General features: G+C 49.9%; 1 protein-coding gene across 1 annotated transcript; it reads left to right on the top strand.

Annotated features, from left to right (window-relative positions):
* Positions 1 to 15,064: 15,064 nt before the first annotated feature.
* TMEM132B (transmembrane protein 132B) lies at positions 15,065 to 231,288 on the top strand. The gene is made up of 9 exons (XM_047093190.1): positions 15,065 to 15,176; positions 15,407 to 16,298; positions 61,146 to 61,292; positions 142,731 to 142,917; positions 192,009 to 192,152; positions 222,750 to 222,955; positions 226,491 to 226,761; positions 229,023 to 229,214; positions 230,140 to 231,288. Exons 1-9 carry the CDS (start codon positions 15,065 to 15,067, stop codon positions 231,286 to 231,288), a joined length of 3,300 nt encoding a protein of 1,099 aa, XP_046949146.1.
* Positions 231,289 to 286,990: the final 55,702 nt, after the last annotated feature.

Below are 286,990 nucleotides of genomic sequence, written 5' to 3' on the forward strand. Positions count from 1 at the left end.
TTCTTATTCATGGGTAGCAGATGTTGGGTGCAGTTTCATGGGATATGCAAAGCAAGCAGGCTCCGAGTGGCTAAAAATATGCCGATTTGGGCTATATTTAAAGGAACTAGAGTGTAAGAAATGGAGTTTCGCACCAGCCATCTTTGAAGTAATGGGAAAGATATGGAGGCCAATATTCGGGGGCGTCCTCGGGTCACTTACGTAACAAGGTCGCCCCCCTCCTTGACCAGCAGGACCTTTGGCATTCCGGCTTATTTCTGCTTCTGGTCCCTTCTCCATTATTCCGGGGCCATGGCTGGCTGAACTGCATTGAATGATGCCACGTTCCCCTTCCCCTGACGTCAGCCACTTTGGTGCCTTCCCTTTGCCCCTGGGATGGCGGCCAGGCACCAGCTGGCCCTGCGTGGCCCGGATCTTGCTTCCTCTCCAGCCTGGTCTGGAGCTCTCTCTCCTCCTCCCACACCTGCTGCAGCCACACTGGCCCTCAGCGGGTCTCCGTGTCCCCCACCTCTGCCCTTGGCCGGCACTGTTGTCCTCCGCCCACAACTCTCTTTCCCACCCTCTGACCTGCTTCATTCTGTTGGTCCTTTGGACGCTGCGTTAGATTCCTGGAGCCGCCGGACCAAATGACCACAAACCGGGGGGCTTAAAATAACGCAAACGTGTGGTCTCACAGCTCTGGAGGCCAGAAGTCCAAACTCATTCCTTTTGGAGGCATGGGGGGAAAGTCTCCCCCCCCGCCCCGCCCCATGCCCTTCCCTGACTCCTGGGGGGCCCAGACATTCCTTGGCATGTGGACACATCCCTGTGATCTCTGCCTCAAGGTCCACACGGCCGTCTTCTCCGTGTCTGTGGTAATCCCTGTCTTTCCTTTTAAAAATTCACCAATCATTGGATTTACTCCAACGTGACCTGATTTCGTCCGCAAGGCCCCTGTGTCCAACTGAGGTCACATTGTGAGGTTGCAGCCGGATGGGGGTTTTGGCGGACATGAGTTAGCCTTGCCGGTAGGGTTCGATCTGTTTTGGTTCCGTCAGGTTGCGTTATGTGCCCTTCCTCCGTGCACCCAGCTGTCACAATGCTTGCTTTTCTTTCTGGAACAGCTCATTTATGCTCATGCCCCAGGTGAGACCGAGCTCCAGCAGGGCGAGGCTGCGTCAGGCCATTGTGCACGGTGATCCCAGCGCTCTGCCCAGGACCTGCCCACAGCGGGCGCTCAGTGAGCTCCTGATGGATGAATGGCAGTTATGCACTTGGTGTCTGTGCCCCCACCCCCGCCCTCAGAATTCACAGATTGAAGCCCTGACCTCCCGTGTGACAGAATGAGGAGGTGGGGCCTGTGGGGGTGTTTCGGGATGGATGAGGTCATGAGGGTGGGGCCCCATGATGGGATCAGTGCCCTTATAAGGAGCTTCCTCTCTCTGCTGTGTGAGGACGCGGGGAGAGGCTGGCCATCCACAAGCGATGAAGGCAGGTGGTCATGCCTGACCCGGCCCATCTGACACCACAAGCCCTGAGGACCACATTCCTGTCTCCCTCTCTCACATGTTCCTGGGGGAGGGGCCAAGGTGCTGGCCGTGGGCACCAGCTGGCGGCTGATTTTCCAGCCGAGGTGGCCTGCTCTGGAGATGGGGCTCCCCTGCCCCCCACCCCTCGGGTTTGGGGGGTTTCCAAGGAAGCCAGGAGCATGGGCTGGGCCTGAGTGGCCTCAGGCTGGATTGAGGCTGGGTGATGAGTTTATTAATTCCATGGGGACAGTTCCCTCGGAGCCGGGGGGCTCTGCGGTGGCCGCAGGCTGGATTCATCTCTACTGGGATGGGCGTTTTCACGTCGAACCCCACCCACTCCCACCCTGGGGTGTGGGGACCTCGGCACTCAGGTGGTCTGTGAGAGGAAGAGCAGGGACAGGTGGAGGTCGGAGAGAGGGGTTTCCTCTGCGAATGCAGACGAAATAAAGGAAGAAAAGGCCTTTTGGTAAAACCACCAGATTTCCCTGGAAGGCTGCGACCCATCCAGGCCCCAGTCGTTTCCTGGGCGCGGTGAGATTCGTCGGGGAGAAAGGAGGTGGGGCTGGGCGGGATTGCTGGCCCATTGCGGGCCCGGGGGTGTGCGCAAGGTCGCGGGGGCGCGGGTCCCCTCCCCAGGGTGCGCGCTCGCCTCCCAGGGCTCAGCGGCCGCCGCAGGGGTCGCGGAGGAGGAGACATCCTTGTCACTGGAGTCCGCCTGCGCTGGGCCGTGACTTGCCAACAAGAGTCCCGCGATGTGGAGTCACCGTGCCCGTTTAAAGGGCGTTCCGTGAGGAAGCAGCGGTGCGCCCAGGCGCGCATCCCCAAATCGCCCCAAGGCTGGGTTTCCCATCTGGAAACGGGAACCCACCACCTGCTGTCACCCGGCCGCGACAACCTCGGCCACTAGGTGGCAGTGTTGCCGCGCACGAGCCCCTGGTCCCTGAGCAGGCGACCGCAGAGGGGACTGGAGGTCAGGGGGCAGCTGGGCGGGGGGCGGGCGCCCCGCGGCGTCCACAGCACCTGCCGCCACCTCCAGAAGTGCCGTCCGGCCCCCGTGCCCCTTCCTTCTCAGGCTGACTCTGCCCACACCGAATAAGGGCTGAATTAAACCCGAGAAAAGAGGGGCTGAGAGGTTTTTGTTTTTGTTTTGTCCCCATTGGGCCCCCCAGATCTCTTGTTGAAAAGCGAGTTTACCTATGACAGGGGCTCCTTGCATCGCCCCCAGGCCACTGTGGGGAGGAAGGTTCCATTCCTTCCCTTGCGTTCTTTATAGGTTTTACCCTGCAGACTTCTGGGTCGTATTATCAGTCAAAAGCAATAATGGGGCTCTTGTTTGTTTTGGGAGAAAGCAGGTGACTGAGTCTGTGCCATTGCAGCCGTGGGACCTAACCGGAGGGAAATAAGCAGAAGCATTACAGGTTCCAGGAGCCTGGACTCCACCCCTTATGTGCTGTGTGACCCGAGGCATGTGTCTTGACGTCTCTGTGCCTTTCTTTTTAAAAAACCTGTAAGGTGGATACAACACTACAAAATGAAGTCAATGATTGTATTAATGATAAAACATTACGAGAATGATACCCGATCTCACAGAATCGTGTAAAGAATAAACGCGTAAAGAGCTAATACACATAAAGCAGTTAGCCAGTGACTGGCCCGTTGTGGGCACAGGACAGTCCCTAGTTATCGCTATTATCACCATTATTTCATTTTTGGCTACTACTAATGATAAACTTGTGCTAATTTCCCAATCAATACTGATCTGTTCTTTCTCTGAGAGTTGGCAGCACATATGACCTCCATCTGGCAAATGAACAACGATATGGACTTATTTGTTATCAATTCTTTAAATGTGGATTTGTTCCTCGGAAGTAGGCTGTACCCGCTGCTTGCCTTTTCCCGTCACAGCTCTTCACTCCCTGCATCCGGGCGATCATTTACTTGCTCGATTGTTGCGAGAAATTAGCTCAGACAGAAAAAGGGCTGAAGTTCGTTGTTGTACAGGAGGCGGAAAGGGGTTTTCAAGCAATCAGATAGTCACGAGGATTGTGGGAGAGACGTTTAAGATCATGCTGTTTAAACCCTTAACCCTTAAAAAACAGTCCTAACGATTCGTGAAAACAGAGTCTCGAAGGACCAGCCATAAGGACTAGACATTTGTTTCCTTTCCTATAGGTACTTGGCGGGTTTGAATAGTAGAAAAAAATAAGAGAGAGAAGGAAAGATACTCCATGAGTGATTGGGGGCGGACCCACGCCAGCCTGTGTTAGTGCTGTTTCACTGTGTGTGTTCAATGCTTTTTCCGCATCTGTTGAGGTAGCCATAGGATTTTCTTAAAATAATTTTTTTAATGTTTGTTTACTTTTGAGAGGGGGAGAGAGAGAGAGAGAGAGAGAGCGAGCCTGAGTGGGGGAGGGGCACAGAGTCCAAAGCGGGCTCCAGCCTCCGAGCTGTCAGCACAGAGCCTGATGCGGGGCTCGAACCCGCAAACCGCGAGGTCATGACCTGAGCTGAAGTCTGATGCTCAGCCGACTGAGGGGGTGGCCGTAGGATCTTTATCTTTCATTCTGTTAATGCGGTTTGCCACCCATGTTTTGACTGCGCGATGCCAGTTGCAAATGCCAATATAGCAATGGAAATGCCGTGCAGAACTAACTCGGCTGCGTCTACTTCACTCGACAGGCGCACACTCACTCTACAGCACTTGGCTCTTTTTTTCTGCATTTGAAGAAAGTTCTGGTTCGGATGTAGAACATAGCTTCTCTGAGCTGTCAGTGCCTCTGCCTACGCGTCTCAGATGCAACCCGCTTATCCGTACTTGCTTTGAGTAACTCATTTGGGGGTGCCTCAGTCGGTTAAGCATCTGACTTCGGTTCAGGTCATGATCTCGAAGTTTGTGGGCTCGAGTCCCATGTCAGGCTCTGTGCTGACAGCTCAGAGCCTGGAGCCTGCTTCGCATTCTCTCTCTCCCTCTCTCTCTGCACCTCCCTCACTTGTGATCTGTCTCTCTCTCTCTCAAAAATAAATAAACATTAAAAAATAAAAGGCCGGGGTAATGGCTAAAACGCCTGGTTTGTGACCCCGGGTGTATTCCCGATTTCTTTTCTTCAACACCAACTGTGTTGAGAAGGTTTAAGTAAAGAAATCAGCCTTGACCTGGTGGAGATTGTTCCATTTGGGTAACTGAGTGGATTTTTGTGTTGCTTCTTACAAAAAACACCCTTGTTCTTCTTGTCAAAATGGTACCCTTATGATGCTTTGGGGGAACCCCCTCCATGTACCTCCTTCCAGGCTCCCTGGAAGAGACACATGACTTTGGCTGAGCCAATCAGAACAGGCCATTCCTCCGGCCATAGTGATTGGTTCAGGGATGGGCATGTGACCCATCAGAGCCAAGGCAATGCCCCACTGCCCTCTTCCCGGAAAACTGGGGGAAAGAAAGCCTCGCTGGTCTTGTTGGATGTGAAGGAAGGAAAATGTGAGGCTTAGTGATGCTAATTGTGCTCTGCTGTGCAGATTGAGAATAAAACCAGCTCCACAGAAAAGAGCAGAGGGATGGATAAAAATGCATCTTAAAAAAACTTAGTAAAATTTTCCCTTTTTGGTCTATCGTGCAGTGAGTTTTTGACCCATGCATAGCTTCGTGTGACCGCTGTCACAACCAGCATCCAGAAGGTTCCATCAGACCCATCCTGATACTTAAAAAAATGTTTGGTAGTCACACCCTCCCCATCCCATAGTTCCTAGCAGTCTGTGACCTATTATTCTCCATCTTTCCAGTCGTAATGGTTCTAGAATGTCACATACGTGACACCGTAGAGTAGGCGGCTTTCTGAGGTTGCCTTCTGACTTTCGGAATCATGCATGTGAAATTGATCCAGGTCGTGTACGTGTCGGTTCCTCTTCTTTCTTTCCTGCTGAGTAACGTTCCATCCAGTGCATACACATTTGTGTAGCCACTCACCCGTTGAAGACATTTGTGAAAACCCACACCGATGACATCGTCGAGATGCCGGATCCTGATGCTAGCCTGCCTGTAGACGCTCCAGCCCCGACCGCCATTAAAATCCACTTTTGTTTAGACTCCGTACGGCTTCTCCGGGACTTGACATCAGAAATGACTGGAGAGAGGGAAGTCGGGGCTGAGCAGGTGAGAAGTCCCAAGCAAATAGGGTCCTCATATGACACTCCTGTAAATGGAGTTACACAGCAACGAGTCGCATACTGGGGTTTCCCTCCAGGTGGCAGGGAGGGTGGCAGGAGGTGACACCCCATTTGCCACGGAGGGAAATTGAATCTCAGAGGGATGAAGTGACTTGTCTCAGTACATCAGCTGAGCCGATGACAGGCCTGGGGGTCCAGCCCAGTAGTCCCTCTGCCTCTAGTAAGCAAGCACCAGCTGCCTCCCAACCAGACAGGGGCTGACCTGTCAGCATCACTTAGTGAATTTCCCTTTTTTATTTAAATAATCTCTTGAGGTGTCCAATTTAGAATAAATATAAATGGAAATGAGAACAAGGTCATCAACATTTCCTACTGTTTAACAGCTGACGGTGCCTATAGGAGGTCAAAATTACTGTCACTGAGATCTATATAATCCGTTTAACAATGCTCTTTCTACATCTGGTGCCCCATGGAAACTTCTCACGTTGGCCTAACAGCCCCTCGCTTTGTTCCTCTGAACGTCTTCCTCCTTCTTGCTAACAAAAGCCCAGTTTACACGAAGGAAGAGACGTGTGATTTAAGCAGGATCACAGCTCTCCGGATTGTCAGCCTGTACCGTGGTGTCTGGGCGAGGGATCACTGGCTGCTCTAACAAACGTCGGCACTGGCTTAGCGCACTGAGCGAGTCCTCGTTCACATCCGACGTGGGTGTTCCTGGTTGGCTGGCTGTCCTCTGGGTGGAGGCTCGGGGGCCCAGGCTCCTTCCAGCTTATGGCTGTGCTACAACCGGGGGCCCCAGACCCCTCCTCTTCTCCCGGCTGGAAGGAAAAAAATGTCATTTTGGCTTCAGCGTAATACGCGGCACTTACATTCTTATCTCACTGGCCAGAGCTGGATACAGATGCAGAGAAGGCTGGGGAGGCTCCTGGCTGAGCAGCCCATGTGCAATTCTGTGGGTAGAAAGACTTTTTTTTGACAGGTGGCCATCTTCCCTGCAGACACGACGCCTCATTGTCGAGGCTAACGCTGCTCTCCCCTCACTCCCCTGCTCTGGTTTCCACCACTGTTCAGTGCTTCCCTCCCCTCCCGTGGTGAGTTCCGGGTTCGTGCAGACAAAGTCTACTCATCATCACGGTCCTGTGTACATAGGGGGAAATAGAATGGTGTGGCGTAACTTCCAGAGAAAGGCGATAGTCTTCTATCCTTCTGTGTCTTTGATCTCCCTCCCCAAAGTCAGCCACGTCCGGCCATTTCCACGTTCAGTTCTGCTTGTGATTATTTCTATAATTCTACGCACTATTCTAGCTCTACACCTGGAGTGAACACATTTGGACAGCAGGGCGGTCTGTGTAAGAGAGGACGACGAAGTTAGTGCACACACCCTCCTACTTGTCTTTCTTACCAGTTACCATTGCATTTGGCTGCAGGTAACAGAAGCTCCTGGCCACCGGGGCTTAGCAAGTAGGGGCTTACTTTGTTTTCTTTATTCTTATATGTCATGCCGTGGCCAGCTCCTTCTGACGTCCCGCATTACTTTCTCAGTGTGTAACTTTGGTCCCCATGGTTGCACAGGGCTGTCCCACCTATGTCCCCTCTCAGGGGACATATGTGTCCTCAGAGAAGCGTTGAGTCTCAACTGGGGATCACTATTCTGCCTTTACTCAGGGTGGGGTTCTGTCTGCAGGGGGCGTCCCATCTACAGAATTCAGTTACGCCCCTGGTTTTCAGCCTCACTCTCCCCCTGTCCTTGCTGCGTGTGCCAACATTGAGCCTGGGTCCCAGCCGGCACGGTAGCCCGAGACCCTCTGCGGCACACACAGAATGTTCTAGCACAAGACTTCCTCTGCTGTCTTGCCCCTCCATCAATGCACTTTCCTCCACTTGTTGTCTTCCAGAGATTTGTTGAAATATTTTATCTTCGGATGGCCTTCTTCCATTTCTCTAGATAATAGGCTTATCCCTGTTTGTACTTGTATGCTTTTATTTTTGTGCGGAGATGCGGGGACATGAGTGTGTTCAGTCTACCACTTAAAATCAAATTCCGCATCTTTCTTTCTAAAAGGAAAAATGTCAATATTTCTCTTAGCTTTTGAATAAGCGAGACATGTTCGTTGTAGGAGAGTCGGAGACACACAGATAGATCGATCAGGAAGTTGGAAGGCATCCCTGACCCTCACGCGCAGAGCCTCGCCTCCAGGTACAAGTCCACTTGGGCTCTGGGGTGGGCAGTTTGACGCAATGACTCTGAAGTTAACGTGCAAGTCCAGCTGCTAGAAAGGGCCGCCGTGACAAAGTCCCACAAACCGCGCGCCTTGAACAACAGAAATTTATTTCCTCGCAACTCTGGAGGCCAGCTGCCCAAGATGATGGTGTCAGCGGGTTGATTTCGTTGAGGCTTCTCTGCTCGCCCTGGAGACAGCTTCTCCTGTATCCCCACACGGTCTTTCCCGCGTGCGTGTATGCATGCGTGTGCACGCACGGCTGTGGCCATATAAGGACACCAGTCATACCAGATTAGGGCCCACCATGGCGACCTCATTTTAACTGAATTACTTCTTTGAAGACTCCACCCCCAAGTTTTTCAATACCCTTCCCTTAAACTGCGAATTCCACTTAAACTCCCGCTGGCAGGTTCAATGTCTGCCGATTACCGTCACCAGATTCTCACTTCGCGTGAGACGGCATGAGAGGTTCAAGAGTTAAATGTGTTTCCCGAAATCTGCAAAGAGGGTGCATCTACAATGGCCTCACTACCCAAAAAAGGGGGAAAAATCAAGCTAATTCACATACCCAACACCCTCTGAGGCGAATTAGCTTTTGTGATGATTATTTCACAATTGTATATGCGCATCCAATCATCGGATTGTGCCCCTTAAACATATACAGTTTTAGTTGTCGAATATACCTCGTTAGAAAAGAATTAAAGGTAAAAATGTGGACCCACACGTGCATACCCAGACGACCAGATGAAAGTCTGTGAGCGTGTATTTGATCTTGGGATACGGGGAGCGCTTTCTCGGCGTGAAGGCAGTGGTAATCGTCAAGAAAGAAAAGACGGATGTTCTCGGCTACGTTTTAAAGATTGGGCGTTGGCCTTTTTTCATCTCCGTAGAATATTTGTACCCCCAGATTTTGCCTGAGGATATAATCTCCAGGGTCCTGCCACCTACCTCCTTCTAAGACCTTGGCTGGCTGGGTAAGAAAGCCTGTCCGTGGAGGGGAGTGCGAAGGGTGGGATTCTCTCTGGTCAAAATCTGGAGTTCACTCTTCTCTCCGGCTGGACTTTCCGCCAGCTGTCAGCTCTCTCGGCCCACGCTCCTTTGGTGTTGTCGCCTGCAGACTTGCTTTCCCTTGATTGTCTATCATCGCTGCAAGCCACCTTGCGGGGAGGGGCACCGCGGGAAGCGTGCTGATGCGCTCACGGTGGGTTGTCGTGGGGCCGTGGGGGTGCTGTCGTGTCCCTCGGGGGCCCTGCCGGAGCGCCCGGCGGAGGGATTTCTCTCAGAGCCGGGAAAAGCTTTGCTCCTTTCTTTCTCTTATGGACAGTGTCCAACTAGTGACCTCATCCTGTGCTTTGAGAGCTGGGCGACCCAGAGGCCCATTGGCCGTTCCTTTGAGTCATGGCTGGCACCCTTGCGGTGTAGACGTTCTTTGCTGAGCTTTTCTCTAGCAGCAGAACGTGGTGACTGGGACGGTGAGCTCTCCCTGGAGCTGGCCTGCCTGGACAGAGTTCCACCTCTGCTGCCTACCAGCCGTGTGATCTCAGGCAGGTCCCATAACCCCCCGTGCCTCAGTTTCCCCTTCGGCCAGTGAGGATGACAATGAAATCCTCCTAACCAGAAGGCTGTGAAGACTAAGAGTCACTACCTGTGAGATGCTTAGAATAGTGCTTGGTGCGTCACAAGGGTTAGGTGAGTGGTGGCGACGATGATGTCTCTATCTTTTGTCTTGTCACTGTCTGAATAGTCCTATCTAATCCTTAACGGACTTGAGGGCCTGTACCCCAAGCCTTGCCCTCAAGGCAACGAATGATGTAATTTTTGCAAGGCGCCTACTGTGTGCTCAGTAGTGTCTTTGACTTTTTAGCGCAGTGCCTCTCCTCGTGGCTATTCCATCGAACTATCCAGGGAACGTAGAGAACATTGGGCCCCGCCCGAGACCATCTGGCTCTATTTGGCGGGCAGGCCCAGGTACCATAATACGTGTTCTCTGGCACGTGCATCGGTGCAGCCACCTGGGTTGGGAACGATCGGCCATTAGGACCACACTCTGACAGATCAGTGAGGAAGGTCTCTTGCGGGTGCTTCACAAAGACGTGGCCACCTGGCACACTGGAAAGAGAGCCTTCGACACCTGGCCGTGCGTGCCTGGGTTGTCTGGTGTGAATTGGGAATGCCATAGGCCGGGACCCTCAGGTGGGCGACCAGTGGCCACAAGACTGATAATAAGCTACCAGGCAGGCTGGCGACGTGAGCGAAAATACGAGTCCGTGCGTGGAAGCAGGTTCACGCTGCATCGCCTTGGGGCTCGGGACTGTAGGTCCCACTGATCCCAACCAAGGCACGTGCCCAGGGATGTTTCTCGGGTGCCAGACGCAGCGGTGAGGTGAGGTTCCATGCACTCGGGTCGCACGGTCCCCGCCGGAGTTCCCGGTTTGCTGTGGATTACGTCGTTCTGGGAGGTTCCCGGCCAGAGGTACAGAGCGTCCTTCTGGCACACCACCTCGTGCTCTCGGCGAACCCGTGCGGGAGTCTCTTCCCGGCTCATAATGAGGGCGGTGGTGACAAGCCCTGTTCAGCTGGGCCTCCTAAGACTCCCTCAGTTCATGCTCTCGGGACCCACGTCGCTCGACAGGCGGTGAAGAGCCCTCGAGGAAATCAGCAGGCTGAATAGGACCTCATGTCGCATTCAGAGCCTGGGCCACCTGGTCTGCCTGCCAATGGGGAAAAGGGCGGTGACAGGGAGACACTTGGCGCCCCAAGAGTGGTGACACTTGGGGATTAAAGCGAGGGGTGGTCGCTTCTCAGGCCATGGATGTGTTTCTTAGGGCACCGTCCCATGGCTTTACAGGACACTCCTGAATTCGGGTATCACATTTTGTTGCGATCTGGTTCGAGGACAAATCGAGGCCCTGCCCGCTGATTTTTACGGCTTTCCATATCAGCTTTCAGACAAAATTTGTGCCGCGTTTTGCTTGAGTTATGTTGGGGCAGGATTGTAAACCCCACACTGGTATTTCAGATGAAATGCACGCTTTGGCCACAATAAACAAGGGAGGAGGCACGGCTTTACATCTCCTGCGAATCAGTTTTTGAGACGTATAAATTAATTGGCACAAATGATTAAAAAAACACAACAATCCACAATGAAAACAGAGCCTATTAAAACCTACATATGTTTTTAATGTCCCGTTCCACGCGTGTAAATAAGCCAGAATTTAAACCTTGCCTTGGGCTTCCCCTACATTTTGTAAGAAGGTAAAATTTGGACTTACCTCTTGCTTCCTGAATCTGGTCGGCCGGGTGCCCACTTGGCTCCGCTGAAGGGGACCGTCATGCTGTGCAAGGCAGATGTTCCCTTTTTGCCCATTGTTTCATGGTCAGGTTCACCTAGAATTTAAATTCCCGGTTTGGAGACGGGAAATAAACCAACAAGACACTAATTTAAATTTCATATGAAATGGCGCTTCTGCACGGCTTGACGTTGTCGAAATACAAATTGCCCCTTGGTGGTGGCAACAGCTAAAACTTGCCTTACGATGAGGCTAATTCTTGAAAGTCAGTTCCCGCCTCCCCCTTCTGTGTTCCATCCAAATCCTACCCAGTCCCACGGGACACGTTTGGGAGGACGCGGAGGTCTGTAGCATGAAAGTCAACATATGGTGTGCGTGTTTACGTGTGTATGCGTGTATGTTCTATGTGATACATATCATGTATTATAATACATATTACATTTTAAGCAGGTTTGGGATAATTTAAGTAGAGTTTGGATGTCTGCTTTTTCACTCAACACAGCGTAAGCATTTTCTCGCGACGCTCCACGTTCGTTGAAATCGTGGTGCTTAATGTCACACACACAGTATGGCTTTCAACATTTGCTTAGTTGTGTCCCTCATGATGGGTTTTTACGTTGCTTGCAGTATGTTGCCATGACAAGTCTTGCTTGTGACAAACCTACTTGCCACGTTGATCTCCTTTCTGATCTCTGGTTTATCTCCCCAGCACGGTTACTAGGTGGGGAATTACTGGGATGGGTCTTTCTTTCTTTCTTTCTTTCTTTCTTTCTTTCTTTCTTTCTCTTTCTTTCTTTCTTTCTTTCTTTCTTTCTTTCTTTCTGAGAGAGAGAGTGAGTGGGACAGTGGCAGAGAGAGAGGGAGACAGAGGATCTGAAGCAGGCTCTGTGCTGACGGCAATGAGCCCGACGCAGGGCTCGAACTCACGGATGGTGAGATCACGACCTGAGCCGAAGTCAGATGCTCAACTGACTGAGCCACCCAGGCGCCCCTGGGATGGGTGTTTCTAAGGGTGTTAACACTCAGTTTCCTAATTGTCTCATATACATTGGCTGTGCCTGCCTCCAGACTTTGCCAGCTCCTTGGGGCAGAAATCACATCTGTCTTGTCCCCGTGATGGCCCTACACGCCACAGGGCTGGAACTATGACAAATGACTAGTAAGTATAGTCTGATAGATAATCAGAGGAGTAAATGGGTAATAACTGCTTCTCCAGTAATTAATCTGACACAGCACTGGCCATATTGATGGCACTTGAAAAGATCTTCCTTCCTTCCTCCCTTCCTCCCTCCCTTCCTCCCTCCCTCCCTCCCTTCCTTTCCTGAGATAGCATTGACATATAAAAAGTGTATGTATTTAAGGTGTACAATTTGATGTTTTGATATAAGTACTCATGTATATATAATCACCACAAACAAGCTAATTAACATATACATTACCTCCACCGAGCTACTGTGTGTGTGTTTCGATTTGATTTAAAATCTGTGCTCTTAGCAAATTACAACGTACGATACAGGATTGTTAACTGTGTCACACGCTCTATGTTAGATCTCCAGAGATTATTCATCTTGGACAGTTGAAAATTTGACCCCCACCCCCACCTCACGCCCCCAACCCCGGCCCCTGGCAATCACCACTCTAACTCTGACTATTTTAGGGTACACAAGCAAGTGAGATCGTACAGTATTTTGTGGAGAACTGGCTTTCTGAACACCTTCCTGGGGAAATAATGCATCAGCCCCTACGTGGTTGTATCTTTTCCCTAATCTCCTCATTATAATTTTGTCATCCTCTGGGCCCGGAAGGCTCACCAAGGACAGCCCTGAAAAGGCACCCCAAATGAAATCAATAGAAAAGTCTATTTTGCAGGGGCACCTGGGTGGCTCAGTCAGTTAAGTGTCCGACTCTTGATTTTGGCTCAGGTTTTGAGATCGAGCCCTGTGTCCGCTCTGCGCTGACAGCATGGAGGCTGCTTGGGATCCTCTCTCTCTCTCTCTCTCTCTCTCTCTCTCTCTCTCTGTCTCCCTCTGCCCCTCCCCTGCTTACACACATGCTCGCATGCTCTCCGTCTCAAAAATAAATAAACTGTAAAAAAAATAAAAAGAAAAGTATATTTTGCAGAATTCGTAATGGTTGCAGAAAACAGTGTTACCAGGAGTTAGAGTGTATGGAGTGGTATTTGTTTGCCTTTTGTCAACCAGGGAGGCTAAACCCACCCGTCAGGTTGCATTTCTTCTTGCCCTGGCTTTAGGGCTGGAGATTTATTTCAGGGCAGGGGAGAAGCCCTGTTTGTTCTTGGCTTGATTTGCCAATCCTGGTTCCTGGTGGACTCTCTTTATTATTAAAAAAAAGTTTAATGTTTTTATTTATTTTTGAGAGAGAGAGAGAGAGAGCGAGCATGAGTGGGAGAGGAGCAGAGAGAGGGAGAAAGAGAGAGAGAGAGAGAGAGGGAGGCACAGAATCTGAAACAGGCTCCAGGCTCTGAGCTGTCAGCACAGAGCCCGACACGGGGCTCGAACTCACGATCCGTGAGATCATGGCCTGAGCTGAAGTCGGACGCTTAACCGACTGAGCCACCCAGGTGCCCCTACTGGTGGACTCTCCTTAGTTTGAAAAAAAGCTTTTTGGGTCCGTGTTTTCCCATTTGAAAGTAACATACACACATGCCTATAGGGATACATACACACATACACATGCTTATGTATATGTATATATTTTAATTAACAAAATAATACACAGCTGTCACAAATTTAAAGAAAGTAGATGTTAAAAGGTGAAACCTTTTCTCTTTGGTTCTATGGACACACAAACATAAATATACTATATACATGTGTATATATACATAGGGAATCTTGAAATAATACCCAAGTAGGATCATATATGATACATTTGTAATTTTTTATACTTACTGATATATGGTGGACATTTTCCCAAGTATGTTTATGTAGCTCTACCTCATTTTTTCTTAGAGCTGCCTGTTATCCACTGTAAAAATGTGCAGTGTAGGGGCGCCTAGGTGGCTCAGTCGGTTGAGCGTCCGACCTCGGCTCGGGTCACAATCTCACGGTTTGTGGGTTCGAGCCCCACGTCGGGCTCTGTGCTGACGGCTCGGAGCCTGGAGCCTGTTTCAGATACTGTGTCTCCCTCTCTCTCTGCCCCTTCCCTGCTCACACTCTGTCTCTGTGTTGCAAAAATTTTTTAAAATTAACAATGTACAGTTTATGTCATTTTCTGTGAATAAATCCTTAGAATGGTTTCATTGAACAGGTAGTGGTAATAGTAACAGTAACAGGCAAAGACTGGCTGATGTTTATGGGGGTCAGCACGGTCCTGAGCACTTCATGTTTACCGACTCATTAATTCCTACAATAACCCAGTAGGGTAGGACTTCTGTTTACCTCCTACTTTATATGAGGACATTTGAGGGACAGAGAGGCTAAAGTCACTTGCTCAGGTCGATCAGTCAGGACGTGGCGGCTTCAGGATTCACATGCAGGCCCCTGGCCCCAGCACACGCGCTCCTCAGTTTGTTCGCAAAGTGAAACTTCAGCCGACATCCTTGTAGATAAATCAATGTCTGTGCATTCTCCCTGGTATTTCGGGAGGAGAGCTTTCTAGAAGCGGGAGTGCTGAGCCATAGCTTCGCCCTCGTTAAAGTAAGAGTCACGGAGATGTCGGGGCGCCTGGGTGGGGGCTCAGTCGGTTAAGCATCTGACTATTTTGGCTCAGGTCGTGGTCTCACAGTTCGTGAGTTCGAGCCCCGCGTCGGGCTCTGCGCTGACAGCGTGTGGAGCCTGCTCGGAATTCTCTCTCTCTCCCTCCCCCCGTCTCAAAAATAAATAAATAGACACTAAAGAATCCCCTTAAAAAAAGAATCGTGGAGATGTCGGAACGTGCGGCGCGTCTGGGAGGGATGGGCAGAAGCGTAAGTATCCGAACGACGCAGCAGGTGGAGGTGCCCCACGATGGCACGTGGGCTCGGGTGGGCATCACGGGTGTGCAGCCTCCTGTCTGTGGGGTGACCCCACAGAGAGGTCCTGTGAGCCCGCAGGCTGTCGGATCGGTGGCAAATGGGCTCCTTCCCACTCAACACCGGCTGCTTTGGGGGAGTCCCCGAAGAGCCCTGTGCTGGGGCCCGGCGTGGCCAGGGGGCGGCGGGGGCAGACTGTGCCCCTCACGCTGGGGCCCGGCCTTCATTCTTCCTCTGCTTTCCTCTCCCGCACAGAGACCGAGAGCCGAGGGATCGTGGACAGCCTGCAGAGGTTCTCCTCGCTCCCTGCCTACCTGCCCACGAGCCTGCGCATCGCTGACGCGGAGGAAGCCTTCTTCCTGAAAGAGGCCAACCAGGACGTCACGAGGAACTCCAGTCTGCAGGCCCGGGTGGAGTCACTGTTCATCTACCGGGCCCGGAGCCCCCCGACCGTCAACGCCAGCTATGGCCCGTTTTCAGCGGAGAAGCCCATCCCCCAGGACCTCTTGTTGACCTCCACGTCCTTCGGAAACACGGAGAAGTTTCCCTTCAACTGGAAGCTGAAATCTCACATCCTCGACAGCTCCGTCTACTCCAACAGGCCCAAGGTGCAGACGCTGTTCTACGTGACTGGCACGCACTGGGATGACGGCGACCCCGAGGAAGACCTCCCGTGCGTCAAGATGTTCGCCTTCCCCGAGGCCAGAGAGGTGGCGGCCAGCTGCCGGCTGCGAGGGGACCCGGGGCTGTGTGTGGCCGAGCTGGAGCTGCTTCCCGAGTGGTTCAGCTCCGGGCTAGACCTGGAGCCCGAGGAGGAGATCCCTGCCCTGCTGGGCGGCACCGCCATGGAGCTCTTCTTCTCGCTCTACCCGGCCGACCAGGCCGGCCAGTGCCTGCTGGAGGAGGACGGCAAGTGGGAGAACAACATCCACTCCGGCCAGGACGGCCCCCGGCAGGCGTCTCCGGCCCGGGAGAGGATCGGGAGTGTGGTGGTCTACCCGACCCAGGACGACCTCAAGTGGTCCCTGGTGAGCCTGGACGAGAACGTCGTCGTCTCGGTGCCCCTGAACCTCGTCCGGGAAGGGGACACGGCCACCTTTTTGGTCTCCCTGACCAGTGGCTCTGTGGCAGACCACTTCACTCTCAGGTAAGTGGCCGGGCCGGGTCGGGCGGGGGAGAAGTCAGCTTGCGGTCAATGAGCTGTCCGTTAGGAATGGGGTGTTGGTCGTCTGCCGAGTGCCCAGGATAGCGAGGAGACTGACGGACACGGGATGGGGACCGACGCAAGATGACAGAGTAAAGCAGGATATTTGGGGGTGGGCCCTGGGCACCTGCATTTTCTGTAAGCTCCCTGGGTTATTCTGCTGTGAAGCCAGGAATAAAAACAGGTGCTCTGAGAGCAGCATTTCAGGCTGGGAGCTAAGCTGTCACATGATAGTCTGAACCTGTCACTGCCGGCCTTGACTTGGCGGACAGAACCCTGTCTTTGCTGCCCGTAAGGCGAAACTTTGCAGATGAATTCCACCTTCTGACTACGCGACCGAGCTTTCTGAGATAGTGTCCCCGACCTCTCAGGCTTTCGTCGGTAAAGAATCCTTTGGTCAAGGAAACCAGCAGTCTCTATCTGTACGATGAAGATGCAGTTTTAGGGTTGCGAAAAGTGGGGAGCTTCTCTGTGCTGGGGGGCAAACCCGTCTTCAGCTTGTTTTGCTCACGAAGCTTCGTGGGATACCGGTCGGATCTGTGGCTCCGTCCTGGGGCAAGCCTTCTAGCTTCTCTGGGCTTCTGTTTCCTCATCCGTAAGGTCGGGATACTGACGGGGCGCGTCTCTCGGGGTTGCCGTGGGGGTTGATCAGGTTAGTGAGGCTCTTGGCACAGTGCCTGGTCTCAACACCGGAGGCTAGCCTGTGGTTACCCCCTAGCGCTCAGAGGCCAGGGGGCTGCCCAGCAAGGCTTGCTTTGTTTGGTTGCAGGCGAGACGTGGGAATGGATCGTTAATGCCAGACCCCGCACCTGTTGGGGAGTGTGTTCGTTCGAGTTGAAAGGATCCCGAGGCTCTGGGCTCTGGCAGATCCCAAGAGGGGTTTAGCCGTCTGCAGGAAGCACGGTTCCTATCTGGAGCCGCTTGAGTTAGTCTCGGTGACAACTGAGTCAGAACTTAGCTTGGACCCAGTCCTGTCCCAGCCACTCCAGTGGTGGGGCTGGCGTGGTCTAAAGCCCGGCTCTGGCCCTACAGAGATTCCCTTAGCTTCAGATGCTTGCAATAGCCCCAGGAGGGCAGGGGTCTGGCTTCTGCACTCATACCACAGAGTGCGTGCCTCCTGTGCGGGCAGACATCACTAATCGACCACAGCTCTTCAGCGCTCCCCCCTGCCGTGGCAGACAGTGTTAATGGACTGCAGCGTTGAGCCCAGGAGTCCCTGCAGCCCCTACCAGTCCCTGCGAAGGTGGAGTGGTTGACATTTAACTTATTTGCCCTCCTTGGTGTAGAGAGAACATTGTTGGGTGAGGAGTTTGAGGAAAGGGAGAGCTGATGGTCTGGTGGCCAGGGGAGCCTGGTTGGGAAGGCATTTCAGGCCAGGGAAATGACATAAATGATGGGGGACGGAGAACGGTCTGGGCCACATTCGAAGCTGTTGACATGCACGGACTCACGGAATTCTGCCAACAAACGACTCAAGGAGACGAGTACTGCCGTTATCGCTATTTTTCCTGAGGCACAGAGAGGGTAAGGAGCTGGCCCGAGGTCGCACAGCTAGAGAGTGTTGGGTGTGCAGTGGTCGGCTCTGGAAGGCCCTGGGGGCCCTTCGTCCCCTCATAGCACCCCCTTCCCGCCTGGCAGACAGGACGGGCAGCTGGCGCACCCGGGCTATGCACGCCCACCAGCCATCCCAGAGCTGAGGGTTAACTTAGGGAGGCGGAGGCCGATGCGGCTGGAAGAGGACCCCACGTGGAGAGTGCAGGGGGCCCCGAAGCGTCATCGTGGCGGTGAGCAGAAACCCTCGAGTACGCTTCCCTCCCGCCGAAGTCGATTGGAGCGCTGAAGTGGGTTCTCACAGGGACTTTGCCTTGGGAGGTGGAGCGCGAACTGTGGGTGTGGAAAGAGACTTGGAGAGTTTAGGGGTTACCTGCTGAAGTCATGAGTAGGGCGAGCACTGGGTTTCGGGCACGGGTCTGCATTTGTGAGCCAGGAACCCCCATTTGAAACACTCTTCTGGGCCGTCCTCCATGTCCCGATGGGGACCAATCTCCACCCGTTGAACCATTCTGGGTCAGCATCGAGTCTCTTGTCGTCCTCCGTCCCTACATAGGACTGTTCTTTTTTAAAACAAATTTTTTTTAAATGTTTATTTATTTCTGAGACAGAGACAGAGTGTGAGCAGGGGAGAGGCAGAGAGAGAGGGAGACACAGAATCCGAAGTGTTTTTATTTATTTTTGAGACAGAGACAGAGTATGAGTGGGGGAGGGGCAGAGAGAGAGGGAGACACAGAATCCAAAGTGTTTTTATTTATTTTTGAGACAGAGACAGAGTGTGAGCGGGGGAGGGGCAGAGAGAGAGGGAGACACAGAATCTGAAGCAGGTTCCAGGCTCCGAGCCGTCAGCACAGAGCCTGACGCGGGGCTCGAACTCACAGACCGTGAGATCATGACCTGAGCCAAAGTCGGTTGCTCGACCGACTGAGTCCCCCAGGCGCCCCAGGACTGTTCTTTGTTATGCTCTGTTTCGTGGCCAGAGAAAGAAGGCTCTGAAATTGTGGCTCACCCAACTGAGAACAAACGAGTCAGAGCTTCCTACGCCAAGGGAGCCAGTCACCATCACCTGTGTCTGGAGGAGACTCCAGGGCGGGCGGGAGTCGGGGGGCTCCTGGTGGAAGCCAGGGAAGGCTTGGGTCTGCTCGGGTCGGAGGCTGCCGGTGTGGGGAGGCTGGAGGTTGGTTAACGAGAAGTGAGCATCCTCTATGGTGGCCTTTTCTGCTTGGCCCAGAGCAAGAAGCAGAGGCAATAACAAGGGAAGCCGGCAGCCACACCCCAAGTTCAGACCTTTCTGGGCTGGCGACTGACTGCAGAGGCTGTGTGGTCCGCCCTTTGGTCCTGGTCGCTGCAAGGTGGCGGGTCGGAGTTTTGTTACTGTACTTGGCCCATTTGTATATTCAATCTCTCAGAATGAAACACTGTTTTTAGGCCTGGGGAAACGTGTTATTTCCCAGCATAACCGATTGTCTGTTCTGATCGTGTCTTTTATGAATGAAATGTGGCATATTTCACCCTGGCTCGGAAGAGGCCTTGGATCAAAGCAGGAACGTGCGAAAGATTTGCCGAGATCTAAGTGCAGAGCCGGAGACGCATGGAAGGGGGCGGGGGGCAGACGTGTGCGTCTTCACTTGTCACGTGGCTGTGCTTCCGACCGCACGTCGTATCGGGGCCAGTTTGAACAACACTTGAGTTGATTAATCTCTAATACCGAAATAGCTTCTGTTAAACATTAGTATCTGAATCTGGCCATGCCTTGCAAAGCCTTTCAGCAAAGGGGTAGTAAAGTGGTTGGGAGGGGCCGGGGGCTGTCGGGAAGGCAGTGCTAGGCTGGGCTCAGGTAGGTCTTTGTTACACTTCCAGGAAAGGTTGAAATGCCCCGAAATCTTCCCCGCTCCAAATATAATGTCCCCGAGAGACCCCGGAGAATTTATGCCTGATTTATTAAAACAGCCCTTTCTCAGCTCCCACAGAGAGCCCCTTGGGCCGACCTCCCGTCCCGTTAAGCAGTGGTTAAGATCATGGGCTCTGGAGCCAGGCTGCCCGTGTTTGAATCCTGCCTCTGCCACGTTCCAGCTGTGTGACCTTGGGCAGGTTGCTTAATCTCTCTGTGCCATAGTTTCCCCTTCTACACACGGGGACAGCATATGCCTTGAGTGACTCTGAAGTGTCAACTTTGTGCTCAGACAGGTTCTTCCATCATCATCTGGTAGCTGAGGCCAAATCCCTAATAACCGTGATTGGCTTTTCTCATTCTCTGACACTCTACGTATGAGTGACAGCAGACCGTGGGGTGCTTCCTTGCACGTATCCGGAATCGAACTTCCTCCATCGCTGTGACCCAGGTGCTAGCCAGGGTCCTCTCTCGGCTGGACCCCTACAAGAGCCTGCCTGCCTCCTCCCTTGTCCCCTCAAGTCTCTTCTTGTGCAAAAGCCAGAGTCCTTCCACCGGCCTACAGGCCCCGTATGATCTGGCCTCATCATCTTCTTGAGCTCATCTGCTATGACTCTCGCCCTCACTCCGTCAGCAACAGCCACCAGTGTTCTCAAGGACCCCGCCCCCTCCCAATTTAACACTCGACCCCTGTCCCACTACCCCCTGCCCTGCTCTGATTTCTGACATATCACTTGACGTGTCAGTGACCTAACGTATCATTATTAATGGTTCACCTCTTCTGGCTAGAATGTGAGGTCTATGAGGCAGGGACTTTGATCTCCTTTGATGTGTCCTAAGGATCTAGAACAGTATGTGGTACATACTAAGTGCTCAGCAAACATTTGTTGGATGAATAAATGAATTTGGAGGTATTGCAAAGCATTGTTCTTGGACATAGGGTATGAATTGTCAGGACTGTATGAATTCACGATGTAAATAAATAACAGCTTCATAGCTATTGAAGGCTTACCCTTTGAGTCTCCAAATCTGGCAAGAGAGTCCTCTTGGCTGTAACGTGAGAAACGATTCACCATTTCTGATCAGACATGGTCTGTCAGTAATCACTGATAGTAATCACTGAACTTCAGTAATTCACACATCACCTTTGCAGTCTTTTTGTCACGTTAGGTACCACCGTGTTCCTCCTTCGTTAAGTGAGGTCATATCCATGTGCCTTCTTGCACTTTTTATTTATTTTTTTCTTTGAATTAAAAATACTTAAAAAACATATATATATTTAAAAAGGAAAGCTAACATTTGGCACCGTAAATAGAACCCAATATAACTTGTTCCTGTGAAAGGGTGTTATAAAAATAAATTTCAGGAACAACAACAAAACACTACTAAGTTCTAAGTACGTATCCTCAACCCGCAGAAAACTGTGAACTTGCAGCCTGGCCTCTATTTGAATATTTTTTTTTTAACATTTATTTTTGAGAGAGAGAGTGCGAGCAGGGGAGGAACAGACAGAGAGGGAAACACAGAATCGGAAGCAGGCTCCAGGCTCCGAGCTGTCAGCACAGAGCCTGACGTGGGGCTCGAACTCACAGACTGTGAGATCATGAGCTGAGCCGAAGTCGGATGCTTAAACGACTGAGCCACCCAGGAGCCCCCAACCTGGTCTCTATTTACAAGGGGGTTGAGCATGTGCTGTAGGGAATTGAGTTCACACTCCCAAGTTCAAGTTCACATTCTCAATGGAGGAGGACAGTAAAGAAGCAAGTGAGCAAAATTATGCGTAACTGGAACCCATGCTAAGTGCCATGATGGAAACAAGCAGAACACAGCATATTTACATTTTATTTCATTTATTTTTAAAACATTTTGTTTTGGAATAACTTTAGACTTAGGGAAAAGTTTCAAAAGCTCCAGTGTCTCCTAAGGCTGACATTGCACATAAACACAGTGTGAGTATCAAAGCTATAGGAGATGAAATCTTGGAAGAAACAAACAAACAAAAAGTGGGAAGTTAACGTGGGTATAAATTATTAACCCACCTACAGGCATTATTAAAAACTTCCAGGGCGCCTGGGTGGCTCAGTCGGTTAAGCGTTGGATCTTGGTTTCAGCTCAGGTCATGATCTCACAGTTTTATGAGTTTGAGCCCTATGTCAGGATCTGTGCAGAACTTGCTTGAGATTCTCTCTCCTCCTTCTCTGCTGCTCCCCCACTCATGCTTTTCTCTCTCTCAAAAAAAATAAGTAAATAGGGGCGCCTGGGTGGCTCGGTTGGTTGAGCATCCGACTTCGGCTCAGGTCATGATCTCACAGTTCGTGGGTTCGAGCCCCACGTCAGGCTCTGTGCTGACAGCTCAGAGCCTGGAGCTGCTTTGGATTCTGTGTCTCCTTCTCTCTCTGTTCCTCCCCTACTTGTGCTCTGTGTCTCTCTCTCTCAAAAATGAATAGATTAAAAAAAATAAGCTTAAAAAAATCGTAAAAGAAAACCAAACAACTTTCAGTTGTTCCCATAATGCCCTTTTTCTGCCCCAGGGTCTAGTTCAGGGTCCCACATTGCATCAAGATGTCCTGTCACCTTAGTCTGCCGAATTCTGTTCCCTAGTCTTTTTTTTTCTCTTTCATGACCTTCATAGTTTTGAGGCATGCCGGCCAGTTATTTTTGAGAATATTTCTCAGCTTGAGTTTATCTGAGGCTTTCTCCTGATTAGGTCAAGGATGTGCATATTGGGCGGAAAGCCAACGAGGGGCTGTGTCCTCAGTGCGTCATACAGGAGGTAGGTGATGTTGTCTGTGTCTTATCACCGGTGATGTTGACCTTGGTTACTTAGCTCTCCACAGCAAATTTGTTTTCCCACTCTTTGTAATTAGGAATAAAAACATCTGGGAAGATACTTGGAGACTATGCAAATATCCTTCTTCACATTATACTTTGGCTCATGAATTTCGGCATCTATCAGTGATTCTTCCCTAGAATGTGGTAATTTTGGTAAAAATTTATTTACTTATTCATCTGTTTTATCAGTAGGCTCTACCTACTGACTGAGCCAGCCAGGAGCCCCTAATGTGGTAATTTTTAAAGAAGTCAATTAGAAATGAATATTATAGAACAGTCTTGGTTCTTCCTGGTCACTTCTTATTTGAATGTACGTAAAGAAGTGAGCCAATAAGCAACTCGTTAAGACTTTGTCTGCTGGGTTCTGGAACTAAGGAAGATTGTCTGTGCCCTCAGGGGCTCTAGAAGGCTTTGAGGGGACTGAACGTTCTTGACTCGAAGCATCACCTAGAAATGCAGTAAGCCCCTGAGGAAGCTGTGTGGACAGGGAGTGAAGCCAGAGAAGGGACATCAGTGCAGTCCGCAGGAGTTAACCAGGGCAGGCTTCCCAGAGGAGGAGCCTACGGAGGATGGGTAGCTTTTGACTAATGAAAGGAAAACGGGAGGATGTACATGGGTGGGGCAATATGACCAAAGAGTGTGGTGTTCCCGGGACACTCTCGGGGGGCACGTTTTCCGAGTGGTTAGAGTTAGTGAGGCTTGTGGTCAGATCTGAGCTCCTCCTTACTGACTCTGTGACTTTGTGCAAGTTACTGCACCTCTCTGAGCCTTCCCTTCCTGTCTTGTGTAATAAAACTAGTCCTAGCACCTGTCCTTCAGGAAGGCTGCGAAGAGGAAACAAGATCACGCAGGAAGGCACTTGGCCGTGATTTTGCCCGTGATGTTTGTGCCACTGTCGGCAGCATCTGAGTGGATTCTGGATGCTTCCTCCAGTACCCGCTGCGGGGGACCCGATACTCACCACAGCTACCGAACGAGCACCTGTCACGTTCCAGGGTCCCCATTAGACTCTATGTGTATTATCTCGTATCATCCTCAGGACAGCTCTGGAACTTCCCTGTGTCCACTACTTAGAGATAAGGAACGGGCTCCGAAGCACTTGGTCACTTGCCCGAGGGTCGCAGGGCCAGAAGGGGACAGAGCCAGGACTCCAGCCAGGTCTGCCCGCTTCAGAGCCCATACCTGTCTCATGGTCCCCCGTTTCGGATGTTAATAATCTCAGCGCTTACTTTCACGCTTAACAAAAAAACCAGCAACCTGTTTGGTGAACGTGACTCAGGTGCGCCACAAATCCGGGCTTTATTAATTTCCTCCCCAAGGAAAACTCCGATTTCCCAGACACAGGAGCTCTGACACCTGCGGTCGTGAAGCCCAGATCAAGTCTAGAGCGTAGGGCTGAGATTTCGGCAGAGCTTAGGAAGGAGGCAGGTGATCATTTCCCAAACAAACCATGACTTGCTCAGCATGTTCGACTAGCCCCGCCGAGTTTAGTCAGCCTGTTTCCATTACTTAGTACATGGCGAGTGGCCCCACCTCTGCCTTGTTCTCCCTCCCAAGTGCGCTGGAGTCTGGGAGCTCTGACGGAGGCTGGCAGGAACGAGTGTCAATGTCAGAGGCTTGAGGATTCTAACTATGAAAGGGGATTTCGATTTGCGCAGAGAGCTTTAGACCAGGTCACAATTTTGGAAAATTGGAGTATTCCCAGATTATAGTGGTGCCTGAAAATGGAGTGAATGATGAGCTGGGCCAAGCCACGCTTGGATGTTTTGGGTTTTTTTAAATGTTTATTTTTATTTTTGAGAGAGAGTGAGGTGAGGGGTGGGGGCAGAGAGAGGGAGGGAGAACGACACAGAAATTGAAGCAGGCTCCAGGCTCTGAGCCGTCAGCACAGAGCCCGATGTGGGGCTCGAACCCACGAACCACAAGATCATGACCTGAGCTGAAATCAGATGCTTAACCGACTGAGCTACCCAGGCGCCCCTTGAACTTTTTTAATGTTTATTTTGTTTTTGAGAGAGAGAGAGAGAGCGAGAGCGAGAGAGCAGGGAAGGGGACAGAGAGGGAGAGGGAGACAGAATTGAAGCAGGCTCCAGGCTCTGAGCTGTCAGCACAGAGCCCGACGCGGGCTCCAAACCCACGAACCAGCAGATAATGACCTGAGCTGAAGTCTGACACTCAACTGACTGAGCCACCCAGGCGCTCCCGATACTTATCACTGATCCTGGAAGTTGTGCTAGGAGGTTGACATGATTATCTTCAGGATATTCTCTTGCCCGTGGGCATAGTGGGGCAGCAGCAGTTGTGGTGGGTGTTCCCTTGTGCCAGGTTTTTGTCTCCAAGTGGCTGGGATGTGACTGTGCCTGACCTTGTCACTCAGACTCATGACCCTCTTTCCTCTCCCTCCTTAGGGTTGCCTTGTCCCGGGCACCAGCTCCCTGATCGTAATGTTTGCCAGGCGTGGCCCCGTTACATCCAGTATATCACTGGATGATTGTTTCTGCGCGTGTGTGTGCACATGCACGTAGGTGCGTGTGTGTGTGAAGGTGCATGTGTCTCTCCTCTGGTTTGGTTTGACCAGTGGTGGGCCTTGGCCAGAGACTGGGCAGTGCAAAGAGAGAAGGGACAAGACAGCTGGTCTCCCTCATCCCGTCCTGCGGAGCCTCGGAAAGATACGTGACGTCCTCAAGGCCCTGAAACCACGAAGTCAGGATCTGAACCCAGGCCTTTCCATTCCCAGAATCTGAGTGCTTGGCTACCATCGTCTGCTCAGAGAGGCCACATCTTGATAATGGTTTTGCTGCAGCGTCCATCAGACAGAATGGATAAATAACTAAGCTAAATATATATACAATGACTTCTTGTCACAGTTGTTGGATGAGTCTCTAAATTCTAAGTTGAAGGGGAAGAGGAGAGCAAATTATCAACTCATACCTACAGCAGGATACAGTTGAGAACATGCAGTACAGTTCTGTTTGCTGTGTGTAAATGCGTTCGTGTGTAGTCAGCGGCACAAAACACGCGTGGGCATCGTGAACACCAGCAGCGAGGGAGCTGGTGTGAACGTACCCAGGGAGCTTCAGCTGTGTCTGTGTGTCTTAATTTGTCAAGCATGTTGGTCGGAGTTACGAGTGTTCATTTGTTCATTTTGCCATTCCCCGTGCTCTTTCAGATGTGGGAAGTATTTCATAATTGTAGTTTCCCCAGCATTTTATTGTGAAAAATCTCAGACGTAGAGCAAAGTTGAAAGAAATTGATGGGGAGAATCCTTACGTCCACCACGTAGACGCTACCATGACTATTTTGCCACACTTGCCTCATCACTTACATCTCCATCCATCAATCCATCTTGTTTTTGGATGCATTTGGAAGTAAACTGCACATATCCGTTCCCTTTCTTCTACGTAGTTCAGCATGCACACCATTAGCTGGGATTCAACATTCACGTGATTCACATATAGATCAACGTATGGAAAATTGCCATCTTAGCAACATGGAATCTTTCAGTCCACGAACATGGCGTATTTCTCCATTTTATTTACGTTTTTAATCGTCTTCAGAAGTACTTTGTAGTTTTTAGGGTATAGGCCTTGCATGTTTTTTATTAACTGTATTCTTTAGTATTTTAGTTTTAATTAATATTATAAATGGGGTTGTTGATCTTTTTTTTAAAAATTTTTCTAATTTTTCATTGCTATGTGTACCAATACAGTTGGCTTAAAAATTTTTTTTTTAGCTTTTACTTATTCTTGAGAGACAGAGACAGAACATGAATGAGGGAGGAGCAGAGAGAGGGGGAGACACAGAAACCAAAGCAGGCTCCAGGCTCTGAGCTGTAGGCACAGAGCCTGATGTGGGGTTTGAACCCACAAACTGTGAGATCATGACCTGAGCTGAAGTCGGATGCTTAACTGACTGAGCCCTCCATGTACCCCAAATACAGTTGCCTTTTATGTTGTGTCCTGCAGCCCTACCAAATTCACTTATCTTGTCTTTGTCCTTAAAGTGTGTCTCTTGTAGACAGTATATAGTTGTGTCTTGTATTTTTATCTACTTTGACAGTGTCTCTTTTGGTTAGAGAGATTATTCCATTGATATTTAGTGTAGTTACTGATGTGGTTAGACTTAGAGACACCATTTTATTATTTGTTTTCTATTTGCTTTGTCTGTTTGTTACTTCTCTGTTCTTTCCTTCTTGCCTTTTTTGGGGATGATTTGAATATTTTAAAGAATACAAGTTTAAATTTTCTGTAGGTTTTTTAGCTGCACTTTCTTGAATTATAGTCCTAGTGGTTGCTACAGGGATTGCAGTGTATACACTTTTCACATTCTACTCTGAGTCACCACTTCTTGTAAAATGTAGATAGTGGGTCCACTTAACCACCTCTTATGCTAACGTGATTTTATGTAGTTACATTTTAAATGCCCTAGAAGACAATATCATAATTTTTGCTTTAAATAGTTTTACGTATTAAAAGGAAATTAAGAGGAAAAGCAAAAAAACAAAAAACAACCACCCCCCCCCCCCAAAAATAGCTTTTTGTATTCATCTAGACTTTTGCCATTTCTGATGCTTTCTTTCCATTCCTTTCTGGGGGTCTGTTTTTTCATCTGGTGCCATTTTTCCACAGCATGAAGGGGTTCTCTTGGGTGTATTTTTGGAGTACATATTTGCTGGCAATTAATTCCCTTTGTTTTCTTTTATCTGAAAATGTTTATCCTCATTCTGGAAGAGTATCTTTGCTATTTATGGAATTCTAGATTGGAAAGGTTTTTTCCCCACTTTTAAAGATGTTTAGCACTTTATTTTTTTAAGTTTATTTATTTATTTTGAGACAGATAGAGAGCATGAGAATAGGGGAGGGGCAGAGAGAGAGGGAGAGAGACAGAATCCCAAGCAGGCTCTGCATTGTGAGTGCAGAGCCCAATGGGGGGCTTGAACCCATGAACCATGAAATCATGACCTGAGCCGAAACCAAGAGTCGGACGCTTAACCGACTGAGCCACCCAGGTGCCCCAATGTGTTGTTTTTCTTTTTGTTGCTTTGTTTGTTGTCTCTGCCTTTCAACAGTGTGACTACGATGTGCAGAAGCATGGCGTTTTCAAGTTTATCTTGCCTTGGGTTTGTTGTGTCCTTGAATTTGTACATTTATGTCTATCTCCCACTTTTGGGAACTTTTCAACCATTTTATATAAAAAAATTTTTTTTCTGTCTCTTTTCCTCACTCCTTTGCATGTCAATTATAGGATATTATTTAGATCATTTGCTATTAGATAACAGTTCCCTGTGGCTCTGTTCATTTTATCCCCCATTTTTATACTTGCTCTTTTGACACTTGGGTATCTTCTATTGACTTATCTTCAAGTTCACCGAATCTTTCCTTTTCATCTCTATTTGGCTATTAAGTTTATCCAGTGAAATTTCACTTACAGATATTGTAGTCTTTAGTTCTAGATGTTCAATTTTGTTCTTTTATTATAATTTTTATTTATCTGCTGAGATTTCTTGGCTTTTCATTCACTGAGAGCATGTTTTCTTTTCCATCACCGAGGCCAGTTATAAATTCGCTTTAAAATCCTTTTCCTGTCATTCCAACGTCTAGGGATCCCAGAGTTGGTCTCCGTTGATTGTCTTTTCACTCTTGAACGAGACTTCTTTTTTCAAATGTTCAAATTTTGAGCAATTTTGGATATTAATCTTGGATATTAAGAACGTCATGTCGTCATGACTCTGGATTTTGTTATTCTCCACTGAGTGCTGTCTCCTTTGTCTCAGCAGACAGTTAATTTGGATGGACTGGACGCAGAAATCTTTTGGGTCACAACTCCAGTCTCGGCATCAACCTTTTGTCTTGAGCTGAGACGTTCTGAGGCTGGTCTGCATATACATTGTTCGGGGTTCAGCCACAGATATTGGCAGGTGTAATTTGGGCGTGTCCTCTCCTGCTCTTACCCTTCCATGATTCCCTTCTCTCTCTTTAGCTGCCTCAGAGACTACAGACTCAGTCCTCTGCTTCCCCCTGCTGCCCCCGCCACCTCCTCCACCCCCATGCAACAAAACAAAACAAAACAAAACAAAACTCCTGCATCCCTCCCATGGGTGGTGCTTCCTCGGCCTCCCACAAGGATGATTGCACTATCTTTCAGGCTAAATACAGCAAAAATGGGAGAGTCCTTTCTTAGAGCTGTCCTGCTCTGAGTGGGTGCTCCCCACCGTGATCGGCCAGTTTCTGTTCTCTCTCCAGTCTTCAGGTAGCTGCTGTTTCCCTTATGCCTCACTTGCTGTCCGCAGGTGAGTGGGGTTTCCTCCGTCCTTCCCAGGAGTACGTGTAGCCTGTTTATATTTCTTGTAAATACTGATAGGACTGGATTTATGTCTGTTCTTCTGCTATTTGCTGTTCATTTGCCTCATCTTTTTTTTTGCCCTTCTGTATTCCTTCTTTCTTGATTTCCCTTGAATTAATCAAATATATTTTGTGATTCCATTTTAATTAATCTGTTGCGTTTTCTAAAGCTGTATCTCTGAATTTTAAGTGGTTGTTATAGGGATTTAATATGCATCTTTAACCTTATCACGATGTGATTGGTGTTGACATTTTGCTACTCTGGGTACAATGTATTTACTTCGGAGCAGTGTGGTGTCACCCGCCCCCCCCCATCCTTTTGTGCTTTTGTCGTACATATTCTATTGATACAGGTTGCATTTGGACACTTTGAAGATTCCCGTTATTTTGTAGACGCTCGCTTGGATTTGTCTGGTGCTTCCTCATAATTAGATTAAGGTTCTGTGTCTTTTGCACGAAGGCCACGGAAACGGTGCTGTGTTCTCACTGCGTCCTGTTACGTGGTGCATGGTTTTAATTCGCCCTGTTGCCAGTGAGCTTACTTTGTTCACCCAATTAAAGTGGTATCTGCCAGTGTTTCCCGCTGTGAATATACTGTTTTGCTCTTTGTAATTAATAAGGATTTTGCGGGGACTTACCGTGATTTTATAAACATCTCCTTCCTCACCAAGCTTTCAGTGTATCACTTGTGAATCTACATTCACACCGGATTATGATTTCCTTTTGTTGAATGGCTTTGCCCCGTGGAGGCAGCAGGGAAAGAGTGCAGGGTGGGCAGGAGTAGACAAACCAGGGTAATTATTTTCCTCTGTGGCTGCACCTTCTGTAGGACACATGCTCTCCTCCCGTTGACCCTGCCAGGATTTTAGCCCCCAGTGATGGCCACGGTCCTGGGATTTTGGGTCACACCACCCACAGCCTGTATCTCTGTAGCATAGGGGTGGGATTACTTCTTGCTGTTGCTAAAGCATGGTCTGCTTGGCCATTCACTGGTAGGTTTTTACTTTTCCATCCTGCATAACCAGTTCTCTGTATTAAACCCTCTCTGTTGAGGTACAAAGAGTTGCTTCTGTTTCCCTAGCTGGCCCCTCTTGGTAGAGAGCAGGACCATCGTTTCAGTTTGGGACCCTGACTTTGAGGTTGCCTGTGGGACATTTAGATGGAGGGGTGGAAAGGCCAGGTCCAAATGTGGGTCTGAGGCTTAAAATTGAGGTCTTTCCTGGAGACACAAATTTAGGTGTCTCTGGCAGTTTGATCATAATAATGGAAGCCTTGGGAAGGATGAGATTTTCTGAGTGAAAATCATGAGAAGTGACAAGGTGAGCCTTCAGAAGACCAGCCAGAGAAGGAGCAGGAAAATAGGGGACTGTGACGTCACATGAGCCAAGAGAAGTGACAGGAAACAAGGGGGCGTCAACAGACTTGAATGCTACCTGGAGGTCAGGCAGGAAGGGAAAACGATCCTTTGCATTTTACACTCAGAGGTCACTCGTGACTTTAATGAGATGGTTGATGGATTTGTGTGGATTAAAGCCAGACTGAAGGGATTTGGGGGTACAGTTCTGACTCCAGTTACAATGTGTGGGGTTTTCCCCACACCGAGCAGTTCTGCTTGGCTCATGAGGGTCCCACACTCTGTTGTTTATCACAGTCCTCTTTGCTCCCCACTGCTGCCCCAAAACTGGGTAAAAATTCCGAACCTAATTTCAATGTGTGTGTGTGTGTGTGTGTGTGTGTGTGTGGCGCAGGGGGTGTTCCCACCACCGAAAACCAACCCTCTGACACCAGCTGGTATCCTACAATTCAACTCAGTTCTCACGCTCTCCACCCGGAGAGCATCAGTTAGATCCTACAGGCTAAGGGTTCGTTCCCACAAGACTGCCCCTCCCCACTCCAGACGTCACCCAAGTGCAGGTGGTCACCTGTGCTCCTGACCGCTTGGATCTAAGCCACAGGTTCCCACAGCCCTCTCCAAGGATTTGACACATTTGCTAGAGTGGCTCACAGAATTCAGGAAACTGGTTTACTCACTAGATAGCTGGTTCATTTCAAAAGATATTAAAGGGTAAAAATCAACAGCCAGATGAAGAGACACATGGGGCAAGGTCTTAAACAAAGGAGCTTCTGTCCTCATTGAATTTGGGGCCCAGTATGGTGGCCAGTACATGTGTTTTGTTCAGCATTCTGGAAGCTCTCCAAACCTTGTACTTTTCGGGTTTTGTGGAGGCCTCATTACACAGGCACGGTTGATTGAATCATTGGCTGTTGATGATTGAACTCAGTCTCCAGATTCTCTTCCCTCCCTGGAGGATGGGGGTAAGACTGAAAGTCACAACCTTCTAATCACATGGTTGTTTCCCCTGGTAACCAGCCACCATCGTTAGATGCTTTTCCAAAGTCACCTTATTAACATGAGCTCAGGTATGTTTGAAAGGAGCTTGTTATGAATTATCAAGATACCTTTATCACTCTCCCCACTTATGAAATTCCAAGTGTTTTAGGAGCTCTGTGCCAGAAATGGGGACAAAGACCAAATATATATTTCTTTAAAAATGTTTTTTAATGTTTATTTATTTTTGAGAGAGAGAGAGAGAGAGACAGAGCATGAGCAGGGGAGGGGCAGAGAGAAAGAGGGAGACACAGACTCCAAAGCAGGCTCCAGGCTCCAAGCTGTCAGCACAGAGCCTGACATGGGGCTCGAACCCATGAGCCGTGAGATCATGACCTGAGCTGAAGTCGGACCCTTCACCAACTGAGCCACCCAGGACCCCCATATATTTCTTAGTGTAAGTCACGATATCACAGATGGTGAGTGATCTGTAAGGTATATTACTTAGGGATTCAGGTCAGCTCCATGTAGAAACCCCAAAGAACAATGACCTTACCCTCAAGACAGGGATAGATTTGGAGAAAGGCAGGAATGTTTACAAGTAGGTATCAGTGGATCAAGGGTGTCAGGGCATCAAAGATTGTGTGATTCTCTTGACCTTTACCTCATTGTCACAATATGGCTGCCACGGTTGTGGTCATCATGTCTACGTTTCATGGAGAAGGAAGGAAGAAGAGAAGGGGGTGGCAGTCATGTGGTCCTGAGTCTGCCTTTCTTTAAGGAGCCTTCCCAGAAGCATCAACCAACATCTTTTGACTAATACTCAGTGGTCAGAAGCATTCTCATGCTCAAGCCGGTCCAGCATGAGTAGGGAACTGTAGGTGTTGAAGTGGGTATGCTGCCAGTTCCCTCGCCCCAAATCAGGGGTTTCTTGACAAGGAAGAAATGGAGGAAGGGTGGGGTCTACCACACATGATGTGATGGATACAGGGAGGGCGGTATCTTCTAGCATCATTCCTAGTGTTTCATTGGGAAGAGGAGGGGGTCGTGGAGAGTAAACTGGGGACCCCCTGGTATCAGGGGGCTTTCTTCCCCCTAAAGCTGAGGGAAGCCTGTATGGGTTCTAATGCTGAAGTAACGCCCCAAGTCCTGGTGGTAACGTGGGACCGATTTCCAGGGGCCTGAAGGGACTCATCAGGGTACCTTGTCAGTTTCCAAGACATAATTGGGCAGCTGTCTTACAGAGTGGTAGAGAATTTTACTTAAAAGGGAAAAACAAATAATTACGTGCACAGTAGGTCGGCTCCACGTAATTAATGTGGAGCTGGTTTAATGTCCTCTTTCCGCGTTTTGTAGTTGCCTGCCGATGCCTTGGGCAGCAAATCGTTTTAGAGAGATTCCAAACAGCAGTACCGATCAGAGACGCGAGCTGTACTTTCTGATCTTTTCATTCTGACGGGCGGGGTACTGTTTGGTGACAGTTTCACCAGATCTCCAATAAAAGTGCCGCGTCGTGGTCATCTCTCTGTTGGTTCCTTTAAAAGGAAAACTACACTTCTGCCTCCATCGTGTTAAGGTTGACTGTCACTCACTGTCATTTAGATAGGTTTCATAAAACCAGGAGGAAGGTAGGGAGTTATGTAATGGTGTAACCTCTAATCTATAATGTTAAGGTTAGATATAATTTTTAATTGCATTTCTTTCTCTCTGGTTGGGCTAAATCTACAGAACTTTCTGTAAGAAATTCAGTACTCATGCCTCTTTGTGCTTGGGGTATTTTATTCAAACTTCTGGTCCAGCGTTTAACCCAGCACATTACAATTAACCGAATTTGTGTCAGTCTCTTTGACTGTGAGCTGCTTAACACAGGGACTGCTGACTTGGCAGTCTGTGTCCCCAGCTAGGACTGTCAGCCTGTTTGAGCTCATGAAGCCTCCCTTGAGTTGAATTAAATTTGAAATCCAGAATAAGAAAACTTGCCAGTTACCTCCAGGGTCCCAAGTAATGATTTTTCCTCACTTACGGCAACATAGTTGCACTTGCTACTTAATAAATTCCCTCTAAACGGGAAAACCAAGATCTTTCCCAGTACTCGTGCCCTGTTGGGTTTAGCGGAAGGAGCTTTCTGCCTGCCCTTGGAGTTGGGAGGTCAGGATCAGTGTTTGGAGGTGTTTTCCCCCCCGGAGGGAAGGAGTAGAAATGAAGACGTCCATTTTGCATTGGTTGGGATCGCAATTGGGGATACTCGATGCACAGTATTTGAAATTCTGGTTGGGTTCAAAGTAGAAAGACAGGTGGAGGTTAAAGGCACCTCTGTCGTTGCAAATGTGCGGCAACTGACTGTGACCTAAGGGGGCAGGAGAACGCCCGGCCAGATGTTCGTAAGGTGCTAGTCTGCCTGTCCTGACCCATCTCCCACCACACGCCTCTTTGCTCATCTTGTCCGACTGCTGGTTGTTTTCTAGAAACCACCAAGTTCACTCGCATCTCGGGCATTTTCTTTGTCCTTTCTGCTCCCCCATGGTGAGCGGGGCTGGCCCCTCCTCACCATTTCACTTCATCCCTGGAATACCCCGCTTCGCAGAGAGGCCTTCCCGACCACCCCCGAGGGGTCCCCTATGCCAGCCAGCTTCTGTTATCCTCCCGTGTCCTTCATGGCACTCATCAGTCACCACCTGCAATGAACTAAGCTATGGATTTGTTCACTTTATTGTCCGGTTCCCCCACACTCGAATGTCGGCTCAGTGCAGACAGGGACCCGTGTCCCCTGTGCTAAGAATTGTGCCTGTTTTGTTGTTGGAACTCAGTAAATGGGGAACACATACACCTTCACATCTTGGATATAGCAGTTAACTCATGTGGGTCAATGCCTGTTACAGGCTGAACTGTGTTTCTCTGCTAAATCCATATGTTGAATTCTTAACTGCCCCCTCCCGCTCCAAACAGGGTCTTTATTTATTTGTTTGAAAGTTTATTTACTTAGAGAGAGAGAGAGAGAGAGAGAGAGAGAGAGAGAGAGAATCCCAAGCAGGCTCCGAGCTGTCAGCACAGAGCCTAACGTGGGGCTCAAACTCACGAACCGTGAGATCAAGACCTGAGCTGAAACCAAGAGTCGGACACCGACACCCAGGGGCCCCCAAACAGGGTGTTAATTTAAAAGGATAAAACGAGGTCATTGCATGGGCCCTAATCCAGTATGACTGGTGTCTCTCTAAGAAGAGGAGCGGGGGACACAGACACACGTGGAGGGAAAGAAAACCATGTTAGGACACAGAAGGTGGCAGTTGACAAGCCAAGAGAAGAAGAAACCAACCCTGCAGTCACCTTGATCTCGGACTTCCAGCCTCCAGGGCTATGAGAAAAGAAATTTCTGCTGTTCAAGCCTCCCAGCCCGCGGCGCTTTATTCTGATAGCTCTAGAACCCGAATGTAGCACTCTGTGATGGAAGGAGTGGAAAAGCCGTGGAAAGGCCTCTGCTACAATGGGGTCATGATTCTCAAGTTTCTCGCCTTCCCGAATCCGTGTCCTCTCCTCCACGAGTCCTTTGTTTTCCATTCTGTTGCAGTTTCAGTGTGAGACTTCCAGGAGCGCAGATTTTTTTTTTTTTATCTTTGGAGTGGATTGATTTATTGGGGCCACTGCTTGGCCAGATGTATGATCCCCAAGGATCTTGCTCTGGACCTTGGGTTTGGGGAACACTGTCAGGGAGTGGTTGGCCCAACATCTTACTGAAGTCCTCTCCCTGGAGCTATTTCCTGCATCTGAGATGACTTTTCCACTGAAATTCTCCCGGGGCGTAGGAACTTCTCCGGCATTCTTCAGATTCTCTTGAGGGTTTGCAGAGATGCACAGACCTTGCTCAGCTCACCCACAGACACGTTGCTTTCCTTGTTCAGATGTATAAGGTGGCTGTTTTAACTAGCGATTAGTCAGTCCCTTGAGTCCTAGATGTTTCCTGCCAGGGTTTGACTTGAAACACGCAGACGTGTGGAAGGAGACCTCCTTTGGGGCTTCTGTGGTGTTTCAGCCAAGCCCTCCTGATGCACCTTCCTTTGCAGAACCCCCCCCCCCCGACCGACCCCCGCCATGCTTCTCTTTCTTCCTTGCATGTCTAGGAACCTTTACTCCTGGTTGGCAATCTTGAACCCCTCGGTGCTCTCTAGCTAATTGCAATTATGTGCTGTTAAAGAGAATGGAGAGAAAAAAGAGACCGTTTGTGGCTTGAATGATAAATGAGGAAGAATGGATATTTCCAATGTCGAATACAGGAAAAAACAACAAAAACAACCGTCAGTTTGGGTGGGGGTGCTTCACGCTGCGGGAAAATGTTGAGAGTTAAATTTCATTTTGTAGCAGGCCTCGATTGCACAGCCGAAATCCATAGGATCAGATAGAACATTTCTATCACTGAGCAGGTTAATAAAGCCCCTAATAGGATCTGCTGACCATAAGAACCACAGACCAAGCGGCAGGAAAGTTTTATTTATTTGCCATCTGTATGTAAATTTTGCTATTATGGAAATTGTGTCAGAAATTGGACCACAAGTAGATACTACACAGGGTACTATAATATTTGAGCTAAGATCCAAAAAAAAAAAAAAAAAAAAAAAAGGCCACCTCTGTGTGTGTATGTGCCTACAAATCATCCAGCTCGTTGTGGCTTTCTCTGAGCAACTCCATCTCAGACTCCAAATCTAACCTGTGCTCACGGTGGACAGGCTCATTTGCATATGCAACAGTCCCTCAAAGACGAGACAGCGCTGAGTTTTCATGGGAAAAGAAGTGTGTCCATGCCTGGTGTTATTATTAGCTCTCCGAATCCAGTGCCAATCTGTCTTTTAGTGGCTCCCCGGGTGACTGCAAAGAGACCATTGCATTGCTGAGGGACAAATATTTTTGGAGTTAATTATAGCCAGTCGTGGAAGAGAGGAACACCTCTTTGCTTTTTGTTCTGAAAGAAAGTCAACTGACGCGAAGAAATTAAACCAGGATGGTGGATGTCAGCACTGTTACATAATTAGCGTCCTGGGGTGGCAGAACGAGCGGCTTATTGTGCGGCCAGAGGCTGTCCTTAAGGAGCGGGCATTACACTCTGTCGTGCCCCCTTACGAAGTTGGCCTCCCACCGCTTCATGTTTCCATAGTAACGTGACGGGAGTCCAGAGAAAGTGGCCGATTCGCTTTGGTGAGACCCGCACGTAAACTAAATCACCTTCTGCGTTCCTATGAGTTCTGGATTTCCTTCCTCCAAAAGTGACGCGGTTCTAGAATGACTTTGGACACCTAAAATCAGCCTGTACCTTGCACTTTTGGAACCACTCGTGCAGGGGAGAAATCACTTCGGGTACCTGAGGCGAGCGTTAGGTGACCGAGTGCCAAATACGGTTGTGCGGGGAACATTGAATTACCCAGCGAGATTAGACGCCTTCTGCGTCCTCTGCTGCGCTGGGCACCTCAAGGAGACTGCCTGCGTTCGGTGCCCAAAGTCTTGCATCCTGAGGCTTGCTTCTTAGTTTGTTTTCATTTTGAACGCCGCGAGCCCACGCCCCAGGCTGGGAGCCTTCGGCACGCCGTCGCACCTGGCTGGAATTTAATAACGTTGTCTTGTTTTTATCGTACTTATTTTAGGGATTTCTTGTCTTCATGGAAAGGGATATTGCTTTTTTCTTTTTCATTTAAAGTGCTGATCTGTCGCTCCTCCCCAGATGTATTTATGTAAACCCAAGGAGCAGATTTAAAAGGAAGTATTAAGTAAGTAATACCACAGACGGCACCCAGGGTAAAGCGGGAGACAGTGGCGGGGTACGGGGATCCCCGCAGACAAGGGGAGCTCCGTGGCAGCATGGAGCGAGGCTCCGGGGCTCCTGTCTTGGGAGTGGCTGGGGTGGTTGGCTGGGAGGTGCACTTGCTTCGCTCGGCAGCTCTTTAAGCTCAGCAGGGGCTGCCTGACCTCCCCCTGCTCCAGCTCTCTCTCTCTGTCTCTGTCTCTCTCTCTCTGTCTGTCTCTCTCTAAAACGGGGCCATACCAGCTCCTGAAGGCTATGCGGTGAGTCTAGAGGGAGTCCCCGGCAAGGGTGAATCACCCAGGCTGAGGGAGGTGTTCAGAGAGGGCGAGTTTATCCCCCTCTGCCTCTGAAAGCTGAGGATGCTTGGGACATCTGTCACGCCACGGGGAAGCTGAGTGGTCCACGCAGGGATCGTAGGATCGCACAGCCTCCAGCGAGCTGAGCTGACACCCACGGGCACACCTGTGCATGCAGTGCGGGCGTCAGGATGCTCTGAAAAAGTTCATGTAAAACGAATGCCCGCTCTGCTGTGGGGAGGGGAGGGTGCACTGAGCGACCCGCTTCCCGGGGCACCCCCACCCTCTCTGCGGGTTTCTCCGAGTGCACTCTGGGGGCCTCTGGCACAGAATCCCTTGGGGGAGGCTGTTAAAATGCAGAGGTCCTGGGCCACATTCAGAGCCACCGAGTGGGAGTCACTGGGGGCGGGGCCGGCAAGCTGCAGCTCAAGTGCAGCTGCCCGCTCACCTCCTCCCTGTGCCTCCCCGCTGCGCGCCGTGGAGGGGACGCGCCTGTGCAGGCGTGAAGGTTGTGCTTCTTGAGGGTGCCTCTACTTCGGACGGATGGGAGCCGCCCCCGGGGGTGCGAGATGGAGGTTTCTCACGGGTGGGACTTACCATGAAGGTCAGGGAAGCAAAGGGAGACTCCGGGAGGAAGCCCAAGTCAGAGGTCAGGGGGATTCGGATGCGGGATTACGTGGGGCCAGAGCAGTGCAGGTGGGGCGGAGGTTGGGTAGGGCGGCCTTAGCTAAGGAAGCCTGGAGAACAGAGTGGACGGCGAGGCCACTTCTCGTGTGTGCTCTTGCCTCAGTTTCCCTTCTGTGAAATGGGGATGGTGAAGTACCCCCATGAGGGTCCTGTGAGGAATAAATAATTTGTGTATATTACATATACCAGGGCCTGGCACAGAGCCCTAATTAGGATCACTTTCCTTGTTATTATAATTCTTTCCCACTTACGCAGACCCAGGGTGTATCTCATGGGACACAATGTACATTCTCAGAGGATCCTCACTGAGATGGACAGACCCTTCAGGGAAGGGGAAGGCACCATTTTCTTTAAGGACCACCTCCTTGGAATATGCCTGTAACTGGTTCCTTGCTATGGGTTTCATTTAACAGACGTTCATTGAGTACGTGCTTGGCTGGTGTTTTATTTTTTAAGTTATTTATTTATTTACTTATTTATTTATGAGAGTGGGGGAAGAGGAAGAGAGAGAAGGGGAGAGAGAATTCCAAGCAGGCTGTTGGCACAGAGCCCGATGTGGGACTTAAACTCACCAACCTCAAGATCATGACCCAAGCCCAAGTGGGACACTTAACCGACAGAGTCACCCAGGCGCCCCTCAGCTGGTGTTCTAGAAGTTACTATGAAGCTTGGATGGGGCGCTCACCTGCCAAGATCTTAAAATTCTTTGGGGGATGCAGTGCGCGAATCCAAGCAGATGAGCGACGAAGCAGGGCTTGATGCCTTGGGCGTCTCAGGAGTGTTTTGTAATGTGCGTGTTTAGGGAGGCTACAGAAGCGATGTCACTTGATCTTGACTGGTAAAGTTTGGATAAATGAGGGCATGAGAATAGGAGGGGAGAAGGCATTCTGGATCTGGCAGAGATGGTAACACTGAGTACGGAGCGTTGGGTGGCCCAGGTGGGAGGGATGTTGGGGTTGTAGTCCGGAGGCTTCTGAGACTTGCATTGTGATTAGCCTGGACATAGGGGTGGATCCCTCCGCTCAGCTTACCCCTCATTCCAGGAAGCTGTGTGGTCTCACAGAAATAGCATGGACCAGGAAGCCTTGAAGACTGGTTTAAATCCCTACTTAGAAGGGATGCAACCCCGTTGACATCTTGATTTTAGCCCCTTTTAGACGTCTGGCCTCCAGAATAAGACATTCGTGTCGTTTTAAGACACTAAACTTAGGGTCATTTGTTATAGCAGCAATTGGAGGCTAATACAGTGCCTCATCCAGTTACTTCAGAAAACAGGCAGAAGACGGTTTCGTCAGTGAGTGGAACTCATTAGGACGGGGAGAAACTGACTGAAGTGACGATAATCGTCATGCACATTGTCACTGGGATATTATTCGCCACCTGGAGTAAATGCTCCTGGCTCCAGAGGTGGCTTGCCACCGTGAATAAAACAAAGACGCTCCCTACATGCTGCCATTACAGGGAGAGGCACGCGGACTTTGGGGTTTTGAGACATGAAGGCTTTGGGGATTATAATACCACATACAAGGCAGAGCCTTTGGACTTCTAGCTTGTTCCCGTCTTCCTGATTGAAGATCTGTCTTCGTCTTGGAAGGAGAGAATGCTGTGGTCTAGAAAGACGGAGCTAAGGATGGGTGTATTCATTTCTTGGGGGTGCCGTGAAAAATTACCGCAGACTTGGCGGCTTCAAGTAACAGGAGTCTGTTGTCTCTACGTTCTGGAGGCTAGAGTTTGAAATCAAGGCATCAGTTTCAAGGGTTGGTTCCTTTTGGGGGCACTGAGGGAGAGTGCCCTGTTCATGCCTCTCTCTTGGGTATAGTGGAGGCCAGCAACCCTTGGCATTGCTTGGTTTGTTGCTACCTGTTGCTTCTGTCTTCACATGGTCTCCCCTTCTGTGTGTCTCTGTCTTCTTTTTTTGTCTCTTACGAGGACACTCGTCATTCAGTTTAGAGCCCAGCCTCATCCAAGATGATCTTATCTTGGGACCTGTACCTTAATTACTTTCTCCAAATAAGGCAGCATTTACAGGTTCTGGGTGGATATATCTTTAGGGGGCACCATCCAACCCTCTACGATGGGCAAGGAGTCGGGTGCATCCTTCAAGGCTCAGACGGCTCATCAACCGAGGCACTGAAGGGATGTGTGGATTGATCCCAAGCACAGTGACTGGAGTAGGGCATGTGCTGGTGCCCTCAAATCCAGCCCGTGCTCTTTCTTTGCCTGTGTCACAGAGGGCTGACCCTGCAGGTCCCAGGTTCCCTTCATCTGGCTGCAGCCAGGGGGAGGCCCTGGCAGAGGATTGCAGGGCAGGAGGAAAGGAGCAGCTGGGGTGTTCCTGCCTCTCCTCTGTTATCTGACATATGGCAGCAGCTACATTTCTGATGCTTGATGAGCCCACTGTGCTTTTATCACCCTTCATGTGACCCTGGTCCCTGGCTCTAAGAATATTATTTCCTCCTTCTGTCCTAGTTTAGGGTTCTAGTAGCTTCTTGCTGTGATACTGATTTTATGTGCCAGCCTCACTACTAAGCACACACACCATATATAAAACCGAGTTGTACCTTAATTCTGTCCCAGCTCAGGGGAATCCCAGCACGTCTTTTTCGTCCCTTCCGGTAAGATTTTGGAAGGTTTATATTCCATAGACTTCTGAGCCGTTGGGGGTCCTAGGCCCCATCCTTCTCTGCAAGACATTGCATGGTGCACAAGTGTGTGCAAGATGTGCATGTGGGCCCGAAGCAGATTCTGAGTCAAGGAGCTGGGGCACAGGTAGTTTATCTAGAAGGTGATGCTGAAAGCAGAAGTAGGAGGCAGGGATGGAGAGACAGGGAGACAGGAAAAGCTGATAAAAGGGCAGTGATGAGTCCTTGGGGCTTTGTCCGTGGGGGCTCCCCTCGGAATTGTGGAGAAGGCGTCTCAGAACTGTTCCACTGGAAGACAGAGCAGCTGTGACATCTATCTACTGACTTCCATCCCCGTTGGCTGAAGGTTGTCCCTGGGAGGTAACTGGGAGAAAACAGCAGAAAAGCCAAGAAGGGCTTTGGTGGAAGCCACTGGTCAGGGCTCACGGAACTGTCCACCACAGCAGTGCTGAAAGCAGGTGGGCTGAGGGGCGGTGGGAACATGCTTCACAAGTTTCCATTGCTGTTCACCTGTGTGTGTTCACATGCATAGTCCGCACAGGGACTGAGTTGGGTGAACAAGCAGGTTCCTCCTGCTGGCTAGTGCATAGGTGGTGTGCCTCTGCTACGGAGGTAAATTCTCTCTGGATGCCAGTGGGAAGTGCAATTACCATAGGTCTCGGGTGCACATGATATTTGGCGCCAGCTGGAGTGGGAGCTAGGGGGTGGGGACTGGTGATTCTGATTAAGTGGTCTCCATGGGAATCCTGCCAGTTACCTACCCTGGATCTTGGCTCCTTCCTGGCATTGGGTTTCCAGCCCTCCCCTGCCTTCTACGAGATGCCCTGTATCTCTCGTACAAATCCCTTTCTCATATGCTGGCCAGACTGGGTTTCTGTTGTGTGGAAGCAAAGAACTCTAACTAACGTCCATCTTTCCTTGAGTGTTTGATTTTTTAGGTTATTATCACATGGTTTTATATTAAATATAAATAATTTCCATCACACACCCAATATGTTTAGACTCCTAAAACACAGACACAAGTAGGCTCTGACTCATCCTTTCTTCTACGACAACTGTCGTGTCTCTGTGCAGTCAGTGTAGCGTCTCTTTCTCAATGAGATCACCTGCTTTTTTTTTTTTTTTAATTTTTTTTTCAACGTTTATTTATTTTTGGGACAGAGAGAGACAGAGCATGAACGGGGGAGGGGCAGAGAGAGAGGGAGAAACAGCATCGGAAACAGGCTCCAGGCTCTGAGCCATCAGCCCAGAGCCCGACGCGGGGCTCGAACTCACGGACCGCGAGATCGTGACCTGGCTGAAGTTGGACGCTTAACCGACTGCGCCACCCAGGCGCCCCGAGATCACCTGCTTTTATCTTCTTCATTCCAAAAGGTGGTCCCAGGATACTGAATAACCCTGAACAGGATGTTTTGTGCAAGAACATGTAGAAGGTGCTGGAGGGTGCTTTACTGCACTTCTGAATGAACCGTGACATGGGATGATGGAAAGAAAGGAGAGCTTTCCATCAGTTGGGGGTCTGGGTTCTGGTCCCAGCTCTTTAGAACCTCACTTGGGCCATTTCATATCTCTGGCTCTCCATTCCTTAATCATAAAGCCATGAAATCAATTGAGATGTAACCAAATGCAGAGGCCCTTGAGAAAGTTTAGAAGTCTATGAGCCACGTGTGGTTTGATCATTGCAACCAGAAGCCAGAAAATTACATTAGGCTCGGCTCGGTAACATTGTTCTTTGAAATGTCTTAGGCTTGAGCCCCTCAACGAATTATTCTAGCTCAGTCTATATTTGTGAAAGTTGTGGGTGTTTTGCTTTTTAAAAATCTGTTTTCTTTGCCTTCTCTTTGCTTGAAATTCCTTCCTGTGTGTGGCTTCCCATTCTCAGTGGCTCTGTGGACTGCCAGCGGCAGAGACAGGAGGTGTGGGCAGGTGAAGGCAGGGGGCTGTGTGTTCCACAGCGGAGTGTTTTTTGACAGCTGAAAGGTAAACTCTGAGTTCTTTCTCGGCAGCTTGACTCCTCCTCCAGATGTGGTTTATTTCTTTCATCTGAGCTGTTGAGCAAACCCACCCTGGTGGAATTCTCAGATTGAGGCACCGACTGCTTTGCTGAATTGAGCTGGAAGGAGACGCTCTTGTGATAGAACAGTTGCTTCTTTGATCTGCAGCTTGAAGGCCCCCGGGGTGTTGCTGCTGGGGTGCAGTGCAGGGGGAGGCCACCCCTGGAAGCCGGTCCAGGCCACCTCTGGGCCTGGAATTTCTCAGTTCCAGTTTTTACATGCCACTTTTCCCTTCCTATTTTCATTGCAATTGGTCACACAAAAAAATTTTCTTCTGGCAATACATTTATCTTAAAAGAAACTTTTACATCACTCCCTTGAGGTAGAAGATCAGACTCTCATTTTTCTGGTTTTATTTTTCTTCTAGTACACATTAAGGTAAATGTGTAGCTTGGACAGTAATGAATTTATCACCTAAACCCATCTTGCATGGGAGCCATGACCTCAGGGGCTGAGTGGTCAGTGCTGTGTCTTTACCACATTTCAGTATCTTGTCCCTATATATTCATCGCCATCATGCTACTATTTAATTGGTATGCTTCTTTAGATCAGCTTATATTTTTACTGAATTAAATTTACCTACAACAGAAACTTTATTTCTCTTCTATAAATGGGAAACCCTGCATCATGGCTGTAAATAGGCAGCTGTTACAACAGTTACACACAGAAGCCAGTGTTAGTAACATTCAAGCTAGATAGTTGAAGCCTCCAAAATGCCTTGATTTTGAGGCTCATTAGTTCTCTTTGTTAAAGGCAGAGATTTGGGAGCGTTAGAGAAGGTTAAAGACGTGAACACTCAGCTACAGCTTTCCACTTGATTTAATCAGAAGGGTGGGGAAAGATTAGAAACTCTCTTTTTTCAACTTAATGTTGTTTAATATTATGTCCTTGTCACGCCGCCTGAAATTTTCTCATGTACCCTTAGGGATAGGGTGGGTGTCTGCCACATTCTGAGAACATTGCTTGCTCTCTATTTGTTAAAAAAAAAAATATTTTTAACATTTAACTTCAGGCATTTAAAAAAATGGAATGGAGGGGCGCCTGGGTGGCGCAGTCGGTTAAGCGTCCGACTTCAGCCAGGTCACGATCTCGCGGTCTGTGAGTTCGAGCCCCGCGTCAGGCTCTGGGCTGATGGCTCAGAGCCTGGAGCCTGTTTCCGATTCTGTGTCTCCTTCTCTCTCTGCCCCTCCCCCGTTCATGCTCTGTCTCTCTCTGTCCCAAAAATAAATAAACGTTAAAAAAAAAAATTAAAAAAAAAATGGAATGGGTTACTAGCATTTTAAAATATGGCCCCCCCCCCCCAAAAAAAATCATTGGTCAGATGCAGGTTTGGTGTTTTATTTATCATTGTTTCTTCCTGACATCTACTGTTGTAAAAACAACTGTGTGGTCTCTTGAGACTTGCATGTCCAGGGGGGAGGGGACCTGGCCCCTGGCCCTTGGCCCCCCCATCTCTGGCCTCTTGAGGGGCAGCTCTACAGCGCCCCCTCATGGCTGTTTGTTTGCCATCCTGCCAAGGGGCTCAGCAGCGGGCAGATTTTATTGCTGGAGGTGGTGGATGTGTCCTGGGCTTCTGTCCAGAGGGAGCCTTTTCAGTGACAGGGAACCGGAATATTCTAGGTCACATGAGAACAGATGCCGATAAAGTTTGTGTTGGGCATAGACCTAAAGTAACTCTCAGGCTACAGTTTCCCAGGGAAAAGTGACTTTATTTTTGTGACTTTCCTGTACTCTATAGTAGTTTTGGCGACTAAAAAAAAAAAAAAATGACCAATTGATTTAAACGAGGTTCCTAGGAATACCAGGGTCCTAATATCCTATTTTTAATTTAACCGATGAGAGGCAGACAGTGTCTCATACATTTCTCTTGTGGGAGATTCATTAATTTGTCAACTCAACAAATATTTTAGTGTGTTTTGTTTGCCAGATACTGGTTTTTACACGGACTCTGTAGTGGGAAAGGGTATAGTTTTCTGATCTCCTGAAGCTTATATTGTAGTAGGGGAGGCATAGAGAAATCTTTGGTGTTTTGGTGTTCATGGTGCCCATATTTTTTGAACCAAACAGGTACTGGAGTACTTGTTGATTTTGAATGGAGCAAATTCTAGATGGACACATACTGAGAGGGCGGTAAGGTCAGTGGGCTGGTGAGAAGAAAGAATGTCTGGGCAAGTACAGTCTGGACATGGGTCAGCATTGGGGCCACTGATGTCTTTTATTTATTTTTAACTAATTTATTTTTTTGGTGTTTATTTTGAGACAGAGAGAGACAGAGTGCAAGCACGGGAGGGGCAGAGAGAGACGGAGACACAGAATCGGGAGCAGGCTCCAGGCTCCGAGCTGTCAGCACAGAGCCCGACGCGGGGATTAAACTCGCAAACCACGAGATCATGACCTGAGTTGAAGTTGGACGCTCAACCGACTGAGCCCCCCAGGCGCCCCCACTGATGTCTTCTAAATTGGGTAGTGGTGGGGGGGCTCCTGGGTGGCTCAGACTGTTAAGTGTCCAACTCTGTCTTGATTTTGGCTCAGGTCATGAGCCACGGTTCATGAGTCTGAGCCCCACATTGGGTTCTGCACTGACGGTGCAGAGCCTGCTTGGGTTTTCTCTCTCTCTGCCCCTCCCCTGTTCGCTCTCTAGCTCTCTCTCAAAAATAAGCATTAAAAAAATAAATTGGGCACTGGTGAATTGAAAGTGATTTTTGTAGCACTGCCAGCTAATGAAAAAGAATGTCCATCACACGTGAGCAAATTAGTAGATTCTGCCTGTTTTTGCACTTTCGTTCTTTACGTGAAGGTTTGTTGCATTCTGGTTTTCTACCTCATGGTTTGTTTGTTGCAATTGAAAATGCCTAGGGTGGTACGACAAGGTGACGAGACTGTGATTGGGTGAATATTCAGTGAGCGAACAGGCTGGATGAAGTTGGGCGGTCACAACCAAAGAGCCGGGAGAGCAGGAGAATAGTCATTGCAAGGACTCTGAGGTGGGCATAACCTCGGCTTTAGGAGGAACAGAAAGGTGGTGGTTTCTGGGGCTCCTGGGCGATTCAGTAGGTTAAACATCTCACTCTTGATCTCGGCTCAGGTCACGATCGAGCCCCACGTCGTGCTCTGTGCTGACAGTGTGGAGCCTACTTAGGATTCTGTCTCTCCCTCTCTCTCTGTCTCTCCCCTGCTCGTGCTGTCTCTCTCTCTCGAAACAAATAAATAGAAACATAATAAAGGAGGTGGTTTCCCTTGGGTCCAATAATATCTGAGTATGTTTCTGAGTTTGCAAAGATAAGAACCAAATGATGCAGGCTGGCGAGGCTGTTCAGGCATCACACAGCAGCCAGTGTCGTGACCTGGCTAATATCACACAGGGAGCTGGTAGCCCAGCTCGAAGTAAATCTCCAGCTCTCTAAGACCCCGGGGTATTTGACTTCTATTCCTCTGAAGACTGTTTCTGAAGTGATGACCCACAGTTGAGGAGTCTGAGGCACAGGGGAGACGTTGCCTAAGAAGGATGTTTCTGAACGTCTGTGGCTTTGGGTATCCCAGACAGAAATCTGGTCTCTTTGTAGCGCTTACCTTTTTTTTCTTTTCAGGTTGTATTTATGACCTGTTACATAGGCATCTCTACTTTATTTTTTATTTAAAACTTTTTAATTTATTTTTGAGAGAGAGAGAGAGAGAGAGAGAGCGAGCACGAGCAGGGGAGGGGCACAGAGAGAGAGGGAGACACAGAATCCAAAGCAGGCTCCAGGCTCCGAGCTGTCAGCACAGAGCCTGAGGTGGGGCTCGGACCCACGAACTGCGAGATCATGACCTGAGCTGAAGTTGGTTGCTTAATTCACTGAGCCACCCAGGGGCCCCAGGAAGTCCCTCTTGAGAAAGAAGGATTAAGAAATATTTCTGCTTCTCATTTCCCAAGTCTCTGTGTATAACACTGGAACTTACGTCACAAACACAGCTAGAAATACTGGATCCTCGAACATAGGTACCCAAATGGGTGCTCTGATTATTCACTTGTTCAGGAACAGATGGGTCTCTGGGCTGTGTGCAGAGGACAGAATTTTCCCTTGTAGGAAGGCCACGCAAGGCAGTGTCCACTGCAGCTTGGTCTCCGTGGTCTTTTGTGTGTCCCTCAGTGGGTAATTGAGACGTTACCTTTTCTCCTTTCCCATCTTAGGATCTGCACCAATGAGCCCTTTTCCCCCCAAAGCACGAAAGAGCACTGTGTGTGTGTGTGTGCGTGCATGTATGTATGTGTTTGACGTATTTACTGTGTCCCGTGTGGTCTTGGGAGATTAATTTCCTGGACTGAGGAAATGGAGCAAAATCGTTAGCTGTGTGAGGAAGCAGAAACTCCTTCGAGAACGCCTCCTCCAGGGTAGCCTTGGGGCTGCAGACCTCTTGCAATGAGGAGGGTCCAAAGTCATGTTGCAGAGCGGGCGGAGCCCCCCAGGTGGAAGGTCTTGTCACCAGAGGGCTACCTCTGTAGGTCGAAGTACAGGTTGCTCATGGGGCGTCCCATTAGACCAGGGCATGTGTTGGGGACCAGTTTACAGTAGTCTCTCTACCTGCTCAGCTATTCACCTCTGTGTTACCTGCCTGGTTCCCGGGGACAGTTGGGCTGTGGACATTGTGCTGTGTGATGTGAATGCATTCATTCATTCCATACCCAAGGCTACCGTCCAAGCAGACGTGGTTATCCTCATCCTGCAGAGAAGGAGGCTGAGACTCAAAGAGGCTAAAATAATTGGTGTTGGGTTGTACGGGTGGAGAGTGGCAACATTTGGCTTTGAACCCAGGCACTGGGGCCTGGAGATACGTTCTTTGCTCCTTTGCTACATTGCATTTGCAGGCACTTCCTGTGCTGGGCGAAAGGGCCCCTGGAGGGGACAGGTTTGGAGCACTTCCCCTTGGAGCAGTCAAGATCTTCCCCAGCCAGGAGGGCGCAAAGCCCGTGTGGGCAAGGCTGGCTCGCCCCCTCCTGGGAGGAGCCGTGGGCTGGGACCCGTGGCCACGGGGGTCCAGCTCTGTTCTGCAGCTCCCCACTTGTGCGGTCGTGGGCGTGTGAATAATTCCCCTGCAGCAGCTCACAGGTTCTCATGAGGAACAAACGGGATGATATGTGTGAAAGTCACTTGGCAAGTATTTGGGCGGTAACTGAACGCGAGGTGCTGCTTCTGCTGCCGCTACTGAGTGACGCACGACGTTGGGTCCACCGGCGTCCTGGGGCCTCGAGGTCCATGCCAGCTTCCCTGCCACTCAGCCTGCCTTTAGTGCCCAGACTTCCTACATAGGGTCTGACACAAAGTTTGGTCAGGGAGCATTCGTAGTGAGCAGCTGTGTCGATAACCGAGACGCGGCAGGTGTAATGATCTTCCGAGAGCACCTCTCTTAGGTTGAGAAGCCACCCGAGTGGCTTTGGGCCATCAGCTTGCATTGCTGCTTCCTGCATTGGACAAAGCCTGGGCATTCCCGTTGCAGGACCTACAGATTTCCGTTGTTGGACTGTGTGATTGATTCAACAAGTGCGCGACCGAGCACCAAGTGTGTGTAAAGCATTGTGTGAGATGGGGGATATAATGAAAACAAGCAACATGTCTGTCCTCTCTGCCGCTATGGGTCTTACAGTCAGGTGAACGATAACGTGTGTAAAAACTCACACGGATCATTATTTAGTACTAGTTGTGATAAGTGCCGAGAAGGAAAAATCAAGATGCAATAAAAGAAAAAAACAAAAACAAAAACTAACCTGGTCCCATGTATCTGGGGAGGCTTTTCTGGGGTGTGGATTAAGTTGAGTCAAAAGTGGGTAGGAGTGATCCAGATAGTTGGGAGGGGGAGTGTGGGAGGGAAAAAGCTTCAGACATAGGGAACAGTATATGCAAAGGCCTGAACCAATCAGGGTTCAGGCGGGAAAGAGCTGGCATATCCCGAAGAGAATTTAATGAAGGGGGGCTTTGGACCAGGGTAGGGGCGGGGTGAAGGGAGCCAGTGGAGGGTGGGAAGGCACCAGGATGGGTGACAGTGGTAAGCAGTTACCACCCTGGCCCAGGAGGCGAGGGCAGGGAGGGGAATCACAGGAATCAGGAGAGCAAACCTCGGGGGCACCAAGGCTTGTTCACGGGAGCCGTGTTCACAGGGAGGGGAACGCAGCAGCCACCCTCACCCGCAGGGAGAAGGCAGGGCTGTAAAAACCACAGCCTTTTCTCTCAGCACCTCGTCTCCTGTGCCTTCTGTTGCTTGGACCCCCCTGGAAGCCAGAGGGAGGTCAGGGGAGCACAAGGGAACCCTTGTGATGCTGTTCATGGCCACCAGCCTCCAGCAGTACGGACAAGAGGAGAAGGCTAGAAAACCAATCTGCAGGACAAACAGAGAATGAGCAGTAAAGCCAGGTGGGGAAAAAGTTCTGGGCTTCTAGGGAATAGAGAAGGGCCAGTAGAGAAGCGTGGAGCCATGAACTTAGAGAGGTAGCCAAAACAGCACCTACTAAGTGCTTTTAATTCAGTCCTCATCCGACACCTGTAAGATGGCTACAGTGAGCTACTGTGAGTCCATTTTACAGACGAGGAGACTGAGGCTCAGCGAGGTGATATAGCTCGCCGAGCAGGCAAATGGAAGAGCTGGGATTTGAATCTAGGAAGCCTGGTTCCAGAGTCTATGTAGCCACTAAATGATCAGCATCACCACTTCCTCCGTTAGGCAGTTTCATCACGGTCCAGACCAGGCAGGGCCTTGTAGGCATTTGGATGTGTCCTCACACTGGCGTAAGCAGTGGGTTTTAAGCTCGGAGCTTTGATGACTGAGGATTTTGAGCAGCTCACCCTCATGGAGGTGTGGTTTGTAGCAATGGTTGTAGATGTGTATTGCAGCGACACACGTGAGGAAGACGCAGGGGACGTGGAGAGAGGCACGGGGAGGCAGTCATCGGAAGGAAGGTGCCAAGGGTGATCCCCAAGTTTCTAGCTTGAGCACTTTGGCGGACGGTGGTTGCTATGGACTGAATCTCCTCCTCCCTCCCCCCATCACTATGTGGGTGTGGACACCCTAATCCCCAGTGTGGTGGTATTTGGATATGGGGCCTTTGGGAGGTACGCAAGTCACGAGGCTGGAGCCCTTATGATGGAATTAGTGCCCTTATAGAAAGAAGTAGGAGAGAGTTTACTTCCTCTTTCTGCTTTCCATAATGTGAGGACACAGCAGGAAGGCAGCGGTCTACAAACCAGGAGGAGAGCCCTCACCAGGAACAGAATCTGCCAGCACCTTGACCTTGGCCTTTCCAGCATCCAGAACTGTGAGAAATGCATTTCTGTTGCTTAAGCCCCCCGCCCCCTCCCCAGTTGGCGGTATCTTATTACAGCATCCTGAACAGACTGAGACAGCGGTTCTTTCCCAAGGACGACAAGAGAAGCAAGGTGGTTGTTTGTATTGTGGGCTGGGTTCTGAGCATGTTGAGTTTGATTTTCTTTTGAGACTTCAAAAGGCAGGCTGGTTTATGACACTCTTGTCACCGCCCACAGCATAATGGTGTCCAGAGGTGATGTCAAGGTATTCCCTTGGCCATGTATCTGAGACTCAGGGGAGAAAGTTCTGTGTTGCAAAAATAACTCCAGGTGATCACATTGTAGATGGTAGATAAAGTTGTGAATATGGATTTGTGTGTGTGTTTCTTGGTGCCTGTGAGTACCCAGGTTACTGACAAGTCTTCACGGACAGGACATACCAGCTTGTCAGGGTGAGCCCTTGACTATGTCTGGGTGGAGAGGAGGAGATGGAAAAAACTCATTGTGGCTCACAAAGAGCTTTAAATTACTAGGGAAAATGATTCTTTACCAGGCATTAGAGAATTTATATCACCAAATACTGTACAAATAGCAGGTCTGATGGAAAATGAGTTTAGTTCCATAAAAGGTCAGGTTATTTTTGTGTTATGAATTGAATTTTTTATGCCTTAGCTTTGTTTATTAACATTTAATACTGAAATGATGGGTATGGCAAAGGGAGAGCATCTTGGACTGTTTCCATAGATTCCTTTTATTTAATATTTGCTCTCAGCACTCACAAGGATGGTCGACATGCTGAACGTCCTTCCGCCACCTGTTCTTTTGTCCTTGGATTGCAGGGGAACTTTGTGTATCTTCTGTGAACTTTGCGATTTTATTTGGTCCTCTGAGTGGCAGAAATGTCAGCACCTGTGTGTTTTCGTCAGTTCACTTTCAACTGCAAATAGAGGAAACCAAACTCAAAGTGGCGTGAAGGAACTTTCCTGGCTCCCCTAACAAAAAAGTGCCAAGGCAGCCTCAGGTCTGGCTGAATCCAGATGCTCGGACACTGCGGCTGGGAAGCCATCCCTTTCCACCTGTTGGTTTCATGCTCAGGCAGGAAGCGGATTCTTGCAACACTTGCTTGCTTAGTGAACCAAGAGCTGAGCCCCACTCTCCCCAACAGATCCTGAGTCCTACGTGTCTATTCGCGAGCCCATCAGCTGTGGGGCCAGGCGATGGGCTATTTCCGATTGGTGTGGTTGGGTCATGTGGTTTCTGCTCGGACCAATCCCTGTTCAGGAGGACACCGTGCTTTGGTTGGCTACACACCAACCAATCCCTGAAGCCGAGGGTGGAGTCAGCACAAGGGGAACATCGTGGACTGGGCATGCGCGGCTCCCAGTGGGCAGTCCAAGTGTTGCCTCGAGGGGGGGCTGCCTGCCGGGTTGACTCCACCAGTCTGCCTGGTCTTCTGTGGGTGGGGTGAGCAGGGCCGGGAACTTGCTGGATGGCTCGCACAACAGCTTTAATGCACTTTAAAAAAAAAAAAATTTAATGTTTGTTTATTTTTGAGAGAAAGAGAGTGCGAGCAGGGGAGGGGCAGAGAGAGAGAGAGAGAGAGAGAGAGAGAGAGAGAGAATCCCAAGCAGGCTCCAGGCTCGGAGGTTCCAGGCTCCGAGCTGTCAGCACAGAGGTGACACGGGGCTTGAACTCATGAACGGTGAGATCATGACCTGAGCCGAAGTCGGAGGCTTAACCGCCGGAACCACCCAGGCGCCCCACTTTTCTGTACTTTTTCATCTGTCCCTGAAACATTTTAGCACCAAGGGATGATTCTTTGGAATGTCAGCATTTGGGGGCAGGCTGGTGCCCCTCTTGTCACCACCAGCTGCATCGTCCTTCTTATGTGCAGGCTCTGCTGTGAGATGGGTACTGTCATTAATAGTCCCATTTTACAGATGAGAAAACGGAGGCACAGAGGAGCTAAGTGACTTTCCAGGGTCACGCAGCTGGAGTTTGGATTTTAAGCCAGACAAAAATGTAGCTTCCGGGGCGCCTGGGTGGCGCAGTCGGTTAAGCGTCCGACTTCAGCCAGGTCACGATCTCGCGGTCCGTGAGTTCGAGCCCCGCGTCGGGCTCTGGGCTGATGGCTCAGAGCCTGGAGCCTGTTTCCGATTCTGTGTCTCCCTCTCTCTCTGCCCCTCGCCCATTCATGCTCTGTCTCTCTCTGTCCCAACATAAATAAATGTTGAAAAAAAAAAATTAAAAAAAAAAATGTAGCTTCCAAGTCTGTGGTGGCTTCACTGTTCTGTCTGTCTGTCTCCTAGGACTGTCCATTTGTCCTGCACAGAGGAGATGGTTAACACCTCGCATGTCGTAGATACTCAGTGAATAGACCCTAAATTTTTTAAAAATGTTTTTATTTACTTCTGAGAGAGAGAGAGAGAGACAGAGCATGAGCAGGGGAGAGGCAGAGAGAGAGAGAGGGAGACACAGAATCCGAGGCAGGCTGCAGGCTCCGAGCTGTCAGCACAGAGCCCAACTGGGGCTCGAACCCACGAGCTGTGAGATCATGACCTGAGCCGAAGTTGGACGCTCAACCGACTGAGCCACCCAGGTGCCCCTGTTACTTATTTCTTTTTTCGGCTTTTGTGCCTGTAGAGAAGGTGTCGTGTCCCCCAAATTCATGTCCCCCTGAAACCTTGGAATGGGAACTTACTTGGAAAGAGGATCGTTGCAGATGTAACGGGTTGAGATGAGGGCCTACCGGATTCCTGCGGGCCCTAAATCCAATGACCCGTGTCCTTGTAAGAAGAGGAGAGACTCCGATCCACATACAGGGAGAAGTCGTGGGAAGACGGACGCTGAGTTTCGAGAGAGGTGTCCACAAGCCGAGGATGTCCAGAATCTCTAGAAGCTGGGGAAGAGGCATGGGACAGATTCTCTGAGAAGGAACCCGCCCTGCAGCACCTTGAGTGGAACTGAGAGAGAACACCTTTCTGCTGTCTTGCGCTCCCCTCCGCCCTTTGTGGCCATTTGGTACTGCAGCTGCAGCAGAGTAGGGGAGACCGGCAGGAACTTTCGGGGCAGACTTGTTCTGTTACATCACCTGTGGAAGGCATTGTGATTGGAGTTTGGCCACATGTCCCTAAAGCGCGAGTCAGGGAAGAAATGCTTGTACGGCAGAAGCCAGCATTCGGATGGGGAAACGATGTAATTACAATCTCCACGAGGCACAGCAGAGCAGGCTTCACAGGCTGAGCGGGGCTTCCTGCAGGGGTGAACCCCCTGGCATTTCCATACTCTGGGCTGCCTTGGCCAGAGTGGAGAATAAATTTCTAGAATTATAGTAGAAATAGCAGAAAGCTTTCTTATTTATCATTGTTTCTTGCTCCGAGGGCCCCCGCTGCTTTACAAATCGACTTTCCCCGATACCTAGTTGTCTCCCAGGAGGTAAACAAACAAACAAACACCGTGACAAGATCAAGGCACCTGTTGTGAGTGAAATGTTGCCATCACGAAAACCATTCTCTTGCTTGTAAAAACGTTAACTTCCTGATTTGTCAGAAGCTGTGTGTCGGGTTCGCTTAGAAGTTGACTGTCCTAGACAGAAGATGGAACGGCGGTACAAGAGAGGAGAGGGAGCTCCAAGGAGCCAGCAGGTGGCTTGGGGAGAGTTCTCGTGCACATCCAGATCCCTGTTTGCGTCTTCCTGTGCTCAGAGCTGAAACGCTTATCCCGCAACACTCTGCTCGGAAGGACTGTGCGCTCTTTCTTCCAGCATGGGTTCCGTGTCTGTCCTTCAGGATGACTCTTGTTCTCTTTCAGACTCAGAGACCCAAACTCTGTATCCTCAGCGTCCTGGATTTCAGCCACCTGGGTAGGAGGGGACCCACACCTGTCCTGTGGTCCTCTTGGCAGGTCCAGTGTGGTGAGCTGCCTCCCAGACCCTTGGCCCCGCCCTGCGGTCTCTGCAAGCTTAAATCGTGGTCTGAAAGGAGCTCTCAGCAGAGCCTGACTTTGCCGGCCTCCAGGTGCCTAGCGGGACACGCATACATCTCTCTCTCTCTGGCTGATTCATCACAGAGAAAGTGGTTTGCTGGGCGAATCCAAATTAAAAGTATCTTTCCAGTCTTCCTGAATCACACCCCGAAAGTGCTTCCGGTGCCCAGGGCTGGGCTTGTCTCAGAGAGTATGTGGCACACCAGATGTTCCCTGGCTTCACTCTCCTTGACAGAATGTGAGCCTCTGGAACGGGTCCCAAACGCCGTTCCCCGAGGAGTGTTCTGAGGACCACATATATCATAACGGCAGCTTGTTTAAAAACACGGCCCTGTTGGGTCCTGCCCCAGACCTGGTGAATTACGGTCTCTGGAAATTCGGTCTAGGCGTTTGGAACCGGCAGCAGGTGATTCTGATGTGCTTGAAAGTTCAAAAGCTTCTCGTCCACAGCGTCCCAATGCCTGCCTCCCTTCCCACGCCCTTGGCAGCCTTTGTTTTCTCTTAATTTCCCATTTTCCCACACCTCAAGATTAGGGAGAAGTTCCTGGGGGGGGGGGGGCTTTCAGGCACAGGGACCGACAAGAGCAAAGGTTGGAAGGTACACGTTGTTCTCGGAACCAGAAGGAGGCAGGTTCCCCACCAGTACAGAATGTGAGTGTATTTTTACACACTCAAAATATGCATTTTTTTAGAGCGTTGCTATTCAAAGCTACAAGACTGTTAGGGGTTTTTCTTTCATCTGAGAATATTCGACCAGCTGAAACGAATCTGCTGATGGGAACATAAAGTCTCATAGACAGTAGCGCGCAAAAGGAAACTTGATTGGGATTTTTTTTTTCTTCCTTGAGAAATGAAATAGAAGTGACGACAAGTTTATTTTATCTTATATTAAGCAAACCTTAGGTTCAGTAATTCCCACTCTGTGCCACTCAGAGCAAAGCACGCATTTCCTGCTGCCAGTTTGTTCCTTTCCTCCAATTTTACACAACGGTGCGGCACCACGTTTTTCGCGTCACACTAGACATTGTCGTAGGATCACCGCAAGGATCAAGTTAGCGGAGATATTTGAGGGCTTCCCCAGTTTCCCCAAGAGCGTCACCACGCTTTGCTATTCAAACTGCTCTCCTTGGAAGAAACTATCATTTTTGCTGGTCTTCTCTGGTTCCCTTGTTAACCGTCCATACGGATCTCTTGCGCGGCCGTTGGTGGACTCCTCTCGGGTTCTCTTCCTCCGTGTCTTTGCTGGCATCGGCCAGTCCTCCAGTATTACAAGATCTGCAGTTTTCACGTTGCCGTCGATTTGCATTATGTTTCTGGCTGACAGCCAGCAGCACAGGACCAAACCCAAATGGCACGGATGAGGGAGCGGTGGGTGGAGACAGGAGCTCTGTCATCCAGGGGCCACGCGTGAGTGGGGGACTCTTTACCTGAAGAGTCGGCTCATCGACAAATCCGAGTATGCCAATGTATTCTTCCCGGTGTAATCCCGTAACTACAGGCAGGCAGATAAACATTCTATAATGAGGGTCCTATGGAAATAGAAACTAAGTTGTTGATGAATATCAGAAAGTAGTTGTTACAGAAAGGAGCCAAAGATGGTCCCTGTATTTTGGCTCCTGTATTGTTTATTTCTTCGCAACAGACTGGGACTTGTTAGCTCAACATCCTGCCAGCTCCAAACTCCAAATTGTTACGCATCTGATTGTTACAAAGATATCCCAAATAAGCATATTTTTAGCCATTTGGAGCCTGCCTGCTTTCCATACCCTGCAAAACTGTGCCCAACGTCTGTTAGCCGTGAACTCTGGTTAGAAGCCCCCAGGCTGCCACTGCCCTTTGGGGCTCTGTGATCTGTAGATGTGCCGCCATGTTGCTTAGGGACATCATGGAGACACAGAAACCGCCTCTCTGATCCTCCTGTTCCCCGCTCCTCTCTTGCCCCCCTCCCCTTTGGGGTGGCGCCATATCCTCTGGTGAAGCTTAGGCTTAGGAGGGACTCCCCCAGCATGCGAACCTGTCCAAGCCTTGCCCAGATCGGGCTTCTTGTGTGCTCCTGCCACCTAGTGGTCACACCTTTTCCTCGCTCAGCCCCCAGATCCCCCAAGCTCATTAGCCGTGCAGAGACCATTAATAGTTTCCACATCGTTTTAGATATTGTTGTTTTTATACATGACAAGTGTTAAGAATATCACCGAGCCTAAAAATATTTCTCTAAAACACATGTGATGAATATTCAGGACTTGGATTTTTCTGGGCTCAAATTGTTCTAACAAAGATAATCTAAAATCGGGAAGGATTTGGACCAAGAACTGGAATTTAGAACAGTTTTATAACTTGTGCTGGGGGGGGGGGTAGGACCTCAGTAATTGGCCTTTAGGCTTGTGCTTTTGATACGCAGCTTTCATTTCTTCCGTTGCCACTTGAATTTCTTTTTAGGAGCCACTGATGGTTACTGCCATGTGATTCAGATGGGCTTAACTTTACCCTTTTTTTTTTTTTTTTAAATACTTACTTATTTTGGGGAGTGTGTGAGGAACGGAAGAGCACAGACTGGGGGACAGAGGCTCCAAAGCAGGCTCTACACTGACAGTCTGACGGCGATGAACCCGATGCGGGGCTCGAACTCACAAACCACGAGATCGTGACCTGAGCCAAAGTTGGACGCTCAACCGACTGAGCCACCCGGGCACCTCGGGCTTAACTTTACCCTTAGTGCAGGGACGGTGGTTGGCTGGCTAACCCAGTGAGCCTTGTTCGTCTGCCCCCCTAGGCCACAGTTAGTGGTCCGGGGGGGACTCCTCAATCTGATTCAACCTATGAAAACCTAGCTCCAGGATTTTGTTCTGAGGGAGAGAATCTTGCTTTTCCTTTGGTGGATGAGGATGTGAGATCTGGAGCTACTGCAGCCACGTTGTGATCACAAAGAGGAGAGTCTGTCAGCGCAGAGGATTAATCCTTTACTGCACCTCCACCGTGTAAACAACCAGACGGGTCAAAACTCCTGCTGAGGTTTGAGTAATCTTAAAGCGGTTGGCCTAAGTATAAGAAACAAAGACTCAGATGGACTCACCGAGCGAGTTGTCTTGTGCCCTGCTAGATGGTTGATGCTGTGGGCTGGAAAGTTACAGGGGGAATGAGGTGCAGAAGCTGCGGGTCTCTGCCCTGTCTCTAGTCCCTGCTGGGCAGACACTGGCCTGGAAGCCAGATGTCTTTCTCACTGCTTGTGTCCAGCAGCTGGGATGTCACCTGCTCCTGCTTCTGCTCCAACCAAGAGGGATGTTCATCGGGATTCTAAGACTCTTCCCCATCATAGACAAGGTCAAGGTTTCAGATTACTCTGTGTCCCTCAGAACAAGGGTGGGGCCCCGGGCACCTCAAGGGGTGGAGGAAGTTGGGGGAAGAAGCCCGTGTGTGTGTCCAGGGTGGCGAAAGTCTGACTCGTCCCGAGGCTGGACCAGGGGCGAAGTCACACCCCCCTGGCTGCAACGTGGCATCCCCGTTAGAAGCATGAGGTCTGCCTGCTTTATTTGAACTCGATACTGAACTAGGATGTGTGTACGAGGAAGTGCGCATAAGTGAGCCCAGCCTGGTAAGTTCTCAAAACCCACCATGCAGCCACATCCAGAAGCCCCCCCCTTGGGAGCCCTTCCCGTTACTTCCCGGAAGAGTAACCACGATACAGACTTCAACCTCATGGACCCGTTTGCCCGTTTCAGACGTTCTGCAAACGGGATTGTGCAGTTTTTCGTATCTGGCTTCTTTCGCCCGACATTATTTTTGGAGGCTCGTCGTGTTGTTTTGCGCGGTGGTAGACTGCTCACCCTTGTTTCTGCTGCACCGTGTTTCACATGCTTTATCTATTCTGTTGTTGGTGAGCAGCGTAGGCCGTTTCCATTTGGAGCTTTAAGGGGAACACGTGCCTGCGTTTCTCGTGGGCATATATACGGCCAGCGGTGGAAATGCCGGGCTGTAGGACCCATAGAAATCCAGGTTGGTAGACGTTGTCCGAGAAACGGAACCAGATTCCCTCATTCCAGCGATGCGGACGAGTTCCAGCCACGTCTGCATCAACACTTGCTGTTTTCTCTCTTTGTTTTAGCCATGCCAATGGGCAAGTGTCTGCTTTTTGCTACAGTGGATGGTTGCTGGGGGTAATGATAGTGATAATTCATAATAATAGTTGAAATGAGAAGAACACGGGGATGCAGTGCCTCTGCCCAGCATGGCTTTCTGCCCTGATGGAGACAGTTCAGTTGTGACTGTGGTGCTCACAGTTACCATCCCTAGTGTGTATGAAAGTTGGCAAGTCTTTGTGGCAGTGTTGGAAGGTACTTTGGCAGCTTGAAAGTCCGTTTCTGGGGGAGGGGTGGACCCTAGAAAGCCTGGAAGGGGGCGAGGTTGGTATTCGTTTTCTTGAGACTTCCTCTGTGCCCAGAAATTAACTGCACTGAAGTTTCTGGATCCCCTTGTGTTCCAGATTGCGGATGCCGCTGGGTGACCCTCTCAGGTCTGACTTTGCTGCGGCTTGGGGGCGGGGGGTGGGGGGGGGGAGGGCTTCCAGAACCAAAGGAGCCTGGGACTGCAGGAGGGCACTGGGTCAGAAATGTTCGTGGTATACTCTGGGTCAGGCAGGGGGGTCACAGGACGCCTAGGTGGCTCGGGAGGAGGATGGGGGACAAGGAAAAAAGTGACAGTGTCTGCAGCCCTAATGCCAAGCCCGTCAGAGCTTGGCATCTGCACCTCCTGGGGGCGTCGCTGGATGGGCAGGGATTTCTCCGGAACGCGGGGCTCGAGGGCTCGCAGCTGAGTGTGAGAGCATCTGTGTAAGGACCTGTATGAAGGAGAAGAAAGGAGGCGGAAGCATTTCTTTTCTAACTGGGTCTGCAAGGATTTGAATCTCCTAATTCCACCCCCGGGCTCCTTACGTTGGCAGCAAAGCCAGGAGCTTTAGGACAACCCTTGAGTCCGGAACTCTCTCTCCTGCTCGTTGAAATTCTGCCTTCATAAGTTCCCTTCTTCGGGTCTCAAAGATTTTTGTGTGCGTGTGTGTTCATAAATGATTATTTATTTATTATGTTTATTTTTGAAAGAGAGAGAGAAAGAGAGACAGCACGAGTGGGGGAGGGGCAGAGAGAGAAGGAGACACAGAATCTAAAGTGGGCTCCAGGCTCCGAGCTGTCAGCAGGGAGCCTGACGTGGGGCTCGAACCCATGAACAATTCATATAACGTAAACTTGACAGTATCTAAGGGAGCAGTTCAGTGGCATTTGGCACATTCACAGGACGGTGCCACCACCCTGGCAACCAGCAGTCGGCTCTCTACGGACGTACCTATTCTGGACATTTGACGTCAACGGAATCGCACAGTCTCCATACTTTTGCGGCTGTCGTCTTCCGCATTGACTGATGCGGTTCAGGTCCATCCACCCTGTAGTCTGTGCCAGTGCCCCATTCCTTTTTTTGTTTTGATGTTTGTTTATTTTTGAGAGAGAGAGTGGGGGGGGAGGGGCGGAGTGAGAGGGAGGCAGGATCTGGAAAGGGCTCTGTGCTGACAACAGCGAGCGTGACACGGGGCTCGAACCCGTGAACTGGGAGATCATGACCTGAGCCGAAGTCGGATGCCCAACCGACCGAGCCGCCCAGGCGCCCCGCCTCATTCCTTTTTATGGCTGAATCGTGTTCCTTTGGACGTATCTGTGGGAAAGGGGGCCCAGGGCCTCAGTGAGCGTTGCCTGTTGGTCCACAGCCCTCCGTCTGGGAAGCGGAGGGACTTCAGGCTCCCCGGTGACCCCTGCAGTGTTCATCCCTGGACTTGGAAGTCCAAGCATGTCCTTTTTTTTTTTTTATAATTTTTTTAATGTTTTATTTATTTCTGAGACAGAGAGAGACAGAGAACGAGCAGGGGAGGGGCAGAGAGAGAGGGAGACACAGAATCTGAAGCAGGTTCCAGGCTCTGAGCTGTCAGCACAGAGCCCGACGCGGGGCTGGAACTCACCCCGAGATCATGACCTGAGCCGAAGTCGGACACTTAACTGACTGAGCCACCCAGGTGCCCCCAAGCACGTCCTTTGTGCTCACTTATACCTGTTTAAGGCACTGAAGCAGTGGGCGGTCAATGGATCTGCCTTCCTCCTGATTGTTCCCCAGACATGTCCCCGGTGTGTCCACGGGCAGGTCCCAAGGCTGCTGAGAACTTGGGTGATGCCTTGGGATCCCCGCTGTCACTGAGGAGACATACTCTGGTTCATTGCAGCACAGGTCATTCGAGGAGCAGGGAACAAATGCAAAACAAGCAGGCTGTGAGAGCTCTCCTTGGCCTTTTCTCGGTGAGCAAGCAGCTGGGTCCCTTGGTTCTTCCTTGGGGAACTGAGTTCCAATGCTGTACAACCCATGCTGTGCCAGGCGGTCCCTGGCCACACTGTCCTGCCGGGATGCAGTGTTTATTTTTCTCCCGAGGACAGTGTGCCCCTCCTTCTCTCCTCCCAGTGTGGCCCGGACTGCCCACTTCCTCCTGGGTCCACTGGCTTCCCCAGCCCCCAGTCTTTTGTGCTCTCTCCACCTCGTGGGGGCCCCTCCCCATCTCCAGATCCCATTCACACCTGCCTGGCCGCCTCTGCCTCATTCCCGTCACTCGCGGTCCCTGCAGCGGACAGAGGTCTGGTTCCCAGCACGTCCATGAAACAGTAAAGTAACACGCGCTTGGCAAAATGCTGGGGCTCCTGCTCCGGGGCACTTGTAAAAGTAACAGGAAACTGAGGGGCGCCTGGGTGGCTCAGTCGGTTGAGCGTCCGACTTCGGCTCAGATCACGATCTCACATTGTGAGTTTGAGCCCCGCGTCGGGCTCTGTGCCGACAGCTTGGAGCCTGGAGCCTGCTTCGGATTCTGTGTCTCCCTCTCTCTCTGCCCCTTTCTTGCTTGTGTTCTCTCTCTGTGTCTCTCAAAAATGAATAAACATTAAAAAAAAAATAACAGGACACTTAGTTTCCAAAGGAAAGCCATTCCCTGCCTGTCTTCCCTCCGTCTCCCAGAGGAAAGGGGAGATCTGCTCTAGCTCTGTATTTTTAGCACGTGTCTTGACCTCGAGCGGTGTTATACATGTGTACATCTTTTTCCCACCCCACAGAATTAAGGCAGCAGCAGGGGTGAGGATAACGGCCGTTCGAGTCACCAGCGAGCAGCAGTGGGCAGTCCAGGAGGAAATAGACAGCAGTGGCTCTCAGACCACGGCCACGCTCACGTGCGTGGGCCACCACCCGGACCCGCAGAGCAGGTAAGCCGACATCCCCCAGCGGCCTCGGCGGCGGGGGCCTCGGGTGGCTGCGTAGCTGATCGCAAAACAACGTGCATATCGATGAGCTGATGCCTCTGTCTTTAATGGGCAATGTGCTCCTTTTGCCCATCGGCTTCCGGATGGTTCCATTACGGGGCTGAGCCGCTGCGGAAGGCTTTTATTCTTTACGCTCTTTATACGCCAATGGCCTAACTAGGTGAGCAGTCTCAAACACGACCTGCACTCACATACGTGCAGGGTTTGAGAACCGTGTTTTGAGAATTAAGTTTATTACTGTTACTGGTTGCACTAAAGATTGAAGAATGAAATGGGCAGCATGGAAATGATCTAAGAGGCAAGGGGAAGTGGACTCATTTACGGGCAAACAGAGGGTAGCTGTAACGACCGAGGAATCGTCTCTCGGTGCTTCGAGGCAGCCGTCTTGCGGACGTCACCCCTGGGTGCTGGCACGTGTCCCCTCCAGCTCAGACGCCGGCTTTGGGTTTCACGGGGCTGCGCTCACCTGGAGGTCATTGCTAGGCCTCGTGCATCGGGACCCCACTAAGGCAGGGGGCGCTGTCCCCACGGTTGTGACCACCTTCTCTCTTAAAGGATCGGGCGAACGAGCCCTAGACGCGCACCCCTCGCCCCTGACTCACAACCTCAGCTTGGCAGGAAGCGTCTTGGGATCTGTCACGTATCACCTTGCGGTGTCACCCCCTGCTGTCTCTTCTTTCTCCTCGACTATTTAAACTCGTGGAGGCCCACCGCTGTGAATGGAAGAGGCCGTGGGTGGGTGGGTGGGGCTCCCGACCTCGGAGAGACTGGGTGCAGCTTGCCTCTTCCAATGGAGTTCTGGTCCAACCTCCGTCCGCTAGAACGCTGTCCTGCCTGCCCTTCGAGGACCTCGTTCAAAGGGAAAGAAGGGAGTCCAGCTGAGGGGCCGCGAGTCTTCTGTTAGGAATACGGTCGCTCCAGACTCAACATTCTGGTTGTCCCCCTTTACATCCATCCCTGGCCGGCCGTTTAGTCTGCGGCCTCACGTGGCCCACGGTTTCCCTGGGAATCTGTCTGCCTGCCCGCTGAGCCTTCCCACATCCGGAGTTGTCAGTATATGGGGAGAGCCCAGGATTTTTATATTGGCTCAGGTGTTTCCGTATGCGGTCAGTAGGGTACCCGCCAAAACGTGGCTGCAGCAACACGGTTTTATCACCTCACCTGCCGAGAAACTCGGGCGGGTGGTTCGACGAGACTGGTTAATCCGGCAGTGCGACCGTGTCACCCAGGCGCGTCCCGTCTCCCCGTCTCTCACACCTGGTCCCCAGCTGCCATCCTTCTTCTGGTTCCCACACGGTTGCAAGGTGGCTGCAGCAGGTGCAGGAACGGCTAACTCACCAGTTGTGCACCAACACTGGAGGGGCGGGCCGCTTCCCCTCTGTTACCGCCTTTTATCAGGGAAGGGGACCTGGACGTGGACCCTTCCGATCTCATGGGTGAGCGGTGGGTTCCCTGCCTCTGCCCAAGAAGCCGGCCAGTCTGGGGAAGTGAACGCCTGGCACTGCTTCCGGGAGCCGTAGTGGGAGGTGGTCTTTGCTGTAAGGGAAGAAGGGTGGGGCGATGGCGGTCAGCTAGCAGTGTTCCACTCTCTTCGGCGTGGACCCTGCCGAGGGTCGTGGCTTCGCTGGTGCCCGGGCTCCCTCTGGGTTGCCGTGGCGTCGGTCAGGTGGCTTTGTCCAGTGGCTGCCGTTCGGTGCTGTGCCGATGAAACTCAAGCAAAAAGGGGACTCGGGCTTCTCCTGTGGATGGAGACGTGCAGGGGGGCGGGGACCAGGGACGTCAGGGTGCAGGTGCCAAGCAGCACCCTTAGCAGCCTGTCTCCTGTCTCTCCTCTGGGTTGGCATCGTCTCCAGCAGGATCTTCCCTCCTGGTGGCGAGTTGGCCACCAGCAGCTCCCAGTGTCCGTCCTGCCACTGCGGTCACTTCGGGGAGGACACCGTTCTTCCCTGTCTGGTCCACTGGCTCTGTTTGGCTTGTCTTGCGTCACGGACCCACCAGAACCCATCACTGTGGCCAGCCCGCCTGAACGACACAGGCTTAGAGGACGGGAGATGTTCCGGGGGGTGCAAGCTATGGGAGGCCAGAAACGAGAGGGGACCTTGCAGTTACCTCAGTCCTGGGGCGCTGGAGGGGCCCGGATGGGATGCCTGGACTTACAGCCTCCGGAATCATCATGTGGGTGGTGAACGTCTTGGGTATAGATCTTCCTTGGCTCATGATGAGGTAACCTCCCTATAAACCCATTGTAAGTTGATGTCGTAAGTCAACAATGCATTTAACCATCTAACCCAGCAAACACCATAGCTTAGCCTGGCCCGCCTTAGGCGTGCTCAGAACACGGACATGAGCCTCCGGTTGGGCACAATCGTCCACCACAAAGCCCGTTTTATAATGAGGTGTTGACTATTGCGTGCCGTTGACTGAATCCTGTACTGAAAGTGACAAACGGGACAGCCGTGTGGGTGCAGGTGGCTGTCCGTGTACTGCCTGTCGACCCTCCTGACCGCGTGGCTGACTGGGAGCTGCGGCCTCTGCCCAGCATCGCGGGAGAGGGTGGGGCTGCAGGTCCCTGGTCCGGGACAGGACCCAGACTCGAGATTCCAAGTACAATTCCTACTGGGGGTGTGTTGCTTTCGCACCACCATAAAGCGAAACTGAGTCTAGCTGTCCTGAGTCGGAACTGACTGTGTAAGGGCGGGAATCCATGGTCCATGGGTAGGAAATCGATTTTGTTGAAATATTTGGCCGATCAAGTGGTGATGTTTCAAAGTGAAGACAAAGCATACGCTGTGGTTATCACTGTGAGAATCCATTTTGCATTTTCTTTGGAGATAAAAAAAAAGTTACAGGGGAGAAAAAGTCGTTACCTGAGCAGAGTTACAGGATTATGAGGCGCTCTCCCTGTTCCGGTGTCCTCCTTCTCCTTGACCCCAGTGTGTGACCTCCCCCCAGGCTGTGAGAAGGGCAGGGATTAATGCTTTGGCATGACAATCTATACTTACCTAATATCCCTCCGAAATTCATTCCATGATCTAAATAAATAATTGCTTCCCTTTGTACTTTGCTGTTGAATCGCGATGTCAAACGAGGTGTGAAATACAAGCTCACGGACCGTGTTTGCTGGCTAACAGAGTGAATATATGAATATATCCCTAACAAAACATCCGTCAGAAAGCTGTAATCTCCGCATTGTGACAACCTTGGGTGGAATAGAGTTTTTAATAGAATATAATGTACAAACTGCCTGAAATTCTGTGATAAGAATTAAAAATGTGTTGCACGGGTAGACCCGACGTGCTCAGTTAGAAAGGCGGTAAAGGTCTTAATTTAAAATATTTTAATGAATGCTCGTTGTGAGGAAATGTGAGTAATAAAGATGAAAACCACAAGATAAAGAGTAGTGTTACCAAAGGAGTGGAGAAGAGATTAGAAAAATAAGCAAATTCGAAAGCGTGCAGAACAGATAACACAGAACCACAGGGAACGGGAGGTAGGTGACAGGCGGGTTGCACGGAAGCCGCGTGCAACCGGAAGACTTGAGACAGGCCTGCTCCTGAAGTGGTTCCCGTGGTTGTTGGGACCCAAACCTCAGAGGAAGTGAGCCACAACTTTTTCTGCGGTCAGAGACCACAAAACAGAGCTCACTCTTGCCTACAAATGGGAGGAAACCTGGACGGAGTACCACAGAAACGGGCGTGTGCCTCTCCATAGGATAGAAAGGCAGAAATGCCACGATAGATTTCTTTCTTTTTTTTTTTAATGTTTATTTATTTTTGATAGAGAAAGAATGTGAGCAGGGGAGGGGCAGAGAGAGAGAGGGAGACACAGACTCAGAAGCAGGCTCCGGGCTCTGAGCTGTCAGCACAGAGCCGACGCGGGGCTCGAACTCATGACCCGTGAGATCACGACCTGAGCCGAAGTCGGACACTCGACCAACTGAGACACCCAGGCGCCCCGCCAAAACAGATTTCTTAAAGAGATAGACACATCCCCACATTCTTGTAAACCCAGCTCAAGGTGAAGTCAAGGTCAAAGTCAAGTGTTTACTGTGGAGAGCTCCCCTGCTTGCAAATCTGGAATCAGTCTTCCCGGAGTTTTGTTTTGCCTGCTCTCATCCAGAAAATGTTATAACCCGCGGGGCAGACGAACAGATCACCCTTCTGAATAACCTGACAAACTCTTTGCTTTTTCTTTTTTTTTTTTTTTTAAATTTTTTTTTTTCAACGTTTTTATTTATTTTTGGGACAGAGAGATACAGAGCATGAACGGGGGGGGGGGGCAGAGAGAGAGGGAGACACAGAATCGGAAACAGGCTCCAGGCTCTGAGCCATCAGCCCAGAGCCCGACGCGGGGCTCGAACTCACGGACCGCGAGATCGTGACCTGGCTGAAGTCGGACGCTTAACCGACTGCGCCACCCAGGCGCCCCACTCTTTGCTTTTTCTGAAAAAAATTTTTTTTCTTAGTTTATTTATTTTGAGAGAGAGAGAGAGAGAGAAAGCAGGGGAGGGGCAGAGAGAGGGAGAGAGAAGATCCCAAGCAGGTTTTTCATTGCCAGCACAGAGCCTGATGTGGGGCTGGAACTCACAAACTGTAAGATCATGACCTGAGCTGAAACCAAGAGTTGGACGCTAAGCTGAGCCCCCCAGGTGCCCTGCTTTTTCTGAAATTTAACCGTTAAACGTTAAGCAGCAAGCAATGTTGATGTAAGAAAGTCACCATGTCCAGTGTCATTTCATGGATTCAGAAAACACGAACCAGGATAAATCATTCATTGCACTTCAGGTTTCTTACTTATTTTTTTTTTTCAAGAAGGACAAAGACCGTTCAATGGTGGTAGCCGCCCCCAGTTTCTAAATACGAATGGTTTTTCCTATGTGACTCAGTTTATATTGGTTTCTTTCCTTTTTTTTTTTTAAGTTTATTTATTTATTTTGAGAGAGAGTAAGAGAGAGGGCATGAGTGCGGGAGGGGCAGAGAGGGAGAGAGAGAATCCCAGTTTGCACTGACAGAACAGAGCCTGACTTGGGGCTCAGTCCCACGAACCATGAGATCATGATCTGAGCCGAAACCAAGAATCAGATGCTTAACTGACTGAACCACCCAGGCGCCCCTGGTGTCTTTCTTGCTGTAGAAGGTTTAACGGCAGGTAAAAGGTAGAACACACAGAACGTCTTAGTTTTGTCTGTGAGGACAATTTTGGGTGATTCTGTTGTCCGTTGCTATTTTATTTTAAAAATCTTTTGAAAAACCCTACAATGCCATTGTTGGTGTCAGATGCCGTGGTAAGTCTTTTAGGAAAGTATGTTTCCAAAGTCGGCAGTGTTAGAGCCTCGGAGGCAGATAACTGTCATTACTGCTGCTTAACGGATGTGTAGGCTGACCAGTTTAAATGACTTCCCAAGCTCTCCGAGCCGGTAAGTAGCCGAAGGAGTTCAGCCCTTAGAGCCCGTGTCCTCATCCCTGGAACGTGTCAACGTGGCCTTACTTGGAGAAAAGCGTCTTCACAGAGGCATTTACGTGAAGAATCTTGGGGGCGGGGGGTGTGTATGACTGTCAATCCAATGACAGGGGTCCTAATAACTGAGACACAGAGAAGAAGGCCATGGGGCTGGAGGCAGAGATTGGAGCAAAGTGGCCACAAGCCAAGGGAGCCAGTGAATGCCTAGAGCCACCAGAAGCCAGAAAAGGCAATGAATGGATTGTCGCCTGTGACCTTAGGTGGGAGCGTGACTCTGCTGGTACCTTGATTTTGGAACTCTGGCTTCCAGAACTTCTGCAGAATGAATATCTGTTTCCGTAGGCTATTAAGTTCGTGGTAATTTGTTATAGCAGCTGTTGGAAGCTAATGCAGGGTCTGAATGACTGCTTGCTGAATGGATAAATCAAGGCTTCTGAATCCCGGATACACATCAGAATAGCCTGGGGGGGTCTTTAACAAGTACCCATTCCTTAGACCTTACAACCCAGCGGGTCACGGGCATTGATATTGCACAGAAAACTCTCCGGGTGATCTTAATGCAGAGACAGTGTTGAGAATTAGTGGGATATAAGAATGAATGAAATAGTAACGAATTCCAACACCATAAGAAGATAAAGGTATTTTATTTTTAACAATTTTAGGGTTTGAAAATAATGGATTTAGAAACACACAGTTCTTAGCTTTAAAATGAAATTTGCCATTGGACACCTGGAGATCTCTCAGCACCAGCTGCCACAATAGTTCAAAACCAGGATTTAAGGTATAGAAATACGTCGTGTCCCGGATGTGTCTGTAATTCATGCTCCAGAGTGGCAACAGGGTTTGCCTATGGGAAACGAAGGGCCCCGCCCCACCCCCCAAAAAGGATCAGGCCCCGAAAGAAAAGAAAAAGGGAAATATTTTAAAAATGCGCAACCTCTTTTTCTAGCCAGTGTGAAACTCTTTTGTGAATTTATGCTTCCGGCCAGGTTCAGCCCAGGTATGATAGAAGCCTTCTTACTTCAAAAGTGACAGATGTTCAATTGCAGGAAATGTAGAAAGGACAGCGGAATAAGACGTAGAAGATAAAAGTCACCCCTGAACCTGTGTATGATTCAGAGGTAACCATTGTTAATATTTTGAGGAGTATATACGTATGTATGTGTTCACATGCGCGTCGAGGTACAAAAATAGGTTGTTTTCGCTAATACTCGAATTTGTTTAGCTTTGAAAGCTGTTTTCTGTAACAGTGTAGACTCAATATTTGGCAACATCTTTTCAGGTTGTTAAATATTTGAAACAATAATTATCAACTGCTTTAAAAAAGTAATGGAAGGGGTGGACTCTCTTTCTCCCAAAATACAAATATGCACACATGAACAATTTTTTCCCAACAATTTAAACATCCACAGAGCCTTTCAATGAACTTGTAGTTTTAAGGGTGATATTTAATAGTGGTATAATATTTTATTAATATTATAGATTACCCACTTATTCACCACGTTTCATTTTTTCCTCCCTTTACACATACTTTTTAAACATTTTTTTTTTTTAATGTTAAAGGTCGGGGCGCCTGGGTGGCTCAGTCGGTTAAATGTCCGACTTCAGTTTAGGTCATGATCTCATGGGTCTGTGGGTTTGGGCCCCACGTCAGGCTCTGTGCTGATGGCTCGGAGCCTGGAACCTGCTTCGGATTCTGGGTCTCCCTCTCTCTCTGCCCCTCCCCTGCTCACGCTCTGTCCCTTTCTCTCTCAAAAGTAAATAAACATTAAGAAAAAGTTTTAAAAATGTAAAATGTCTGTTGAGTTCTTCTACAGGTAAATCTTCAGGAGAAAGTGCTTGAAGTGAATCGGTAGATCACAAGACGTGATGAAGTTTAAGATTTTCGATGGTCTTATAAAATTTTTCTGTTTACACTGCCAGCTTTGTGTGAGAGTGCCCTGTTCTTGGTCCCTTTGCCAACTTCGGGCATTGCCTCAAAGGATCATTTTGTAGTTGGGACAAGGCTGTGTTCTTGTAGGCTTAAGTTCCATTGATTTGATTTTTGGTCAAATTTAAGCTTTTCAAACGTCTCTCCTTACTTGGTTGCTTCCTTTTTTAATTATCATATTGTCTCCGTGGCAATGTTGTAGGTTTTGGGTTGTCAACTCTAGTCATGATTGTTATTCAGGAGAAGGACTCCCATCTGGAGGAGGGGTGGCCTCAGGTAGAACAGGATGCCTGAAAACCCACCCATCAGCCTGGCCTCCGAGTGACGGCAGCGAGGACCAGAGCCAGATGCCAGCGCAGGCGGTAAAGATGGATTTTGTTCAGAAACTGTTGCAAAAAAAGGGAAAAGAGACCCTCAGTGTCACCTGTAGAGACGTGGGGATTTATAGCCAAGGAACAGAGTGGGGGTGGGGCCAGTAGATGGCACATGACCAAGAGGAGTTGTCAGGGGTCAGGGGTGACCCCGGCCAGACGGACCAAACCAGATTCTTGCTGAGGGCAGGCCACGGTGATGAGACATCAAGGGTGGGGATGAGGAATTTGGTTAGAATGTGAAGAGTGATCACACATCAGGGATGGGGGAGGGGGTATTCCCTCTCAACTGACTTGGCAGGATTCTTGCTGTAATTGGGCTCTGAAGGCGTGGCCAGGACAGAACCAAGATGGAGGGGGGGGGGCTCAGAAGGCGCCTGCCTCCAGTCTAGTTATGCAGATGGTCTTTGTCAGTGACTGTGTGCAGCAGCGCCCACTGCTGGCCAAGATGGGTAGTGTGAGTGACTACTGAACCTTTGTCATCTTAGGCCATTGATTTTTGGCCTCACTTGTTACCAGGCATAACGGAGTCTATGCTGACCGATACAAAGAGCTTTCAGATACACATTTTGCAAATATTAAGACTCTTCTGAGCAGCTTTACATTGCAGAGGAATTGAGCAGAAATTATAGGGAGTTCTCCCCCGTTATTAACATCCGGCACTAGTGTGGTGCATTTGTTTCAGTTGATGAGCCAATATGGAAATATTCTTCAGCAGTGTTCTGGATGTTGGCCATTCTCGTTGGGGTGCAGTGTTGTTTCGTTATTGCTTTAATTTTCAATTCCCTGATAACATAGGATGCTTAGTGTCTTTTCATAGGCTTATTTTCCACCTGTATATCTTCTTTGGGGTGTGTTCAGATTTTTTTTTTTTGCCCATTTTTAAATTGGGGCTGTTTGTTCTGTTACTGTTGTGTGTTAAGACGTCTTTGTGTATTTTAGGTACCACTCCGTTATCGGTTATGTGCTCTGCAAAAATCCTCTCGCTGTCTGAGTCTTTTCTTTTCATTCTGTTACTCAGATGAATGTTTTGAGGAGTGATACCATGTCTGGAATAAGTTCATAGGTCTCAAGGCGACTCAGAAGTTTCCTTGATTCCCAAGATGGCTGGTTGGGGGCAGAAAAGCCCATATTTGGGGGTTCTGATATGGCTGGAAAAATGTATCTTCCTTTATCTGAGTCACCTGCTGACCAGGAGGGGCCTCGCTGGTTGAGGACTGTATCCCCAGCAGTATATAGGCTCACGCAGCTCGTTCCTAGAATGTCCGTGTGGCCACCTGTGGCCTCTCCCCACGAACCCACTCTGCTATCAGCTGCCAGACTAATCTTAAAACATCATTTTCCTCGAGACCTAGTGGCTCCCTGTGGCCTGTCTCAGCAAGTGTAAACAATTAGTCCTTTTTAGAAGCAGGGCTCCGTCAGGATGCTCAAAACTCTGGCGCAAGAGACAGATGCCGAGACAGCCCGTGGGCGGGGCTCTGCACGGTAACAGGATGGGGACCCAAGTGCAGGGGAGTAAAGAGGACACAGTGGGTTCTGTGGGGAGGAATCCTGGAAGTCATCTCCGAGGAGGTGACATTGGAACCGGTCCTTGAAGGATGAGTAGGGGTTTAAAAGTGTTTGAAAGTCAACATTTCTGGGAAGGCGACCTGGGAAGCCCTTCTTTATATACTGTTCACACTGTGTTGTGTCAGACTTCCAGAATTGTCTTTAATACAAAAATTTGATAGCTAGCGGTTGGGTAGTCTTAGGGAATGGGGCTTCTGTGTTGGGTGGGACGCTTTGAGCCGTCTAGGAGAGGCGCCAACGTGGGAGGCATTTTCAGGCATTTTCAGCAGATCTTACAAAGGACAATGCCAAGGCTACACACCATCCCCCTTCATTACCAAAACACCCCTGTGAAGAAGGCGGCACTATTAGCCCCACATACAGATGGGGACAGTGAGGCTCAGAGCTATTAAGGGCCTCCCATTGCATAGCTATATCTGGTGGGTCTGGGATTTGAGCCCGGACTTCAAGGTTCTAGAACAGGGCCTGGCACTCAACTTCTCAGGCAGTATACAGACGTCTCCCTATCCGTTTGCCTGGTTTTTTCCCTCTTGATTAGACCGGGGTTATAGGTTTGGGGAGGACGATATCAGAGGTAAGGTGCCAAATATATATCAGTAGCTCTAAGCTCAAGGCTGCTTTGTCAGCATCAGAGTTACCTCAGAAAAAGGAGGGGATGGGGCCAGAGAGAGACACTGCCCAAGTCAGCCCTTTGGCAGGATTCTCATGCCTTCTCCAGATCCCCAAATTTCAGCTACGCTGTTCAAGGCTGTGGGAAGCCCAGCCTTCATCGCCACAGTGCCGGGTTCATGCGTTGTAGCTCCTTTGTGAAATGAGAATGGAGAAGAGAGTTTCTCCTTAGAAATTCAAGTGTCATTTGGGTTCTGACGTGCCCTTTCTTTGTGCAGATTTTATTTCTACTGTGAGATTTAACTTTGGTAGTCCCCTTATGCAGGCAGAAATTGAGCCAGAGGACGTTGGAGGTTTCCCGGGTCTGTCAGGATGGTGGTTTTAAATCGGGGCCCTTACACCACATTTCTGATGGGCAGTTGATGAAATCCACCAAGGGTCATTGGCAGAGTTGATGCTAACGGGGGCTACTCTTTATTTGGCCTTTTAAATTGGTGCACGTTTGTCAGAAACGTCAGCTGCTCCGTCAAATCATTGTATCCGTATGTCATTATGTTGATGTATTTATTTACTTATTTTGACACGTTTATTATTAAGACATGACATGTGTCGTTGGAAACCATGAAGTCCTCCTCAGATCTGGTGCACGTCTTTGACAGAGGCAATCACATGAAGCTTTGAGGGGTTGCCTCTTCCTCCGATCCCTCCCCCCCCAAAAAACCCCTTTCTTCCTTGAAGTTTCTGGAGGCAATTTTCTGTGCTTTGAAAGTTTAACGCAGCCTGCCTCCATGAAGCATCACTTCTTGCATCGTGCCTTTAAACCTAGATAAAAGGTGATATGCCCAGGCATCGAGAGGAAACCTCGGTGTCTTTTGAAAGGGCGTTTTATTTGGTTTTAACCAGTCCCAGGGCCAGTCCCCTGTGCTGTTTTTCATAGGCACTGGCCCAACATGGCTGCCTGTCCTATTGATGGTGAGCAATTTACAGCCTGTACCTGAACATGGCCATTCAGGCAACTTGATGGTGATGGCAGCCGGGGGGAGTGGGGGGGAGTCCAGCCTTCCACACTGAAGATCTTCCTCTGTGTTACCAGATGATCGATCCACTTGGTCTCGAGGAGGACTAATCAGGTCGTATATAGATGTCTCCCTATCTGTTTGCCTGGTTCTTTCCCTCTTGATTAGACCAAGGTTATAGGTTTGGGGGAGGAAGATATGGACCCGTAATGGGTCCAGAATTCCTATTCTGCGGCCCATAGTAACAAGGATTCAGGTTGCAAGGGCGCCTGGGTGGCTTAGTCTGTTAAACGTCCGGCTTCGGCTCAGCTCATGGTCTCACAGTTTGTGAGTTCGAGCCCCGCGTCAGGCTCTGTGCTGACAGCTGGGAGCCTGGACCCTGCTTCGGATTCTGTGTCTCCCTCTCTCTCTGCCCCTCCCCTGCTCATGCACTCTCTCTGTCTCTCTCTCGAAGATAAATAAACATTGAAAAAATTAAAAAAAAAATTCACATGTTGAAATCCTAACCTCGAGATGGTGGCATTAGGAGGTGGGAGCCCCCATCTGTGGGGTTAGTGCCCTTATCAAACAGACCCCGGAGAGCTTGTGTCCTCCTTCTACCGCGTGAGGACACAGTGAGAAGGTGCCTATCTCTGAGCCAGGAAGTGAGCCCTCACCAGACACCAAATCTTGGATTTCCAGCCTCCATTACCTTGAGAAATAAATTTTTGTTGTTTACAAGCCACCCAGTCTGTGGTCTTTTGTTACAGCAGCCTTGAACAGTCTAAGACCAATAGATACCTTTCTAAAGACAGTGTGTCATGTTTTCAAACTTTTTATAAATGGCCTTGTGCTATAAGGATCATTCTGCAACTTGCCTTTTTTGCCCAGCACAACATTGCCTGAGTTAAACCCTGCAGATACATGTGTACGTCTTTTCCCCGCTGCTGTATAGTATCCCATAGTATAGATATTCCATAATTTATTCATGCGTTCTTCTGTTGTTGATGGATGCCTGTTATTTAAAACTTTGGGCCCCTATAGATCTCAGCGTCCATTCTTGTGTGTGCAGTATTAAGTATTTGCACTAGGTCCTTTTGGGAGAGTGGTTTTTAAACGGGGGATTGCGACCCACTAATGAGTCATGACAAGCATTAAAACTGGAAATTGAATCCATTAGCACAGAATAGAAAACATTGGAGCCCATCGCGCGTAATCAGGGAAATGTTTGTGAAACTTCAGTGTCCTTTTTATGTCTGACTTTTCTGACTTGCCATGCAGAGTCTAATCTTCAGCGGAGGCTGGGGTGAAAACATGCCGTGTCTGGGCTCTAGGGTCTGAACACAGCGGTGGGATTGAGGACACTCGGGGATGTACATCTTCGGCTTCTGGCCTGTCCCCAAGCTGCTCTCTGAACTGGTCGTACCAACTGATGAGTGGTGTTTGAGGTTAGAAGGTTCCTTATCTTTCTTAAGTGGGAGGGTGTTTTGTTTTGTTTTTTTTCCAGAAGCTTGTTCTTGAACGTCTTATTTTGGGTTGATTCTCTTCTGGCTTGATTATATGGAGTGCTGGTGGAGTTCTGTCGGAGAAACACTCATCTTAGAGACATGCCATTTAATTTCCCCTGCTGTCAAGAGGCAGAATTAAGTTATTCCTCTTTTTAAAAGAACGACGTAAGGAGGAAATAATGAATGCAAAATGCTGTAGTTAAACATCAGCAGATACACTGATGGATCGGCTGTCACTTGGGTCTTTGCTATAAAGGGAAAGAAAATGATATTTAATCATTTTCAAAAAATAAAAACAGCGATGATGAATTTGATACATTTGGACGCTGAGTGACTCATTAGAGCACACTATTATTTTCCAGTTAATAAAGGAACCTTGATTCTCCCCCGTGATTAAACAGTTGCGAAGCAAAGACGTCTTTGTTTCGGGGAGCACGCTGGGTCTCCCGGACTGTGTGAACACGGGGAACTCTGGCTACCTGGCATTTTGGTTCCCTTGGCACATCCTTCATCCAGGTGGCGAGTTGGGTGGTCTAAGTTTGACCGGCTGAGTGTTTCTGTGTGTGTGCGTGTGTGTGTTTCCCCCTTCACTTTGGGCCAACACTAAAAGAATCGGGAGGTTCAACTAAAAATACATAATTTGGGCATCTCTGGAGAAAGTGCAGACTGGATGGATGGAATCTGATATTGAATGGTCACACCCGCCGGAGCTGACCGGCTGCTCGGTTCGGAAGGGGTTCCCCCCGTGCTGTGTCGCTTACCATAGTCCTCTCTGCTCCCCAGTGTCCCCCCAAACTGAGTACAAATTCCGAACTCAGTTTCAACGTGTGTGTGGTTGGGGGGCTCCCCTGCCCACCGGGCAACACTCCAGCCCCAGCTGGGCGTCCTGCGGTTCGACTCAGTGACTCCTCAGGGCTGATTCTGTCCACCTGGAGGGAGGCATCAGGTCCCACAGGGCGAGGACTCAGTCCCGCAACACAGCTGGCACCCCACTTCAGAGGCCAAGTCCAAGTCTAGATGGTCACCTGTGTTTCTGCCAACTAGCTATAGATCGGAAGGGTCCCACACCCCCCTGCTTGGGTTTGGTTCATTTGCTAGGGTGACTCACACATCTCGGAGGAACAGTTTGCTTACTGGGTTACTGGTTCCCTCTGAAAGAATAGAACTCAGGGCCGGCCAGGGAAAAGAGAGGCCGCAGACGTGGGGAAAGGGCGTGGGGCTCCCACCTGCTCAGAGAATGCCACCTCCCCCTCCGAGTTGCCATGTGTTCAGCAGCCCAGAAGCTCTCTGAATCCTGTCCTTTTGGGCTTTTCCGGAGGCCTCATTACAGAGGTACGATTCATTGGATTAATTGGAATATCATGTCCATCGGAGAGCGGTTCAGTCTCCAGCCCCTCCGCTCTCCCCGGTGGTCAGGGATTTGGGACTGAAAGTTCCCCCTGCAGCCCTCATCCTCAGGCGTGTCCCCAAAGTCACCTCCTTAACATGACAGGAGACGCCTTCATTGCTCTCCTCACTGAGGAAATGCCAAGGGTTGGGGGAGCTCTGTGCCAGGAACGGGACAAATAGCAAATGCGTACAGAGGTCCCCCTTATCCAGTGTCCGTTCCCCGTGGTCAACCACGGTCCAGAAGCAGGTGACCCTCCTGACCTAGCGTCACGATGCCTGCGTCATGCTTCACGCATTTTGTCGTCTCACATCACCCCAGGACGATATTTGGAGAGCGGGAGAGAGAGCACAGTCACACAGCTTTTATTACGTCATGTTGTTACGATTGTTCTTTATCATTATTGTTGCTAATCTCTTACTGTGCCTCGTTGACAAGTCAAATTTCATCATAGGTGTGTAGGTACAGGAAAAAACTTAGTACCTACTGGGTTCGGTACTATTGGGGTTTCAGGCATCCACTGGGGGTCCTGGAACGGAACACCTGCAGACAAGGAGGGGACCCTGTATTTCTTTTTGGAAGACTCTTTTTTTTAAATGTTTATTTATTTATTTGGTGAGAGAGAGAGAGAGGGAGAGCAGGGGAGGGGCAGAGAGAAAAGGAGAGGGAATCTCAGCACAGGGCCTGACGCGGGGCTCAAACCCACACACCATGAGATTATGACCTGAGCTGAAATCAAGAATCCTTGCTTAGCTGACTGAGCCACCCAGGTGCTCCCTGTGTTTCTTGTTATAAATCACAATATCACCCTGGGGTTGGCTGTTTGTTGGCATTTACCATTAAGCACACAGTGGTATTTTAGGAAAGAAGTATTTCTTTTTTTTTTTCCTTAAGTTTATTTATTTATTTTGAGAGAGAGAGACAGAGAGAGAGAGAGAGAGAGAGTGCAAGTGGGGGAGGGGCAGAGAGAGAGGGAGACAGAGAAGCCCAAGGAGGCCCCACGCCGTCAGCACAGAGCCTGATGCGGGGCTCGAACTCATGAACCGTGAGATCGTGACCTGAGCCGAAATCAAGAGCCCATATTTAACCCACTGAGCCATCCAGGTGCCCCAGGAAGGAAGTATTTCTTGATATTGCTACTTATTAACTACGTGACCTTGGACAAGTTATTTAAACCCCTGCCTTCATCTCCCCAACTTTCAAATAAGGACAGTTGGGGCATTTACCTGACCGATGGGGATGATAGGGGGTTAAACTCTTTTATCTATGTAACCTGCTTATCCCCGAGCTCGGCACAGAGTAAGCGACCCGTGAGCCTTGCCTGAATTAACATTATTAGTAGCCACCTCTGTATAAGACAGAGCTCTGTGTTTCAGGATGAATGAGAAAGCCGATTCGTTTGTAACAAAGAACATTCCTATATGATTAATACGGAAACCGAAGGGTTCCGTGTTGAAAGAGACTGTGTAAAACCCCCATCGGACATAAACCTTAGCACCTCTGTGATAAATACACTGAAAAGGTATATGATGAAAAACTTAATGAGCTGATAAGAGGGCTTAGATTTTTATTTTATGTTTTAAACATTTATTCAGTTTTGAGAGACAGTGTGAGCTGGGGAGGGGCAGAGAGAGAGAGAGAGAGAGAGGGAGACACAGAATCTGAAGCAGCTCCAGGCTCCGAGGTGTCAGCACAGAGCCCGACGCGGGGCTCGAACCCACGAACCATGAGATCATGACCTGGGCCGAAGTCGGATGCCCAACCGCCTGAGCCACCCAGGCATCCCAAGAGGGCTTGGATTTTAACAGGGTTTCTTTCTAAATGTAAAAGAGCCGAGTGTTGCTTTTGTGAGCCACGGTGGTGGGTCCCACTCATGCCTTCTTACTCGGGAGGGGGACAGGTCGGACCCCATTTGAGACTCCACTTGCCCTAACTCCTCCCCCCCCCCCGCCCCCACACTGCACTGTGGCCCAAACAGCCCCTTGTGACCTGGGAAAAATCACTCTGATCCTGCTTTATTTTTTTTTTTCATGTTTTTATTTATTTTTGAGACAGAGAGAGACAGAGCGTGAACGGGGGAGGGGCAGAGAGAAGGAGACACAGAATCCGAAACAGGCTCCAGGCTCCAAGCGGCCAGCACAGAGCCCGACGCGGGGCTCGAACTCACGGACCGCGAGATCATGACCCGAGCCCAAGTCGGCCGCTTAACCGACTGAGCCACCCAGGCCCCCGATCCTGCTTTTTAAGCAGAGAGCTGGGTTCCAGGCGGCTTCTCCGTCTGACGGCCCGTTCCACCCCACCCCTTCTGTGTGGTGGGATTCTCCGGCAGGCTCACCAAGGAGATTAAATGGCATAAAATATAAACTTTGCAAACGTTCTCTTAATACTTTCTTCTTGGCAAACGTTCCCTTGAACGTTTCTTCCTTGCACAGAAAATAAACGTTCCCTTGAGCGTTTCTTCCTTGCACCGAAAATCGCCCTGAAGACTTGAATCCAAATGCGGTCTTTTTGAAGATATTTTCCTCTCACACTGATGGTCTTCACCCAACACACAGTTAAGGTGAATGAAAATGGATTCTTTTTTTTATTTTATTTTATTTTTTTTATTAAAAAAATTTTTTTTTCAATGTTTATTTATTTTTGGGACAGAGAGAGACAGAGCATGAACGGGGGAGGGGCAGAGAGAGAGGGAGACACAGAATCGGAAACAGGCTCCAGGCTCCGAGCCATCAGCCCAGAGCCCGACGCGGGGCTCGAACTCACGGACCGCGAGATCGTGACCTGGCTGAAGTCGGACGCTTAACCGACTGCGCCACCCAGGCACCCCGAAAATGGATTCTTAAAGAGAATGTCGAGGCACATTTTGTCTTTCTCCTCAGAAACTCTATTAAGTTCCGCGATCCCCTGTTCCGAAGGCAGGGGCTCTGCCTAGAGGACTGGACCGTGGCTGACCGAGGAGCAGAAAAGGCAGGAGGTGTCCCCAGTACCTCGGGGGGAGAAATCTGCCGTGAAATCCTGTATCTGCCTCTGGGCACAGGGCTGGGAGGTCTGAAATGGGGAAACAGTGGGTTGTGTGAGTTGCACACAATGCCCCTAGGATGGAGAATCTGAGTATTCCTTCCGGCTTGGGGATATCTTGTGGTTTCCCTGGGTACTTTCCAGGGACATAAATCCCACATCACTAAAAATTACATGGTCAGGGGGGCTCCTGGGTGGCTCAGTCAGTTGAGCGTCTGACTCTTGATTTCGGCTCAGGTCATGATCCCAGGGGCGTGGGATCAAGCCCGGCATCCAGTTCTGCACTGAGCGAGGAGCCTCCTTGAGGTTCTTTCTCTCTCTCTGCCTCTCCCCTACTTGTGCTCGCTCTCTCTCTCTCTCTCTGTCTCTCTCTCTCAAATAAATAAAATGAAAAAAAATTATGTGGTCAAATTTGGGGTCACATTTGGTCGTTTCCTAGCCGTGTGACCTCAGACAGGTGACTCAACCCACCATTTCTCATCTGTGACATGGGCACAAGAATAACGTCCATTCTCAGGTTTGCTGTGGGAATGAAATGAGAGAGTTCAGCTGGCGTGTTCAGTGTGGGGCTGGGGACAAAGAAGCACCCGGGAAATGATCTCCTCAACAAGAGAAAAGAAGTTCTGACCGGGAGCAAGGATCAAGTGCCCAGTAAGGGGATGCCACCCCACCTGAGCCGAGACCGCGGGAAGGGCTCTCTCTCTGTGGTTCCTTTGATTATCATGTGTAGAATCATAATCTATCCTGTAGGCAGAGTTGAGTTTTGGGCACAGAGGAATACGTATCTTTGTGTGACATCGCCAGAGGTTAACTTCCGTTTTGACAGATGTTGGTGGGGACATGGGGCTGGTTGCTAATGTCCGGGTCTGTAAGGGGACATGTATGAGCCCCCGTGGCCGTAAACCTTCTGTATTTGGTGCCGGGCGGGGGGGGGGGGGCTGGGGCTGACCTGTCCCTCTGCGGACTCTAGCAGAGCCAGAGGACTTCGTGAGGATGGGGAGGGGACCCCGATTCGATCTCCTCTGTGACTCCATGACGTCCCTGAAAGAATAAAGTGGCAGTTCTGGGCCCCCTGCCGAGAAGCACCGCCTGGATTCTCTGCTTTGAGAGAGTTTCAGCGAGCTGAGTGACGATCACTGCTGTGGATATTTTTCCGCTCTGTTTTCTTGGTAACAGTTCTTAAGATAGAAAGTGAAGTTATCTTAAATTGAAATGGAAACATTATAATTAAACATTTACAACCCAAGCAGATTTATAGCTATGGTGGTTACATTTTTCATTGTCAGCAGATGCCATTGAAACTAAATAACCCATTGAAATTGTAAGAAAAAACATATTTTTTTGTTTTTTTTTTAAACGTCTGTTAACAATGGTAGTCTTTATTCTATTTGTTTTCCCTGGTGCCTTAGTGACAATACAATAGGAGGCAGTCGTGCACCGTGAAATTGAGCTGAATCGAGAAGGGCAAGGCTGGTGAAGTGTATTCTCCTCTCCCCCCACCCCCCATGGTAATTTATTATAGTTTCCCCGCACAATGCTTGGGAAATGTGTATCTATTCGAGGGGGCTGCCGGGCTGAAGGAGGTGTCACTTTTTTTATTCTCATTTCTCTCCTTTTTCTTAAAGACGAGGATAGGTCATCGCCCCCATTTGCATTCAGGACTAGGGGTCTGTACCAGGATGAAATGCTCCTAATTACCGAATGACACCTCGCTTTTATCCGTGCTCTGTAGTTCGCTGGGTGCAATCGTCTTTATTTCACTCTGTGGAGTTTTGAGACTAATGCAAGGTCATCGTCCAAAATTGAAAAACAGAAAATATAAAGAACTGCCATTAATGTTTTTTTTTTCTTTCCAGTTCCACTTCGCACTCTTACTCTCTGAACTTATCACATTCTGTATAAACAGTTTTCCCTCCTGCTTTTCTTGGCTTTGTGTTTTATCGCAGGCCTTTACGAATGTAATTGCAAACTTTTTGTAAACCTTTCAGTGGTTCCACAGTATTTCTTCATCTGAACGTTATGTAATTTCCTTCACGGGGCCAGTTAGGTTGTTTCAAATATTGTGCTGCTGCCAATAATGCTTGAATCTTTGCCTTTTAGATAATTTCCTCAGGTTCCTTTCCAGAAGCCAAGGTGCTGGCTACTGATGTTTTTAAAGGCTTTTCACACACTTGGGGACATTGCTTCTCAGGGAAGGATCAGGTAATACTTGCGACGGCCAGTTTTGTGCTCTCACTTGGCCGGGCTGCGGTGCCCAGTTATCCAAACATGAACGTAGGTGTTGCTGATTACTGTTCATAATCAGTTGATGTGACGTAAAAGATTATTTCAGATAATCTGGTGGGCCTGGCCCAATCAGGTGAAGTACATTATGAGCCGAACTGAAGTCTCCCGGAGGCAAGAGGTTAATTAACCCTGCCTGTGGACTGCGGCCTTGGTTCCCGTCTGAGACGTTCCAGCCCGTGCTTCCCAGAGGCCTGCCCTATCGGTTTTAAACTTGGCTAGCCAGCCCCCTGCGGTTGCTTAAGCCGGTTCTTTCCAATGCATCTCCTAACGTTTATCTCCCACTGGGTCCCTGGTTGAACCCTGACGGATACACTGCTCCAACAGCAAGCATATGCGGTGTTTGCCTTGCCTCATTTTCACAGTATCGAGTGTTACCGTCCTGACGTTTTTACTTACTTGCTTAGCGTAAAACGTATTCAGCTGTTCTCTAAGTGCTTTTTTATCTAATGGGACCGAGAGGCTTTCGGGTGCCTACTGATCATTTGTATTTCTGATTTTGGCAACCGTGCTTTCACATCTCTGGTGATGAAGCAGAGTGGTTGAGAAGGCCGGCTGTCTTTCTCCAGCAGAGTCTGAATCTCAGCCTTACGAAGGCCTCCTCCAACCCCTTGTCATTGTTCCACTCTCCATCAGTTCTAGGGTATTCTTTTGAGTTTTTTTTTTAATTATTATTACATTGATAACTTCTTCCCTATTGTAGTTAATAATTATTTGTGTTAAAATTTTCTAGCTCGACTTACTGATCGGACCCTGACTGATACCTTACATCACAGAATTGCTGTGAGGATTTTATGAGATAATTTTGTATCACTGGTCTGTAAATAGGGCTCAGTGAATTCTAGTTATTATTATTGATTTCTGTGAGCTATTTATATACTAGGGATGTGAACTTTAAAATAGAACTTTAGAAAGAGAATATCACAAAGTGACCTGTGAAATATCTAACTAGAAGTTCTGATTTTATATTCATTAAGAAGTAACCAGACTTAAGTGTAACTTTCTAGTAAAGGAGACTCGGATTTGAATTCTGGCTGTGTAATTTGCTATCTTTGGGAAAGTCATTTAGCCTCTTCGGGGCTCTTGTTTCCTACTTGTTAAAAAGTGAATACAAAAAATAACTACCTCATCGGGTTTCTGGGAAGGTCACATAAAAGAATCATACAACCTCTAGTGTGTTTTTTCCTACGTGGTACGCCCTTCATAAATGACTTCTTTTCCTTTCCCGATTCACATCATTCAGTTCCACCGGTAATGAAGTATGTCATTTGGCATTCATGATCAACCTTGTGAAGTCATCAATGTGGGCATTATTTTTATCTAGTTTTGCAGATGAATGAAAACAAAGGGACAAAGTTATTGAAGTATTTAGCATGACACAGCCTGTTAGTAGCAAAGAAAGGACCACAGTGTTGCATTTGGGACTTGATTTTACCTTACTTAGGATTTAGAAATTTTTTTTAATGTTTATTTATTTTTGACAGATAGAGAGACAGAGCATGAGTGGGGGAGGGGCAGAGACAGAGGGAGACACAGAATCTGAAGCAGCTCCAGGCTCTGAGCCGTCAGCACACAGCCCGACGTGGGGCTCGAACTCACGGACCGCGAGATCATGACCTGAGCCGAAGTCGGACGCTCAACCGACTGAGCCACCCAGGCGCCCCGGCCCTACTTAGGATTTAATAAGTTACCCCATCCTCCATGGATTCTGGGTGTATTGAGCCTTTCGTCACTTTGAAGTTACCCTGTTTATCTCCTTTTGTGCTTTTTTGTCTTAAAATCTACTTTGGTATTAATATTATTATACCAGTTTTCTTCTGGTTAGTGTTCACATGGCATATATTTCTCAACTTTAACTTCAACCCAGCTTTAAAATATTTTGGTTGGGTCTCTTGGGTTTTTATTTTTATTTTTGCCAGTCTGTTGATCCTTGTTGATTAATTGGCATATTTTGTCCATTTACATTTGATGCTATCCCTGATGCTATCTGTGTTTTAATCCATGATCTTACTACCTGTTTTTTCTTTATCATTCCTGTTCTATATTCCTTTCTTCCTTTCTTTTGGATTGATTAAGGGAAATGATGGAATATTAAAAAAAAGTTCTTAATTAGCTATGAGTTTGCACACTTTTACTGTTTTCATGGCTACTGTAGAGAATTCAACGTGTCACTTTTGTTTATCAATGTCTAATATTTGGCAATGTTGCCATACTTCCAAAAAACTCATCATAATACTTTAATTTCATTTATCATGTTCCCTGACTATTTTCTATTGTTGCATAGGTCAATACTCTATTAGTGTTATTTTTTTTTTCAACGTTTATTTATTTTTGGGACAGAGAGAGACAGCATGAATGGGGGAGGGGCAGAGAGAGTGGGAGACACAGAATCGGAAACAGGCTCCAGGCTCTGAGTCATCAGCCCAGAGCCCGACGCGGGGCTCGAACTCATGGACCGCGAGATCGTGACCTGGCTGAAGTCGGACGCTTAACCGACTGCGCCACCCAGGCGCCCCTATTAGTGTTATTTTTTATAGTCAGTATTCACTTATAGTGCCCATACATTGGCCATTTTCTTTGCTTTTTTCCTTCTTTCCTTCCTGCATCTCTATTCGACCATCTGGGCTCACCTTTTCTTCTGCTTTCTTCAGCATTTTATTGAGTGGTGCCTGCTGTAGGTGAAATGTTACCAGTTTTTGTTGGTATGAAAATGGCTTACTTCACTTTTGTTGTGGAAGAACATTTCCTCTGGTTATAGAAATCTAAGTTGGCAGTTACTTTCTTTCAGCACCTTGAATACATCATTATACTGTCTTCTGACTTACATTGTTTGTGTTGAGAAGTTACTGTCAGTCTAACTATTTCTACTTTCAAGGCAATAATCTTTCTTCTTTCTGTGTCTGCTTTGTTAAAAACCAGAAATTCTTGAGGTATAATTTGGATACAATAAAAAACACCCACCTTAAATGTAGATTTTGTTGAGTTTTGACGAATGTTTTCACCTTACTAATCAGTACCACGAGCAAGACGCGTAATGTTGCCATGGCAACTAATGATTTCCTTGTGCATTACCCCAGTTGGCTCCCCCCACCCCTGTTCCCAGGCAATCGCTGACCTGCTCTCCGTCTCTATCGGTCAGGTTGGCCATCTCTGGAGCTTAACACAGATGTAAAGATGGGTCTGGTATCTTTTGCCCAGCATGATGGCTTGAGACTCATCCATGATGTTGGTATATTAGACTCTGTTCCTTCTCCTTTTTCCAGTGGAAGATTGCGGTGTCGATACAGTTTGTTATCTACTTGTCTGTTCGCAGACATTTACATTTTTTCCCAGTTTCGTGCTTGCGTGAACAAAGCTCCCATGAACATTCACAGGCAAATCTTTGTGTGGACATATGTTTATGTTTTATGTGGTTGAATCCCCAGGATTAAGATCATTGAGTCACATTGTAAGCACATGTTTCATTTTGTAAAAAAACTGCCAAATTGCTTTTCAAAGGGACTATATCATTTATGCTTCTTATAGCACTGTAGGAGTTTCAGTTGCTCCTTATCCTTGTCAACATCTGACACTGTCAGTCTTTAATTTTAACCCTGCTAGTGTGTGTGTAGGAGCATCTCACTGGGGTTTTATTTGCGTTTCTTTGGTAACTAAATATTTTGAGCATCTTTTCTTGTGCTTATTTGGCATTCATGTATCTTCTTTGCCAAAATGTCTGTCCAAATCTTTTGTCCAGTAAAAAAACCCCACCAAGTCGTTTGTTTTCTAATTATTAAGTTGTAAGAGTTGTTTTTATATTTTGGATATCAGTCTTTTATTACATACATTTTTTTGCCAACCTTTTCCTACTAGTCTGTGCTTTCCTTTTTATTTTCTTATCAATGCAAGAACAAATGTTTTAGATTTTAATGAAGTACAGTATATCAATTTTTAATTTTATAGGTCATGATATTTATGTCCTATCAATTTTTTTTCCCTACCTGAATTCCTAAGGATTTTACACCATATTTCCTTGTAGGGGTTTTGTACTCACAGTTCTAAAATGCTTAGGCCTAGGGGTTCCTGGGTGGCTCAGCCGGTTAAGCATCCAACTTCAGCTCAGGTCATGATCTCATGGCTTGTGGGTTCAAGGCCCACAGTGGACTCTGTGCCGACAGCTCGGAGCCTGGAGCCTGCTTCAGATTCTGTGTCTCCCTCTCTCTCTGTCCTTCCCCTGCTTGCTCTCTGCCTCTCTCTCTCTCTCTCAAAAATAAATAAACATTAAAAATTTTTAAAAATGTTTAGGACTAAGAATTCATCAGAGTTTATTTTTGCAAATGGCACGAGGGTAAAGGTCCAGCTTCTTTTCTTTTTCTTTTGTTCTCTCTTTTCTATTTTTCCCTTACTTTCCCCTTATTTCCTACCATTGATTTTTTTTGCCATTTGTTGAAAAAATTCTTTCCTTATTGAAGTACCTTGATACTTTTGTTGAAAATCAACTGACTATATATTTTTTTCCAGTCTATTTCTGGACTCTCTATTTTGTGCCATGTAGCTACATGTCTACTTGTCTACATTATTTTAATTATCTTGAATCCAGATAGTATAAGCTCTTCAGTTTCATCTTCTGTCCCAAAATTGTTCTGCTGTTCAAAGTCTTTCAAATTTCAGTTTAAGTTTTGGAATTAGTTTATCAGTTTATACAAAAAAAGCCTACTGGGATTTTTGACTAAGATCACATCAAATCTGTAGATCAATTTGGGAGAGAATTAACATACGTTTTAACAATATTGAGTGTTATGATCCCGAAGAGCTATTAATTTATTTAGGTCTTATATATATTTTTCTCATCAGTATTTTATAGTTTTTAGCGTGCAGATATTACAAATATTTTGTTGCATTTATTCCTAAGTATGTTTTGATGCTACTGCCAATGCTATTCTTATTTAAAATTTTAATTTAGAAATGCAATTTTTTTATATTGACATTATATTCTGTGGCTTTACTAATCTCACTTAGCTGTCCTAATAACTTTTTTTGATAGTTTGCTTAGAGCTTTCTATTTAACCATCAATTATGTTACCTGTTAACGAAGACAGTTTACCTCTTTTCTAATTTGAATACCTATTATTTTGTTTTCTTACCTTATTAATTTTTTAAACATTTTTTAATGTTTATTTTTTTTTTAATTTTTTTTTTCAACGTTTTTATTTTTTATTTTTGGGACAGAGACAGAGCATGAACGGGGGAGGGGCAGAGAGAGAGGGAGACACAGAATGGGAAACAGGCTCCAGGCTCCGAGCCATCAGCCCAGAGCCTGACGCGGGGCTCGAACTCCCGAACCGCGAGATCGTGACCTGGCTGAAGTCGGACGCTTAACCGACTGCGCCACCCAGGCGCCCCTTAATGTTTATTTTTGAGTGAGAGAGAGAGAGACACAGAGTGTGAGTGGGGGAGGGGCAGAAGAGAAGAAGACACAGAATCTGAAGCAGGCTCTAGGCTCTGAGCCGGCAGCACAGAGTCCGATGCGGGGCTTGAACTCATGAGCTGTGAGATCATGACATGAGCCAAAGTCAGAACTTAACTGACTGAGCCACCCAAGCACCCCTTCACACCTTATTATTGAGAACACCAGTACAATGTTGTTTAGAAATGGTGACTTTGGGGGTGCCTCGGTGGCTCAGCCGGTTAAGCGTCCAACTTTGGCTCAGGTCATGATCTCGCAGTCTGTGGGTTTGAGCCCCATGTCGGGCTCTGTGCTGATAGCTCAGGGCCTGGAGCCTGCTTCAGATTCTGTGTCTCCTTCTCTGTTCCTCCCCTGCTCATGCTCTCTCTCTCTCAAAAATAAATAAAGATTAAAAATTAAAAAAAAAAAGAAATGGTGACTTTGGATGACCTTCCCTTCTACCTGATCTTATGGAGGAAGCACTCAAATCTTTCATCATTATATATATTATTAGCTGTAGCCTTTTGGGTGTTTGTGTGGATATGTTTTATGAGATTGAGGGAGTTTTGTTGTATTTCTTCTTTGCTGAGAGGATATATTGTGTTGAATTGTGTCAAGCAAACTATTTCTCCATCTGTTGAAATCATCATATATTTTCTTTTTAAACTTATTACTAGGGTGAAGTATGTTGATTGATTTTCATATGTCAAATCATAGAGAGCAAGGGAACACACAGGCTTGAGGGTGAGCAAACAACAACATAAATGATAAAGCAGATAGGGTAAAGTGTTAATAGGCAAATCTGGGTGTTTTTCATAATATTCTTATTCTAGCAAGTTTTCTGTAAATTTGAAGTTATTTTCAAAATATTAAAAATTTTTTTAAGTTTATTTATTTTTGAGAGAGAGAAGGAGAGAGCAAGTAGGGGAGGGTCAGAGAGGGGGAGAGAGAGAGGGAGAGAGAGAGAGAGAGGAAGAGAGAGAGAGAGAGAGAGGAAGAAAGAGAGAATCCCAGGCAGGCTCCACACTGTCAGCACAGAGCCCACCTCGGCGCTCGAACTCACAAGCCATGAGACCACGAACTGAGCCGAAACCAAGAGTCAGACACTTAACTGACTGAGCTGCCCAGGTGCCCCTAGATATTAAAAAATAAATCTAAGACTGTGACTGAGAATTGCAGCATCACATGCCCGTGCAGGTGCATTTTTGTAGTCTGTTCTTTTGAATATTCATGTTTTGACAGTTCCTACTGGGTTGTCTCCTCATGTGTCTGGTTATTTTTTGTTACATACCAGACATTGTGTTTTCAGAACTGTGTGCAAAAATGATTGGAGTCCTTCGATGAATTTACCTTTCTCCAAGAGGGTTTATGTTTGCTTTTGTAGGTGGCTAGGAGCACTAGCATTCTAGGACACCAGAGAAAACTCAGATCACCTTGATACATACACTTTCAGGGACTGACATGATTTGAAATCAAACTGAGTGGCGGCCCATTTTTGGTTCTGTATCATTCCCATGACATGGCCCTGGGGGCTCCCAAACAAATTTAAATGTGTGTGTGTGTGTGTGTGTGTGTGTGTGTGTGTGTGTGTGTCTTCAGTGTGTGTCCGCAGCCCTATAAGGTGTCAAAAGCTCTCATCCTCTCAGCTGCCCCCTCTGATACTCACAAATGTCATTGAGGGAATGAAACCTCCAATTCCTGGCCTCTGTCATCTCTTGCATTCTGGTTCACTAATTCTTCATGTTTTGTTCTTTCGTTTTTTTGGGTTTCCTTCAGTAAATCATCCTCACATTTCGATCAGCTTTTTTTGCTGTCATCTGTGGGAGGGCTCGTTGGGATTATCCAGGCAACCATTCCGGAAGGCAATGGCTGTCCGTCTTGGTTGTTTTAACTGCTATAAAAGAGTCAATGATAGGGGTAGATTATGGCTTATGTAGCCATTCCTGCATCAATGGACACTGAATTTGTTTACAAATTTTTATTGTTTCCAATAATGGTGGGTTAATTACAGTTGCACATGTCTCTTGTGAACATTTGTACGTACTTTTCTAGAAGGGTTTCCAGTTACGGGGTTTGCATATTCAGAACATTTTGAAGCAGCCAGTTGCTTTATGAGATGGCTGTACAAATCCAGCAATGTGTGACAGCTTTCATTTCCCTGCATTCTCCTCAGTGCTTGATATTATAATATCTTTTGAATGTCGTCACTTTGGTGAGTGACAGTATGTTCTTATCGTTCTGATTTTTCATTTCAGTGATGGCTGGCAATGTCAAATATCTTTTTCTGCGTTTATTGGCCATTTGCATGTCCTTTTCTGTGAAATCCCTTTTCATATTATTTGACTATGAGCTTATCTTTATTGATTTGTGGGTGTCCATCATGTATTTTGGATGTTAGGTCTTTACTTATGGACCAGATATTGTCTCTAATTTGTCTCATCCATTTATTTTTTATGGAATCTTTTGTCTCACATATGTTTAAAATTTTATGGTGGTCACACTATCAATCTTCTGTTCTGTGACTGTGTAGTTTCTCTCTCTCACCAAAATCTTTAAAAAAATTTTTTTTTACATTTATTTATTTTTGAGAGACAGAGACAGAGTACAAGTAGGGGAGGGGCAGAGACAGAATGAGATACAGAACCCGAAGCAAGCTCCAGGCTCTGAGCTGTCAGCACAGAGCCCGACGCGAGGCTCGAACTCACAAACCGTGAGATCATGACCTGAGCCGAAGTCAGATACCCAAATCGATTGAGCCACCCAGGCGCCCCTCTCTCACCAAAATCTTAAACCTTGTCTCCTATATTCTTCCTAATAATTCTGTTTAATTTTTGCATGTCAGTGCCTTACAGCCCAACATTAAAAAAATTTTTTTGCTCATTCACATATTTTGAGTTTTTGCTGCTTGCACTTTACTTTCAGATTTCATGGTATCGCTTTTAAATGAGAGCATTTGGTGACCTTTTCGTAGACTATAAAAGTTGCTGCTTTTTCCCATCACACTTCTTTTTCCTAGGTTTTTTTTTCTTTTTCCTAACGATGACAAGAAGCTTCAGTATGAAATGAGGCAGAACCCTGGGTCGAGCATCAGGGGGAAAAGAGATCAGAATTTTGGCTGCCACGCAGCTTTCTGTGTGTCTGTCTAGGCACAGACATTTTGTCCCTTTGAGCCTCAATATCCTGTCTCTCAAAATGAGAGCATTAATCTGCAAACTCCAGGGGCGCCTGAGTGGCTCAGTCGGTTAAGTGTCCGACTCTTGGTTTCGGCTCAGGCCATGATCTCATGGTTCAGGAGTTTGAGCCCCACATCCGGCCCTGTGCTGACAGCAGGGAGCCTGCTTGGGATTCTCTCTCCGTCACTCTCTGCCTCTCCCCCACTCATGCTCGCTCTCTCAAAAATAAACAGACATTTAAAAAAATTGGCAAGCTCCAAATTCTTTTCCAGCCCTCATATTTTTATAATTCTATCTTGATGAAATTTAATCTTTTAAAAGATGTGTATTGTTGTTGCTCGAGACCTTTGACCTGAAGTAAATTTTACATTGAAAACCGGGGGGGGGGGGGAAATCACTGAAAAGCTTCTCTCGCAGAGTTATTTCCCAAATGTGACATTCAATATATTAGGCTGTTTGGAGGCCTTCCGCAAAACAACATAAAGGACAGGGGACCAAATACATTTGGAAAATACCTCTTGTTGCTTACCGTATTCAGATTCAACTCTTGGAGATTGCAAATGCACGTTCGTTTCTTAAACTCTGCCAGTGCGTGGGGGCAGGTGACTGTCACCGGGCCGCGGAGAATGCTGGAATTCTCAGCCTGTGCGTGCCAACCCCTGCTTGTCTCTGTGCCTCGGCCAATCACACTGCCCTTCTGGGTTGTCCCTGTCTTGTTAATTACTGTTTGGGCAGCTGGTCCTAATCCCCCAGCCTAGGAACAGGGCCAGGCCCAACAGAAGACATCTCTTGTCTTTGCTGAATTTACTATTGTTTTGCTTCTGCACATGGCTCTGGAGAGCTGAATGGAGCTTTCAAGTAGGGCTCGTTTGAACAGAGATTTTTGGGTTCTGGCTTGGACCCACCTATGCCGATGCTGCCCTGTTGTGAATGCCAAATTTCCGTTTTCAGGAACAGGCAGCAAAGTTATCATTATGGCAACTTCACAGCCCCAAAGCACCGCAGCCTAACTTTGCTCTGGCATCGAAAACAAAATAAGACACGTAAAGTAAGATGCTGGCATTGAATTCCTTGCCTTCTCTCCTCAGTTTTCCTCCGGGAACCCCTTCATGGTGGCAGGTGGTGCAGAAGGTGCCTGTGTCAACCAGGAGTGTGTGAGTGTGTGTGTGTGAGTGTGTGTGTGTGTGTGGGGGGGCGTCTCTGGTTTTTCCCAGCAACCCGCTGGATGTGAAGGTGATGGAGTGAGCACTCCGTCTGTTCTGAAACCAAGGGCTAGCAGTTTGGCCTTCCCAGCAATTGAAGGTCTTTCAGATAGGCATTTCCAAAGACAGAGCTGTGACAGCAAACATCTTGCTTAAATCTTCAAAGAGAAAACATTTCTGTCATCCAGAAATCTGCTTATTTATCTCTTAGGGAAACATTTATAAATACAGTTTTAAGGAGACAGAAAGCATTCCATTCTGGGTGATCTTGTGAAACTCCTCAGCGTGTTTACTTCCCGCTCGAACACTTTCCTGTTGCCTTTGCTGCTGCTTCTCTTTCGCGAGTGGATGCGGGGCCTTCCCGACGCCGATTTTCGATCCCGGCGGAAACTGAAATATCTCTAGGTGAAGTGGCGAACGCTGTAAAGGCTGGAGACCGATGCCGCTTTCTTTTTTTCCCCTCTGTGAAGCTAATAAGGAAACTTTAAATGTAGAACTTAAAACGAGTCTGCACTGAATCGGACTCATTAAAAACGTAAAATATACCTCGCCGTCCAACGCCCTCCAGCAACTTGAACAGAAGTGCTCTATGTATTAAAAGAAGAAATAAGCAGTTTGAGTTTTAATAGAACGCCACAAACAGCCATTGATGAGTCGAGGGAGTTCTGGAGGGATTCCTAATTGGGGGTGGGGGAGGGGGAGGGGGAGTCTGCCGTGGTACAGAGGCCACTGCACATTTCAGGAGCGGGGACAATGGGGTGGGAGGAAATGGACGGGATGGGAGGAGCGGGGATAAAGCCCCTTCCAGGGGGAGAGAAGGGGAGGCAAGGAAGTGAGGAGCCGTCAAAAGCGAGTGGCGACCGCTCTCTTGGGAAAGGAGGGACTCAGTTCAGAGGCCAGAACAGAGCGCTGACAAGGATAAAGCCTGTCACGGAGGGACATTCGTGGGCATTCCCCGCATGTACTTAGAAACTCAAGTAAATCAGATTTGAAATTCTGCCCAGCCTGGGAAGGCGCACAGAACTCTCCTAAAGGGTTTGAGGGAAATCTGCAAAGATGTGCTGGTGCCTGAAGGTTTGAATAAGAAAAAATACTAATCGAAGAAGGAAGAGAGTGTGTGTGTGTGTGTGTGTGTGTGTGTGTGTGTGTGTATTTTTTGGAGGGGTGTCCCCTTCCTTCCTCCCTTCCTTCCTCCCTTCCTTCCTTCCTCCCTTCCTTCCTCCCTTCCTTCCTTCCTCCCTCCCTTCCTTCCTCCCTTCCTTCCTTCCTTCCTTCCTTCCTTCCTTCCTTCCTTATTTGAGAGAGTGAGAATAAGAATCTTAAACAGGCCCCATGCTCAGCACAGAGGCTGATGTGGGGCTCCACCCATGACCCTGGGATCATGACCTGAACTGAAATCAAGAGTCGGACGTGTGACCAACCTAGCCACCCAGGCGCTCCATATTCTTTCTTGACTGTTTTCTGAGTTTCCTGATTGCTTCCACAGATGGTTCTCCTGGGATGGGTTGTTTTCAAGGGTTTACAGAATTCTTTTTTAAAAAAAGGGAGGGGGGTCGCCTGGGTGGCTGAGTCAGGTGAGTGTCTGACTCTTGATTTCGGCTCAGGTCATGAGCCCATGGTTGTGAAATTGAGCCCTACGTCGGGCTCTATGCTGGGCATAGAGCCTGCTTAGAATTCTCCCACTGTCTCTCTCTCTCTCTCTCTCTCTCTCTCTCTCTCTCCCTCCCCTTCTGCCCTTCCCTTGCTCATGTGCACATGAGCACTCGCTCAAAAAAGAAAAAAAATCTCAAGCCCTTCCTTATCCCCATTAAAAAAAAAAGGAAGGAATCTAAAAGTGTGTATGGTCACTGGTGAAGTTCCTCAATAATTCGCTTACCACCTCCAGTCCCCTTGTGGTTGGGGGGAGCCACAAGATTTCTGGCCAGTGAGTCGTGAGGGGCAGTTGCATATAATTCCCTTGGAATTTCAGGTCAGAGCATTTAGTTGCTGCCGCAGAACTTTCTGGAACTCTTCCCCAGGTGATGGGTCCTGGAGTGAAATGACCTCTGGCAGACCAAGGATTGACACACGTGTGCTGCAAAGGGCTGGATAGTAAATAGTAAAAGTTCTGGCTACGTAGGCTTTGCACAGAAGCAGTAAGTGAGTGAGCATGGCTGCCTGCCAGTAACCCTTCTGTCGTGAGAACAGGTGGCAGGCACGGTTTGGCCACCCATGGAGCGGGGCACCCAGATAATCCCTGCTCGGTGTGCAACATGGAAACAAACTTAGCTTTGAAGCCGTTCTCAGTTCCCGCGTGGTTTGTTGCCTCAGCAAACCCAGCCTAGCCAACTGATAGAAGGCGAAATGGGGCCGATTTCTGGTTGATCAAAATGAGACACTTTCCCGGGAAGATGGTCAGGATGAAACCCCAGACCTTGTCAGTTATGGTCCCCAGCTGTGTGGTCCTAACTGCACACTTTTCTTTTCTTTAATGTTTATTTACTTTTGAAAGAGAGAGACAGAGTGTGAGCAGGGGAGGGGCAGAGAGAGAGAGAGGGAGACACAGAATCTGAAGCAGGCTCCAGGCTCTGCGCTGTCAGCACAGAGCCTGATGTGGGGTTCGAACCCACAAACTGTGAGATCATGACCTGAGCTGAAGTCAGACGCTTAACTGACTGAGCCACCGAGGCGCCCCATAACTGTGCACTTTTCCAATGCCTCCTAAAACTGTGCCCAGGCAACAGCCTAAAGATGGCTCCTTGTGAGAAGGATCCAAGAGCTGGGGTCTTAAAGGGCTGTGGAGGACTCATCTTATTACTGGGACCTGGTCTCTGGGACAGAGAGAGCATTCTCTTCTCTTCTGTCCTGCCCCCACCCTCTGCCGTGGAGCTATCAGCTACCAGGGGAAGACGGAGGTAAAGGTTTTAGTGTGTTTTACAACCTGCCTTGTTAACATTCATTCCTCTGTGCACCGTCCCTGCCCCCGTGTCCTGTGCCTGGTGCAGCCGTGCTGTCCCCACTCCACATCGTATCACGTCTATTCATGGGTCTCTCCCCCCCAGATCACTCTGCACTCCTGGGAAAGGACTCGTTCTTATTCATCTTCGTGTCCTCGGAGCCTGGCACATGGCAGGTGCTTGAGAAATTCTTTCAGATCCTATGTCTGAACTTTTTGGGTTTTATTTATAATTCCTGTAGCAAGCCACGTATTTTCTAACTCCTCCTCAAAATCTCTGCTCTCGCAGCCGAGAACCCCTCTCCAAAGCTTAATCTAGTCCACTTCCTTACAGTTGTCTCGTTTTTTTCCCCTGCTGAGACACACACACACACACACACACACACACACACACACGCCATCTGCACTGGGCCCAGGGCCCCCTCCCCGCCCCCCGCAGGCTCCGGGCTGGGCGGTCCTCTGCCCTCCTGAAGTTCATGAGCATTTTGTGGCTCAGAGGGGACTTTTGATTCTCTCACTTGCTTATAAAGCTGCACATACAGCAAGTGACAAAAAGCGGATCCCTGGGATGGGCGGCTGCGAAATGGGTCTTCAGCTGCTGCTTTCTCCTCTTTGCGTTCTCAGAGATCCATTAGTTCCTCCCTCAAGACTGCCTTTTTCCTCCTGATTTTGCTTGGCTTGAACGTTTTCTTTCCAGCTCGTGTTTGCCAATTTGGCTCTGCCATTTTGGGTCTGAATTGGGGCAGAGGATGAATTGGTCTCCTGTGCTCAGAGCTCGGAATAGGGGGTCCCCGATTTCTGTATTAATCATGGTTAGCTCTTGCTGCGCACGGGAGCACAGTTCTGTTCAGCCAGTTGTGGGTGTTTCGTTTGGGTGGCGACCATTGCGGGAGCCGGGACGAACAAAAGATAAAATGCAATTCCTTCCCTCTGAGTTTCTACAGCCGTCAGCCAGCCGCACAAGGTGTATGCAAGGGGGAGGGCAAGAGAGACGAGGGAACAGTGGCTTTGTCCAGAGCATCGTGTCCACGACAGTGGACCCTCCCAGGGCTCCAGTGGGGCTCTCCAAGGGCGGGGCTGGGGGAAGAGCCCCCTGGGGCAGAGGAAGGGGCGGAGCAAAGGCCCCCAGGGGTGCGCGCGCAGATGTGTGTGTCCGGCCGAGCACGGTTGAGGGGCCCCCGGGTGTGCACACGTAGGCACGTGCGATGGCACTAGCAGGAGCCGGGCTAGATGGGCAGGTGCAGACAGGCGGCCCGAGTGTCCTCCTAATGGAGCAAAGCCAGCTTTGTGCATGGGCTGGGGGTGGCGGTTCGAGCGGCATGATGCGGTGTGTGTCCCAGGACAAACTCTGGGGTGGGGGTGTGAAGAAGGGGGCGGAGGCCTGTCATGAGGCAGTTTCAGTAAGATTCGCTGAGTGGGAGCGGGGAGGACAGAGATACAAGAGAGGAGTCTGGCCGGAACCAGCAGGACTCGGGGACAGATTCTCTGTGGGAGACGAGAAGGAGGTAGGAGGTGGAGGTGTCCCTGAGGCTTAAAATGTGGGCCGTGGGACGGGGCTCAGATAACAGCCCTAGTTGGCGTGTGTTTATTTTAAAGTACAGCTCACGGCTGGTGTCCGCCCGATGGCGCTGGCTGGTCTGCCCTCCCTCCGCGAACAGGGAAACCTGGGCAAAAGACGGCTTATAGGCGTCACAAGTCTGGGATCCCGGAGGGGAGGAGGGGAGGGGGCTGCACCCCCCAGGAGGCCGGCGAGGGCCGTTCAGGTGGGACCTTTCAGGGACTGGCGAGCCATGAGCCGCAGACACCCCAGAGCTGCTTCAGGGCTGGTGACGGTCCAGTGGGGGACCAGCTGGTGGAGACTGGGGTGCCGCTGAGCCAAGAGGACGGACCCCTGGAGGTGAGGCCTGTGTTTAAGGGCTCGGCCGTCTTTGGTGCCCACCACTGAGGATGGCTGGGGCTGGGAATCCTGACAGAGATTAAGTCCTGCCCTTGTCACACGGGGCAGCATCGCGGGGGTGACCTGTGGGGTCCTGAGGGTCAGAGGACAAACAAGAATAGAAGGGGGTGTTGTGTTCACAAGAGCCACCCCGATGGGAAGAATGAGCCCTCTCGTTGCTCACCTGGTTGTCTTGGTTTTCTCTCCATGATACCCCTAATGACACAGATGAGGCAGTGAGGGTTCGGGAACGTTTAAATTTTCTGTGTGCCCGAAGACCACGTCGGCCACAGATATAGTAAGTATGTGGCCAAAGGCTCATGGTCGTCCTCACATGCAACTGACATCTTCTCAGGACCTCACCATTTGGCCACCGCCCAGCCCCTTCCGGAACACCCCGTCAGTCTTGTCCCTGCGTGCAGCCCGCTAGGTCCCCTCAGCCTCGGTGCTAGTGACCCCTTCCATGGGGCCATCAGATGTGGTTTTGTTAACGGAGGGAGAGGGCTGTAGGGACAGCTAGGAAGGCTGCCTCCTGGGTCCAGCACAGGGACCCTCGTCTCCTCTTGGGGAAACACCAACTTGTGGTGTCCTTGGCTCAAGTCCGTCTAGGGGCCACTTCTCTGCAGCCCCCTCCTGCTTGCCCGAGGGTCTCACTGACCAAGGCCCATCTTTCTAAAGCTCCTGAGAATGCATCTGAATTAAACCACGGACATCCCCTCTCCTCCAGTCCAGCCCATTTGCCCTCTTGGGCAGTTATTGTGAAGTGCTTCCCTCTTGTTGAGCAGTGAACATTCCATTGTTTCAGCCCACAGATAGCCCAGAGTCCAATGACTCAATAAAACCGAGTCCCTCGGAGTCCACTGGGGCCACCATCGCTGGTGCACGTCAGTGGTGTCGGGTCTGAAGAGAAACCACTTTTTTTGAAGACTGGCTGCCGGCTGCTCACTCACAAGGAAGGAGCTAGAAGTTTTTCACAAAATCTCATCTTGGCCGTTCTTTGTAATCTTTTAATTCTGCTCTTTCTGGAGACGGTGCAACATCATGTTTGTTTGTTTCTCCCTTGGCAAGTTTTTAAAGAGCTCTTTAAAATTCTGCGCCTCTCCGAGTGTTATTTTTGCCTTCCTATTTTCCCACGTCTCCTGTGTTTTCCGTGGCAAGGGGCGTGGATCTCTTGAGTTACGAGTCTGTTCCTTGCCAAGGGCTTCCTCAACCATTTGACTAATGAAGGCGACCAGGGAGGAGATCTTAGTGGGAACCAATTTCAAAAGTTAGACCAGAAGGCTCATGGCGGGGGGGGGGGGGGGGGGGGGGGGGAAGGCATGGGCGGTATCCAAGGCAGTGAAAGTAAGACCTTCTTTAAATGGGGCTGTGGGGGGCGCCTGGGTGGTTCAGTGGGTGAAGCATTTGACTCTGGATTTCGGCTTAGGTCATGATCTCCCAGTTGGGGAGATCGAGCCCTGCGTGGGGCTCCACGCTGACAGTGTGGAGCCTGCTTGGGGTTCTCTCTCTCCCTCTCTCTGTCTCTCTCTCTCCCTGTACCTCCCCCCCCCCACTCCCCACTCTCCGTGTCTCTCTCAATAAATAAACATCAAAATAAAAAAATGGCGCTGTGGATTCTCCGAATTCAGAGACAAAAATGAAGGCTGTGAGTCTGACCGCAGGGCGAGATTCCTCTCTGTCAGGGTCGCACAGGTAACGCTCACGTGGCCAGGCTGATGACGTGGGGACAAGCAGTGGGTCCTGTGACCCAGTGAGGCGGGGGGGGGGGCGGGCTGGGGGGACGCACCCATCTAACCGGGAGATGCCGGCAGCGTTAGCCCATGGTTGTCACGTAGGAACGCCGGCTCGCGGCCACACAGTCAGTCTCCTGTTGGTTGTTTCAAACCCCGAAGTCTGGCTTTGATGCAGCGTGTTCTCAAGTTCCAGATGCGGACACCTAAACGTCCCCGCGAAGGGCAGCGGGTCTCCGTTCCAGTTTGCAGGCTTCGCCCATAGAAGTGCTTGTAAGTGACCCTCTGCCGTCACCCGCTGCAAGTGCTTGTGACCCTGTGGGGTTTCTTTCCTTCCGGAGCCTCAGATCTCAGCCTGCGCCCTACGCCCGGGGCGCGTTCTTGCTGCTCTGCCGCGCGCACCACCTCGTACCGCGTGGGTCTCCTCGCCGAGTGGGGCGGGCTGCCCCCTCGCCCCTTCCCGGTGCCGCGATCCCACGCTTTCCGCCGCGCTGTTCTCCTTGCCGCCAGCAAAGGCCGCCTCCTCTCTCTGCCCTTCTGACTCTCACCCGCCTTCAGGGCCCGGCCCACTCCGTCCTCTTCTCAACCTTCTTTGCCTGGATCTTACATTCATTTTGCCCTTACTGTGAGCGCGAGGCGGTTTGACTGAAAGTGCACTTGTCTCCTGGTCCCCAGCTCCTTTGATGTTGTACCCAATTCTGTCCCCAAGCAGCAGACACCCGACTCAAATGGCTTAATCCAGACAGGCAGTTAGCTCACGTAGTAAAATCCAAGGTGACATGTGACATCGGGCACAACGGGATCTAGGTGTTATGATAATATCCTCAAGAACCTGTTTTTCCATCTTTCGGCCTTTTGTTGGCCACGTGAACTTCCTGTGGGCTGACAAGACAGTCTCAGCAGTTCTAGACTTTCATCCTATCCGTTGGGGAATCCGCTCACAAAGAGTCCTTCTCCTTCCCAGTGATCCCGACAAAAATGGCTGCTTGTGCTTCATTGGCCCAGCCCGAGTCACGTGCCCACCTCTGAACCAATCCCTGCGACCAGTGGAATAGGGTACACGATTGGCCTGGCCTGGGTCACGTGACTTTTACGTAGTCGGAGCTGCACGTGAACCACGTCAGAAAGAAGGACGTCTAACCACCTCTAGCCGCGTCAGGTTGGCTAGAATCATATATGTTCACTGTACTTGGGTCTCCAACTAAATGAGAAAATTTAGCGTTTAGAATTTGTAAATCAGAACTCTTAGCCAGTTTTATTCCTAAGTAGGTATTAATTTATTTCTTTATCCAAATAAACAACTTCGTAAATAACTTTGTTTCCACTTACCGCGTGATGTGCTGGCTGGTGGGGTGCTATGCGGAACGGAGAGAATAAGACAGTTCTGATGAGTCTGGCAGTGAAGCCGGGTCTGAAAGAATTATCCAAGCGGTTAAGGAGAATTATGAGAAATGATGTGACGGAGAAATATTAGGAAATTTGAGTGTAAAACAGGGAGGTCTGGTACAGTCTGGGAGGTCGGACGTGACTTTCCGGAAGAGGGGACACCACGCCAGATCTAGAGAATAAGTGGGTGTCACCCAAGGGAAGCGTGTGTGGGTTTGGGGGTATGGATATTGTTTCCATATGCTCATTAAACTCAGACTGGATGTTGAATTTATAACACCATGGGTTAAGTTTCTATAAAGGCTTCTTTAAAAAAAAATTTTTTTTTTTTTAGTATTCATTTTTGAGAGAGAGAGAGAGAGAGAGCCGGCCAGGGGCAGAGAGAGAGGGAGACACAGAATCCGAAGCAGGCCCCAGGCTCCGAGCCATCAGCACAGAGCCCGACGCGGGGATCGAACTCAAGATCATGACCCGAACCGATGTCAGACACTTAACCGACTGAGCCACGCAGGTGCCCGTATAAAGACTTCCTAATAAAAAAGTTCTTGTGACTTTCCTGAGGATGATTGCCACCAATAAAATATGGTTCTTTCTTCTAGAAGAGGACTTGGCTGATTCACAGTTACCGACCTGTGAACTTTTGGTCTACACGGTTGTCTTGGTATTTGTGGTCGTTGTTAAGCCATTCACAAAGCCCCAGGCCCGAGGCCCAGAGGCCCATGTTAATGAGCTAAGCTTAGGGATGGGGTTTGGGACTGAAGAATGCAGGTTCCCTCTAGAACTCTAACTGGGCCCATGATGTTGAGACTTTCAGTCTTAGTGTTCAGAGTATCATGTTCCATGATACCTTAAGTTGTAGGGTAAGAATCTGTTTCCCAAATATTAAGCACACCATTGAACTTCTTCCTCTGGGGTAAATAAAGCTTCCACTTGATGACACTTCTAATTGTCTCCTGACCCAGACCACTTTACTCAAATCCTACTTATAAGGCAAATGGGTTTTCATCAGTGGGAGGATAGTTTTAAAGTGCAATATTCATAATCCTCTGTGGGCTGGGCATCCCCTGAGATCAGAGTGGAACTCAGGCTGTGGTCCGAATTGCTACGTCCTTTTCTTGCCACAATAGGGCTGGATGGTAATGGATTGGGCTCAGAGTGTGATGTGCATTTCAGAATTAATTTCCTACCGCCTTTTCTAAGATAAACACTGTTAGTTATTCATAACTTTCCCTCTCTGTGCTGATCATCTTGCATTTTTGATTTGCAAAATCAATTTTATTTTGGTCCATTTTCTCTATTTATCGTTGTGATTGCCTGGACCGATTGTCTTTGGAAATCCGTGACGGTGCATGTGAGAAAAATCTGGTCACTTCACGGGAGAGTCCTTGAAATCTGAACTCTCCCTGGTTTGAAAGGAAGTTCTGGAGGACAGCTCGAATCCAGCTTTCTTTTGCCGAGGGTAGGAAATTTGGAGGTGGTAATGGAGAACGATGCCCTCTTTTCCTTCTTGGTCCAGGATAGTCATGATTAATATGTATCCAAAGGTTGGGGTGCCTGGGTGGCTCAGTCGGCTGGGTGTCCGACTTCAGCCCAGGTCAGGATCTCGCCGTCCGTGAGTTCTAGCCCCGCGTCGGGCTCTGTGCTGACAGCTCGGAGCCCGGAGCCTGCTTCAGATTCTGCGTCTCCCTCTCTCTCTGCCCCTCCCCTGCTCACGCTCTGTCTCTCTATATCAAAAAAGGAATAAATGTTAAAAAAACTTTTTAAAAATGTATCCAAAGGGTGACCTGATGCTAATGGTAAAAAACCAGCCCAGCCAGGGGTCACCTCTGTCAGGTGAGAGGTGCCTGCTTGCACTCTCTGGCCTTCTCCAGCTTGGTCCAGCATGTCAAATGTCTGCATGGGGCGGGGCCACCTTTCTCTTTGGCTTTTGGATTGGGGGACGGGCAGGAATTCGCCGTGGCTCCCCTTTCTGGTGTTCATAATTAAAAACCAGTCTGAACATCCATGACCCATCATTTGCACTGTGGGGTCTGAGGCGCACCAGGCAACTTTGGTGTTCACTCTAATTGCCCTGTCTGTGCAAGTTACCCCGTGCCCCGAGCATGAGTTCTGGAATTGATTTCCAGACCAGACTGCAGGAGTATTAGCCCAATACTGAAGTTAGCAATAGGCTTCAAGGGTACAGGCTAATTATTTATTTTGCTAAATAGCGTAGGCCCACTCTGGCTTAATTACACTAGAAAAAGAATCGTGGTGTTTCCACGTCACCATATCTCATTAATGAGACTTTGCTCACTTTTATCGGCTATGCTCTGCAGTGCCCCTTGGTTTGAAATGATTTTCTAATTTGCTAGTGTCATTTATGAAAGAGGAACATTTCCAAACTGTCTTTGGTAAGTGAAACGTTTGTTGTTTGGAAAAGCCTTAATATTAATCTCTTCCCGGCTTTCAAGACCCGACTGTATACAAACAGATCATCGTTGGCGTCTTTGTGCGTCTCACAATTGGCATTCGGTTCAATCCCAGCATCAAGGATCCCAAGTGCCAGGACCCTGGCCACGTGTCCCAAGGATTGAGCCCATCAACCATCAAGGGTCCTATGTTTGAGTCCTAACTCTGCCGCTAGATAGCTGGGTGGCCTTAGACAACTTACCTAATGTTTATGGGATTCAGTTTACTAATATGTAAGACAAGTGGGTTCATCCTTGTATTCGGATATAATCTGAGTGGCTCCTATGTGCCAGAGAGCGTTGCAGGTACTGGGAATATAACAAAAAACAGGATTAGACAGGATTCCTCATCACCAGGAAAAGACCACGGAAAAGACAGACGATGAACACGTATGTGAAGAAATGAGATCATTTAGGTGAGTGATAATTCTGTGACTCAAAATGTAATGGAGACAGCTAGGGGTAGAGGGGCTGCTTGAGGGAGGGACGCCAGGGATCCCCTCTCTGGGAATGGAAAATGGCGATATTAGAAAGTTGAATAAAGAAAAGGAGCCAGGGGCGCCTGGGTGGGTGGCTCAGTCGGTTGAGCGTCCGACTTCGGCTCAGGTCACGATCTCACGGTTCGTGGGTTTGAGCCCCGCATCGGGCTCTGTGCTGACCGCTCAGAGCCTGGAGCCTGCTTTGGATTCTGTGTCTCCCTCTCTTTCTGTTCCTCCCCCGCTCGTGCTCTGTCTCTCTCTCTCTCTCTCTCAAAAATAAATAAACATTAAAAAAATATAAAAGAAACCAGATCCGCAAAATTTGGAGGAAGAGCTCCTCAGGCAAAGGAAAGAGCCATCGTATAGGCTTGTAGGCGGATCCCTTAAAGCATCGTGCTCGTAAATTCAAACTGTGATTTCCAGGGTGGCTTGTGTCATCTCTGCTTTGTTGTCATTTTGTGTCTTTATGGAGGGTTAGCATTTGTCCTAACCACCTTCCTATTCATTATGTGTTAAGCCTCCCACAGTGTCTCCACCTGCTGAAATTCGATCTGGGAATCGCCCTGTATCAGCACTGTCACTTTCATGATACTGTTAGCCAGTGGATATGAATGTAGCAAGGGAATGAGAGAATTCTGCAGAAACCTCTCGTAGAGGGGTGCCTAGGTGGCTCAGTTGGTTAAGCGTCTGACTTCAGCTCAGGTCATGATCTTGTGGTTCGTGGGTTCGAGCCCCGCGTCGGGCTCTGGGCTGACAGCTCGGAGCCTACTTCAGATGCGGTGTTTTTCTCTCTGCCCCTCCCCACTTGAGCTCACTCTCTCTCTTTCTCAAAAATAAACATTAAAAAAATTAAAAGAAACCTCTTGTGAAGCCACGTGTCTATCCCTCTCCCGATGATGAGAAATTGTCTGAATATAATATGCAATTTGAGATTGTAGTTTTCCTGTTCTTTTTAGTGAGGTCCCATGATGTGAACTGCAGGAACTTTTAACTAGCATTGATATTTTTCTAATTGATGATTTCTCCTAAATCAATTAGGAGAACAGGGCAGCTACCAAATAATGGCTTCAGCAGGTGAGGCACTAACTCTTCTAAGACAAATATATGATGGCTTTGTAGGTCTTGCTGGTATCTAGACATGAACTATTCAGTGACTGTCTTGTGCAACTCAATATATTGCTCAAGAGTTAGCAGGAAAGAGTCTTAGAGTCTGGTTCACATAATTCCAGGCAGGCCTGGACCTGGCTCCCCACTCCCATGGAGCCCACTGGCCCAGGGATTCCCACCTGGATGGATGACTCTGACTCCTTCCTCCTTCCTTCTGTCCTTCCTTCCGTCCTTCCTTCCTTCCCTCCCTCCCTCCTTCCCTTCTTCCCTTCTTCCCTCCCTCCCTCCTTCCTTCTCTCCTTCCTTCCTTCCTTCCTTCCTTCCTTCCTTCCTTCCTTCCTCCCTCCCTTCTTTCCCTCCCTCCCTCCCTCCCTCCCTCCATCCTTCCTTCCTTCCCTCCTTTCTTCCTTCCTTCCTTCCCTCCTCCCACCCTCCCTCCTTCCTTCCCTCTTTCCTTCCGAATGGGCACTGTGCTTCAGTGCCTGAGACATGATATAATGATATCAACTTTAATAATATATAATGAAACAAGGTATAATGAAATCAGCTTCAACAATATATAATGAAACAACAATACAGTCCTATCTAGACTCTACACAGATCTTTGCATGGCTGGCCCCTTGTGGCCATTCAGGTCTCTGCTCAGATGTCACCTCCAAGAAGCGACCTTTCTTGGCCACAAATCCAAAGTTGTCCTCTCTGCCAGTCACTACCACACTGGCCTGTTTTCATTCCTCTGTAGCAATTACATTTTGAAATTATATTCTGATTTATTTATCATTTGCCTCTCTGTTCTAGAGTGTGAACTCCACAGGGGCAGGGACTTTGTTGGTCCTTTTACTCCTGTTATATCCCCAGCGCCTAGAGAACAGTCTAGTGCATCATAGGTGCTCTTTAAATCTATGCCAAATGACTGAATCCACCTCAGGGGGTCAGGGTGGGAGGGTCAAATGCCCCGCCAATGTTTGCGACAGTGTTTTGTTCCTTCCCAAGCTCTATACATCAGTGAAGGGCAGGTACTTGGAGAACTTGAGCCCAACAGTCTTTGGGGAAAGTAATATTAGCTCTCAGAATCTTTGTTCTGTCGTCTGTAAATGGCCATGACCCTAGTATGTGCCTCGGGACGGTTGCGAGCATTAATTCGTACGAAGTGCCTTATTCGTGTAGCATTTAGCGGGACTAAGTGTTAAGTTCACTGGGGCGTGAAGACTTCATGGCACCAAACCTCCATTTTCGCTGAAGTCACGGGATCACCGAGAGTTTCTTTAACATCCCATTAGGGATTTTTTTTTTTCCATTATCAATTGATCCAGGCCTTTTAAACCTATTGCAGTGTGAATTAGTTTTCATAGTGGTTAGTTTTCTGAGTTCACCCTTTGGTTGTTAGATTGGATCTTTCAAAAATTCATCACAAACCTCCAGGAATGATTTCTGCTTTCACTGGGCTCCTCCCAGGTCTACAGCCTCGTCCTGTGCTGGGGCTTCTCTCTCTTATGTGTGCTGTGCTTTCCTTTGTTCATTCAATAATTTTTTTAAGTTTATTTTTGTTGAGAGAGAGCGAGTAGAGGAGGGGCAGAGAGAGAGGGAGACACAGAATCGGAAGCAGGCTCTGGGCTCCGAGCTGTCAGCACGGAGCCTGACGCGGAGCTCAAACCCGTGAATTTTGAGATCATGATCTGAGCCGAAGTTGGATGATTAACCGACTGAGCCACCCAGGCGCCCCTCATTCAATATTTTAAAAAAATTCTCTTTTTTAGTATTTATTTATTTTTGAAGGCGGGAGAGACAGAGCGTGAGCAGGGGAGGGGCAAAGAGAGAGGGAGACACAGAATCCGAAGGAGGCTCCAGGCTCTGAGCTGTCAGCCCACAGCCTGACGCGGGGCTTGAATCCACGAACTGTGAGATCATGACCTGAGCCGAAGTCGGACACTCAACCGACTGAGCTACCCAGGCACCCCTCATTCAATGTTTTTTTATTGAGCACCCCAAGCTCTGACCTTGGGCCTGAGGGTGTGATACAGTACAAGGTTGAAAAGGTCTGTGTTTTCCATTCTGTTGATGGAGAAGTGACATATATGTGTGTACATAAATGTACAAGCACACGCACGCACGTAAGCTGTTAGGGTTAAGTGCTCTGAAGAAAAGTGAAAGTACAAAGTGGCAGAAGGGGGATGTGCAGGCTTGTGAGTGGGGGTAGGCGGGTGACTGTTTTACCTAAGGTGGCAGAGAAGCCCTGCCTGAAAAGGAGCACTGAAGGAAGTCGGGAGGAGCGGGCATGTGGTTAAGTCCAGAAAGAGCATCTCAGGCAGAGGGAGGTGCCGTTGGAGAGGCCCGGATGCCGGGCTGGCCTTGGTGTGTTGAAGGAGCGAAAGGAAGTCGACTCTGTCACTGGAGCCGAGAGAGCAAGTGGGCAGTGCTGGGGCACGAGGCAGGGCGATGGTGAAGCCTTCACTTTGTGGGGCTACAAGGCCACGGTCAGGACTCTGGATTTTATTCTGAAGGACTAGGGGAATGATTGGAGGGTGCGACACGGCCCGGCTTACATCTTCAAAGGACATCTTTGCCTGCCTCTGGGGGGTCGTTTGTGGGGAGGGGGCAGGCACAGCGACACTGGTTAAGAGGCTGCCGTGCGTGTCCAGGTGAGAGATGCTTCTGGCTTGGGTTTGGGTGCCGTAGGGGAGGCCGCTCAGAATCTGGGCATGTTTTGACGTGGAGCTGGTGGGCTTTGCTGATATTTTGTGGCCCTCTTGTTTGAAAGAGAGAGAGAAACCCAGAAGGGTCAAGGATGACAGCGGCATTTTACCGGAGGGACTGGAAGAACGGAGCGGCCATTCCCGGGCAGGAGGAACCAGGTCTGGGAACTGCGTGGAGTCACGTGATCAGCTCCGGCCGCAGCAAGTGTGGGGTGCCCGGTAGGCCTTCACACAGGCGGGTGGACAGGGCTCCGGGGTTCACAGGACAGGTCCAGCCTGGAGACGGCTCGGGAGCCACTCACGTAGAGAGGGCGTTGGATGTACCATCACTTGACAATTCCTTGGAGTTTCCCCACCATCCCCTAAATGCAACTTTTCCCACAGGGGCTGGGCCACCCACCGGCTCCTCCCCCACCATCCCACTGCTTGTCAGGGTGAGGTCAGGCCCCACTCAGGCCGGCGGACGGTCACTGCAGCCAGGGGGGAGCTGCTTAGCGGGGTGAGTGGCCACCGGCATGATGAAGGTTGACCTGTCCCTTGTTATTAGTGGGGTGAGGGGGGAAATGAACCCGGTCTTTGATGGGTAGGTCTCGCCAGGACAACCCGAGCTCGAAAGCCAGTCTGGTGAAGGATTTCACTTCCTGCCCTGTGGGGCTTCCATTCCTCTTTGGAGCACCCCTGCTCTGGTCCCCAAGAGCAACTTACGTGACTCACGTGGGGCAGCCACGTCGGATACCGGCCTGGGGCTTCTGAGTCATGAATATTGCACAGGCTAGTGGCTGGAAGTAGAAAAAGAGGTTCTTGTTTTTTTACCTATATTTATTTTTGAGAGAGAGACACACACACAGATATGAGCGGGGGAGGGGCAGAGAGAGAGGGAGACACAGAGAATCCCAAGCAGGCTCCGTGCTGTCAGCACAGAACCCAACACGGGGCTTGAACTCACAAACCATGAGAACATGACCTGAACTGAAGTCGGGGTGCTTTACCAACTGAGACACCCAGGTGCCCCTCTCTGTTGGAACTATTTGAGGCATCACCAAATCGTTTTCCACGGCAGTTGCCACGTTTGACATTCCCAGCAGCAAAGGACGAGGGTTTCAACTTGTCCACATCCTCCCCTGGACTTGTTCTTTTCTTTTATGTTTTGTTATTTATTATTATTTTTTTATTTTTAATGTTTATTAAAGCCACCCTAGTAGGTGTGAATGTCTGCCTGTGCTGAAAGCATTTTAGCTGTGTCTTCTATCCCCTGCACTGGAGAGTTTCATTTGGTGCACCTTTGAAGGGTGAGCAGATTCTGATGTGCGGTGATGACAGGGAAAATAACAGACAGGAGGGGCCCCGGAGCGAAGGCACGGAGGCAGGAAAGCCCGATGCCTGTTGTAAGCATCGCACAGACCTGTTTGGAATATGGTGTGTGAGCGGAAAGGTCAGGCTAGGAAGTCAAGGTGAGGGGTTATGATGGAGGGTTCTTGTCTGTCCGACACAAGGAGCCAGTAAACATAGTGGCTTTATGGATGGATGGATTTAGTTGACTGCAGTAAGTTTCTTTTGAAAAAAATTTTAATGTTTATTTCTGAGAGAGAGAGAGAGAGAGAGAGAGACAGAGTGTGAGCAGGGGAGAGGCAGAGAGAGAGGAAGACACAGAATCGGAAGCAGGCTCCAGGCTCCGAGCTGTCAGCACAGAGCCCGACGTGGGGCTCGAACTCACGAGCTGTGAGATCACGACCTGAGCCAAAGTCGGACGCTCAACCGACTGAGCCACCCAGGCGCCCCACCACGGTTAAGTTTCTAACCAACTTCTGGATATTGAATGAAACAAACAAACAAACAAACAACTGAACAAACACAAACTAAGAACTGTGGATAAACGCCGTGGGAAGATCTGCCTGTCTCTTTATCTGGTTTATCTGGCTCTACCCCATTAACTGGGGAATATTGTCTTCTTCTTTTTTTAACGATTACATGATTTCTCCTTTAGTTATACAACAGTGCAATGAAACCAAACAAATAGCACAGAAGAAATAGACCTACAGCCCTGTCTTTCTAAACAATGAAATCATTTTCTTTCTTCTTTTCATGTTGTTAAAATGAGCCAGCCTACGGGGCGCCTGGGTGGCTCAGTCGGTTAAGTGTCTGACTCTTGACTTCGGCTCAGGTCATGATCTCATGCTGTCAGCACAGAGCCTGCTTGGGATTCTGTCTCCCTCTCTCTCTCTCTGCCCCGCCCCTGCTTTCTCTCTGTCTCTCTCTCAAATTAATAAAAATCAACTTGAAAGAAATGAGCCGGCATATGGGATGTAGCTTGCCTGGCACCTGCAGTACACCGCAGGTCGCCTGGCCACCTCTTCCAGTCCACAGCTGTGCACACACGTAGTTTTCCATAAAACAATGTGCCTTTGTGGTCTACCTTTTCACTTGGTATTCTTTTTTTAAATAGAAAAAGAATATGAGCGTATGTAGGGGAGGGGCAGAGAGGGGGAGAGAGAATCCCAAGCAGGCTCCACACTCAGTGAGGAGTCTGATGCGGGGCTCAGACTCATGAACCGTGAGATCACGACCTGAGCCAAAATCAAGAGTCGGACGCTCAACGGACTGAGCCCCCCAGGCGCCCCTGCACTTGTTACTATACCGTAAGAAATGTCTGTGATGCTACAGTGTCCAAATAGCTCTTTAGTTGCTGCAAATGTCTGTCTGGGTTGCTGCCAGAATGTACCTGCTTCTTTTCTGTTGGACATTCACAGGGTGAAAGTCAAACACAGGGGTGACTGCTTTTACCCAGTTCCGTATCCTTCATTTTTCTGGCATTCACACTCCTGCTGTGTTATGGGAGCCATTTGCCCTACCCTCAGTCTGTATCGTTTGGGGTAGGGTCACAGCCTTCCCTGTCCCCAGCGTGGCCACATGTCCCGGGGCTGGACACTCAGATGACATCATTCCTCTAGATGTAGTGTGGTTAGGCTTGGGAATGTCACCCAAGTCTCGCCAGTGAGACTCAAGCATGGGGCTTTCATGTGAACAGCTTGGAGAAGGGGGTTCTCTTTCCATTGAGGTCACCAGCAGGAACATGATGGGGTCTGGACCGAACTCGCAAACACCACTGCATGAAGAGATGCTGTTTGTATGTGGAGTCAAATCAGAGAGAGAGAGAGAGAGAGAGAGAGAGAGAGAGAGAGAGAGAGACTCTGTCCTGATGATATTACTTGAGCCCCAGATCCAGTCTGTCCACCTGGGAATATTCTGTCATATGAGCAAGTACATTCCCTTTGGTTCCTTTTTATATTATGGTAAAAGACTGTTAACATAAAATATACCATGATAACCATTTTAAAGCATATAGCACAGTAGTATCAACTGCATTTACTTTGTGCAACAGATTTCTAGAACTTTTTCATCCTGAAAAACCAGAACACTATACCCATTGAACAACGACTCCCCTTTACCCCTTCCCATAGCTCCTGGAAAGGACACTCTGCCTTCCGTTTCTTATGAGTTAGACTACTTTAGAGAGCCTCCTGGGTGGAATCACACAGTCCTTTTCTTTTCATTTAACATAATGTTCTCCAGGTGCGTATTCATGCTGTGCACATGGAAGGACTTCCTTCTTTTTAAAGGCTGAATAATATTGCATTGTATTTACATACCATGCTTTCTTCATCCATCCATCCATCCATCCATTTATCCATCCATCCGTCCATTTATCCATCCATCCGTCCATTTATCCATCCATCCATCCATTTATCCATCCATCCATCCACCCATCCATCCATCCATCCATCCACCCATCCATCCATCCATCCATCCATCCACCCATCCATCCACCCATCCATCCATCTATCCATCCATCCATCCATCCATCCATCCATTTATCCACCCATCCATCCATCCATCCATCACCCATCCATCCATTTATCCATCCATCCATTTATCCATCCATCCATTTATCCATCCATCCATCCATCCATCCATCCATCCATCCATCCATTTATCCATCCATCCATTTATCCATCCATCCATCCATCCATCCATCCATCCATGCATCCATCCATTCATCCATCCATCCATCCATCTATCCATGCATCCATCCATTTATCCATCTATCCATCCATCCATCCATCCATCCATAGATCCATCCAACTGTGGACACTTGGGTTACCTCTGCCTCTTGACTATTGTAAATAAGGCTGCAGTGACCATGGTTGTGCAAATAATCTCACATACCATTTTTCAGTTCTTTTGGGTAAATGCCCGGAAGTATGATTGCTGGACCATATGGTAATTCCATTTGTAATTTTTGGAGGAACCTCCATACTGTCTTCCATACCAGCTGCACCATCTTATACTCCCACCAACAGTGCACAGGGTTCGAGTTTCTCCACATCCTTGCTCGATCTTGTTATTCCCCTTGGTTTTGTGTTCTTGTTTTTTTGCATAGTGGCCTTCCTAGGGGGTGTATGGTGACATCTCACTGTGGTTTTGATTTGGCCTTTCCTGATGACTAGTGATACTGCACAGCTTTTCATGTGCTTGTGGGCCATTTGTATGTCTTCTTTGGAGAAATGTCTATTCAAGTCCTCTGCCCATTTTTTAAATCGAGTTATGATTTCGTTCTTGTTGGGCTAGGGGGGTTCTTTTTATATTATGGATATTAACCCCTTATCAGGTACATGCTTTGCAAATACTCTTCCACGGCATGGGCTGACGTTTTACTCTGTAGCTAGTTCACTTGGCTGTGCAGATGTTTTAGAATTTGCCGTGTAAAGGTAAAGTTTTACAGTGCGTGTCCCCTGGAACTCAGGTCAGCCGGCTTCCAGCCTGGTGTCTTTTACCCTTGAAATGGCGAACTGCTGGGTTTTATTTCCTGCCATTTCAGGAGAAATCCTTCAAGCGGAGCTGCTTACGGAAACATCTGCCTGGTAGTCGGGGCGGACGTTCAGTTGTAAAATAAAAGCAGTCTTTCTCTGAATCCCACGAGGGAATTGCGTGCGATGTTGTAGGATCAAGATGCACGCATCATTCCATGCGCCTCAGAGGGAGAGCCTTTTTCCGTGGCCCCCAGAAGGCTCTCTGGTGTGCTGTGAAGCCAGCTTGCTCTCGGAAACATCGTCCAACAGCGGCGGGCTGTGGCCAAGACAGGGGACGCGGTGTAACTCTCCAGCATTAAAATATGATTTATCTTGTTTTCCAGTAACTGTTTTTGAAAGGTCTATGCAGCTTGAACATCCCCTTTGCTGGTTGGAGCGGGCACCCGTGGCAGAGCAGGACCCCTGTGTCATAGGTTGTGCACACAGGCTGGTGACAGCATGGAGGGGCTGCCCCCTCGCCCTTCAGGGGAAGAACATGCTCTTTGCTGTGAGGAGTTCGGTGTGTTACCACCCTCAGGGTCCCCTCAGCTGCCAAGCTCAGTCGAGGCCCCTCTTTCCCCAGGCAGCCCCCGGCCATCGACCATGCATGGGGGGGATTCTGGGCCCTGGCATCCCTGCCCAACGAGGGACTTGTCTACCAGGCGGTCCCTCCTCCAGATCTCCTTTGAGAGTCATCTGTCAGCAGCATCGTCAGCTGGTTTTCCCGATTGGAGGAAAAGAAATAGGAAAGTCCGGTTGCAAAGAAAAGCTCCAAGTTGGTGTCACTTTGAAAATGAGGGTGAGGAGCAAGCCCCAGACGGCACGGGTTGTACATGGGATTTGCTCGTGGGTCAGAGCAACGAGGTGGTTTGATCCCTTGGCGACTTGGAGTCTGCATTCCTCTCCGGAAGCCGGTCCCCTGCTTCAGTCGTCTAGTGTCCCTGTGCTTCTGGGTTTCTCCCCGGGCATCAGGCTACAGTGGGGGCTCTGCAGAGCTGGTGGGCGCCCCTCCTATCACCCGGCTGGCCCCGGGTGTGCCTGAGGTGCGGCCAGCTTGCAGGGCCTGAAAGTCCCCAGGATGGGGGTGGCTGCGCTCTGGGCTGCCCTGCCAGGGTGCGGGCTGCCATGATGGGCACTGAAGATCTGAGTGCAGACTCTGCTTTCCTGGAATTACAAGAAATGCCATGAAACCCTCAGCCAAGCCAATGGATGCCAAGAATTCACCAGTACAGGGCCATAGCAAATAACCAACCCCGGTCGTTTCTGGCAGTGGGTTTGGATGGCCCCTTCTCCCTCTCAGGCCTGGATGACCTGAGATGGGGACTGTCTGGGTTTCTGCTCTAGGGCGGTCCCCTTGCGCCTGGGTGGGCACGGCCTGCTGGGAGTGCTCAGCAGGTGGCGCCTGCATGGGCTCTGCAGCGCCCCCTCAGGCCGGGAGAAGCAGCGCGTCTGAGCCAGCTGGGAGCTCGAGCCTTCCAAGAGCCGTGGATGGCAGTCGCGAAAGCGGACGAGAGTGCACGTGTCCCTGTGCTGAGGCGCTGCGAGGTGGCCCCTTCAACACTCATGACGATCCGCTGAGGCCCGTGTTGTTAGGGCACCCTGTCGCTTATGGGGAAATGGAGGCCTGGGGAGACCCAGTGACTGGTCCAGTCCCCTCGCAGGGGGAGGGTGCAGGCAGGATTCATCTCCAGGTCTGAGTGCAGAGCTCATTGTCTTACCCTCGGCCCTCCAATGCCCCCCAGGCCAGGGGCCCTATCTGGTTCATCCTTGTGGTCTCAGGCCTAGCAGAGGCCACGACACCTAGGTCCTCGCCAGGGCTTGTTGGAGCTTCAGACCTACTAGCTTCCAGGTTATCGGGCAGTGAGGGGCAGCACGTGTAGAAATAGCCCCAGCAGCATCGTGGGGGTGATTTCCCCGCGTCCGAAGGTGGACAGCCAGGAGCGTCCTGCTCACGGGCGTTAGTAGGTAGGCTTGCTCACAGCCATTGTCTTCCGGGGTAGGTGGGGTTTCTTTAGCACCTCGTTTAGGGACCCCCATTAGAAGAGCTTGCTCTGTGCCTGAACGTGTTACTGAAAGCCGACGTGAATATGTGTGTGTGCGTGTGAGTGTGTATACCCCGCCCCCCGCCCTTACTCATGCCCCATACACATTGGCCTTTGCTTGTGTTTCCCTGGCATGCTATCGTGTGACCGTAGCATTTGCTATGGGGTTTGTAAGCATATGTTATTGTAGGTCTGTATTTGTAAGTATATACGTCATATACTACTTGAAGTATTTGTCATTCACTTTTTTTTTCTTTCAGAAAAGTCTGTTAGCTCCATGAAGGTAGGAAGTATGCTTATTTTTTTACCTGCTGAATTCCCAGCAACTATCCAAGTGTCTGGCCTATCACAGGTAACTGATAAATATGGAATGACTTAAATAAATCGATCTTTATGCATTGTGGTTGCACAAATTGAAGGGAATTTGCATTCCGTGATGTTGACTGAGTCCACATCTCTTCGTGAGAACGCACGATGGACCTTCCATTGTCATCGTCCACACCCAAGCTTTGAGCAAAACATCTCTTCACATGCTCCACAGTGTCTGTGAGGCTGGGCACTATCCCCCGTGCTCGGAGACATACTAGTGAGGCGTCGGGCGTTACATGCTCTCAAGGGACCTGTTCTAATAAGGTGACTGCTGGACATACCGTGGGGGGGGGGGAGTTATCTATAGCCTTCTAGCAAAGAATTTTTTTCTATACATCCCTAAAAGACCTCTTTGCCTTAGCACAGAGGGTTAAGCCAGAAACTAACCCGTGAATTCCAGGAACTAAAGAGAAACCCAGGTTCCTTATTCTGACAATTATTAAAACAAACTAAAAAAAAAAAAGTTAGGTCTTTATGAAACCAATTCCAAGACTGAGTAGTTTCTTTATTGAAAGAAATATCCACTGCTTTATTGGCTAGTCTCTGTTTCCATCTGGATTCTTTTCAGGGTAACAGAAAACTTAATAAAACCGGCCTCAGCCCAAGGGGAAGTGATTGGCTTATGTAACTGACAAGTGCAGGGGGCAGGGCGGCCTTCAGGAACAGCTGGATCCAGAGAGACCCACTGTTGCTGTCAGGACACAGCCTCTGCCAGCCTCTGGGTGCTTTTGACCCCGGGTTGCCCCCACCCCCCGCCGGCCCTGCGGCAGGTGGGCTCTCCCCCAGGAGTGGTAGAGGGCTGCCATCACTCTAGACTCACCTCCTGGCCTCGGACAACCACCTGGGAGAGGTGCCTGTTCCCAGGAGCTCCAAGGCAAGTTCCAGAAATGGGCTGTGATTTGTTACAACTGGGTGGAGCTGGGGCCGAGTCAGCACCACCTCAGCCTTGTGGACGGAGCTCGGGAGGAGTCGATCCCTAAAGGAGGCTGCGTCTGTTACCTAGGGGGAGGGGTGGGTGGCAGGCAGGTGTCCCCTCACTGGGGTTACTTGTTTAGAGGAAAGTTTGAATGAGAGTAAGTGTGTGTGTGTGTGTGTGTGTGTGTGTGTGTGCGCGCGCGCACGCGCGCGAGGGAAACACCCAGGACAGTGCCTGACTGATAATCAATGCAAGTTGTAGCTCAGGTTAGTATCATTAGCATTGTCATCATCATTGTTATGGTAACTCATTTCATTATTTTTGTATAACAAAATGCATTCCCTTAAAATTTTTTTTAACATTTATTCATTTTTGAGAGACACCGTGTGAGTTGGGGAGACACACAGAGAGAGGGAGACCCAGAATCTGAAGCAGGCTCCAGGCTCTGAGCTGTCAGCACAGAGCCTGAGATGGGGCTCCAACTCATGGACCGTGAGATCATGACCCGAGCTGAAGTCGGATGCTTAACCGACTGAGCCACCCAGGCGCCCCACATACATTCTCCTTAAATAGTTGCTGAGCTGGGAAGACAGAAGAAATGGGCTAATTCTCCCTCTGCCTTTCCTTAGATGGTGAGGAGAAGTAAATGTTCCTATTTCCTGTTTCTAGAACATTAAGGAAACACTTGAGATGTGGATGAAGCTTTCTGTTATGAAAGTGCAGCTGCTATAAATCTTTTTTTTTTTTAACGTTTTATTTATTTTTAAGACAGAGAGAGACAGAGCATGAGTGGGGATGGGGCAGAGAGAGAGGGAGACACAGAATCTGAAGCAGGCTCCAGGCTCTGAGCTGTCAGCACAGAGCCTGACGCGGGGCTCGAACTCACGAACCGTGAGATCGTGACCTGAACCGAAGTCGGACGCTCAACTGACTGAGCCACCCGGGTGTCCCAAAGCTGCTATAAATCTTGAGTGTAAAAATGCCTGGAGGACTTAGCCCCGGTTTTCACGCTGACATTCATTGGGCCTGTCACCTTGTCACCTACTTTTGTGCCTTATAATGAAAACACCATGTGTTAATGTTTGGAGAGTGGGGGTGATTGAGAGGTGTTAAAAGAAGTCGGTTTTGATGAGCCTGTGTATTGTATGTATGTAAAAATGGAAAGGATTGATTTTTTTTTGGTAAGGCAAATTATCAGTTTTTTTTTTTTATTGAGGTGAAATCCATATAACATAAAGTTAGCCACTGTAAAGTGAACAGTGCAGTGGCATTTAGCACGTCACAGTATTGTGCCGCCACGATCTCTGGTTCCAGGACACCTTAAATATATGCTTCCTAGTTCTCCACCCTGCCCTTGGGACCTGCCAATGTGCTTTTCGTCTCCGTGGATCCTCCCGTTATGGATGGGTAGATGGAAGTGTGTAATATCTGGCCTGTTGCGTCTGGCTTCTTGCCCTCAGTGGATCGTTTTCAAGTCTCATCCACATGATAGCAGGTGTCAGCGCCTCATTGTTTTTTATGGCTGCATCGCACTCTGTTGAGCGGATGAACCACGGTTTGTCCCTCAAGGCAATTCCATCCACCCGTTGGCTGTTGTAAATAATGCTGCTGTGAACATCTGTGTACAGAGATCTGTTCGAGTCTCATGTTTTCTTTTTGTGGGTGGGTGGGGGTAAACACCTTGGAGAAGGGTTGCTAGGTCGTATCGTAAGTGTGTGCCTAACTTTTTGAGGAAACGCCAAGCGGCCTCCAGAATGGACTTTGGAAAAGAATAATGACACGTAGTTGAATTTCCAGACTTGGACTCCAGGTGGGACAGGCCTCCCAGGAAGCAGACTTGTCTAGGGCTGGCCTTGCTCACAGACACAGCTCTGTGGGAGATGAGAACAGGGTCTGAGGCCCATCCTCATCGTGGAGGCTCCGTTGGCGACTGATGATTTGTGCAAAACATTCGTAAAGTGGTGTCTTCCTCTCCACTGAAGTCTGTAGCTGCTCGCACACGGCGGCCAAGTGTAGATGGGGAGCTGAGTGTACTTCTGGGAAAGATGGCTGCAGATGCGGGAACCAGGCTCAGGAAAGCACTGGTGCGGTCCTGATTGGATACCAGATCTGTTAGCACCAAGCCCTCATCAGCTCCGTGCAAATGATAACGTATGTCTTCATCGGCTACACACTCCACTCCTCACCAGCTTGCGAAACACACCTGGGTGTGCATCCCTTTTTTTTAGAGTACAATATATTTCACTGTCACTTAGAGGTGTCTGAATGGATTATAAAAAGATTCAAACTCCAAACTGATCTTACCATAATTTAAAAAATTTATCGGGAGAAAACTGAGCCACGGAGACAGGCAAGTAATGCAATTATTCTGATTTACGGTGCATATTCTGTCTGTCTTGCTCAGTCCGCCCCTTTCCTTATGAGAGAGAATTCCAAAGAGGCTTTTAGCTAAGGTGGTTAACTCTTCCTTTTCTGGATTCTTCTTTCACAAGAAAATCCCTGCATTTTTTTCCCAAGAACCTAACTTTTTTTCTCTTCCCACTCTGAGGCAAAATTATGGTATATTTGGTACTGGGACACTTCTGTTCTTGCAGCTTTAATTAATATTGATCAGCTACGGAGGTCTTGGCGGGTAAAGTTCAAATGTCTTACCTGGGCATTTTAGATTTTTAATTTGCTTTCCAAACCAAGAGTATTTACAAAGCCTTCGTGGAAGGAATTCCTGGAACCTGATTTCAGTTTGAGGGGTTCTGCCCTCAATATTGTCTCACCCCTCGATGTTACTTTCTGGGTCTTTAAACATAATTTATCGGAAGAAAATCTGCTTGGCTCTCTGCTAACCCATGGGCCAGACGTGGTCCAATCAGGTGTGGGTGAGGGGGAGAGTCACCCAGTACAGACATAACTGCTGGAGTCCAAATCTATAAAGAGTCTTTTCCAGGGAACCAGACTCTGAGCTGAGCAGACCCTCCCCCTCACCCCCCGTCCCCCACCCCCGTCCCCCTCAAAGTGCCCTCTCAGCCTCTGTCTCTTGTCGGGCAATATCTAAATAACCTAATGTCCTCTGCCTTCTGCGTGCACAGACTGCATGGTGAGAACATCATTAGGTTTGGGGCCACCGGGCATCCATACCTGTTTCCTTCAGTAGCATCAACTTGATTTCCTTTTGAGGGCTTCCTTTCTCTTATCGTGAGCACCATGGATGGGGCCGTGATGTCCCGCCCTGCACTGACCATGGGGTAATGGTCAGTCAACCCCGTGCTCTCTCTGGGACTCTGAATCTTGAGTACACCTGATGCAAGATGCAAGGCTGGAGAAGACAGTTTATGAGTGTATCCATCTTATCTGTACAACTGATGAGTCTGTTACTTTGTTATGCTATCCACGCCCCTAGGGCTTCCCCGGTTTCTGTTGTTTCTGAGACATACTTTTTCAGCTTTTCTCTTAAATCGGTGAGCTACCTGCTGTCCTCCAACAAATTCAACACATTCTGCATAAATTATTCAGATTAAGTGTCTGTTGCTTACAACCAGAAATCCCTAACTGACTCACTGTGGAAAGTCCGGATAGTGGCTCTGAAACCTTGTGTGTGGGGGTCCCTTATCAGGAAGGGAAGTACTAGTTTAAGGTCACTAGACTGTTTCTACTAAGGCCAGAAGATAGCCTCTGGGCAATGTCCAGAAATTATTATTCATCAAAGAAGAAAAAAAGGCTTTAAAAAATTCCCACTTAAATCAATCTGGCTATTTCCTACTCGAGCACTCCGATTAATTAAGGTTCTATAAAATCGCCTTCTCTCTTAACTGCGTGTTCATATTTTTGACTGTTGCCCAGTGAGAGGGTAAAGCGAGCTGCCTCTGTCCATTTTGCCCTTGACAAAGGTCCCCTTGACGTGCCCTCCCATTTTGCTGCCACAGCCCCCTGCCGGCAGCATTCACTACTGTTGTTTTCTGTGCTTACCTGCACATTAGTACCATGATCAGAAATATTAGCAACTGCAGTGAACTTCGCTGGGACGAATGCCCTTCATGTCTTGGTGGCCGACCCGAGGGCTAGACCTGGACCTCATTCCTCCTCTTGCCTGGTATGCCAACCCCAGTCCTGAGCACTTAGTAGTACTACACAAACCTTCATCTAATGAAATGACATTACTACTACTTTACCAAAGACCATACCTGACATGCCATTGGAGAGTTCTTTGAAGTTACTGTAGACCCATCCATCGAGTGAGTACAGAGATCTGGGTCTCTGCCGGGAGAGTTCTGGAATCTGAATCTTGAGCACGAGATGTGATGAGCTTAGGCGAGCTGGGCTGGAAGTGAAGAGCCCACCCACCTCCCTGTGGCTTCTTGCTCAATCTACAATACAAATGGAACTGCTCTAAGCTTGTTCTATCTTTGGTTCTGAGAACTAGTTACAGCCCAGTTACAGTTAGCCTTGCTGTCGCCTTTTTTTTTTTTCCTACTAGCTTTCAACTGAAGAATCTGCTTGTCATTCAGTTTAGGTATTGGCAACAATATCGGGGTTTTCTTGGGACCTGGACAATAATGTGCACATGCGTGTGTATGTGCATGTGCGTGTGTGTGTGTATGTGTGTGTGTATTAGGACAGATATGGGCAGAGCAGTGGTAGTAAAGGGAATCATAGAATTACCTCTGGAAGGAATATAATTGATGGCTAGGTTATGCTATATTCCTCTAAGTCCTGAGACCTGTCCAGCTAAAAACACATTTTTGAGCAAGGAGAAGCTGGTCAGGAGACCACTGGGATGTTTTCTCAGTAAAGAGGACATGGGTGTAATATCACATGTGATCTTTGCTTCATTGTAGGGTGCTGTCGCGTTGTATTATATTATTAGTGTGTTGTCGTATCAGTGCATTGTGTGGTTAGTGTATTATTATATCATAACGTGTTGATATCAAGAGAGAGTAATGGTGGTGTTCAACTGCTCAGGGGTCAAATCTTGACCCTGATGTCTGCTGGCCGTGTGGCCCTGGGTAGGTCAGGATGGTTTGACCAAGAAATATGTTTTTGAGGTTTTATCGAACACAGTAGTGAGTCTTACATCAGTCTTCTGCAGATGCAAATAGTTCTGGGCCTGTAGGGTCATGGCATGCACTTTGGTATTCTGTTGGAAGGCCTTGAGAGTTGCTGTCCGAGGTCTGGCATGCAGTGACCATTGCTTTGGAGTCTCTGCACCCCAGGACATTGCTTTGCCATTGAGTAAAATTGTCTTCCAAATATGAAGCTTTCAGGTACTGTAAGAACCCTCTGAGGGTGTGGTCACTGTTAAATTTCTATTTTCTGGTGTCAGGAGAGAAATATGCATAATTTAATTGTGGACTGTCCTAATTTTATTTTATTTTATGTATTTTATTTTTTTTTACTGACTGACTTATCACCTTCATTGGAATTAATTACTGTCTTCCTTGGTGACGGGTCCGTTTTGATGGGTCTTGCTTATGTTTTTCCGCTAGCTGAAGGTAAGGGATTGAGTGGAGCCTGGACAGTCTGAAGATCTCTCCGAGGAAGGTATCCAACTCCAAGTAGCATTGCCCTGTCTCCCCTTACTGGGTTGTTGGTGTTGTTTTAAAATTTGTGTTGAAACCACAGGAAGCCTGGATTCCGGGACCGAGCTCACTGGATCTCTCTAGTCTGCTTGGGAACAGAAATCTTCGGCCTGGGCTCTCCCGTCTCACTTCGAAAATACTATTTAGCATATGTCTCGTGACCCCGGTTTTCAACAGCCTTTGGTGCAAGCAGGTTCATCACAAGTGCGCTACTCTTCCCAGGAAGCGCGATACGGTTCTTTCTCCCTGAGCTGCAAAAATGAAGGCTGTCTCTGAAAATAGGAAGTCGAAGGCCAGAAGTGCGGGCCAGTGGGTCTAGCTCCGAGTGGCTGGTCACTGAGGAGTGCGCTGGGGTACTCAAGTTATTGGATTCTTTGAACTCTGCCCTTTATAGCTCTTTGCATGAGTGAGGATAATGAATGTTAGCTGTTGTAACAAATAACATCATATCTCAGTGGCTTGACACAGTCCAGAGAGGCCTGGATGGAGTTTCTGTACTACATCCAAGTTCAATTAGTGATCAGGGACCTTGGCTCCTTCCTGTGCCATCTGGAGACTATGCTGGTGGCCAGGCCACCCTTGAGGTTTCCATGGAAACTCTGGAAGATCTTGCAGGATGTTTTCAAAGGCCAGGCCTGGACGTGGCTCAGATACCCCGCAGCCCGCATTTCGCTGGTCAGCGTGGGGAGACATAGCTTCAGGGGAGCCTGGAAGGTGCAGCTTTCCTACGCGCCCGAGAAAAAGCAGCACGCGGACTGCGGAGGATGCCTCTGAGGCTCTTGTCAAGCATATTCTGCCGTTTCCTACCCTCAGGCTGTGTCTTCTTCTCTTGCTTTGCACTCGCCAAAATGCTTCTTGCCGTTGCGTTTCTGTTGAACTTGAGCTCATGCCTGTCACATTCATCGTCTGATCATCGCTGTCCTGTGTCATCATGCAGGCCCCCTCTCCGTGTTGTTGCTCTCGTCTCCTGCGTCGTGAGCTGTTCCGTATGTTCCCGAAGCGGTCCCGCTAGACGAAGGTTTCCGCTTGTCTGGAAGGGCTGCTCAGTGCTCACAGAACGAGAGCACTTTCCGCTTTAGCTCTTCATTTCTGCTAAAACTCCTGGCAAAGTGGACACGGGAAGGAACTTGCCTCCCTTGACGGTAGCTTCCAGAGCTCTAAAAGAAACATGATCTTCAGTGGGAACGCAAAGTTAGGAAGAAGGAGGAGGGAGTGTGCTTTATCGCCGCTCTGGCGCCGAACCGGACGTCTAGCCGAGGCGCCCAGACAGGGGAAAGGAAGCGGTGACAAAGATGACGTGTCAGTTTTTGCTGTAAAACAAATCACCTTGCAGGGAAGTTGTCCAAGATAACCGTTTGCTGTACAATCGTCTGTGTCTGCAGTTTTGCTTGGGCTCAGCTCGGCTGGGCAATTCTTTCTCCGGGCTTTGCTCGCACCCACGGCCGGCTGCCGGGTGGCGAGGTGATGTTTTCGCCGCTAAGTTGGGGACGCTTCACTGCGCCCGAGCCTGACTGATACGGCTGGAAGAGGAGGAAACACTGTCCTTATCTGGAGGTGATACTCCCGTCTAGTAAGACGATCAGCATTAAGGACCAGACGGAATTGGAGCAGTTGAGCTGATCACATTTCAGCATGTACTTAAATATACCAGTCAGCATTTTTCTGGCCAGATGTTGGTTCTGAGAGACTTGTTTCCTGAAGCGATACGTGTACAATTCCTGTTGGCGTCTGTGGTCCTCTCTTTCTTGTCTCTGGGTTTGTCTGCGTGAGCTCTCTCGTTATCCGGTTGGCTAGCATGTAGCCCAAAGCATATGCCATTAGTCTAAATATTCGTATCACCCTAGATGCTAGTATTTTTGGTGCCCGCGTCAGCGCTCCTACAATGTCATACTCGCAATTTTCTGACTTATTTCTGTTGAAAAAGGACGCCACCAGTTTGAATGGTTGTGGGTGGAAGAGGGCTGAAGTATAACCCTCAATGTTTGATGACATCTTTTCATTTAATTTTGTTAACGTTTATTCGGTTTTGAGACACAGAGATAGAAGGCGAGCAAGGAGGGGGAGAGAGAGACACACACACACACAGAATCCGAAGCAGGCTCCAGGCTCTGAGCTGTCGGCACCAAGCCCGATGCAGGGCTCGAACTCACGGGCCATGAGATCATGACCTGAGCTGAAGTCAGACACTTAACCAACTGAGCCACCCACGTGCTCCTTTCTGACATCTTTTGAAGGCTGAATCCACCTGTGAACTTTTATGAAATTTGGACATTGATTGTGTCATAGTACTACTCAGAACATCTTGTAAACATCAGTGACCTTATATCCTGTTACTTTTAGGGCACTAGGTAAAACTTACCAGGGGCACCTGGGTGGCTTAGTCGGTTAAGCATCCGACTTCGGCTCGGGTCATGATCTCACAGTTCATGGGTTCCAGCCCCGCGTCGGGCTCTGTGCTGACAGCTCAGAGCCTGAAGCCTGCTTTGGATTCTGTGTCTCCCTCTCTCACTTCCCCTCCCTCACTCATGCTCTGTCTCTCTCTGTTTTTAATGTTTATTTATTTTTGAGTGAGAGAGAGAGAGAGAGACAAAGCACAAGCAGGGAAGGGGCAGAGAGAGAGAGGGAGACACAGAATGGGAAGCAGGCTCCAGGCTCTGAGCTTGTCAGCACAGAGCCCGATGTGGGGCTCAAACCCACGCACCGTGAGATCATGACCTGACCCAAAGTCGGATACTTAACCGACTGAGCCACCCAGGCACCCCAACATTAAAAAAATTTTTAAACTTACCAGTTATAAATTTATTTTACTTTGTAACGTGTATTTGTTTATTTTGAGAGACAAAGGGCACGGAGGAGGGGCAGAGAGAGGGAGAGAGAGAATCCCAAGCAGGCTTCACGCTGGCTGTTCAGAGGCCAGTGTAGGACTCGATCCCATGAACTGTGAGATTATAACCTGAGCCAAAATCAAGAGTCAGATGCTCACTTGACTGAGCCACCCAGACACTCTATCTAGTTGTAATTTTAAAAGAATTACTGTGTAGCTACATAAATCCATCTATGATGTTTTAGTTATGGTGAGGGTCACACCAGAGATTAACTGTGTGAAGAATCCCAAGTGGTTCTCCTTTACTCCTCAGAGTGATTAAGAAATATCTGAGTCATGATGAATTGAGTTCTTTCTATGGACCAGGCATTGTGGTGGATAGTTTGCATGCTATCTAATTAGATTCTCACAGAAACTAGGCAGTACAGGTATTGTTATCCTCATTTACGAATGAGGGAACTGGGGTGTAAAGAGGTTGAGCCCAGGTAAGTAAGCGAGAGTAGGCTGATGTGAACCCAAGTATATCTAACCTCAAAGCTCCGAGGTCCAGGCCTGATAACGTTAGCTCGGAGGCCTTTGGCGGTTTTAAAATAGGCGTACACATTCTTGTGGCACTCCTTTCGTGAAGAGGTGGAACTGAATTTCTCTCCCCTTTAGTGGGGACGACACTTAGTGACTCTCTTCGGAAGAATTCAATATGGCGGGAATGTTGATGTGTGACTTCAAAAACTAGGTCCTAGAAGGCATCACACCTCCCTCCCTTGTTCTCTTTGGATCTTGCATGTGGGGGAGGCCAACTGCCATGTCCTGAGGACACTCAAGCAGCTCTCCGAAGACTGCTGATGAAGAACTGAGGCCTCCAGCCAACAGCTGTGTGAGTGCGCCATCTTGGAAGTCGGACCTTCAGCCCCAGGCAAGCCTTCAGATGATGTAGCCCCGGTGGACATCCTTATCACAACCTCATAAAAGACCCTGACCCAGAACCTCTCAGCTCAGCTGCTCCCCAATTTCTGATCCAAAGGAACTGTGGAATGAGTTTATTGTTTTAATCTGCCAAATTTGGGGACAATTTGTCATGTGGCAATAAATAACTAAGTGTTGGGGCGCCTGGGTGGCTCAGTCAGTTGGGCGTCCGACTTTGGCTCAGGTCATGATCTCACTGTTCCCGAGTTCGAGCTCCATGTCGGGCTCTGTGCTGACAGCTTGGAGCCTGGAACCTGTTTCAGATTCTGTGTCTCCCTCTCTGTCTCTGCCCCTCCCCTTCTCATGCTCTGTCTCTGTCTCTCTGTCTCTCCCCCCTCCTTTCTTTCAAAAATAAACATTAGGAGAAAAGGTTTTAAAAAAATCACTAAGTGCACATCCCTTCCAAGGTAAAGATGAACCCAGGTAGGCTCGTCTGAGTGATCACAAATCCTGAGCCGGTGGGTCTGTACGAGTCGAGTTTCTGTTGAAGCCACGGCTCACCGAGGCTAGTTTGGCTTTGCCCCACGTCATAATGTTCAGGTGATGCCACTCATGTGCTGTTGGTGCACACATCTCAAAATCCTTCCCTATGGGTTGAGAGCCCTGTATCTCCCCTTGAACCCATGCCGGTGTGTCTGCTTGTCCACCTGTGAGTCAATAGTAGTGTGGGGTATTCTGCCACGAGCGACCACTGGCCGGTGTGAACCTAACTGAGCTCAGTCCATTTCTTAGGTGCCGTATGGCCGACAGATTCGGCGGGTCAGTAGGTGTCTGATTCCACCGCAAGGGCCGGACGTGGGCAGAAAATGCAGCCAATTTTCTCCCTGCATCAAAGACCTAGAGATTTCTCTTCTGCTTTTACCTGAGGCCACCTTGGAAGATGTATTTAAAATAGACCGCCTTTAATGAGCAGGCATTCAAAAGTCAGCCTCTCTCTCCTGGAAGCAGGGTCGGGGTAAAAGGGAGTGTGCAAAGCCAGCTGTCAGAATGACAAACCAAATTACTAAACTGGATTTTGGGAAAACTACTGGAAAGGGTGAAAATCTAATCAAGGAGGACCAAGAATCCTTTGCATGGCCAGCAGTCAGAGGGATCTGGTTTCCATGGGTTCCTGAGAGTGCCCTACCCCTGTTCCCCCCCGCCGCCTCACCTCTCAGGACTGGGGAGCAGAACAGGGTCTCTGACCATTTGTATGAGCTGCAGTGTGTTCAGTTAAAATCCGGGGCCTTCATCGGTGCCCGCCATGACTACCGGGCAGCTTTGAGTTGCTCTTGGCGATGTCCTCCAAATACTGCTTCCTGTGGTTTATGCAACTAATTGCACGCATCCTGAGTCTTGGGTGCAGCGGTGTGGACGTGTCTCTTGCAACCCGAGGGGAAGGGGGGCAAAATGGGGGCTGCTGCTTTCCCTACACCACATCCCTCGACATCTTGTGCCCCCACTTCCCCCAGCCTTTCCAAATTGCCCCCCCGCCCCGAGATGATCCCTTGCACCTCCGTGCACCACAGCGGGGCCCGTGGCCAGGACTTGGTGGGCACAGGCAGGGGCACAGAGGGGATTGTGATGTGTGTGTCATGGAGGGGAAGAACAGAGCGAGCGTGAAGAGGAGAGCGATGCTCACATCGGGGACAGAGCGGTCCGGCTCTGCAGGTGGACATCCGTGATGCCCGTTTCCTGGGTGCCGCACACGTCGGCTCATTTCCTCCTTGAAACAGCGCCGTGAGGTCTTCCCTCCTCACGCTGCTGGGACCGTGGCTGGACCCCGGTGAGCATGCCCCTGGGGGACGTTCTCAGGCCAGTGGCTGCCTAGGCTCGGGCAGAAGAGAGCTCTGGGAGGACGTTTGCAACAGGTGAAACTTGCAGCGGAGCCGTATCGCCGTGTGTCTCCCTTTTGTCCACCAGCAGCCCCCGGCATCTCCCTCGTGGCCCAGCCTGGCTGGAACCGTGCGTGAAAGAGAATCCGGGGAGGGTAGGTCAGCCTAGCCAGGTTGGTGCGCTCCAAAGCCCACGCTGCAGGGCGTGGGGGATAAATCTGGAAGGTAGCTTGGGGGCACACCAAAGCGAACCCTGAATCCCGGCCTTGCTCCTTCTTCTCTGTTGGCCCTCACCCCTACTTTCCGCTCTTCTCTGCTGTGCGCTTTGTTGGGGGGGGCAGTTCATGCCAATGGGCCGCTTCGCCCGGGCTCCGTCGCCGCTGGCTTCCGGCTGGGCTCGGCCAGTTCGGGGCCCCGGCGGGAGACCAGAAGGCAGGCAGAGAGGGGTCAGGGTGTTTGCTCGTTGCTGCACAGTCCTGGCAATGGCTGCGTCCCTCCAGGGCCCCAGCTCTTCCGGGTTGTGCTAACAGTAGCTCCCCGCACAGCCCTGCAGACTCGGCTGGTAACAGCTTTCCTCTGGCGCTCATTCTGAGCTCCCTCACGTCCCTTCTGAGTTCTCTCTCTTTTTTTTATAGGTTGTTTAAAAACATTTTTTTTAATGTTTATTTATATTTGAGACAGAGGGAGACAGAGCGCGAGTCGGGGAGGGGCAGAGAGAGAGGGAGACGCAGAACCCGAAGCAGGCTCCAGGCTGTGAGCTGTCGGCACAGAGCCCGACGCGGGGCTCGAACCCACGAACCGCGAGATCACGACCTGAGCCGAAGTCGGACGCTCAACCGACGGAGCCACCCGGGTGCCCCGCTTCTGAGTTCTCTTGATCCTGCTAGTGCCTCTGCACAGCGTGGTCCCTTTGTCCAGTTCTGTTCCACTGAACCAGTATGAGTGGGACCCTGCTAACTGCAGGGCTGCTGTGGACCTACCAGCCGACGGTGCCCGGGCTCCCCTGTGTGAGTCGTGGCAGGAACATCTGGGTTTGCTCATCCCTTCCGGAAACAAGGCTCCTGTGGAGGATGCCCGGCAGAATGGAGAGGCCATCCCTTCCCGCGTCACATGTGGGCTGACGTCCCTATGTTTTGAACCACGCTGGGGCCAGCAGGACGTCGAGCCTTCTTTGGTGGCGGTTCACGGATACGTCTTGTACTTTTAACCAAAAGTCCTTTAAAAAATGTAATACTTTTGGGGCGCCTGGGTGGCGCAGTCGGTTAGGCGTCCGACTTCAGCCAGGTCACGATCTCGCAGTCCGTGAGTTCGAGCCCCGCGTCGGGCTCTGGGCTGATGGCTCAGAGCCTGGAGCCTGTTTCCGATTCTGTGTCTCCCTCTCTCTCTGCCCCTCCCCCATTCATGCTCTGTCTCTCTCTGTCCCAAATAAATAAAAAAAAAAACAAAAAAACGTTGGAAAAAAAAATGTAATACTTTACTGCAGTTGCTGAAGAGACTTCTTTGAACATTTGAAGCACAAGAGGGTTGGGAGGCTGCCGGGGATGATGCATCTGCTTCGATCCCTCTGGGTTCTAGCAGCACAGTGCCGTGCCCTTCTGAGGCTGCGTTGCTCTTTGCCTGTTTGTGCTGCGGTGGGACGCTAGCTAGCCGCTTAGCTCTGGACTTTGAAACAGGAAGACAAAAAATGGGGAAATGGTCTCGCTGGGTTTTTGAAGATGAGCTTGTAGGACGGGGTTGGGAGATGGGTCCTTGTGAGCGGTTGTGATTTAGGCATTGCAGGGAGGTTTCGCACTGGCATGGGGTCCGTTTTCTGGAAAGATTAGGCTGCCCGTGGGAGAAGGTACTGGGCTTTAAGAAGAGAGGTGTCTCGGGCAGTCGATACGGACTTATCGCTCTGTTGATCTCTCCCCATATGTCAATTGAAATATGCTTAAATGCCAGTGCAAGTCACGACAGTTGAAATTACGAGGCAAGAAAAATCGCGCCACTGGTGGATCATAAAACACTGCATCTCCTCATGATGGACTTTAATGCTGTCATATTCTATCAGCGTTTTAGCTGCAAGCGGAAAGAAGCTTCAGTCAGCCTCGCCAGATATCGGAGGGGATGATGTGGCTCGAACACTGGGCGGTGCAGGGGTGAATGGGGCACACTGGCCGGGTCCAGGACCGCCCGCCACGTCCCCGTCCCCCCTGCTCCCTGCCCTGTCTGCGCCTTGCCTTCGTCTCCGTTTCCTTCCTTCCCTTCCTTCCTTCTTCCTCTTCACGTGCAGAGGCTTAATTCTGGCCTTTGAGAACCCCCTCCACACAGGGCGCAAGTTTTCCGTTCCCTCCGCCCCCCTCGCTTTCTGCGTTTGCAAAGACCGTTTTCTGGGTAGTACCAAGACTCTCTTTGGGGTGCGAACAGTAGAATTGACTAGGCCTCTGCTCTTTTCATAAAAGGCATCTTCCAGGCACGACCTTGGAGCCCGATCTTGCTTTGAATCCTGGTTCTACCACATTCTAAGTGTGACCTGTGGACAAGTGACCTCACGTTTCTGAAGTCATCTCATCGTGTGTGATTTGGCGATGACGGACCCTGCACCAGAGGGCTGTGACAAAGTCACAGCAAGGAGCCAGGTCCCCAGAGGGGGGCAGCTATAAACACACCCGGCCCATGGCTTGCAGAGGAAGTGAACCAGGTTGTCCAACTGTGACGCCCCATCCTTCTCTGCTTCTCAGTGGTTGGGACTTCTTTCTTTTAATTTATGCTGATAGGGAGCCAGATGGGGTGGGTCCCTGTAGCCAGGGGTGGGGGGCCCGCACTGCAGCTGGTCTTTGGGAAGCCCCGTCCCTTTGCTGGGACAGCAGTGGGAAGAGCCTGCGTCGCTGACCGTCTCTCCAGGGCGGAGGCTGACCCGTGGAAGCACCTATGAGTAGACTGTGCGGCGGCCGCCCATTCACCCTCCGCCTCCTCCTGCTTGTCACTCCCGCCGTGAGTTTGTGCCGGTGTTTGTGTGCGTGCGTGTGCACCCGTGTGCAAGGGTGCAGGTGTGCATGTGAGTGTGGGCATATGTGCGTGTGTAGGACACGTGTGCTTGAACATGGCAAGCTTGTTACCATCTCAGAGCCTTTGCCTCTGCTGTTCCCCTTGTCCGGAACACTGATCCCTGTCCTCCACTGAAATCCCAGCCTCAAATCTCTCTTTCACACTCTGTCCCCACCACCGTCACATTCTGCCCTCCTCTCTGCATAGCTCTGCATCAGTCTGGTGGGGCCAGCTGGTGCTCTGAGAATAGCCCACCCCCAGCCTCGGTGGTTTAAAACCACAGAGGTTCATTTCTCATTTCAACGGTTTTCCCACCGAAGTACAGTGGGGGGGACATCTGACCATCAGTCTCTCCGGTGACCAAAATAGCGCCTCACCTTGGAAGCTGCTGGTGGCGGTGGCAGTGAGCCACAGAGACACGTGCCCGTGAGTAAGTGCTCTTGCATGGAAGGGACACAAAACGTGCCGGTCCCTTGGCTGTGCCCAATGGCACGTAAGCCAGAAGTGCAATCCTCTCCCGTGTCCAGAAAATGTAGAGCTGGAAGGATTTAGGGAAAGTCATTAATGACTGCCACATCCACCGTTTAATAGTTGCCTTATTGTTTTCGTATCAGCTTGTTATTTGCTTCCTTCCTCTAGAATATAAATTCCGGGAGAGTGAGAACCTCCCCTGCCTTGTCCCGCCCCGTGCCGAGATCCGAGCGTGGCACCCAGTAAACGCTCAAATACATTTAATTGAACGTTTAAGTGAATGAGTTATAACCCAGAGCTTAGAGACCCAGACAAAGAGTGTAAGTTTGTGAAACACTGGCAGAATTAGAGACCGGGTGTAGACAACGGCTTCTTTTTACATCTTTCTAGGCATGCTGACCTCGATGTTGTGGGACAGTCCCAACTTCAGGTGTTCTTTTCCCATCAGAAGCTCATACATTTCCAACCACGTGTTCTCATTGTGTGTTCAGAAGGTGTGGTCCCAGAGTCCTAGCGTCTCTCATGAGGCTGAATCGTCCAGCCTACATCTGAGAAAGCAGACAGACAGATTGTTCCCTGAGGACTGAACGGAGTTTTCAAGGAAACTGGCTTTGCGGGCACTGACCTTGAAGGTTCGGAGCTGAAGGAGGGATTTCTCTTTGGTCGGATGTCAGGCCTGAGTCCCCAGCTGTGCTCCGTCTCCCAGGATGCGCACGCCCCTCCCCAGTGGTAGTGGGAGTGTGGGGGCATTCTCAGGGTGCCAGAGGTCAGCCGTCACACGGCCACAGAGCCCCTCATTAGTGCAGAGTGTACTCAGCCACCAGAACAGATGTCACCTTCTGTTCTATTGTTTTAGGCCAATTAATGGTCGTTTTCCTCCAAGGGTCTGACCTGGTGCTGACTCCCATCAGATATCATCATTACCTGGAACCGTTTTCATTCCTAGAGGACAGGCACAGGTGGGCCCGTTTCCGAAGCTGAGATTGATGTAGGGTGAGTGCAGGGCGCGTTCAAGGTGCTGGTACACCAGTGCTTCGTGAACCCACTGTTCCCTTCCCTGGAACCCAGGTGTGGAGGTCTCCTCCTGTCCCGAACTGTCTTGTTTGTACATCCTCTAACCGGGTAGATGAACTGCGACGTGAGGCAAACAATTCAGCTTTTTACCAGTTTCCTGTTATTTCATGCCTGATTCTGGTTTGTACTTGCTCCTCTGGACCGAATTAGTCTCTCTCTTTTTTTCTTCTTGTTTCCTTTTTAATGTCTATTTATTCTTGAAAGAAAGAGAGCACAAGCAGGGGAGGGGCAGAGAGAGAGAGGGAGACACAGAATCTGAAGTAGGCTCCAGGCTCCGAGCTGTCAGCACAGAGCCCGACGCGGGGCTCGAACTCACGGACTGTGAGATCGTGACCTGAGCCAAAGTCAGACGCTTAACCGACTGAGCCACCCAGGTGCCCCCAAGTTAGTCTCTCTTAATCAAAATATAGCAGGAAAGGTGCAACCTAGTTCTGTGTAAAGAATTTCAGGGGTGCTTTAACAGATAGAACCAGCAGAAGGAGCAAAGACGTTACATGCATATAATCCTTCTTAATTGTGGTTGACTTAAGGCTAAGACCTAATTACTACAGAGTAATTGGTCTATAAGAAAGATTTTGAAGCTATTGTAATTAATACAATGGGCCAAGTAGGGGATGGGATGGAATCATCGGATTTTAATTAATTGGTGACAGGAGAATTCCTGTTTCCTGAAGGAGAGCTCCTCATTTAGGGAGATTTACACACTTTGGGATTACAGGAGCCTGCAAATCACTTCTGTTGAATTTCTGCCCACCTGACATTTATTGAAAAGCCGCCAGGTAAATTGAAGGTTACAGGAATTCTAATCTGATTTTTGACCCAAGCGGTATTCAGGATGTCACTGTATTTGTGGGTTCCTCTGAACTCTCCTCAGCTTCAGGGTTAATGAGGTTAAAGACTCTATTTGGGTTCCTCTTTTTTTCTTTTTTAATACCCCAAGGTGCCTGTCTGTCTGTCTCCTTTGTCTTTACTTTTTTTTGTTTGCTCTTGTGGTGTTGAAATAATTCCTGGTGATTTGGAAGCACCGTGAACTTTGGGAACGTCCAAGTCAAGGGTAAATGTTGTACCTTCTTAGAGAAAGCTGATAATCATTTCATTTGTGATACTCCTTGGAAAAATGGTTCTCCTATGGAGCCCTTTGCAACAGTGCCTGCCTTCTAAACATTAACACTGGACGTGAGAGGAACATGTTCTGGGTGTAGCATATAGAATCGTGCCCGTAGTTAACGATGCCATATTGTCAACTTGAGATCTGCTAACGTTAGAGCTCATGTGAGTGTTCGAACCACAATTTTAAAAAATGGCATTGATGAGTCCCAGTCCGGTGATGGCTGAGGAGTTGCTCTCATGTTAATACTCTCGCCGTGGACACCCTTGAACTCTGGAGACAGTGCCGAGAGCGACCTAAAGAAACAGACACTTGGGAACAGAGAACAGCATGGTGTGATTTTCCCATTTTATGACTTATAGACTGATGGACGTCCCCATGCAGGGAAGCTGACGCTGTCCCCACCCTGTTATGGAGGACAATAAAGATGTCACAGACAGACATCTACATTGAGGGAGAGTGGCAAATGAGTGGGTAGATCCATCCAAGGATGGACAGGAGTGACCTCATGCTCAAGGATCACCACGAACATACACGTGTACTCATACGTGAACGCTCAAGGTTGCCGTAGAGGTATGGTGTCAAAGCACGAACTCTGAGGTTCCCAGCTCATTCATTCATTCATTCATTCGTCCATGACATATTTATGGAGGACCTACTGTGGGCCAAGTGCTTTTCTAGGTCTCAGAGGTATCGCAGGGAACAGAAAGAAAAATCCCTGGCCCCACTGAGTTTACAGTCTAGTAGACAGAAACAGCCAATAGGCAAGGCTAGTAAACAAAATCTAGTGTGTTTGTGGTGTTGAGTGCTATGGAGAAAGAGCAGGGGAGGGTGACAGGAGTCGCTGGTGGAGGACATGGGTCTTTCAGCAGGGTCACTAACGAGGACCTTGCTTGGAAGGTAACATTTGAGGCAGGTCCTGATGGTGAGGGGGTATGTGGTGCCGATATCGCCGGGCAGAGGGGTCCAGATGGAAGGGAGAGCCGAGGCAGCAGTGTGCCTGATGCTGGGGGAGCCGCGGGGACAGGGGACAGCAAAGGTGTCAGGGCCGTAGCAGGCACCGGGGGGAGGGGGTTCCGGGTGTGTAGGGCCTTAGAGATCCTTGTGAGGACTTGCGTTTTTATGTGGATGAGATGAGAGTTTTTGAAGGGTTTTGAACAGAAGAGTGAAAATACCAGGGGTGCCTGGGTGGCTCAGTCGGTTAAGCATGCCACTCTTGATTTTTGGCTCAGGTCACGATCTCATGGTTTCGTGGCTTCCAGCCCCGCGCCAGGCTCTGTGCTGACAGTGTGCAGACCCTGCTTGGGATTCTCTCTCTCTCCCTCTGTCTGCCCTTCCCTGATTCATGCTGTCTCTTTCTCTCTCTCAGAACAAATAAACTTAAAAAAAAAAAAAGGAGACTGAAGATACCTGACCTCTGTTTTAACAAGACTCGGGCTGCCATGGAGGGAAGGGTGGAGTGGGGACCCGTGTGGCAGTCGGGGACACGGGAAGTGAAGGCATTACAGATGCATGTCTCCCAGGCAGAACTGGAGGGCTTTCTGGGCAGATCGGGTGTGGGTAGCCAGGGAAGAAGGGTTCAGGATGAACGAGGGGTCCACCTGAGCATCTGGGCGGGTGGACGGAGTGGCCTTCGATGGCAGAGAAGTGTGTGGTGAGGGAAAGAAGCCCAGGATCAGGTCTGAGATGTCTGTTAGACCCCCAACGGGAGCCGCCCAGTGTGCAGTTGGAAAAGAGAGTCTGGAAGTTGGGAGAGAAGTCCAGGCTGTAGGTGAAACTTCATGATTCGTACACCCCACCGCTCTGTCTGCGGGCAGTGACTTCCCCTGGTGCTGACAGGCACATGTCTGTGACCTTGAAATCTTGCCATAGGTGAAGGTGAGCATTCCTCTGACCCAGTGCCGCAGGCAGCCCAGGCCGGCCCGATCTTTGCTCGGTCGGCCGCGAACACAGCCCTGGTCATCTAATCGTAGCAGTCCCCGTAACGGAGAGCCCCGCGTAGTCCTCTGGGCAGGATGCCGCTCCAGTATCTCAGCGGGGAAAACACCAGGACCAGGGATAAATTGGCACTGATCGTGGCTGCCGGCTGGCCCCTGGTGACCAGGCAAGCCCGCAGGGTGCGTGGCTTATAGACGGTCTTCGCGGCCACCTGGGAGAGCCCGCTAACCAGCCTGAACAGGGCACGACCCCGGGACCTCATTAGCAGCTGCTCTCACTGGAAGGAGCCGGCCCTCCCGTCAGGCAGGAGAAGAATCCCCGTTTAATGAGGCCCTTCCCAGGGCAGGGGCAGAGTAATCCTGAGCAACGCGTCAGGAGGAAGGTTTTGCACTGAGAAGCAGACTCTTGGCAAAGTAACCAGAGTTTCCCCGAGTGAGATTCTGCTCTGCACTCTCCCGTTGTGCGCGTAACGGGGCCTGGCACAGAGCTGGGGACCTTGTCATCTCTCAGTGATGTGCGGGCCCAGGTAAGTGACTGGTACGTGTCGTGTCTTCCGCGTGGACTCCGGAGGCGGACGGCACCGGGTCCTGGAGGCTCCCCTCCCCGCTGCGTGACCTGCCTCAGCCAGGCTGTCCCTGTGCCAAGGGCAGGACCGCGGCTCCCCACGTGCCTTCTGGGGGATTGCCCTTGCTGGCCGCTGTGGTCGGACGGGGCCATGTGGCCGGTGCCGCCATCGTCGGGGAGGACCGCCAGAGTCCTCCCGGCTCAGAGGACTGGGGCTCAGAGAGCGGCGCTCTAGAGGCAGACCGGGCATTCGGTGTGCCCCGTGCGCGTAAGAGCGAGGCGAAGCATCGCGCGTGTTCGTGCTCACACATGCACCGCTATCTCTTGGGGGGGGGGCAGTAAGAAAATGAATAATAACTTTGGTTGGCAGAGGGCAGAGGGGGCGTCACTGTTGTCTTTTTTTTTTTTTTAATATTTTATGTTTATTTAAACTTACTTAAACCAGAGATGGTGCGAATGGGGGAGGAGCGGAGAGAGAGAATCCTAAGCAGGCTCCCAGCTGTCAGTGCAGAGCCCAGCTCGGGGCTCAAACACAAAACCACGACATCATGACCTGAGCTGAAGCCGGATGCTTAACTAATTGAGCCACCCCGGTGCCCCAAGACTTCTTTTTTAAAGTTTACTTATTTTCACAGAGAGAGAGAGAGAGAGAGAGAGAGAGAGAGAGAGCACATGCACTCGTTGGGGAGGGGCCTAGATGGAGGCAGACGGAGAGAATCCCAAGCAGGCTTCCCGCTGTTGGCGCAGAGCCTGACGCGGGGCTCGAACTCACGAACCCGCGAGATCACGACCTGAGCCGAAGTCAGACGCTTAACCAACCGAGCCACCCAGGCGCCCCTTTGGGTCGCTTATATAACAAGCGTTTCCCTCGAGGTTGGCGATAGGAAGACACAGGGGGGCCGACTCAGAAAAGTTGTATTTTCGAAGTCGGTTTGAGCTGGTTTCGGGGACGTCAGAAGGGCAGAGGCGGAGGGAAGAAAGAGCTAATTGTGGCGGTTGTCTTAGAGCTGTCTCCGGGCTTGTCACGGTGACGTTGACAACATCGAATCAGCTGGAAGTGACGGGCGAGCGTTAGCGCGAGAGACAGTCCTGGGTTTCGCGCAGGTGCCTAAGTGTTCGCTCGTTTCCGAGATGTATCGTTTTCAGCTCTGGGAAGCTGCTGGGAAGCAAAAATAAGGTCGCCCGTACCAGTCTGCGAGGTGCTTTAAAATATTTAAAGGCAGAAAAAGAAGACGACTCTCCTTTCCTTTTCCTGCGGTTGGAAAGTGGGGCAGTGGGTTGGTTCTTAGGAGCCGTTTTAGGAGTCAGATGGAGAGTCTGGGAACTACGGATTTGAGAGTTAAACCCAAGGAGAAGAAACTAAATGAGAGAGAGAGAGAGAGAGAGAGAGAGAGAGAGAGACAATGAGCAGGGGAGGGGCAGAGAGAGAGGGAGACACAGAATCCGAAGCAGGCTCCAGGCTCCGAGCTGTCAGCACAGAACCCAACTTGGGGCTCGAACTCATGAACTGCGAGATCATGACGTGAGCCGAAGTCGGACGCTTAACTCACTGAGCCACCTAGGCGCCCCTATTTTCTTCAAATTTTAAAAGAAATCAGTATTCCACATCTAATCGAAGCCTTTACATACCCCTTGCTGGTGTCCTTTTCTCTCTCCCTCCTCCGAGGGAGACATGATCATTACCATGCCTGTGTTTATGGTTTTTAATATAAACTGTATAAAGAGTGGTTGCACATGAGTTTACCATTTTTATAAAAAATATCATGCCATACATATCCTTTTGTGACTTGATTTTCCCCTCTCATTGTTTTGGGTTTTTTTTTTTACTTAAGAAAATTAAGATATAATTAACACACCATAAAATGCCTCCTTTTAGAAGTATACCATCAGTGGTGTTTTTTTTTTTTTAGTAGATTCCTAGATTTTTTTTTAGTAGATACATAAAATGGAATCGTTGCCACTAATTTCAAAACATTTTCATCACCCCCCAGAGAAGCTCTGTACCCATCGGCCGTCAATTCCCATTGGCCGGTTGGGCTGTTTTCACTTTTCAACTGTTACGGAAAACGCCACAATGAACATCTGTGTACAACTGTTTTGGGGACACTGTGAACTCTTCCTGTGCCAGGTTGGGAACCTTCGAGGAGGATCTCACACCTGCCAGGAAGTGTTCTTCACCCAGTTGAGGTCAGAGTTTAGCACCGAGGCCAGAGCCGTGGCTAGAGACCGGACCTCACGCGAACCCCCGGGCAGGAGGGCAGAGGGAGACACGTTCCCAGGAGAACAAGGAGTCATTTGTGAGCTGGAAACACAGCTCGTGAGGTGTTTACTAGAAGCTCAAAAATGAAATGTGTTTTCTCAGAGATCACAAATGTCTACAGGGACCTGAGGGACACGATACACGAAGAAAGGAGCTTATTGTGGACTTGCAGCCCCATTGGTAGGGATGGCACCCCGTTGCCCCTGCTGACTGTGCCCACATGGGAATGTAGGCACCCCGTTTCCCCAAAGAAGCCAGAAACCCCATTTCTATGGGGGGTGGGTGTGGATGTTCTGCTTTTAAAAACATCGGCAGCAGGGGCACCTGGGTGCCTCAGTTGGTCAAGCATCCGACTGTTGATTTCGGCTCAGGTCATGATCTCGTGGTTCGTGAGTTCGAGCCCTGCATGGAGCTTGTTTGGGATTCTCTGTCTCCCTCTCTTTCTGCCCCTCCCCTTCTTGTGCTCTCTCTCTCTCTCAAAATAAATAAACTTAGAAAATATTCGTAACTAGGGGTGCCTGGGTTGCTCAGTTGGTTAAGCGTCCGACTTTGGCTCAGGTCATGATCTCACGGCTCGTGGGTTCGAGCCCCGTGTTGGGCTCTGTGCTGACAGCTCGGAGCCCGGATCCTGCTTCAGATTCTGTGTCTCCCTCTCTCTCTGCCCCTCCCCAGCTTGCGCTCGCTCTCTCTCTCTCTGTCAAAAGTAAATAAAAACTAAAAAAAAATTAAAAAAAAATACTCGCAATTAGTTCAAATTTTGTAAAAACAAGGTCGTGGGTCAGTTAATGAAGTGTGGCTCTGGCCACCTGCAGCTCAGTGGACCCCGTCGTAACCTCTGTAGCCTTCGTAGTCAACCAGGAATGCAGTAAAGGAGCCTCTATTCTTGGACTGTTCCCATTCGACATCGTCTCAGAATTTGTTTTTTCAAAGTTCTATGTAGGAATTTGATGATGGGAAGACAGAAAATCAAACCAACGAGGAGAGACTGTTTTGAGACCAAAAGATGAGAAGTCCCTGCTCGAGACTCATGGCCGTTACGTATTTTTAGACCTCTGACTGCCAACCACTGGCTGATTCGGCAGCCTGAAACATCCTTTCCACAGCGAGTGCAGACCGTGCTGCCTTTGACAAAACAGCAGTGAGGAGGTAGCGGCTGGATTTTATGGGACTGCGGCAAGAGATGATTTATTCGTGCCGGATTCTGAGAGCTGGCCCTTAGCTCGTGATGAGAAGAGCTGCAGGGCAGACAGAGCCTCTGCTCTGTCGATGGCATTGATGACCAGAGATTGTTTCTCTCCTCTCCCGGAGGGCTGGTGTTGGGGGCAGGTGGGGAGTGGGAAGGGTGTCTGGAGGGGAGGGGAAAGGGTGTGATGGGAGATCCCAAGCAATGGGCTGTAGTAGTTACCTGTCTTACTAACCTATTGTTCAAAGATCAGCCCGAGTCTAGCCTCCTCCAGGAAGCCTTCCCTGACTTGCCAATTTCTCTCTCCTTCCCGCATCTGGTCTCTGGGTTCCCTAAGCACATATTCCTCTGAGATATCGCTCCCGCTGTTGTTTGCTATTCATTGATTAATTCATTCAGCAGATGTTTAATGAGCACCAACTACGTCCTAGGCAGGGTTCTAAGTGCTGAGGACACAGAGCAGGCAGAGAACCTACATTCATATGTGTGTGTGCATGTGTGTGTGTGTGTGTGAGAGAGAGAGAGGGAGAGAGAGAGAGAGAGAGAGAGGGAGAGAGAGCCAGAGTGAGCAGGGGAGGGGCAGAGAGAGAGAGAGGCAGGAGAGAGAGAATTATAAGCAGGCTCCATGCTGCTAGCACAGAGCCCGATGTGGGGCTCAAACTCACAAACTGTGAGATCATGACCTGAGCTGAGATCAAGAGTCAGATGCTTAACCAACTGAGTCACTCAGACGTGCCCCCAAACCATCCATCCATCCATCCATCCATCCATCCATCCATCCGGCAATCAACCAATCAGTCAGTCACTTGGTGTGTTAAAAGGTAAACGCTATAGAAAACATGGGTCTGGCTAATGGGTCTCAACTGTAGGGTTGGGGGATGAGGGATGGGTAGCGTGGTCAGAAGAGGATTTACTGAGCAGGTGGTGTTTGAACAAAGACTGGATGTTCTTTTTCACTTAGCACCTTGTGTTCATGCTGATGGTTTGGGATAAACTTTCCCATGACTTTTTTTTTCAAGCTCAAAATAGATTTACTCATTTATTTGACAAACATTTGCCGAGGATCTGTTTGGTTCTCTTCATGCTTTTGGGTCTCAGCTCAAATGTCAGTTTCTTACAGGGGCAGGCCCTGAACACCTTTCATGGTCTCCAGTTGTGATCGGTAGTCTAGTCTGAAGTAAAAATGGGGTGCTTGGGTGGCTCAGTTGGTTAAGTGTCCTACTTTGGCTCAGGTCATGATCTCGCAGTCCGTGAGTTCGAGCCCCGCGTCGGGCTCCGTGCTGCCAGCTCAGAGCCTGGAGCCTGCTTCGGATTCGGTGCCTCCCTCTCTCTCTGCCCCTCCCCCACTCGTGTACACACTCACTCTCTCTCAAAAATAAGTAAATGTTTAAAATTTTTTTAAAGTAAAAATGGACTATTTTAAAATTGTACTTAAAATTTTTTAATTGAAAAAACTAGCTTTTTTTTTTTTTTAAAGTTCAAGTCTATTTTATTTTTAGGAGAGCATTTTTCATGACCAGGACTTACCTTATTTATTTACCTGATTAGTAAGACAGGGATCTTATCGATTTGTATATGAATGAATGAATTCTCCGTGCCTGACACATCGTATCTGCTTAATAAATGTCATTGGGTAAAATGAATGTGCCAGGGACCGTGGTGACTGTGGTGTTATAATAGGTTTTGGCCTTTGAAGAGTTAGGTTCCTACCATCCAGCAATGATGCTCCTTGGTATCTTACCCAAGGAAGTTGAAAACCTAGGTCCACAAACCAAGATGTCCTTCAGTGAATGGATAAACAAATCATGGTCCATCCGGACAGTGGAGTGTTATCAGCACCAAAAAGGAATGAGCTATCGAGCCATGAGATATGTGTAGGAACCCTGAGTGCATATCACTAAGTGAAGGAAGCCAATCTGAAGAGGCTGCGTGCCATAGGATTCCAATGATAGGACATTCCGGAAAAGGCAAACTCATGGAGACAGGAAAAGATCAGTGGTTGCCAGGCATTGAGTGGAGGAGGGGTAAATAGGCAGAGCCCGGAGGATTTGGGGGTGGTGAGAATACTCTGTACGCCACCATATGGCAGATCTGTGTCCTAAGTTTGTCCCGACCGATAGAGTGAACCTTAACGTCAATCATGGACTCCGGGTGATTGTGATGTGTCAGTGTAGGTTCATTGATGATGACAAATGTACCATCTGGTGGGGATGTTGATAACAGGGGAAGCTTGTTGGGGGGCGGGGGAAGATGGGAAATCTCTATACCCTCCCCTCAATTTTGCTGTGAACCTAAAACTGTTGGGGGAAAAAAACGACAACAAAGTCTTAAAAAAAAAAGAAGAGAATTACATTGTAATGGTGGAGACGGACATACCTTCTCAAAGCAAAGAGTATATAAATATACTTGCCAGGCAGGCATAAGAATAGAGCTCAGAATTCAGCTGACTGGTAGCTCCTTGTGTCCCAGAAGGCAAATGACACTCCCTGGAATTTTACGGGATGTCCTGCTGGGCCTTTTGAGTATGTTCGATGAATTAAACAAATACGTATTGAATCCCTACAATCTTCTGGGTACTGTGCCAGCTGCTACAGGCACATCCTTGTCCTCACGGGGTGAACAGTCTAGATGGGATGGCATATTTCAGTCTCCTCGTACTTACTGTGAGTAACCAGCAGATCTACTCTGGGGCATTTGTTCATGGCAGTCATGGGTCAGTATGTTCCTTGCTTTGTGCCCATTTAAAAAGTACTGACCAGAGAAAGGCTCTTAAGACAGAGACCCTGACAGGGGTCAGCCTCTCTTGCTCCATTTCTAGAAAAACTCATGTGGGGAAAGCTTCAGCATCTCAGCCTGGTAGCTCAGAACCATCTAGAAGTTTGTGGGGATTGTGGGGAGGGGTAAAAAAATCTATGTAAATGGCATAGTTTACTGGAGAGGAGTTCAAGCTTTTGATTAAAAAATTTTTTTGTGTGTTTGTTTATTTTTGAGAGAGAGAGAGACAGGGCATGAGCAGGGGAGGAGCAGAGAGAGAGGGAGACACAGAATCCAAAGCAGGCTCCAGGCTCTGAGCTGTCAGCACAGAGCCTGACGTGGGGCTTGAACCCACAGACCGTGAGATCATGACCTGAGCTGAAGTCAGATGCTTAACTGACTGAGCCACCCAGCGCCCCAAGAGGAGTTCAAGCTTTTGAACCTCCCTCCCCACTTCATTCCTCCTTTCCCATCCCTGTCCCCTTCCACCACCAACCAAACAAACAAACAACAAAAACAAAACAAAACAAAACAAAACCCCAGCTATAATTATTTATCGTCTTGGGTTATATGCTGAGAAATGGCTGGGTGTGGCTGCAGGGGACAGGCTGCTGGGTTGGGCCCCCATTCCCCTCTCCTGCCCCATCCCTCCCTCTCCTTCTTGCTGACATGTCTGAGCGGTAGCCACACTGTGCATTTAAAAGCTGTCCCAGCCCCACTTCTGGGGTCCCAGGGTCCCAGGGTCCCAGGAAAGAGGCTCAGCTTTTATTGAAGCAGTTTCTACAGGACTTTGGGAACCAAGTCCTTTCGGGGGGATGCTGTGTGCTCTCACTCGAGGGGAGAAGCCGCTGAGCCCCGTTTCCTGCCTGACCTCTGGCAACACACACATGCACACGTGTGCACACACGCACGCACACACACACGCATGCGCTCACTTCTCCACCCCGGGGAAAAATGTCTAATGAATGTCTCATGGCTGAAGTGCTGACCCAGGTTCCTCAAAGGCAGTTGGTAATTATTAAGTCGAGAGGATCATGAAACACTGTTCTAGGTTTGAAAGGCTCATCAAGAGTAGATCAGGATGGGGCGCCCGGGTGGCGCGGTCGGTTGAGCGCCCGACTTCAGCCGGGTCACGATCTCGCGGTCCGGGAGTTCGAGCCCCGCGTCGGGCTCTGGGCTGATGGCTCAGAGCCTGGAGCCTGTTTCCGATTCTGTGTCTCCCTCTCTCTCTGACCCTCCCCCATTCATGCTCTGTCTCTTTCTGTCTCAAAAATAAATAAATGTTAAAAAAAAAAATTAAAAAAAAAAAAAAGAAATGTCTACCGGGGCGCCCGGGTGGCGCAGTCGGTTAGGCGTCCGACTTCAGCCAGGTCACGATCTCGCGGTCCGTGAGTTCGAGCCCCGCGTCGGGCTCTGGGCTGATGGCTCAGAGCCTGGAGCCTGTTTCCGATTCTGTGTCTCCCTCTCTCTCTGACCCTCCCCCATTCATGCTCTGTCTCTTTCTGTCTCAAAAATAAATAAATGTTAAAAAAAAAAAATTAAAAAAAAAAAAAAGAAATGTCTACCGGGGCGCCCGGGTGGCGCGGTCGGTTAGGCGTCCGACTTCAGCCAGGTCACGATCTCGCGGTCCGGGAGTTCGAGCCCCGCGTCGGGCTCTGGGCTGATGGCTCGGAGCCTGGAGCCTGTTTCCGATTCTGTGTCTCCCTCTCTCTCTGCCCCTCCCCCGTTCGTGCTCTGTCTCTCTCTGTCCCAAAAAAATAAATAAAAACCATTGAAGAGTAGATCAGGAGCAGGTAGTTAATAATTATAAACCCATTTCCATGGAAATGGCCTTATTAGCATGCACGACAGCTGCCTAAAAGTAAAAGACCCGCCTTTCCGGTTGGAGGGAAATGACCTAAAATAAAAACTTGTGCATAAAAGTGACTCTGAGTTGGTTGTTGATCCGTTTCTAGCTGGACTTGGGCAGAGTCCCATAGCTGGTCCAGCTCATGGGCTGGACAGTCAGAGAGGAGAAGGAAGGACCCACGGAGAATGGGGCTGCCCTCTTTGCCCAAAGACCGGCTGCTTCTGTACCCCGAGACCAGAGTGCAGATTTAGCAGGATTAAGCTGCCAATAGCAGAAAGTTATCACTTTCTTGGCGTTCACTTTGCTGGGATCCACTGAGCGCTGAGAAACCAGGAGGTATTGGAAGCTGCCCTCTAGTCGTGGTTACAAGCACGGCACACGGTCCAGAGGGATCGAAGATCTGGTCTGAAAGGACCGAGCGTCTCTTACAGGAGGACACCCAGCAGATGGAGAAGTGAGGAAATCCTGTGACCAGAGAGGAGATTTTTCAGGCCGGAGTGTGGTGGGTGGGGAACGAGGGTCGTGGAGTGGGTCCCTAAGTTCCTGAGACCCTGAAATCCCTTCGGCAGCTCAGGGTCAGCCCTTAATCTCCCCCTTCTGTGCCTTCTCACTAAAGATGCCCAGTAAATCAGGGTCCTCTGGGGGGGCGGTGGTCCCCATGCGTGCCCACTGTCCACCTTCTCACAAGGCCTGGGTTCTCTATGCAGCGAGCACTGTCCTCCCCGTGCAGAACAACACGACAAATAGATACTTGAGGACTCACAGCTCGCAAGTCCCACACCCAGCCTCAGCTCAGCAGGGAACACCCGGCTGTGTTACTTTAATAAAGTTATATTTCGGTTTAAGTAGCTGCTTCTGGCTAGTGGCCACTGGATGAGACAGAGCAACATCAGAGTTTCTTAAGCCCTTGGCTGCGTGGGCAAAGGTTAGATGCGACCAATTCTACGTGGAGTCTGGTGTGGTTCTGATTTGTGTGGAATTCTGTACGGGGCAGGTCAGTTCTGTCAATACTATTGCTGTGTCTGAATGAGGTCTTGGGTGCCTAGATGCCTCCCTCTCGCCAGCCCCCTGGGGTTTTGACCCTCTTAGGGAGTTGGCCGCGGGAAGGGAGCTGTCCATGGTAGCAGACTTCTGGGGGCCAAGCAGCCTGCCCAGGTTCATTTCCAAACTCTTTCCTCACAGGTTGCGCGCTGGGGGTTCAAACTGAAGACCCTGTCCAGACCCTAAGAGGCAGGGCAGAGGCTTCCAGGCCCACTTGGGTCCAGGCAGGCCCACTGGCAGGAAAGGAATAAGTCGGTTCGTGTGACTCAGGTCTTGGGCGACTGTGAATCAGTTACTCGGCCGTCATATTCCTTGGCTGGGGATAAAGCTAGCACCAGGGTGGGAAGAGGCTACAGCAGGAATCACTCACAAGTCCTGTGCTGGCTGGCTTCTGTTTTAACTCTGTTCGGTGACTTATGTTGGTACAATAGTCAGCCTATAATTTACAACGTCCCTGTCAATGATAAGACACTCCCTGTGTACAAAAATATTATTGAGAATGGCATTGGTCTTTTTCACCTATAAATGCCCCATCCACCTTCTTCCCCGCTTCCAAAAACACATGCAGCGCTGTCGCTCCATGAATTAAGGCAGGTGGATTCTTTACATCTCATCCCATTTCGGGCTCACGAAATGAACAGTCTACTGTACTATCTTATATGTTGCTCATAGTTATGTAGCGAACCAGGAAGCTAGGGAGTCCTTCCCACGCTTGGTCTCGTGATTCTCCCACCAGCCCATTCTTCCCAAATCCTAAAGCTCAGAGTTTGAACCACTGGTCCATAGACACAGCTAAGTAAAAGTAGAAGTAGCCAGAATCCCGGACTTGCCGCAGGACTGGAACAATGGTGACACCAGACAGGAGGCTCAGGGCGCCTTGCCGTGCGTGGTGCTGGATGGTGGCATGGGCACGCGTTGGGTGGGGGCGACACCAGACAGGAGGCTCAGGGCCCCTTGCTGTGTGCGGTGCTTGGAGGCTCCGTTGGCACCGCCGTGTGCTCTGTTGAAGTTGGCAGTCACCCTTTCGATTGGCAAGGAGGAGGGTGGCAATTTATTACATTCTTGATGTTCTGCTGAGTGTCAGGTTTTAAATGGCACTTTCACATGTGTTTGTTTTCCAGGACAAATGGCTCCTTCTACGAGATCTTGCAAGTGGACTTCGGGGTCGACAACAGCAGCGGCCTGGCCGGGGCCCAGCCCATCACCTGGCAAGTGGAATACCCAGTGGAGGACTCCATGAGCGAGCTGGCCGTCTCCGAGATCTTTGTCAGCCAGACATCCTTCGTGGGCATTGTCCCTCTTGCGATGGTGAGAAATTTGAGCTTCGGAAGGGGGGTCACCAGGAAGTTTTCTTTGAGTGATTTAATACTCAAAGAAACATGAAGCGTTTTATAATCTGTTATTTTTTATGCTCTTGATGAAGTTGTTGAAGCAAAGGAAATGCATTTAGATTACGTTTTATTTACCTACTTCCCATGATGCCTTCCTGGAAACTATTTGGGGTCTACTGTAAATCTCTGTTCCTTGTGGATATTGGGGAACGTTTCCCGGGGAGCCCTTGTCCTTTATCGTCTCAGTCTGTGCCCACATCAGGACGAAGTGCTGTATCAGGGGTCTGCGTGGGGACAGTGCTTTGCATGTGAGCGAGTGGCCCGGGTCACTCGACTTCGCCGGGAAGTTCCCAGGGAGCCTGGGGGCTGGACAACTGAAAAGTGCTGCTGGACTGAAGGAGCCTTGTTAGGATCTGACCAACTGAGCCTGCATAAGGTCCTGAAGTCCACAGAACCTGTTGTGTTTCTGTGCCTGGCCTGGAGTGACCAGATTTTTCCTCTGACTTTGGTTGAAGCTCCCTTCGCCACTAGACTCGGGGACCACACCAGAGCACAGGGTCATGCATGAGGTTCCAGAACGTAAAAAGGACAGCGCCGGTGGGCCACAGGGATGATCAATTCCTGGGGAACACTGCATTCCTAATACCCTTTTCCACACCGGAAATGTTCAGTGGAACATGAAATATTCTGCATTGCTTTGACCTTCCTGTCTGGGACCAAAGTGTGGGGGTCAACACCCAGATATTCTAGGGCAATCTGTGGGTGCTTCTGTCATTCATACTCAAGTTGGATACCAGGGTTAAGATCCTTGTAAACAAAACCCTACATCCTCCAATTAATTCTGCAGTTCTGTATCTGTGTTCTTACTCTCGTCTGTGCCCGAAACACTTTCCCAAAGTCTCCCCAAGCCTGGCTCCTTCTCTTCAACTTGACTGTTCAGAGATGCACCCTTCCCCAGCCACGTTGGCCAGAACTGGCTCTCTGTCCCCCTTTGTATCACTGTCTGATCACCACGCTGTTTCACCTTCTTCATAGATGTCATCGGTGTTGGAGGTACAGGGCTCACTACCCGTGTCCTCCCTGCAAAGTGAGATCCGTGGAGGTAGGGTTCTGGTCAGTCGTGTCCACGTCTGTGACCCCAGCACCTAGAACAATGCCTGAGACAGTTCATATTTGCTGGAAACGAATGCTGGAGAAAGAACCCCGTGCTTTAATCCAGGCTGCTGGGCTCATCTAATTCTTGAAAGTTAGCCTGATGGAGTTTACCCCCATCAGCAACGATCTGCATGGTGGTTTTGGGGCAGAGCCACAACCAGCGGGAAATGGCCCTGCAAAGGGGCAGAGATCGACGGATGTAGATTTTAAGGCAGAAGGAGGCCGTTCTGATTCTCCAGATCAACCTAGATCTGGCTGAGGTTGGGTTACATCTTTACGCCGAGTCCTTACAATTTTGCTCTATGCTTAATGTGTAGCAGTTGATTCACTGGGGATCCCGCAGCCTCCCATTGCTCCTGAGGACGGAATTTCAAGGGAGGGCGTCATGCTCTCCTCTGATGGGCAGGTGCCGGTTCGGAGAGGAGCCGGAAAGGAGGCTGGAACCAGGCAGGGAGATAGACTCCTGGTTGGCCGAGTGCAGCCCGCAGACCAAATCCAGTCTGCCTCCTGTGTCTGTGGAAAAAGTTGTGTCAGAACACAGCCAAGTGATGGATGGTGATGCGTCGTTTACGACTGCTGTAGGGCTGTGTTGGCGCAACTTGCAACGATGCATCCTTGGCCAGAACTTGAGTTTAGCATCTTGCCGGAAGTACCCTTCTGAGCAGAGTGCCTGGCAGCGGGGACAATTATTCTGTCGTTCTGGGCTTCGGGAGATATTAGTCTCGTCTCTTGGGATAACCTTTCCTGATGGACCTTTGCTGCAGACGCTCAAATGCTCTTTGGCTGTGGTGACCTCCTCTCTCATGATGCCTGAAGACCTCACTGATGGCTCTTGGCTGAGTGGGGTGTCCCTCACGGGGACAGGACAGAGTCAGGGGGAGGGGAAGAGAAGGAGATGGTGAAACCCACACAGGAAGGAAGAATCTGGCAAATCAGGAAAAGCAGGTGGGCTTTGACAGTCTCTGCAGGGGCCAGCCTCCTTGACCCTGTGTCTTCCTGACAGGTGCCTGGGCTCAGCACCGGGGGTGGGGGGTGGTGGGGGGGGTGGGGGGGGGTCGGGGGGGGGGTGGAGGCATGTCTCTGACTATGAGATGCTGCATTTGCTCCCCATCTGGTCAATCTTTACTTAGGGAAGGTTTCTTGCTTTTGGGCTTTAATTCCTTTTGTCAGGAAAGCGTTGGATCCTTGAGTGGTGTTTTGTATCACAATCTCTTAAATCACTGTGAGGAGCGGCTTCAAAATGACCCCAGGGGACTAGAGCTATTTAGGAAAGTTTGCGGTGGGACCGAGCTTGGTAGTTCATCTTTTTGAAATCGGTTGTTTGGGGCGCCTGGGTGGCGCAGTCGGTTAAGCGTCCGACTTCAGCCAGGTCACGATCTCGCGGTCCGTGAGTTCGAGCCCCGCGTCGGGCTCTGGGCTGATGGCTCAGAGCCTGGAGCCTGTTTCCGATTCTGTGTCTCCCTCTCTCTCTGCCCCTCCCCCGTTCATGCTCTGTCTCTCTCTGTCCCAAAAATAAATAAACGTTGAAAAAAAAAATTAAAAAAAAAAAGAAATCGGTTGTTTGAGCTGCTCTCCAAACCCACAACTGCCAAGGGGTGGCCTTCGGGGTGGAGGGGGGCGTGGGGGCGGTTCTGCCTACCTGCTTAGCAGGGAAGTGCCTTCTGTGTGCTCCTTCCCTCTCTCCCTTCCTGCCAGGCCCCTCCCCTCCCTCTTCTCTCCCCTCCCCCCCCTCCCCTACCTCCCCCATCCTCCTCCTTTCCCCACCCCTTCCTTCTCCTTTCCCCTGCCCCTCCCCCTCCTTTCCCCTCTTCTCCTCCCCTGCCCCTCCCCTTTCTCCTCCCCTTCTCTCTCCCACCTCTCCTCCCCCCCTCCTCCGGTCCCTCCTCCCTTCTCTTCCTCCCCCTCCTTTCTTCCTTCCCCTCCCCCCTCCCCTTCCTTTCTCCTTCCCTCCCCCTCCCTTCCTCCCCCAAGCCCCCTCCTACTCTCCACCTCTTTTCTTCCTTCTCAGTGGCAGCTAACTCTGGACAACTTCTGCTGCATGATATAAAGGTGCTATGAGACTTGTCCACAGGCATGAACAAAATGGCCTTGTTATCGTATGGGGTTGTACCCAGAAGCAGAAGCCACTCTCCTAGTTCAGACAGAGTCATTTCAGTGCAAGCCCTCGGGTACGCGGGAATTAGGACAGATGAGAAGCCAGACACAGAACAGAAGAGAGTCGGGAAGCCTGGCAGGAACGAGGGCCCCCCCACCCCAGGCTGGAGGCAGGGCACCGGGGCTGGGTCACCTAAGGAACCAGAGCCCGTCCAGGGAACGGACGCCAGCTCTGGTTTTATCGCACGATGTGACTCTGACGTCCGAATGTGTCCTGTTCACCAGAAGCCTGTGCGCTCAGAACCCAGCCATACCGAGTCCCAGGCCCGGCCAGAATGCTCCACTGGGCTGGTTTCTCGTCTGTTTTCACCTTAAAGGTCACCTTGGAGAGGCCTCTCCCGGCCGCTCAGACCAACTTAGTTCCGTCCTTATATTCTTGCTGACTTGTCTCCTGTAGGTCGCACCACTGTCTGCAGTTCATGCTTATTTATATGTTTGTGCACATCTGTCTTGGCCTGGCTCCGATCAGGAGAAAGAATTTGAACAGGGAAAGTTTGATTTAAAGAGTTATTAATTCTGACAAGGACTGGAAAATAAGGGGTTGCTGAGTGAGAAGTGAAGAGAACGCTCAAGAATGTCTGGATGGAAGACATCGGGAGTACCCCCCGCCCGAGGGCTGAGAGCGCGTGCCCAAGGAAGAGGTGCCCCCCACCCTGAGATCCAGACCTTATCGGGGAGGGGGTACAGTCACGGCTCACTGAACGTGGAGAAGTTGCTGAGGTGGCCGACCAGTGGAACTCGCTGGAATTTTGAGGACCGCACTTTACAGGGACGCGTCTCCTCAGAGGCACTTGCTGTCGAGGCACTCAAGGTGGGTGCTGGGTAGAGCTGCGGGCTGCCGGCTGCCGCGGGAGCTGCCCACGAAGGCAGCCACCTGTGCCGGAGAAGTCACGGCGTGGGCACGGCAGCGGCCCGCAGAGGGAGCGCCACAGTCAGAAAGCAAACCCTTTCCCTCCACAGCGTCTCTCCGGCACCCTTACGGGCAAAGCTCCACACCTTGCCTTCCGGCGAAGGAAAAATGTTAAGGACTCAGACCCATTTTCACAGAGCAGGTGATGAGGGGCACATTGGAGCTGGGCAGCAGTAGATTGCTAAGCAGATACTGGTCACGAGCTGCTTGATGGGAGGGACCGTATTTGCTCCGACCACCAGGCGTTTTCTCAGCACGGTGCATGGTGCCCCATGTACGGCATTTGCTCAACAAAGGAACGAATGGTTATATTTACCATTGGAACCCAAGTCCACTGGCTGGAGCTCCCATTTGCCGTGTTAATTCCCTTTTACCGCTGTAACAAATCATTCCGGACTTAATGGCTAAAAGCAACACAAGGTCACTGTCTTATAGTCTGCAGGCCAGAGTCTGACATGGGTCTCCCTGGGCTACAATCAACGTGTCAGCAAGACTGCGTCCTTCTCGAGGCTGGGAGGGAGGCGGATCCGTTCGCTGCCCTTTCCAGCTCCCTGAGGCCGCCCGCATCCCTTGGCTCCTGGCTCCGTACCACTCAGACCTCTGCTTCTGTCATTATGTCTCCTTTCTGAGCCTCTTGCCTCCCTCTGTCCCTTTTAAGGACCCTTGTGATGACATCGGGTCTCTTGGATATGAGTCAGGAAAATCTCATCTCGAGAGCCTTCACTTTCCCTCTTGCCGTGCAAAGTAACATACCCATCGGTTCTGGGGGTTCTGACGTGGGCATCCTTGGGGGGTGTTATTTTCTTCCCACTCTCCCTGGTACGGGACCCCAGTCTCCCCTTTCTGGTCCTCCTCAGGCTGTGTACCCCAAGCTCTCCATCCTTCTTCTCATGATCCGTTCTTCTGTTGCCTCCCCAGGCTGCTTTCCGAGCAGCTTTCTGGACCTCAGTGTCAACCCCAGCCAACCCACCACCACCTCTGACAGCTCCCCGCTCCTGGGGACACTGCTTTTCTGCCATCAGGAAAGCACTCTGCACTCTGGTCTTTCAGAGGATCCCACAGGAGAGCCACCACAGGCCTGGCGATCTTCTTCGTTTACACACAAAGCCTTTCCTTCTGGAGGATATGGACCCCCCCCAGGGGCTGGGGCTGTTGGCTTCCTCCAACCCCTGGGGCTGGAAGAGACCTGAAGGCAGAGCCCAGCTGGCCTCTCCTTCTCCCTGTGGCCTCCTGGGGTCAGTTAACTTGTCTTTGCTTTCATTTCTCACCTGTGAATTTCCAAGTTAGAATCCCAGTCCTGTGTATCGCACAGCGGTGTTACGCGGACTGAGATCCAACAAATACGAACATGCTTACGATATCCAAGCAAATGGAAAGGTCACGTATGCAGTTGGAAAGCAACCCAGGAGGACTCAAGCACCTTCAACTCTTGTGTAGAGTTAGTGACTCTCTCTACCTTTCCAGCTTTGTTACCCTGTTGCTTTACTGGGCTGATGTACATCCTGGGAAAACGTCAATCATTTCCACCTTTCAGGGAGTTGGCAGTGAAACATTCTGGTCAAGAGTACAGGCTATTGGGTGAACCTTTCTAGACTGAAATTTGAACTGTTAGCTTTGTTATTGTGGGTACATCACGTCTGTGAAACCGTTTCCTCGTCTGTGAAATGGTATTTCCTGCCTTATAGAGTTTTGTGAGGATTCAGTGAAATCCTGCAGGGACGGTGTTGGTGCGTTGGCCTGGCACGTTGTAAGCACTCTGTAATATCTAGTCATCCGTATTTTCATCATGGCCATTATACGCTCTGGCCACATGCAGTCCTATCTGTCAAACTTTGCGGGAAGGCCAAACAGAGGTTCGGTCTCAGGGCAGGTGGTGGGTTCTCCTCCTGGAGGAAAGCAAGAGTTTGATTTCATGAGTCAGATATGGCCATGGTGCAGAGATGGGGAGATGAAGACCTGGGACTCAGCTGTGACAGGGAGGAGAGGAGGGAAGACTGCTGGGTGGGCAGTCAGCGGTGACTGTGCCCAGTCTCACAGCCCCTTCTGAGCCCCTCCTGCAAGGCAACCCCAAGCTTATGATTTAGAACTTTGCTACTACAGTTGCGTGACCCTGGGTAGCATTGGACACTGTGGGCACCTTTTGGGTGATGAGCCAATCACTACTTCATGGAGGTAAATTTTCAGCTTTGGGGGATGCCTGATAGAACTGAGACCCCAGGCATAGAAGCCAGGGCAGGCCCCAGTGCAGTGATCCAGGCAGGAGGGCTTGCAAAAGAACAGTGGCAGTGGTGATGTACCCATCCATCCTCCTTTCCATCCATCCATATATCCATCTGTCCATCCGTCCGTCCGTCCATCCATCCACCCAGCCACCTATCCAGCCAGCCAGCCAGCCAGCCATCCCTCTGCCCATCCATCCACCTATCTTTCCATCCATCTGTCCATCTGTCCTTCTCATCCATCCATCTGTCCATCTGTCCATCCATCCTTTTGCCCATCTATTTGTCCATCTGCCCATCCATCCCTCCATTCGTTCTTCTGTCCATCTGTCCTTCCTTCCATCCATCCATCCATCTGGTCAATCGCTATACAACAGACATTTATTTAGGGTACACTGTGTTCTGTATTCGTTATGTTTTGGTACCCGGAAAGGGGGAGCATGGGATTGATGGAAATTTTGGAGTTGGAAACCATTTGTGACTTGATATTTCCATTTCTAGCAGAACAGCACAGATGGTCAAAACTTTCAAAAATCCCATCTTAAAAAGGGCAGTCTAAAAAGAGGAGTGTCATAACCCAGGGTAATAATGATGTTTTCTGCATCATCTTTAAAATCTACAACTTAAAAATAGTCTTTTTGCTGTCCCCTCCATGCCTGGGAAATGCTAACTCAGTGCCTGTTTCTTTGCTTTATGAAAGCACAAGTTTTCTGTCTGTCTTCCTCCGCTCAGTCTTTTCTTCCCTCCCCTTCACTTCTCTCTGGCATTCCGTCCAATTACTGAGCTTTGAGCTTAGAGATTTATTTCCAGGGGTAGCTTGGTGTGCAGGGCTGGAGTCCACTCTTCAACCACAGTTCTTAAAACTAAAAAATGAGCTCTGCGCAGGCAGATAAAAACACATTATCTTTCAACAAGGTTGGCATAAAACAGTGAACACGATTGGTGAGTTTCTAGGCAACTGGGTACATTATTCCGCATGGGAAAAAAAGCAACAGATCATCAGATTCCTTTTCAGCTGTATTGGCCCGAGACTTTACAAGACCGGGGCACAAATACTTCTTTCCTTCTTGTGTGTTCTAGCCAGTGGTGACAAACAGAGCCCCAGCTCTCGTGGTGCTCACCTTCCGGGACAGCAGGGTGCTGAGTCCGTTCTGTCATTTTGGGTGGTGAGAAACTTCTGATGGTAGCGGAACAGAGAGGCTGGGCAGAGTCAGAGGCATCAGGAAGATCAGGAAAACATCTTTCCAAGGGCCTGGTGTTTGCCCCGAGAGGGAGCAGTGGGCATCGTGCAGCAGAATTAGGCTTGGCGTGTTTCAGGACCTCGGAGAAGGGGGTGGGGGAAGAGCTGGGGAGGAAGGCAGGGCCACTCCTGTGGGCCTTTCTGGCACAGCTAACATTGCACGGGCCTCCTGGCGCCCAGGCCCTGTTCTTGGCACCTGTGCTCCTCTCCTGTAGCTCCTCTGGCAAATTACCACAAACTTAGGGCCTTTAAACAACACAAATTCATCTTACGATTCCCGAAGTTGGAAATTCCATACTGGGTCTACGGGACAAAAATCAAAGCGTCAGCAGGACTGCGTTCCTTCTGGAGGCACATGGGGAAAATCCGATCTTTGCCCGTTTCCAGTTTCTAGAGGCCACCACATTCCTTGTCTTAGGGCCCCATGTCGCTCTGAGGTCCGTTTCTATCACCGCATCTCCTTGGACTCTGACCCTCCCACGTCCCTCTTTCATTTCCAAGGACGCTGCGGTGACACTGAGCCATCGGGGTAACCCAGGACAACCTCCCCGTCTCAGGATCCTTCACTGGATCACATCTGAAACCGCTTTATGCTCCATATTCCCAGGTTCTGGGGTCCGAGCAGGGTCACATTTGGGGTTATCTATTCATATCTCCACCCACCCCGCGAGGCTGTGAGGTCCTGGAGCCCAGAGGCCGGCGTGGTTGTTCGTCAGCTCTGTTGCCCAGCATGCAGCCCACCATCGGATGGCAGATGGCACCTGGTCAGCTTTGGTCAGAGGGCGCACTCCACGGTCTAACTTGGTGTTGTTTCACTGCGGGTTTTTGCAACACAAACCAGACCGCGTTGCCCTTTCTCACTCATCCCACTTTTAAAAGCATCCAGTGACGTCCCGATGCACACAGAGGAGAATCCAGGGCTCGTAACCTGGGGTCTGCAGCAGGTGCCTGTTGTTAGGATTCAGGGGTCCGTGACATTGGATGGGGAAAGAAACACACACATTCATACACGTGGGCACACACACATGTAGGGACATGTGTGTACACGCACGCACACACACAGATGTAGACACGTGTGCACACACATGTGCATAAACATACATGTAGACAAGTGTGCACATACACATGTAGGCAATGAGCGCGCACACACACGCGCACACACACATGTAAGCACATGTGTGCATACACTCACAGATGTAGACGCGTCTGTGCACATGCATATGCGCATGTACACACGTGTGCATATAAACACGTGTGCACATATGCACACGTACATGCATGTAGACACATGTGCATATAAACACGTGTGCACGCACATGTAGACACGTGCACACACATGTGCTCAAACTCTTGTAGACACATGTGTGCACACATACACACATGCACACACAGATGTAGACGTGTGTGCACATATACACACATACATGTAGACGTGTGCACATATACACATGCACACACACATGTAGGCACACATGTGCACATATGCACATGCACATGCGGATGTAGACACGTGTGCACACATACACACGTGCGGATGTAGACACGTGTGCACACATACACACGTGCACCCATACATGTAGACATGTGTGTGCACACACACATGTGCACACACATGCATGTATGCACACACACACCCAGGAACACTCAAGTGCTGGTCTCTGCCCTCTGGGAGACCTGGGGGGTGAGGCGGGGGTACGCACAGACGGGCTCAGTACAGTGTGCTGAGTGCAGGGATGTGCCCCGCTCAGCGTCCGCGCTGCAGCCCCACCCCCCTGCTCCCCACCCCAGGTCCCCCCCCAGCCCCCTCTTGGGTGGCTGCCTCATCTTCTGCCTCCACCCTCGACGCCGTGCAACCTACTGTCCATGTACACACAGAGCTCTCTGCTTACACACTTCAGACCCTGCAAACTCCAGTCCAGAGCCCTCCGGCAGCTGCTCAGAACTCGTGCAGTGTGATTCTCCCTCCTCACTGGGGTATCCAAAGCGCAGCCCCCCCCTCAGACCTCACCTCGCTCACTCCAAAGCCTTCTCTACCCCAGGACCTTTGCCTGGGCTCCTCCTCCAACCGGAATCCTTTTCCTTCAGCCCTTGACCTGTCACGCATTCACTCAGATGTCGGCTCAGATGCAGGGAAATTCTCTCTGAGAAGATGATGCTGGCTTTTTTTGTTTTTGGGTTTTTTTTTTTTTTTTTTTGTCTTCTGTAAATAGACCGCCATTTCAGTCCCTCCAAACATTGGGAGTAGAGTGGGGGAGGGTGGGATGCCTTTGAATGTAGGAAGGGGGGGCAGAGAGAGAGGGGTTCCTTCCCCAGGCTGGAATGAGGATCCGTGGTCTCCACAGTAGGGAGCACTCACTGTCTGCTCCCTGCCTGTTCCTCTGGGGCCGCAAGGAAGCCTGGAAAGGTGGGGCCCTGGGCACAGAGGTCCCAGCCTTTACCTCTGTCCAGGATCCGTGCCTAGCTTGGATTTGGACCGGGAGAGTATCAGCGATAGTCACAACAGATGTGGAGCTGGGGACACTTCTTTTATTCAGCGGTAACCCAGACCAGCAGCAGTTTTGAAACGATTTGAGTGGATGGCAAACTCAGATCCCCGAGGAACACGCACGGTAAGCAGACTCAGAGCTGTGTTCAAATCCCGGCTCTGACTCTTAGCAGCCACATGACGCTGGGCGAGTGACTCACCTGCCCTGACTCAGTCCCCCCATGGGCGCAGTCGGCCCAGAATTGTGGTGAAGTCACGTGTGGCAACTGTCCGGGATAGAGCCTGGCATGAGACCGCCCGTCAGCAACAGGAGTTTAGAACAGTGGTGCACGGTGTAGGGAACACGGGGGATTTCTGGCATGGGGCTGTTTCGACGTCGTTGGATGGGACGAGGCACAGGTGTGATGTCTAGAGAAGCGTCATCACGGTGGAGGCCTTCAGAGCAGAGAGGGACCACAGACGTGCTCCCAGTCTAGCTTGGAGCTGGGGGGCCGGGGGACTCCGTTTCTGAGAACCCCGTTTTCCTTTGCCCTTCTCCTCCTTCATGATCGGGGACGCTGGCTCTTGTTCCCATGGGAGGGAGGGCACAGGCCACCTCCCTCCCCAGGCCAAGCCATGGAGCTGCTCTTGTCTGATCTGTTGGCTCGGGCTACCGGGCCCCTCCCTCGCTGTAAGCGTGCGTGGGCCAGTGACTGTGGCCTACTCCGCTCGCCACGTTGAAGCCTCTTTATTTTCTTGGGCTGATCGCGTCTGATGGCACCCCAGAAGCAACGGGTGGGGGGACTTAAATCTCGTGAAGCCCTTGTGTCCTGTCGTGGAAGGAAGGAATCTCTCTCCCTCCCTGGCTGTCGATATCTGTCCCTTGCCTATCTGCACTGTAGATGGCTGGGCTTCGGAGGGGCGACCCGCGTCGTCGGAGCCCCCAGCCCCGAGCCGGCTCTGAGCACGGTCGCGTTGGCCCCCAGGAAGGTCCAGCAGGCATCCATGGCCCCTCGGGGGTCTGTCTTGGCTTTGGGAAGTCTTAAGCGGGAGGGCAGTTCAGAAGGTTGTGAAAGCTTGTGAGTGAGTCTTTTTCTTGTCCTTTGTCTTTGGTTTCAGACTTAAAACATAAGATATAATAGTGCTTGCCTGCATCCTCCCGAAACATTCCAGGTCAGGCGTAAGTGTGACCACCCCATCCCGACCCCCCTCCCCCAAGTTCACTAAGGCTTATCATGTTCTGTTTCTCATCCGGAACCGGGGCTGCGTTCAGACCCATGTATGCGGCTGCAGAAAATACGCGGTGTTGTTTCGTGCGTGGCTGTGTTTTAAGACAAAGGGTGTTGTGCTCCGTATCACATTCTTCACAGCCAACAATATGTCTTGGAGGCTTTTGCATGCCCATGCGAATGGAGTCGCCTCATCCATTTTTTAAAAACTGCTCTGTAGTATTCTGTGGTGGGCTATTCCATAGTTCATTTCCCTACTGATGAGTACTTACGTGGTTTCCATTTCTCCCCCCCGCCCTTTTCTTTTTGTTACTGTGGTGCATCCTACAAAACTCCATCTGGTTTGGGGGTGGGAAGTGGGTTTATATCATGTGCCAAATGGTCGCATGCCCGAACACTGCCGTGTTGAGGCAGGAGTGAGGGCGGCGATCAGTCAGTCCGTCTTGGGTGCTTCTTTTCCTGGGGCCATAACGAATCACCGCCAACCAGATGGTAACTACTTTCTCAGTTCTGGAGGCCAGACCTCCAAAAGTAAGATGTCAGCAGGCCACGCTCCCTCTGAAGGCTCCAGGGTTCTGGATCCTTCCTTACCTGTTCCCGCTTTTGGTGGCTCCAAGCATTCCTTAGCTTGTGGCCACATCACTCCCACTCCCTGCCTCTGCACCACAGGGCTGGCTGTGTGTGCCTGTCTGTGTCCTCTCCTTATGAGGACCCCAGTCGTTGGATTCAGGGCCCACCCTCATCCAGTACGACTTCGTGTTAACTCATTACATCTGCAAAGACCCTCCTTCCAAACAAGGTCACCTTCTGAGATTCCAGTGGGCATGAATCGCCCGGGGACACTAACCCATCGCAGGTACAGGAAGAGTGAGTAGCTACATATATACCCCGGATTTGCCAACGTACCTGTATCTGGATGCCGTTGGGTGCAGACCAGTCCCACCCCGTCTACACCTCTAGCCAGAGCGGACGTCTGGATGGTGGCTTACAGGGCTGGGAGATCTTCGGTCATTGACCCAGTGTGTTGAGTCCTGTTGACTGGACTCCCTTTACCAGAACAAGGATGAGACTGAAAAGCCTTTCCGTCGACTCCGGACCTCACAAGTCCATCCAGGAGGCCCCGTGGGCCTCTCCTTCCCCCCAAACAAATTTGTTAGCATCCTTACCGTTGGTGACAGCACGTCTGGCAGTCGCTATCTGGAATAAACCTACTGCCGTTCTTTTAGGTTCTTGTATGTACAAGAAAGACCAAGATGTTCTGCAAATAGCTGTTACCTTGGTTATATACACACGGTTTCACTTGATTGATCCGACGCAGTCACCGCTGAAAGGAGCAATTTTAAATTGTCAAGGAGAATGTGTGTCCAGTGGGTACGCTTTCCAAATGACCAGAAATAACCATCTTTGTCGGATGAGATTAAAGCCACGCGCTTTGTAAGTGCCGCTGTATGAACACTTCTAATGTGCCAGACACAGGTCACCTGTCCGCGGTTCGCGTGTTTCCAGGGCGTGATGCCAGGGAGCGCGTTCAGTAAGCCTGTCGCCCCAGGGGCCCCATCATTGGATTGAGATGTTATGTCATTTCCTAAGTTGCATTAAAAACAAATAACAATATGGGGGGCGCCCAGGTGGCTCAGTCGGTTGAGCGTCTGACTCCGGCTCAGGTCATGATCTCACAGTTCATGTGAGCCCCGCGTTGGGTTCGCGCCCCGCGTTGGGCTCTGTGCTGACTGCTTGGAGCCTGGAACCTGCTTCGGATTCTGTGTCTCTCTGTCCCTCCTCCACTCACGCTCTCTGTCTCTCTCTCAGAATAGAGAAATAAAAAAAATAATAACAATATCAAAAGGATTGCTCTTGGAGAGTGAACCGGAGTCAGCTAAGTGGAAAAGGAGAAGGGAAAAAACCCATTAAGACGTTTAGTTCGGTTGACCTACGTCTTTTTGGCAAACCTTTGCTGCTGGATAATTTCTGAAGGTGAACAGGAAAGATAGACCCAGTAAGCAAGTCCAGGAAAAAACTGGTGACTGTCCGTCAGAGGAATAACGAGTTCTGGGCTCTTTGGTTGCCACAGGACACGTTTTTAAGGCTCTGTCAGTACCATTAATATTTATAACCTATCTCACGAAAACCTCTCCTCTGAGCGGAACATCCATCAACGACTTCTCGGGAATTGTTCTGTTCAACGACTTCTCGGGAATTGTTCTGTTTTGTTGGGTGATGAGCCCCGAATGACAAAATTGAGAGCAATTATGTGAAGGGTTTTATTTGCTTCTGTTTTACACACAGCCCTTAAAGGTGGTAAAATCATCAGGAGGCTGTATTCGGAGAACATAATTTTCTTTCTGGAAAGAAAAGTCTCCTTTACTGTCCACGTGTGAACTGGGCTGTTTGAGTGACGGATATGCGGGCCTTGCAGGTGCCTCCACCAGGACTGGGGTTCCCTGCTTGGAAATGACACACCAGAGGCCTCACCCGCGAGGACTCCACCCACCTGCGTGCTGGTCAGCGAAGGGACAGCCAGGCCGTCTCAGTTCAGACCTGCCTCACCCCTTCCTTAAGCTTTGTGATCTTCAACACAAACCGCCTTCGTGAACCTCCGTCATCCCATCTGCAAAAGGACAATATAATTCCCCCTAGGATAGCCTCATCCAGGCTGTGGGCGGCAACGATATATGCCCGGGGTTTGTCCCATGACATGGGCCCAGTGAACGTTAACCGCCGCTTCTCTTCAGCATACCAGTGTGATTAAAGGGGGGACCCTTAAGAGTAGTGGTGACTTTGAGAGTACTCTAACCAGGGGGCCAGGGTCACTGACCAGTTGGATTAGAGGCGGCTGTAAAGAATCCTTAGGCCCCTGCCCTCCCCGTGCACCCCAGAGGGAAACGCGCAGGAAACGTTGCAATGCACTCCCCCCTCTTTTTTTTTTTTTTTTTTTTTTTTGCATAGCTTAGCGCGGAGCCCTGCACGCCTCTCCCCAAAGGGCCTTAATTTCACAACCGGCAAGACGGCGATTCTGATTGGCTCCTGCGGCTCTTGCCCAAACGGACCGTCCCCGGGGCGCCCACTAGATGGCGCGCGCAGACCAGCTTGTGGCCACACCTGCCCCGCGCTCCCCTCCCCCTGGAAGGTCCCTGCACACCTGCCCCTGCGCAGTCTTCTTCCCACCTACCTGCCTCCTCAAGCCCTTGCCCCTCCCCCGCCCCCCGGGGGCCAAGTGTGAGCCAGGAAGGCGCCCCCCCGCAGCCCCACCCCGCGCTCAGCGCGGCACCTGCCGTGGGGCACCTGCCTCGGGCACCTGTCAACCCGGAAAGGTGTGGCCTCCCTCCGCCAGCCCCACCCCCCGCCCTGCCGCTGGGTGGAGGCCCTGCTCCATGGTTGTCAGGGAAAAGGACGCATGCTCGCTGTAAACATTCCAAAGGGCTCCAGGAAACCTCAGAGTCCCGGCAGCCCCGGCAGGGCCTTCGCTGATACTCTAGACGCGTCACTCCACATCTAAGTCCACGACCCTGCACAGAGATGGCCGGACGAGTGGACGGCAGACGACCTCGTGCTTTCTAACAATGACGTCATCCTCTGTGCGCCGCTACTTTCTCAAGTGCTAAGTTTCCCGTTTTGCTTAGATTTAACAGAAGGCAGTGAATCCAATGTGAAATGTCTGAGCTTCAAAAACCAATCACTACAAGATACGCTGATCGTTGAGACACCTCGCTGTGGTCCGGCGGAAAGTTCCAGGCGAAACGAGTCAATGACTGGAGCTCCACCTTATGTCTATTATTATACTGTTTCATTTATTTATATGTTTGTATTTATTTATTTACTTATTTTATTTATTTATGTTGTCAGATTATTGGGGCATAAGTGACAAATAAAAATTGTGTGCAGGGTGATGTTCTGATGTACGCATACATCGTGGAACGATTACCACAATCAAGCTAGTTCGTACCAGTGACCTCACGTAGCCACCATTTTCTGTGTACGTGTGCGTGCGTGTGGCGAGACCACTGAGGATCTACCCTCTTAGCAACTTTCAAGTATACAACACAGTATCGCTAACTGAAGTGCGTCCTGTCCACTAGATCCCCAGAATTCACCCATCTTATTCATAACTGAGACTTTGTGCCCTTGACCAACATCTCCCTGTTTCCTGCAGCCCCCACCCCCTGGCAAACATCACTGCGTGTTTCTATGCATTCAGCTCTTTTAGATTCCACGCAAAAATGAGATCAGTGTTTGTCTTTCTGGGTCTGGCTCATTTCACGTCGCATAATGTCCTCCAGATTCATCCATGTTGTTCCAAATGGCCGGGTTTCCTTCTTTTTAAAAGATGACTAGTGTTCGTATATCTATTCCTATATATCACATTTTATTTGTCGGCTCATCCATTGGCCGTTTAGGTTGTTTCCTTACCTTAGTGGTTGTGAATAACACCGCTGTGAACGTGGGTGCGCACATACCTCTCTGACACAGGACAGCGTCTGAGCTGTCCAATATGGCGGCCATTGGCCACATGTGGTTGTTTAAAGTAAAATTAACTGACATTAAATACCATTAAGATTCAGTTCCTCAGTTGCACTAGCCGCATTTCAAGTGCCAGAAAGCCACGTGTAGCTGGTGGTGACCTTATTAGCACAGATAAGGAATTTTCTGTCACTGAAGACAGTGCTGACTCCCTTCTTTGACAGATGCGTGAACGGTGCCCTTGGACTCCTTCCCACTTTCCTCTGCTTAGATATTTATTAGTTTTACATATATTTTTGTGCTTAAATTTGTCACATTTGCAGAAGCTGACGCCTCACTCCAATGCTAATCCATTCTTCACATCCTCCATTAAGCACCCCCCTAACTTCACCAGTCACTACGGTTCCAGAAAGGATGGGTCTGATCTTTGATCACCGAAGGCCCCTTTTTGTTGAGGGCTTTCCACTTTTTATTCCTTTAGTCTCAGTTTAATGAGGTCTCGGGGGGAGAAATGAGATAAACCAAGTGGTCAGCCGCTGTGTTGGACCAGAAGTCCTGAAATGCTTGGTGAACTGGGGAGTGCCGTTCAGATTTGGGGGACAGGTGGCCAGTCCTTCCTTCCACACACCCGATGGAGGGCCCGTGTGCTGGACTCCACGGTGGGAGCCGGGACGGGTGAGGGAGACTCAGTTCTTGGCATCGGTGAAGGCAGCAGGGACCTTCCATCCAAGGGGGAGAATTCTCCTGCCTTGGGGGGAAGGTTTTTTCATGGAGGAGGAAGTATTCCGTCCCACAGTCAAAGACCAAGCGAAACCACTGACACCCTTGGGTGGAGCTACCCTTACCTTCATTTATTTATTGAGACCCAGCTGGAGAAGCTGCTGGTTCTCTTCTGAGACCAGGAGCCAGGCTTTGGAGCAGACCCAGGGAAGAGGTGCTGTGGCCTCGGGGGGGAGGTCTGCCACCTCTCCCCCTTCCCCCCTTTCCCTCCTGGCCTTCCCTGTAGAGATAGCTGCAGTAGTGAGTGATGCCTTGGCCACGTGGTTGGGTTTCAGCCTGTTAAATAATCATCTTTTTATCTGAAAGGAAGACCCTGGCATCAGGGGATAAGGCGTTAGTGACAGAACCCAGAGAGGAGAAGTCCAAATAACAAAAACATCAAACAGAATCTCGAAGAGATATCGGCACTCCCTGTTCAGCTTAGCATTGTTCACGGGAGTCAAGGTTGGAAACAACCTCAACGTCGCCCCATGGGTGAATGGGCGTCGAAAATGCGCGTGTCTATACAGTGGAATAGTCTCCCACCTTGAGAAAGAAAGAAAACCTTGCCGTGGGCACCACTGTGGGTGAACCTGGAGGGCATGATGCTCCGTGAAATAAGCCAGATACGGAAGGCCAAATACCGCGTGATTCCGTGTGTACGCAGAGCCCGGCAGGGTCACCCTCATCGAGGCGGAGAGGAGGGTGGTGGTTGCCAGGGTGGCAGAGGGGAGAGTGACGAGGTGCTGTTCCGCAGACATAAAGTTTCAGTTGCACAAGTGGAGATAGCTCTAGAGATGTGCTGCACAACATCGTGCCCGCAGTTAACATCATGGTATCGTACAGGGAAGAACTTGTTAAGAGGGGAGATCTCAAATTAAGAGATCTTATGACCAAACACGGAGAAACTGTGGGAGGAAACTTCTCAAAATGAAGGATATGTTCATTACCTTGGTTGTGATGATGGTTTTATGGGTGCCTGTCTATGTTCAGACCCACCAACTTGTATACGTTAAGTAGGGATGGGTTTTTTTGTATATCAGTTATAGTTAAATAAAGCTGTTTTAAAAACACAAAAGAAAACACACACAAAAAAACCCCACCTAGAACCAATAGAATGCCTCATTGATAAACCCACCTTTCCAAATGAATGAGATGATCACATAGGCCCATAAACCAGGTAGGGAATTGATAAATCAGGAGAAGATGGGAGGGAAGCTCAACCCAGAAGCCATGAGCCAAGGGGGAATTAGAGACTTTTCGCCACAGCTGGTGAAAAGCCCTGCGGTGGGGTCAGAAACGGGGGCTCCTTGCTCAGCTAGGTGACCCCACAGCTGTGGGACACTGCGCAAACCAGGGAACCTGGTTTCAGTGTTCTTCCCTGCAAAAAAGAGACAAGGATACTGGTTTTACAGGTCTTCTAAGATTACACAAAGAGATTTTAAAACGTAAGCAAATGCTTTGGAATTTCAACAGGGTGCTCTAGAAATGTAGGTATTGTGTGGAATCAGCATCTGGGCATAAATAAAACGGTGCCCCTGTGCTCTTAGCATTTTGTGCTTTTCAGCCTCTTGGAGACAAATGTGGACGGCCGCGTGCAATCCTGGGGAGTTGGCAGACATCATCCCCTTACGCACTGGGGATGTATGGATTTGGGGGGAGGCTGTGTCCACTGTCCCCCAGCCGCCTCTCTGACAGCCCTCCCGCCCGCTCTCTCTCTGTCTCCCTGGGCTTCCTGCACATGTCAGGGCTTCTTAGAAAGGAACTTTCCATTTGGAAGTGTGCCCTCCTTGGGTCTCTGTATCCCTTCCCTACCCAGAGACCCTATGTGTGTGTGAAGGAAGTACCTGTTCATTTATGCATTCAGATATTAATGGAAAGTCTGTTACACCCCAGGCAGGTGCAGGGTTTTCAGTGATGCAAGTCGTGGACGTGGCTTCTGACCTCAGGAACAGTCTTGGGGGGTGGGGGGAAGGGTGGCGGGAGGCGGGGAACAGACCAAGCAAGTGCAAAGAAACAAAGAGGTAAGCAAAACTCACGTTGAGTGCTGTGAACAACATGATGAGGTGCTGTGGTCGAGAGCAAGGGAGGACTGGCTTACAGGAACTGTTCAGCCATGGCCCTCAGGGAGGGGATTTACGACCCATTCCATAAACATTGGGACCGTTTTACATCAAAACCCAGGCATCATGCACATCTATATATAAAACTGGAAGTTTAATAAAAATGATATTTACCCTTACTATGCGTGATGTGCTGTGACGTTTGTCTCTTCTGTTCTATTTTATTTTATCGTGTTAGGATAGGTGGGGTTATGCTGCTTTAGAAATCATGTCTCGGGGCACCTGGGTGGCTCAGTTGGTTAAGCGGCCGACTTCCTTTCACGTCATGATCTCGCGGTCCGTGAGTTCGAGCCCCGCGTCGGGCTCTGTGCTGATAGCTCGGAGCCTGGAGCCTGCTTCTGTTTCTGCGTCTCCCTCTCTCTCTGCACCCCCCCCCCCCCCCGTTCATGCCCTGTCTCTCTCTGCCTTTCAAAAATAAATAAATGTTAAAAAAAATCATGTCTCATCTCTCAGGGGCTTAAAATAACACAGATTTATTTTTTGCTTGTGCCAGGCAGCTCATAGATTGTTTGGGCCAGGGTTTGGCAAACTGTAGCACACAGATCAGACCTAGCTGGTGGCTTGTTTCTGCAGAGCGCAGAAGCTAAGAATGTGTTATGTTCTAAGAGTGAAAGAAAAATGAAGAAGCGTATGTGACAGAAAACATATGTATCCTGCGAAGCCTTTCTAGAAAAAGCTTCCTGACCTCTGGTCTACTGGCTTGGCATGATCCTTATTCTGGGAACTCATTTTGGGGACTTGGCCAGTCTCTTGGCCCCGGCCAGTTACTGTAGCAGCAAGAGAAATAATTGGAGAGTCTTGTCCTGGCAATTAATTGCTCTGGTTCGACGGTGTCACATGCCAGTTGCTGTCACAACCCTATCCTCGTGACAGTGACAGGGCTCCGTCCAACCCCTGGGGCTCCAGGAAATGCCATCTTGTTAGGTGTCAGATAAGGGCACCCGTCTGGAAATATTTGGCTGTTGACGATTCCTCCTAATAGCTATGAAGGGATGACCACTCGCCATTTTGTTAATTTCAAAAACACTTGTAGACCACCACTCTGTTCTGTGACTCTGTGAGTTCCGGTATTTTAGTTTCCACACAGAAGTGAGATCACACAGTATCTGTTGTTCTGTGTCTGGCTTATTTCATTTAGCATCATGCCCTCAGGGTTCTCCTGTGTGGTTGTAAATGGCGGAACTTCCTTCTTTTTGAAGGCTGAATATCCCTTTGTGTTTGTGGGTATATATGTGTGTGTGTGTGTGGGTGTGTGTGTGTGTAGGTATATGTGGATATATATATATGTGTGTGTGTGTGTATGATATGTATAATTTATAAATGTTTACGTATGTGTGATATATATATATATAATATCACACATATACGTGATTATATATACATATATATCACATTTCATTATCCATCCATCCAGAGATGGATATTCAGGTTGTTTCCGTATCTTCACTACTGTAATGTGAGATTTAGTTCTGGAGATCTAACGTATGGCACGATGACCGTAGTTAACAATGACAGTTGACTGTATTGTACGCTTGAAGTGTGCTGACAAGGTAGATCTTAAGTGTTATCCCCTCCCCCCCCCCACACACACAACGGTGAATCTGTGCGATTGTGTTCATCGTGTCACATTGTGAACATATCTAAACACATCACGTGTACACCTTAAATAACACCATTTGTATTTGTCACTTACGCTGCAATAAAACAATGCCTGTTGGGGTCCACTAAGTTGATTTCCTGACCCGCTAACAGTCGGTCACCCCAAGCATGACGTGGAGGGTGGCACAAGACGAGGTCAGAGGACGCGTTTGGATTTTCTGTGAACTGCAGGAAGTCACGGGAGAGCTTGAGCAGGGGATCTGATCTGATTCATGTTTTAGAAACAACCCGGAAGTCTGGCTGCTGTGTGGGCAATGGGGAGCCCCTAGCTGGTTCCTTGTGCTGCCCTGAGAGAAAATAGTTTGGGGGTTCTGATCGATTTCAAGTCAGTTTTTTTTAAATGTTTATTCATTTTTTGAGAAAGAGAGAGCAAGCAGGGGAGGGGCAGAGAGAGAGAGAGACACGGAATCCAAATCGGGCTCCAGGCTCCGAGCTGTCAGCACAGAGCCCGACGCGGGGCCCGAACCCACGAACTGTGAGATCATAACCCGAGCCGAAGTCGGACGCTTAACCGATTGAGCCACCCAGGCGCCCCCCTCTCCCCCCAATCACCTTCACTACGAATTTGGAAGAAAGTATTGACGATCAGCTACAACTGTTATTGCCATCAGACACCCTCTTTACAGTTGCCTACAGGCTACAGGAAATGGTTAGCCCTGAGGAAGTTTCTAAGAATAAATGATTGGCTCCGTTTGCAAATGTCACTATCAGCACTTGTGAGCATTGTTGATCGTCCTGGGGCGAAATTATGCTCGTGGGGATGACAAGCAGTGAGCTGGAACGGCTACCAGGCGTTTATCAGGTCGATCCCCTGGATTCTAGAAGGCTGAGATTCCCGGGTGAGTCTGCCTCCCGGCTCTGGGGGACCCACCCACCCTCTGAGGGCTCAGGAAGCATCTCCCTTTCAGACGCTGCCGTGGAACCAGGGGGAGATTGGCTTCTCCACAGTGGAGGCAGGGCACACTGTCTTCCTTCTGCTGGACGGAGGTGTGAAGGCGGGAACCAGCTGGCAGTCCCTTCCTTGACAACGAATTTCAACGTTCTCTGCTCCGTGGGGACACAGCACAACGCTTTTTAGAGTCTCTCCTGCGCAGAGGAAACAGATATGATGGAAAGGCTTCAGCACCGGCCTGGGAGACAAATTTTATTTTCTAGTTCATTCCTATTTTGCTGTGTGATGTGAAACACGTTATTGGGCTCCTCTGTTTTCATTTCCTCCCCCCCCCCCCCCCCGCGAACATTCAGACTCTGGGAAAATCAACTGTTGCAACCACTTAGCAAACCTTTTCAGATAGGTTAGTGGATCATTGAGCCCGGATGGAGAACGCACAGAACAGGGAGAGCAAAAGAACACCATAAATAGTGTTGTGGGGTCTGAAGGGAAATTCCAGATACAGATGCTCTCCAACCTTCGAGAGCTTTTAACAAGCCCCGTGCTCGTTGTCAGTTGATCGCACCTCCGCCCTTCTCTCCCTGCTTTGTCATCTTGGAGTTGGACCCTGCAAACACCTGTCCTTTGTCAGCCGCCGTGATGTGGGGGTTTTCCTGTTGGGTCTGCCGGAGGGACAGGGCAGGGCACTCCTCTTCTCAGTGAATGAAAGAATAATAATTTTCTATCAGCTTGTTAGAAAGCAACACGTACCTAAAAGTAATAACACCATCGTTTTGGAACTCTTGAGAATTTAGATTGACTGGAGGTTCTGACTCTAGCCTTAGTATCTTGAGGGGTCTGGTTTAAAATGCGGATTCTTTTTTTTTTTTTTTTTAACATTTATTTGTTTATTTTTGAGAGACAGAGACAGAGCACAAGCGGGGGATGGGCAGAGAGAGAGGGAGACACAGACTCCGAAGCAGGCTTCAGGCTCTGAGCTGTCAGCACAGAGGCCGACGTGGGGCCCGAACCCACGAACTGTGAGATCATGACCTGAGCTGAAGTGAGATCATGACCTGAGCTGAAGTCGGATGCTCAACCGACTGAGCCACCCAGGCTTCCCCCACTCTTTGTTTTTAATGTGGATTCTGAGGCCTCACACCGTGATGCTGAGCTGCTCTGATTTAACTTAGCATTAAATGGCCTTTTGGTACACATTTGTAATGCACAATTCTTACAACAACCCTTTTAAGTACCTTGGCCTCATTTTATTGCTTTGTGGCTCGGAGAAAGGTCTGGCAGGTAGACTGGAGGTCGGGTGGGGGCAGAAAGCAAGCCCTGATGATATTTCCTTCTCACTCATCTGCTTTTCCAGCATAAAATGAAACCTCTTCTGTTTCTTCCGTACAAGCGATGAGGAAATGGAGTCAGGCAAACAATTTCATTTTTCAAATATTTTTTTTCCCATTGTAGAAAATTTGTTAAACACAGACGTTTATAAAGAAGAAAATAAAACGAATCTTTCCTTCCACTGCCTGGAGACACATTTTGACACTTCTATTTCCAGTTTCCTTGCTCCGCATCTATCTTGATTTTAACAAGATGATGATCATATTTTTACTTTTGCTTTTTTCATTTTATCGTTGGATTGGTTTGCTCCTGGTGCCTAATAAAAGCATCCTAGAATTCAGTGGCTCGAAACGACTGTCATTTGTGACCACTCATGCAGTGGCCGGGCAGCCGGGGCGGCTGGGCCAGGGGCCTTCATCCCGGGCGGGCGGCTGGGGTGCTCGGGGCCAGAGGGCATCCTGGCATGTCCTTTTCACAGCCGTGGCGGGATCACAAAAGGACAAGCAGAAATGCGTGCCACGCCTTACGGCCTGGGCTGACAGCAGGCATTGCCCCAAGAGGACAAAGGCTTTCTTTTTGTGTCTCTTGCCCCAGCCTCCGACGTGCAAAGAAGAAATCATCTCTCAATTTCTCTTGAACTCCTCTCTGTAATAGCTCCCATCACTGTGCATTATATGGGAACACTCCAGCCCGTTTAAGACACTCTCCGATAACACAATCTGGGTAATTTCCTTCGCAGATGAAGACGAGGAGAAAATTATGATTACGTTATTAGGTCATGTGATTGTATTCGATGCCTTGCGCCAGCTCCCGATGAAAATGTGGGAGAGTTTCAGCTTCCCACATGAAGGGAGAAGGACACGGCTTGTGTTCTTTCCCCGGGTTCACGCAGGCGATGGTCGGGGGGCGGCCTGGAGGTCCCTGCTCTCCCCTGGGTGGTGGCTGGATTTCTTCTCGGCGGAGCCAGAGAGGGCGGGCCTCTGCTCTGAGGTTTGGGGAGGACAGAGGAGGCCACACGGTGCTTTGTTGTGCCGTTAACTTCTTGGTCTTACACCATGTTTGAGAGCCATATTCTAGACAATTCTAGACATTCTCGTGTGAGGTAATCAGTCACGTTGAAGGAGGATCAAAACTCACACACCCCCCGACCCCCTCCTCACTCTCCCACACGGAGCCCCCTCCCTTTTCTTAAAATGCCACTGTTTGCTTTCTCTGTAAGATTCCTTGTATCTGGTTTTTGGACCATGGCTTAACTTCACAATGTGCGTGAACTTCTAGATCACTAGTTTCATTGTTTTCGTTGTATTATTTTCTTAATTTAATTTTAGAGTTTTATTTGAGGGGTGCCTGGGTGGCTCAGTCAGTTGAGCGTCCGACTTCGGCTCAGGTCACGATCTCGCGGTCCGTGGGCTCGAGCCCCACGTCAGGCTCTGTGCTGACAGCTCAGAGCCTGGAGCCTGCTTCGGATTCTGTGTCTCTTCTCTCTCTCTGCCCCACCCCTGCTTGCACTCTGTCCTCACTCTCTCAAAAATCAACATTAAAAAAATTTTTTTTAATAAAAAAAATAAAATTTGAAATCCCTTTCTTTAGTTTTAGATTCTGAAATGTATTTGTTGATGAAGCCACTCTGGTTACTGTATAGGGGATGACGGCACATGATATTCTAGGCCAGCTGCAGGGGAAGATCCAGGCTCGGCTCCTACCAAGTAGCCACCCAACTCAAACGTGCCTGACCGCACTCAAGACTACTGCGTAAGGCTGTACAGGTTGTGCACTGCACATGGGCATGCCCAAGGCAGTATCATTCACACCTTAGACATGTGGGTTCAGGGACTTAGTAGGACAGTCATATAGCAGATGGTAATGAAGTGCCTTATTCTAACCCATTATGATGTATGGGTACATTATGATAACTTTCTGGGGGAAGAAGGAGGCACTGTTTTCTTTCTCTTTGTTTTTTTTTTTTTTTTGTAACGTTTATTCATTTTTGAGAGAGAGAGAGAGAGAGAGAGAGAGACAGAGCATGAGCGGGGAAGAGGCAGAGAGAGAGGGAGACACAGAATGTGAAGCAGGCTCCAGGCTCTGAGCTGTCAGCACAGAGCCCGACGCAGGGCTCGAACTCACGAACTGCGAGATCATGACCTGAGCCACCCAGGCGCCCCAAGAGGCACTGTTTTCCAATTTGCACAGGGCTCACTGTGGACTAATGATAGCTTTGCTGCGTGAACATTTTCAGGGAACGTATCATTTTCTGCAGTATCCCAAAGCAGTACTTCATCCAAAGATATTCCACGAGTACTTAATGAGCACTGACTGGATGCCGGACCCACAGCTAGGCCCGGGGGACAGCGAGGGGAATAAGGAGCTACGTCCATACAGGGAAGACCAGCGTGAGATGGCCGAGGACACACGTGGTTGTGCGGTCGCTGCTGTGGCAAGCGCTCTGACAGGCAAGCAGAGGAGTCATGAAAACATACAGCGCAGGCGTGAGCTGGTCTGCTGCGGGCTCCCGGAGGCTCTGATGCTCGATGAGGGCCGTGGTGGCGGGGAAGTCGGGGTCTGTAGGAGGAGAGAGAGCCGTGAAGGCCGAGGGCTTCCCAGGGTGCAACACACAGATCCCCTTGTGTGTGATGAGTTTACACAGGGCACAAAACTGTGTTAAGTAAAATTGATTTACATAGGAAATTACTTCCTTTTAGTTCTCTTTCAACCTTTTTGATTAGGGCAACAACAGAGTCTCATTTGGATTCTACGGTCTCTTTAAACAATTCTCCAATATTTGCTAATTTCCATTTTTAATAGAGAAATAGTGGGCCTTTTGCCAAAGCCTCGGACAGGCGGCGGTCTGCAAATGGAATTTAATAATCCTGCTTTGTTTCAATTACAAGCAGCCTTGGCTTTGCCCAACAGCGTGGGGCCACAGCCACAACTGTGTGCTGAAACGAGGCAGAACCCAGATTGAAAATCTAAATAATCGATGGGGAAAGTTGTGGACTTTAAATAAACTCCTTTTGGGGTCGCCTGGGTGGCTCCGTCGGTTGAGGGTCCGACTTCGGCTCAGGTCACGATCTCGCAGTTGACGAGTTCGAGCCCCACGTGGGGCTCTGTGCTGACAGCTCAGAGCCTGGAGCCTGCTTCTGATTCTGTGTCTCCCTCTCTCTCTCTGCCCCTTCCCCGCTCATACTCTTTCTCTGTCTCAAAAAAATAAAAGATAAACATTAAAATAAATAAATAAACTCCTTTTGTGAACTTTTAAATAAAGTTTTGTGGGTTACTATTGGTCATAAATGTAGAGGGAAATTAAAAAAAACCTTGTAAAATCAATATTTAGTACATTGTAACTTGAGCATTAGCAACATTGAGAGCCGAAAAGTTTTATTGTTTTATTTCTTCCGGGGGAAACTTACCAGCAATCGTGTGAACAGTATTTACTTTCTTGTTGTGTAACTTTCTAGACCGCCATACCCTGTACATGGGGAGTCTGTTCCCAACGTTTCATTATCTGTTCCTTCAGCGCGGGGCGGTTTCTCCAAGAATTCCTTTCCCCGTGAAGTTGTTTGGCTGGGTCAGTTCCTCTGGGACACCTCTGCCCTCCCTGTCATGACCACGTTCCCCTCCCCGTATGGCGACCAGCTTCCCCGATGAAGCCCCCGCGGCTGCACCTCAAGGCTCTCCTGACCCACGGCAGGTAGCGTCCCCCGTCAGCTGGTTCCACCATAGCTCCATCTACACTTAATGCTCATTTTGCCTCTAGCATCGTCACCTTTCATTTCCTTGCGGCATTTTCAGCTCTGTTGGCCAGTTCCCTCTGTGGATGATCTGTTTTTGCCAGGTGGTTTTATCCCTGGGAGACAAAGGGAGACATGATGACGCGCTTTGCTGACTATGAACTGAATAATAGAGGCACCGTTATCCGCCACCAACAGACTGGGAAGTAATTGATGTGACTGGTCCCTCAGCATGAGATACATCTGTTTATTTGTGCACTAACTTGTGGGCTGAAGAGCCAGCCGGAAGTCCGTACGTGACGCACTTACAGATTACACGGTCTACCTTGGTTGTTGTAACCTGTCGTAGGGAGATTGGTGTTTTTTAAACAGTGGTGACCGAAATCTGTGCATAGTGGGGCCTTGCTAAGAGAGGACTGCCTGTATATTTAGTTTTAAGGTTCTTTCTATTTGTGGCCAGTGACACAGACCCTTTCCATTTATGTTACGGAAAGCTTCTTTTTTAAAAATATGTATTAGTTAAAGTCAAATCCTACAAAATGTGGATTGATCCAAAGAAGTATCCATGATGGCCACAATTTGGGGAGAACTGTGCATGAGAGACCAGGGTGGGGAAATGTTGCTTGGGCACCAGCTGCTGACCGCAGGAGGGGTTGTGTTCCCGAAGGTCATATCTGCTTGTGAACGACAGATGGCTTTCTCTACGTTCTCCCCAAAGTATCAGTGCAGGGCTGTCCTGCTCACGTCTAGTACTGGTTCCCAGTATCCCTTCCTCCAAGTTGCATCAACTCAGAACAGAGCCACATGGGGACATGTGGGAGTATTCTATGTATATTTCTTTGTAATATCATGACATATCTCTAAGTCAATATATATGTAGACTTAAAGCATTTTTCCTTCTTAATAGCCGTATGATAGATCATAGTAATCAACCCTCTTTTGACATTTAGACGGTTTGTTTCCCTTTTTTGTTTCTTTCTCTCTTCCTTTCATTTTTGTACTACAAAAAGTAAGGCAATGAATAAACTTTATAGAGATTGGTTCGTGCAGTTGATAAAACTGTATTGTGTAATTGAAATTTGCTAAGAGATTAGAATTCAAATGTTTCCAACAAAAAAGCCCCCCAAACCCTGAATATGTAATTAACTTGTTGGGGTGAAACCTACCACAATGTATATGCATATCAAATCATCACTTTTTACACTTTAAATGCCTTACAGTTTTTTTCAATTAAATCTGAACAGTGCTGGGGCACCTGGGTGGCTCAGTCGGTTGAGCGTCCGACTTCAGCTCAGGTCATGATCTCGCGGTCCGTGAGTTTGAGCCCCGCGTCGGGCTCTGGGCTGATGGCTCAGAGCCTGGAGCCTGCTTCCGATTCTGTGTCTCCCTCTCTCTCTGCCCCTCCCCCATTCATGCTCTGTCTCTCTCTGTCTCAAAAATAAATAAACATAAAAAAAAAATTAAAAAAAAAATCTGCACAGTGCTGAAAAAAGAAAGAGAAAGATACTAAAAAACACAGAATGGCTGTATTAACATCAGAATGACATGTTAATAACAGGTCAAAGGATATTACCAGCGATTATGAAGTACAATTTATCATGATAAAGGAGTCAGTTCATCAAGAAAACGGAACAGTCTTAAATCTGTAAGCACTCAATAACAAAGCTTCAAAGTACAAGAAGCAAAAATTTACATCACTGAAAGACATAAATATAAATTGACAATTGTAGTTGGATGTTTAAACTCTTCTCCCTCCGTAACTGATAGAACAAGTCAACAGAAATTTGGTAAGTTGGATCTTTGAGAAAATAAGTCATTTACTCAAGTCCACTCAGTGAGTGGGAGGTCCAGGATTCTGGGTCAAGAATGACTCCAAAGTGTTCTCCGTACTACACTGAAGGTATAGTGTCTGAAAACAAAGTACATCGAATCCTTATTTATTTTTTTAACGTTTATTTTTGAGAGAGAGAGAGAGAGAGAGAGAGAGAGGGAGAGAGAGAGAGGGAGACAGACCGCAAGTGGGGGAGGGGCAGAGAGAGACGGAGACAGAATCCAAAGCAGGCTCCAGGCTCTGAACTGTCAGCACAGAGCCCGACACAGGGCCTGAACTCACTAACCATGAGATCATGACCTGAGCTGAAGTCGGATGCTTAATCAAGACTGAGCCCCCCAAGTGCCCACAGCCAATCCTTATTGAAATAAGTAATAACATAAATGTCCCAGTGAAAATACCTCCTTCAAGATACAAGGCATAGATTCCTGCCCAGGGAAGATTTCATAACCAGCTCTGAGACCTGGGCAGGCCAGGTGCCCTGTCTGAGCCTCTGTTTCCCCCTCTGTGTGGTGGTAATGGGTGTACTTTCCCTGATGACCTCCCAGGGGTGTTGAGAATCTCTTGATGTGAAAGTAGTCACAATTACTTTCAAGGGTGGGAGGAGAGTGTCAGATGTGACGAGGAGAGGAGATTGGTTGAGGCTCGTTGTGCACATTGGTGTGGTGGCCCCAGGACTCTGCTGTGCACAGGGGCGTTAGTTTGGTCTGTAATTGGGACTGGTGATTCCTCTCTAAATTAGGCAGTAACTAGATTTGGTTCAGTACTCACTAGGAACGTGTCCGAGTCTGCCGGAAGATCAAATGAGAGACAGGAGCCCGTGTGATTGGCTCCATTTGTGAGCAGCCCCTGAAAATGACCTGGGGCTAGCCAGTCCTCACCGGGGATCCCAGCCCTCTCAGCTTCTTAACCACTATGTGAGGAAGTTGGTCCCAAAGCAGAAGTAGGTGGAGAGGGTCAGCGCTGAGCCTGGGTCTGGGGAGGCCCTGATTTGCAAGTTACAGAAAGCCCAATCTGATTGGATCAGCTGGAAGCACCTGCCCAGCCCTCCGACCAATCACGGGTCAGAGGGATGCCAGATGCTGATTGGCTGTAGGCCTGGTTGCCAGGATGCATTTCTGGAGCTGGGGGTGGGGTCTGAGCTCCCCCCCAGCGTTTGAGGGGGTCAGGGGTCAAGTTCCCCAGCGGGGAGAGAGAATCAGAGTGGACTTGGGGCTAGTGCTTATCTGACCACAGGAGTCTGGGCGTGGCCAGCGTCCCTCTTTCTGAAATAATAAGTCACTCCGTTTGCTCTCTATTTGGGGTTTGGATGACCCTTCAAAGCTAATCTCCAAATCCACCATGACATATAAATGTAGAAATTAGATTAACTCTGGGCATCAGAGCACATTACGCTATCTAAATTACTGGGTTCAGTGACTCTCTTTGCTTCGGTCATGCTTCACCTGCCTTCCTAGTATCGAAAACAACTCCTTAATGGAAGTATCAAACGAAGGCACAGAATTTTTTTTTTCTTTGCTAGTAACAGGATTAGTTCAAATCAAATATCCAGAACTGCTTATGTGCCCTGCCCCCCTCACCCTCAAAAGGAGTTGAGAGGAGGATGTGTCCGGTAGGCGCAAGCCTGAAGCAGATGGTAAGTAGCGTCATTTTCCTTCTCCTAAGGGGCCGGCAGAGTAGAGCCATCGCGAGCCCCGTCATCCCGGCTGCTTGGCCAGCCCCTACTCACGCATGGCCTGACCGGGGTCCTGTTCAGCCGCTGCCTCCGACCTTCAGTCTGCTGACACCTGTGTCCTAGCCAGTGGCATCACTGGAGAGGAGACAGGAACTTTTTGAGGACAGCGTTGTTTTCTGGCCGTTTCATCGGTCTCAAGTTGGCTTCATCAGTTCTTTGACAGAAAAAGGGAAACGTTATGGTCGTCCTGAGTGTACAGATATCAGGATAGGGTGATTTCTATTTCTATTTCTCCTAGGTGAGGAGGTCCTGGCAGTAAGCAATTGCTTATTTTGCAATTTGAGCTTATTACGAAAATGGAAAAAACCATCCCACTGGTTTCTCCAGAGTCACGAGGGAGGGATTTGTTTGTTAAAGAATAGAAACGTTGAACTTTTCTCTCAATGCAGGTGAGAGCCAGAGTTTTTGTTTTTGTTTTTGTTTCTTTTCTGGTGACATGGGCCAAGGCTGGTCCCTTTGCGTTTACTTTCTACAATCCTAGAAAACAAGGCCTGTAGTGGGTTGAATAGTGTCCCCAAAATGTCTCAGATTCTAACCCCTGGTATCTGTGAATGCGACCTTGTTTGCAAATAAGTCCTTAGTAGATGTAATTGAGTTAAGGTTCTTAAGAAGAAATCATGCTGGGTTTATGGTGGTCCCTAAGGCCAGCAACTAATGTCCTTGTGACAAAAAAGGAGAGGGAGATTTAACACACACAGACACAGCGGGGGGGGGGGGGGCAGGGGTGGGACGGACGCACAGAGGAGGAGGCCATGTGACGACGGAGGCAGAGACTGGCGCGATGTGGCCACAAGCCAAGGGATGCCTGGAGCCCCCAAACCGGAAGAGGGGAGGAAGGCTCCTCCTCTGGAGCCTCTGGAAGGAGTGTGGCCCCACGGACACCTTGATTTCAGATGTCGCACCACCAGATCAGTGAGAGGATAAATTTCTGCTCTTTGTGGTCATTGGTGGCGGCTCTAGAAAACTAGTAAGTCGACTACGTGCTTGAAGATGCAGGTGAAGAGAGAAGGCACTTGGGGCTGGTCCAGCACAGCCGGGGAGACACAAAGAGATTTGCAGCCGGCGACTGCGTTGATCTGAACCCTGACGCGCCATTCACAGGTGCTGGGGCCGCACCGCACGGTGACTTTGAATTATAATAATACTAAGCTGCTAAGTGATACATTAATCTTAATACCAAGGTATATTAAGGAAAACATGGAAACGATTTATCGCCAGATTGGAAGGATGGCTTCTAGCGTGACATCACATGTGTCCTCCGTGTGGGAAAAGTAGACACCGGCGGGGGGGGTGGTGTGGTCTTCACAGAGTTGGGCTCCTGGCTGCCTTCTTCCAGCCGCTCCTAACACAGAAATTCTAAAAAGCTTTCGGGGAGGAAAGTGTAGTTTGGGGTCAGGTTTGCCGACGAGGACATGCCTTTTCCTTTGCGGACAGACTTTATGAAAGTTTCCTGATTGGAAAGCTCTTCTGAACTGAATTTTAGTTCTTGAGGGAGATAGGATAGGCTCAGGATTGAAGGCCCTGCGAGACTTTTCCGAATCGTGTCTTTCCAAGGAGGGGACTTCCTGCTGTGCCCTCCCCCCAGGTCGCCTGCCCTTAATACCACGCTGTGTAGACTATGTGAGTTGTGGTACACGCCGGGCCTATTGGTATTTACTCATTTGTTCAAACACCCGAATGACTCCAGCATTAGTGGTGTTCAGAGAGTCGTGCTAGAATCTGAGCCTTCCGTAGCGTATCTGAGAAGCAGCGTGTGAACTGTGGTGCCATGTGCTAAAAGGAAGCATTTTTTTTAAGTTTATTGATTTATTCAGAATAAAGTTTATTTTGAGAGAGAGAGAGAGACAGAGAGAGTGCATGTGCCAGCAACTGGAGGGGGGGCAGAGAGAGAGAATCCCAAGCAGTCTCCACACCGTGCAGAGCCCGATGCTGGGCTCGATCCCATGACCCTGGGGTCGTGAGCTGTGCTGAAATCAAGAGTCAGACGCTCAACCGAGTGAGCCGCCCAGTTGCCCCTGAGAGGAGGCATCTGTAAAGCACTATAGGGACATACTTGAGGAAGTGATTAATTCCGACTGGGAGGAGATGTCATCTGGGAGGGTTTCACACAGGAGACCACACTTTACTAGCATCTTGAAGGATGAGTGGAGGTTTTCCATGAAGCCAATGTGGGAGCAGTGAGGCTGGTAAGTGACCTTTGTTGAGCACCTACGATGGGCCGGGCAGTGATCCCCGTGCTTCAGAGGCATCACCTGAATTGAGACCCATGACTACCTTATGAGGCAGAGGTGGAGTTACTGGCCGTCTGTGACAGGTGAGGAACCCGAATCGTGGAAGGAAGGAAGGGAGGAAGGAAGGAAGGAAGGGAGGAAGGAAGGAAGGGAGGGAGGGAGGAAGTTGAGTTTCCATGGCTTTCCCGAGTGACCCAGGTGTGATTGGGACCAGGGGGTCTGGCTCCAAGCCTGGCCCTGCACCCGTGCACACTGCCGCCCCGCCCCCACCCCCGGCTTCTCCAGGCAGCAGGTGCATCGGGAGGAAGGGCACACACTTGCGGCCCGTGACCAGTTAAGGAAAGTGTATGCGTTTCCTCTCCCCCCGGGCGATGTGTGACACCAGTCCTGGGCCGTGAGGAAATGACCGAACGCTTCTGAGCTTCAGTTTCTTCTCCAAGTGGGATCGGTGGCGCATCTGACATTGGTAATGGACCCGCCCGTGTCCCTCTGTCTTTCCTGTGCATTGCTTCTCTCTGGTCCCCTCTTCTTCTGAACCAATAGTTATTGAACGGAAGACACGAGCGATGCGGTAATGAACAACCAGCAAGTGAGATCTAATTTTGTGTCATGTTTACTGAGGTGTCACCGACGTGCCGTGACGCTCACCTGTTTTGCAGTTTGTTGAGATTCGTGGAGAGTTACACAACCATCACCCCACCGCAGCCACAGACGGAATATTTCCATCATCCCCCAAACTCCTTCTAGCCTCTGCCTGGCCAGTCCTTACCCCACCCCACCCCAGCCTCTGACAACCACCATCATTTTTGTCACTACCATTCTCCCTTTATTTATTTTTTTTTTTAATTTTTTTTTCAACGTTTATTTATTTTTGGGACAGAGAGAGACAGAGCATGAACGGGGGAGGGGCAGAGAGAGAGGGAGACACAGAATCGGAAACAGGCTCCAGGCTCCGAGCCATCAGCCCAGAGCCCGACGCGGGGCTCGAACCCACGGACCGCGAGATCGTGACCTGGCTGAAGTCGGACGCTTAACCGACTGCGCCACCCAGGCGCCCCACCATTCTCCCTTTAAAAGAATTTCACATCAGTGGGATCCCATAGCATGTACTTGGGCTAGTTTCCCTTGGCCTAATTGCTTTTGGGTTCGTCCACATTCCTGCACGTATCAGTGATTTATTGCTGACTGATATCGCATCGTGTGGGTGTGCCATACTTTGTTTATTCATTCACCAGCAGACGTGGGGATTCTTTCCAGTTTGGGGCTGGTAGGAGTAAAAATTCTGCATCCCTACATGGACATTCGTTTTCATTCATCTTGGGTGAGCACGTAGGAGCCATTTCAGTGTCCGTTAGACCGAATATTTTCTGTCTAGGCATATTTTTTTTACTCCCTTTATACACAATTCTATCGTCTCCAGCATTTCTGGGTCTATTACTTGATTTTTATCCTGGTTACCTATTTTAGAATGGCTCCTGTCCATTGTGAATCTCACCTTGTTGAGTGCTAGGTTTTGCTCTATTCTTCTAATCGGTGTCAATTTTGTTCTAGCATCCAGATAAGTTTGCTTCTTTCAAGGTTGCGTTTAAGCTTCTTAAAGGGGCTCTTGGGTGGCTCAGTCGGTTAAATGTCAGACTCCCGATTTCAGCTCAGGTCATGATCTAACAGTGTGTGGGATTGAGCCCTGTATCTGGCTACACGCTGACAGCACGGAGCCTGCTTGGGATTCTCTCTCTCCCTCTCTCTCTGCCCCTCCCCTGCTTGCATGCTCTTTCTCTCTCTCTCTCTCAAAATAAATAAATAAACATTTTTTAAAAAAGCTTCTCAGGGGCAGGTCTACAGCAGCCTTTACTGGGTCTAATTTAGCTCTACTGTTAACGGCATGACCCTTCTCAGCATTCTGCCCGGTGTTCCCTGTCTTACGCGGTTTCTCCAGTCTGGCTGATTGGAACATGGATGGTTTCCAGCCCTGTGTGTGTTCCCGAATCGTTCAGCTTACTGCTTCTGGAGATTCTGTCCTCAGCCTTGCATGTACAGCCGGGTACTGAGCCAGAGACCCCAGAGCCCCTTCTGAAGATGTTAGGACTCTTTCCCCGCACCAAGCTCCTTTCTTTCGGATAAACTGCCTCCAAATTCTAGCTGCCTTAACCCTGATCTCTGTCACCTGATCTCAACAAGAGGGTGGAGTTTTATTTGAATTTATTCTTCCTACGGTAACCCAGGACTCGCCTTCACTTTCCCTTATTTCTACCTATTTTCATAGCGTCAGAAAACAATTGCTGCCTGTATTTTGTCTGATTTTCTGAGTTACAGCAGGTGGGCTATTTCCGGGTCCCGAACAGAAGCAGAGTTCCAAGTGTTACTGTTTAGTGGGCGAGGCTGATCAGAAGCAAGTTAGCAGGTTAATTTCCAAATCGTGGCAATTCCTGTGACCTACAATTGGGTAATGTGTAAAAACAGAGCGAGAGAGACTAGTCAGAAAAGACCCTCCCTCTGGGGATTGATGAGAAACCATACAAAGGGCTCAGCATTCTGTCTGGAACAGAGTGTTATGATTTTCCTGTATTGATATTATATTATTCTTTTCTTTAAGTTTATTTATTTATTCTCGAGACAGAGAGCATGCACAAGTTGGGGAGGGGCAGAGAGAAAAGGGAGAGAGATTCCCAAGCAGGCTCCGTGCTCTGGACTAAGCCAGACGCGGGGCTCGATCTCACGAACTGTGAGATCATGACCTGAGCCCAAACCAGAAGTCAGACGCTTAACTGACTGAGCCACCCGGGTACCTTGATACTATATGACTCTTAAAAAAATTTTTTTTTGATGATTATATTTGAGAGACAGAATGCGAACAGGGGAGGGGCAGAGAGGGAGACCCAGAATCAGAAACAGGTTCCAGGCTCTGAGCCATCAGCACAGAGCCCCGATGCGGGGCTTGAACTCACGAAACGCGAGATCATGACCTGAGCTGAAGTCAGACACTCAACCGACTGAGACACCCAGCCACCTCGATAGTATATTATTCTTAACAAGCAGAATAGCATAGTGGTTACAGGCCTAGATTCTAGAGTAAGATTTTCTGGGTTTTAGTTCTGGGTCCAGCATTCAGTATTGAAATCTGGGATGAGTGTCTGTGACTCTGTTTTCTCATCTGTAAAATGGGGATGATGAGGGCTCCTCCTCATAGGCTTGTTATGAGAATTATGTGAATAAAAACATGAAGGTATAAACAGTGCCTGCATATCATGACTCTTCCACAGAAACTTCTGATTCTCGTTGTTTCCCCCCTCACTTGTATGCTCAGCAGTGCCCTGAGCATTTGCTGAACAAGTGTTTTTGCTCTAGTGTGTTCCGTAGGGAAGTCCCCAGGGACATGACCGTGTTGAGAATCCCTGGCAGGTGCACCCCATTTCCCGGGGCGCTTTGCCAGGGCCCTGGCTTCTGAGGACGATCCTCTGTGCTGGGGCCGAGCCCAGCAGCCTCAGCTGCAGACAGACACAGGCTGCGGGAGTCAGGGCCGGAGCGGGCCGGGCCAGCCCCACGGTGGACACAGAGGCATGGTTTGTACAGAGCAGAGAGCCACGTGGCTCGGGTGTGAGGTCCAAGCACATCCTGTTCTCTTTGTCGCTGCCTCTGTCGTCCTGCTGCCCAGCTCAGTCCCCCTTGAATGCTCCCGCTCGTTAGCTTGCTGTCTTTCTCCGCTTGTGTCCCTCGTTTGTCTCTGTCCCTCTGCCCCTTCTCATTCTGCCTGGGTCAGTCTGTCTTTGTAGATCTCCCTGTCTGTCTGTCTGTCTGTCTGTCTCCCTCCCTCTTTAGGACTGTATGTTTTCGGTCTTTCTGTCTGTCTGCCTGTCTGTCTTTTTCCCTTTTGGACAGTAAGTTCTTCCTCTTCCTCCTCTCCCTCCCCTCCCCTCCCTTTCCCCGCCTCCCTCCCTCCTCCATCCACCCTCACTTGGAACTTGACTGTGGGACTGAATCAGCCCCAGCCTGCAGCAGCCCTCCCCCCCACCCCCCTGCTTGCTGCAGTCACAGGGCCCCGCCACTGTATGCAGGGTTGTTTATATCAGGGTGGAGTTTTCCTCGTGGGCTCGGGTTTCAGAGATGCTAAGCTTTTTCGGGAACATCTGTCTCAGAGGTGCCATCAGATCTGCTTTCGCTTTTAATTGGACAGATGTCATTTGCTGGCGGTCTTCTGGCCACCGGAAGCTGTGTTGTATTTTAATGCCGCTGAGCTGCATGGGAGGGTTTTCTTCCTTCCCCACCCTGGGCAGCGAAGATATACAGCTGACAGGTTACGGTTGGGACTGAGGAGGTGCTGATGGTTAGAAGTAGGGCAAACACGGGGGAATGTGGTTCAGTGTTGGAGCTGGGATGTGGGAACAAACAGCGCCCGCCCGTAACCCCGCGTGCATTCTGCGTGTGCCCCTCTCACGCGCACGTTTTTCCCCGACGCTGCCTTTCTCTTCCCTGAGCTGCCGTGTTCTCTCCCTTTCTCTCTGCCCCCGTGTCATTGCCTCTATCTAGCATTTTAAAACTGTGTGTGTCTTTTCTTTCTGTCCGACTGAAGCTTGGCTGTCACCTGTTGGTCTCTCTGGCTTTCCGTCTGGCCCTCATGTCACCGTGGGCCGCGTCAGCTGCCGACAGCGCCTGGGATCTTACATCCCCCCCCCGGCAGGGTGGGACACAGTGGACGTAAACCTGACCGTGAGGCCCACTGGACAACCACGTGCCCCTTCATCTGTCTCATCCATTAAGTAGCCTTTACCATCTCGCTGCCCTTGGTTACCAGCGTCCGTGAGCTTCCCCAGCGCACTGGGTGACAGCTGGTCCACGTCCTTCCACACGGTTTCAGCTTCTTCCCTCCAAGCTGCCACCTGGGAGACATCTGGACCGGACTCGGACTTAGACACGTTTTATCAACTCCTTCTGAGTGCCATCCTACTTGATAGGACTTTCTCCATGTTATTCAGGGACTCATAAGGAGCTGAATTTTTGAAATCACTTACTGCTTTGTGGATGGTAAATTATTAGAGTCCAAAAATAACTATCACATGGAGGGAAGTGGGCCGATTCCAGAGTTATGTAATACACGACAAGTGGGGTTGAAAATCATTGTCTCGGTTGGAGCTGGCAGGCATCCTTGTTTACTTCTGAGTGAAGTTTACATCTGTCTTACAGCTCTAGAAATCAGAAGTCGGGGTGTCTGAGAGCAAAACCAGGTCAGAGTTAGAGTCCCGTTCAGAGACTGACACCCCTGTGCCAGGGACCAGAGGAGGTAGGCTGCTGGGCCTTGAGGACTGTGGTCCACATGCTCCCACGCTGGGGGAGCAGCTGGGATAGAACCTTCTAGAAGCCACATGTGGTCATGTCATGGGGTTTGGGGGCTGCTTGGCTGTTTCTGCTAAATCTTAAACCTTTTTGTTAAGTTTATTTAGTTACTTTGAGAGAGACAGAGAGAGCGTGAGTAGGGGAGGGGCAGAGAGAGTGAGGGAGAGAATCCCAAGCAGGCTCTATGCGGTCAGTGCGCGGAACTCGACTCGGGGCTTGAACCCACAGCCGTGAGATCATGACCTGAGCCGAAATCAAGAGTGAGACGCTCGACTGACTGAGCCACCCAGACACCCCTCTGCTAACTCTTAAGCTTTACATTTGTAAGATATCTACTTACAAGGTGTTAACATCAAAGCCGAGAGAAATCTATCTTTTGTCCTTGAAGCGTGTGAGTCAGGCAAAGCAATGGAGTGTTGGCTGTGCTTCACAGGGGAGAAGCTAGGAGAAGCACCAGGGCAGCCAGGATGATGGGCTTTGGTGTGTACGTGATTTTATTTACATCCTGGTTTGGCTGCCTAGCAGAAGTGTGATTCCGGCCAAATTGAAAGACCCTTTCCAGCCCTGGTTCCCTCATTCGCACAGTGAGGATAAAAACAGCAATCTGTCGGTAGGGACGTTTGAGGATTAAATGAGATGTTAGTAAGACTAGTAAATGTTTATCAAGAACTTATCATGTAGCAGGCTCTTCTTTAGGGTGACTTTTATTTTTAGATATCAGTACATATTACACTGTATTTATTATAAATATGCATTATTATTAGCACATAATATGTGTAAATCGCTTAGCACAGTGCCTGGCACTTATCTAAGTGTTTAAGAAAAGCTAATTGTCGGGGTGCCTGGCTCAGTCGGTTAAGCGTCCAACTCTTGATCTCAAGGGTGTGAGTTCGAGCCCTGCATTGGACTCCGCAGGTGTGATGGCTACTTTGAAAACAAAGCTAGTTGTCATCAATGATGTTCATTAGGCACTTCCCATCCCTGTATCTTTATGCATTTATTCCTTGATTTGTTTGTTCTTTTGCTTCTTCATATTATTTTTAAATTTCCTAGGAGTCTGAATAAATGCATTTCCCAGATACCTTCCCCAAGCTCCCCAGATGACAACATCCTCCCCCTTCTACACGAACACACCTTGTTGCTGTGTTTTATGCAGTGTTTCAGTTCCACACGTGCTGATCCTGTATCTGCAAATGCTTCAGTGTGAATTTCCCAAACATTCTTGCAGAGGTAGAGTGAGATTATCAGTTAACAGTTGGTACGAAGACTTACCTCTACTCCAGACCTTATTCCAATTTTGTCAGTTGTCCACTAACCTTCATTACAGCAAAGGGAATGTACTTTTTTTCTGTTTGAGGACCCGGTCTAGGATCACATGTACATTTGTTATTATATCTATCAGTCCTCTTCCATCTGGAAATTTCTCGGTCTTTGTCTTTCAGACTGTGATGCATTTGAAATGCACAAGCCAGTTGTTTTGTAGAATATGACCCCAATTTGAATTTGTCTGAAGGTTCCTCATTATCAGATTCCATCCCCACCTTGTTTTCTAAACATATCAAAAGTGACGTTATGTCCTTTTTCAGGACACAGGGTGTCTGTTTATCCCAGTAAGTGATGTTATGTTTGATCACGTGGATGCCACGGTGTATGATGGGTTTTGGTTCCATATAGTTCCTGTCTTTCTCTTTGAAATTAATAAATCTCTTGCATGGAGATACATTAACACTATACGAATGTCCTGTTTCTTATCATACTTTTAATTACTAGTAGCATTCATGCTGATTCCTGCCTGAAACAATTATGGTGATAAATGGTGGTGGCCAGATGGTGATATTCTAATTTCATCGTTAGTTTTTACATTTATTAGTTGGAATTCTACCCTAAGGATGAAGTTTCCCTTCTCCCCTGTTTGTTTGTTTATATCAGTATGGACTCAGAAGCTTATTATATATTATACTTGTTGTATAATATATTATATTATTATAATGGGCTGTTACAATTATTTATAGTGCTGTAAAATTGCCCCAGATTGACCAGTGGGAGCTCCTTCAAGCTGTCTCCTGTGTCCTTTTGACATTTGTTCAAGCACTTTTTTATCTTCTGGCTCTGCAACATATTTTAGGCTCATTATCTTGTGCTTTGGCCCCAGAATTAGCCATTTTTCCCAGGAGCTCTGTTTCCTTTTTTTTTTTTTTTTTTGTTTGGAGAGGGTATTTAGAACTAAAATCTGGGTCTGGGTGTGCTGATTACTAGGGTATCATTGCATCAAAGCCCTCTGAGCACAGAGAACTAGGGAAAGCTAAATAAAGACACACCTACATTTGCACATACATAAACACACATACACCTGCCATCTGCCATAAGTTCATGGCTGTATCTCTACTTCCAGCTCATGACTGAAGTTCACTCTTACCCTTTTTTTTTTTGCAATTTTAAATTCATTTCTTTAGCAGTGAGAAACCTGTCTCTCATTATTACCAACATATCTTACTTGCTCAATCCTAGAATTCACTAAAGTAGTTTTGGAACTGCTAACCTATTCTGTTGTGGAAAACACACCTAACTAGCATTCAGTATGTGTTTACACATATTTTTATCTTTAGCCCAAGGGTATAGATACAAAATAGTATCCTAGATTTTAATAGCTTAAAACAACAATGGTTTATTCTTGCTCTCACTACATGTCCAACACCCATCAGCCAGGGACTGTGCACTGCATTGTCCTTTCTCTGGACCCAGGTTTACCGAGAAACAACCCAAATGCCCATCAACTGATAAATGGGTAAATGAAATGTGGGTATATCCATATAACGGAATATTACTCAGCCATAAAAAGGAATGAAGTGCTGACACATGCTACAACATGAATAAACTTCAAAACCATGCTTTGTGAAATAAGCCAGACGCAAAAGGGCATGTGTAATATGGTTCCATTTACATAAAATGTGCAGAGTAAGGAAATGCATAGAGAGAGGAAGCAGATTGGGGGCTGGGAGGGGCTTGGAGGGTAAGGGGAGGATGGGGAGTGAGTAGCATGTGCACATAGTATAAAATATTATGCAGCAGGTGAAACAATGAATGGGAACCATATATTGGTTAGCAATAGTGTGGTGTGCCTCAGTTTCCTTCCTTGTAAAGTGAGAAACTTTTTCAAGACATGCCCACCAATTCTCTTTTTGGGCACATTGTTTGGCTGGATTTCACTGCCCACTTGAATTTAGGTATGGCCATGTACCTTGATTTGGGCAATGAAACTTGTGAAGAGTGATGAGCTCACTTCCAGTCAGAAGCTCTAAGAGCACAAGACCTTATGCTCTCCCTTCCTCTGTCACAGTGACAAGTGGCTACTTGGTCAACGTGTGGGTCCAGAGTGAGGACAATGCAATGCAAAGTCATGGAGATTTGCACCTAAGTATTATTCTAAGAGTTTTATAGTTTGAGCTCTTATATTTGTGCTTATGATCCATTTTGAGTTGATTTTTTTTTATATGGTGTGAGGTAGGGATCTAGCTTTTTTTTTTTCTTTTCATGTGGATATCCAGTTATCCCAGCATTTTTTGTTGAAAAGACTCTTCTTTGAAACCTTTGAATTGTCTTGGCATCCTTGTCAAAAGTCATTTGGCTGAAAATGGAAAATGTGAAGGTTTATTTCTGGAAAGCCAATTATATTCATAAAAGGGTGAGTCCTCTCAGCTTTGTTCTTTTTAAAGACTGGGTTTTTTGGGGCACCTGGGTGGCTCAGTCAGTTAAGCATCCGACTCTTGCTCTCAGCTCACGGTTCGTGAGTTCAAGCCCCACATCAGGCTCTGAACTGATGGCATGGAGCCTGCCTGGGTTTCTGTCTCTCCCTCTCTCTCTTCCCCTCACTTGCTTGTGCTCTCTCTCTCTCTGTCTCCCAAAAATAAATAAATAAACTTAAAAAAATAAGGAATTTTTTTTGTTTGTTTTTGTTTTGGATTTTGAGAGAGTACCAGAGTACGAGCATGGGAGAGGCAGAGGAAGAGGGACAAAGGGAATCTTTTTTTTTCTTTTTAAAGTTTTTGTTTATTTATTTTGAGAGAGACAGAGTGAGAGAGTGCAAGTGGGGGAAGGGCAGAGAGAAGGAGAAGAGAGAGAGAGAGAGAGAGAGAGAGAGAGAATCCCAAGCAGGCTCTGCATTGTCAGTGTGGAGCCCGATGCTGGGCTCGAACTCACGAACCACGAAATCATGACCTGAGCCAACATAAAGAGTCGGATGTTTAACCTACTGAGCCACCCAGGCGCCCCTAAAGATTGTTTTGACTGTTCCTTCATTTCCATATGAATTTTGGAATCAACTTGTCAATTTCTGTAAAAAAGCAGCTGGGATATTGATGGTGATTGCATCAACTATGTAAATCACTTTGAGGAGTATTGTCATCTTGACATTATTAAGTATTTCAATCTATGAACACAAGATGCTTTTACATGTATTTAGGTAGTCTTTAGTTTCTTTCAATGACATTTTTTAGTGTTCAGTATAGAATTCCTGCACCTTGGTTAAATTTATTTTAAGTAATTTGTTGTTGATTCTATTGTACCCAATAAATTACTTTTGCTTTAATTTCATTGATTTTCTATACTGTTTTCTATTCTTTCTATCATTCATTTCCACTCTCTTCTTTGTTTATGAAATTGTATGACAGACGCCATCATAAACCAGCAATACACTGAAAAAGAATTTTTTTGAGATACAATTTTAGTGACTCTAATATACAAATACTCTAAGAAATTCTTGTTAAAAATACAAACAGACAAATAGAAAAATGAAAGAATCATTAGAAAAATAACAGAAGCAAACAGTTCACAGAAACACAGATGCAAATAGACACTAAAAGTCTGAAACAAATGCTGAGTTTCCTTTTGAGTTCAGAGAAATATTAAAGTAGCAACAAAATGCCATTTTTTTTTACCGTTTGATACTGGCAAAAATTAAACAGATTGATCACATAAAATGGTGGCAAAGATATGGGGAAACAGTCTCATGTATTACTGAGAGATGTGAAAACTGCTACTGTGTTATTGAAAAACAATCTGGCAGTACTTATTAAGATGAAAAAAATGTGCATGCCCTTTGGGTTTTTGTTTTTGTTTTAAAAGTTTATACATTATGGTATGTTTGCCATAAGCGAGCTACCATCTGTCCTGTTACGTGCCTATTACAACATCATTGACTGTATTCCTTACGCTGTGCCTTTTATTCCTTTGACTTACTGATCTACTCTATTCTTTATTCCTTTCTTCTTTCTGCTCGTTTTGGGTTTAGTTTGCTCTTCTGCAGGTGGAAGTCTAGGTCATTGGTTTGAGAGCTTCCTTTTCCTTTTTTAAATTTTTTTTTCAACGTTTTTTAATTTATTTTTGGGACAGAGAGAGAGAGACAGAGCATGAACGGGGGAGGGGCAGAGAGAGAGGGAGACACAGAATCGGAAACAGGCTCCAGGCTCCGAGCCATCAGCCCAGAGCCTGACGCGGGGCTCGAACTCATGGACCGCGAGATCGTGACCTGGCTGAAGTCGGACGCTTAACCGACTGCGCCACCCAGGCGCCCCCTTTTCCTTTTTTTTATAATGCAGGCATTTACAGCTGTAAGTTTCTATGTGCTACTTTCTCTGTGTCGTGTGAGGTTTCGGTATGTTGTGTTTTTGTTTTCAGTCATCTCAAAGCATTTCTCCAGTTTCCCTTGTGATTTCTGTTTTGAACCATTTATTGTTTAAAAGGAGGCTATTTAATTTCCACGTTTGTGGATTTCCCACGTTTTTTCCTTTCATCCTGTTCTACTTTCACTCCATTCCTATAGGAGAACATACGAGTGAATTTTCCATTTTCATTCTTGCACTTTTCAAGTCCCCAATTCCCATTTGTTTCTTTTCATAATTATTCATAATTTGTATTTCTTTATTGGAATTCACTCGCGAGTCACCTTTCTCACACTTTCCTTTGGTTCTTTAGGTATGATTTTTTTTTTAATTCTTTGTATTTGAAACAGCTGTTTAAAATATTTGCATCTTTGTCCAGTAAGTCCAACGTGTGGGCTTCCTCAAGAATAGTTCTTTTTTCTAAATTTTTTATTTAAAAAAATTTTTTTTAATGTTTTTATTTATTTTTGAGACAGAGAGAGACAGAGCATGAGCAGGGGAGGGGCAGAGAGAGAGGGAGACACAGAATCCGAAGCAGGCTCCAGGCTCTGAGCTGTCAGCACAGAGCCCGACACAGGGCTCAAACTCATGAACCTCGAGATCACAACCTGAGCTGAAGTTGGACGCTTAACTGACTGAGCGACCCAGGCACCCCAACCACAGTTCTTCTGGATTGCTTTTCATCTTGTGACTGGACCATCCTTTTTTGTTGTTGTTGAAAAGGGGAAATTTCAAATAATGTCCTGTACCAACTCTGAAATTAAATCATCTCTTTTTCCTTGGGTTTTTATTGTTGTTTATTGTAGTAGTAAGTTGGGTTATTTAGTGACTTTCGTGAAGTCTGTAGACTCTATTTTTTGCTGTGTGTGGTCGCTGCAGTCTTGGTCTGGCCAGCTTGGTGGTCAGCCCGTGATTGTAGAGATTGCCCTAGACACTTGGAATCAGTACGTGCCCCAGTCTTTACCGAGAGTCTCTTTGTGTGTGTTGGGACACAGTTTCAATACCAGCCAGGCATTTGACAGCCCTGCCTTAGCTTTCACTTCCTGCTTTAACAGAACCTCAAAGTCAACCCGTGGTGAGAGCTTAGAGCCTTCTCAGGTCTTTTTTGAGTATGAACACAGCCCAGGACGTACGCACAGCCCTACGTATAAGCATAGTCCTGCAGGGTCCCCAGGATAGGCATTAGCTTTCCAAAGTACCTCTGGATATCTTATTCCTCATTTTTTCCTTTTAAGCTTTTGGGTTGGTCTATTTTTTTTTTTTTTTTTTTTTGCACCAAACTTTATTCAGTGCCTCCAGGCAGCTATGAAGTTAAACAATTGCCGACAATGGCTTTGAACAAATACCTCTAGGGATAAAGCTTGTCACACTGGGTGAACTCAGAGCGAGTCAAATACTGACAGCCTTGTAAGTGGGATCTTCCAGGGAGCTATCAGACAAGTCCAATAACGGCAGTTCTTTGGGAATTAGGGTCTGAAGGCTCTCCAGTGCTGATTTGCTCTCTCCAGTGGCTTTCGTCCTGCGAACCCAGGAGTTTTTATTGTTGACAGTGAGCTGTAATTTTTTTAAAGCTACTACGGAGCTGGGAAGTAAGGGATGGGAATAAGTCAAGTAAAAATGCCACAAACTTCGCTCTTTTTTAACCAAGATTTAGCTATTTTTCTTGAATACATGCTCTCCTGGTTGCATAGCCTTTATTTCCAGAGTTGTAAAAAAATTGATTTTGACTTTTTCTCTTTTTTTTTGGCCAGTTTTCTCCTGCTTTATGGAGAGAATTTGTGGATGTCCTTACTCTGCCATTTTCACTGATGCTGCTGTGGTGTGCAACATTAATGGAAACTCATCTTCATAAAGGAATATAAATATGTTTTCAAGGCATAAAACCTAGAGCTTGCACAAATAGCAGAATAAAAGAGTTGTATTTTGATAGATGGTGGAGTTTTAGCAGTCTGTGGCAACAGGGGATGATTTAGATGTAATATTTCACGAGATTAAATTGCTTTCTTATTGTGTCAGAGGCAGGTAGGATTGGCTTTGGGATTTGGAGGAGGCCATTGATGGCCACTGGAAAACACGGTTGCAGAAATCTCAGCCACACATGCAAAACTACAGGAAGGAACATGGTTGCAAAGGTATTTGGGATCAAAGCACAAGCTTGGATCAGTGGGGATTGGTTGTACAAGAAATAAAGTCACCTGCCTTGAAACTCAGTTTGATAAAATTGTGGTGGTGTCTTCTTGAAGCCTGTGAGTTTCTACAGAGTAGAGATGGGTGCTCATTTTAGAGCCTTGCATGTTGCTTAAGACTTTCAGGTGTAAGTTGGCTTACAATTAAAATCAGCTTGGGGCGCCTGGGTGGTTCGGTCGGTTAAGTGTCTGACTCTTGATTTCGGCTGGGGTTCGTGGGTTCGGATCCTGCGTCGGGCTCTACGCTGAGGGTGCGGAGCCTTCCTGGGATTCTCTCTCTCCCCCACTCTCTCTCTCTTTCTCCGAAGTAAATAATGAACATTTTTTAAAAATTAAGAAAATAAAATAGGCTTAAGTAAAAGTTTTTTTATGTATATCTAAATTTCCAAAGATAGCGGACACCGATGTGTTGGATTCAGAAACTCAGAAACCTTCCAGGAATCTGTCCTGTCCTGCTCTTGTCTTTGATTTCCTTTGTCTGCATTTCGCTTGAATCAGTCTCCTCGAGGGGCCACGTTTGGTGTGTGTGCTCCTCTGCGGAGCCTGACTCAGTGGTCTGGGGTCAGCACCACCTAAGCCACATTCATTGGTAGCAGAGTAGGATGATACCCGGAGGAAAAACAAAACGTTGTCATTTCAAACAGAGAGTTGGGTGGATTTTTCAGCGTCCGTGAACGCTCATCAGGCAGAATTAATGCCTGCCCGTTACACACGGCCAACACCCCCGTATCGAGTTTCCCAATTGCGTTAGGAGCAGAACCTAGCCATGTGTTCTGGAATCACGACACCGTCCCTCATCTTTGGACCCATGGTGATTTCGTCCACACCCACACCACTGTCCCACCTTTGGTGAGTTCTCGTCTCAATTTCTGCAGTGCTGCCTGCTTCCTGTCCTTGATGTACACCTGAAATATAAAGGTGCACATATAGTTCATGTCCCTGGGGAGAATGGAATATTCAGATACATGGACTGTAGTTATGTGCTTTTGGACGTAACTCCTTGAGAGTCCGTCCGGGGGAGAGGACATACGTAAAACCAAACACCAACTTATTTTTTTTCATCTTTCTTAGATTGGGCTGGCACTGTTTACAAATACTCACTACAAAGTTGGCTTTCTTTATTGATGAGTAGCTATTATTTTCAGGTTTAATTTCAGTGAATAACAAATCATCTATGAACCGGGAATAATAGTAGGAACTATCTTGGAAGGGTTGTGGAGGAAGCTGAACAAGCAATTAATTACATGCAAAGTACTTAGAGTGCTGCCTATTAATTATTATTATTATTATTATTTATTACTCATTGACCCCACCTCTTACTGATCTTCAGTTTTAAGGTGGATAATGAGGGGGTCATTTAGAAAATCAGGTACAGGACCCACTTAGTGCTTGAGCTGAGACGAGGGGATCCAAGAGTGAGAAGAGAATGTGAAGCAGTTATCCGTTGGGTAGAGTCTGGTGGAGGCGACCGTGTCGTTCGGGGGACCTCACTGCTGAGCGGCATTTTGCCCGGCTTCCACCGGCTCCCTAGTTGACTTTCACTCTTGGGACGCGTGTGGAAGGAGCGTCTTTCCCAGAGTCCCTTTGTGGACCTGCCTGGTGGCTCTTTACTTCATTCCTGGAGCAAACCTTTCATAGCATCGGCTGCAGTAGCTGCACGGATGCAGCCCTTGTTCATTTTCCGCCAATTCCGTTCTGAGCTCTGTACGCAGAGAGTCTCGTTAAGCCTTCACGAGGTCACCACGCGGTGGGTACTTTTGTTCTCCCCGCGTCCCACATCAGGGAACTCGGGCGCGGGGGGAGGGAAGTGCCTTGTGGCGGACCCGGGAACGGACTGTGAAAGCCGTTCGCACGCCCGCACTCCACCGCCGGCTCCACTAGGGAGGCCCACTCTGCCAGCCGCCTCCGCAGGTGGCTCCCCGTGCGACGAGCCTTGGACTTCCCGGCGAGGACGAGCGGGTGCACTCTTCCCCCAGCCTGCCTCCCCCTGCTGAGACAGCGGACAGATGGCCGGTGTGACGGGCGCCGTCTGGCTCGCTTGAGGGAGTGGCCGGGAGAACAGCAGAGAAGTAGCCCTGGCCTCGCGGGGTCACTGGACCAGGGTCGGCGGCCGGAGCCTCCAGAGTCCGGTCGTGCGACAGGTGCAGTCGAACCCGCGATGGGTTCTTTCACTTGAGTCGGACCTTCTGGGACTTGGGATCCACTGACACGGGGGCCGAGCCAGGCCCAGAGCCAGACCGTCCAGTCCCGGAGCCTGTGCGCGAGACCTCCCCACGCACCAGGTTCCGTCCCCGGTTCCGGGGATGTGACGAGGTCAGAACAAAGGGGGCCGAGACCTTGGGGAGTCTACGGTCTGATGAGTAGTTAGACATGGAAACACAAGCACCAGATGAACACGGGGTGAGCATCGGGGGTGGGTTCCCGCAGGGCAGACTGGGCGCGCTGTCCACACCGTGGCGGGCCGAGGAGCCCCGCTCCCCCCAAGAAGCGGGTGTGGAGGCTGAGACGCGCGGGTGTGGTGAGGGCTCTGCGTGGCTGTGAGCAGGGGTGAGGGTGAGGACTGGGGAGAGGTCTGGGGGTCTCCCGTGGGAGGGGCAGTGGGGGGGGGGAGCGAGAGAGCCGGAGGCGGGGTCAGGGTCAGATGGCCGCGGGCCGCGAGTGTGGACTTTATCTTAAGAACGAACGGCAGGAGGCTTTCCAAGAGGTGCAACCTAGGGGAGAAACGCTGCGAGTTCCGTTGCGATACAAAGGATGCCCTTCAACTGTCGTGGGGGGCGTGGACACGGGAGGTGGGTGGGCAGCCGTGGTGGCTGTCCACGCGGCAGGACAGGGTCTCCGTGGCGGTGGTTGTGGGGGCAGCAAGAAGGTGGCAGGTGGGGGAGAAGTCCCGAAGGTGGCCCCCGCGGGACCCCGGGGATCAGCAGAGGAAGACAGACACTGCCGTGGTGCCCGCGGATCCCTGGGCTTGGAGGGGACCCTGGTGACTGGGAGGCCTGGGGGAGGAAGGGGGCTGGCGGTCGGCTCCGGAAGGCAGAGGTTGCTTTTCTGCGACCGGTTCTCCTTGTTCTGTGTGTGGTTACTTTCCTCCTCCTCCTCCTCTTCTTCTTCTTCTTCCTCTTACTCTTCTTCCTCATCCTCTTCCTCTTCTTCTTCTTTTTTGTAAAGAATCTTTTTTCTAAATGTGTCTTTTTGGGAGAGAGAGAGAGAGCGCGTGCGAGTGAGCTAGTGGGGGAGGGGCAGAGAGGGAGAGAGAGGATCCAAAGCGGGCTCTACGCTGACAGCACAGAGCCCGACGTGAGGCTGTGAGATCGTGACCCGAGCCAACACCGGCCGCTTAACCGACCGAACCGCCAGGCGCCCCAGTTACCGGTCTTAATTTGAAACTACAGCGAGGGCCGCGTTCACGGTGTTAATGAGCTGGGAGGACAGGCGGCCGCCCACCGAGTGACCCTGGAGCGGAGATCTGGGGACTGTTGGAGAGCACCCCGTGTGGTGTGGGAGCCCGGCCGCAGGCTGGAGCGAGGGGGCTGGTGGCAGGAAGGGTCCTGGGAGGGGTGACCATGCCCCTGTCCCTGGGGGCGGAGGAGGGAGTGCGGCTGTCGGGCTCCGGGAGCTCAGCCTGGGATGCACTGTCCCCGGCTTCCCAGAACTGCCGAGCCGCGGGGCCTCCGGGCTGGGTCCAGGCAGATGGAGCCTCAATGGCAGGGGGAGAGGGACGGTGGCAGTGGCCTGCTCACGGGCTCCCCTGTGTGTGACCTGCGCCCTCTGCTCTCCCGCGCAGGACACGGAGGTGCTGAACACGGCCGTCCTCACCGGGAAGGCCGTCTCGGTTCCCGTCAAGGTCGTGGCCATTCAGGAGGACGGCTCCGTGGTGGACGTGTCCGCGGCTGTGGAGTGCAGGTCTGCGGATGAAGACGTCATTAAGGTACGAGGGGCCTCTCCGCTGGGCCTCTGGGGGGCCCCTCCCCCTGTCCCAGGGTCCCATGGGGGACCACACTGAGGAGTGGGGGGCCTGGCTGGATCTGGAGGGGCCGTGCAGGTGCGCTGTTTCCCTTCCGGACTGGGGACCCCCGGCATCTGGAGCAGAAATAATTTTCTTCCCCTCCTTTTGTTCATAGGACAAAATTTCCCTAATTTTAGCAATCCACATGTCTGTCATCTCAATGTTTGCCAACTTCTTGTGTAAATAACATTATTTACTCTGTATTTTCTTTAACTGTCCCACTTTTTCAAAGTTAAATACTAATTTAGCCTCTGAGGGGAAGGAAAAATTCTTCCTCTACCCTGCAGATTCTTCCAGCTGGACTGAGAATTAAATTGACATGAGACAGACCAACAGGAGGGGAAAAAAACAAAGTTTTTTCACGTGGGCGCAGAGGCCCAATCATGAAATCGAGGCATAAAGGAATGACCAAGGCAGGCAGGTTTTGTCCTTTTTTAGACAAAAAGGCAATGAACCTGTGAGGATTTGACAGGACAGAGAAAACTTAACTTTGGGGGCTTCAGCGAATAAGGAATTCTACCAGACAGCTCAGCTAAGCACCTGGTAAGGAATTCTATCAAGAATGAGGGCTGGGGCGGCAAATGAGCAGAAAGAAACAAGGGATGTTTATACTGCTTTCTCGTGTTACGACTTTCTCTAAATTTCCAAGCTCCGTGATAAGGATGTCTCTTTACCTGCTGACACAGGGAGGGTACCTGTCACTTGAGCTCTTTAGGGTCAGAGAGGGGAGGAGCCGAGTGTCCTTATACAGCCTGTCTCTTAAGTAACTTTTATTTAAAATAACCGATATGCCCCGGGACCTCATCATGAAGACACTACCATCCACGATCTTGACGTACTAATTTTTTTGTTAACATACATTAAAATAAAAGTCCCTCCAAGTGCCTCCTAATGTAATTTGAGTACCAGTGGGCTCCAGCTCATGGCTTGAGTGATCTGGCCATGGGGCGTTTCCTCTGGATTCTTCGTTCTAATTAGCTGTGTTTCTGACTCCAAATTCAGCCAGGGATCAGCCCGTGGTTTATTTCATGTTCTTTGCAGGGGTCTGGTTGAAGCACCCAATTTAGAGTTTCTGCCTGTTTTTTTCTTGGCACACTGGTTGGCCATTTCCTTTTGCAGCAGACGATTCATGGAGAAAAGACTTAAAACTTCAGAAGGTCCTTTCTCCGTTAACTTGCTAAGGGAGCCCCCGGGGCCCGTCCATTCATTCATTTTAGAAAACCAAGGCACGGAGTTCTGCCTTTCCTCGCCTGTCACAGGTTCCTGTTTACAGGTTAGATGAAACTTGGTCCCAGGCTGAAGAACTTTGCGGTAGACAGAGAGGCCTCCAGCTTCTCGCCGGGTAGAAGTGACCTCCAGGAGGCTGTGCCTCAAGCCTGAGATGGTTTTGATAAAGAAGATTTGATGTGTCTGTGAGCCCTAATTAAAAAAAAAAAAAAGTTAATCCTTAGGAAACGCAAATTTGGCACAGCCTGCTTCCTGGGCTTGGAATGCTAATTCTCCCTGGAGACAGAAAGGGGATTAGCTTCAAAGCACACGCCGCCTTGCCCCGGGGCTCCTGGCGGGCCTTGTACTCTGTGGGCAGGTCTGATTAAACAAATCTAAGGCCTTCCGTATTCACAGTTTAGGAAGATCTGAGCCAAGTCCTAGGAGCTCATCTGCACGGAAGGAGAAATTCTGATGGTGCATCGCCCTTGATTGCCTTTGACAGTGCACTTTATTTACTGTTCCCATGTCATTCCAGAGGGAGACACGGGGCCGTGGCATATGGAGGTGGCGTCTGGGTGATGGTGGCCCAAACAAACGGCCTGTGTCTGCAGCCCCTAGATGTGTGTTCCTTCCCGAGAGCCTGGAGGAGCTTCCCAGGGTGGGCCCCCTCCTCTGCCGCCTTGGAGTATGGCCTTTGCTTTGTTTCCCCTTCGCAGAGGTAACCTAGAAATATCTTCTGCCCAGCCTGATAAATTGCTTTGGAAGACAGTAGTTTGGGTGTTTTTTTTGTTTTTTGGATTTTTTTGGTTTTGCGTTTGTTTTTAACTTAGCTGTCACTCTCCGTGGCCCCATGAAGTTGGAGCTCTCTTCCAGAAAAGCATGACCTGATCTTCAGAAGAACAAACCAGAGTGAGCAGACCATCCAGGTTGGAGCTGCTTTTGAGACTTTTCTAGAAGGGAGCCCAGGCTCTGTTGCAAATCGGGGGGCTCGAATCAAGGGAGGGGTATTAATGAGTTGGATGTGATGCGTTTGTCTTGGGTTTAGTGTCACTATTTGTAGGAAATGTCGCCTCAACTCTGAGATGAACAGTGTCACCTGCAGAGTTGTGCCCTGGCCTCAGTGTCATCCCAGGGGCATTTCCCAAACAGGGGACACATTTGTTAGCACCCCTTGGGGAGACCCCCTAGCCTCTATGGTTGCAGAAAACACTATGATCCCCAGGGAGAATCTTGCAGGGCTTACCAAAGATCTTTGTGCCTTGGAAACTCTCTGCACTGGGACCGTGATTTAGGTAATAAGGGAAAAAGTATAAATTTAGGAAGACGTACATTGTAAACAGATTGGCTTCTTTGACTTGGGATTCAATGATGTTGGAGGGACAGAAACGAAGACACAAATGACTTTGAAAGGCTGGAAGCTTGGCCAAATTTGGCAAGATTGGGAGGGATAAATTTTACGTTGAGAACTTCTATGTAAAAATCCACACACAGTAGAGGATGCGTCTTAATAATAGTGTGTGTGTGTGTGTGTGTGTGTGTGTGTGTGTGTGTAATATCCAAATTTTGCCATCCTGTAAAAATTGTCAAATTCACATAGAAATCTGGTTTCCAGCTTGTTATGAAGTCAAAAGGTTAGGTAGCCGTCTGCCCACGTTGCTTCCTGGGACCCCCACCTAGAGCTGGGCCCTCCAAATCACGACTGCCCCCCACCCCCTCTCGCTCCCACACGGAGGCCTGCGGGGCATTTGTCATTTCTTGTCGCCCTCTTGCTGCTGGTTTTCTGAAAGCACATTTCAGGGGAAAGTGAGGTATTTCTCTTGCCCTGGATTCTATAAAAAGTCAGCCACAAATGCTGATCTCACTCAGTCACCCTGACCGGAATCTTGTGTCTTTCTAGGCAGGGGGGCAGCACTTGACGCTGGACTGTATTCTGCTCAAGGGTGTTGTGGGGGGGAGGTACTGGGTGTCGGTGACAGAGGGGTGGTCGGAGCCCGTGTGAGCGTTGGGCCTGGTGAGAAGGAAAGGGACAGGGGTGGGGTGAAGAGGGACACAGGACAGCTCTCTCTAAGCCTTCCAGGGGCCACCGTTCGGGAGACAGAGCACATCTGTGCCATTTAAGTCCCCAGAGTGGAAATCAAAAGGAAGCCGTTCTAGCTCAGTCGAAAGACAAAGAACTCAGAGGCAGGGAATCCTCTGGTCAAGATTTCAGACCCACGATGTCCGCTCAAATCCCGACTCCACCTTCCTCTCTACTTGACCTTGGACAAACTACTTAACATCTCTGAGCCCAGCATCCTGATCTGTAAAAAGAGGACGATAATGATACAGTTTGGGATCTTCTGCAGGGATTTGTTCTAAAGTCAGCGTGTAGGTCAGAACAAACGGTAATCAAAGTAATCCTTGAAAATCCTTGACAGAAAACCTGGGTTCACAAAGTTCGAAAGATAGTTGATGTATTTTATTTTTAATTAAAAAAAATATTTTTCAAGTTTATTTATTTATTTTGAGAGAGGGAGAGAGAGAGAGAGACAGAGCATGAGCAGGGTAGAGGCAGAGAGAGAGAGAGAGAGAGACACAGAATCCCAAGCAGGCTCCAGGCTCTGAACTGTCAGCACAGAGCCTGATGTGGGGCTTGAACTCATGAACCGCGAGATCATGAACTGAGCCAAAGTTGGATGTTTAACCGACTGGACCACCCAGGTGCCCCAAGACAGTTGATATTTTTTGAATAAATGTCTTCTTGCATTTGAGCTGTGGCCAAATTTTCGGGGGGCATTATCGGGCATAGTTCATATTGAAGGGAATGTTGGGGGTATCTACGTAAGTTAGATTTGAGCAGAGTTGATGGTAAGATATGTGTCTCTCTTTTATCCTCCTCTTACGTCTTCTGATGCAAGTGTTGTCAGATAGCAACCTCCAGTTATTCCAAGCACATATAATTGAATTCTTGCTTTTCAAATCTGTGCATGATAGAATCCCACGATGGAGTTTTGGGGATGATTAAATAAGAGTGTATATCTAAAGGAAGCCGCGTGATGCTTGGTCTGCAATAGATCAATCAGTGAATGTTATATCTAAAATACCAACATCCATATTCATATCTGCGTATTTTATATTTTAGCCCCTCCTTGATTGCGAGGTCTACAGAGTCCATGGCTTTGTTTTGGTAACAGTGCTTTCCCCAGTCCTGTGCAGAATCTGGAACACAGTGGGGGCTCAATAAATATTTGTCGAATGTATTAACAAAGGAAGGATGAATGAATGCTAGACCTTCCCTGAGATGGACCTGTCTGTGAGGCGAGAGTGGTTGCCTGCCTCGTCTTTATCGGAACATCTCCATTGAATTTCCTCTTCCTGGAAATCTTGAAAGGGAGGGGGGAGGTTTTCCGCAGTCAAAGGGACGTGGCATTGGGTAATGACCTGGCCCGGGCACAGTGATCCAAGCCTTCTTGGGTTCTCAGGGGGAGGCTCTTGTTCCAGGAGTACTTACCAATGATCAGCGTGGGGGCAATGCATAAAGAGCTTTGGGAGGTACGAAGGTGGAACGCGCATGAATGAATTCTGTCGCCGGGGACGGACAGTCGAGCTACTGGTATTAATAGTTAGCCTGTGTTGGGAACGTAGTGGGCGACAGGTCCTGTTAGAATGAGGACGTTAGAAATGTTGGCCCATCTAGTTTTCACAAGAAGCCTTCAAGGTAGGTGACACTACTATTGTGCGTGTATACACGAGGAACCATCACGTAGACGGGTGAGGAGCTCCCTGGGCAGTGAACGTAGGGACACAGTCCCCTTCAGTTCATCTGGGATGTTGCAAAGGGCAGGGGAGCCCTCCTGCGAGCCAGGAGCAAAGCATCATTCCATGGCTTTCTCATCCGGAAATCTGTGCTAATGGACTTTTCCTGAATTTGCCAAAGACTTTCCTTTTCATGTTCACCCCCTGGAAGTTGGTAGATTAGTTTCCTCTTGCTGCTATAACAAACTACCGTCACCTTAGTAGCTTCAACCAGTGCACATTTGTTACGATGTCATACTGGATGTCAGGGGTCTAAAATGGGTTAGTGAGGGGGGCACCTGGGTGACTCGGTTGGTTGAACGTCCGTCTCTTGGTTTCGGCTCAGGTCACGATCTCACGGTTCGTGGGATCGAGCCCCAGGTCAGGCTCTGCGCTGACAGCACGGAACCTCCTTGGGATCCTCTCTCTCCCTCTCTCACCTCTGGTTGTGTCATTGTGTTTCTGACTCCCACCCTCCTTCCTCTCTTTACTAAGGACCTTTGTGATTTGGGTGTAATTAGGCCCACCTGGATAACCCAGGATAATCCTTTCATCTCAAATGCTTATCTCAACTACCTTTGCCCCGTATATTAGTTTTTTAGAGCTGCCGTAACAAGTTCCCACCAACTCTGAAGTTCAAACAATATACATTTAGGGGCGCCTGGGTGGCTCAGTCGGTTGAGCGTTCAACTTTGGCTCAGATCACGATCTCACGGTTTGTGCGTTCGAGCCCCGCATTGAGCTCGCGGCTGTCAGTGCGGAGCCCGCTTCGGATCCTCTGTGTCCCCCTTTCTCTCTGTCCCTCCCCCACTCTCACTGTCTCTCTCTCTCAAAAATAAAGCTACACATTAAAGAAAAGACCACAAAAGATCAAAAATTTATTTTCTCCCAGATCTGGAGGCCAGAAGTCTGAAATCAACCTATTGGCAGGGCTCTACTCCCTCCAGAAGCTCTGGGGAAGGATCCTTCCTGCCTCGTCCTGCTTCTGCAGGTGTCCTTTGCCCGTGGCTGCGTCCCTCCAGCCCCTCCATCTTTGCTCGGCCTTGCCCTTGTGTCTCCGTATGACCTTTTTCTCTTACAAGGACACTTGTCAGGGGATTTAGTAGCCACCCTAATTCAGAGTGATCTTGTCTCAAGATCTGTGCTTACGTGCTTACAAGACCCCGTTTCCAGATAAGATCACATTCACAGGTAGCAGGGGCTCGAACCCTGGACATACCACTTTGGGCCACAGGTCAACCCCCTACACCATGCAAGGCAATGTATTCACAGGTTCTGGAGACTAGGGCATGGGCACATCCGGGGAGGGTGTCTACGCTGCCCACTACGACACGTTTTCTTTTCTTCGCGAAGTTTCTTTTAAAGTTCTACAGAAGAAGGAAGAAAATGCAGTTTCCATGTTGTAATTATGACTTAATCTTTGGATTATCTATCCTCCTGACTCAGTGATGGCCTCATGTTCTCATGTGTTGGTGACTGTACTGTTTGTCAACGAACTGTGGTCTCTGGAACCACAGTAGCCAGCCATACATCGTCAGCGGGGGAGGAACTGACTCACGCTTGGAGAGAAATAAATGTAAACTCATGCTGGTCTTGAAGATGGTGCCCTCCATCTTTTGGCTGCAATGATTACGTTTCCAGCCTTCTGGTATCAGCTGGACTTGTAATAAGGAGATGCTAAAGGCTTTGGGAAAGGGCATTAACATGTTCAAGCCTTCTCTGCCCCAGGGAAGGATTTTCTTTCCAGAGTTGGTCTGTGAGGGGTATTGGAAGACAGTGGATGTGCTGCAAAAAATACGAAGTTTTCTGCTGCTTGCTCAGCAACGTGTGGGGAGCTGGTCACTAAAGAGAACCCGATGTCCCCTCTGGAGGATATCAGCTTTGATCGAGCACCTGTCTTTCCTGGGTCAGGCAGCACCTACAGAGGCTGTGTGAGCCCATGCTCCTTGAGGGGTTGGCTGTATAGAGAGGACCCAGGGGAAGGTAGGTGTGTCCTGATCTTGGGCTTTGGGGAAGCACATCTGAGCTGGTTTGGACTGGTGTGGTAGGTCGGGGGTAGTGGGCAGGTACTGGTGAAATCCTGCATCGGTGAGGTTTTTGTTTGTTTGTTTTCATTTGGTTGTGAGTAATAGAAACCCAAATCCACTGTCTTAAGCCCCAAAAGGGGCAATATATTGACCTGTACAGCTAAAAGAGCCAGGTGACTTCAGGCAAAGTTGGATCCAGGAGCTCATCTGCCTTTCTCTCTGTGGTTCTGCACGTTTTCTCCCTGTGCTGCTGCTGTTCCCTGTGCCTGGCACCTGCTCCCCAAGCCCTGCGCCTCTGGGCATCCCGGTGTCCTCTGGGGGCCCCGACTCGGTGCGGCCACCTCCTTCTTGCCGTCGTGTGCCCCCACGGGTCCTCACCTCCGTGTGTCCCTGCGTGGATAATTACGGATTCGGGACTCTGCACGCTGTACGTCCTCGTGCATGTCGAGGGCAGGGTCTGTGTCCCACGGGTGTCCCTGTCCCCAGGGTCCATCAGAGTGAACAGCCACAGCAGCACACGTCTTAGGCACACACGGCACCAGGCCAGACTCCGCTCTGCTGGTTTCAGAGAAGGCACAGAGTCCGGCCCGCACGACCCCACGCGGTGGGTGTGGGCGTCACCGAATCTTACAGCTCGAAACCGAGGAGCTGTGCTCGGTGGGTTTTGAGCAAACATCAGCCCACCGGGCGTCCAAATTCATCGCACCAAAACGTGGACGGACATTTCTTCCCGTTTCTTCGCTCGCCTATAGACAGACTTAAAGACGGATGTGTCTGGAAGTCCAGACCTTTGGGTAAGAGTTTTGATTTTTAAGTGTTGGGAAGTCATTCCGTTGAAAGAGCTCCGTAAGCACATCTTGCCGGGGGCTGTCAGTCTGGCCCTCCCGCCCCCGGGACAGCAGGTAAATGAGAGGAAGATGCCCCCCAACCCGAGGTCGCGGGTGGGGGTGGGACGGGGGACGCTGTCAGGACCCCCCAGGTGCCGACGAGGCGGTGGGCTCAGAACAGTCTCTGCTCTGACTTCTCCTGAAAGGGTCCTTGTCGGCTCTGGGCTGCAATGGGCTTCCAAGAAGCTCTCAGATTGATCCGAATTTTATTTAGCAGGAGACACAGAGAAATCCAAAGGAGGCTTAAGGCGATGTCTCTCTCTCTCAGCGATGCTTGGCAAAAATTCCTACCGAGAACACTGTTATTCTATTTCTGGGCATGAATTTCCTTCCTTTGCCCACCACCAGGAGCCAGGCGGCTAAGAATAAGTTGTCAGGCAGCTTGGATGTTATTGCCTCATTTTGTCCTTCTTTGTGCTGGTGATTTGGACTTGCACTGTTCCTTCCTAATTGGGGACGGGGCATGAATTTCCTGTTGGCCGGAGGATGGGTCCTGCTGCATTCCCAGCACTGTGTTCCCATCAGCACCACTGTGATTTCAATATTGATTAGCTCTTTTGTTCATTTCGGCCTTTGCATCTCTGATGAAGAGTGAACATTCTGGAACCGTTTCTGCATAATGCAGAGAAGTCTCAGAGTGAGCCAGAGTCCGCCCGCCGACCTCCTGGCCTCACCCCCTCCGTCCACGTGGCCACGTGCTCCCCACCCTCCTCTCTTGGTGTCTCCCGTCTGCTCTCCTCCACCCTGCCCTGCTCAGGTCCCAGGTCCGGGGTGTGCTGGAGTCTTGGGTCTGTGCATGGGCCTGGGGCTCCTTGAGACATATTTGTTGTGCGTTCAATGGGAGGAGAAGGGACCCTCGTCGATGGTGTGGGGCTTGGTTCACGATTTAAACTCCCGCCGTGCAGCTTTGATGGTGGGCAGAGCGTATCAGCTCCATAGTCAAATTCACTGGGTTTCCCGAGGAACTCAAGCCAGTTACACAGACTTTAATAGTTAACTGGGTCACTTACCTGCAAGCGCTAGGCACAGGTATGAATGGATTTAGGTACACAGGTGATGTGTGGCGGCCGCTATCACAGACCACCATCTTTCTAGAGGCACGATGCATCTTCAACAAACTGCACATATTAAAACATACAAATTTGACGTTCCAAATCGTCCATCATCAAAATCAAGATAGCAAACGTATCCTCAACCCTCGAACATTCTTCCTGCCCGTCTGTAATACGCCCCTCCTGTCCCTCTCCAGTCCTCCCCAGACAAATGCACTTCTTCCCTCTGTCCCTCAAGATCAATGTTCATTTTCTAGAGTTCTGTATAAATGGGATCATGGAGAGTATGTTCTCTTCTTCCTATGTCTGGCTTCTTTCACCCACACGGTTAATCTGAGAGTCACACATGTTGTTGTATAGATCGGTAGCCCATCCGTCCTTACTGCAGAGGAGTGTTCCATGGTGTGCACTGTATTACACTTGGTCCATCTGGTGGTGGACATGTGGGTGGTTCCTCGTTTGTGGCTCTCACAACTGTTGCCGCTACGAACGTTCATACAGGTTGTTGTCTGGATATAAGCTTTTGGATTAGAAAAGTTGAATCATATGGTAAGTAAACATTTAACTTTTGAGAAACTGCCAGACTATTTCTAAAGTGGTTGTGCCATTTTACATTCCTGTCACCAGAGTCGGAGAGTGCTGGTACCTCCATATCCTTGTTGACACTTGGTGTGGCCAGCCTCTTTAGTCTTAGCCAGTCTACCGGGTGTGCGCGAGTGTGCCTTTCTAGCTTTAACTTGCACGTCTGTCTAGATTAATGATGTCGAACACCTTTTCATGTGATATTTGCCGACCACGGACTGTTGGTGAAGTGCCTGTTCAGATCATTTGCCCATTTTTTTTTATTGGCTTGTTTGCTGTATATTATTAGGTGTTGAGAATTCTTCTTTTGGCTTTAGGTCCTTTATCAGTTTGAAATCATGGGATTTCAAAATATTTTCTTCCAGTCTGTGTTTGTTTTTTCATGACTGATAGGGTCTTTTTTGTTTTACTTTTTTTTTTTAACGGTCTCTTTTTTTAATGGGGTCTTTTGAAGAGCATAAGTTTTTCGTTTTGACGAGGACCAGTTCATCCATTTTTTCCCCTTTTACAGGTTATACTTTTGCTGTTGTATCTAAGAAATAATTGCCCACCCCACATTCATAAACATTTTCTCATATATTTTCTTCTCACAGTTTCATAGTGGTAGTTCTTACATCTAGATTTATGATCTATTTTGAGTTAATTTTTGTGTATCATGAGAGGTAGGTGCATAAACTCATCTCTTCTGCACATGGCCATCCAGCTGTCCTGGCACCATTGGTTAAAAAGACTGTTCTTTCCCCCTTGAATTTTCTTGGTGTCCCTTTTTGAAAATCAATTGACCATAAGCGTAAGAGTTTATTTATGCATTCTCCACTCTATCCCAATGAACGATATGTCTCTCCTTATGACTGTACCACCTTTTCTGATTACTACTGCTTGGTAGAAAGTATTATAATTGGGATTGGTGAACCCTCAAGCTTTGTTATTCTTTTTCATCATTATTTTGATTATCCTGGGTCCCTTTCCATTTGATTTTCAGGATGAATTTGTCCCTTTCTGCCCAAAAGGCAGCTGGAATTTGGGAATCTTGATAGGTTTCACATTAAATCTGTAGATCGATTTGGGTAGAGTATCACCATCTTAACAATGTTAAGTCTTCTGATCGTGGACATGCGATGTCTTCACATTTGTGGGGTCTTCTTTAATTTCTTTCAACAATATTTAAAATTTTTAGAGTGTAAGTTTTTTGCTTCCTTTTTTGTGTTTGTCCCTAAGTATTGCATTCTTTTTGGTGCTATTGTAAATGGAATTGCTTTCTGATTTTTATTTTTGAGTTGTTCCCTGCTAGTGTGCAGACACTTATTTGAGTTTTGCATTTTGATCCTCTTTCCTGTAGCTTTGCTGGATTTGTTTGTTGGTGTTATCAGTTTTTCTAAGCGGATCCCTTAGGATTTGCTGCATACGAGGTCATGTCACTTGTAAAGAGTGACAGTTTACTTCTTCCTTTCCAATCTGGAAGTCTCTTATTTCATTTTCTTGCCTAATTTCCCCAGCTAGAATCTCAGTAAAATGTTGAATAGAAGTGGTGAGAGTGGTTATTTTTGTCATTTCTCTGATCTTAGGGAGAAAGCATTTTGTCTCCATTAGGTATGATGTTAGCTGAAGGGTCTCTTGTTGGTTTTGTTTTGTTTTATTTTGTTTTTTCTTGGTTTTGTTTTTGTTTTATTTTGTTTTTTTCTTGGACACGCCTTTTATCGTGTGGAGGGATTCCCTCCTACTTCTAGTTTGTGGAGTGTTTTTAGCACGAGGGGGTAGTGGGTTTTGTCAGATGCTTTTTTGCATCTGTTGAGCTGATCATGTGGTTCTACCCTTCTATAGCTAGCAGTGTTATAAAGCTATTTCTGTAGAAGAAAAAAGTTTTGGAATATTTTGAAGCTCCCAGTGCTCCTTAGGTCAGGAGATAACAGCATTCTGGGCCACCTCCAGTGGGTTTTTGGTTTTTTGTGTTTAAATCTCGGTTTATAAATTTGTGTGCTCGATTATTTCTCAGCTCCACACACGGATGTAGAAAATCGCAACAGCATTGCTCTGTCTTAGACTCAAGAATAAGCTGGTTGCCATCCGTGCCTTATGCATCCAGAGTCTCAAGCAGCGTGGGTGGAAGGAGGCTTCTAGTTTGAAGCTTTTGTTGTATAAATAGAAGTTAGTAACCATGGGGGCGCCTGGTGGCTCAGTCAGTTCGGTGTCTGACTCTTGATTTCGGCTCAGGTGGTGATCTCACAGTTGACCTGGAGCCCCGTGTTGGGCTCTGTGCTGAGTGTGGAGCCTGCTTAGGATTCCGTCCCTCTCAGGACACCTGGGTGGCTCAGTCGGTTCAGTGTCTGGCTTCGGCTCAGGCATGATCTCGCGGTTCGTGAGTTCGAGCCCCGGGCTCACTGCTGTCGGTGCAGGGCCCGCTTAGAGTCCTCTGTCCCCTCTCTCTGCCCCTCCCCTGCTTGTGCTCTCTCTCTCTCACACAAATAAAAATAAACATTAAAAAAAAAAAGATTCTCTCCCTCTGCCCCTCTCTCCCCTCGCATTCTCTCTCTCTGTGTCTCTCTCAAAATGTTATTAACCATGAGCCAGGTTTAGGGGCGGACTTTCGGGAGTGCCTGGTATCCCTGGCAGGGATGCTAATCAGGGCACGAACCCTCATTTGATTCGTCTCCTCCTGATGAACGTCCAGTGCCGTTGACCCTGCGCTTGATTTTAGAAGCGGAAGCCGCTGAAGTTCCTAGACGTTTGTTTAGCGGGGAGCACATAGGCTGGTCTTGTATGTGTCCTACACAGAGACGTGAACCTCGGGTATAAAAGTGTTTCTCCTAGCTCGGCAAGGAGCCGGGTTCATCAGGAGGCACGTCTCTCCTATCCACGCGCAGATCCCTGGCGTTTGCACACAGCCTGTGAAGGGGCATCGCAGGCAAGGGAGCTGGGCCAAGTTATGTTACGTCATCTTCTCTGGTAGCATCTTACTCTGGTAAGTTTCTGTACTTGTTAAATCCCTGGGAGCCTTCATCTGGGCTGAGGACGGATGTGTCTCCCACACCTCTTATGTCCCGTTGATGTAACACGGCTGGCAAGCAGGTCCGAGGAGGGAAGGATCAGAGACCAGGTGCCAAACCGGGGATGCTGCCTCCATGACCCGTACATAAACAATTGGCACAACTGCCTTTAAGCCTTCTGGGTTGGCCCCTCCGGGAGGGCACGGGATTTTGTCTATCTTGTTCGGTGCTGATTCCCTCCTGGCTGGGGAGGCACTTGGCACACAGTGGGCCCTCAGCAAATATTTGTTGAATGCACGAACGTCAAAAACCTCTAAAAAGTAATCTCCCAAAGTAACAAAGATCGGCGCACGGTCACTTCCTCGAGCCTCGCGCTTGGTTTGAGAGAGGAGAAGAAGTCGAGTCCCGGCGGTGCGTCTGGCACTGGGGCGAGCACAGCTCCCGGGGGATGAGACCGTCTCCTCCGGCTCTTGGCTGTGGGTCTGAGAGTGCACTTGCTTCGGAGAGCGCACCAGAGAGGGGCTGCAGGTCTGCGTGATTCCATTGCAGCCGGATTGGGACTTTCTACAGTTATTTAATGGCGACAGTAGAAGCAAACGTTTTTGTGATGGTTGTTTGGAGAGACAGATGGGCTTCCTGAGGGCAGCAGCCAAGCCCGGTCCTTCTGTCCCAGTGCCAGCACCTCCCGCAGAGCCTGGAGAGCTCGTTCTCAGCAAACGGGAGCCGAGCCCTCAGCAGGTGCTTGCAGAGTGCACGACGTCCTCCCCTGTGGCCGAAGGGAAAGTGCCGCAGGGAACTCAGGGTGGGTCAGTCTTTCCTTAGATTCTACCTCTTCCCCCTCGCCTGTCTCCCGCGTGCACTTACCGAGTGAGCTCTCTGGCAGGTCGCTGTTTTTGGTGTCGTGGGGGAGGTGTTAGAACATGCTGGTTTAATGGTTTGTTGATCCATTCTCACCGTTAAGCCGGCCGCTCCATGAGGGGCTGGGACCGGGCTGAGCTTGCTTGTCGTGTATCCCTGTCACCCAGCACCGTGCCTGGCAGGTGCTCTTTGAACGGGCGGCGAATGCAGTCTCGTGGGGGCGAGGGGCTTATGGGTGCCAGGGATGATGCCGCCGCTCATGGAAGAGGGGCAGGCTTGGCGTCCGGCAGACGCAGGTTCTGATCCTGGCCCAGCTGTCACTCTCTGGGGAGTTGTGGGGAATCTGCTTTCCAAAGTGAGCCTCAGAGACCGATTTACTGTAAACTAGCACTTATTGAGCACCTACTACGTACTGACGCCTAAGCTCTTCAGGTATAGCAATTCATGCAATACTTAAAATAGCCCCGTCGGGTCTGACTTATCATCTACGTTTACAGATAAGAAAATTGACGCAACAGGGAAGCAAGGCACTGCCCCCTAAATGAAGGTCACCGAGTTGGTAAATGTCAGGGCTGGGGTTTGACCTTGGGCAGCTGGACTCCCGGCCAGTGCTCTGGGCCCCTGCTTCGCAGAGAGCAGAGACCACTGTTTCACAGTGAAGGCGGCCCCACTGAGTGGTCAGATTCTTGTTGCCGGGGTAGGCAGGAATGCCGTCTTCCACAGCTGCTAGGAACATAAATTCTGTCTCCGCCGAAAACAAGGAACCAGATTTCTCCGACGGGACGGAGAGGATCATGCCTGTTACTGAAACGGACCCTCATCGCTTCCATTTCCAAGAGGATAGGGGTTTCCAGCAGGAAAAGATCATGTATATTCATGCAGTCGACTTACTCTTTGCTGATTACATCTTCTAAACCGCTCTTGGATTCATTTGCCATGGAGACATTTAAGGCTTAGCTTGAAATGCTAAAAGAAAATCTCAGATTTCAAAGCACTTCTGTTGACTTCTGTTCCCCCGTGGTGCTGGGTTAGCCTTCTAGAGAGCCCCCCAGCCCAGACGTGCCATACCGTTTTGACCACTTCTAAAGCTCAGTCTAACAGGCTCTTTTTAACAATTAAAGACCTCAGCCTCAAGCGATTGCCCTAATAAAGTCATCTGTTAATGCCCTGGACAACTGAGTGCTTTCCATCATCAAGGGCGTCAAGCGTATCACTCCCCAGGGTGTCCGTTCCCAAGAGGAGAGAGAGGAATATATCAACGAGTTCCTGACACCCTTTGTGTTGAGCATTTAGTAAATATTTGGGTTACACCCTGACTTCTTTTCCTACGAGCGCAGTTCTGCACAGAGCATTAGATGGCCCTGTGCGAAGGCTGTGTGTGTGTGTGAAGGTGACCCCTGGCGATGGCTGGTTCCTCAGGTGCCTTTCTTGAGAGCCGCGTTGAGTGACAAAACAGTACTGAGACGCTTGCAGGGTTTTCCAGCTCTGATTTCTGTGCTTACACTTGGCCCTGGTTGGGACAGCAGGGACTTTGGTCAAGCCTGTTGGGCGAGTGAGTTTGGGTTTCATAAATATATCTAAATGATACAGAATAAGTGACACATGAGCTGAGACAGTACTTCCTCGTCTGTGCCCGTGTAGACGTCACCAACCAATCCTCAGCATTTCTTGCCGCCTCCTTCTCAAGACAGAGCTCCCTTGAGCAGCTGCTGTGTGTTCATTTGCATTGGCAAGTGAGATGAACCTGTTTCCTATTTCTGGTAGAGTCTGGGGCACTAAGAAACGTTTTGGTGAGGACTGAAGAGTGCGGGGACGCCTGGGCGGCTCAGTGGGTTCAGCATCTGACTCTTGGTTTTGGCCCAGGTCATGATCTTACGGTTTTGTGAGTGGAAGCCCGGAGTCAGACTCTGTGCTGCCAGCTCGGAGCCTCTGCTTCGGATCCCCTGTCCCCCCTCTCTCTCTGCCCCTTCCCCACCGGTCCTTTCTCTCTGCCTCAAAATAAATAAATAAACTGAAAAAAATAAAGTCTTTAAAAAAATAAGATGTTATTAGGAAAATCATAAGGAAGAGAAACTGCACTTATCGTACGTACTGTATTTATGAGAAAAAAAATCCATAGTGGACGTGCGCAGTTCGAACCCGGATTGGTCAAGGGTCAACTGTCTGTCAGGATGTCCTTAGGCCAGAGGCCGTGAAACGACAGGCTTTGAGGCAAACATAGCCCTCAAGACATGCTCTTTTTGGCCGGGAAAGTACTTGACAATATAGATGCTTGGATGCCAACATTCACAAATTAGTTGATTTCACCCAAACGCCGGGTTGCTCATTTCCCTCGGAAAGTGAGATCTCCAGACGCAGCCCCAGTGTCCCTGAGCTGCACTGGTAGGCTGGTGAGTACGGCTGTCCCCTCTGCATGGGGTTCGGGGATCTCCCCTGAGTTTCTCACAGTCCCCAACTTCCCCGCCATTCACAGCACACCCGCCTCGCTCCCTTGTGTCACCTCCCCACTGCGGGAGGGATTTGGTTTTTGGGCCAACCTCAGGCCAATCGTGCGGAGATAAATAGCTAGCTGTATGAGTAAATTGAGTTCTATTATAAACACATTAGGTAAGTTAGATGTATCCGGTCTGAAATAGTAGAACAATATACGAGGCACAATTATGCGAATTTATTGCTAGTGTCAGGAGGGGTTTCTGCAAAGCCGAGTCACTTCACGTAAGAACTGCTATAATTTTAGCAAGCATGGGGCTACTTCCCGGGCCGGTCAGAGCACAGTTTTTGCACCCGGAATTTCACACAGCCCAGGCCCTGCCGGGATGGGTGCAGAGGCCATCGGGGTGGATCCCGGTGACGCTGTGCAGCCAAGCATTGAGTTTGTGTCAGATCGTCCCCTGTGGCTGCCAGCCAGGGTGGGTTCCCATGGGCCGGGCTCTCTGGAGATGGTCACTGGGAGCCGGGACGTCCAGCCCCTCTCTTCGCGGCACTGAGCGAATCTCGTCTCGGCCAGCGCCCCTCAGCACGGACCTTTCACACCCCTCTCGTCTACATTTCGGTTTTGCAGCGGCCGGACCATCGTCTGTAGTTCTGCTCTCGCTTTGCCTGGAGTCTCAGAGATAACACCCCTCGGCTGCCAGTTTTCGTACCCAGAGTTCACGATTCGCGGTGTTCTTTTATAGGAAAGTTTCTTCTCTAAAAGAGATTTTCATTAAGTGCTTTCAGAGTAAGTTTGGAAAACACGAACCCTCTCTTTCCCCTGAGAATATGCTTACCCTGCCAAAATGCTTTCCTTTTACGCGACTAATTTGTGTGCAAGCCCCGAACACCTAAGCTTCTGACTGTGGCATCCGTGCCAACGGAGCCTAATTAACAGTGCGTCTCCCCAGCAGGCCCAGTGCGCGCAGAGCGGGCACAAGAAGCCGGGCACAGCCATATGCTGGGCTCTCACCAGATAAACACCTCCTAATCCCTTCTGGGGCACCGTTCGATGAACGTGAAGTGCTTGGATCTTTTCCTAAGCTAACAAGCATTGGTGGTGCTTTTAAAATCTCCCGATGTCAAGGGATGAGACGCTAAAATGAAAACATTCCACACACAAGCGTATGCCACACTTCACATCAGATCGTCATCGTGGGCCTAATTTGCTGGTGTAGTTTTGTTTAAGGGGCAAAATTCTGGAAGCACTTGTTTGTTTCTTAGGGTGGGATCAAACCTTGTTGAATATGATTCGGGCAGAGATTTTCCTCTTTGGAAAAGGACCAGGATTCTTTTGTTTCTCCAACAAGCAGGTTGCAGAAATTGTCCCTTGTGCTATTTTATGGCGAGGGCGGGAGACGAGACCGGACGAGAGTGGGCATCCGTGGGCCTGTCGGGCAGGGGCTGATCTGGGCTCCTCAAACGCACACGACCAGCAGCATCTCCTTGCAATTCAAGTGGACTAAAGCCAGGGAGGCCTGACCATCTTCTACGTACGTGTTCGACCAATCACTGTATTTGACGATGTTTTGCGCACGAATCTGTCTCCTCTGCTCAGTCGGGTCTCCCGGGCGGGAACCCTTGGAGTCATTTTGTGCCCTCGCAGTCTTGCCCAGAACCTGCCACGTACCATCACTGGCTCCAAGCTGGGCCTGAGTGTTAACCCCAGACTTGTGTGAACTCTCTGTGCCTTTAAGACAAACTTGTCGCCCGACCCCCGGGCTGCACCCCTGTGTGGGGTGTAATCAGACAATCTCTGAGGTCTCTTTTAGTACCAAGGCTTAAGGTTCTGTAATGAAGGCGTGGGTTAGATGGGAAAGGACAGAAGCAAGTGGCCTCCGTTCTGCCCACACGGGCCCCGAGGTCTGCACTCGCCGAGAGGCCCCGGCTGGCTCTGGACAGACGGACGGCTTGGGAGAGACGAGGAAACGCACGCGCCGGGCGTGGTCCGGCTCGGAAAGCCAGACCCGACCTGCGTGAAAAAGAATGGATGGGAAGAAATGTGGTTGAGTGTAAAAGGTGTCACGGTCAGGCCTGGAAAGGCTGACTTGGGGCGTCCCCCACGAGCAGGGGCCTCAGAGGTGCTGTTGGTGCCAGTGAGGGCCTGTTGGCGGGACGGGCACAGAGAGGCTCACAGACCTGCAGCCACGGGTTCCTTCCACCTACGGTGCTGAGCAGGCCCACTCAGTCTGTGTTGCTGACCCTGCCCAGTTCTTGTGTATCTGCAAGGCCCCAGGCCCCAGGCCGTGACCCTGGCTGCAGAACATCAAATAAGGCAACACGCTTGTCCTTAAAACACCTGCCTTACAATCCAGGGGGGCAGGCAAGTAAGTGTTCATGGAGTAAGTCTTGGCACAGGAAAGTAAAAAACGGATTTTTTCTCCTAGTGCGCTCGAGGATGATGTGACTTGGCATATTTATTTTTTATGACAGTCTAAAGACTCTATAAGCAACCTGTATAGCACTGGGGATAGAGGCAGGCTATCCTGATTTCTGTCCTGATGTTTGCATTTATCTCTGTGATCATACGAGGGCCCCGGAGGGCTCGGTCCTGTAGCACGTGAATATTTAACTCTTGAGAATCCAACGCGTGCATTCAACTCTATACATCTTGGCGTTTAGCCAAAGAGAACATGTACTCACATTTACATACATACATATACATGTCTATGGTAGGAATTCTGCATCTTTAATTTGGCTCTTTGTTACTCTGCCTGGGAAAGGGTAAGTCCCGCGGGGGGAACGTGCGTGTGACCGTAAGCGTCGGCCCACCATGGTCAAAGCTGTGTGGTGCTTTGTGCTGGGGGCCGGGCAAGTGGGTTGTGATGGCTTCATTGACCTCTTCCCCTTCAGGAAGACACTGAAGAATGTGCTGAGCCCAGCGAGCAAACCCTCGACCAAGGAAATGTTAGAGGGACTGGAAGGTATCTTCACGGAAGGCGGAGGTGCCGGCAAACTGGGGCACCCAGTTCCAAGGTGCACTCGCGTGTCCCAAGGTGCACTTCTGCACCTTGATGCCATTTTACCTCGGTGAACGTTGGAACCCACCTGCCATTTGCACGGGTCGTTGAGAACAGAAGGACATGTTTTATATGCAAGTGCTTATTTGCGCTAAGTGAGGCCAAATGACCTTGCAGGTGGAGGAGCTGGCACTCAGGTATTGCTGCTTGCTGGCTTAAGCGTAGCCCAGGAATGTTCTAGGGAGAGCGAAGACGGTCAAGGTGGTATGCTAATGCTCACTTATCAGAGGGAAGGGGGAGACGATTATGTCAGAGAGGTGGATGCGTCAGATTCATGAAAGCCTAGCATCATCTGGGGACCCGCTGGGGACAGGTGCGCTCTTAAATCCTAGGGATTCTTACTCTGTACATTTCTTTGTTGTCTTCCCTTCCCTCTTCCCTTCACCTCCCTTCCCCTCCCCTCCCCTCCCCTCTCTTCCCCTTCCCTTCCATTCCACTCCCCTCTCCTCCCCTCCCCTCCCTTTCCCTTCCCCTTCCCTCCCTTCCCTTCCCCTCCCTTCCCTTCCATTCCACTCCCCTCTCCCCTCCCCCTTCCCTTCCCCTTCCCTTCCTTCCCTTCCCCTCCCTTCCCTCCTTTCCCTTCCCCTCCCGTCCCTTCCCCTTCCCTCCCCTCCCTCTCTTCCCTCCTCTCCTCTTCCTTCCCTTCCCCTCCCTTCCCTTCCTTCCCCTTCCATTCCCTCCCCTCCCCTCCTCTCCCTTCCCCTCCCTTCCTTTTCCCTCCCCTTCCCTCCTCTCCTCTTCCTTCCCTTCCCCTCCCTTCCCTTCCTTCCCCTTCCATTCCCTCCCCTCCCCTCCTCTCCCTTCCCCTCCCTTCCTTTTCCCTCCCCTCCCCTTCCCCTCCCCTCCTCTTCCTTCCCTTCCCCTGCCTTCCCTTCCCTCCCTTCCCTTCCCCTCCCCTTCTCTTCCCTTCCCTCCCTTTCCTTCCCTTCCCTCCCCTTCCCTTCCTTCCATTCCCTCCCCTCCCTTCCTCTCCCCTCCCCTCCCCTTCCCTCCTTCCTTCTTTCGATTTAAATTCAAGTTAGTTAACATACAGTGGAGTCTTGGCTTCAGGAGTAGAACCCACTGATTCATCACTTCCATACAACACCCAGTGCTCATCCCAACAGGTGCCCTCCTCAGTGCCCATCACCCATTTCGCCCATGCCACCACCCCCCACCTCCTTTCCAGCCACTCTCAGTTTGGTCTCTGTATTTAAGAGTCTTTTATGGTTTGCCTCCCTCTCTGTACTTACCTTATTTTTCCTTCCCTTTCCCTATGCTCATCTGTTGCGTTTCTCAAGTCCCACATACGCTCTTACTGTGTGCATTTTAACATGAGGGAACTTGGTCACCCCGAGCACATGGCTGTTTGCCAGAACAATGCGGGAGTCTTTAATGAAGCAGCTTAGACCGAACTCGGACGGATGACTTTAGATGCGGTGGGTTCCACTCGTGCCCGGAGCGGCAGCTGTCTCAGACTTCTTCCTGAAGAGAGACCCTTGCTTGCAGGGCTGGTGCATCTCCACAGTGGCTGCTGCGCCCTCCCGAGCCAGGCCCCCCAGGGAAGCCGCCCCAGGCCATTCTCCCGTCTTCCCTCCGAGTGCCTGGTGGGACTCCCAGGGTTCTCACAAGGGGAACAGACTCCCCTCCCTTTACAGGCCCCAGTGCCCTCACCCTCTCACAGCAGCCTATACTTGGTCTTGGGCAAGTCAGTAACAGTTTTCACCTGGACTCCTTTGATGTGGCTTTCGTGGCACCCAGAAGTGTCTGCCCCCGGGAAACACACGCTCAGCGTCCCTTTCTCCCTGCAAGCACACGTCCTCTCTCCAGGTTCCGGTCTGCAGCCCCGTGGGGCAAGTTTCAACTCTGCAGTCTGATAAGGGTGGGAAGAATGTCTTTGCAGCTTTCTCCATCTCTGAGTTGAAACTGGAACCTGGCTGATGTGACTCAGTCTCTGATTTTTATCCAGCAGAGAAGAACCCAGGCCCCTTGTTCTAAGAAGACTTTAAGTAAAAAGTAAGAATGAACGGAACAGAGAGATGGGATCAGAGGTGACTGCAGCCCCTGTATGATCAAGAAATCAGGAGGGTATTGGGTCAGAACGCACAGCCCGGACCACTGGCTGCCCATGACTAGGCAGGCGACCTACCTGAGCCTTAGTTTCCTCATCTGTAAAATGGGATAAAGAATAATTTTCCTGCAATGCTTAAGTGCAGGATTGTTCAAATTAAGGGCCACTTTTTATGGGCTCTGACTAGCATTTTGTAAAAACTGACGGAATGGGGGGCGGGCGCCTGGGTGGCTCAGTCGGTTAAGTGTCCGACTTCAGCTCGGGTCATGATCTCGAGGTTCATGAGTTCGAGCCCTGTATCAGGCTCTCTGACCTTCCCTGGCTCGTGCTCTCACTCTTTTTGAAAAAAAAAAAAAATTAAACACTTAAAAAAATGATGGAATGGGATGGCTCAGAGTGGAATAAATGGTATGGGGGGCATCGGAACAGAATAAAAAATTCCGAGTGACAGGTAGCGAGGGTAAGTACTTTTTCACAGAACTTTAGTTTCTGTCCCTTGTATATACATCTCGTGGATTGGTCATAACGTAAGATGTATTTTCTGTGGTGGCTTGGGATTCACAGCACTGTTTGAGACACACTGTCATCGAGTGCATCAATTAGTTACTCCTACGTAACAAACGGCCCCCGTATCTCAACCGCGGGCCACCATAAGCACTTCGTCATTGCTTGCGGGTCTCCAGGTCTGCTGGGGTTCAGCTCATCCAGGCCACAGACACCGAGAGGGCAAACCCAATCCTTTAACTATGTTTGGAGTGTTTTATTGTGACATTTTTGCTAAAAATTCTACGGCACAAAGCGAGTCGTTTGCCCAAACCCAATGTTACGGAAGAAAGTATGTTTTGCCTCCGGGGGGAGGCAGCGGGGGGAACAGCAGAGTCGCATGGCAAAGGGAAGGGTGCTGTGCTGGGCACAGTCTTGAAATCTGCCACATGAGGCCACTGAGAATCTCAGATGCCACAGTATTTCATAAATTGTAAACTGCAGTTTGTTAGGTTTCGTCTTCCTAGCTACCCACCGGGGACCAGAAAGGCCATACCTGTGTTAAGAGAATTCCTCACTGATCCCCCCTTTGGCCCTGGAAAACTTCCCCCGATCCATCCCCGTCTACTTGCTTGCAAACTATTCATTTGCACTTCTGTGTGCGTAGATTTTCGTCCTGTCTCCTATTTTGGTGGCTGGACTGAAAAACCTCCCTGACAAGGTCTGTTTTCTTCTCCGTCTTGTTACACAACAGGTTACCGCTCAGGGGTGCTGGAGCGTTACAACACGGTATTCTGTCACCCGCTTACATCTAGCGCTCACTCAGGAAGTGTCGATTCTGTGAGCTTCTCTTTAGCCGTGAGTTCCAGGTGGTCAGGCGATGAATTTCTCCTCTGCCCCAAATCCCACGGTCTTGAGCCTCCCCCGCCAGGTGCGGGTCTGTTCCGTTGCCTAGAGCCCACGTGTCTCCAGGGTCTCCTGCAAGGTTGGTGCCTGCACTCAGGTTCTGTCCACGCCTTACTTGACTTCCCCCCGCAGCACCGATAACCGGTCACACCGTCTTCGAGCACCTCCGTCACTTACCTGCTAAGACACCTGCTCTCCTGTGCCTTCCCTTTGTAACAAGCCGGCCCCATGTTTTCAGTGTCCTTTACTGTGTCAGTTTGTGACCTGGAAGTGTCGGCCCGCCCGAGGCTTACACGCGGGGTATTCTTCCGTCCCCTGGCTCTGAACGTGGCATGTTGGTGCCGGCGTAACCCAAATGTATTTCTTCAGACCGAATCTCTCATGAGCTCTGCGCTCGGGTCTCCAACTTCTCACGTCACATCTTCATCCGAATGTCTAATAAGCATTTCAAATGTAACGTTTTCAAACCCGAGCTCCGGATTCTTTCTCTCCGCCTCTCCCGCAGCCTCCCCTTGTCTCAGGGATGCTGGTGCCATTTTCTTCCTGTGTTCTCAGGCCCAAGCCTGAGACACCTGTCTGTGTCTTGCCCATGTCAGGCGTCCCTTCCAACAGCAGATCCCGCCTGCACGGCACATCCTGCGTCGGACCACTTCTCACTGCCTCCCTCCCTCCCACCCTGATCCGAGCCACCGTTGTGTCGCTGTTGGACCGGCTCAGTAGACCCTACACGGTAGACCCTGTCCTTCTGATCCTGCCGGAGGCTTCCCGTTCACACTGTCTGACCATGCCATTCCTTTGCTCCAGACTCCTCACCTTCTCGTTATCCTCGCTTAGTGGGGTCACATCCAACCCCCTGGCTACCTTTCTGCCCTACTTGCCCTCTTTTTCTGGTCCCTGAATATGGCAAGAAAATCCCTGTCTCAGGGCCTTTGCACTTCCTGTTTCCTCCGCTTTCAGAGATGTGCATGTTCTCACGACTCCCTCCTTGCTGCGTGTATGTCTCTGCTCGAACGCCTGCCCGTGCCAACTGGACGGGCCCCTCCGTCACCACCGCCTGTGCTCCCACCTGCTCCAGCTTTCTTTCAACCCCCCCCAGTGACCTGATGTGCATTCTCTATCCACATGCTGCGTGGCTTCTCCGTCTCTGTCAGACTTCTGCATCTTTAACAGCTGTGTGCCCCCAGCTCCGTCCCCAACACTGAGGACAATTCCCAGGTCTTAGATGATATTCACGAAACACTTGCTTTGTTTTCTTAATGTTTATTTATTTATGTTTGAGAGAGAAAGAGGCGGGGAGACAGGGAGACAGAGAATCCCAAGCAGGCTCCGCACTGTCAGCGCAGAGCCCAGCGCGGGGCTCGAACTCACAAACTGTGAGATCGTGACCTGAGCAGAAATCAAGAGTTGGACACTTAACCACTTGAGCCGTCCAGGGCGCGCCCCCCCGCCCCGCCCCCGTAAACACTTGTTAAATGAGTGGATGACTTATTCTTATTTTACAGCTGAGGGATCTCAGGCAGAGAAAAGTTACGTTATGTCAAAATACACTGTAGCCCTGAGCTCTTGTCTCGGAATCCTCTAAATGACAGAACGGTGAATGTCAGAGCTGGAAAGTTTAGTGTCCTCGGGTTCACAGGTGCGCAGTGTGGCCCCGGAGAACAGGGAGTGATGTTCAGATGTGAGGGGGGAAGGCTTTGATGGAGGACCTCGGTCTCAGGACCTCAGTCTGGCTCCCTCTCCCTGGACTTGAGGACTAATAATGATCAAGCCAGTCTGAACTAGTCCGTACCTAATGCTTGGTGACACAGAGCACATCCGTGGTGCCTGGAGCCAGGGACAGTGGGCCAAAAAGAGGCACAAGGGATCTTCTCTTCTGGGACCAGGGGAACGTTCCGTGTCCGAGCGTGGTGGTGGTTTCATGGGTGCGTGCACCACCACACTCCTCCGAGTGTGCCTTGACACGGGCACGGAACATAAATTAGACCTCAGTAAGGTGGGCGTGAAATCCCGGCGTGCGTACTTGGGTCTTGCTTTTTGGGGGCAGGACCGTGGGGTGGTAACGCTCAGTGCTGAAGAGCCCCTGATTCAGGGGGGTTGAGTGCAGACCCCTGCTCTGCCCTTCACCAGCTCTGATCCTGGAGAAGCAGCCCCTCCTGGGCCTCAGTTTCCCCATCTGTGCTACAGGGACAAAACACCTAACATATGTAGTCTTTGGAGGATTTAATGAGTATACTTCTATATGTAAAGTTTTTGAAAAGCAACGCATGAGGGGCGCCTGGGTGGCTCAGTTGGTTAAGCGTCCAACTTCGGCTCAGGTCATGATCTCGCGGTCTGTGAGTTCGAGCCCTGCGTCGGGTTCTGTGCTGACAGCTCAGAGCCCGGAGCCTGCTTCGGATTCTGTGTCTCCCTCTCTCTCTGCCCCTCCCCTGCTCATGCTCTGTCTCTCTCTGTCTCAAAAATAAATAAAAACATTAAATAATTAAAAAAAAAACAAACAACACATGTACCTAGTAAGCAGTCAGTACATGATAGCTATCATTCCTTTTTGTATTTCTTGGAAGTGTAAAAACTCAAGGCAAAATAAATATTTTTTGAGTACCTATGGTTCCTCAGACAGTGCATTTTGCTAAACATGGTAATAAATACAAATGGTTTGGTTCAGATGACAGAACGTCAAAGCTTTTTTCTTAATTTCCTTTTGCCGATCCTAATACGGGATTTCAGCCCTGTGTGTGTGTGTGTGAATTGTGAGAAACATACTATTTGCCTGTACGCTTTTTCCTTTCTTGCACTTTGTTGGCATGGGGGGAGGGGTCTCGAGGGAAACCTTATGCACAATCCTTCTCCACAGAAGGATCGACAGTGTGGCAAACTCACAGGGTGGCTGAAATACAGACTCAATTGTTTGTCAATAGGAAATGAAGTCAATGATATATCTTATAGGATCCCCCAAGGAAACCTGTTTTCATCCGGAGAGCCTGTATTTTCCTCTCTTACTTGAAAGTAATGTAGCTGCAAAAGCGTAATTTGACAGTGAAATATTAACCTCTGAAGACAGTCTTCCCTATGTGACATTTACAAGCCATCTCGCACATGCTCACAGATGAACGGGGCCCAGGTCGTCTGCTCCCAATGTCCCCCTTCCTGTCACCAGCTCCTTACATTAGGATTCATGGCATTTGGTGTTCGATGTTCCTTTGGGGGCTCAGAGAGCCCTGAAGGTATCACTTAGATGGGTGGTGGGAACCCAGCTGATCTTTCTCTTGCCGTGTGCTCCGGTCCCCTCCTGACACAGACGCACACGGGTGGCATAACACAGAGATCTCAGGTCCTAGCCACAAGGCCAAATTCATAGTGGGAATCCAAATTAATCAGATCTTTGACCTGCAACTTTCTCAGCTTTGCTCTTTGCTTCTTCTACTGGTCTGTCTCCTCTCACGATCTATTGAACGAACTTTTGTCTGAACGCTATTAACCTGATAACCTTGCCTTTGGTACCTCTTCCTCCTTCTTACCCAGACATGCTAGTCATGGGCCACAGCGATAACCGCGCCCAGAGGAAGCCGTGGAGACACGTTCCCATTGAGTGTCTGTCTGCTGAACACCTCAGTTTGCTATGCGCTGTACTAGACGTAGAGACACAGCGGTTAAGAGGGGACAGGTCCAGCGGCTCCTGGGTGGCTCTGTCAGATGATCTCACGGTTCATGAGTTCCAGCCCTGCCTTGGGCTCTGTGCTGACAGCTCAGAGCCTGGAGCCTGCTTCGGATTCTGTGCCTGCCCCTCTCTCTCTGCCCCTCCCCTGCTCTCTCTCTCTCTTTCAAAAAATAAATAAATAAACGTTTAAATGTTAAAAAAAAAAAAAGAAGAGGGACAGGTCCCCATTCTCAAGCAGATCACCTCCAGGTGGGAAACAGAGAAGAACAAGAAAATAAGCAGGAGCATTCCAACAGGGATCAGTGTCGGAAGGTAAACTGTCCAGCGTTGCATAGCTAAGAGCTACCCTGTGCAATCAGTACAGTCTAAGCCATAGGACATGAGCGCTACACGTGTTGTGGGTGATGTGCTGTAAATAATGCAGAAATATTGTAAATACAGTCTACATAGGAGCACACCCAGTAAATCAGAGAATAGGTTACTGGGGATGCAGAGTGAGCAGGCGAGCAGGTGCCAAGTTTAAATTAGAAATGACTCAGGGGCCCCTGGGTGGCTCAGTCGGTTAAGCCTCTGACTTTGGCTCAGGTCATGATCTCACGGTTCATGGGTTCGAGCCCCGCGTGGGGCTCTGGGCTGACGGCTCGGAGCCTGGAGCCTGCTTCGGATTCTGCGTCTCCCTGTCTCTCCCCTGCCCTCACTCTGTCTCTCTTTTTAATTAAAAAATTTTTAAATAATAAAAAAGAAATGACTCAGACAATACCTTCTGTGGAGTGACATCTGGGCTATCCTGCAAAGTGCATGCTGCTTTCGGTGGCCAGTGACAAAAAAAACCATGGACTGAACGGCTCTAACCCCAATAGAGAGGAGATCACCTGTGCCAGCAGTCCCAGGGGTGGGGGTTCCAGGTGGGCTGGTCCAGTGGTCCGTCCAGCGCACGCAGGATGCGGTTCCTCCTGCCCTTCTGTTCTTCCGTGCTCGCCGTGTCAGCCTGCTCCTTGGCCAGCTCCCTCCCGGCTCTGAGGTCACCGCTGCAGTCCCCGTCGTCGTCGTCACCTGCGGTGTGACGACATCCGGTAGGACAGGGAGGGCAGCTTCCTGCGCGTCGCAGAGCAAGGAGACCCTTCCGGGTGTCCCAGGCGGCTTCTCACACCTCATTGGCGGGAACCGTGTCACGTGGCCTCCCCTAAACCAGTCACTGGCAAGGAGGGGGGTTGGCGTAAGTGCCTCAGACGCGAGCGACCCGCGGGTCTCAGGCACGGGAGGATCGAGGATCGAGGAAGGGGATGGGGGCCGGGGGGGCGGGGGGATGAGCCGGGAGGGCCCCAGGGCGAGAAGGTCGGCCGGCTAGGAGGGAGCCTGTGCAGGGGGCGGGGTGTGTGCGGGGAAGAGGCGCGTCCAGAAACTGTAATCGCGAGTTTGCATTTTGTCCCGCGTGCCTCGGGAAGTCGCGGGAGAGGCCCGACGTGTGAGCGGGCGGAGGAAAGAGCCCTGGGCCAGGGTCGCGTTGCTGCGCACGTACCCTCGACGCCGTCGCACGTGACGCTCCCTTTTCTGTCGAGGATTCGATGCAGGTGGGGTGAGGGTTGTGATGCCTGGCTCGCATCAAGAGGGGAGAAGGCCGCAGGCGGAGAGGTCCGAGGCAAACGCTGGGTGCCTACTAATCAGCCCTCGTTATTCGCGCAAGTCGTGTCCTGGAAAAGTCCCCGCAAACACTGAATTAGCGAATACTGAACCTTCAGGGGGAGATACACTCGCACACACACCTCCCGTAGGCTGTCGTCTTGAATCCTAGAAACAACTCCTCCTGGGAGAAAGAGAGGATGAGGTTGGGAAGCGTGCAGTGGCTTGCCTGAACCACCCCCACCCCCAACTAACCGGGAGCTAGCGCAGGGATTGGAGCCCCGTGCGCCTGCCCCCCCAGCCGGAGCCCTGCCCCCCTCCCGTGTCCAACCCCTGGTCGTCTGTGTGTGAGGGGCTGAGACAAGAGGACAGAGCATCGGCCGCTGGGAGCCTGTGCGTGGGGCAGGTGACTCAGAGCTCACGCCCCGCCAGCTTCCACACGTTGCCGGGACGGTGGTGGGAGCGGTAGGTAAATTCGAGAACACGGAGTCCACAAATAATAAGGCTTATCCACAAACAAACGTCTTTCTTCGCGGTTTTGAAAGCTGGGGAGTCTGAGATCGGAGTGTGGGCGTTTGGGGAGAGCCTCCCCCACCCTGGTTTAGAGACCGCTTCTCCTGGTGCTGTTCTCACGTGAGGGAGCAGAGGAAGGAATTCAGCTTTCTGGGGTCTCTTCTTGTAAGGGCGCCGATCCCCTCACGGGGGCTCCACACGCACCTCACAGCCTGGCACTCACCAGGACCCACCTCATCTGAGCTGTTTTAATTGACTTAATCAAGGACGGTGACACACACCTTCTTGTAAGGGTAGGCACGTCCCAGGAGAAAGAAACCAAGTGCATTTCGAAGGCCTCTGACTTTGTTACATTCTTCATTTAAGTTCGTCCGCTCAGGCCATCCCTCACTGCCTGAACGATGAGGCAGGTTGAAGTCTGCATGAGCCCCGAAGGGGTATATAGACTGTCACGGTGTCGAGATTTCATTTCTTAGGCACAGAAGGGGCCTCGCGGTTTCCCAAACAGGTGCGTTCCTGATGGTGGGATGTGTTGTTTTGAGGTGATTTACAGGGGGCATGAGAGTGGGTGGAAAGCCAGAGCCAAGGGGAACCTGAATTTTCCACAAATGCGGGAGGGTTGAGGTCTGTTCTGTAGGAGGTAGGACCGGGAAGGTTCTAGAATCGGTGCCGTCACCTGAGCCAGCGGTTTCTCTGAAATGGGGCTCCCACCCCTTTCTGAGTGTCTGAGGGAAGGGCATCCGGGCCCGGCATCGTGTCAGCGTCACGGGATCTTGAAGTAAGAACGAGTTTTAACCTTCTATTTCTGCTCTCATCGAAAGTCTCGCTCTCTTCGAAATCCTGGGCGCAATCCTGCCGATTTACGTTCCTCGGGCATGCCCCTGGAGACAGCTGATTTGCTCCCGTCATCCTTTTTCTTCTCCCTTGTCCCTGGAGGGCACAGACTTCAGACTGCCCAGTCCTCACAGGAGCCAGCTTGACACGGCCACCCTGCAGCACCCCGCTCACTGCTTTGAGGACCAGGGTTACCCAGTCAGTGTCACTGGGATTTCAGCCCATGTCTCTGCTAGTGGCCTTGGTCAGATCTACTTAAAGATGGCTGAAGGGGCACCCGGGTGGCTCAGTCGGTCGAGCGTCCGACTTGGGCTCAGGTCATGATCTCGTGGTCTGTGAGTTCGAGCCCCGCGTCGGGCTCTGGGCTGACAGCTCGGAGCCTGGAGCCTGCTTTGGGTTCTGTGTCTCCTCTCTCTCTGCCCCTCCCCTGCTCACACTCTGTCTGTCTTTCTCCCCAAAATACAATAAAACATTAAAAAACAACAACAACAAGGAGGTTTGCTCTTGGAGTTTGGAAGTTGGCACTTCTGACCTTGCTCGGGACATGAGCGTCTGGGGCTCGGAAGGGAGGGCTGGGCTGTGGGTACCGACTCAGGTGAGGAAGACGAGGTCAGAAGTAAGTCCTCGTTTGTGGCTCCCACAACACGCTGCCTGGTGGCACTCAGGTCCGCCAGCGGCTCAGACTGACGTGGGACCCAGAAAGCAGCATGTGGCCCGAGCCAGTTGGACCACATCCCTGGCCTCAGCTCCTTCACCTGTAGAATGAGACTGTGGACCCCTCGCAGTTGCGATTCTGTGGTGAATTCTTGGTTTCGGTGTCCCCTGCACCTGGAGGTGACCCTTGCCCCCTCCACGCCCTCCCGACCTACAAACCTCAGTGACATTTTCCGGAAGGTCCAGGAGAGACGTCATCAACATTTTACTTGTTTATCCGGAAGGGGTGGAGTGAGCTAGAGGCTTAAATCGTCCGATACGTAACCTGCTAACACGTGCACGTTAAGAGGGTGCCCCCCCCCCCCCGCCAGGTGCCGAGTCCAAAAACCATAGCAAAATGCTACATCCTCACTTCCAGTCTGCAAAAGTGCAGTTTAATGGGGGCACAAATAATTATATCCCCATTTCGGGAGTATTTCCTACAAGGATTTTAACGCAGTGCCAAGCTTTCTTGGTTTGTATGGCTTGAATAAAGTCGTTTTTCTAAAGCGACATATGGCTACCTTTTATGCATCTTCAAACATGGTGAAGTGAAATATGTTGCACCTGGGGTTTGATTAGTGGTGGTTTGAGTACATAAAGAAGGTGAGGTAGAGGGGAAAAACAACCCGCAAAAGAAGCAACAAAGGTTATAGAACTCCATTAAATTATGTTTATGGTTTTACTTGTCAGTATTTCGTAACACAAAATGGTTTTCCTGGAGTCTGTTTATCAGTATTTGTCGCCAATTAGTGCCTACAAATTACCTTTTGTTGGAATTACCAACAGATGAGACGCTATTGTCTCGGCGACTAATAAATCAGAGTTTGCGAACTTTCTCTGCCTCCTTGCCGCCGGTGTTTTCCCGGATGCATCTCGAGATTCTCACTTCCCCCAAAGGTTTCCAACCACTGTGACTCCATTTTCGTGAACGGGAAGGAGGTGAGGAGCAAAGTGGACACGACCGTGAACTTCACCCACCAGCACTTCACGTCTCAGCTGGAAGTGACCGTGTGGGCGCCCAGGCTCCCCCTGCAGATTGAGATCTCGGACACGGAGCTGAGCCAGATCAAGGGATGGAGGGTCCCCGTGGCCTCCAACAGAAGGTGAGCAGCCGAGGGAGGGCCGAGTCCTGGCGCCCGCAGGGGGCCACGGCGGTCTCGGACTGGGGCTCAGAGGGGTCTGACTTTGGGCACGTACTAGCCTTTGACGCGAGGAGGGCCTCACGGAGATACGGATAGTGTCCAGCTCGTGGCACAGTCGCTGGGACTCGGTATAATGTTGCGCTGCACACAAAGCACAGGGCACGGGGTGTAGGCGTTTCTTTCTATTCCCCGCTTCCCCATCGTTCCTTCCCGTGCTGCTCGTTTTCAGTTCCCTGCTTATAAATGTCGACCTCCATCCGCGGAGCCTGGCGCAGGGGTTACGTTGTGGGCTCTGGCGTGAAGCTGCTGAAGTTTTCACCCTTGTGAGCTTTCCCACGTAGAGCTGTGTGACCTTGGGCCAGTTGATGAACCTCTCTGTTCCTCAGTTTCTTCATCTATAAATTGGAGGTGACGATATCACTGAAGAGAGTTGTCCCAAGGGCAAAATGACGAAGTGTAGTACCCAGACTTCTAAAGACGACTCCTCTGTAAGATTCCCACCTCCTGGCTGTTCACTCAAACCCCAACCTGGAAAGTCTATGAAGGGATTTTACCGATGGAATTAAAGTGCTGAATCCATTGACCTTAAGATGTGGGGAGTATCCAGGTGGCCCTTGAAAGCAGAGGTTTCTCTAGCGGGAAGGTGGTATCGTTCAGTGTGTGACCTTTTCGAATGGACTTGTTTTTATCCAGCAGAAGTCCTTGAGATCCACCCCAGTTGTTGGCGGTATCGAGCATTCCTGTAGTTGTATTGTTGAGGGGTGATCCGTGGGGGGTATCGTCATGCGTGCTGAATCGTCCACCACAGGAGGCCACGCATGCTGTCACCAGGTGGCGGCTCTCATGGATGGAGCCGCCATGACCCTCCTGTGCAAGCTTGTGTGTGAGCATAAGTTTTCTGGGGAAGGTGCCCAAGGGTGTAACTGTTGGGTCGGGTGATAAGGGCGTAGTTAATTTTAAAAGAAACTGCCGAACTATTTTCCAGAGGACGTACCATTTCACTCTCCCAGCAGCCACGTGTATGTCAGCTAGTTACCGGCATTTTAAGACAGTACCTACTGCATGGTCCCATGTAGAATGATCTAGAAAGTGGAAAACAGACTGGAGGTCACCGTGGATTAGGGATTGCATAGACTCTCAAGGGGTAGCCCAGGGCATCCCCGTGGGGACAGACTAGTTCTGTGTTTCGGTCGTGGCTATGGTTCCGTGAATCCTCTGGTGATAAAACTGCATAGAACCACACACGCGCACATGCACTGGTTAAACTGTGAAAATCTGAATAAGCCCTGTGGTTTGTCCCCATGTCCGTTTCCTGGTCTTGGGATTATAGTGTGATCATGCAAGATGTTAGCAGAGCAAAGAGCATACGAGAACTCCCTGTACGTGATTTTTTAACTTACGGTGAATTTCTAATTAATGAAAAATTTAACCTTTTTCAAGTTTATTTTTGAGAGAGAGAGAGAGAGAGAGAGAGAGAGAGAGAGAGAGAGAGAATCCCAAGCAGGCTCCGTGCTGTCAGTGCAGAGCCCAACTCAGGGCTGGAATTCACACACCATGAGACATGACCTCACCCAAAATTAAGAGTCTGCCGCTCAACCAACTGAGCCACCCAGGTGCCCCAAAATTTAAACTTAAAAAAAAAAATAGAATGCTGTCTGTCCCAAAATGACAGAATGGTTTGATTAATACAGTATTTCTAACACTTCATTTATTCACTCACCACTTTTATGATATTGCCCCTTTTGAATGCCACCTGTAATATATACTTAATATTGTTCTTTTTTTCGCTTTTATTCACTTACTTAAGGGAAATTTTACATAACTATCAAAAATGGCCAACTGGTAGAAATTAATGCAAAGAAAAGAAAATGTCGGTGTTACATTCTGTATAGATACTGCTGTTTGTATGAGTTGGTCTTTTTTTTTTTTTTTAATGTATGTCTTTCTCTTGAGAAAGAGAGAACAGGGAAGGAACAGAGCGAGAGGGAGAGAGAGAATCCCAAGAGGGCTCCCCACTGTCAGCACAGAGCCTGATGTGGGGCTCTATCTCGCAAGCCATGAGGTCATGACCTGAGCTGAAACCAAGGGTCGGACGCTTCACCAGCTGAACCACCGGGTGCCCCTGGCTGAGCTGGTCTTTCATGAGTCGACCAGCAAGTGTCAGATAAGCGTCAGGGACAGCCCAGCCCCAGAGACCTTCATTCCCAGTGATCAAATCGGAAGGACTGAAAAGTAGAATGGGAATAACTTTGCGCATGTCATTGCGTGTTTTTGGTGATGTGTCCCTTTGCCACTAAAACCGTCTCACTTTCCAGCACAGATGTTTACTCCTCGCTTTGGGAAACCACAACACGCTTCTTTATGGATGCTGGTTACACACCATATTCCTTTCCAAATGGTTCCCAGACCTTTCAGGGAGGCAGGAGGGTACATTTTAAAGAAGGTGGGTTTCCGAAGTCAAATGGAACTCTGTAAATTTGCTGATCGCCAGCTGTCCAGGCCGTGTATTAAGCACTCCGAGCCTCGGCGGCTTCGTGTAGAAATAGGAACCTCTTTCATGGCTGTTTTGAAGATGCAGGGAGGTCACTATAAGGAGGAAGAGGGCACCGAGGGGCACAGCAGCCTGGGCGTGGACCCCGCCCCTAGGTGGCTAGCCCTGTTAGCTCTATGATCCCGTGAGTGGGTAGACCCAGACCCAGCGCATAGTAGGGCTGACTCGGTGTGTGTGAATTACAGTCACTGGCTCCCACCCCTGTCTGCCCACGGTCGTAGACCCTTCACCAAGCAAGGTGCTCTCGCGAAAGCACACAGGACAGGTTCCTCTCGAGGGGAAGGTCCTGGATTTCCCCTGGGGTCGTGCACAGGCGGGGCGGCAGTTGAGGTCCTCTGAGCCAGGGCGCCTGAGATTCCCGCAGGAACCCCTCAGCAGCTCTGTGACTGAGTGCCACGGGTGGGCCAGGGGGTGAGAAAGGGCACTCTGGCCTCCCTGTCCGGGGCCAGCCAGGAGACAGGGCTGAGCCGTCCTCAGGGGCCGTCCTCCCCCGCTCACACCTGACCGCGCCCCTGGAGGGAGCAGGGGGGGCAGCCAATCTCGCTGCCTGGGCCTGTGTGGGACTCCCGTGAGGAGTGAAAACTGGGCCCAGCAGCTCTTCTGACCCGGGACCTCACGGTTCCCGCAGCGGGGACAGTTTCAAACCGCAGAGTTCCAGAACGCAGGGCGGGGACTCAACCTCTGCCTATTCGGGGGCAGCATATCGCGCGGTGCTGGGCACATGCTGGGCGCGTGAAGGCAGGGGCGGCACTCGCCTTCCGTGCTCCAAGCAGGTGCACAGGGACCACCGAAAGGGAACATACGGGGAACGAACCAATGGTGCGCGGGCCTGGCGGGTAGCAAAACCACGCCACGTGTTCTGACGCTTCCAGAGAAGCGGGAAGACGAGGCGTGCGAAGCTTCTCCACGGCCGCGGCGTCTATCCTGGTTTGTCTGTGTCCCCAGGCCCACCCGGGAGAGCGAGGACGAGGAGGACGAGGAGAAGAAGGGGCGAGGCTGTTCCCTGCAGTACCAGCATGCCACGGTGCGTGTCCTCACCCAGTTTGTGGCCGAGGCGCCCGACTTGAGTCAGCTGAGCTACATGCTGGGCCCCGACTGGCAGTTTGACATCACCGACCTGGTGACGGATTTCATGAAGGTGGAGGAGCCAAGGATCGCGCAGCTGCAGGGCGGCAGGACCCTGGTGGGCCGGGAGCCGGGGATAACCACCGTGCAGGTACGGGCCACCCGCTCCTTGCCAGGGCCCCAGCCCCAGCCCAGCCCCAGTCTGTACTGACGAGCAACCAGGTAGATGCCGCCGGGCAGGTGTGTGTGTGTGTGTGTGTGTGCGCGCGCGCACGCACAAGAGAATCATGACCGGCTGTAGAACATTCACCAATTTTCATAATCTAACTTAAATTAATTTTTGCATTTCAGGGAGAGTTGAGGGGAAAAAAAATCCCTAATTTCTTTTACCGCCTAAGCTAAATTAAACACACAGTGGAAGCCACCTTTGCCCCAGAACGATAATTTACTCTTCATATACCACTAATAGAAGACGGTCAAACCCGAGAAAACTAGTTTTATTTTCCTAACCCTGAGGGTTAACCACTTAGCTATATGTTACACTTTGAACAGTGGACAGAAATTTAAAAAAAGTTTTTTTAATGTTTATTTTTGAGAGAGAGAGAGAGACAGAGCATGAGTGGGGGAGAGGCAGAGAGAGGGAGACACAGAATCCAAATCGGGCTCCAGGCTCCGAGCTGTCAGCACAGAGCCCGATGCGAGGCTCGAACCCACGAACTGTGAGATCACGAGCTGAGCTGAAGTCGGACGCTCAACCGACTGAGCCACCCAGGCACCCCGTGGACAGTAAATTCTTAAATAACATGTTTGCACTAAAAATAATTTAAAAATCCACAACGGGGGCGCCTGGGTGGCGCAGTCGGTTAAGCGTCCGACTTCAGCCAGGTCACGATCTCACGGTCCGTGAGTTCGAGCCCCGCGTCAGGCTCTGGGCTGATGGCTCAGAGCCTGGAGCCTGTTTCCGATTCTGTGTCTCCCTCTCTCTCTGCCCCTCCCCCGTTCATGCTCTGTCTCTCTCTGTCCCAAAAATAAATAAACGTTGGAAAAAAAAAATTTAAAAAAAAATAAATAAAAATCCACAACGAAGTGCTCTGTATTTTACTAGAGTAAGAGTAAAACTATTTTCCCGGTCAGTTTGAATGGCATAATTATGCAGAGATGCTGCAGCACGTTTTCTAGCAAAAATTTCAAGTGTTCCCACTCGTAGTTAATTAAGTCATATTTTAGGTGGTGCCACAGCCAATGTTGACGAAACTGGATGAAACGTGCAATATTTTGTGTTATTCTTCCGTGGCTCTGTAGCACGTTATCACAAAACGAGCGGCTAAAAGCACGCCTCATTTATGAACTCAGTTCTGTAGGTCAGGAGTCGACGAGAGCTGGGCTGGGTTCTCTGCTGAGGCTATCCCAAGGCTGCGGTGAAGGTAATGGCCAGGCTGGGCTTCTCTGGGGGCTTGGGAAGGATTTGCTTCCCAGCTCATTCACCTTGTTAGCAGAATGCAGTCCCTCACGGGTGTGGGACTGAGGAGTCTGTTTCCTCGTGGACTGTTGACAGGGGCCACTCACTGCTCCCAGAGGGGCCACCCACGTCATGTCTCATATGGCCCCTCCATCAGCACTAATAGCTGGGTCAAATCCTTCTCACGCTTTGAATCTCTGTGATGTTCATTACACCCCACTCCCCCGGATAATCCAGGATGAGCTCCCTGTCTGAAGGTGCACCTGTCGTAGAAACGCCAACATAATCATGAGAAGTGATTTCTCATCACATTCCCAGGTTTGAGAATTTAGTGAGGACATCTTCGGGGCGGTGGGGAGGGGGGCAGTTCTGGAAATTCTGCCTGTGGATGTTCCTGTCCATTTGTTAAGCACCACTGGTTGCAGACTAGATGGTAGATCAGAAGGAGTGACTTCTCAGTACGTTAACAATCCCTCCTCCACTTGGCTTACGTGGTCTCTCCAGGGGTGACACAGTGGCCCACACCACGGTCACTGTTGTCCCATAGTGCACAGCTAAGTGCCCACTGGAAGGATGTGAGCAGGAGAAGATGGCCCATTCCGCCATTTTCACATCTAAATATTAGTTGTTGGGAAACCGTTGCTCTTTGAGTGCCTGGTCCCAAGGTGGGCAACTTTGAGCTCTTGTCTCTATGTGAAATTGAGCTCTTCTCAGAAAATAGACTGTGGTTGTCATGGCAGGAGTCAAAGGCAAGGAAATGGACCAACATGATGTTTGTCAAACTCCTCCAGTTGGCGAGTGTCACTGGACCATAGCATAACCCTTCCCTACAGAGTTCTCCAAGCGCACTCACTTGGCAGACAACTGAGGGAACACGCTGATGGAAAAGGTCAGTTAGGAGTTTAAAACCACTGAGTGGAGCACACACTGGAGCTTGGTCGCTTCCTTTGAAGGTCCTCTCCCCGCTCTCTGACTCCATCCTGGCCGAGAAGACGGTGATCGTCCTGGATGACCGTGTCACCATCGCCGACCTGGGCGTGCAGCTGGTGGCTGGCTTGTCTCTTGCCCTGAAGCCTCACAGAGCGGACAAAAGAGCCATCGTCTCGATGGTGGCTGCCCAGGACGTTCTCCGAGCCCCGCAGCAGGTGGGATCCCAGAGTCCTTTTGTCCCCGGTCGTTTGAGACCACTTCCTTCCCCCGCGCATCTGCAGAGGGCATCAGTTGAAGCTAGGATGGGTGGTCCGTCAAGCTCCTTCCTGCTTCTTATCCAGATGGCCCTGCCTTTTTTCGAGAAAAATAATCAGCGACTTAGATACGTTTTCCTCATACGTGGTTTTATACATCAACCATGCGTCCATACTCCACTTGCTTTGCAGCAGCCTTATCTGTGCTTGGCACACTCTGCTGTCCCATGACCATAGGATCACAGGTTTTTCCATTTGCCAAAGCAGGTGGTTTTGATACTTGGAAATTCCACATCAGCTGCTTGAACAGGCGTGGCTGATGGGCCCCAAATCGCTACCGTTTACAGTCATTGCCAACTCTGAAGCTCTCCTCCATCTTTAAACTCGTAACGAGTGTTTATAAAGACACCAGGGTGCTGTGCCTTTCCGGTGAGCTCCTTCCCATAAGGCATCTTTCCCCAGGCTCCTTACCCAGTGCGTGTTTCGCTTCATCAGCACTGGCTTCCTAATAAAGAATGTTCAAAGCGGTATTATCTGGAGCAGTAGCCTGATTAGTTGCACCTGATCTTGATTCAGATAAATTGCCTGATCTTTCAAAATGTTTTTTAGAAAGGTCAAAGTCAACTTCTGTTGTGCGGCATGCAATAAATTAATATGCACCTTAACGCATTCATTAAAGTATATTATTTGCTTCGCATATCAGTGGAGCAGTAGTATGTTATTGATGTCAGTTCAAGGCATGCCGGGAACGGTTCAAGATTTAAACCATAGAAGTTTATTTTTCTCCATCTGTATATTTAAATGATATTATATAGGAAGTCGTATTTATGTTTGCAATTTGAAGGAACCTGATTATGACATAATGCTTTGGTTTCATTTTTCTTAGGAAGCAATAGTCAGTTCTTGGATTTTGTTCAGTGATGGTTCGGTGACACCATTAGACATTTATGATCCCAAGGATTTTTCAGTTACTGTGTCATCATTGGATGAAATGGTGGTGTCTGTCCAGGCAAACCTTCAGTCCAAATGGCCGGTTGTGGTTGCACAGGGTGAAGGGCAAGGTCCCTTGATTAAATTAGAGATGATGATTAGCGAACCCTGTCAGAAGACCAAGAGGAAGAGTGTTCTTGCCGTGGGTAAAGGAAACGTCAAGGTCAAATTTGAACCAAATGTTGATGAGCACCTAGGAGGCACCAACGATATCGAGGGCATCAGTCGGGAATACAAAGACCACTTCGGTAATTCCATACAGCGTGAAGGAAACCAGGAGAGAGCGGTTCAGGAGTGGTTCCAACATGGCGCCTCTGTTGGCCAGGAGGAACGTAGCAACAAAAGCACAACCCCACAGTACCCCCTGGAAGGAAAGGATAAGAAGTTGCTCAAGAGTGGTGGTCCAGACTCCTTCACAAGCTTCCCCACTCAAGGGAAGTTACCGGAACCCAATAATCCCAGTGACCTTACAGTGACCTCAAGGGGGTTAACTGACTTGGAGATCGGCATGTATGCTCTGCTCTGTGTCTTCTGCTTGGCCATTTTGGTCTTCTTAATCAACTGTGTGGCATTTGCTTGGAAATACAGACACAAAAGGTTCGCTGTGAGCGAACAAGGCAACATCCCCCATTCCCATGACTGGGTCTGGCTTGGGAATGAAGTAGAACTTCTGGAAAACCCCGTGGACATCACCCTCCCGTCGGAGGAGTGCACAACCATGATAGACAGGGGGCTGCAGTTCGAGGAGAGGAACTTCCTTCTCAACGGCGGCTCCCAGAAGACTTTCCATAGTCAACTACTCAGACCCTCTGACTATGTCTATGACAAAGACATTAAAAGTGAGCCTATAAACCCATCGGGCCCAAAGAGGAAGAGAGTCAAGTTTACTTCCTACACCACCATCCTCCCGGAGGACGGTGGCCCATACACCAACTCCATCCTGTTTGACAGTGAGGATAACATCAAGTGGGTCTGTCAGGACACCGGGCTGGGGGGCCCCCGGGACCTTAGAGACTATATGGAAAGGCTGCAAGACCAGATGTGAACTCCTTTCTTACGTTTGTATTCACCTTTATGCCTTCTGTTTTTTGAACGGTGGAGCAGTGAGTTTGTTCAGCAATAGGGGGTGATTTAACAAAGGTTAACTTGTGGAGGTCTGGGAGGGATCCCTTTCTGAGCAGGTGTCAGAGGCCCGGAGAGCTACAGCAGCTGGGTGATAAGCCGGGAAATGTCTCTAAAGCGGCCACACATAGATCCTGGAGAAGTTCTAAGACAACAGTAGTATCTGCAACCTGATACTAGCTCAGTTCAAATACAATAAACCTGACCCCACAGACGTTGTTAGTCATCTCGCGACAAACGGCCGTGTGGATTTAGAAAAGGCTTGGGTGTTGATTTTTCTATTCCTAGAACTTTTAAAGCACAGTGGACACTCCTTGCCCTTGGCCCGAGATTGGACGTACGCGAAAGATGCCGAATGTAGCCGCCCTTATTTGTTATGAGCGCTGCTCGTTATTTTTATATACATTTGCACCTGCACCTGGTTTCCTTTGGCCTCTGGAATTCTTTTTGAAACATGAAGAAAAGCAGTTGTGGTCTTCTCTCTGAGATGTTTGATTTACACATGAGTTTGAGTCGCTGACGTTTGCCGTGTCCGTGCAGGACGTCAGGTGTCCTCCAGTTTTCCACACTCCTTACCTAAGGGGCCATATCTGAGAAACTTATCCTCACAACGTCCTTCCTTCTCTTTGTTGTGAAGCTTCCTTGTATCAGGACTGGGGACATGGGGTTTTACACAAAATATTAATATACTGTGAGGGAGGGCCATCTCTTTACGGTTTTCTATATGAAGCTTAAAAACTTTGGTGAACACTTGTCAACCACATTTATTTTTTATCTTCTGCCTGTGGAAGATTCACGGGGAATCCCTGGAGTGCATTTCTGAGGGCTTTAGAAAAGACCCTGAAATAGTTTGTCTTTATACTGGTGCTTTCTGGTCAACGCAATGTGTTATCCAAATGGAAATCAAAATCTTAAACTAATATACACAAAAAGGAAATTGCATGGGAAATGCATTCAGATTAAACTTCCATTTTACTGGAACAACCACCACAACAATTTGAAAGTAGAGTGATGTCTCCACTTAGCAATATGTAGAAATCCTTCCATACAATGACCCCCCAACCCTTACCCCCCAAAACCCATCAGTCGCGACTCTGGCAGAGATAAAACCTACACAGGGTGTGCTCTGATGGAGAAAAGCAATGGGTTTGCCCCCAAACAGCATAAAATAAACGGCCGTTCAAGAGTTTAAGCGGTTATGCTGAAAAAAACCATAGCTATTGGAAAGTCAAAGTGGCAATAGGAAAAAAAAAAAGCATGGCCCCTGCATAATTTTTAAATACAAAAATATTTTTCAAGGAATTGCATGAACGGCTTCAAGCAAAGCAAGAATTTCAGGTTAGATTAGAATTTCTCACACTCACAAGAACATTCTACTGAGATGGGATAGAGGTGAAGACGGACAGTGCACTAGGCCACCAATTCCGAGCTTTCTGGTGCCACTTACGTCCCTAGGAAATAGAAATTTAAAGTCCAGGGCAGCAAAGGCGCGGGGAAGCGGTTTCTTGACTCCTCACGGCTGCTGAGCAAGCTGTTAGAATGAGAGGCGTTCGGTTGTTGTTGGGAAGCGTTCCGTGCGTGGGGGCAGGACAGCCCAGCCTCCTCTGACCTGTGTCTCCTGCCCACAGCACTGCGGTGGGTTTGTAAACCGTGCATACGTTACCAGGGACGTGGACCTGATATTGAGAGGCCAGTGTTCAGTTGATCTTGTGTTTAAGTTGGGGGTTGAGGAGTGAAGCTGGTAAAGTTGCAAAAAAATCTTTCAACTCGGTGGGTGAACGAAGCCAGGAGACCCAGGCGTTAGCTTCAGAGGGAGTTTGCAAAGAGATGGCTGACGTCTGGCAGGAAGGGCACCTCAGGGAGCCTGGGAAGACTGTCACCAGGGGTTCGAGGCAGGGGAGGTGGCTCAGAGCTAGCTGGGGAGGCCAAAAGGAAGTTCACACGCTAATGCAGCATAGCTGTCTAAATGAGCCCCACTCCTTTGTAAGACGTTCTCAATTTTCTCTCCCTTTGGATCTTCAGCAAAAATCCCCAAAATAATGGGGATTTCATGTCTGAAACGGAGGACATTCAGCTGGTATAGGGAGCCTCCCGCACATTCTCACACAGCAGGCTGCCCCCACTGGTGCAGTGAGGCTCTGGCAGGGGGGTGATCTGGAAAGGAAGGAGGACGTTACCATTGCCATGATTAGCGTTACTGACAAGCTTGCAAATCAGAGCATTCCCTGGGGTCTGAGTGTTTGATGTGGGCAGAGCGCAAACTCGGGGGCACTAGAACATGGAACGCGTCAGAGGTTCTCAGGAGTCGGGAGCTGTCCGCGGTCCTGAAGATGCCTCCCGTGGGTGATCCAGGCTCTCTGCACAGTCTCCTTTGTCCGTTTCCTTTCAAATTAAGTTCAACGTGAAAGTCGAATGGAAGGTCATGGAGGAGGGGTCCCTCTTACCACACAGCACACGCTCACACGCACACATACATACGTACATGAGTGTGTTGGTAGTGAAGAGCCAGAGAGAACAGTATGTAGCAGGAACCAGCACGGTCCGCGGTCCCCCGATTTGCCACGGGCATCATTCCGCTATCCGGGATTTCAGTGAAGTTCTTTTTGTTCTAAATATCTCCCGCTGACCAGCAGCCGTGGATTATACCTGCCTGATTTCCAATAGATCATTTAAAATGAATAGGAACTATGCCTCTACATATCTAAACTTAGATGGGGAACAGACCTAAATCATGAAACCTTGAAATACAGTTCCCTGGGGACCTGCACGTGCCTGGATTTTCCAGGTTTTTATAGCTGACATATCCAACTGATCGGTGTGAGTAGTAACCTGAACAGAACAGCATTGATAAAGTCCCTTCCTCTCCCCAAGAAGCGAATGCTTAGACCTCCCTCCGACCCCCGAGGCGGACGCCAGCAAGCCTTGGGACACAGGCTGGGAACTTCGTGGGTCACAGGGAGGGCGGCCCAGGCACCCTCGAGGACCGGGCCACCTAGAACGGGGGAGGGTGAGACCAGTGTTCCCAGCGGCCAGATGTGCTGCTCTCCACGCCACACCCAGGGATTGAGGAGCGGCTGCCGCAAGACAGAAGCGCGGTGTGAGCACACGGGGTTGCATCGGAGGGAAAGCCAGAAGACACGTCAAGTTTCCCTGAAGGGCGCCACCCAGCAAACCTCGGGACACTCTGCACGTGCCAGCAGAGGACTAACTGACTTCCTAACTGTTTTGTGTTGCACCCTGGCCAGGGTAAGCTCCCAGACTTAAACTCCAGGCAGAGCGTTTCTGTGTATGAACGTTAATGCAGGGAAAACATGGATTAATTTCTGTACCATTGCCACATCCGTAGACAGTTACCTTGTACTTCGCTGATTTTTAAGTTTTAGGAAGTCTGCCTTTGTGCATTTTGTTGTTTGCACCCTCTTCTCACCCTTTTAGAAAGGCGTCTTCCCATGGTGGGGTGTTGGGACCAGCCAAGGCTCTGTCAGAGAACTAAGCAGTCCCCCTTCAACGACCACACAGAGTGGTTGCACCTGCTTCCTCCATATCACCAGGACCATTGTGTTTTCTACTCGAATCATCTCACAAACGGCTTCAATCCTTCATGCTCGTCTCTGTAAATGACACGACAGATGGTTTATAAACTCAGTAGCCGTCTCCTCCGTCAACAGTATACATGTGTGATGTACCGAGTATCACCTGTTATGTGAAGGAAGGGACGGGATGGGTGGTGGAAAGGCTATGCTAAGATGCGGAAAGCAGATATTTTTGTATGTAACAGAGGCAGTTCCCTGGGGGCGCTGAGAAGTGCGCAGGAATAAATACATTTTATAATAAAAGCATGCAATGCTGTAGCTTTTAAATGTACAGACATCCCCGCTCAAAAATATCCAAACCGATGGTGGGGAAAACACCGGGCCTAACCTCCCGCGGGGCGCTGGTTAGGACCGCTGCCTGGAGAGGGCATGGCTCACGGTGGCATCACGGGTGGAATCTGCTAGAAGATTTTGATCTTACTCTTCATTACTTCTGGATTTTTTTTCCTCTTTTTTTTTTTTTCCTGAAAATACTTCCGATAAAAGTGACTACATTTTCCAGCATAAAGGTATATTCTAACCACAGGGTAACTCATCATTTTTAACGTGAAAATAAACGCTTAAACATTCTTCGGTTGTTTCCTTATTTTATGCACATATTCCCTCTTCAATTTCAGCCTCTGTATGAATTCACTCTTCTCATATATATTTTTTCTTCTTAGCCAGAGACTTTTAATACATTTGATACAGCAATAAATGGAAACCAAAAGAAAATGTTTCTTAAAAGTTGCAAACAGCTTTTACCTTTGGAAAGCTTCTCATTTGTTTTCCCAGCTGGGGGACACTTATTCCGGGATGTCTTAGAAGGTGGGCTTGTGGAGCTCACGTCCCTGTCGAGGGCCACGCCATCTTGGAGGCAGTACTGACGTGCAGGACGCAGTGGCCCCTGACCTCAGTCTCCCTTCTGGTCTTCCCTTGTCAATGGCTCCCTTGTGTGTATGTGTTTGGGGCTGGGTGCTGAGGGTCCAGAACGGGCAGAGCTCTAGAGACATTAGAAAAACAAGACTGTCAGGCTCCTGCTTGGGAGGTTGACGTAAACATTTCAGCTGACTGCTGGCCAGGCATTGCCGAGCCCCCGGAGTTCCTCGGTTGGCATGTGTGTCCTTCCCGACACTGCCAGTGCCATGTTTGGTATTTTGGCAAATGCCGTCCCTTGCATTCAGGAGGAGGGGATACCGCTCTGGCAGTAACTTGACATGTCACGATAAATGCCCTCTACATGGGCTCTGCAGACATCATTTTGAGGCACTGGGTATACACATGGGGTTGGCTTGTGAAATCGAATCTGTGGAGTAGCAGGCATCAGATGTACCCAGGTGCTCTCCCAGGTGTGGAGGATTTTCCACGTTCTGGGCAAATGCTTCCGGCGACCCCCTCCTCCTAGACCTCATCCTTGGAACATGGGAGGACGGAGCCACGGACCCCGCAGGCTCTCCCCAGGTCCCAAAGTGCGTGCATACAGTTAGTACAGTTGGTTTCTAAAAGAGAAGGAAAAAAGAAAAAGGAGCTTGAAATGAGGCTCATAAAGGGACTTTTGAGTGTGTGCAAAATGCAAACGCTGCGTTTCAAGTTTTGGGGGTATTGGACTCCTGAATGCCTAATTTAATTTCTTTATGGTTTGACACAATTTAGATTGGTTCTAGAAAGCTGTTTGCTTTTAGAAATGTGAAAAAGTACAAGAAAGTGCAGAAGCATTGTAACCAGAGTTAGTGTTTATAGACACTTCTATGACTCAAGGTGAGCAGGACACTGTCACTTTCCAGATGGGAAATAACAGTTCAAGTCCAATAGGACAATGGCCCTCCCCACCCAGGCCAAGAAAGTGATCACGCCATCCAAACTGGACAATCTTTAAGTTCCATGAGACGCCTTTATGATTTCTTTGGCTTTAATTCTTGCCCTCGGTCAGTTGTTGAAGATGAAACCATTTAATTTTATCTTGGGGGTTGAAATCTCTTTAGAACCTGGAGAAGCCAAGAGACAGGTGGTCTTTTTATGCATCTACCACTGCCCGTTGGGACAAGCACTTTACAAACAGAGAGATGGATGTTGCTTTGGAATTCGGTGTCCATGTGATACTGACTGCTCTATTTGAAAATATTACTTCTCTAGGATGGATTAAATCACTGTTGACCTGACCCTTCTTTTTTTTCTTCCTTGGGCCAAAGAGCATGCACCATTATAAGGTTGGAGCTGAAATAATCTGCTACTTTATGATTACCTCCTTTGTAGGAATCTGACTTGCTAAATAACACCGATGCCAGTGTAGACACTGCCTGTATAATGTAGTTTCTTCACTTAGAGATGCTTCCTTGGAGAGTGTGCCTTTTTTTTTCTTTGTCATAACCACTGTAGGATCTCTGTTTTATCTGGGTACATTCCCACATAGGGCAAACATACTGTAATCCCATGGATATTTTAGGCTGACACGGGGCACCCATCGGGCACTGGTAAGCACACCCTTCCAAGTACTCACCACTGTAGCCCACTCTTCTAGCTGTGCATTTCTACTGGCACATTTGTAAACTTGTGTGGGACCTTTGTCTCAGTTGGTCTGGTGCAGTAACTTGCTTACCACTGCCAGTTCACATCCCCAAAGATGCCAAGACTCGCCAAAAGGGAGAGACCAAAGTGCTTCCTCTTGGCACAGACCACCGAGTGGGTGACCTTTCCCATAGCTGTCGTCCACTGGGAGCCTTATTTTGAACACCAATTTAAAATTCAATGCAGATTCCAGGAACAAATCTGTTGCCCACCCCCGCCCCGGCCCCCCCCCCCCATGACAGTTGATGTTCTAGGCATCATCGTGGGTTGAAACAAATGCCAAAACGATGAAGGTCAGGAGTGGAGTAGAGAATGAAGGAATAAGTGGTCACCCCAGTTGGCTGTAAGACAAATGTGAATGACAGTGGGGATCATACAGCAGGAGGGGTGGTCTTGCGGGGGGTGGGAGGGATCATGTCTGTCTCCCTGTGGCAAACAATTCTTACAATGCTGCTTACCTACAACATGTGTCTAAAGAGCATGCTGTTTGCTCACAATTACCTGTCAGTTGCCCAATTCCAGACCCTTCTCAGGCAGGAGGATCTGATCTGGGCCGCAGAGCGCAGTGAGCGGCCAGACGCACACAGCTCACTTCCGGGTGGCTTCCGGGCAACAGCGGGGATATTTTGTCTGGCATTTGAATAAAAAAGGTGTTATCCCCTACTTTCTATCTTTCTGAGCTGGGTTCTTCTTGCCTGGGACACGCCCAATATTATAAACAGAGCATGCTGTGATAACATTGTGCTTCTATATACTTTTTTGGTTGTATAATGTCTTTCTCATATTACGGTTTTCAGTATGATCTGTTGTATATGTTTCTCAGTATATTTAACATATCTGTAAAGGCACTTCCAAACATTTTGAAAATGAAGAAATAAAACGTGTTGGATGATTCCTTGTTATAGTAAAACAATCAATTGGTAGGTTCCAGGAAATTACCTCACCTTCCAATAGGTGTTCAAAGGAGAGGGTATTAAGAAGACGTTAGGTCTGGCATAGAGGCAGCTAGCTGTGTGTTCAGGGTCTTGAGGATGGCTGTTGGCCATGACCTTGAGAATTAGAGAAAAGAATTCCCTATTTAAATATGAGAGCAAGATTCCAAGGGAAAGAGGCTTGCTCTGTGCCCTGGGGGAAGTATCCTGTCTAAAGTGCGTGTTGAAATAGCTCCGTTGGGGAGCCTGGGTGGCTCAGTCAGTTAAACGTCCAACTTCAGCTCAGGTCATGGTCTCCCGGTTCATGGGTTCAAGCCCCACGTCATGGTCTGGGCTGACAGCTCAGAGCCTGGAGCCTGCTTCGGATTCTGTCTCCCTCTCTCTCTCTCTGCCCCTCCCTCACTCGTGCTCTGTTTCTCTCTCTCTCAAAAATAAATAAACATTAAAAAAAATGTTTAAAAAAAAAAGAAATAGCTCCATTAAGAAGGTCTGTGAGTTTCTGTAGTTAAGACATGCAAATTCAGTTCCTGGAGAAAGCCAAGAAAAGCCCATATTTCCTTAAAGCTTGCAAAGGTCAATTTTAATGAAAGAAAAAACTTTACTAAGATGTGTCTCTGTAAGCCAGGGGAAAGTGAGTTCTACTTACACTAAGTTGAGCCCCAGGAAAACTAACTTAGGCACCAAAAATTCCAGTTCATATTCATAGTCTTGGGATGTGTTGCATTTAACTCCAGAACCGCTAAAACATTTCCATACCTTGGGTTTCCACCGCTCTGCAAAGTTTAAGAAAGGGACCCCATCACACCACACCCACGCCCTCCACAGACAGTTGGCTGCAAGGGCTAGGTTGCCTGAATTAAAGACGGCCGGGCTAAGTCTGTGTCAAAAAGCAGCTTTAGCAAAGCAAGTGCCTAGTGTCAGACTGGCTACCTCAGGGTCTGTGACAACCGTGGGCCAACACCAGTGCTCCCAGTTCACTGTGATAGTTTGAGGAGTCTGTGACAGCTTCGTAACCAGGGGCGTGATCAGCACTACTCTAGACGTACAGAGGTCTCTACAAAACTCCCTTTCCTTCCTGCAAAAGGCAACAGCTATAAAGAGGGAATGGCTGGGCAACACGTTGCACCTGTTCTGTGCCTTGATCCTCCTTTATATGAGAACAGAACTCAAGAAGGCAGCATCACGAAGACATTGGAAGCCACTTTGGGGCGAGATCAATCTGCGCGAAGAAACACCAGGTGAGTTTCCAGGGTGGATTGGACTGACCTGCGTGGGAAGGAGAATCCTGCTTGGTGCCACAGGTCATTAGGGGTCGGGGTGTTGAAAGTGGATATTTTTGTATTCTAAGTTTTTTTTTTTTTCATGGTGCTTGCCCTAAAAATACTTCACATGAACTTGAACGTTGTGTATCCAGATATCCTTGTTTTAACTCTGCAAGATTCATAATGGATAGCATTGAAGTTGACAGTCTAATAGCATTATTTTTTCATAAATCGTGCAGGGGAGCTTATACTTCCAATTTTTCTTAACCTACTAACATGTTCTGACCGTCTTTGACCTAGGAGCTTTCCGGTGGCCCTTTTCAGCAGGAATCAGAATGTGTATTTGGATTGTACAGGTTGTGAGTGGGTAATGTTCCTGTCCGTGTGCACTAGGAAGGCAGTCAGGGGTAGAAAGTGAGGGTGTGGGGAGGGAGGGCAGGGAGCACGATCACTGTTCACTGTGGGTCCACGTGGGTCAGATCTGCCCATGGGGGAGATTCCTTCCTGTTCAGTTGGGAAAGGTTAGCCCTTGGAGCTCGTTTGAGGACGTGATACATCAAGGATGTCTAAACTAATGACGTCTTTTGTCCTAAACTTTACCTTCTTCTCAGGGAGGTTCTGAACTGCCTGCCCTTCCTTCCGCGATCTGAAATCCAGGTCTGACCTTGGGAGACCTGTGCGAGCCCTATGGCAGTCCTCACCCCATCCCCAGACTAAAATACAAAGAGAAAACCGCCAAATTCAAAACAGCTACAGAAAGCCAATATTATGTCAACTTCACTCACCGTTAAGTACAGAAGCCATAGAATGCCTGTGGCTTTTGGAAACAATTCACAGGTGAGACTTTCTAACTTGCCAAGAATTTCCAAATGCATACAGTGATCACCAAGAGATGGTAACCGATCATAAGTAAGGAGTTAGGTAAATCCAGAGATTTTCAGAGGCACAATAATTTCACTAAAGAAGTCTATTTCCTATTCACGTGTGGTTGTATTATAAATGTTTGATCTGCTTTGAAGTAGGACCTCTAGATGCAGGGGCATTTGAGGGTCTCCAGGGGCCTTGAGAGAGCCCTGGTTCCAGGGACTGCCAAGGAATTTTTCTCATCCTGGTGATGAGATGTGTGTCTGGAGAAGGCCTGAGCCACAGCAGACCTCTTAGTAAATTCTGGAAACACTAATACTGTTCACCTTACATTTTATTTGCCTTTTTGTAACAGTGAGTCTGGGATTGGAAGATTATGAAATACTTTTCAAAAACTTAATGTTACCTTAGCCTGCAATATTCTTGATATCAAAACCACCAATATGCTTGATTGGACATTAACCTAAAAGTACAAAACAAAGCAGGAAAACTCTAGGTTGGTTCTCACGTTGAAAAGAATATTTCTACTCATATGCAATGACTGAGAGCCCAAATAACCACTGATCTAATTAATGTGGGGAAAAAAGCAGCAGAAGCATCAACTTTGTCACCAGGTTCATGGATCTGGTAGAAAAGACTGTAAAACCCCATATCTGCAGGTCTCGAAGGTTTCAGAAAGAGGGAATACTGGCAAACAGTGATCGGGTGTGGGGTCTTGATGGGCAGATAAAATCAAGAGTGTTCCAGGTTGAGGGAACGGAACATGCGAAGGCAGGAAGTTCCATGTGCTTGAAGAGTAAAGGGCAGGGGTCCCCTTAGAGCCTAACTGCTTGGGGGCCTATGATTCCCATGGGGAGGGGTCAGTGGCCCCCCGAGCAGGAGAGAGATGTGTCCTGAGATACATTCTTAAACCTAAGGCATACAGACCACACACAGGGCTCTGCATTTGGGACCCGAGTGCTGTGATAGTCCCTGCTCCAAAGTGTCCACCGTCATCTAGGAGGTGGGGAGCAGAGCCTGAGCAAATGCAGCCAGATCCTGGTAAGTTCTAAACAACAACAACAACAAAAAGTCTAGAAAGTGTTGCTGGAGTACTTGGGCTAAGCAGGTACACTCGGAGGCATGTTCGGGCTGCATGGCGGGAGCAGGAAATGTGGCCAGTTCATGTGGTAGGAAAAAGAAAAACAAACAACAAAAAACACTAAAGAAAGCGTTCTGGGAACACGTCCTGGGGTGCACAATGGTTCTTAAGCTTCCTCCTTGAAGGTTTCCACGTTTAAAGGGTTGGGGAGTCTGCCTATAGAGAAGCATTTCAAGCATCCCTTAACTTACGTGTTCCGTATTATCTACTTTCTTTCCCCCTTTTTTTCCATTGTAATGCGTTAATTATGAATTTATTAGTTGCCTACTTTTGCCTGAAACCTATTAGACCCCTAACCGTCTGCACCGCACGCTCTGAGGACCCGCTGCTCTAGAGGATTCTCTCAGTTCTGCCGGAAATGCAAATTCTGCTCTGTTTTCGGCACTGCTGGTGTTGCCTGGAAATCACGTACCGATGCATGAGGCTGGGACACAGAGGAAGTGACTGCGGAGTGATTTTAGAGCGTCAGCCTCTCTTTTGATCTCGATTCCTTACTGTGCTTGAAATGCATGTCTGGGGTCAGTGTGGCTTTGGAAGCTCAGAGATTCACAAAACCCATCTGCAAGGGAGGGATGCTCAGGGACTGCCCAGCCTGAGGAGCTCTGGGTCCTGCTCCAACTGAGCAAGGGAAACAAGGTAAATGCTTTCATAAAAATCCATTCTGTAAGAACAAATCTGTCTCCCACTGGCCGGAACACTGAGAAGACATTGACACTAGGAAACTGGAACCAGCTACTTTTCCTTGTTCAAAAGTATGTTTGCCAATAAAAACTGTTTAGAGATATAATTCTCATACCACCCAATTCACGCATTTAAAGTGCACAATTCAGTAGCTTCTAGTATATTCACAACTTCACCACAATCCGTTTTAGAACAAGCTCAGCATGCTTCCAGAAACCCCATACCCCTTCCCGGCTCACTCCCATTTCCCCCAACCTACCCGCCTAACAGACCGCTATCCACTTTCCATATGCAGAGTTTTGCCTTTTCTGGGTATTTCATATAAATGGAATCATGCCATATGTGGTTTTTGTGACCGGTTTCTTTCAATTAGCATAATGATTTCAAGGTTGAGATGTATCAGTCACCTAAGTGTAAAAACCAAAGTTTACAACTCTTGAAAACATAGAATATTTTTCTTTCAACTTTGGGGTAAGCATACATTTCTTAATCAAGATACACAATCAAAGATACACACAAGCAAAAAAGTGATAAATCATACTTTATCAAAACGTAAAACCTCTGTGTCTCAAAATACATTATGAAAATAAATAGGCGATCCACAGAGCGGGAGAAAATGTTCCCAGTTTATATAGAATGCTGTGTACTCAGAATATAGAAAGCACCACCGCGCGTTAATAAAAAGACAGACAGCACAATTGAAAATGGGTAGGAGATCTGGATGGAAGCTTCCCCCAGGAAGAAGTGTGACCAGCACAGGAGTGCCTTACATCATTGATCATCAGGGAAATGCAGGCATCACTGATAATGAAGCACTCCTACCTTCTGACTATCGTGGCTGATACCAGGAAGACCAGAGCACCCGTTGTAGGCATCGTTGGTGGGTCTGTAAAATATCATCACCACTTCGGAAAACACTTTATCCATTTCTGGTTAAGTGAAACATACACTCAACATATGAGCTACGAACAGCATTCTTTGGTACTTACCCAAGAGCAATGAGAGCATGATTCTTCATAGCGGTTTGGTCCATAATAGACAAAAAAAATGGAAACAACCCAAATGGCCATCCACAGGAGAATGGATGAATAACAGTCTATTTTCAAACAGTGGGACGCTGCTGGGAAATAAAAAGGAACACGCTCCTGATTTATGCCAAGCACTTTACCAATGCAATGCACTGGTTCACGAAATGCAATTTATGCATCTAGTACAACGAAAGACACAACCCCCAAGAGGACACTCTATAAGATTCCACTAACATGAAATTCAAGAAGAGAAAAAAAAAACTCCGTGTGACTAGATATCAGAGCACTGCTTGCCTTCATTGGGGGTGTGTATTGAATGGAAGGGGCCATTGACTTGGGCGATGGAAGTGTTCCTTGTCTTGACCAGGAGCTGGATTATGCTTCACAGAACTGCACACTGAAGACCTGTCCCTTTCTTTGTGTGTAAATTACACTTAAGTAATTTCATGGGAAAAAAACCCCAAGTGTCTCCAAAAACAAAGTGAGTGAAACCCAAATATTCTCACTGAGATCCTTCTTGCTTCTGTCCCAGCACTTGTGGGCAGATTCCCCCCAACCTCAGGATATCACTCCCCACAAAAAAAAAAAAAAAAAAAAAAAAAAAAAAAACAAAGAAATGGAAGAAGAAGGAGGAGGAGGAGAAGGAGGAGGAGAAGAAGAGGAAGAGGAAGGAGAAGAAGGAGGAGGAGAGGAAGAGGAGGAGAGGAAGAGGAAGACTTGGAGATCTTCATGACCTTTGTTGGCAGGATGGGGGTTTGGGGTTGCGGAAAGAAGAATTTAAATCGAGAAAAGAAGGAGCAGCATATGGAGACATGGCACATGCCCTTTCTACCGCAGAGGGTCCTGCCTCCAGTCCCTGAACCATGGGGGCAATGAGAGACCAGCTTCACTTTGATTCTCTTCGTTTTCTGTGGGACCTGTTCTGCGGTCTGGAGTGGCCAGAGTCACAGGCTGGTCACCTCTGGTTTCAAGCATCCTTATTCATTGCCGCCTTTTGCTACACAAATGTTTCCGTTACCTGGGCGCCTTGACAGGTAAAGGTCGGACGACACTCCTTCACTGCATTCTCAGCCTCAAGCATGGTCTTCCCTCGTAGCCTTGTTCATGTTCTAAGTGGAACACCCAACACTCCGTGGGGTTCCGTGTGGCCCGCTGTGGCCCAGCAGGGGACTGGTAACCCGAGGCAGATTCGCAGGGTCCTTCTGTGCTGACTGCCACACCCTACCAATCCTAATTCATCCCCGAGCAGCTGTGCAGGACCTTGACGGCTCGAGACAGGGCTCAAAGCTCCAAAGGCTTGAGACGGGGCTCAGGCCAGGGTTTCCCTGGGGCATGATGGCAAATGCTGTTGATTGTCTCATTGTAAATACACAGATGATTTTATGAAGGGGGGAAAAAAAGGTAGCCCAAAGATGTTCTGCACACATCTGAAAATACTGTATCACAAAATTCATGATAAGCTTTGCCTGATTACACAGCTTATGGAGACCTCAAGTCACCTTCAACTGGGGCTATCGCTTTGAATGAGTTAGAGACACTTCATTTGGGAGCAAGTAATAAAATCCTGAAAAGTCCATTTCTTTGGGGATGAAAGAAATGGAGAAAGAGCCCACTAACCTTTTCTTTTAACTCTTTATGGCTCATACTCAAGGAGAGCTATTGTCTCTACAAATAAACGTTCTCCAATCTCAAGGGACTGAAGCCAAAAACAAACAAAAAACCCACCCCCAAAGGCCCCTTCACGACCCACAACGACTTTCCAATATTGCCAATGACTGGTTTGGGTGATTTCGAAAAATCCAAATCTTGCAACTTTTAAATGCCTTTTGTTTTTTTTTATTTAAAAAAAATTTTTTTACATCTATTTATTTTTGAGAGACAGAGCACAAGTTGGGGAGGGGCAGAGAGAGAGGGAGACACAGAATCCGAAGCAGGCTCCAGGCTCCGAGCTGTCAGCACAGAGCCCGACGTGGGGCTCGAATTCACAGACTGTGAGATCATGACCTGAGCTGAAGTCGGACGCTCAACCGACTGAGCCACCCAGGCGCCCCTTTTAAATGCCTTTTAAAAGCTTTTACATGTATTTTGTTCTCGCCACAACAGTGGACATGTGACTCAGTTTGTTGTCACGTCTGGATGTGCACACAGATTATTCTGCTGATAATCTCTACCCCGGCTCGCTGATGAATTAGGGAGGGCTGCGTGGTTGCATTCCTCCCTTTGCACCCATGCCTCCTTTTCAGTATAATTGGATGGCTAAGATAGAGTAACAGTGAGAGTGCACACAATAGGGGTCTTGGGCTACTCATGCTTTTTAGAAGGCTCCTTCTTTTTTTGCAAAGCAAGTTCTGGTTCAAAAGGGAAGTGAGAGAGATAGGGGCCTTCACCACCACCCTTGCCTTTCTGTTGTAGACAGAGTCGCTTACCCTGCACTCACATGGGAGCTCCCGAGCTCTCCTGTGTCCTGAGCCACCGTGCGGTAACACGGACGCCATAGGTGACGGGCTGGGAAGGAACTTCGGGCACATGTGTCGCATGGATCTCCTCTGCTCTCACGCACCGTCCGTTGTCCTATCTGACTTCACGTACAAACTCAAGTTCAAGTCGTGAAGAATTTCGAGACGGTGATGGCAGAGCATTAAAGCACCACTGGGGCCCTTGTGAGCCTGGGGCTCTGTGCACCTGCCCAGGTCACACGCCTGTGGGGCTGGATCTGTCTGCAGGGGCTCGAGGAAAGGAAGGTTGTTGAGATCTCATAAGAGCGGTGGCTTCTGAGACAGTGAATGAGAATTAAGTAGGTACAAGGGAGGTTATTTGGGGGAACTGAGTGTGTGAGAACCTAGTAGGACGAAAGACAAATCCAGTGGTCTGGTGTGAATCTTCCGCGGGGTCAGAAAAACAGGACTGTGAATCCAGATGTGGTCACGGAAGTGGTGCAGAATGTTGGACGCGTGACCTCGTCTCCCCGATCTGTTTCTCCATCTGTATGGTGGAGAGAATGATACCTTACCTTGTAGCGCACGGTTGACAATTACATAAGACAAGAAGGTTGATGTTTTTTAGGGGTTCCTGGATGGCTCAGTGAGTTAAGTGTCCAGCTACTGATATCGGCTCAGGTTATGATCTCACAGTTGGTGAGATCGAGCCCCATGTCGGGCTCTGCGCTGACAGTGCAGAGCCTGATTGGGATTCTTTCTCCCTCTCTACCCCTCCTCTCCCTCTCTCTCTCTCCCTCTCAAAAATACATAAACTTTAGTGCGCCTGGGTGGCTCAGTTGGTTAAGTGTCTGACTTCGGCTCAGGTCACGATCTCACGGTTGGTGAGTTTGAGCCCCACATCAGGCTCTGTGCCGACAGCTCGGAGCCTGGAGCCTGCTTCACATTCCGTGTCTCCCTCTCTCTCTGCCCCTACATTCGGTCTGTCTGCTGTCTCTCTATCAAAAATAAACATTTAAAAAAATTTAAAAAGAAGGTTGATACTTTTTCATATGTGTTATTTTCCTCCGGGATGCAATGCCATGCTGGTGGTTGGACTCAACACATCACTGTTAAATATCCAGTTAAGTCCATCCTGTCCCAGAAGGCACATGCTGGAGGCCCACCCCATGGACGCTGTCCTCCTGGTGGGACGCTGGGGGCTAGATCAGGCGTCCAAACGCCCTTCGCTGCCACGCAACACGCTATCTCAACCGGCCACACGTTCGTGGATATTTTGAGCTTTACGTGAACATTGGAAGGGAGAAGAAAATTCAGAAAACATACATTCATCATCATAAAAGCTGCCAGTCACTGACTTAACTGAATGCTCCCTGGCAAGTTAGATCTGGCTGGCTTCCCATGTTGGAGTTGAGAAATTGAGGCTTAGGCACTAAAAGCACCCGACAGTTTTGCGTCCACACAGCCTAACTCCTACCCCCCACACGGACTGTGTCGTGCTCCAGTTGTGTGAAGACTCACCTACTGCAAAGTGAATCAGAGACGGAGGGGACACGGCACTGTGTGCCATAGCAGTCCTGTGTGGAGATGTGACTGCGCGGAGGGAGCTTCTTAAAGGCCACTGGGAAGAGCCACGAAGCTGAGTTGTCAGGAGCCTCCGCCGATCGGACGCCAAGGAGAAATGAAAATAAAACTGCGTGAAAGTCCGAGTGATATCTGCCAGAGAACGTGGCCCATTCTGGCAATTTCCCCAACAGACTGCTTTGGAGAACACCTGTTTACCTCGAGTGAGGCCCACATGTGCGTGTTCTGTCCTGGTTTTAACCTACTGAAAATGGAGGTCCCGTCATCGCTTCCCCTGACTGTGCCCCCCTCCCCCTGTCACGTTGCCGGGCATCTCCTCTGGGCCACCCGCAGGTGGCCAGTGACGTCCTGATGGTAAAATGTGAGACGCCAAATGTACCAGAAGCAAGAGAAGAAGATACGAGCGTGCCCCGCCCCCCAAAACACCATTCGCTTTAGCAAACTGACAATTCCATTTTCCTTGGAAAAGATGGAAGTCTGCAGTAAATTACCCAGTAATTTCTGGAATAGAAAAAACATGGTCATTACCCCAGAATATCTGGGTACAAACATTTGTAGGAAATTTGCGTTCTCATTAAATCTCCATATGGCGTGTTTGGCCTCGAAACGGAGTGAATCACGACGCGAATTTCACTGCCTCTAAATGTGATGCCACAGGACTAGATGTTCGATTTCATCTGTGATTGATGATGTAACGTGTGGATTTTACTGGGACGCAGACTTCGCCTGCCTTGGGGCGATTCACTCTCTATGTAGGGAAGATGTACTACAGTGGGCACATCTTGGCCGTTGTCACGACCTGTTTTTAGCGTCCGTGCCTTCATCAACGCATCTGTGCGCTCACACACGTATGGGAGGTTTACGTCGGTCTTGCCTCCACGTACAGAATCGAACTGCCACCAGCTTCCTGGTCACGACAGCTCCTTATGGCCCCTCTGGTCATGAGCTTGGTGGAGAGGGTTGTCCCTACACATCTCTGCTTCTGTCTCAGTGGTTCCCATGCTGCCTTCCATCGAGGGATGATGAGGCTGATGACGATGGACAATGATGATGGTGATGAGGAGGAGGAGGAAGACCGTGGCGGACCGGTGGTGGCTGCAAAGGTGGGGTGCAGTGTTGGCTCCCTTCCATCAGGCGGCACACACACCCCACTCTGTTGCCTTTCCACTTGGTCATGGGAGCCGCTCGGACAAAGGCATGGCAGTGGGGACGGGGGAAGGCCACTCCCAAGAGGACCCATGAGGAGTCAGGGTGGCCTTCTGCTTGCACACCAGGGAAACAGCAGCCCCCAGACCATCCTCTCCTACGGGAATGTGAGGGACCTGGGGAGCTGAGCCGGGCACAGGAGAGCCAGCCAAGACGCCGGGGACCCACTGCCACACGTGACGTGCGCAAGAACGTCACGTGGCCACCGGCCACTGAGATCTGGCTCCGTTGCTGCTGGACAACCAGCTGACCGGTATGGCTGATAATACCCACGGAGGCCCTGCCACGGGCCAGGTCCCACACTAAACACCAGGCAAGGAATCTGTGTTCAATCCTCATGAAAGCCCACGGGAGCAGAAGCTGTTATTGTCTCTGTTTTAAAAACATGGAAACTGAGGTAGAGAGAGGTCATGGAGTTGGTCCAGGGTCACCAGCTAGCATGTGAGATCACCGGCAGGATGGAGTAGGTGGGTAGAAGCATCAGCCTTCCCAGTGGAGCACGGTTTTCTTCATCAGTCTTGGGGTGTGGGTGGGGTAGGGGGTTCCCTCCATGTTGCCAAAGAGGAAACAGGTTCAGAGGATGTTGGGTCTCCATCTTTACCTGTAACCACAGGGCTGCCCGCCTCCTCCTTTGCCCCCCAGTCTGTTGTCAGTGGAACAGGCATGACCCCGTTAAAACCTAAACCGGACCGTGTCTGCCCCCCAACCCTCCATGGCTCCCACCTCTCAGAGTGAGAACCAGAGTTCTCACCATGACCCACAAGGACTTCCATGCTCTGGTCTCCTCCCCCGTCTGCTCCAGGCACACCGACCACCCCCCAAGTGACCCTCAAACACCAGCATCTTTCCTGCCTCAGGGCCTTTGCACCTGTCCCCTCTGCCTGCAATAGTCTATCTGCAGGCAACTGCACGGCTCCCTTCCTCCCTCCCGGAGGTAACGCACGGCTCCCCACCTCATCTTTTGGAGGGAGTACGGGCTTCCCCCCACCTCCGGGAGGCCCCGGCCCTCATTCCTTGTACCCCCAGTTCACCCCAGTTCACGCCTCTTTCCTGGTCTACGTTCCTCCAGAGTGCTCACCGTCCCCTCACTCACCGTTCCGTGTCCAGCTTTGTTTATTCTCAGTCTCCCCCTTCTGGAGTCTCAGCCTCTTGGTCACTGCTGTGTCCCCAGCACCTGGGCAGCACCTGGCCCACAAAAGGGCTCGGTCCTGTTTGTTGAGTGGGTGGACAGAGGCGAGGGCCAGCACGCCGCCCCCTCCCCTGCAGGCTCAGTGCTCTCTCTTGTGAATGGGGGTGGCCAGTGGTCCATGCACGGCAAACACCTACCAGCAGACCGTGGCCCCGCTCTCAACACCTGCTTGGGCGCGAAGAGTGGTGCCGAGAGGCAAGGACACTAAGAACTGTTATCCATCAAACATAAAATCTGTCAGTCCTCGTGTTAGACGCGGGCCATTCACAAAAGATGCCAGCAATCCTGACGACCCGCTGCAAACTGGGTTCATCACACCCACTTATAGACGAGGAAATGGAAGTTGGCCGAGGTCAAGCCTCTGGTGTGAGGCCACACAGCGGTGGGGCTGGCGCGGAGGACGAGCTGAGCCATAAAACTGGAGATCAGGACCTGATCACAGAGAGCGAGCCCCCGCCAGCCGCCCTGCTCCCTGTTATCGCCGTGACAAGACCCGTTCACGGAGTCACTTCCTGTCGGCCTCGGAGGTGGGACTGGAAGCAGGGAGGGGCTTCAGACAGGCTTCACGTGGCCGCGTGTATTTATATACTTTAGCCCTTAATGGCCAACACCTGAAAAATCCGGTTTTGCTTTTAAAAAATCGAATTCCCTTGCTTCTCTTGAACACAGGTGAACGGGATCCCAGCTCGCCAGGATCTGATTTGGGTAGAGAAGGGGAGGCCAGACCACCAGCTGGCATGAGCTCTGGGTTTGTGTGGTGGGCATTTATTTGTGCTTTCTTCCTTCCAACGAATACTTAACTGAGCACCTACTATGTGACAGTTACTGTTCCAATCCCACTGGGGTCGCGATGGTAAGCAGAACTTACATTTCCGAGGCGGGAGACAGGTAACAGGCAAATACATAAATGAGAGTGGGTCAGGTGGGCTAAAGAGCCATGTGAGGGGCCCCTGGGTGGCTCAGTCCGTTGAGTGTCGGCCTCTCGATTTCGGCTCAGGTCATGATCTCAGGGTCGTGGGATCGAGCCCCATGTCAGGCTCTGTGCTGAGCATGGAGCCTGCTTAAGATTCTCTCTCTCTCTCTCTCTCTCTCTCTCTCTCTTTCTTTCCCTCTCTCTCCCTCCCTCCCCTGCTCATGCTCTCTCTCTCTCTCTCTCTCTCAAAAATAAATAAATAAATAAAAGAGCCACATAAAAACAGTGACGCAGGGCAGGGGCACAGCCGGGGCCTGGTGGCCGAGACAGGAGCTGAAAAGGGGACAATCAGCAAAGTTCCATCAACAGACTGACATCTGAACGTGAACCAGATGGAAGTGACTGGGTGGGCCGCACGCCAGGTGGCAGATGGGAGTACACCGGAGACAGGAACAGCGGCCACAAAGGCCCCGAGTCGGGGGCATGTGTGATGTGCTGGAGGTACAGTAAGAAGTCAAGGGGGGGACGGGGCCAGGTCACGAGGTCAGGGATGCTGAGGGACGGGCTCCTCATGGTGCTGGAAGTTCGGGTGACATTAGCAGCCATGCCGTCCCCGCGCACCATGGATTCCCCTCCTTCCTGTGGCCCACGGTGTCTCTCCTGCTCCAGCCCGTTGGACCCCGAGGGTTAAGAATAACCTGGAAATATCAGGGAAACCGAACCAACAGCTGCTGTAGTATCCGTGTGACGGGTGTGAGCACAAACGCTGTTGCTAATGAAAGCGCACAATCAAAACGACTTGAAAGGCCCACGCGGCTACTCCAGCCCGAGGATTTTGCAGTCAGGTAACGATCTCCGGCGTTCCTGCTGTGACTGGTGTTGAGCTTTGGGGAATTCTGAAGCGACTTTCATCCTACTGACCGACTCCCGGCGGTGAAGTCGTAAAGCCACACGGGGATCGAGACTGCATCACACGTGCTGGGGGTGGCAGTCCCACCTCGTCTGGCCGCCCTCCCGTTCCCCGCGCTTGGGCAGAGACACAGGATATCATGGCCTTCCCGGTACCTGGGTGTCCAGAGTCAGAAGCCAAACCAACCGCCGTTGCTGCCCCAGAGGAACCATAGCAGTGGATTCTTCACACCTGCAAATACGTTCCAGTGATGCTTTAGATCTGTAATTATATGACGCGGCAGGATAATGGAACTCGCGTTTTAAATATCCTGCCCTATTGAAAGGACGGTTCAAGGTTTGGAGGCATCGGGAATCGGCACATTGTTTCATTCTGTTGGGTAAATACTGACCAGGCTGCAAAGACACCCTGTAATTCCCTGGGGCTTGGGGTGGGGCGGGGCGGGGGTGGGGGACGAGGCTTCCTTTGCCACCTGTACTTTTAGCCCCTGGTCCCCTTGAGGCCAACTGGGGGGAATCCCTACCAAAGCCGGGCGTCCCCCGCCTCCAGGCAGCTTGTCGGAGAAGCTGCCAACAACTGCTCGGCTCAGGGTTCAAGGCTTAACTCTAGACCTGGAGAACTGGATTAAACAGGCAGATCTAACCACTAACAAATAACGGAATGAGGTTCAGGCTGATTCGCTGCGCAGAGCCATTACTTGGCTTAACGGAAAGTGCGGATTTCTTATCATGGGCAGGATGTGCTCACGGAGCTGAGCGTGGTTCTCACTTGTGTGCGCATGTGCGCACCGGTGTTCTGTGGGCCGCCTGCAGGATCTCATTGAATTTCCCACCTGTCTGACCTGGGCACGCTCACCCCCATTTTAGGGGTGGAGGGGGCTGAGGTTCAGAGAGCGCTCTCTGTCCCTGGCGGCACGGTGAAGGAAAGAGCCGAGATTCAAATTCAGGGATACCTCCCGACAGGACTGCCCGAGGGGTCTTGCAAAGAGCGCGGGACAATGGCAACATTCCCTCCAACCCCTCGCCCTCACCCCGGCCCCCGCCCAGAGCAAAAGGTGGCTTCAGGATTTGTAAGAGGTGGGGGGGGGGGGGGGTTCTATTCCCGGTGCACAGGGAAAACCTCCCTCTAGCTCCGTCCAGGGGCCCCAGCCCCGCAGGGCCGAGCTCTGCCCGTCCCAACCGCCCCTACCGGCCCCCTGGAGGCGAGCGGTCTGCGCCCTAGTCTCCGGAATGGGCGCTGGGCGCGGTGTGCCCAGGCGCGCCCTCTAGCGCCAGCGGTTGGGAAAGCACCGCGCGGAACGGACTCCCGCAGGTGGGGCACATCTGGGGGCGCCCCTGGGGCGGAGCACCCGGACGGAGCCACCACCCACCCTCACAGCGCGGCCTTCCCCTTCTGTGTCCTCACCTCTTGCCCTCTTCTTTCCTGCTCTGCCCTTCCCCGCCACGTCTAATCCATTTAAAAAAAAATTTAACGTTTATTTATTTTTGAGAGAGAGAAAGACGCAGAGCACGAGTGGGGGAGGGGCAGAGAGAGAGAGACAGAGAGAGCAAGAGAGGGAGAGGGAGACACAGAATCTGAAACAGGCTCCAGGCTCTGAGCTGTCAGCACAGAGTCCCGGGTGGGGCTTGACCTCAGGAACTGCGAGATCATGACCTGAGCTGAAGTCAGACGCTCAACCCACAGAGCCACCCGGCGCGTCTCTAATCTATTTAAATCAGTGGACCCGTTCTCCCCTCAAGACGCACAAGTGTGCAGCATTCAGCTGAAAATATCAAAATTCAGCGAATCGCTGGCCCTCTTCGCAGGTTGCCCACAAGACGCCTGGCCGTATTGGGGCCTCAGCTGGGCTTTGCGGATGTAGAGAGAGGGCCAGGCCACTTAAATTCACACCCCCCCCCCATTTCTCTACTTAATATAAATTAATAAATAAATACACTCAACACGGGATCTCCAAATACGTGACGTATCTTCAACGCTCCCATTTGAGCAAGCAAACGCTCCTGAGTTGTAAAAGAGATTATACATCATGCACAGAACGCAGGATTCGGGGACATCACTCCCAGGGCGATACAGGAGATGCGGACCTTCTCGGTGGACGAAGGTCTGTTTGGCCGCGTCTTATCAGCGTGACCCTGTCACTGGACGTGTGGCCGTCGGGACATGACATTAAAAGGCGGAGCTGATTCTGGTTAGGAGCGCAGGGCTTGAGCCCAAATCTTTGTTCCCCTTGCTCCCACTGAGATCCCCAGAGGGAAGAGTCTGGCTTCTGGGTCCTGTGTCCAGCGTGTGTGTGTGTGTGTGCATGTGTGCGCATGCGTGGGCGCGTGGGCGTGCGGGTCGATGTGTGTGAACGGGCACGCACGTGTGTGGGTGTGGGCGTGTGCATGTGTGCGCGTGGAGGGCAGGCAACGAGTGCTGTGTGTCCCCGCACTGGGATGCCTCCCAGGGTTTCCGCCGACAGCAGTGGCTCCTGAGGGGCACCGGCGATGCGGGGCTGCACCCTCCCCGAGAGCAGCCCCTGCAGGAACGATTTCTGACTCCGGGTCTGGGGCTGGGGGGCGGGGGAGGAGCACAGAGAGGCAGGGACCAGCGCTGGGGGCATGAGGTCTGGGGCCCCGCGCCTCTGGGTCAGGAGTGACCGCTGGGCTATCCCGATTCTGCGCGAGGAATGCAGAGGAAAGGAGTGAGTCGGCCGGAAGCAGGAAGGAGGCACAGTGGGGGCTTCCCACGTGGGCCCACATGTTTGAAAGATTGGAAGATTCTTCTGATGGCGGCACACAGCCCAATGATGCTTGGCCAGGTCAAAGGCAGGAGTCCCTGCTGCTCACGGTGCCAGGCAGGGGCCCTGGGGGACCGTCCCAAGACAGGTAGCAGCAAGCTGGGGCTGCAGGGGACGGCTTGGGCACAGCCAGCGGGGAGGCTTAGGGAGGCTTTGTGGGCTCCCTGTGGACTGGCAGTGCGAACAGTTTCGTGGGCTCCGGGGCGCGGGGCCTGGGGAAGAGACCCTCCTATGACCGAGGCCTCAAGACGAGGTCAAGACAGCATCAGAACAAAACCCAAACCAAAAACAACACCAAAAAACCAAAACACAAGCAAACAAACCGTATTATGCCGTCCGGTACTTGGGAGGACCAAGGGCTTTCTCATCGGGTGGGAAAGCTTCCGGAACCTTCCAGAGCAGTTCCCCCGGGGTGTCTGTGTCCTGAGCCGGTGGACAGATCACCTCCTCTGCTCCCCAGTGGAGAAAGGCGAGGCTCAAAGTTGGAAGGTCTGGCTGGAAGACGTGAAGGGGAGCCAGGCCGGCCGCGGACCCGTGTCCTTTCTCCCACGTCCGTGGCCGGTGGCGTGGTTGGCGAAGCCGCCGTTCCCGTGAGCGCTCCTGCCGTTGTTACTGCCCTAACGTAATTACTGTGGGAAGCAGCTGTTGTCGAACACAGCACTGTGGGCAAAGCCACGCCTGATTGGTGTCTATTAATTCCGTTCATAAATCATGGATTAAAGTGGCTGCCGCCCAGAGGAACGCGGCTCGACTCGGGGACGGTGACACGGCCGTTGCAGCTTCCACGTAGGGAGGGCCGGTGCTGGAACTTCCACCTCCCGGTCGGCCTCTCCTTCACGGGGTTCAGACCTGCTCCGTGCTCTCTGAGGCTCCTGCCCAACCCCGCTTCCTCCCCCTTCGTCTATCCCGACCTTCTCCGCCCCCCCCCAGGCTCTCGCTCCCCCACCTCCTGAAGGACCCAGCGGACACAGCGGGCTCTGTACAAACCGGGGCGCTGAGGCTCCGAGTCAGGAACGCGCCAGGCCTGGCCTCGGGGCTCTGGCTGGGGGAGGGGTCTCCGTGGGTCTGTGGCCGAGGGTGGCCACGAGCCATCAGGCCCGGACGAGGAAGGGGAGAATCAGCCACGGCCTCGGTGCGTGTTCTCCAAGCTCCTCGGCCCGGGGGCTCCTGTTGTGTTGGTGCTTCTGGTTGCAGAAAGAGACTAAGACAGACAGACAGACGGAGAGACAGAGGGCTGCCCCGTCGCGGGCACCTTTCAGCCCCCTCCCCTCCCCGTGTCTCGTAGCCCTGTCACGGGGTCTCCCTGTCACCCCCACTCATGTTCCCTGAAGGGTCAGCTGCATCAGCTTCTTCGAGCAGTTTCTTCCTGTGTGTATCCAGGGCAGCCCAGGCAGGTCCCCGCGAGACCTTGTGGCACTTTGGGCAGAGACGACCCCCGTGTCCCTGGTCCGCCCCCATGAGCGGGGCCGAGTTTCTCCGCCAGCCCAGGGCAGCCTGACGCCTGACAGGTCTGGTGAGTGAAAGCGGCTCCCCGGGGCCCTTAGCAGGGAGACACCTGGGAAGCCCGTGGCCATCACGGGCTTTAGTGACCGTATCTGTCCACCGCTCCAGCCACGAAACCGCGTTCGGCAGCAGGTGCGCGGCCGGTACGTGCCGAGGGGTGGATGCTTCTTCACCTGACATCTGGGCTGGGAATATTTGTTCCTCCCCTTGCTCTTGAGAAACGCGGCCTTGGCTCGAGAAAAAATGCACTCCTTCTCACGCACTTCCAATTCTACCAGCGGCACTTTCGGCTCGTGGGATTGAATGCTGTGTAAATTGTTCACCCCACTGCACCGTTCGGGAACATTCTTCCCTAATGAGGCATTCAGTGACGAGCACAATAGCGATCCCAGTGTTTTCCTCCAGCTACGGTGTCTGTCGGTAAATAACCGGAATAATAATAATGAGCACTTTATTCAGCAGGGCTCGGGGTCAACTCTGACGCTGTAGATGTGCTGTGCGTCACGGCCGGCTGACGGGCCTCTCTGAGTTTGGCATCATCCGCCGCGAAACGTGGGGCTTAGTCCCAATCAGGGGCTACGAACCCAGCCATTCATGAGCGGAACATACTGCTTTTGAATCGTGCATACGTTTTCCCCTTTCTTAGGGACGTTTCAAGCTCATTTAATAACTTTGAAGGGGCAGGAGGAGACAAAGGAAACTTGCGTTTTGACCACGCGCAACGAGCTGTACCTTCGATGTATCGGATATCTGGGAGGCGACAGGGGAAGACGTACGTGCTGTGGACAGCATCACAGTTACAGAATTGTCCCTGGGGTTCCCTCCCGGGTCCCACCTGCCCTGTGTCTCTCCCGGGGAGGCCGTGGCACGGCTGAGCTGGGCTCTGTCCCCTCCGTGGGCCTCGCAGGGTCAGGGTCATGAGCACAGCAGGAGGAGCCGATGGAGGCTGGGGATGTTGGCTTGTGGTGCAAGGTGCTTCGTGCTGCTCACGGTGCTTCACCCGCTTCGCTCCATTTGGTCTTGCGAGACGCTCAGGGCGGGCAGGACAGGTGCCATCGCCTGTATTTTGTAGGCGGGGTCTGGGTGGGACCCTCTCCTCCGCCCCCCAGGGGCCCTGCTGCTCCTTCAGGACTCACAGTGCAGACCGATCGCTGCCCTGGATGCAGGAGAGCGAGGCTGCACGGCTGTGCCGCTGAGGCCAGCGGGTGACTCCGCGCCACCCCGGTGCCATCCACGAAGTGCTTTGGCCGGAGGGAGGGCTGGGGCTGTTCTCACGGATGCAAATCAGAGGAAACCTCAGGTTGCCTGGAGTGGAGACGCTTCCCCCACCCCGTCAGCTCCGCCTGAAAGCGGGTGCCGACCCCACCAGTCCCACCCCCACGAGGAGGCGGGGGAAGACGCACTGGGGTCGGCGGGGGGGGGGGGCGCGGCGGTGTTTCACGCGGTCCCGACACCGCAGGCTCGAGCCGCTGTCCGGCTCAGATAAGCGCTCATCCATCAGCACGGCTGGCTGCGGCGCGGTTAGCGCGACCTCCGGAGCCGAGGAGGAAGGGCTCCGAGCGCTCCTTCCGGGGGGTGGGCTCCGCCGGGTCTGGGGGCGGCTCCGGATGGATCGGCGCCTCGTCGGACTGATAATGTGCACGCGCTTCCGGGAGCCCAGCCACGAGGCTGCCCCCTGCCGGACGCCTGGCGCGGGGCTGGCCGCTGCTCATCGCTCGGGCAAGAAGTGAGTTATTTTTGACCCCCCGCGGCGGCCGGAGGGACCGCACCATCCGAGGCCCCTGGAGGCAACTCTGCGCCGCTCGGCTGCGAGATGGTCGGTCGGCGGCGTTTTCCAGCCCTTTTCACGGCGGCCGCTGCGGTGAAGGCGTCTAAAACCCAGCCCACTGAAGCGCCCCACCTCGCACCCTCCCGGCCTGTCCTGCAGCGATTGTTTGACGAAATCGCGACTCTGATCGGGCGGTGAAGGAAGGGGCGTGGCAGTCTGAGGGGGGCGTCCGCCCCCCCGTGGCTGCAGGGGGAGACTCAGCTCGGGGCGGGGGGCTCCCACTCGGGAAACGCCTGCGCTTTTTGTCAAACTGGTCCTGAGAAGGGATGGAGATTTCTCAACTGGAAAGCAATTATTTGTATTCACAGTTGGCTACCGGGGCTTGGAGCTTTTGGTGGGGGTCACTTACCAGGTTGACAGAAGGACGTTTCATTGAGTATTTTCCTTATGAATTTCTGGCTGACGGTGGTATAGGACAAGATCTTGCACCTCTCACGTGGGATGGAGAGAAGTCAGCCAGCTTCCTAGACGCCTGTAATTCAGTTCCACACTCCATGCTCTGACTGTATCGGCTGCCTTTTTTTTTTTTTTTATTGCAACTACCCGCCCCATAAATCTAGGCGAGAGCCTTGCATCAGAGGTGTCCATCGACTTTTGTGAGTGTGTTATGGGAACACACACGGACACCTGCACAGACTCACAGAGGCAGGGAAAGCATTTGGAAATTGCCCTGGAAAAGACAGGGCAATTGTGTGCCCCTTAATTTCATTCTAAGTGAGGGGAGCAACGCTGTTCATTTTGTATCGTTGGGACCTTGAGGAAGGATACGCCCAATCCCAGAAAACATTCTCCCTATGTTTATCATGGCTCTTGGAATTTCACGAATAGAATCTCAGTTTCTTTGCCTTCTGAGTCCACGGTGCGTTAGTACCAAGAACAGAATGTTCACCTGGAAGAGGTTAAACAAGAGAGGTCATGATGTCATACACCAAGAAGCCTAAAGTTGGTTGATTTGGGGGTTGGCTTGGGAGTTCTCCCACGTTTCCAAGGAACCCAGACTCTCTCTGTCCTCTTGGCTGTCCCCGTCATATCTATGGTTCTTAGTCTTGTCCCTTCCTGGTCACAATATGGCTATCAGAGCTCCTACCATCACATCATCATCCATACACACACAAAAGCAGGAAGAAGGCAAGTTTTGTGTGTGTATTTGTGGGGCAGTGGGGGTAGTGGTGGGAAGCTCCAACAGAGGTGAACCTTCCCGTGTGTCTCTTTTTATTTATTAAGAAGGAAACTTCAGGGGAGCTTGGGTGGCTCAGTTGGTTAAACGTCTGGCTCTTGATTTCAGCTCAGGTCATGATCCACGGTTCATGGGTTCAAGCCCTGCATCGGGCTCTGCACTAATGGAGCCTGCTTGAGATTCTCTCTCTCTCTCTCCCTCTCTCTCTGTCACTCCCTCTAAATAAATACATACATACATACATAGCTTTTTAAAAAAGAAAAAAGAAAGAAACTTTATAGAAACCCCATCTTGGGTCACAGGTCATCTACAAAGAGCCCGACGAAGTGAATCGGTATCCAGCCTCTATTACGGGATGGGGCCGTCAGCAACAAGGGAGGAGGAGGGGGCCATTGGTAGGCACTCGAAGTCACTGTTGTCCCAGAAAAGGCCTTTGAATCCCAGATTCTCCAGGGGGAGGCCGCTGACCGAGCTGTTACCGACCATCGCCTCCTCTGGGCATTGATTTATCCCCTCCCTTTCCTTCTGGGAACACCTGCAGGTCTGGTGGGTGGGAAAAGGGGCTTGGGGGACAACAGATCGCCGGGGGGTGTGGGGAAGCTCTCGGGCAGAAGGACAAGGCCGGGCAGAGCGGGGCCGGTGGCCTGCGGCCTGAATTCAGCATGTGCACCTGCCGTGTTCAAAATGTGCACAAGAAATTTGCAGATTCTTTCATTTTAAAAATTCAAGAGGTGTCATATAAAAATCTCCAATTTGGGTCTCCCATGAGAAAAACAGAAGACCAAGGACCCCGGGCCCGCGTTCGGGGAGCAGCGCTGGGAAGGGATGTCCGGCCAGGCCCAGGTTCCTGGGGCCACGGCCCCGGACTCTCCCACCGCTCACGCCTCTGCTGGGTGCTGGGTGGGTCGGGTCAGGAAAGGGCTGCTGTTCTGTGGAGGGCGGAGGGGGGGGCAGCCCAGGTACACGCGCTGCCTGCAGCCGACCCTCCTGTCCGTAGACCACAGAGTAATCGCGGTGTGGCTCACAGAACCGCCGAGGGAGACGTCTGTGCCTGGCCCCGAGCTTCCCTGCAGCGCTGATCCTGCGACCCTGCGAGGTGGGCACTGTGGTCACCCCTGCGGTGTAGACGAGAAGACAGGAGTGGAAAGCCGAGTCACCTCCCAAGGTCACCCGCCACGCAGGAGGGCCTGGTGCTGGGGTGTCCTGGGGTTCTCTGTGCGTGGACTCCCTCCCGATTAGTAGGTAGTCTTGACGGCACCCCACTCACCAGGAGAAATGGAGAGCAAGTTCATCCCTCATCAAAGGGCCTCCTGAGGAGGGCCGGGTGGGGACAGCCAGGCCTGAGCCAGGAGGGCAGGGTGGGGCGTCAGGATGGTGAAGGGGCATCAATGGCTCTGGGGAGGGGGTGCTGCTGTGTGAGGGAGTAGAGCCCTGTCGTGCCCTCCTGCAGGGGCCATCCACCCGTGCGGGCTCTGACAGGTTCCTGCCTCCCGGGGTGATGAGCCCTGAGCCGACCGGGCAGAGGTCTCAGCTCAGAGCTCAGGACATGACAGGGGCTCGCTGATAGTGGCCCGAGGACCGGCTATGTTTCTCATAAGACACAAAGTGGAAAATGCCCTTTCTGTAATTTTCCGTCAGGATAGCTAATCTTTCAGCAGAGAATTCCACAAAGCCCACCAGTTCAGATGCTCTTAACTTGAGAGGCACCTGTGTGTCTCAGTTGGTTGAGCGTCTGACTTGGGCTCAGGTCATGATCTCATGGTTTGTGGGTTCGAGCCCCGTGTTGGGCTCTGTACTGACAGCTCGTAGCCTGGAGTCTTCTTTGGATTCTGTGTCTCCCTCTCTCTCTGCCCCTCCCCTATGCTCTCTCTCTCTCTCTCTCTCACAAAAGTAAATAAATAAACATTAAAAACCAGATGCTCTTAACTTGAAAGTCGCAATAACTGGGATGCGGCCGGTGGAAAGCTCATTAGGAAATATTTGATGAGCCAAGAAAAGCACCAAGTTAACAGTATCAATATGACTGAGCATGGTTATTGCAAATGCTACATGCAGCCCGGGCCCAGGCTCTGCTTGTCCCGACAAGGTCAGGACAACCCAGCATTACTCACGTAAAATGCCCAATGCCTGATGTTTGTCAGTGTCATTGAAACTGTCTTCCGCAGTGAAGAAATGGGCAGAAAACATGAATAGACACTTCTCTAAAGAAGACATCCAGATGGCCAACAGGCACGTGAAAAGATGCTCAACGTCGCTCCTCATCAGGGAAATACAAATCAAAACCACACTCAGATATCACCTCACGCCAGTCAGAGTGGCCAAAATGAACAAATCGGGAGACTATAGATGCTGGAGAGGATGTGGAGAAACGGGAACCCTCTTGCACTGTTGGTGGGAATGCAAATTGGTGCAGCCGCTCTGGAAAGCAGTGTGGAGGTTCCTCAGAAAATTAAAAATAGACCTACCCTATGACCCAGCAGTAGCACTGCTAGGAATTTACCCAAGGGATACAGGAGTGCTTGTACCCCAATGTTTATGACAGCACTCTCAACAATAGCCAAATTGTGGAAAGAGCCTAAATGTCCATCAACTGATGAATGGATAAAGAAATTGTGGTTTATATACACAATGGAGAACTACGTGGCAATGAGAAAGAATGAAATCTGGCCCTTTGTAGCAACGTGGATGGAACCGGAGAGTGTGATGCTAAGTGAAATAAGCCATACAGAGAAAGACAGATACCATATGTTTTCACTCTCATGAGGATCCTGAGAAACTTAACAGGAACCCATGGGGGAGGGGAAGGAACAAAAAAAAAGAGGTTAGAGTGGGAGAGAGCCAAAGCATAAGAGACTCTAAAAAACTGAGAACAAACTGAGGGTTGATGGGGGGTGGGAGGGAGGGGAGGGTGGGTGATGGGTGTTGAGGAGGGCACCTGTTGGGATGAGCACTGGGAGTTGTATGGAAACCAATTTGACAATAAATTTATTATATTAAAAAAATAAACTGTCTTCCGTGTGAATTTGACAGAACAACACTGTGTCTCTTGGTCACGTGTCGAATCTCTCACACTTTTTTACAAGTGAAGGCTCAGCGTTCCCTCCAAAAGTCAGGATTGAAGAGGGCTTTGGTGTATCTCTCCTCCGAGCGCTCAACAGAGTTTGCTTCGGAAAAGAGAAAACAAATACAATGAAACCTTCGACTGTGATTAACTTGTTCTGCATGTGTTCTGCAAGACGAGCAAACATCTCTAATAAATTTTAACTGATTAAATGAGCGATGTCTTGTGATACGGGGAGTACGTGACGCCGAATGTCACATGATCACAACTAAACCAACGGTTCTTCTCTCTCTCTCTCTCTTCCTCTCTCTCTGTATGATTGTGGGTGATCATCTCCCATGCTTGGATGCTTGGTCTCAGGCCACAGTGGCAGAAATCAGTGAATTTTCAGAACATTGGAAGGTACCCACAACTGGCACTGCTGTGTTTTCTGTCACTTCGAAGCACCACTGGACAGTCCTTTGCTTTTCTTTCCAAGACTGAGCTTAGGAATGCTTTGCTCCATTCTAGGTCAGGCTGCCTGCGGATATAGACCCTTTCCTCTGCCACCTTATTGCCAGTTACATTAAATACAGTATATGACAAGAGATTATTAATACTGACATATTAGCCGACATCCATGCAAGTGTGCAGAAAAAGTTCCACTGAACCAACAGATAGCAGTGATTCCGTTAGTGATCGTGAAAGTTGTCCTACACAATAACTCTCCTCTCGGGGCGCCTGGGTGGCTCAGTCGGTTAAGCGGCCGACTTCGGCTCAGGTCATGATCTTGCGGTCCGTGAGTTCGAGCCCCGCGTCGGGCTCTGTGCTGACAGCTCAGAGCCTGGAGCCTGTTTTGGATTCTGTGTCTCCCTCTCTCTGACCCTCCCCTGTTCATGCTCTGTCTCTCTCTGGCTCAAAAAAATAAATAAACGTCAAAAAAAAAATTAAAAAAAAAATAACTCTCCTCTCTCTTGCCTCCCTCACACCAGCCATGAAGATTTTCAAAGGTAAATGCAGGTTAATTTGTTTATTTTTCTTTATACTTTGTATTTTCTTTATTATTTTGTGTCATATTACAGTGTTGTAATCATTTTTTTATGAATATTTTTGGGTTATGGAACGAATCATCTGAGTTTCCGTTATTTCTTATGGGGAAATTTGCTTTGATATACAAGTGCTTTGGATTACAAGCACGTTTCCAGAGGGAATTATGCTCACAAACCAAAGTTTTTACTGTATTTCCCAAATTGAGGTGGGAGCTTGCTGTCACTAGTCAGCACTTGGCACATTCCGCTTTCGTGGGATCTGTCAGCTTTTCTGGAAGAATCCATCTTTACTCTCTTGCTTAAACACTCAGATCTAAGGTTAAGAAAACCATAGGGAGAGGTTGCCCAGGCTGCGGGGCAGGGGCTGTGAAGTTGCCCTGTCTGGATGGGCAAGGGGATCGCTCTGCCGTGCTCGGTGCCCTGTGCAAAAGCTGGTTTCCTCTCAGTGTGTCACTGCATCAAGACCCCTTCTCAGGATTCGACAAGATCTGCTAAGTCATCAGGAAAACCTCTCTTTTTCTTAAAAAATCTTAACTTTTTCGGGGTGCCTGGGTGGTTCAGTCAGTTAAACGTACAACTCTTGATCTTGGCTTGGGTTACGATCTCATGGTTTGTGAGTTCAAGCCCTGCATCAGGTTCTGTGCTGACAGTGTAGAGCCTGCTTGGGATTCTCTCTCCCTCTCTCTCTACCCCTCCCACCCTCTCTCTTTTTCTGTCTCTCAAGAATAAAGAAATAAATAGGGGCGCCTGGGTGGTTCAGTCAGTTAAGCGTCCAACTTCGGCTCAGGTCATGATCTCATAGTTCGTGGATTCAAGCCCTGCGTCGGGCTCTGTGCCGACAGCTCAGGGCCTGGAGCCTGTTTCCGATTCTCTCTGCCCCTCCCCTGCTCCTGTTCTGTCTCTCTCTCTCTCAAAAATAAATAAACATTAAAAAAAAAGACTTTCGGGGCGCCTGGGTGGCGCAGTCGGTTAAGCGTCCGACTTCAGCCAGGTCACGATCTCGTGGTCTGTGAGTTCGAGCCCCGCGTCGGGCTCTGGGCTGATGGCTCAGAGCCTGGAGCCTGCTTCCGATTCTGTGTCTCCCTCTCTCTGCCCCTCCCCCGTTCATGCTCTGTCTCTCTCTGTCCCAAAAATAAATAAACATTGAAAAAAAAAATAAAAAAAAAATAAATACTAAAAATAAATAAATAAACAAACTTCTAAAGAGTCTTAACTTTTTCTTAAATAAATGTATCCCAATAGGGAACCTTGAATCACCGCCATCAGTGGAAAACCTGTATTGTTTGCCACAAATAGCAAACAACCAAAAGTGTCATAAACACAGAGGAGGTTTATTAAATTCTAGCTGGCTCTTAGACCCTGAGCTCGAGGCCTGGTTTCTCTTTGATAAAAGGAAGATTTTTCAAGGAAACTACCAGCAGGGAAGTAAAGATATTTTTTTTTAGTGTAATCAGAGAACTTGGAAGAGAATCAAAAATAAAAATCTTTATTGAATACATGTCTTCATCAAAAGTGAGGAGACAAAAGCTTGACTCAGAAGCCCAGCTATTTCCAGAGAACTGGGGAGCTCGTATTTCCTTGTGAATGTCGAGAGGCTTCCTCTTTGTGAAAGAGACCAGAAAGTGTGGCCCCGAGAAAATCACCAGCGTGAATCGCTCACCCAGATTAGTGTGTGGTGCCTGCAGGCAGTTGAGGGGGAGACCCTGGCCCCACATTTGGCCCGACAATACGTTCCATCCCAGAGAGAACCGGGGGTCTTAGCCACTTCCCCTCGTGCAGGCGTGGAGCACAGACGGAGAGGTGGCCACAAGGTGAGATCAAGGTCAGTGGTCCCCGTTCTTCCTGCTCTTCTGAGCTTGGATGAACGAACAAAAGGCTGTTTGGGGGATACCACTGTCTTTGAATAAAATGTTGGAAGCTCATTTGACCCCCTGAGCAAATTGGAAGAGGCAGCTGTGGTGCCCTCTGTCTAAACTCAGCAGAGTCTCCCAAGTGGAAACTTGCGAAATTGCATTATTTGTCTGAAGTCTTTATTCCGTACGATCTATTAATGAACATAAACGGGAAAATAAAATTAAAGTCGTGTGAAAGATTAAAGCTGCCTTGTACTAATGAGAGCCATCTGTTTATTCCTGTTTGGTAAATGTGCATTCACCCACTAGACAGGGTTTTTTATTTTTAAGTTAGACATGAAGGTTTTAAAAAAACAGAAGTAAAACAAATCAAAGATAGTTGCTGGTACTCTGGGAAAACGGACAGACCTAAGGCCAAGTTGAGTTAGAAAAGCTGTGTTTAGAGGAAGGATCTGGAGACTTATTTCACAGTTTCTGACGCACATGTTTGAATTTCATGGTCAAATGCTCAGGATCGCGCTCACCTCGACCATCCTTCATGTGTCTATTTGACAGGAATTGGTTGGATGTCTCCTACGAGCTGGATGGTGCGCTTGCTGAGGACAAATTAGTGACTCAGCCAGATGTGGGCCCTGCCCTCAGAGGGCCTGTGATGCGTCAGATGAGGCAGGCATGGACGGATAACCCTTAGTGGCTAACAGTCACCTAGCCTTTTCCGGGAAATGGGTACTTTCCTAAGGGCTTTTCCAATGTATTTACTTTTAAATTAAAAAAAAAATTTAACATTTATATATTATTTGAGAGACAGAGCATGAACAGGTGAGGGACAGAGAGAGAGGGAGACACAGAATCTGAAGCAGGCTCCAGGCTCTGAGCTGTCAGCACAGAGCCCGACGCGAATGCACAAACCGTGAGATCATGACCTGAGCCGAAGTCAGATACTTAACCGACTGAGCCCCATCCAATGTATTTACTTTTAAAAATCCTTTGATAATTCTAAGAGGTAGCGGTTCTTATTATATTTGTCCCCATAACACGGATGAGCAAAATGAGGCACAGAGAGGTTAGGAAACCAGCCCGAGGTCACACAGTAAGTGTCTGGAAGCAGAAAGGGCCATGAATCATCAAGCAGGACAAGGCAGTAGCATGTGAGTGACAAGGAGGACCCTATTTCAAATAGGTGGCCTGGGATGGCCTCTCCAAGGTGTTGCTGTCTGAGCAGAGTCTGTACCAGGAATCAGCAAACTACATCCCAGGGGACTTGGATCACTGCCTGTTTTTGTATAATCTTCCAACCAAGGATGTTTCTTTATTGTTAAATTGTTGGAAAGAAATTTACCCTGAGGTAGGCGAGGCAGAGGAGGTGGAAGATTGGGCTCCACTCTGCAGGTAGAGTTCACAGCACCCGTAGACGGTGTGGGTGTGAAAGAAAGACGACAAGAGGAGGATGGCTCCCCGGTTTACGGATGGTGGTGTCAGTTCCTGAAAGGAGGTGGTTTGGGGAAGAACCTGAGGTTCCAGGTTTAGGAAGTCATGGCCTAGAAACTTGTGTCTCTGAATGTTAGAGGGCAGCTTTGATATTAAAATTCTTGGTTTGCAGCAAGGCCAGGAATGTGTATATTAATAATATTTTCTGGAAAATGATGACAATGATGGTGATGATGGCGATGATGATGATGGTGGTGATGGTGGTGATGGTGATGATGGTGATGGTGATGGTGGTAATGATGGTGGTGATTGTGATGATGGTGATGGTGGTGATGCTGGTGATGGTGGTGATGTTGGTGATGGTGATGATGGCGATGATGATGATGGTGGTGATGTGATGGTGGTGATGATGGTGATAATGATGGTGGTGATGGTGATGATGGTGATGATGGTGATTGTGATGGTGATTGTGATGGTGGTGATGATGGTGGTGATTGTGATGGTGGTGATGATGGTGATGGTGATGGTGGTGATGGTGATGGTGGTGATGGTGATGGTGGTGATGATGGTGATGTTGGTGATGATGGTGATGGTGGTGATGGTGGTGGTGATGGTGGTGGTGATGTTGGTGATGGTGATGGTGGCGATGATGATGATGGTGGTGATGGTGATGGTGATGATGGCGATGATGATGGTGGTGATGATGATGGTGGTGATTGTGATGGTGGTGATGATGGTGATGTTGGTGATGGTGGTGATGGTGGTGATGGTGGTGATGGTGGTGATGGTGATGGTGGTGATGGTGATGGTGGTGATGATGATGGTGGTGATTGTGATGGTGGTGATGATGGTGATGTTGGTGATGGTGGTGATGGTGATGGTGGTGATGGTGGTGATGATGGTGGTAATGATGGTGGTGATGGTGGTGATGGTGATGGTGGTGATGGTGATGGTGGTGATGGTGGTGATGGTGGTGATGGTGGTGATTGTGATGGTGGTGATGATGGTGGTGATTGTGATGGTTGTGATGATGGTGATGGTGATGGTGATGATGGTGGTGATGGTGGTGATGGTGGTGATTGTGATGGTGGTGATGATGGTGGTGATTGTGATGGTTGTGATGATGGTGATGGTGATGGTGATGATGGTGGTGATGGTGGTGATGGTGGTGATGGTGGTGATGGTGATGATGGTGATGGTGGTGATGGTGGTGATGGTGGTGATGGTGGTGATGATGGTGATTGTGATGATGGCGATGATGATGATGGTGGTGATGGTGATGGTGATGATGGTGATGATGGTGATTGTGATGGTGGTGATGTTGGTGATGGTGATGGCGGTGATGGTAATGATGGTGGTGATGTTGGTGATGGTGGTGAGGATGGTGATGGTGGTGATGATGGTGATGATGGTGGTGATGGTGGTGATGGTGGTGATGGTGATGATGGCGATGATGATGATGGTGGTGATGATGATGGTGGTGATGTGATGGTGGTGATGATGGTGATAATGATGGTGGTGATGGTGATGATGGTGATGATGGTGATTGTGATGGTGGTGATGATGGTGGTGATTGTGATGGTGGTGATGATGGTGGTGATTGTGATGGTGGTGATGATGGTGATGGTGGTGATGCTGGTGATGGTGGTGATGTTGGTGATGGTGATGATGGCGATGATGATGATGGTGGTGATGTGATGATGGTGATGATGGTGATAATGATGGTGGTGATGGTGATGATGGTGATGATGGTGATTGTGATGGTGATTGTGATGGTGGTGATGATGGTGGTGATTGTGATGGTGGTGATGATGGTGATGGTGATGGTGGTGATGGTGATGGTGGTGATGGTGATGGTGGTGATGATGGTGATGTTGGTGATAATGGTGATGGTGGTGATGGTGGTGGTGATGGTGGTGGTGATGTTGGTGATGGTGATGGTGGCGATGATGATGATGGTGGTGATGGTGATGGTGATGATGGCGATGATGATGGTGGTGATGATGATGGTGGTGATTGTGATGGTGGTGATGATGGTGATGTTGGTGATGGTGGTGATGGTGATGGTGGTGATGGTGGTGATGATGGTGGTAATGATGGTGGTGATGGTGGTGATTGTGATGGTGGTGATGGTGATGGTGGTGATGGTGGTGATGGTGGTGATGGTGGTGATTGTGATGGTGGTGATGATGGTGGTGATTGTGATGGTTGTGATGATGGTGATGGTGATGGTGATGATGGTGGTGATGGTGGTGATGGTGGTGATTGTGATGGTTGTGATGATGGTGATGGTGATGATGGTGGTGATGGTGGTGATGGTGGTGATGGTGGTGATGGTGATGATGGTGATGGTGGTGATGGTGGTGATGGTGGTGATGGTGGTGATGATGGTGATTGTGATGATGGCGATGATGATGATGGTGGTGATGGTGATGATGGTGATGATGGTGATGATGGTGATTGTGATGGTGGTGATGTTGGTGATGGTGATGGCGGTGATGGTAATGATGGTGGTGATGTTGGTGATGGTGGTGAGGATGGTGATGGTGGTGATGATGGTGATGATGGTGGTGATGGTGGTGATGGTGGTGATGGTGATGATGGCGATGATGATGATGGTGGTGATGATGATGGTGGTGATGTGATGGTGGTGATGATGGTGATAATGATGGTGGTGATGGTGATGATGGTGATGATGGTGATTGTGATGGTGGTGATGATGGTGGTGATTGTGATGGTGGTGATGATGGTGCTGATTGTGATGGTGGTGATGATGGTGATGGTGGTGATGCTGGTGATGGTGGTGATGTTGGTGATGGTGATGATGGCGATGATGATGATGGTGGTGATGTGATGATGGTGATGATGGTGATTGTGATGGTGGTGATGTTGGTGATGGTGATGGCGGTGATGGTAATGATGGTGGTGATGTTGGTGATGGTGGTGAGGATGGTGATGGTGGTGATGATGGTGATGATGGTGGTGATGGTGGTGATGGTGATGATGGTGATTGTGATGGTGGTGATGCTGGTGATGGTGGTGATGTTGGTGATGGTGATGATGGCGATGATGATGATGGTGGTGATGATGATGGTGGTGATGTGATGGTGGTGATGATGGTGATAATGATGGTGGTGATGGTGATGATGGTGATGATGGTGATTGTGATGGTGGTGATGATGGTGGTGATTGTGATGGTGGTGATGATGGTGATGGTGGTGATGGTAATGATGGTGGTGATGTTGGTGATGGTGGTGAGGATGGTGATGGTGGTGATGATGGTGATGATGGTGGTGATGGTGGTGATGGTGATGATGGTGATGGTGATGGTGGTGATGTTGGTGATGGTGATGATGGTGATGGTGATGGTGGTGATGATGGTGATGTTGGTGATGGTGGTGATGGTGGTGATGGTGATTGTGATGGTGGTGATGATGGTGGTGATTGTGATGGTGGTGAATGTGATGGTGGTGATGATGGTGGTGATTTTGATGGTGGTGATGATGGTGATGGTGATGGCGGTGATGGTAATGATGGTGGTGATGTTGGTGATGGTGGTGATGGTGGTGATGGTGGTGATGATGGTGATTGTGATGGTGATGATGATGTTGGTGATGGTGATGATGGTGATGATGATGATTGTGATGGTGGTGATGATGGTGGTGATTGTGATGGTGGTGATTGTGATGGTGGTGATGATGGTGGTGATTTTGATGGTGGTGATGATGGTGATGGTGATGGCGGTGATGATGGTGATGGTGATGGCGGTGATGGTAATGATGGTGGTGATGTTGGTGATGGTGGTGAGGATGGTGATGGTGGTGATGATGGTGATGATGGTGGTGATGGTGGTGATGGTGATGATGGTGATGGTGATGGTGGTGATGTTGGTGATGGTGATGATGGTGATGGTGATGGTGGTGATGATGGTGATGTTGGTGATGGTGGTGATGGTGGTGATGGTGATTGTGATGGTGGTGATGATGGTGGTGATTGTGATGGTGGTGAATGTGATGGTGGTGATGATGGTGGTGATTTTGATGGTGGTGATGATGGTGATGGTGATGGCGGTGATGGTAATGATGGTGGTGATGTTGGTGATGGTGGTGATGGTGGTGATGGTGGTGATGATGGTGATTGTGATGGTGATGATGATGTTGGTGATGGTGATGATGGTGATGATGATGATTGTGATGGTGGTGATGATGGTGGTGATTGTGATGGTGGTGATTGTGATGGTGGTGATGATGGTGGTGATTTTGATGGTGGTGATGATGGTGATGGTGATGGCGGTGATGATGGTGATGGTGATGGCGGTGATGGTAATGATGGTGGTGATGTTGGTGATGGTGGTGAGGATGGTGATGGTGGTGATGATGGTGATGATGGTGGTGATGGTGGTGATGGTGATGATGGTGATTGTGATGGTGGTGATGATGGTGATGTTGGTGATGGTGGTGATGGTGGTGATGGTGATGGTGGTGATGGTGATGGTGGTGATGATGGTGATGTTGGTGATGATGGTGATGGTGGTGATGGTGGTGGTGATGGTGATGGTGGTGGTGATGTTGGTGATGGTGATGGTGGCGATGATGGTGGTGATGGTGATGGTGGTGATGGTGGTGGTGATGGTGATGATGGTGATGGTGATGGTGGTGATGATGATGGTGGTGATGGTGATGGTGGTGGTGGTGATGGTGGTGATGGTGGTGGTGATGGTGGTGATGATGGTGGTGATGGTGGTGATGGTGATGGTGGTGATGGTGGTGATGATAGTGGTGAATGGTAATGACAATGGTAATGGTGGTGATGATGATGGTAATAGCTAACCCTTACACTGCTCATCCTGTGACTGGCTCTACTCCATACCCTTTACATATATGAGCTCATTTAATCCTCACGACAAACTCAGGAGGTAGATCCTGTCATTCCCCCCACTTGACAAATAGAGGCATTTGAGTACAGAGTGGACAAGCATGACACTCATGGTCACACGGCCAGCAGGGGCTGCGGCAGGATCTGAACCCGAGGTTGGGGTACAATCATCCATGCTTATTTACCACCCAAAAATAGTTGATCAATGACGGCGGGCTCTGGGTAAAACATTTTGTTCAAAGGAGGCGAAAGGCCATCTTTAACAAGTTTCTGAAAAGGCCACAGCACAGGAAATACAGAAAGAAATGTGCATTCAGGGTTTCAGACGTTCACGCTGAACTACTGACACAGACGTGTAAGTGCCTCTAAGGAGAGGACGGGTGACCAGCAGCGTCATGGGACCTTCCTGGACAGAGGACGGTCCACGTTTGCTCTAAATATATTTTAGCTAAACAAGATACGCACAGATACAATCTAATGTGAGAAACGAAAACATTTTATTTCCTCGACACCTGTCCCCTCCTCCATCCCAGGGCTCGGGTAGTCTCTGCTTCGGGGTGGACCCTCCCTCACCTTGGGTGTTTTCGCACATGCGTGTGGGCCCGTGGGGAGCACGGAGGCTTGCTGTTGCCAGCGTGTTCACAGGACACCTCCGTCTTCAACGCCTGCTGCAGGCTGGGTTGGCGGGGTCAGGAAAGCCGCGTGCATTCTCTCTGTGGCTCCTTACCCTTCCCAGCTGGGCCTTGGTGCTGGGCGGCTGGTGTCCGAGCTGTGTCCTTCAGTCGTGCTCCTGGCTTCAGTGCCGGGCGGAGGGCTTGGGCTGGAACACAGGGGTGAAGGCACAGGTGAGCCGACTGTGGGCCTACGGGGCTTCGTTACACCTGCCGGTTCTCCCCACCACCGGAGCCCCCAGGCTGAATAATAGGTAATCATAAGTGAGGTCTATGATAAGCAGAACAATGACCCCCAAGATGTTCACATCCCGATCCCCGGAACCTGTGAATTTGTTACCTTCCGTGACCGAAGGGACTCTGCCGGTGTGATTAAGTCACGAATCTTAAGACGAGAGGTGAGCCCCGGGGCCGTGTCAGCCTGGTGGCCGTATGTCATCTCAAGTGTCTCTATAAAAGAGAGGACAGCAGCCAGAGTCAAGAAGGGTGTGATGCCCAAGGCAGAGGTTGGAGGGATGCCGGGACCAAGGAACGCGGCTGGCATCTGGAAGCTGGGACGGAGGAAAACAGATGCTCCCTCAGAGCCTCTGCAAGGCACTCTGGAGCAGGCGAGGCAGGACTCCTCCCTAGAGCCCTCAGGGGGAGCACGGTCTGGCCTCCAGCGCTGCGAGAATGCATGGCCCCGGTTTGCCGCAGTGTATACGGCAGCCCCGGAAAGGAACACGGGCCCTCGCTGCCCTCGCAGAGCCCACGGCCCCGGGGAAGAAAGGGGCGCACAGAGAAGCATCTTGTCTCGGAAAGCTCCGTCTTTGTGGACGGCTTTCCAGCTGGCCGGCCTAAATCGTGCATTTAGGTGAGGCTGTGACCCCCAAACCCGAGCTGGCCTGGATGTGACAAACTCTGGCCGATTCCCGGCAGGCGGCCCGCCGCTGAGGCCACGGCCGTTGGCGTCTCCTGGGGCCTTGACATGGCCCGCAATTAATTACGGCTTTTCACCCAGGGCACCTACCCCAGGGGGGAACAAATAAGCCTTTTATGTTTGCACTCTGTTTGCTGGGAGGTTTTCTGCCTTCTCTGCTCTCCGTTGTTGGTTACCTCCTGAGAACCCCGTGTGGGTCTTTGTGTGCAAAATTCTAATTACCGTTCCCAGGATCCGCAGGCCTCTTTTTCTTCTCGAAAGTTTTATTTCTTGGTTATTTTTCATTACAGCACAGAACAAGGCGGCTCTTGGCACGGGCAGAGCATCAATTATCACTTGGGAACATGCCAGAGCCGCTGAGGGGGGCACTTCGAGCACCGGTTGACTTTTAAGGGCGGAGGGGCGTCCGTGCGGGAGGAGAGCCGAGAAGTCGCGGCCAGGCGGGTGCTTTGGGTTGGGGGTGGAGGAAAAGCCTGGGCTTGCTTTCCTCGCATGGTGGCTTTGACCGAGTGCGGAAGGGGCCCCGAGAGAGGGGTGGCTCTCCAGGGGCTCAGCCGTGGCTCCTGCAGGGAGAACTAACCTGGCCCCAGTTACACCTTACAAACAGTGAGGCGGTGAGCCTTCTCCTTCTCACTCTGCTCCCTGAGCAAAAGCTTGGCAACCTCCTTCTCTCTGGACCCCCTCCTTCCCCTCCTGCAAAACAAGAGTGTGGATGAGGTTGGAGATCCCCGTGCTGTACGGAACACTCTTTAGGGATGTGCCTCTGGGAGAACCAAAGCCGTTCCCCAGCCAAACAGTTTGGAGAAGCCTTGAAGGCAATATCCTTTCTAATTTAATTTTATTTTTTTAGTTCATTTATTTATTTTGAGAGAGAGAGAGAGAGAATCCCAAGCAGCCTCCCCGCTGTCAGCGCAGAGCCTGATGTCGGGCTCGATCTCAGGAACCGTGAGATCACGGCCTGAGCCCAAATCAAGAGTCACATGCTCAACAGACTGAGCCAGCCAGGCGTCCCCGCAGCATCTTGTTTTTTAAGCGATTCTCAAGGCGCAACAGGATATAAAAGCTCTGTGTCCGGCAAACCAGAAGCCCGTTGGAATCGGCCAAATTCTGTCACCTCCTCCGTATAATCGTCACCGGAACTGCGTCCGAGGGCAGCCTAAGAGAAGACCCCGCGGTGTACTTTCATTGAAACGGACGTTCATGTACGTGCACATCCCTCCAGGTCCCTTCCGTGCCTCCCCCTTTCATTCTGTTCCCCCTCCCACCGCTCTTGTGCTACCAACACCTCTTGCACAGACTGGAACCTTCCAACTGGCCTCCCCTCACCCCCTCCCGGCCCCTCAGATCCATTCCATGTACTTCGGCCAGTGGGATCCTCTTAAATGCGAATGTCCTCCTATATCCTTTTCTACCTGCTCCTCCCTGCTGTTCTCGGGGGGGGGGGGGGGGCGGAACCCAACATTCACGATCTTCCCACCAAAGCCAGGCCCCCTCCCGCCCTGCCGCCCCTCCAGCCCTCCACACCAGCTCCCATGCTCTCCACGCCCACCCCGCTGCACTGGCCTTTCCTCTCACTTCCTTCCCCTCCGCCCTGAACATTTTCCACCCGCTGCTACCTGGCTGCTTCCGCTTTGCCTCCCAGGGGCCCTGGCACACCACTCGCTCTCTTAGGGAAGCCTGTTCGGATTCTGCGAAACCCCATCAGAGCCTCCTGCTTTACCCTGTTAGGTGCCCACGCGGGTTTTCCCCCGAGCTCCCATCTCGATCACACTGTTGTCTGTGATGACAGGACCCCGAGAGCTGCTTCTGTCCACGTGTCCTCTTATTATCCACCTTCTTGCGAAGACGCGGCTCGTGTTTGTTTGCCCCACAAACCTCCGGGGGTGGGGGTGGGGTCTGGTGTCACCCCTGTTACAATCCCAGCTTCCCCCACGGGGCGGGCGTTGAAGGCATGCGCTGGATGTAGGAGTTAATGACCGTGCCAGGCCCTACACTGAGTACTGGGACAGAAAGAAGGGTGGATAAGACATGATCAATAAATAGCCTCCAGATTAATCATTAAAGTGTTTATTGACAGATATGTGTACAAAGCTGGAATGTACCCAAGAGAGGAGTGGAGACCCTAGGGAAGAGGAAACAGGGAAATGTCCTTGGTGGCAGCTTCCTCTGAGCTCAGTCGAGAGGACTGGCCAGTGCCATGGTGACTATATTTATTTATTAGTTTATGTGGGTAATATCTCTTCTTGATTTTCCTGGTATCAGCTCAGCTTTGTTTTCAAAAATTTTTTGTTTATTTATTTTTGAGAGAGAGAGAGAGAGAGCGAGAGACAGAGTGTGAGTGGGGGAGGGGCAGAGAAAGAGGGAGACACAGAATCCGAAGCAGGCTCCAGGCTCCGAGCCGTCAGCCCAGAGCCCGACGCGGGGCTCGAACTCACGGACTGCGAGATGATGAACTGAGCCGAAGTCGGACGCTCACTTAACCGACTGAGCCGCCCAGGGGGCCTCTCAACTCAGTTTTTATTCTTAGTCTACGTAGTTACAATGAGTCCGACCCAGGGTATCAGATGGCCTGTGCAGGCCTCACATCTGTAGAGTCAGAGCGAGGATAGGACCTGTTTCCCTGGGTGAAATGAATAAATGAGCTATAAATGATATCTATATATCTATATAGCTATAAATAATATCTGAGCTATAAATGAGCTATAAATGAGCTACATTCTGCAAGAGGCTTAGCAGGGGCCTGGGGCGCCTTATTCCCTACCGGTGTTGGAAGCCGGTGGTCCTAGGGGTGGTAAGTGATAGTATAGTCACTAGTAATGTTAAGAGTATCTTTGTACCCCGGGTGCTGAACCCACTGGGGAAACTCTGCTTCAGAAAACCAGGAGGCATCAGAAAAGGGAGGCAGATGGGTACAGACAAGACCCCATCAGAGGCCCACTCTGGCGATCCTCTGGAATGTGCCGGATGGTCGCGAACGGTGCCTGGGGTTGCAGATAACAGAAGGCCCGTGAGCATCGGAGCTGCGGACAGCGGCCACCCGCCACCTTGGCGTGGGTCTTGGCATGGCACGCCTTTTTCTGGGTTCAGGTCCAGCGGCGGACGTCCACTGTGCCGTGCCTCGGGTTTCCCCCGTGTGTCTGAGGTGGAGGAAGCCCGGGACGGAGCACATATGCCCTCCTGAGCGGGGGCGCCCTGCAGGCTCGCCCCGCGGGGCACAGCCTCCCGAGAACACCTCGATCAACGCGATCCCAGCCCCCGAAAGGGAAGACAGAGTTTCCCTTGGAGTCCGGGATGCTGCTGACGGAATTCTGCCCGGGAGCATCCAAGATGGCGATCTGGAAGACCTCCCCCTCGCTCTAAGATTCTGTAAGTGAAACCATGGTTTGGACAAGAATCTATAGGGGGCTGTTGTGCAAGCAGTGTAAGTTTTCAGAGAAGCATGACCTTCATTGAGTCATGGCAAGGCCACTTCTGCTCCGGTTTCATAGTTTCACTGACCAGACCGATCCGATGGTGGGACCAGAACCACTGGGCCCCTGTGTGAGGCAGGCGACCTCGGCTGCACGGAACAGGATCCGTCTTGAGTCGGCTTGCGTTGAATGGACGTCCATTAAAAGGAAGGCGACGTGTCTCTTGCAAGAGGGGTGCTGCCCTGGGTGTGAGAAACTAGGAGCTGGAGGGACCCTGGACCTGTCAGCTGCCCTTTCTCCCTGCTCCCCCTCCCTCCATCAGCCCTCCTGCTCTGCAACGTGGCTTGCCCTGTGGCAGGCGGAAGACGACGTTTGGTAACATCCACATCAGCGTGTCTTAGTCGTGGCCGGGTCAGACCTCACCGTGGATATCCATGCTAAATTTAATGTGTTTATTGGTTGCGCGAAGACTAAACCAGCCACACGCCAGCCTCCAGTTTTGAAGTATAAAGATGTCCTCTGTGCCCAGGGCCCCCTGGGACCCACACTTCTATTCTAAAAGTCAGCAAAGTTGGGATCCAATTATACCTATTCATGGTTATAAGTGAATTTTTATCAGAACTAAAGCGATGTTCTTTTACTTTCCGCCAAGTTGAAACTAACACCTTGATTACGGGATCGCCTGTTTGATGCTGGGATGTATGATTGACTTGCCCACTTCTGACCTACGAAGGAGAGTGGGAGACAGTTTCAATCTGTTCTCCATCTATTTATGCCACAATGTTAGATTCTTCTCCACGAGGAAGTGAAGAGCACAAGGTCTCTTAAAAATAGATTGAGAAGAGGAAGACCTCTGTTTTGTTCTATAACACGTTCATTTACATAGAATATTTTTTAAAAAAAGCATGGAGGATGTCTTGAAGTTAAAGCGTCTTACGAAGTGTCCCTAAGGGTTTGTTCTATTTTTTTTTTAATTTTTTTTTCAACGTTTATTTATTTTTGGGACAGAGAGAGACAGAGCATGAACGGGGGAGGGGCAGAGAGAGAGGGAGACACAGAATGGGAAACAGGCTCCAGGCTCTGAGCCATCAGCCCAGAGCCCGACGCGGGGCTTGAACTCCCGGACCGCGAGATCGTGACCTGGCTGAAGTCGGACGCTTAACCGACTGCGCCACCCAGGCGCCCCGGGTTTGTTCTATTTTTGTGTGTGTGTGAATATTGAAAGGAGCCAGATGCTGGGTGAGAAAAATGGCAACACAGATTGAGGTTTTCGGTGCGTCCGTGCGTGTGTATGCGTCTGTGCGCACGCGTGCATGCGTGTGTGTGCGTGTGCACGTGTGTGTTTTGGTAGTGGCGAGTCTTGCCCAGGGCTAGGTGCCTATCTCCGCTTTTCACATATCGTTCTAGGTAGGAGCTAAGCGCCTTCTGACATGGGGAGGAAGAGGTGAGCAGAAAGTGTATATGATCACAGATTCGTCACCGCAGAAAAGGACGCACATTTGTGCGAGCTTTCAGGGATGGTCACAAAAGACAGCAATTGGAGTCTGACCATCTACAAAAAGGAGAGTGTGATATGGAGGCGTGATGAGAAAGAAAGTGGTGGAAAGGAGGGAGAAAAGAAAGGGAAGAGGAATCGGGGGGGGCGGTTACTGAATGAGATGTTTTAAAGGCAGAGTAAGTTCATTAATGGCAAGAGATCGACATCGCTGGAGAAGGGTGTTCGGCACAGATTTAGAGACTGGAGAGAAGACAGAGCTGCACAGGTGTTCGGTCGCTTGGATCCGGGGAAGACAGGGCAACGCCAACATGTGAGCCGCTCGCAAAAGCAGCCTTAAGCCTCGTCCACAGTCCCGGGGTCCTGAGGAGTCCCCAAGCTACGCGGGCAGGAGGGTGCCGTGGTGGGGGATGGTTCCTGTTCTATCTGAAAGCTGGACAGACACTCCCTGGTCTCCACTTCCGTCTGTTATGTGTGTGCCAGAGTAGAGAGGCCCTCTGCCCTTTCTCTCCGTCCCTCGTTTTCCCCCGTAGAGCCGCCTGACCGCGCTCCTTCGCATCAAAAAGAGGCAAAACTGCTCCTAGACGAGCCACGGGCAGAAGTGTATCTCTGTAGGTCCCAAATCCAGATAAACGCCTGAACTTCCGGACCCTTATGGAACAGCATCGTACTGTCGATGCTCCAGGGCATAATGTGTCATTACATCTAACTTCATAAACCTGAGACCATTATCTCTCTGGTCCGGGCTTCGCCTAATGGCTGTACAAGGATTTTTGTTACTGCGTTGCACTGGGAGAGAGAAACTTTTGAGCAGGTATTATTAAAAGGCTTTTAATCCATGAAAGCCTAACCTGCTCAAATGGGTTGAAAGCACCATCCTTGACGACACGAGGCATCTTTATCGACTCTCCACCATTTGCCGTAATAAAGATTTTGGACCAAAGCTGATGAATCAAAATGTGTTTTTCAAAATCTGTTTCTGCCAATAGCTCCAGACATTCATAACCTCTTTTCTTGCCTGCCCCTCCTCCGAGAGCTGGAGGAAGGATGTTTTGTTACCTCCAAAATCCCTCCAGGAGCAGAATTGAGTTCCCTTTTTTTCCCCCTCCACCTGTAAGAATACCTTCAGCCTAATCCCACGGGAATGGTTTTGGGGTTTGTGGGAAACAGGAAATCTCGGTTCTGAGTTCCATTGTGTGTTCAGAAGAAGCGGCTCCAAAGGAGGCTGCGTTTTCACACGGTACATTTTTTTTTTTTTTATCCATTTGTGTCTGGAGAAATGATATCAAACAATTCTATGCCCATTTTTCTTTTCAGGAGAAAATGGGTTGCTCCCACACCCGGCTCGCTGGCTTTACAGGAAAGGGTCCCTCTGCACGTCGTCTGAAATAATGACCTAATAATGAGAAGAGTGACAGCACATGCTTATTGGCCAGCTGGCCTCGTGCCGAGAGTTTGCAAATATTTTCTGATCTTTCCGGTTTGCACACCTGGCAGAAAGAGCTAGTCCTGAAGAGAGCCAGGCCCAGAGCAGAGGGCTGCACCTGCTGTCCAAGCGATGTTAAAGGTTGGTGGGGCGCCTGGGTGGCTCAGTAGGGTAGGCATCCGACTCCGTTAGCATCCAAATCAATCTGACTTGATTTCGGCTCAGGTCATGATCTTACGGTCGTGGGATTGAGCCCTGAGTCCGGCTCAGTGCTGAGTGTAGAGTCTGCTTGGGATTCTCTCTCCTGCTCTCTCTGCCCCAACCCTGTCCTGTCTTTCTCTCTCTCTCTCAAATAAGTAAACCATTTTAAGAAGGGTTGGTAATGTTATTATGGTAGAAACTGGTTATTTGGTCACCAAGCATTGCCCTTGCCTCCTGGACATCTGGCCCAGTGACCTTGTCCAGCAACCACACGTGGAGTCCTGGCTCTTGTCCTTAGGGCCTCCTGTCCAGTCTTCATGCCGTTCCTTCCCTCATCTCCTGGCCACATGAAGAGGGTCAGGTGTTGGCCTGGACGCCCTGGAGGATGGCAGCTCTGAGTTGCAGAAGCAGGGGCCCCTGAGTGACCGCATGGAGCCCCCTAAGGATCGGAGTGTAGACACAGTTCTGGTCATTAGCTGTACTCCTCAGCTCAGGCTGCCACGACAGAATGGGTGGCTTAAAGACAGAAATCTAGGGGCACCTGGGTGGCTCAGCCAGTTGAGCATCTGACTTCAGCCCAGATCATGATCTCAGCGGTCATGAGAGTTAGAGAGGTAAAGAGTTCGAGCCCCGCATCGGTCTCTCTGCTGTCAGCATGGAGCCCGCTTTGGATTCTCTGTCCTCCTCTCTCTCTCTCTCTGCCCCTCCCCTGCTTGTGCTCCCTCTCTCTCTGTCTCAAAAATAAACCTTAAAAAAAAAAAAACTCACACATAAAAGAACAGAAGTCTATTCTCTCACGGCTCTGGAGGCGGCGAGTCTAAGTTCAGGACGCAGGACACGCTGTTCCCTCCGGAAGCCTCGTCCTTGGCCTGCAGGTGTTCACCCCATCATAGCCTCTGGTGGCCTTTCCTCTGTGCCTTCTCCTAGTCTTACAAGGACACGAGTCCTACTGTATTAGGACCCACCCCCATGACCTCATTTAACCCTAATCACCTCTTTAAGGGCCTTGTCTTTAAATTTGGTCACCTTGGAGGGTAGGTTTCAACGTGTGAATTCTGTGGGACACAATTCACCATAACCGTCAGCGTGGCCCCGCCTCAGATAATGACTCTTCTGGGCGGTAATGGAACACGGTCACACAGGAGGGAAACATGGCACCTGGTGTCCCAGCAGTAGATTATGACGCATCCGTTTGTCCTCGTCTTCCGTCCTAAACACTGGGCTAAATCCTCAGCATTTGAGCCTCTGGTGTATGTGTTTGGCTACAGCTATTATTTAGTGGAAGCCTGGTTGGGAGGGGTGAGAAAAAGCAGATGGGACACCACAAAGCTTTGGATCGTCAGGCTGGACTCCTCAGAGCCATGGACGCCACCCGACAGCAAGCTTTATGAATAACTTCAAAGGCAGGCGAGGGTCCGAGGCACAGGTGAGGCGGATGGTGGTCCAGCACCGTGGACCCAGCCCTCCAGGCCCTTTCTCGACTCCTAAGGACACATCGTAAATCAGACTTAAGCAAATGAGGTCTCCCAATGGATGCATTTTTGTGAGAGCTTGGGGCTTCCAAAAAGCACATGGCCAGAGGAACTCCACGGAGTGGGTTTAATTGGGGAAACTCCCACGAGGTGGGAGAAGGCAGGGGTGTCTTTAGTCTGTGGACATTGTCTGAGAAAGCTGGTGGGGACGGAAGGGTCCAGCAGGCAGAGTCAAGCCATGGTGTGCTTCTGGGAAGGGCCTGACCCGGCCACTAGCAAGTCTCTGAGCCAGGGATGCCTGTCACAGGAAGCCCACGCCAGGCAAGAATGGATGGCCGGGCACTGTGTCGTGCGCCTCAGTGACGGGGGCCAGTCTGGGGGAGGCACGGCCTCATGGGAAGACCACAGTGAGTAGGGCGTCTGCATGGCCACCAAATACGTGGGCGTGATTGGTCACAAAAGGGTGGTGTTCACTCACGAAACAACTTTATCGTTCAAGAGTTATGAAACTCAGGAGTCCTTTTTCAAGGAGTCAGGTCTCATAAATCTATACATTCCAGATATTTTTACCATATGCTAGACAGACCAGGTTAACGCGCTAACGGATAAGGTTTCTCCTGCTAATGGGGGCCCCCGGGTGGCTCAGTCGGTTAAGCGTCTGACTCTTGGTTTTGGCTCAGGTCATGATCTCATGGTTCGTGAGTTCGAGCCCTGCATGGGGCTCCGTGCTGACAGTGAGAATCCTGCTTGGGATTCTCTCTCTCCCTCTCTCTCTGCCCCTCCCCTGCTTGCTCTCTATCTCTCTCTCTCAAAATAAATAAATAAACATTAAAAAGAAAAACATTTCTCCTGCTAGCAAATACTCTTGTGTTGGGCAGAAGATTTCCTGATCAGATTATCAGACAACAAATGCAAACATAAGGTGCCTAGTTAAGGCTTGGTTTCAGGAAAGCACTTTGTGTCTACCTACCTATCTATCTATCTTATCCATCCATCTATCCATCCATCCATCCATCTTATCTATCTATCTATCTATCCATCTATCTTATCCATCCATCTGTCTTATGTATCTGTCTATTTATATCCATTTAGTGTATGTATGTACCATGCATTATTTGGATATACTTATAGTTTTACAAATGTTTTTGGGGCGCCTGGCTGGCTCGATCAGTGGCACCTGTGACTCTTGATCTTAGGGTTGTGAGTTCGAGCCCCGCGGTGGGTGCAGAGACTACTTAAAGATACAATCTTTTACGAAAATGTTGTTTACCTGAAAATCAAATGTCCCTGGGCATCTCGTGTTTGTATTTGTTAAATCTGACGATAGGTCCTGTATTTCATGGGACAGTGCTCTCCCCTAACAGCATGTTTATTAGGAGGTGTGAGTGGGTCTTCTTCCTTTCTCCCCAGGGTGTTCCTAGGGGAAGGGAGGGCGTGGGTTGTTAGCCTTCTGCTCAACTTTCCTTCCTGATGGATCTGTGAGCTGCTCTCTCTCGCTCCGGTATCTATGCTCCTCCCACCCCGTCGCTAACACACTTAGACTGGGGAGTCTGCAGTGACAAATTCAGGGAGAATTTTGAGTGGGGGAAGGGCCTTTCTGGGAAGGAATAAAGTGGAGACCCCAGGAGCAGCCGGCCTCATGTTCTCTCATGCTGGGTGTCTGAGATGCCCTTGGGTTCACTTTCCGCTACGCCCTTTGAGCAAAACTTTTTGTTCCGTTTTCACTTTCTTCACGTGCCTCCTCTCTCTGCAGTCAGAGCCCTTCACCAGGTGACGCGGACAGAAAATGCACCCTCAGTTTTGCAGGAAGACCGTCCATCACAAGAGCCTGAACCTTTCCGAAAGGCCCGGTGATGCTGGACGTGGACCTGTGCGGGGTAGGGTACTGCGGTCACACCTGGCACAAATCCCTCCTCAGTCTGACTTAGACAATGGACAGAATTGATTGGTGATTCCCGAGGCGACAGCCCACAGCAGGGAAGAGGGGGAGCCCGGGCTTATACCCAAACCACCGGAACCCAGAACCCGAGCTCATAACCCGTAGGCCGTACCCAGGCCGGATCCTTGGCGCGATGCCCTTGAACGTCCACTGCCCTCCACCGAGATGACCCAATTACAAAGGTAGCTGAACAGTCTCTCCTGGGGCCTGGAGCAGAGAAACACTTCGGCTTGCGGTTAGAGGAAAAAATATATTTGAGACTCATGCATATTTATATTAAATCACATATAAGAATAAATGTCAGATCAATTTTTCTCTTGTTGGCGTAATACACAATAAAATAAATGGCCCATAAAGAAGAAGGAAAAGGTTTCTTTAACAAGAGGAGGCTTAAATATGCAAACATTTTGATAGCCTACAGGACAGGTAATAAAAAGAGTTTGATGCATTTTCTTGATAGAGGGTTTACAAGGTTTTATAAGAATTTTTGTTAGTGCTTATATTTAATTTTTATTCTATTACCTCCTGTGACCAGACTGTCTGGTCATTCCCACTATTATTAATATTAACACGCTTATAAATATTAGAGAGTGTTGTGGTTAAGAACGAGCACCAGGAACTTTTAAAACTCTTAATGACTGCAAGTTGGAGATAATGGAATTATCCTTTTCATAATTTCTGCGGGGTTTTTATTATTTAAAAAAAGTTTCACAGGTATAAGCTGAATTTCATATTGAAGGCATATTGCTTCCGTAGGGGATATCTATGTATTATTCAAGGCTGCCCGGTAGCAGTTAAATTAGCGCTAACTTTGGCAACAGATAACCTCCAAATCTCAGTGGCGTGGCCCAGGGGACGTGTACTTTGGTGAAGTTTGTTGCTAACCCAAGTCAGGTGCGATCGGCTGGGTGCCAGGGGCAAGGCATAGGCAGTTAGTCGGGGGACCCGGGCTCCTTCCATCTGGAGGTTCTGCGGGCCCCTAAGGGTGAGTCTCCTGCTGGCCTTGGCCGCTAGATGGATGAAGAGACCGGTGAAGGGCACGGGGGAGGGTCAACGGGTCATCTCGCTCACCCTGGGGCACACTCTGCCAGAGCTCACCCATGTCCGTCTCCCCCTTCTTCCCGGCACACTGCTCCCCTCCCCTGCCATCCGCTGGGACCCTGAGACTATTCCCTGCACGTGAAGTGAGAGCGGAAATGACAGGTGTCGCCTCCAGGGGATGCAGCATGGACAGACCCCTGGATTTTCCCTTCTCTCCTCCCCTCAGCTGGGCTGCAGAGAAGGACATGGTTTAAGTGGATTGCAGAGGTGGTGGGAGCTTGGGTCTCGGAATGACACGACGGGAGACAAGCCCCCCGCATCATACCTTAGCGGATGGCGTGCTTTCTAGGGTTTACAAGTCCGCAGGTGCAGGGGAACTTTGCCCCAGGTGGGCAATGCCCACCCTTCACTGATTTAGGTACCATTTGGCACTGTGGGTTGCTGTTGCAATGAGGTCCTCTGCCCATGGGAAGGTCACCCATTTTGGAGCTTAGGGGCTGAATTGTGCCCCCAAAAGATGGGCAGTCTTCACCCCCAGCGCCTCCGTATGTGACTGTGTTAGCCAAATTCTCCAGAGACATGATAATATAATGTAAATATTAGTATATTTATAAGTATGTGTTTACATAAATTAGCTTTTGTGACCACGGAGGCCGAGAAGTCCCGTCATCTGCCATCTGCAAGCTGGAGAATCGGGGAGGCCGGGTCACGTGACGCAGTGAGACCAGAGGCCTGAGAAGCAGGTGCTGGAGGTGTGAGGTCAGGAGAAGGAGGAGGATGTCCCAGGTCAAGCAGAGAGAACAAATTCACCTCTTTGTTACACGCGTCGGCAATCAATTCCTCTTCTCAGTGAACGGATTCAAACGCTCCTCTCTTCCAGAGACGCTGACGCGGATGCTCTGGAAGTCCTGTCTCGTCACCGGAAGTCATGTCTCCTGTTACCTAGGCCTCCCTTAGCCCAGTCAAGGTGACACAAAGTTAGCCATCACAGTGACCCCATCTAGCCATAGGGTCAGTGGGGGAGGTAGCCAGTTAAGTAAGGTCATAGAAAGCAGGGGGAGCCCTGCCCCCTTGGTGACCATTTTCCTTATAGAAGACCGCCAGCTGAGGGCAGAAACACGGAGGGAGGCGCCATGTTGTTATGAGGCCGGGATCCACGTCCCGCCGCCGAGGCCAAAGCACGTCCCAAACTGCTTGGGAGGTTCCAGAAGCTAGAAGGGGGCGAGGAAGGATTCCCCCTACATGTCAGAGGGAGCGTGGCCCTGCCCACACCCGGGATTGAGGACTTCCGGCCTCCAGAATGGTGGTCAAGTACGGTGGCCCCGGGGGGGGGGGGAACCAACACCGTTGTTGGGCGCCGGGGCCCAAGGACGTCTGAAGGCAGAAGAACAATCTCACCCGTTTACCCGTTGGATCCCGTGGGGGACGGGGGTTCCCTTCGGCGAGCGATCTCATAACAAATTCAGAACCCTAATAGCGGCCAACACTGACAACTCCAAGAATCTCACCTAAAAATCTGAATCTTTGGTATTTCTTGAAAACTCTGGCAAATGGTGAGACCCATCTCAGCCTGGCACAGAAATTACGTGCATCGAAGTAGGGCTGCTGAAAACAGTAAAGCCGTGACCTGGTAACGCATCAGCCCGGCGTGGTGCCCAGAGCTACCCTCGGTGACCCCCGTGCTAGCTATGCTGTCCCGCCCACGGCCCACGGATAACGTGGAGGTGGTGGGGAAATTTAGGAATAAGGTCTTTGCAGAGGTAAGGAGTTAAGGTGACGTCTTACTAAAGAAGGCGCACGGCTGTCCTTTGAACCTGGCCTGTCCCTTAGGAGAACAGGATTGCTGCCCAAAGTGTTTCATTCAGTATATTTCCAGAGTAATCTATAGACAGGTTCTTGAAATTTGAGATTGGCTTTTGCTTTGGGTATGTGTGTGTGTGTGTGTGTGTGTGAAAGTTTATGTATCTGGTTTGAAAGAGACAATGAGAGAGTGAGCTGGGGAGGGGCAGAGAGAGGAGAGAGAGAATCCCAAGGAGGCTGTGCACCACCAGAGCAGAGCCCTATGGAGGGCTCAAAATCAGGAACTATGACATTATGACCTGAGCCCAAATCTAGAGTCAGACAATTAAGCCACAGAGCCACCAAAGTGCCCCAGCTTTGTGTGTTTCTGATCCTTAACAGCAAGTTGAGTATATTCATACCTGGGGAATGCTGTCTTCAACGACCTCCTCTCCAGATCTGGATTTCTGAGCGTCAGACTCCTCGAAAGCAACGAACACCTCCACGTTTCAGATTTTTAAGCCCCGGTTTTGTCTTAGTGCAGTCCTACACCCTCTGGTCTACTTCTTTGGTGTGTGGCCGGAAGCAAATAATGTTCCAGGACACTACAAAGAACCTTCTTCCCAAATAATCACCCTCAACCTTTCAGCAGCTGGTTTTTCCTCTGTGGATACGGAAGGCTTCAGGCTCTAGATAGGGCTGTTTGTTTGATTTTGCTTGGCCTGTTCCTGCATGCAGGAACCTTCCCATCTCTCAGGAAAAGTGGCCTCTGGAATCTTCATTAATGGGCCTTTTCTAGGTCTCCCAAGTCCCGTAAAGGCCAGTTTCCAGAGGGAGGTTGGAGCCACGGTCCTGGGCTTCCGGGCTTATCTGGGGAGGGTCACAATCTCTTCCATCTGGGTCCCAAGGGAGGCCGGAGGCATATAATTTGACTCAGGATTAATTGCTTTCGAACTGGTTTTTCTAGCGTATCAGTTGAGAACAGGTTTGTTTATCAAAGTCCACTGGTCTGTGTAACTCACCATCCCACCAAAATGACTTAAATTACGTTCTTTCAGAAGAGTACGGTTTTTAAGGGTGGTTATTTAGTTACAAAGCACCCACAGGGGAGACACATAAGCCACATAGAGCATTTTATTTTGTGGGGAATACCACGTGGGATGCAACACCACGATTTTTTGCGGGGGGTGGGGGAGACGGTAAGATCACTTTCCTATTTCTCAGATAAAGCATTCCCCCTCGTGCGTGCCCTCCGTGTCCGCGACGTTCTAGATGCTGTTCGACAAAGATTAGCCAAACTCAGCGCTGAATTTATGAAATCTTACCAGTTTGGCCTCATGCACAAGTAACAGGAAGTCCGATTTAAATTGGCTTAACACCCCCCAAAGCTACATTTGATGTAGCTAAAGTGTTCGGGGAGCGGAGGGGGTTCCGGGTCCAGCTGGGTCCAGGGGCTCA

This window comes from Lynx rufus, unplaced genomic scaffold (assembly GCF_022079265.1).
Source record: "Lynx rufus isolate CCGP_SWC_20201006 ecotype Redwood Valley unplaced genomic scaffold, mLynRuf1.p SCAF_33, whole genome shotgun sequence".
In the NCBI taxonomy this organism is placed as follows: domain Eukaryota; kingdom Metazoa; phylum Chordata; class Mammalia; order Carnivora; family Felidae; genus Lynx; species Lynx rufus.

Coding starts and splice junctions, on each gene's coding strand:
- TMEM132B (XM_047093190.1), top strand. CDS start 15,065: ATGTCGGAACGTGCGGCGCGTCTGGGAGGGATGGGCAGAAGCGTAAGT. Junction 15,177..15,406: donor GGCTCGGGTGGGCATCACGG/GTGTGCAGCCTC, acceptor TCTCCCGCACAG/AGACCGAGAGCCGAGGGATC. Junction 192,153..222,749: donor CGGATGAAGACGTCATTAAG/GTACGAGGGGCC, acceptor CTTCCCCCAAAG/GTTTCCAACCACTGTGACTC.